Below are 288,358 nucleotides of genomic sequence, written 5' to 3'. Positions count from 1 at the left end.
TGTTTGTATCTCTGCGAGATTGTGTGTAGACAGAGATGAATGACTGATGATGTTACAGATGATGTCACGCTTGACCTCTTTTCTTTCTCTCAAAAGTTAAAAGGATTGCATGAGCAACAAATTAGAGGGGAGAGAGTGAGAGATTAGGTGAGTCTGGAAAGTTTGTGTGTGTGTGTGTGTGTGTGTGTGTGGGCAGAAGGTTACCAAACACAGATTTTGATAGCATTGTCCCAAATGTATCATGTAGTGTGATAAAGATTCATATCAGGTCCCTTTCTTATTACCTTTGGGAAAAAGGTCAAATTGCTGTAAAAGTATTTGTTGTTTAGTCCCCCTCCTCTCCTAATCCAGTGTGTTACTGTTTGACCTTTGCTGCATGTGTTTAAATGTCTTCTGCTTAAAGATCAATAAACAGTTATTTTCTGTTCATAGAAAATTATTAGGTCTTTACTGACCTTTTATATTTTAAACATAAACATTAAGTATTTGATGTTAAGTTTATTTTTTAAAGGTTGTTCACAGCTGATTATATAAGTTTAATGGTAACGCTGTGGGCTATTTTCTCAGATTTTTGATGAGCACCAAACAAGCATTTTTACACTAATTTGATCCTTGATTTTTGTTTCTAAATTTAGCTCGTTCTTTGAGGAGTTTTGTTGTCCATTATGGTCTGGAACAGGTGATCTCCATCACGTTGTTGCGCCTCTTTAGCTGTGTGCATAAAACAGACGTGGTGCTTTTTTGACTCTTACTTCTAACAATCATACCCAAATTCAAACAATCATACTCAATAAACTCAAATTCCAACATAAAGCTATACTTAGAAAAGAATTTTAGGTTGTTTTCACACTTATGATCCACAAGACTCAGCACAATTGGGGTCTTGCTTCAATAGGGGATTGCAACACTCAGTCAGTCCAAGGTTACTTTCACGAGGCACTAAACCAAATAACTCAGACCTTTTAAATAACTTGTTTCCCTCCTCATCTGCGGTGGTGCTGCACTTACTGAAGGAGAAGAGTAGACAAACACTGAACAAGGACATTTTTTCACCTATTAGTCAATACAGAGCAACTCTGCTACATAAGTTATAGCCCACTTCCTGCTTTTGACTCACATGAAGTCACAAAACGTAGCAGTGCAATTAGAAACAGCAGGGACAGTGTTGCAGAGTATAACTGACATGTGAGCAGCGAAAGGGGCAAAGGCCACAAAGACCTTCCCCATCTACTGCGCTGCTTCTTTTTATCCCTCTTTCTTAGAATGAACATAATAATCTCCTCCACCATCGCCGTGTTTGCTGTTGTCTAAAACTAACGTTGGAACTCAGAGGTGAACTCTGAATTTTGCACTGCCCTCTGGCAGATGTACTGCCTTACAACTTTGCCAATGTTAAGGTTGCATGGTGAGTATGTGGGCAATGACATTTAACAACAATGTACCTATAACATACAAGATTTTTTTCCTACAGGCCATTTCTTTGCTCTTGCGTGACTCTTCCCCATCAGATTATTGTGCCAGTGATAGTTCTGAAAACAATTTCCTGGTAATCAGACACTAAGATAAATATTTTTATTTGTCATCCAAATGCAAGAAGTTCTGACTCCAAAAGAACTTGTGACAGCAATGACCAAAGAAAAACAACAACAACAACAACAACAAAAACCCCCTTACAGCTTCAAAAAAGCAGTCCATGAAACCAGTGGGTGAAGCAATGGTGGCTACTTTCATTCACTGTTTTCTGTTGTTACAGCTGGTCCTGTCAGGTAGAATGCTCAAGCTTTCTGTCCTGAAAAATCACATTATCTAAAGCAACATTAAATTATTAATATGTACAGAAATTCATGGTAAATATCAGCTCTGCTCCAAACATGTTGCATACTGCCACGTAGCATCACAGATCAATTTAGCATAATTTTTCAAAGGCCAAGTTAATAATAAAATTGTGTGTTTTCATAACATTATTTAATGGATTACCATTTTAAAATAGTTTTACAGCTCAGTGATCTTGAACTCGTTTAATGTTTGTGTGTTTTGTGACTTCCCTTTATGTCCTCTGCAGCAGCCTCACAGGGATTTTGTTACTTGTTCTAAAGTAAACACTGCTGAATGATGTTTACTGCATTTGCTGTTGGCATTGAATGCTGCCATGACTGGTGCATGAGGCACTTGTGCACATTTAAGAGACTGGAGTGACTTTGACAAAACTGTAGTATTTGATGCCCCTGGGAATAACAGCGGGTTGGTTGACACCATAAAGATAGATACTAAATCCAGTGGCAGGAAAGTTATACTGTACAAATGTTGGTATTTGAGGTGCACGGTTAAACTTTGATCGAGACATAAACACTTCCCTTAATAGCGCAGCAGAGAAAGGAGCTTCTCAGTAGCTGTAGGGTAATTTAAACCCTCTGCAAGATCAACCGACCATTTCATTTGCCCTGGCAGTTGGCAAGGCTACAGAGGTGTGTGTTGGCGGTTGACAAGTCAGGGCAGAGCCGTAGTTTGACAGAGCACACTTCTAGTCCAGTGGCGAACAACGTGAGTGGAGGCAAGGGAAGCTGTCACAAATTTGTGCATCTATGGTTGTATTCTTCAGTCTGCAGGGCTACAGCTTAATTTGGGCTTCTATCTTTTGTTTTCTTTTTGAGTCCATTTTAATTTTACACTTTGTCTTCTGATTTGTATTCTTTGTCTTGCTCCGTCTCTCTTTTTTTTTCTTTCTGCCTTGTTTTTTCATTTTCTCACCTGCTTCTTATCCTGCTGTGATGTGACACAGTTAGGAGACCGTGGTTAATCAGAGCTCATCCTTGGGGCTAAAAGATGTTGCTACTGTGTTTATGTAGCTGCTGCTTTTCACACTATTTTGATTTCTGCAGTGTTAGCATTATTATAAAATAGCTAGCCAGCAAAATCTGAGGAGTCAAAATATTTTCACTGTGTTGATGGAAAGAAATAAGGTTTGACATGTGTCTTTGGGGTTGGATCACAGGTTTTCATTTATAATGTCATTTTTAATGACGTGACATTTTACACCGGGGATTTATGATGTTATAAAATGCTGTTGATAGGGAGATTTTATATGTAAGTCCCAAATCACCACAATTTACAGATAACAGTGAGTTTCGAGGTAAGTGTATTTACACATGCATGCACCTTAAGTTCCAATTGTTGTGGCTCTAGGACATTTGCAACTATTTGAATCCAGTGAATATGCCATTCAGTTTCCAAGGCTTCACCCCCTGCTCCTGTTCCTCCTGATGCACAGAAGCCACAGACATTTGACAGGGAACAGTGAACTAAGAAGCTATGCCCAGTGACAGCTGAAATCCCAATGTGCCCTTCCATAACATTCCTGCGAACAGACCCATAGGCCAGACATTTTTGGTTCAGAAGGTGTGAGCTGCTGTGCAGCAGAGGTCATCTTGGAGTGCCTGCAGAAATTATTTGGTATTCTTTTAATTTACATATGGCATGGCTAGGCAGGAACAGATCCTCTGAGTAATATATTATTTGCACTCACCCAATAGGTTTAATACAATTCCTTCCACATCTGCAAAGCTACTATTTAAATTTTCTGAGTCTCACATTGTTTATATTCATGCATGCTTTCAAGCAGTCTTCTTCCTCTCTTGCTTCTGTTGCTTCATTTCTTGGCACATTAGAGCCACCAACTGCTTATCAGTGAAATTGCAGGAAACAAGTGGGAGATTTCTCTTGAACTCTAAACAATGAAATTGAACCTTAATGAAAAAAAAAAAAAAAAAGAAAAAAAGTACAGCATTTCTGGGTATACTTTGAGAAAAATCTAATTGATTGCAACCTGGGAGAAGATTTTATAATTCAAAACTTAAATATGCTTTAGTTTTCACATATGGGAAGTTTATTGAGATTTTTCATTTTGGGGAGAAAGAAAGGAACTGCAGGAATCTAACACACTATAAAATATGGATCTTTTTTTTTTTTTATTAATGGGGGTTGCAAGTCACTATAGAATAAATACTTCATAGCCATACCATTCTAACTTGCATGTTGTAATACACAATGTGATGTTTTATGCATGACTACATTTTTTATTTTTTGTAGCCCTGAAATTGCACATTGCATGTAGTATTCATAGAATGGATGTTGATCCACTTTGGGACAAAAAGGGAATTTGATGTGATCAGAATATTGACATTGACATAGACATTGGCTGTGTCTGAACGTGCACCCTACTCCCTACATAGTGCCCTATATAGGGTTTACGCCATTTTGTCGGAGTGTCCGAATGTCCAGAGAGAAAAAAGTAGGGCACTCAAAATTACCCACAATGCATCTTGAAAAGTAGTAAGCATCGATGGTCACTAGACGGGTCAATGTAGACCACAATGCATTGTGGGCAGAAGCTCAACATGGCGCAAGGAGGCGAAAAAATTGAGCTGCGTGAAATTACCTATAAGCAAACAAGCAAAGAATAAAATACAACATAAGGAATAAAAATAAAATATTTACACACAGCTTTGGATTGGATTTGGAATGACATCTTGACACGGGTTGTGGTTGCCGTGGTGACGGCGGTAGTCACGTGGTTTGCGGCAATGAAAAAATAGGCAGCTTAGTGTCCGAATCACCAAGAGAATGAGTGCACTATGTAGTGTGCTATATAGTGCAGCCCTATGTAGTTAACGAAGGGTTAGGGAGTAGGGTGGACATTTGGACACAGCCATTGTGTAAGAATTACTTCCATTTAGTGTTGGAATCGTGTATTGCATTCTAACGTATAGTATATTCTAGCGCTTCACTTTTTCAAATGCGTAGTACAACAAGCCGTGATGTGTCAAAAAACCCCACCAACACAAATGAAACCATGTCATCCGATACTTAATGGAGTGTTACCTCAGGTGAACGGATCTCAACAGGGAAACTGGCCTCACCCTAGCACCGGCTTTTTGTCACAGTCAAAGCCACCTTTACCCCTTTGGGTAAAAAGTGCTATATAAGTACAGACCATTTATAAAAGCCACCCCTGGCTTTTAGGCTTTACTGAGACTGATAGTTGGTGTTTAATATGACCATGAAACATATATTTGTATATGTGTATTTTAGTAGAAACTATTGTTATGCTACCCATGGTAACGAGCAACACTAACAAAATCAAATGAAAAAAGTTAGCTTTAGGCTCATTTAGGGAGTACAGTTGACTTACTTGTCAAGGAGAAAGCTGGCAACTCCAGCATCCATTTTGCCTCTAGTCCTGACCTGGGACCCCTCCTGGAGACAGGAACCTCTGGAGGTGGCGTGGACCAGGGCTGGGACACAGGCAGCTTGGAATGCTGAAGTGCTGGACAGGACTTCAAAATACACAAAGGAAAGAACTACAAACTTAGTAAGGGAAAACACAACATGACAAGAATACCAAACAAAAACCCACAGATCATGACACCTTGCCAACAGCTGTAGTTTCAAGATGGCAAACCGTCATGGAGGTTCCCTACTGGCTTACCCTTCACGTGTATAAACAAATCTAAAATTCTTCACTTACGAGCAGCTTAGCACAGTGATCTGCATTAGCAGAGGTCATAATACACCAATGAAAACACATATAGACATCGATGTTGGCCAGTAAACAACAGAAAATGTTACACAATGTCCAATTACCTGTGACCTTGTACTATTCTTTTAAGTAAGGAGTCACTGAACCTTTTTAAGAGCAATTTTTTTTTTTGTTCTTTTTTTGTGAAAACACATCTACTCCAGTTTGGATGCTATACAACTAGGATAATTTTCATTGTGCTTTTGCAACTATTTAACATCTGTTTAATATGCCAAGTAACCGTGGCAACAGGAAAATGGTTTAAATTGAAGAGCACCTGATGGGGCTTCCCTAAGCTATAAAAAATATGGACAAGCTTGACGTGATAATAAAGGCAAAGCAGACATATTGTGAATACTGTTCACAGTAACCAGGCAAGAGCTGGTTCATGGCATAAGAAAACTAAAACGCTTGGGACCCCCCACACCACTTTTACTATGGTATCTCTGACTGGACATACAGCTGTTTTAACAGGATAAGTAATGACGGAAAATTACCATAGAAGAAGACAGTACAGACACACACACACACACACACACACACACACACACACACACACACATTCAGAGATTTCTTCTCTCTTCTATCCTGTTAATTCTACCCTAATTCAGTTTTCTTCTTACTCTTGCCATTTTTATATTCATTAGTTTTACATTCTTGCTTTTTAGAGGATCTGTGTTTTTACTGGGTTTTGTATGTATATATGGTCATATGTGTCTGTTCTTCTATTTTCTTTCTGCTGGGGCCCCTTGGCCAGGTTATGTCTGTAAATGATATTTGGTTCTCAAACATTTTACCTGGAAAGTGTATATGCAAAAAAGATGGACTGTAGTGCAGTCATTGCTGCACCTGAGGCCAATGGAATTATTCACAGATGAAAACATGTTTATGTCTGAAAGAATTTTAGCCATTAATGCCCACCTTCTATTCACAACTGTGCTTGATATTTGAAGTAATGTTTATGCCTATCTTTACCACTAGATAGGCATAAACATTACCAGCATCAACAATTCTTACACACATCAGTTTGATAGTATAATTAACTTATACTAACTCTTTCATATGGTACATGCACAGTTTTTTCTTCAGCATTTTTGAGGTTCACATTAATATAAGAAATCATAGACAAGTTGGCTACGTTTATTAAGTTATTTTGTAGTGGAAGCTTGCACCGTACAAATTCAGTAGTATGTCACAGTCATACGTCACACTAAATATTTGAAAGTGCAAATGAATACTAGACCATTTTTCAGAATATGCCCACATTAAGTTTAAAAACCACAGCCAAAGTGACATCAGTATAATGCAAGTTCAATACAAATAATGCAAATAAATGGGTGTGTTGTATTTACAGTGCTCAGGTGCTTGCTTGGGGCCCCCAAAATGCTTGGGCCGGCCCTGCACATGGTTATTAAAATATATTCTGGACTTCATTACCTTTCACCCAGCTTTAAGGCTACTCAGGCAGATGGAGAGTGAAGACTAGGTGCTAAGAGTTAAGAAGAAAGAACTGTACCAATTGTTCACACCATATGGTCTCATGCTGGACATGTTACTGAGAAGCAACAACTCCTTTCCCATGACAATGAGCTGCTGGTTCTGAGTTTCATTTCATATTCTATCAAGAGAGTTCAGCCGATGGTGCATAACACATATTTAGTTAAACTGTTGCCAAACTACCACATCTTTTCTCTGCTTTCTTTCCAGCTTTCCAACTGATTTTTTGTTTTATGTATTTATCCTGTTAGCCGACAGAGGCCAAGCTTGCATCTTTTTTTTAAACACCGTTTTCTTGTGATAACGGGATAATTTGAGAAAACAAACTTTGTTTTCTCAAGATATCAAGATAAATTATATCTTTATCATGAAAAAACAGTCCTCCTTATCTCGAGAATATGATTAAAAAAAAAAAAATAGCTTGTAACAGACCCTCTCGGCTTTGGTACAGTTAGTTATTTTTCTCCAATAATTTATACAGTATAATTTATCTTTGCTTATTAGAAAAGTATCATTCAGTTCAGTTTTGTTCAATTAAAAAATGAATGGGAAATAAGAAACTTAGATACAGAAAAGCAGAAAATGTGATCAGCAGTGTTTTACAGTGACTGTGAGCTCTAAGTGGACAATATTTTTATAACTGGATTGAGCAGCAAAAATCTCAACCCAGTGAGTGTCAACCACTGAGCACTTTTACTACGTGCTGAGCGGTACTGAAACAATAATAAGTCTGAGTCATCTCTCCCACCTCTAGTGATAAAATTGGCAAAAGAAGGAGCCCTTCTCACAGCCATGAGAAGGCCAGTTTGAGTTATGTGCAATCTCAGGTTTATACTTTGGGCACAGTTGTAGACACAGTTGTGCCGGTGACCTCTGGACTTGTGTCACTGAGGACATGAAATACGAGGTATCATTGTGCTAAGCTGCTCTTTCCTGCAACTGTTTAAAGAACAGGATGGTGTATTAAGTTGCACCATATTAGATTACAGTAATACACTCTGGTGGGATGACCACTGATTTTCCTGAGCCATCTTTTCCATTGAGCTGTCGGACGAAAACACTGCTGTCCCCATCCTACTTCCTATGATGGCAGTAGGTAAGCTGCCAAGAATCCCAAATGTCACTGGATGGCTTAAGAAATGACAGCTGCTACTCCTGCTTGAATGTCCACTGCCACATTCAGAGAAGTGTTGAAAGGGACAAAGTGACATTTGCAGCTTGGTCTTCTTAGCATCCTCTCATCTCGTACCTCTGTTTCCACTGCTTGTTTCCTGTCCTGCTGTGACTATAAATCTACATTTTGTAGAATACTAGTCTTCTTACCAGGCCAAACATCATGCTGTGTTTGACATTCATCATTTATTGATGGACTGTTCTTTAATTGCAGCAGGATAGAGCTTATCTTTTCTGCTCTCACACTGGCTAATCCACAGGGAAGGCCCTCCTACTGATGGCACACACACTGCGAGCACTACTGTTGACTTATAATGGTTGTGACACCCAACCATAAAAATAACCTACAGTATTATTTTTCTTTCCATTTCCTTCAAATTTTCTAGCATTTCACTTTGTTTACAGTTCTTCCATTCTTGCTCAGAGCTGGAAACATTTGAGGTTATGGGGGCAGAAATGACACAATTAACCATGGTAGAAGAGTCAAAGGAAGCTTTGGCTACCATGTGAAAAATTAAAGGCCCTGACCTGGTTATACAGATGTGTAAAGCCTACTACTGAGATTCATGTTTAGGAAAGTCCCAGATACTGTATATTGGGTGCTGATAGCATTGCTAAATTCATAAGGGTAACCATGGTTTCTCTATCTCTGCAGGTTATGCAACTGCAATGAACTTTTCACAAGGTCTTGAACAGATTAGTTTTCTGAACCCTGCCTTGGAAACCTAAACTAATCCTTGAGGTGGTTTATCCTTCCACCACAGTGCTTTTTCTTTCATTTGCAACCAATCACACAGGACAACTTAATCTGTATCTGACATGGGATTAATTTGACTTTATATGCAGCTGCAGTTGTCAGTTGGTTAATTTTAGTAGCAAGCAACAACTACTGCAGGCTAACTGCTCACTATAGTTGTAGAAGGCAGGTGTGAATACTGGATGTGTTACTGTGAGTGGGCTCAGCATGTTCCTGCAAATGAGAGCTAAACTCTGTGAAATTTGACCTAGATACACAAAGCTAAAAGGAAGAACTGCAGGCTTTGTGCAGCCAACTGCATGTTGAGTCTGGTGATGAAAACCATATTTTTCATTTGTTTGGATGTGTCATCAGTTTGAGGGTATTTCTGTCTTTATTGGATGAATTCCCAGTTCAAATTGAATTAAGAAGTGTAAGTTGTATATTACAATTTTTCAGTAATGACAAAAGGTTTTTGGGCACTTTAAAGTTTTCCACTTTTTCTTGTGTTCCAGACTCCTCTTAAAACACATTCAGTTCATGTTTTTTTTATTTATTATTATTATTTAGAATGTGCTAAAATAAATGCACAAAACTTTCTGCTATGACTAAGCAAAAACATTTTTGAAGTGTGTTAATGATTTGTTAAAAATAAAAGAAATTCATTTGCATAAGAAACCTGGTCTCCTAAAGGAGTATATTAGTTAGAAAAACAAAAGACACAGATACAGGGAGCAAATCTTTGCTGCTGAATCTAATTTTTGCACAGTCACTGACTATTTCTCATGAAAGGACACAGCCTGCTGGGAATCTCAACAATACACAGGCAACAGGAAGCCAACTCCTCTGATATGATAAAAAAAATATAATAATTTAGCCATAATTCCCTCGACAGCATGTATCGAAAAACACCGGGTACACAGTAACACCTACAGTATATACAGTCAAAGATGGAGACGGAAGCATCATTCTGGAGGATGTTTTCCTGCAATGAGGGTGAGACAGTAGAATTGAGGATAAACTTAGATGAAAAAACAAATCTTCCAATTATATCCTTTTTGCTATCCTCTTTGTATAACCAATCTCTTATTGATTAGCTGCTAATTAACCTAATTAGTGCTAAGGGTTTTTTTTTTTATTCTAAATGAGAAAACTTTTCCAGTGTTTTTCTGTTGCTGGCCCAGATTATTTTGTAAACATATAGCTGCAATCATCAAACTAAAAACTTTTTTCCACAGCTTTCAATATTAAAAAAATTATTGTAGATCCCACACCCCGATGCCACAATGACAGCCTGAGGACATGTGAGGAAGATAACCCTGAACTTGATGGTGCACCAGTGATAGGGTCATTTAAACTCTGAGCACTGGCTTATTCCTTCCTCACGTTACATGTACATACTTTTAACACCTTCCTTATGAGTCACTGCTGTAAAGACTGGAAAATCAATTTGTGCAAGCAGCTGTAGAAAAAGCAGCACACTGTACATTCCTCAAGCAGACACTTGGTTTCAAATTGTTCCCCTCAGGCTTTAAAGGTAAAATGAGAGCAAAGTGAAAGAATGTGAGGAGTTTGCATCAATTCTGGAGACTTAAGAGTTATACATTACTTGTGAAACATGGATTGATACACATCAATAAAGTAAGCAGTGTTGTGCAAGTCCGTGCTTCTTATTAAAACTAGTTCGAAGTTCAGTTCATTCAGTTGAAAATGAATACTTCATAGTTCACCATTTAAATTTTGTACTACATCATAGTTGAGTTCATTTAATTTGTTTTAAGTTAGAACTGAAGATAATTGGCTAAACTTGAGAAACCTGTATCTAATCAAATAGTCTGTTGCTGGGAAGTCGTACCCCTGAAGGCTGTGTGATCTGGGTCATTTGCCAAGATTTTTTGGTTTTGGTGGTTTTTATTTATTTTTTTTTCCACTTGCAGAAATCCTCTGAAACTGGATGGATGCTGCATCTCCACATGTCTCTTGAAATTAAAAGATGATGAGGCCTATGCTCTAATTTGCTTTTTAAGTACAGGCAGACATAACTTGCATAGAAATGTTAGATTTTTACTTTGGAATCTTCTGCAGACAGTAGGCAATATTCCTGAACACACCATGAACACATGAAGCATGTAATGCACATGCTGCATCTGCAGCTCCTCTTCTTTCACCTCCACTTGCCGGTTTGTTACGCTAGAGTGCGCAATGCATGGTGGGCAACATACTGTAAAGTCAGTGTAGCACAGGTGAAAATATAGGCACTTTCTGTCACAGGGCCTCACATAATCTAAACAAGTTCACATTCAAATGTGAAAATGAACCATTCATTGAACGCGTTCATGCACAACACTGAAAATAAGTGATATTGGGGGACTTGTTGACAGAGTAGTTCATCTTTGTCCTGAAATAATGTAGCAGCCTGGTTCAAGTCTGGATTAAAGGGGCAATAAGTGGTAATTCATCATTTCTAGATTATAGAAATGAAAAAATCTCTGTATTAGGAACTGGAGGTGTAATTTCATCTGGAGTATAGTATGATGTCACACACCGTCCCTCTGTGTTGATCACCAGCCCCTTATTTACAAGCCAGTCCTCACCCAGGTCGCCCCAATTCATATACTGCACACATTTGCTCACATGCAAGGGCAGTGTGTGCATGCACACACACACAAACACACACACACACACACAGGCTAAGTAATCACCAAAGCTCAATATTCCATATAAACCGACATTCACACACAACCCTAAGCCACCAGTTCAGAGCTTTTCTCTCTCCTACTCTCGTCAAACACTCAATACAACACACACTATAGGAATCCATTATTCATATCATGACATTATGTTAATCTGAAACAACATGATTGTGTCATTTTGTCAGCAAATAATGAGATGCCAGTTTACCATAAATATAATATGTTAACATCAATATTTGCAACAGTTAAAAACAATGACAAATTGAGGGCTGGGCGACATATCGTATGCTAGATGTATCTCGAGAAGTTTCACATGTGATATATAAAATGTCTATATCGCAAACATCTAGTATATATGTATAACCCCTTAGGGGTGTTAACATCTGGTTTTACGGGTATAAAGTCAGGTCTGTAATGTAACTATAGACATGTATGGTATCCACAGAAGTCCTGAATTTCAGCTAACAGCTTAGTAAAACCATTTCTATGACCAACAAACAAAGTTAAGACATTAAGCAATTAAAAGATCAGGTACATAAAGTCAGAAAAAAATATCTAAACACAAGTTATGGCTCACTGTGTCCACCCAATGCCATGTCCACAGACAAATGATAACTCTACGAAAGCACACATCAAATAGCTTAAGTCATTAGCTACAGTCATTACTTCCTCCCAATCAATCACAATAGCAGACCCAAGCATGCTCCTTCACCAAAACCCCTGCCCCTCTCAAACCACAACAGAGAGCACGTTGAGCACAAAGATGTAGCAGCAAGGTGGAGGAAATTGTTACGAATGTTCATAACATGTTCTGAATGTGCTGGAGGTCGGAACGAAACCATCGCACAGCCAGAATGAGGCGTAAATGCACCCAGTGGAAATTGTCTGTAAAACTGGTAGTTTGCTATTCCCACCAAAAAAAGCTATTCTGTTTATTTATTTGTTTTATTTATTTTCATCAAAAGTTTATTTAAATATTTATTTATTAAATTTTCTGGCCTAAGTATTAAAGTTTTTGGTTTATTCTTTATGTATGTCAGTATACAGATGTCACTCAGTTCTCTTATGTTGATTTCTTTTCTTTTATTTAAAAAAAAAAAAAACAACATTCAGTTATGGTTAAAAAGGTGGTTGAATGAAGGGTTGAATATGACTTCAGTGTTTCTTTTAGTAGTTCATTAATAACATAAAATGGCCAGGGCTGCACTTAAATATATATATATATATATATATTAAAGTTTATAATTATAGATAATTATCAATATTTGTCAATATGATTTTTTTTCATCAATATGCTTTTTTTTCTATATTAGATAGATAGATAGATAGATAGAATAAGAATATTAGCATAATCAATATCTTTAGGAAATTAGATTTCTCAAAAGAATGAATGATCAGTTATGTTAATGTTTAATCTGTGACGTTTCAATCCTACTAAATCAGGGCTAATTAACACAATAAATTATGCATCCAACAACAGGTTTTGCAAAATGTCCCATTTATTTGATTTAGGTGTGTGAAACAGGTGAGTGGTCCATGAGGACTGGAGTTGCCCTGGTCTAAATATGACAGCGCAATGTGACATCAGATATGTTGCCATGTTTTCAGTCACTTAAACATCACATCACATTTGAGGTGATGTTTTTTTTTTTTGTTTGTTTTTTTTTAGTTTGGAAACACACATTATTTTAATATTTATCCATATAATTGAAGCAAAACTTCCCAAAGCAAATATGAGCACACAAAACTTTCTTTAAAAATTAGGCTATAATGCATTTAACTTACCAAAGCATGACAGGAATGCAGGATTTATTAAAATATAAGAAGTGCATGGCAAACATATGTGCTGACAGAGGAGACATATTTTTTTGTAAAATTATTTGATTTAAAATGTAAATAAATCACTTGACCTTATATGTATCATTATGCAAGGTGAACATACATAACCCATTGTATATATTTCTCAATGTTCTCTATCTATCTAGCAGAACAACCACTATTGTAGTCCACAGAAAAGTTAGTTCAGAATATAAAGAAGCTGCATAACAACAGTTTGTAACAGCTAAACTGAAGATGTTCTAATTCTAAATCCAGCACTAATGTGACAGGATGACAGCAAGGAGACCATAAGCTCTACTTCACTCAGCAAACATTTCCTGTCCTGGAAAATTGTTCAAGAGACTCTGGGGATCACTTATGCAGATTTGGCATCTGTATGACTACTCTTCAACAGAACAGGCATTATATCAATCAATGACAGTGCTTTTATCACATTCAATATGAGCCACCACCATTTTAAATTAGTAAAATATCACTTTATCTGTGCAGCTAAGCAAATATTACTTGACATCAAACAGCATTGTCAACTCATTGTAATGAAATACATTCACAAGTGTACAATAGGCAACAGAAACTGATCAGCTGACAGAAATAGGTTAGTGTATATATATTGTTTTAAAATGTACCATTTTGCAAGAAAATATTTTCTTTGTGTTTGTATTCTTGTTGCTATGATGTAATGTTACAACAGTAAAGGAAAAAAAAGCCCCACTACAAGTGAATGACTAACACAGGCACAAGCATTAGTCACCTTACAGAAAAAACAATGGCAAATGGACATAAATGAATCTGAAAGTATCATGGACTAGATGGCAGCAGTTGTATATATGATGTCATGTCAGGAGTGTATTCATGTAAAAACAAAAAAACAAAAAAATGTGTTCCACACTGTTATATAATGGTATAATAACAGTTTTGTGTTTACTGTAGCAACTTGTAGTTAAAGACACCGGATTAGAATTAGTGTTGAAACATGCACGACTTTATTAACCAGAAGTAGAAAAACAGAACAAATGTCAACAGATCAACAAGGTAGCAGTGTGCAAAAAAAAAAAAAAAACCCAAAAAAACCATTTTAACAACAAACTAAAGTCAGTCACTGACTCAGCCGCTTCACTTCAAACAAAAACATGAGGAACTAAATCCAGAACACTGTGGAGAAGCCAGGAAATTAAAGAGTTAAAAAGAAGCTGCAGGAGAGCAGAGAGGAAATGGAGAATAACAAAATTAACAGTCCATCATGGAATTTTAAGGGAACAACTCAAAATCTACAATAATTCAGTAAAACAGGCAAGAAAACTCTGCTACTCAAATCTATTAGCAGATAACAAAGATCCCAAACCCAAAATTCCCTTTAAAACCATTGATCTTTTAATGAACACATATTTTAACAAGTCCTCAATGATTGCATCAGACAGTGCATGTGAGGACTTTGCAGACCACTTTAGAAATAAGATAGATGTTATTAGATCCAGTCTTTTATCTAAACGAAATGTTAATTTTAACAGATCTAAGGCATTGTCTTCACCCGAGGAAACACTGGAGAGTTTTGTCCTAGTTAATGGAAAGATGCTTGTTCGAATTTTCTCCTAACTAAACCAAACAACCTGCCTTTTAGACCCAATTCCTACATCCCTTTTAAAAACGTCTTATTGTTTCTTTGAGCCTGAGCTTTTAAACATAGTAAATTACTTTCTTCAGACTAGTGTCTTCCCTGCCGCCTTTAAAATGGTGGTGGTGAGGCCCCTTCTGAAGAAGAATGATTTAGATCCATCTGTCCTGGTTCTACTGAATCTTAGTGCTGCCTTTGATACAGTAGATCACCAGAGTTTACTAGACAGACTCTGAAGTCTGATGGGCTTCTCAGGTACTGTTCTTACATGGTTTTATTCCTGTCACACAGAATTTTTGTAAGTATGGATACGTGCTCCTCAGGAATCCATGAAATCAAATGTGAGGTTCCCCAAGGATCAATTTTCGGCCCATTTCTTATTAATATATATGTTGTCTCTTGCGGATGTCATCAGGAGACATGGCATTGATTTTTTTACAGCGATGCTGATAATACGCAGCTTCACATCACCGTGTCTCCTGATGGACCAGAGCCAGTTAATGTCCTTTTAAACTGTATTTTAGATATAAAGTCATGGATGGCAGAGAACTTCTTACAGCTTAATCAGGACAAAACTGAAGTTTTAATTATCGGTCCTGAGGACAAGAGAGAGAAAATTACAGCATTTTAATTCTTCTCAGTGTGTAATAAATCTGGGTGTTCTCTGAGCTGGATTTTACTTCACACATCAGAAATATAACAAAAACTGGATTTTATAATCTTGAAAACATTGCCAGAGTCTGCCCATTTCTCTCTTGCCAGCACGGGGTTGCTGATACATGCTTTTATTTCTAGATGAATAGGTTATTGTAATGCCATACTCTCTGGTTTTCCCAAAAAGTCCATTTCAAACCTACAGCTACTTCAGAACTCAGCAGCATGCGTTCTGACAAGGACCAGAGGGCTGGAACACATTACACCAGTTTTAAAATTGCTGTATTGGCTCTCTGTATGCTATAGGATTGATTTTAAGGATTCTTTTAAGCCTGGTAAACACATAACGATTTTTTTAATCTTATGAGATTTTTTATCGGTTCGAGACCTCACACGTGAACATAAAAAATCAGGCATTAAACAGTTTTGATCATAATGCGTGTAGTCTAATCACAGAACAACACACACATAACGATGTTGTCCCACAACTAATCTACAATTTAGTCCTCCAAGCCGGACAAACATTAAAATGTAGAAGAAGAACCATAGCAACAACTGGCAAAAAACGAAGAAGAAGAAACATAGTAACAATCCTAAAACACAATACACAGCAGGAAGGGGATATATAGGATGAGGGAATGATGGTGGTCTTGGGACTTTTGTTAACATAAAAAGCCACAACTGAAAAAATAACAGATTAAAAACAGTGTGATTATTTTGATTCTTTATCTTTTTCTGCATGTTTTATTTGTTTGTTTGTTTGTTTTTCTTTGCTTATTTTGTTCCTATATGTGTAGCACTGTGGCCGTTGTGTTTTAAACCATGTTCCCCATTTTGTTGTCAGGTGTTGTGAGCCCAGGGTGGCCGTCCAGTCCCTGGTGGTGTTCCACTATCCCCCTTGGTTGCTGTGTATGTGTGAGTGTGAGTGATAACACTGGTGTTAAGTGTGCAGACCCCTTTTTTTCCCCCTGTTCGTGATTGGAGCTGCTGCATGCTGATCCTGCCCCTGAAAGTGATTTCCCTCTCCTGCCACAGTGCTAACATTGGTTTGGCTTGTTTAAATGAAGTTATACTTTTTATATGATGACATGTCTCTGGCCTGTGGTATCCTTAAAAACTTAATTGTTGTAATTGTGTAGCTGGTCACCCTTGTCGTTGTGTACCGCTACGCTGTCATATTACACATAGCAGGTGTTGTGTCTGTCAAGAGATTATGATCACTTAGTGAAGCAGCTGGCTTCTTCAATACTATACTGGCCTCAGCAAATACTATTATAAGTGTTAGGTCTAACGTGACAGCAACCGGATAACTGAATAAGGACACACTAAGTAGCCAACTAGCATAACTGAGCCATTAAGATATGCAGTGCTGGACAGCACCGGACAACATACTCTTCACCTGCATTTGGAGTGTTCTCAAGAATTTGACACACAGTGCTGTCCAGGTCTTCGTTTTACAGCACTGTAAAATCCTAATGGCCGAGTTATGCTAGGTGGCTAGTTAGCATGTCCTCATTCAGACTTACTACTATCGGTTGTTCGGCTGATGTCGCATTAACCCTTAATAGTCTCTGCTGAGGCCAAAATAGTATGGACGATGTCAGCTATTTTACTGAGATTACTTCCAGGCGACTGAATAGAAATTAATACAGCATAGGTCTTCGCAAAACATCTGTCACTGTGTTCTCCAACTTCTTCTTTGGTTTGTTTAAAAAATGTGCTCCTGTTTTTTTCTACTGTGTGACTTCGTTTAAACTAAAACGACTTCCTTTTCAAGTGAAATTCGCTCTCACACACACTAGTAGAATTCCTTTCAGACATACTAGTGAAATGTGATTTCAGAAATTTCACTATAGTGTGTGAATGATTTCACTATAGTGTATAAGAGCATTTCAGTATAGTATATAAGAGGAGATTTTAGTATAGTGTGTAAGAGCATTTGAGTATAATGTATTAGAGGACATTTCAGTATTGTATATAATATGCAGTTTCAGTATAGTGTATGAGAGGTTTTACTACAATAAGTGAATGATTTCAGTATGATATACGAGAGGTTTCACCATAGTGTATGAATGATTTCAGCATGATATATGAGAGGTTTGAGAAATATGTGTGAACGACTTAAATTTCACATGTGTCTGTGAGAGGGTAATTCTGAATAACGTCTCAAATGGCCCCTCATATAGTTCTGAGCTCTCTTATTAGCACAGGTGAAATTTTGGAAAAAAATTGCCAAAAGATGCAACAGACATTTAGAATTTATAGCTTTAAAGGATCTATAGCTGTCCTCCTGGATTGATGTACTAACTGTTATCAAAATGAAATTTCCTGATAAAAGAACAGTGTTGACATTGTTATACTAACAATATTTTCTGACTTCAGGTAATGCCTCAAGCATTGACTTGTATAATTGGATAAGCTGTGATGAAGGGAGCCGGCTGCTGTTGCCAGCTGCCTGATTGCTTTGAGGTACAAATTCAGTTTTGTCCATGAGTTTGTCAGAAAGATTGGAATATGAATATGCTACCTGTTTTTAAACAGACAATTACCATGCATGACAACAATACTTTCATGGAAATGTCACGGTACCACACTATCCATATGTCTAATTCTTTGCCCTGCTACATAAAACAATGTTTTGTTTTGTTTTTGTTTTTTTTATTTATTTATTTATTTTTTGTGCTTGCTTGCTCAAGATTACCCTACTTTGGTTAGTAATTACACATTATAAATAAATTATATTTAGAATAAACTTTGTTTCCATGTGTACACACGGTACTCACGTTTTACCCTCCAGCAATACAGATGTTTTATGTTGGGGTACACTGATTATACAGATCATTTTTCATTTAAAGCTGGGACACATATAAAGATTATTGGGCTGTTGTTGTCCCGATTTTTCCCCTTCCCGGCCAAGGACAGCAAATGGCCGATTATCTTAAGCCTTATAAGATTTTCCTATAAGATTATCATTTAGTCTGAGGAGTGTTAAGAGTGAATTTTTCCTGACAATCGGCTCCGAAACGGGTCGTTGCTGACAATCGCAAGTATTAAAGATGGTCAGTATTTACGACCAAATCACCAGGTGTGTGGGGAAAGCTGACGACTCCTGACTTGTGGATTGTGACGTGGAACGGAATTTAGCCTATCCAGAGAGCGAGCTGACTGGGGAGCAAGGAAGAGTATAAAGTCCATGTTCAAGCTGTCTCCAGTCTGTTATTTTTTTCAGTTCTGGAATATTCTGTTAATAATAGTCACCAGACCACCACCATTACCTTATTACGTATGTCCTCTGCCATGCTGGGTGTTGTGTTTTCCGGTGGTTGCCATGGTTCTTCTTCATTTTTCTGGCTGTTGCTATGTTTCTTCTTCCTATTTTTTGTTAGATCACGTTTGATCAGAGTTCTGGCTCAGAGGACTAGATTCTAGATCGGCTGCGGGATAGCATCGCTATGTGTGTGTTGTTCTGTGCTGAGATTTATCATGCTAACTGATAAGCATGGTGGTGGAGAGCTGATAATATTGTTTTGCAGCCACCGGACATCTTGCAGTCATTGAGTTGACTATGAACTCCTGCCCAGTGAGCACCAAACATGAATTTAATGTTATGTTTTGTTGTAGTCCTACATTCATCCATCCATCCATTTTCTGCCGCTTATTCGGAGTCGGGTCGCGGGGGTAGCTGCCTAAGCAGGGAAACCCAGACTTCCCTCTCCCCGGCCACATTCACCAGCTCATCCGAAGGGATCCCGAGGAGTTCCCAGGCCAGCTGAGAGATGTAGTCCGTCCAGTGTGTCCTGGGTCTGCCCCGGGGCCTCTTTCCGGTGGGACGTGCCCGGAGCACTTCACCAGGGTGGCTTCCAGGAGGCATCCTAACCAGATGCCCGAGCCACCTCATCTGGCTTCTCTCTGAGCCTCTCCTGGATCATCGAGCTCCTCACCCTATCTCTAAGGGAGAGCTCGGCCACCCTGCGGAGAAAACTCATTTCAGCTGCTCGTATTCGTGATCTTGTTCTTTCGGCCACTACCCACAGCTCGTGACCATAGGTGAGAGTAGGAACGTAGATCGATGCTGCAGAGGCGTGTCAGCCAAGACAGCCCTACAGCATCTAGAGCCCTAAGGAACTCTGGGCGGACCTCATCCACCCCCGGGGCCTTGCCACCGAGGAGCTTTTTAACCACCTCAGCAACCTCAGCCCCAGAGATGGGAGAGCCAATACCACCTACCCCAGACTCTTGCAGTCATTGAATTGACTAGTTGTAGTTCTTCCAGCTAAATTCAAACCAATTTCAGTCTACGAAGATTTGGCATGCTATTTTTTTATTATATATATATAAATATATATATATATATATCTATATATATATATATATATATATATATATATATATATATATATATATATATATATATATCAACTGCCACTCCGTCCAGGATACATCCTGCCTCTCATAACTCCCTGTATAGGCTCCCCTCTCGATGAATGGATGGATGGTCCTCATGATAAACACACACAACTACTTTCTCTAGATGTGATGTGTAAAAGTTCATATACTAGTTAATATGAAGATATATTTCCAATTGCATATGGCACATACAGTTAGGTAAACATAATTCAGTACAGGCTAAATCAGTTTTTCCCAATCCTGAATACAATGTAAAGCACTTTGGGTGCCTTGAAAAGCACTATAGAAATCCAATCTGTTATTATAATTATTTTTCAAGGGGTGACTTAGACTTTAAGCTGCCCATTGGTGCTTGCACATAAGTTGTGGGCTTTTTGTGGTTATGTTATGTTGTGAGTTAGCTCCCTTCACTTTACCCAGCAGTGGTGAAGCAGACATGGGACTCTGCTGTAACTAGAAGAGCTGTGTGGTGTTTATTGCCAAAGCTTGTGGCAAAAGCATTCACCGCTAACAGGCAGTTTTGTCACAGCTAACTTTCACTGCTCCGATGTCCCCCCTACCGCTTTGACAAAGAGGCAACCTCCGCTGGTAAAATGCAAGCCTATACAGAAGTGCAAAAATTGCAGTTCACCCCTCATCCACTAGGGGCTGGCTCCAAAACAGAGTCAATCCCCATAGACTCCCACGTTAAAATGACCAACTTCACAGGAGAAATAAACATGTTTAAAGCCTGGTACAAAAAACATTCTAGGATTAATAGGCAGGGCCGGTTCTAGGAATGCATACATGAGGGGGCAGGCATAAATTTGAAGGGGGCATTATGAGTACATACTTCAGCATTTTCTTGTTGTTGTTTTTTAAGTGTTTCTTTAACGGAACTGTGCTGTTAGTGGAGTCCAACTTCAAAGAAATGGATTGCACTTTGTCAGGCCTCTACTCTAAGACCTGTCCAGCTTGGGTGTCCCACCTGAAACCAAAGCTCCTGCTGGTATAGCTCTTAGAGTCACTGAGGCACGCAAACCCCCTGACCACAATAAGGTGGCAATCCCTCAGGGGGGGGAACAGAAAATATCAATAACAAAATGAAGTAAGAAAAAAGAAAAGAATGATCCATTATCAAAGCTTTAACAACCAACAAAATAACAATTGCCCTATTGGACAGCCATTAGATGTCTAAGCATTTTGAATAAATTTGAAACTAATAACAATAAACTCAACTATCTGTGTGTTTGTTTCTGTCTGTATATAGACCATAATGATTAAAGAATCATAACTATCAAGCACAACAATAACAGAGCAAAAAATTAAACCCCCTACCAAAATAAGGCAGTGAATCTTCAGGGGGAAATAATGATAATAATAAATGAAAATGACTAAAAACTAAATGATCCTTCATCAAAATTTTAAGAACCAACAAGGCATACATGAAGCTCTGAGCTGAACTGCTGAAAGCAGCGGGAATGTAGAGTGAAACTTTCTGTTATTTTTTTCTTCAAACTAGCATGCTGAACTAAAGGCTGGGCGGAGCTTGAGGGGTCTCATATGCGCAGCTCGTTTTCCCTCAGTCTAGTACCGAGGAGGCAGTCACATCTATGGCCCGTGCGTGATTGATCACTGCTCCTACTAACAGGCGTAGACACGTTTAAATAGAACAGAAACAAACCCCAGTTGACAGAATAGATGCAATAAATACGTCTGTTATTATAAGTATTTATTCAGTATCGCTACAACACATTTAACAGAGCTTTACTCTATAAGTTTTACCGCTGGAGCTCAGCAGCCGCTCTCTCTACGAGGGGGAGAAATATGACACCGCAAGATCAGGCTGTATGTCAACTCATTTGCATACTAAACACTGATTGGTTGTTTTCTGTGGTGGTGGGAAGGACTTGTTGAAGACAGTACAATGGATCCTGTGAAGCTCCGACACAGAGTTCAGTACAGAGGGGAGAGAGCGTTTGGAGAGATTTGCCCATTTCGGCGCATTTGATTGAGGGGGCAGAATGTTTGTTTGAGGGGGCACTGCCCCCTCTTGCCCCTGCGTAAAGCCGGCCTTGTTAATAGGTCAATTTTACCTTCATGATAGCTGTGAGGGGGGTAAATTTTTTTCTAACTCATCCATTTGGATGTTATTTAATCTTGAATTTCGGCATGATCAGGGGCGTGTCCTTTTGATTGACAGGCAAGAAGGGAGAATGCAGCACAACAGCGGTTTTTAGCCAGCTAACAGCACGCTTTAGTTTTAGGCAGCCTATCTCCATTAGCTGTTTAGCTACCATTAGTTCTGGGTTAGCTCAGTTAGCTCTTAGCTACAGGCAGCCTGGAGTTTGATGGGTGTCATCTACCCTCACCTCCACAATCCCCCTCTCAGCTCCACCTCTTTGCCCGTTGGATTTTCTGGGAATGACGACACGCGTGATGCTGCGATGGTGGGAACCGCCCAATGAGCTTCAATTCAGCTCTTCAAAAACCTAGGGGTGACGTCACCGAGGCTCCGTCGATCTTTTATATACAGTCAATGGCTCTGACCTGCACTGTGCCTCAAATCAGCTGACAACGGGCTGTGAGTCTCTCTCTTTTCCCTCTCTAGCATGATCTTAAAAGGAGGAATGCTGTTCTTTTAACACAGTGCTGTAAACAGCACCATATCTTTGCAATGACAAATAACTCATCCAAACAATAGTCGCCTTCTAAAAACAGCCGTTGTGTTCGTGAACCGTTTCAACTAAATGATTAGTTGTGCACATCCCTACTTCAAACCCAATGTATTTAATCAATGTAAAAAAATAAAGGGACATAGTTCCTACAAAATGATGTGAGAAACTTATGTCATACAGGAATTTATTGTTTCAAGTTATTGCTACTAAATGTGCCTGTGATATTAAAGCATGGAATGTCCTTAATATTTTCATTCCCTGCGTCTGCTTTTCTTTTAATTGGTTTTTGTTAAATAAATAATGGCAAATTTTGAATAAAATAATAAATAATGGCAAATTTTGAGTTTTGATGAAAATAAATAATTTTCATCAAAACTCAGTTAACTTACTTCAAGACCTTGTTCAGACCAGATGGTTTTTATATATTCTGATATGTAAATCCAAAGAACTGGAAGAGGTTTCACTTTCTTTTTAAAGAATTTAAATCTTAGTTTCCATTATATAGACCCACTGAATTTACATACACAGCATAATTAGATTTTTTTTTTATTATTATTTAAATCAGTTTTTAAGCAAAACCAATAATAATTTCTTCTCATTATAGGAAGTGACATCATATGTTGACAGCGTGGTTCAGGCACGCCCCCCTGAAAATAAGGAGAGGGGAGAGGGCACGAGATAAACCGTGGTAGATTCAGAGGCAGACATTGGATTGGCATGGCTGTGTGCAGCTCAGCACTGCAACCTACATCCACAAGGCTCCTGCCTGGACGTTTGGATTTTCTGTCACGCAGCCTTGAAACAGTGCTAGACAGAGGAACACTGAGCTGTGCTGTGTTTTTACAGCATGTTGCAGGGCATTCGAAGATAGAGAGGGGAGATTAAGGGAGTGTGGGGGCAACACTTGAGTGATGCTGTGTGAGCATCTCGCTCTTTCTTTTCAGACCGCCAGGCTTTTCTGCACAGAGACCTCAGACTAATGGAGGAATGCAACCATGTTACTCCTTGCTTGTCATGCTTGAATCACAGCTTCATATATCCTTTTGTCTCGGAGTCCTCTTTGTCTTTGTCTGTCACTGCCGCCAGACCATCTGTGGGGTAGTGGGGTGGACACAGGTTCTTCCACAATCCCCCTCTCCCTTGTCTGTTTCCCCTAATTCTCTTAACTCCCAGCTCGCTCGTGTCTATTTACCTCTTATAAGCTTCCCTCCCCTCTGTGTTCGACTCAGTGTTTCTCACTGCTTACTATTTCCCTCTTACTGCTCATTCAAAGCAGGCAGGCTGCTATTCTACCTTAGCAGCTTGCTACATGATCTCACGGAACACTGTTTTCGCTGCTGCTCTGTTGAGCCCTTCTAGAAATCCATCTCCATAACGTCAGGATGTTCATTCAGGAGGATTGATCCTCTCAACCCCCATCACTCATTCCTTCCCCTCCCTTGTCCCGATCTCCTGCCCTCTGACCCTCATCCTCTTGTTATCCCCTCCTCACCTTCCCTTTTTTTGTCCTTAACCTAAGCCTCTTCTCCCCTAACTCATTTCACCCTCTTGACCATGTTGCCATGTGTCTGCTGGCTTCAGCCTATCCTCATTTTGCTGTCCTCTGTCTTGTGGACCCGGGGGGAAAACTGCCCAGCAACCTGCCTGTGCCCAGATCCTCACACTGTGGACTGCAGCGGCCGTGGGTTGACCCGTCTACCTGATGAGATTCCCTTGGACGTCCGCAGGCTTTTGCTGGCTGACAACTGGATACCCCGCATCCCCTCCGATTTCTTGGTTCTGTATAGTGACTTGGTCTACTTGGATCTCCGGAACAACTCCCTCTCCCACATAGAACCTGGGACCCTTAGCACTTCCTCCAGGCTGGTCTTCCTGGACCTGGGTAGCAACAATCTAACTGAAATCCCGAAAGGCACTTTCGGGGAGTCCCGGAGCTTGATCAAGTTACGACTGGGAAACAACCCATATCTGAGCATGGTGAGTGAGGATGCTTTCCTGGGCCTCACCTCTCTGCGAGAACTTGAGCTGGAACGTAATGCATTATCTACCTTAAAGGTGGGGGCACTTAGTCAGTTGCCCTCTCTGCGGGTTGTGAGACTAGAGGGCAACCCTTGGGTATGCAATTGCAATTTTGCCAGCCTGTTTGAATGGCTGATGGAAAACAGTCACAAGCTTCCAAACGGTAAGTAATTACATCTCAGCCATTTTTTTTTCTATGTGCTTGTCCCAATTGAATCTGAGTATGACATTCAGCAGTAATATGGCAAATGAATTGCCATAATATATCTCTGGTCTATTTGTGTTTTCCCAGTAGGAGAGGGATCCCCCTCCCTCGTCCTTGTTCTAATTTTGTATTTTTCTTCCTCCACCCCCACAGCCCATAATGTGTGAGACTGAGTGTGTAATCTGAGACAATAGCACTTGTTTGAAAGTGACAGGCATGCTTTATTAATAAATTAAATCAACTTCACAAGATACCAACTCCAAATTTAGTGATATTCTACATGCAAAAAGAAACTAAAAGACATATGTACCTACACGATGAGCTTTAGCAATTTGTGGATTATATTTATCTAAAACTTGGCATTTGGTGGATGCAATGAAGCAGTAATATAACAATGCAATTATCTTTTTTTTCTTTTTACACAATTGAGAATATAACCAGTTTGTCAATTTGTGTGTCTTATTGCTTTATCCATGTAGGTTTTTAGGCTCACACACTCCATCTACCACTGTGATTTTGCCAGGAGGGATGTGTTATATAACAGGATGGATATTTTGGTGGTTTTACAAAGCAATCTGCTTATTTGGGAAACAAAATAAGACAAAAAGGAGTCACTGTGTTCCCTCAGCAGTTTTAATTACACTGTGGTTAAAATCTCTTGGGTTTTAAAAGGGTGTGCAAGAGATTTCTTACAAAACATCTGAACATTCAAATCACTCAGATTAATGCTTATTTCAGTTTCAGTTTAGCATATAGAACATGACAAACAAGTTAGGATTAAAAAATCTTGTTAATTTTTGTCTCTTGTTTAGTAGGATACACAGACATTTAACTCAAGGTGAACTGTATGTAAATGACTATTTATGTCCTTGCAAAGGACATAGACAGCAGTTATCTCATGAGTGCAAGCTAGGACACTGGAGCAAAGAAGCAAAACTAAATAGATCTGACAGTTCAGCCACACATGACTCGTAACATGTACTATTATCATTTTAAGATCAGAGTATAGATTTACAATGTACAATGAATTTTATTCTTGCCAAGGATTTTATTTGAATTTGCCATCCGATTTGTGAATAAAGAATAGCTGGAGATGCCATTCAGATAGGATTTAATGTAAAATGGTAAATTGTGACTTCTGTGAGAATTTAGAAGATAAATATAGTATAAAATGTTGAATTTTACATTTAAAAACAAAGCTTTTGTCTGCAGTCTTAACCTGAATAATCTAACTAAAGATATTTGTATGTATGTTTTATATGTGGGGAAGGATTATTATTAATAATTTTATAAATACAAGGTAAAGCTGGTGATCCATTTAACCCTGTGGAAATTGATATGTCATCCTGTTATGAAAATATTGCATGACAACATTTTTCTCTTTGCAAGTCTTTCATGAATACTAATTCTGGATCTGGCTTACAGAAGCTTTTAATCACCTACTCTCGAAAACTGGCTGGAGACTGCCTTACTGTTGCAAACTGCTGACAACTCATAAAAGCAAACTCTCTATACATTTAGGCCATGGTGTTCTCTGCTATCGATTCTGCCCTCGCTTTCCTCTCACATCTTTTGTCATCCAAACCCAAAAGCAGACAAGTTTGGGTCTGTGCAGCAGGAAAGTTGATAAAGTGGCCGGACTTTTCAGTTCCTCAAGCAAGATGTTGGCAATGCATTAATCACAACTGCTAAGCGTTGTCCATTCTGAATTAGTAGCGCTGGCAAGGCACACATCAACAACAAAAAAGAAAGGCAAAAGCCTGGCCAAGCTGCTAGCATAGCTGCCAAGTGGCCCCAGAGTACATGCACCAACAAATTGCTTTAGTAATGCTCATCTCACCTCATATGTGTCTCTTACTACACCATCAGTGAGTGTTCGCTTTATGGCCCTAGACACGAATCTGCCAGCTTGGACCACACACACTCGCGCCCACTCACATGCATACACAGCCATGCTTAATCAAGAAGGGATAAACAGACTGTCCTGCTATTTTGCATTATTTATTTTTGCTTTATTTATTTATTTGTTTTTATCTGACCAAAAGTTTTCTGGAATCTATTCTCCAATGCAAATTATGCTGAAAAATGAGAACACAGCATAAAGCAAAAAAGAGAGCAGACAATTTGTTCCTCTGCATACGCTATATACTGCAGAATGTGCTTTTTTTGTCACTGCAAATGTACAAAGGGCCAGTGCATCCCTATATTCATAATTCTGACATGACTATTTTTAAGGTGAATCCACATCAGCAGAAGTTCATACCAAGTCTTAAATCTGATTACAAAACAAAAACATAATCAATATGAATGTTACTTAAAAATCTTTCATTGTCTAACAGAATGGGAAATATAGAAGAGCAGAGCAGCTTGCGCTGAGTTGGATTTACAAACATGGCTGGTTCACACATGCAGGCATCTTACTGCCAGACCTAATTAACGTAATGACTGAGCTCTCAATTGTGGAAAAATGCTATGACCTATTCTCTGGCATACTGTATTTGAAGTGGTTACACAATAACAGATGGACACTCATTAGTGAATGAGCTAGACTTTATAAGCTTTCCAATATGTATCAACCCTAATGACCATTATCAACATGGGCGTGTTAACTCAAAATGTCATTGTACGGAAAACTAATTAGAGAAAATTCAGTTTGTGTCAAGGCCGGCTTTACGCAGGGGCAAGAGGGGGCAGTGCCCCCTCAAACAAACATTCTGCCCCCTCAATCAAATGCGCCGAAATGGGCAAATCTCTCCAAACGCTCTCTCCCCTCTGTACTGAACTCTGTGTGTCGGAGCTTCACAGGATCCATTGTACTGTCTTCAACAAGTCCTTCCCACCACCACAGAAAACAACCAATCAGTGTTTAGTATGCAAATGAGTTGACATACAGCCTGATCTTGCGGTGTCATATTTCTCCCCCTCGTAGAGAGAGCGGCTGCTGAGCTCCAGCGGTAAAACTTATAGAGTAAAGCTCTGTTAAATGTGTTGTAGCGATACTGAATAAATACTTATAATAACAGACGTATTTATTGCATCTATTCTGTCAACTGGGGTTTGTTTCTGTTCTATTTAAACGTGTCTACGCCTGTTAGTAGGAGCAGTGATCAATCACGCACGGGCCATAGATGTGACTGCCTCCTCGGTACTAGACTGAGGGAAAACGAGCTGCGCATATGAGACCCCTCAAGCTCCGCCCAGCCTTTAGTTCAGCATGCTAGTTTGAAGAAAAAAATAACAGAAAGTTTCACTCTACATTCCCGCTGCTTTCAGCAGTTCAGCTCAGAGCTTCACGTATGCCTTGTTGGTTCTTAAAATTTTGATGAAGGATCATTTAGCTTTTACTCATTTTCATTTATTATTATCATTATTTCCCCCTGAAGGTTCACTGCCTTATTTTGGTAGGGGGTTTAATTTTTTGCTCTGTTATTGTTGTGCTTGATAGTTATGATTCTTTAATCATTATGGTCTATATACAGACAGAAACAAACACACAGATAGTTGAGTTTATTGTTATTAGTTTCAAATTTATTCAAAATGCTTAGACATCTAATGGCTGTCCAATAGGGCAATTGTTATTTTGTTGGTTGTTAAAGCTTTGATAATGGATCATTCTTTTCTTTTTTCTTACTTCATTTTGTTATTGATATTTTCTGTTCCCCCCCTGAGGGATTGCCACCTTATTGTGGTCAGGGGGTTTGCGTGCCTCAGTGACTCTAAGAGCTATACCAGCAGGAGCTTTGGTTTCAGGTGGGACACCCAAGCTGGACAGGTCTTAGAGTAGAGGCCTGACAAAGTGCAATCCATTTCTTTGAAGTTGGACTCCACTAACAGCACAGTTCCGTTAAAGAAACACTTAAAAAACAACAACAAGAAAATGCTGAAGTATGTACTCATAATGCCCCCTTCAAATTTATGCCTGCCCCCTCATGTATGCATTCCTAGAACCGGCCCTGGTTTGTGTACTCTTTTTATCTATGTGGGTGTTGCATTCTGATTACCCTTGACCAAACAACAAATCCATTAAAATTTTGCTTCAGTTTCATTAAAGTCCATCTCTTAAAGCCAAGAGCACAACTTAGTTTAAATTAAAATATGTTTTCTATTTCACAGTTCCACATTACACACTGTAATAGCCAATATGCTACATTCAGTATCCTTATAACTCAATTGAAAGCAGCTGAAATTGCATTTTGTAGCCAATTTTATTTAACTCATGGCTGCACAGTAAATGGATGTTTAACTCCAACAGCTGATGAGCTGTGAAACGATGTGGAGAAGGATAGTGGAGATATGATTAGTAGTAGGCTTCCCATATCTGAAAGACAATACAAAAAAGTAACATGACACTGTGTAAATCCTGTATGCCATGATGGGTCCTTTGTTGGTAAAACAAATATATACACACTTAAAGTGCAAAACTTGACGAATAATAAAACAAACAAACAAACAAACAAAGAAACACTATGTGACAGATACCATGGTAAATTGCTTGACCTATGTTTAAAATGTTTTCTCTGCCAAAGTTTTTGCTTTTCAAGGAAGACAGATGTAACAATTCTGAGCTGCGTCATTTTCAACACAGCATATCAACTAATAAAAGGGTTTCTTCCTCTTCCTCAAAACTTATATTTTGATTTTATCCAAGTTTAAGTTTCCAGTGTGTTTCTGCCTATGAGCTGAGTATTAGCAACTCCGTGTCGTGAAAAAAACCTGTAATATGTCGAAAATGTTTTACAATCCAAGCTTAAAAACTGAATGGCAATGTAAGTCCAGGCTTTTGTACTGAGTAGTGTTGGTGTTACTTGATGAGATCCACAACCCTTGAATCTGCACTTTTCCAACTCTAACCATGAATTTTGCAATTTCTAATTCTGACTAGGTTCATTCTAACTGTAGTTTTAACACCTTTTTATAACCATTTATGAGCGTGATGTAAAAAATAAGGACCGACATATATTCTTTCCCAACATGTGATTAATTTAGCATTTTGTTCAGTATGTATGTAATTCTGATGCTAAAGGAACATTTCCAAGACAGGTCAAAATTATTCATTTTATCACATTTGATAATAGGGCTACCTTCACATTCACTGAACAAAAGCTTTGATCTGAAGCAGCGTACAAGTGAGGAACACATTGGGATAAATGTGAGGTTCAGTGTCTTACCTAAGGATACTAAAATTGGGGGGTTGAAACAGCAACCTTGTGACTGAAAGACAAAGACTGCCATTTGTAAGACTGGTGGAAAGCTGAGCTACTATGTATTTAACAGATTTAAACCCTCTTCATAAATGTACAAATGTCTAGTATTTTAATTTGAAGAGAAGAGTTGGGAAACAGCATGACAGACACGCTTGTCCTTTCAAAAGTTGGGGATTCACCTTCAAAACTTTCATCAAGACTCAGTAGAATAAATCTGTAAGCATTCTCATAGATCATCATTCAGCTGTCATACCTTAAAAAATCTATAAAATATATGCAAGTTCAAAAATGGAAAATAATCTTAAACTGATCTAAAAAACTGTAATAAAACAAATAAGTCTGGTGTTTTAAGGCTTCCCAAGATATTTATGGCCTCCTCTCTCAATGCCTGCATAATGTAGCAGCTGCAGAGCCCAGGCTGTAAATCCAATTCCCATTTCATTTTTCACGTCTTGATTTCCCCCATGATTTTCAGCTCATGATGGAGCAGACTTTTCTGTTTGCATTACTTTGATTACTGCAGGTCAGAATGGTGAGTGGTAGAAAGATGCTTGATATTCTGCTTTTTTAGGTTAGGGGGAAAATATTCCAGTCACATGTTTTTTTTTTGTTTGTTTTTTTTTGTAGTCACCAATCAGGTTCATAAATGTTTCAATGCAAGAATGATTGTAAACATGATCCACTGCTGTCTCCAGTGCTCTTGGGTTAAGGATGAACAAAGGCCATGTATAATTCAGACTGACACAGTTCTATGGCACATTGGCCAGGGTAATTGGAGCTAGAGCTGCCTACAGGGCAGGGCAGGCCAGTTTCTCATGAGAGATAGGAGGCCCATCGTGGCTTTGCTATCAACACTAGTCATGACCTGAACAGTTTTCCTTCAATGTAGCAGTTCATGTGATAGCTTGGCCAAAGGCTGAATTTTCCTTCACAGCCTATCGAGTTGCTTCCTGGTGACCTGTTATCACTCTGCACAAACAGACCCCAAAATATGATACCATTGACCAGCTCCTTCCTAGCAAGCAGGTTATGCCACACTGCTCTGTACGACATCTCCTGCTATCTTTACCACCCATGAGTATGTGATGAGAAAATATCTGTTCCATTAACACAGGCTGACAGCTTGTTTTATCTTGGCCTAATTTGATGTTTATTTAAAGTTGGGACGTGGAGGAGATAGCGCTGGCGAGGGAGAGCTGAGTGGGAAAAGGTGGACGGAATTACAGAAAGTGATAGCATCAGCTGCTGCACATACAGAAGCAGGGAGGGATAATCTGCCAGTGTCAGAAATAAAAGGCAAAAAGCATTATTTCACTGGTAGTGTGCAGCATAATGCCTGAATGATATGCTGTTTTGTTCATCTGTGTAGATGAAGCATCAGTAGCTAAAACCGGTGTATTAAGTCAGTAGTATAATATATGGTAGAACACAAGCTCAAAACAAATAAACAAATCTCCCAGTTATTGGTTTTTAACCATCATCTCTTTTATCTGAGAATAAGCTTATTGCATAAGTAAGCCTTTGCATCACATAGTGAAATATTTGTGTATGCATACATTTCTATTATTGGATTGCTTCACAGAAGGAACCCCCTTCTAAATGATTCCCCATCATCCCCCTGTCACATCAATGTTTGTAATTTTGTACATTTATTTCACAAATTCTCTTCTCTGTTCCCACCACTGCACTACTGGCCTTATCATGCACAAATCTTACCAGTTTTTTCAGACTTTGGTCAACCTTTCTCACAACCAAAAATTACACTATCACATTATATATCTATTAAGTAAAGGACTATTGTGGCATATTCTTCTGCTTTAATAATGTAGGATCAGGACATGAATGAAAATCATTATTACAGTTAAATTTTAAATGTACCGGAGTGCTGAGACACCAGTGTTTCAAGATCAAATAAATTCTAATTCCTGCATGGGTCTGCAGATGGTGTAGTGATTGGTGCAGAGATCAATCTGGACAGACAGTGTGGAGTTGAGGTAGGAAGGAGAAACAAGCCTCCGATATCAGGCTGCCACAGCAAGGTAGATCAATCACGGCTAAGACAGGAGACAGCCTATCCTGTTGACTGGCTGTAATCCTAAATGTAATCCATCAACCATCTGAGCTGTCTGTGCAGTTACAACTGTCTGTAACTTATCTGTGTGGACAGACATACCTGATAGTGTGAGGGCATGATTTGTGTAGCATTACTGGACAGTAACCTGCACTACAGCAACAGTTTTTGTGATGACACAGGTGTTTGAGACCATTTATCAGTTGCAAAAATTGCAACGAATCAGTGTATCCACAAACAAGGCTTACATTAAGAATGTGCAAAGTGCAAAAAACAACAGTTAAACAATTTAGCCAGCAGCCAATTGGTACCAGCTATTTACAAATAAGATGCATATTATGATTATTCTTATGTTAAAGAACTTGTTAGTTTCTCATCCAATAGAATGTATATGTGGGATACATGCAAGAGTAATTAAACTTAAAAACAACCCCATTATCTGGGTGTGTTTTTTCCTAATTTGGACTGACAGGTTTACATGTATTTAAAAGTCTTTTTTAAAGGAGCACTATGGAACTTCGTCAGATTTTCTCAGCGATGTTCTTCATGTCTCTCAGCCTCAGGATACTGCTGGGCAGCAACGGCCCCAGAAATGTACAAAATATATGTCGCTGTGCTATCAAAATGAGTCAAGAACACAAAGTTTTAAGATCCAAAAGTTACATACTTTGACTTTATAGTGGACTAAAAAATGATTTTTTTCCTTAAGTTTAATATTTATAATATTTTAATATCAGAGATATGAAGGCATAGTTTTATTTGAAGTTATGCAAAGATTAAAATTATTACAACATGAAGGAATGATTTCAATTGGATGTCATAATGACTTGTGAAAAAATAAAATACTGACTTGACATATCATAAGTCAACTTGATGTACAGCATTTTGAATTGGAATATGTTTGGTATTTTATCTGTACACTCTATGGACTTTAACTAGGAGGTAGTGGTGGTTGATCCAAATATTGGTAATATCGATACCAACGTTGGTATTGATTTCAGTTGATACTAGTGTGATGATATTGGTAGAAGTGTGTGTTTTATTCTTTTATTTTTTTGTGGATTTGATTCACTGTTGTGACAAGGCACCTACATTCCCGACATCAGCTTCTCTCTCTACCTGAGATAATGCCAAATTTGGATTTTTAAAATGGAACCAGCAAAACTTTGTTTCTGGACACCTGATTGTAAAAATTTTATATGTACAAATACACTATACAAGTACAAATATATATATATATACTATACAAACTTTAGAAATAAGGAGGATAAAGTGTTTTTTGGTGGGTTTAGTTAACCTAATATCAGCTTCTCACTGTCACCAAAATAATGCCAAATTCAGATCTTTATGGTGTGAGTAATAACTTTGCTGTTTAAGTATTAATGCGTTATAAAATTAAAGCATTCATTCCACAGATTAATCTCCTTTCATTTACACATTCATTTTGACATCTCTATTATAAAGTATTGTGTTGCATCAGTATTGATGCAAAATATCATGAGGAAGATCAATCCTAATTCTAAACAAACACTGAATGTGCTACAGCCAAAAATGGCAAACGGTCATGCAGTGTTTAAATGCTTTAGATAAGGGCTTATCAGGATAGCTGTAAAATCTTTAAGACACAAGTGGGTCTGATAATAATTGCAGTTGTGGATCATATTAGATTAATGTGTTCCTCAGTTATATTCTTATACACGAACAGAAAGATAGTTTGAGTAATTTTTCAGCAGCAATCCCAGTAGTGTTTCCAAAATGAAACATAAAACCAACCAATAAGTAGGCTTACTTATGCGTCTATACTTATACAGTCAACATGAACTAGCTTCATATATACATATATATAATAGGAAAAACTAAGGGTTAAAACTATTACTACGTTGTTAATACTGCTTCATAGTATCTCCTTTTATATGGTGTCAAACCTTTTATATGGTGACACACCATAGAAGTGTTTGTGTCATCAGGTTCCACTAATCGCAACAATCAATACATGCCAAATGGCTTAAGAGTTTCACTGCCCCATCAAAAATGCATAAGTGTGAGAAGCTTGGTGATCCGGAAGGGGCTAAGAGCTGTTTCTCCCCCGCATCGAGTGCCAGATGCTCAAGTCACCTCATCTGGCTCAGGCATCTGGTTAGGATACCTCCTGAATGTCTTCATGGTGAGGTGTACCAGGCAGGTTCCTCTAGGAGGAGACCCCGGCAAAGACCCAGGGCACGCTGGAGGGACTACGTCTCTCGACTGGCCTGGAAACACCTTGGAATCCCCTCCCTCGGTTGAGCTAGAAGAAGTGGCTGGAAAGTCTGGTCTTCCCTGCTTAGGCAGCTGCCCGTGCGACCCGGCCCCGGATAAGCGGAGGAAATTGAATGGATGGATTATCAATTTATTATTAAGCTGTATTGTTGAAGCATGCAACATGATGACAGCTTTGTCTTTTCAACTGAAACTCTGATAATGTTACACAATCTTAGGAGAAAGTAAAGAGCAAACATTAGAACACTAGTCAAACTGCGTGCTTGCAAATCTTATAAGTCAACAAGTAGAAGCTTTACTGCTTTAATCAGTTTATTTTGCATAAGTTTGCTCTGCTGAGATTATACCTCTCTCGTAAAGAAGCATGTCAGGAAAAGCCAAAGGATTTAGACAGTATTTAACTCTTGCCTTACTAAGAGACGCCCCCCCCCAAAAAAAAGCTGATTGGTGTGTGGTTGGTGCTTTTTCTGCTTGTCATTTTATGTAAAAATTTTACATGTTTGAAAGAAACATGCTCGTTGTCTACATACCTTATGTAGCCATTCTCTGTTTAAAGATTTTTTTGTGTTTGTTTGTTTGTTTGTTTTGTAGAACAAATGAACAAAGAAATTTTGGGTCATCACAAAGGTTAACATAATTAATCATATAACAAGATAATGGATACATGCGTTTTTAGCTGGAAGACAAGTGTTGGAATCCGACTGATTTATTTTCTATTTGTTTTAAATATGACATAGTTTCAACCGGTGGTCAGCTCTGTTGCTGTTATCTGTTTTTCCCTTGGCTTGATGTTAAATACAATCCCTATAGCCAGGAAAGAAATCATTTAGACACTGACTGAATGTCTGTAAAATGCATACATGTGTATCATACACATCAAGCACATTTCTGCTTTCTGGAAAAGTAAAATGGCAACTCATTTCCCTGGAAATTGGCCTGGCAAACCTTTGCTCCAGAGAAGGATTTAGTGTGAATCTCAATACCAGTATAGGAAAAAAAAAACAAAAAAACATTCAAGCTAAAAATGCAGATCTGACAGTGGTCATCTGAAAGATGTACACTGTTAATTTAAAGATCAGGATTTTTATACAACTTCCATGATATAAAATATAGTGGACTTTGCGTAAGAAAGAGAATATATTGATGAACAAACTATTAAAAATGTGATGCCCATAAAGAATATATAGCTTATTAAGAACATCATAGTGTTTCTGCTACCAAGCTGTTTATGGGAGAGAAAACAATTAATTTTTACTTAATGAAAAATGTACCCTTTATACTTACAGTAAAAAGTGGATATTAACACAATATTCATGATTTGAGCTCTGCTTGCCACCACATTGGATTTAAAATTAAACCACTAAGATGTAATTGAAGTGCAGACTTTCAATTTTAACTTAAGGGGTTAAAAATACACAAAACATTTAGAAATCGCAAAGTTGCCTCATTTCAGGGATTAAAAAGTAACTGGTTAATCAACATTACTGTAGAAAATATTTATTTTTCATACTTTGTTGAGAATCCTTTGCAGACAATGACTGCCTTAAGTCTGGAACCAATAAACATCACACTGGATTTCCTCCTTTGCTCGACCTTTACTGCACCTGTCTTCAGTTGCTTGTTTGTGGGTTTGTTTCTGCCATTTCTCTGAAATTCATGGTCATGGTCATTCAAGTTGAGATCTGATGACTGAGTCACCCATGGCAGAATATTCCACTTCTTTGTCCATATAACTTCAGTTTCTGCTCCTGTCTGCTGTCACATCATAAATAAACACCAGGGACCCAGAGCCGCATGCCCATGACATCTAACTGATATAAGATATTGTGTCCTTTGGATCATGTTCCAGGCTTCTCCATTCTTTCTTTTCCCCATCATTCTAGTACAGGTTGATCTTAGTTTCATATGACCAAAGAATGATGTTCCAGGATTGAGCTGGATCCTTTAGATGGTTTTAGGTAAAGTCTAATCTGGACTTTGTATTCTTGAGGCCGATTAATGGTTTGCACCTTGGGTGAACATTTGTCCCCATGAAATCTTCTCTTTAAAGTATTGATACACCTACTTCCTCAAGAATGTTCTTCACTTGGGTGGAGTTGTGAAGGGGTTTTCATTACTATGGAAAGGACCTTGCGAACATCCACCTCGCTTCATGGACGTCCAGACCTTTCTAGCTTACCAGTGCACTCTTTCACTCAGAATGCACCAAACTGTTAATTTTGTGACTCCTAACATTTCTGCTATCTCTCTGATGGATTTCTTCTTTTTTCAGCTTACAAATGATCTGTTTCACACTCATTGAGAGCTCCTTTGACAGCATGTTGTTGGTTCAAAGCAAAGCAAAGTAACAGATTACAGATGCAAATGCCAGACCTGGAATCAACTTCATACTTTTTACCTGCTACATGGATGCAGAAGGAAGTAACCCACAAAGCCTGTAAAACAGCTTTAAGGTTAACTGCCCAATTACTTTTGGTCCCTTAAAAAAAGCCAGCTACATATTTAAGAGTTTTAACTCCTAAACATTTCCTCCAATTTGGATGTGAATTCCTTCAAATTAAAGCTAAGAGTCTACACTTTAAGGCCATATTGGAAATGGGAAAACAGCTAAAATAACAAAACTTTTATCAGTGTCTAAGTATATATAGACCTGACTGTGTGGTAATGATTAAGAGCGAGTTTTAAGAGTGATGATTGAGGCCTATTTTATTGATAAAAGAAAACAGAAAAATGATGCCTTGTCTTATATTGGGCTGCATTTAAAAAAAAAAAAAAAGAATGAGTAAACAACAAAAAATGCTAGCCTTGATTTTCCAGTAACATAGAGGAGATGTTAAGATTCTCAAATTCAGGTTTCTTTTTGGTTTTTGCTCTCCTTCTTCTGAATTTCCTAAAATATAGTATGACAACCATTGGCTTTTTAAGATATAATCATCAGATTGTTTCACATAGTGAGCTCTGAGGAAGACACCCAACTGCATGAAAAAGACAAATGAGTTCTACAGAAATGACTCTGTTGACCTTTTGAAGGACTTAGAAAATGTTGATAACCTGCATTAATTTAATATTTAGCAAGAAAAAAAAATTGGTACGTGAGGTTTCACGAACAGATTGTGGTGTTTGGCAGAGCGACAGTATTTTGTTTTTCACCGTGAGGAAACCACACAATTAGGCTGGTTGTTAGTTCAGGATGTGGGACTAGACATACAGACCTTCAAAAATCACTGAAACTTAGTAAAACTATTAGTAGAAAAACTAAGAAAAAAGCATTTATTGTTGTTGAGCTGTTGTTTCTATGGCCACTACCAGAAGCAGTGTTTAGTTAAATCTCAGCTGCTGCTGTAACATGAAGATACAACATGCATGTTATGTTATGTCCCTTGTTTAAGGTGGGACAGCTAGTTGGTATTGGATCAGAAAACCTAAAAAACACGAATTTAAAGTTTTTGGTTGTAGCAAATTTTCAGCATTGCAGTGCTGCGTGTATTAGCAAGATGGGGGGGGAGCAGCATTAGCATTGTGGAGACATGAATAGAAATGAAGGTTTCTTGTTAGAAAAACTAAACAAGCCTGAATCTTATCAGATGAACGAACTGATTGCAGAATATGTTCTACAGTATTTTTGTCAAGTAGGGAACAGAGCATACTCAAAATGTAATGAGGTGAAAAAGTCTGGGAACTATGCTCCTGATGAAGGCATTCACGTATTTAGCAGCATTTGGAACTAAAAACTTTTAATTGGTTGGACAGTGCTCTGATCTGAAGAACATAAATTCTTCCTGTTACAGCTGAGACAAGATAAAAATGAAACACAAACATCATCCACAATTTGCTTAATTTCTAAATGTGAACAGGGGTTTCACCTGTCCAGATGCTGATGTTTCACCCAGTGAGCAGCTCACTGTCATTTTTTGTAGTGGCTAAGGTTTCAAATTCCTGCATTTCTAAGCTGAACTCACATTCACTAAAACACTGGACCTCCTTTTCCATGGACAGCTTGTAACTGTCATTCTAGCATTTGCACCAAAGGAACTTTTTTTTGCCAAATACTGCAGCTGTTCAGTAATTCCCTCATCTTTCAGACAATGCCAATCTCAGTCACATATTGTTCAACAGTTCCAGCACAGTTTCTGGAAAGTTTCTAAATATCCTTGCAAATCCGGCACACTTTGTTTTGTACAGTTACAACAAATGTATATGTTGTGTATCCGAAATTAAGTCGAAATGAAAAATAACTGCATTTAAGCTGATGATTGCAGCGTGTTGTGTGTTTTGCTGGGACAGATCACCTTGTAAAGCAGACAAAGTAAATTTGTGACAGACATTGTGAGGGTTAATCTGGTGCAATCAGGATGTTTTCCTATATGTGATGAGTTTCTAATATTTCGCATTTTGCAAGGTGCTTTGGGTACTCAACAAGATTCAAGTGAAAGCAAACATCACTAAAAACAAAATAATTGGAGAGTCAGGTGTTTTTTTCCATGGTTACACCCTTATACTGACATTCTTAGAGTATGAATCTGTATGATACTCAAGATGTCATGGAGATCACAAAGAAGTATAAAGAATAAAAATGTCTGCATGTTGATTTTATTTTAATAATAATAACTCCTGCTGCTGCCTGTGTCTAACAGGGTTATTTTAGTCTCAAATCTTATGATCTTAACATCTTGAAAAGGCTAGATCAGATTGTGTCTCTGTGGCTATGTAGATGCAGCAAGTTTAAGGTGAATATGACCCATTTAGCTCAGGCACAAACAGCCAGGACAGGCTGTCCAGTATATTGGATTTTCACATTCAACATTTCACATGGTCATTTAAAGCTCTTGTGAAATGTTTGTCAGTGACATGAAAGCTAAATGTTTACACTGTCATTGAGAAATTCAGTTCAGAGGATTTTTTTTTATTTGGCTTTTTCTCAATACTGTACTATTATTTTATTTATATTGGGGCAAAATTTCATTATTTTTTATTTTGAATGATCAAACCCATATCCACATCACTGAAGGCAAACCATTTACATAAACTACCTCTATTTTCATGTCATTTTTTCACATCCAGGACTGAGGATACCCTCTCTGGCTCAGCTCAGTCTTACGACAAAACGTAGAATTGTCACAAAACAGAAAAACTCTCATTTGTGGTGATGAAGATGAATTGAGATTTTTTTAATGCCAGCATGACTTTCAAAGAAACATATTTCAATAAAAAAAATCTTATACTTGTGTTTTGTGTGCTTCTGCAGGATTTAGCAGAAAAAAATCTACAAAAAGGATATTTGTGTCTGTTGTGATTTAACTAGTTAATTTTTAAAACCTAACATTGAACAAGTAGTTTATAATGAGGGAAACCATGACTGAAACACAAATAGTAACAAAATGAATAAACATTTTCAATGCCAGAAGTTCACAGGATTCAGTCTTGCCTCTTCCATCTGACAGTTGCATGATGTTTCTGTCCTCCAGCCTCCCTCAAAATGCTGTTTCTAAAGGTAAATCTGTAGCTTAGGTTGACATGACTACTTCACATTTAGCCTAGAGACTTTGTCGTAGAATATCAACAGGACAACACTGCTGTTTCTGGAGACATGAAAGTTAAAATGTCAGGTTAAAGGAAGAGTTCAGTTACTTGCAGCAGGACTAATTCAGCTGTCTCTCTTTGACCTCTGACCCATTGGCCTTGGAAATGATCAGACTGGGAATCAAAGCACTCCTGTCCCACTCCACCAAGGTCACTGGAGTCAGTTTCTGGCACTAGTCCTTGTTCCCTACGTTGGGCTTGCTTGCTCACATATGCTGCTGTCAAGCGCAAACCTGCTATCTCCAAAACTGTTATTTTTCAAAAAGTGAAAAAAACTATGGTTTTGTAATAACTGGACATGATGTCATCAACCTTGGTATTGTGTTTTAATCATATATCTTTGGTTAAATATTTGTAAAACATCAGACAGACATAAAGGGTGACCAATAGTACAGATTTATGAAGGAAAACAAAAATCACGATTTTTGGACACAGCAACGATATTTAAGGAAACTTTCTGATGAGGATATTTAATATATTCTTCTTCTTGAGTTCTCAGAAGCAAGGCTACGGTCTCTGTATGCTGTGGAAAGAGCAATGCTCAACCATTTAAGTTGCACACTTTTATATGACTATGAATTAAAATGACCTACAGAGAGCTTGTATAATAAATTTTAACAATAAAATACAAAGTTAAAAGCTGCTAATATATTTTAACTTCCATATTGTTCAACATATCCACTAAGAGAAAAACAGTCATTTTTTACTACCAATACAATTAGTTTCATTGGCTCCCATCATCAGAAAAAAAAAAAAAAAAACTTTTAACAAATGTTTTTATTGACCAAATAAACAGACAGTGTGTCCCTTCATTACAATACTTGCAATAAATATTATTATTCATCCATTTTATGAGCATAACTGCAAGGGCAAATCTTCAGTGCCAGATGAGATGAGATGTGAGAAGTGCTAAAGAGTTCAGTTACAAACCCAATTAATACTATAGCAAGTCAATAAGAGGACCACAGAAGCCATTCCCATGTAATGACAAATTTCTAATATTCCTTTTTTATGGTAACTAACACAGAAACCCAAGAAGAAATTCTTAATTAAATGAATCATTCTGGCAGTTTGTTGCTTAAATTTAACTGGAGGTAATCCTTACAGAAGCTGCTGCATTTGTATCAGAACAAACATGCTACAAGTTGTGCTGACTGCTGAGCAAAGACCCATGTACTGCCAAGCATGTGCATTTGCATGTACAGCAACAGTAAAAACTAGCCACCCACGTTGCAAAGCTTCATCTCTACCCACATATGTCTAGTGTTTCAAACAGCATGATACAATGCCAAAATACAACAATTTATATGCTGCATTGTGTTTAGAGTGTTACAGCAAGACAAATATGAGATACAGTATAAGGGCTTGGAGTACTTTTGTTAATGTCTATTTAGCATATCAGCATGTGAAACAAAACGCTTTCTCTCTTTGGTGGCAGTATCAGTGACCACTTGTAAACAAATACATGATAAAAACTGACGTAATGGGCCAGTGATCTCATTTATCATTAGTTGGAAAAGAAAACTCAATGAAGGACTTGTACCCTTGAAATCCAATAACCTCTGATTAAATAATGTCTGAACAATACGTTGTGTGAAAGTGACAGCAATGCAGAGACCAACACTTGCTGAATTTCATGCCTTCATCTTGAGATGAGTTTTGTCAAGGTGCCCCTTGGGATCTAACGGTGGTTATGCCATGTGTAATCACATTTGGATTCTTACTGACTTTATTGTGGTACGAGCAGCGGCGATTAGATTTGAGTGCAGTTTCATTTAATATCCAAACAATTTACAAGCAGTGCATTATCATTGGTATTGATACGAGGTACTTCAAGATAGGCTAAGATCCAAGGCTTACACTGTATTTCAACCACAAGGATAAAGCTTATTAATAGATCTATAACACAGTTTTCCTGCTGTATTCTAAGAGTGTTCCCACAGTCATGCTGTGGGTGGATGTACTGTATACACAGTGTAACTTAAACTCATAAGTGAGGACTTTTGATCGAGCTCAGTTATTAAATCAGCTCCTAGTCTTATGAAGAAACTGCCTTACACTGTAGAGTTGAGATATTTTCTAATACTTAAGTGTTAGAATTAGAGGGCTCTGTACAAACAAGACAGATATATCAGTTGTTTCTTGTGATCTCCAGTCCTGTGTGCATATGTGGGCTGCTTCAGGTATAGTTATCACTGGAAAATAAATACATCAACTTTCATTTAAAGATGATGTCATATCTGAAAGACTGCTTCGTGAATAAACATGTCCAGAAAAGAATGAATGAGGTTGTATTCACCACCACGATAGGCTGAGCATATGTAGTCAACTTATTTTTTATTTATTTGTTTTTTATTAATTTTATTTAAAATATTTATTTAATTCTTAACAAGAACTTAAGGAAACAAAACAATCAATACAACAAAATTTTACAAACACCTGAATGAAATAGAAGATCTTATATAAGAAGAAAATCACATGTAATCTGCCCCTCTCTCACAAAATAATTAAACCAATAATAAGTCACATTTATGTAACAATATAAATTTCCCCAAAACAGCTGCAGGCCAGCATGCCTGTGATTTCTAACACACACTTCACATTTTACACTTTATTTATTATCTACAAAATGCTATAGAACAAAACAGAATACAACAAATTAACCTCATTCATTATATTTCCTTATCATAGTCTTTAACAATTATTTATCACTCATTGTCAAATTGTTTTTGTATATTGTTTGGCAAACATTCACTGTGCACTTTATACATAAGCTTCAAAATGCTGTAGTGAACTATATCTCCTAATTTCAAAAGTTGTAACTTACTAAATGGACTTGATGGATCTCTATATCTACTTAGACTAATTTTTCTTATTGCTTTTTTCTGTAAAAATAAAAACTGGATTAATGTATGTTTTACACGTAGTTCTCCATATTTCAATGCAAGAAGTCAGGTATGGAACAATCAAAGAATTATATAACAGATATAGAGCATTATTGTTCAATGAGTCCTTTACTTTATGTAACATAGCAATTGTTTTTGCTATTTTTGTTTTTATATCAATTATATGCAACTTCCATGAAACATTTTCATCAATAAAAACACCCAAAAACCTAACTTCTCTTACACTGCCAGCACTACTACCTTCTATATCAAAAGGTAATTTCTAAATTTGTATCTCTCTTACTAAATACCACGACATGTGTTTTATCCAGATTTAGGGATAATTTATTCACATGAAACTAGTGTTTCATTTTTTCCAGTTCTTTTCGGGTCACCTCTTTCATCTGCTCTATATTGTTACCTGTGTAGAAAAAACGTTGTTTAGATACATTAACAATGTCACTGATATAAAAGATAAACAGTTTAGGACGAAGGACTGACCCTTGAGGTACCCCACATGTTACATTACATGTATCCGATTTTATATTATTTATTTGAACATACTGTCGTCTGTTCTGTAAATAAGTTGTAATCCAATACAATGCCACTCCTCTGATACAGTATTTAATAAGAATTTTTTAAACGAATGTAATGATTTATGGTGTCAAATGTTTTTGATGTCAATAAAAATGCTAATAAAGTAATTTTTCTTGTCTATTGCAGTGGATACTTCATCTGTTAATTCCATTAGTGCCATTAATGTTGAATGATTAGCACTAAAACCACATTGATTGCTGCTAAAAATGTCTATCAACGAATTTGTCTAACCTGGCAACAAATAATTTTTTTAATCTTTTTGAGAATGGTGATAGCAGAGATATCGGTTTGTATTTTGAGAAGACATGTTTGTTTCCAATTTTATAAAGTGGGATTGCTTTTCCATCTTTTCAGGAAATATTCTTGTTGAAAACGATAAATTACATATAGTAAATGGGTCAATAACAAAGTCTATTATGTTCTTCACTACTATCATGTCCATATCATCACAATCAGCTGATCTTTTATGTTCACAATTTTTTACAGTATGCATTATTTTATATTTTTCTACCCTATCTAAATAAAATTTAAAAAAAAAGATGCTGTTTTAATATTATTCATTATGTTTTCTCCTGCTTTATTAGACATCAACTCTGGGATATTCATTGCCAGATTTGGACCTATATTTACAAAAAAGGATTGAACTCATTACCTTTATTTTATTTTATTTTATTATTTTTGTATCATATATGTCCAAATAGTTTTTGACAAAGTAATTTGGAAGAGTTGATGCTACCTTAACCTTACTGACCATGCTATTTATTCTATTTATTATACCCCATGTAGCCTTTATATTAGTCCTGTTTTTATTTAAAAAATTCTTTTTTATGTCTTCTCATTATAGATACTAGTTTATTTTGATGTGTTTTGTACCTGATTTTAGCTTCTCTTGTTCTTAGTTTTAAAAATCTTCTAAATTAGTTTTTCTTCTTACAGGCATTTTGTACTCCCTTTATCATCCATGATTAGTTAGTAGCATTGTTCTTGGTCTGTCTCATTACCTTACAATCTAATCCTATTTCCTGTTCCTGTCCAGGAGTGGAAGGCATGGAGTGCTCGCTCCCTATGGATGACAGACGCGTCTCCCTGACCCAGCTCTCAAAGGACAGCTTTCGTGAATGCCAGGCCACTCTGACTCTAACAGACCTGCTCATCATCATTTTTTCTGGCATCTCTGTGTCTGTGGTGGCCATCATGACCAGCTTCTTCCTGGCTTCAACTGTTCATTGCTTCCAGCGTTGGAGTAAAGGAACCAAGGGAGATGAGGAAGAGAGTGAAGAATGAAAAGGATTTAGTTTTTAAGGGTCTGATTTGTCCTAGTTCTACATTTGAGGACACTGAAGTTAGTGTGTGCCTCATGTTGATTCCAACTAGACGAACATCCAGGACGGAAGGCTTGGGGCCCTGGAACGGTTGTAGTTTGCACATGGACACATGAAATATGATTATAAAAGACATTTCCAAGCAATGATTACATCCAACATCAGAGACTGTGCTGCTCCACAAGGAAAACTCTATTATAGAGATAATATTTTTGCCAGGTCCTGGCTCAATGTCAAAAAGCATACATACATATTCTGAGGCAAAGACCTTTGTAACAAAAGAGAAGTAGATTAAATTAAAGAGGTGTTGCTGCAGTGCTGTAATGATAGTCTTAGACAAACCAAAAACTCAACATCCACTCATGCTGGACGTTCAGCTCTGCGTTTTCAAACCCTGTAAAGTGACAAAGTTAGTGTGACATTCTTCATGACTCCCTTGGGCCTTGATGTGACTAGGGCAATCTACACAATTGATCCCATGCAAAAAGGATGTCATATTGACCAGTGACCTCAGTATTTAACTGCCTGTAATGTGATATGCTGGCATATCTTACCACTTACTGTGTTCCTTTTGCAAAGCCTAACATTTAAAGTTGTTCACAAGCTCCGTCCAAGATGATTATGGTTCCTCTGTCTGCATGCAGAATGAAACATTGGCAGGAAATTTAGCAATAAGGATTTTACAGGCAGGAACAGACCCAAGTGGATATACTCACACCTTTAGCAGTATTTCCATTATATAATCACAAATTTATGTAAAAAAGAAAACATATAGTCAAGCATAGAAATAAAGAGGATACACTGTATGTTATTTAGACTGATAACTGTTAACTGTGTAGAAAGAAATCCTTGCAATATATACAATATAATCTTAAAAATGATCACAAATATGGTACTAAATTAGACTCTGTGTAGGCTTACTGTGTCAAATAATGCACTTTAAATGGTGAATCTAATTTTGGCAAAGCCCTAATTACATCGTGTAGACATATTGTCTTCATCTGCCAAAGATTAGGTTTAGGTAGATGAGAGACCGCATATGAGGCTGTTTTGTGGATGATGTGCTACTTAGTGATGTATGGGACAGATCTTAAATAGAAACAAAATTGCACTTTGTTTTAACACATTTATCTCAAACAATTATAGTCTCCAAAGATTTGCTTTTTCTTCCCATCTGTCCGTGACAAAACCAGCAGTTTTACATAGCTTCATACATGCCTGCCTCCCCTTAGATTGAACAGTAATTTACCATAAAACAGGACGGAAATAGGTTGTTTTTTTTTAAACAAATGCATCAGTTTCTACTGTTGTCTTTAAGATATCTGTCAGCATTTTTGTCCTTTTACGAAAGATGAAGCTGCTGATGTGGTATCTTGGAGAATTCTCCTTTTAAAACTGTGTCAACAGCTTCTGCAGTCAAGAGAGGCAGTAAAATACACCCGGAATTCTGTAAATCAGAGCCATGAATATTTCGGAATGTCTATTTTTTTTTTTTCTTTTTTTTTTTTTTTTGCATTCTGGTCTTGGAATTTGAAATGCAGCAAAGCTGAGATGTTTTGCTTCTCACATTTTCGTAAGGCATGAATAATTCAACAAAACTGAGATGTAGCAAAAAAAAAAAAAAGTCAAGAATCTAAATGCAAACAAAGCAGTGTATTTAAATTGAGTAATGAGCAGTACCTCTTAAAAAAGGGAAACAACATTTTTTTGTCCCTTTAGAATGAGGGACGATTAAACGTGCAGCATTCTGAAGCACATTTTGCAGAAATAAATGTGGCCTTATTCATTCTTGTTTAGTCCCCCCCCCAAAAAAATTTGTATAGGCATCAATAAAAGCACAAATATTTAATGAAAAATTTACTTAATCTTGGTGCACTCATTAAAAGGATGCATTGCATCACACTGTGTGTTGCTATCAGCTTATATTGTCAGAGGGTGTTTTCATTTATGTTTGATGTCACGTGTTAAAAAATGGCACATCCGCAGAAACAGTGTAACATTTAAAATGTTTGGATGTTGTGTATTTGCCAGGATGTGCTGGAAATTGCATTTAAACTGACCTTTCACTAAACCCCTCTCCTGAACTGTCCAGCGTGGTTGCAGGCTTTGAATTCCTCCATCTGATGAAGTTGTTTGCATGCTCTTAAAGATGAGCATAGGCAAACATTTTTTAAAATTTAGAAGATAGTTTCATCGTGTAAAAACTCAAACCATGAATAAATGTGTACTGAATAGCCAAAATTACAAACATTACCTCATTATTTTCTTGCATTACAGGTTCAAACCTGGTAAGAACCATCACAACCCCTCTTTAGTTGCCAAGCGTCTACTAGGTCAAGGCCATGTCTACACGGAGATGAGTTTGGTGTACCAGCTAAAGCTTTTCATTGTTTGGACATTTCGTCCACTACGAACCGCTTATTAGGGAGCTCAAAAATGCACATTTTTGAGGCACAAATTGAATAAATCTGAAAACACAACTAACTTGTTTGCATATTTACAACCTACACATGGAAGCCATAGTCCCACCTGTCCTTTAACCCACATGCTGAAGTCCCACCAACAGCGAAAACATTGGTGGGTAACAGTCACGTTCTTCCTGCAGAAGCTACTGAGCATAATATAGCTTACACAGCAAAAGCTTCTGCCCCTGCTACTAAAGCTAGCAACATGTAGACATGGATAACAGCATATGCCAGATGAACTCACATTCTATGTTTACATCGCACACGTTTAGACACATGCTGCATGTGTTATTTTCTATTCATGGTCTATTTCTGTGGCAGCATTATGGTGCCACTAACTGGCCTGACATTCAGTATATACAGTACTTCAGCATTTTCAGTGATTTTTTGTGAATGCATAAATTTCTGGAAACCATCTCACCTCTACAGAAAATCTTTTTAAAAACAAAATCAATTCCATCTCCATGTGGGTTTATCTGGAGAGTTTTTGCAGCTCTGCCACTCATCACTGAGGATCGAACCACTGACTCTTGATACTGATTAGCTCCATACACTAGTGTTGCTGCTCTAAACATTTGTTGTGCAACTACCTGCTTTATGATTTTTAGTATTAAATTATCAGACCAGAATGGAAACCACTGCATGGAAACAAACAGGGTGGGGCTTACTGAAACAGTCAAGACTAAGATCAGTCTGTATATGGTCCTAAAAGGAAACCTGAAGTCTGAAGTCTGCCAATTTTACTTCTGATAATCATGTAACAATAAGTAAACAACATATAATGTTGCTACATCTACAGTTTCCTCACTTCTAAGTTCACAGCAAGGGACCGAGTGTGATGAAGGGTCATTTTGTAATTCATTATAAAACTGTAGAAGTTTCTAATTGTTGACCTATGAGTAGCAGATTCTCATATTTAGACAACAAGCATAAACATATCAGTCCTTCATTTCTCTGGAGCAGCTGGGGTCATTTCTTTTTTTCTTTTTTTTTTCTTTCAACAGATGACAAATTGCTTTCTTTACATACAAATACATAAAACCACCATCAAGGAAACATAGGGAAAGTTTTTTATACATATCAATATTATTTGCAACTACTGTGTAGTTACTGTATATTAACAAATTATCATGTTAGCTTAGTTTTTAGCTTGAAGAACATTAGCATGACTATTTCCTTTCTCTTATTAATTTTATTTAGTAAAAATTAGAGCATGCACTGTTAAGTTATCTTCAGGTTTCAGATTCATGTCTATTTTTATATCAACACCTTTCAGAAAGAAGCATTTATTTACACTGTCAGAACACAGTATTATTTTCGGGTTTTGCACAGCCTTGGTTAGCAGAGATGATGGTGGCTGCTTTCGTACAGTTTGTCCTGATATAGCTTAAAATACCAAAATCCATGTTATATTTTGTCAGATAAATGTCAGAATGGTCAGAACCAGAATTAAGTGATGGAAGAGAGTGTGATGATGCTGCTGTTGCTGAATGCATTTCAATTGTCAAACAGACACTGTTAAACACAGACTGTATGTGTAGCTGTATATTGATGTTTGGTTAATAAAAAATCTATGATGATAATAAAATCCTTTTTTTTTTTTGTCCTCTGGTTTGTATTTTCTCATAAAATATACTTGGTTATGCATATGCTTATTACAAAGGCTAGCTTGCACACAGAAAGATTATTATATATTTTCTTTATTATACTTGGCTGTCTCTAATGATGCTCAGGATTCAATACAGATCAGATCAGTAAGCTTCCTTTACTTGAGCATCTTGGACAACAGTAGAAATATGATTCTTATCCAAGCAATCACTGTTAATAATTATTTTGCAATACTAATGAATTTCTAGCTCCCTTTTTCCCTGGCTTGATAGATTTTGTTTTGCCACTACAAAAAAAAGTAAGACTCATCTGCACACAGCACAGGCTGTTATTTCACACAGCACTGTTATCACACCGCAGGTATGCAAATGGCTGAACTATTTTCAGAGAGGGTGTTAGAGAAATTAGAGTCTTAGAAAAATAAATCAAATATCATCCTCTTGCATAACAAGTATCCAGCCTGCTCATGGACAATCCCTTTCATTCAGTACTATGCCCATTTTTTTTTTTCGAAGCAGCAAGTCACTTGCATATTTGTTATATTAAAACGGTTTTATTTTCTTAGATGATACATTTTTCCACATTTTCATGGCACGTTTTTTTATTGATATATATTGTGAGAATATCTAAAGCTGTGTAACGTGATGTTATGGTTTCTTATCTAGGGAAGGCTGAAGTCAAGAAAGCATAAACAACCATCACCCATAGGAGATGTAATGTTGGCTTGACATAAAGCAGAATGATAATATGTTGCTGAGCGCTGTAAGATCATTTATTGCGATTTTAAACAGTAATTACAAGATTGGATGGGGATTAACATGCACGAAAGACATGATCATCCTATGTTAATGCACCACTGAAAAGAGGTCTGTGAGGGTGGTGGTCATGATGAGGATTCTCCTGCAACCATTTACCTCATTTGGTTGTCATGGCTACACAGCCAGAGGCCCAATCTCTTGGACGCCGAGGCGGGAACAGGGAGAGGGAGGGAAGCTTGGAAGCATGGCCCTACAGCGTGTCTGCATCGCCTACCTTTTGGATCAGCTAACAAGACTTGGCAGTTAAAAAAAACAAACAAACAAAAAAAAACATATACATATATATATATATATGTGTGTGTGTGTGTGTGTGTAAAAAGGTAAAACGTAAGGGATTTTGATAAAGTATTTTTAAATGGCTGTCCAAAAAAAAACAGACAACCAATGAATTTACTTTTAGTACAAAATTCATTTGAATACATCAACAGAACTGCAGCACTATTTCCTGTGTTAGACGCTCCCTCAGATCATGAGTTAAAACAGTGAATGACATGGGTGAACTGTGTTGCTGGAAAAGCAGGCTCTATGTGTCTTATTACTGCCTCTTCCTGACCTACACAGACAGGAAGTGAGTAGGACAGAATGGAGCGTAAGCCAACCCTTGGTGAGGAAGTTTTGAATGAATAATGGCCTGTTGACTTACAGTGGGATTAGGGTTTGGGGAGAAAGGGGCAGCAGAAGGGTCAGGTTGCAAAGTTCAAAAAGGGCCACAGCTAATGCCTTTCTGTGTGTGTAACTAACAACAAGGTTAGTGGGTCTAGAGAAATGGAGATGAATAGAGATGGCTGGCACAATTGAGGACTTGGGATGTCTTAATCCTTTTCTGTAAGTCTGTAAGTTAAAACCACCTCCATCTACTGTATATGTAAGCTTCTTTTGAAATAAATAGATGAATTTGTCTTTATTATAAATTAATTAAAAATATATATTTATTTTTACTTGTCATATAAAGTTGAATATATAGCATTCACTTTTCGGTTTGCAATTTATCAGCATCTAATACAAAACAGGGATTTTGAAAGTTTCACTAAATCTTTGACTCAGAAGATGAAGACCCTAAAACATATGAGCAGCAGGTGCAGATATATTGGGATTGTAATCCCTTGTTACATCCTAAGTGTTATTTGTTGTAAACTTTAAATGACACCCTCCTGAATATAAGACATTAATTTAACAGCCTTAATCAACTCGCTGAGATTTACTCGTCTTGATGAGTAAATTATTCAAATTACACTATCCTCCATCCAAATTAACAAAATAAAGAAAGAATATTCCTACTAAATAAGTTTTGCATTGCTGTTTCACATCAGCCTGAAAAGTGGAACAAATAAGTGTAGTATATGACAGCTCGTCATGACTTCACACTTGCTCTTTTGTTTGTTTGTTATTTGTATATTTGGCAGACAGAATGAAATGTCATTCCAAGCAGAGAGGGTGAGAGGTGAACCAGGGACACTGTAGCTGAGGGCAGCCATGGGGATCCGTACATGCTGCTGGCAAAGGGCTCATCCACTGCACCAAAACACAACCTGCCAGTCTGGTGGAGTCCGTTTTGCTTAAATTTGTTTCTTTTTATTGAGGAAAAAAATATTTAGAGAGTAAAGAAATAATTGATGAAATAACAATTAATGATAGTGTAGTTTCTTTCATGCTCAATTTCTAAACAATATAGAAATTAATGTTGTGTCGTGTAAGACTCTCTTTGTCTCTCAGGATAACCACACCAAAAGATGCAGCAACATTTTTGTTCCTTTGATCATTATCATAGGTTTATGTTACTTTTATAAAGTCTAAGATTTGTGTTTTTGTTGTTGTTGTTTTGTTTTGTTTTGCTGTTTTTTGGGGGGGCGGGGGGGCTATTAAAAAGTCATATGTGAACAACTGATATTTGTTAGTCTGAAGCTGCTTATTGTTTAAAGGCAATAATTTAAAACCTCTTCTTTTCAATATACATTAAGTGCATGAGGGAAAGGGTATTTATTGTAATCACCCAGTAGGGAGTGATATCATCCTGACTGATGTGTGTTGAACTGTAGAAATTATCTAGCACAGCAAACACATTAAAGATAAATGAGTGAGGAGCATACTGTTAGCACCATGTAGCAGAAGGAAATAGATCATAATATTTCTCATATACTGACTCCCTCTGGACCTTATGAGGTCAATATGTACCACATTCATCAAGCTCTCAGCTATTAGCAAAATACTATATATATATATATATATATATATATATATACATATAGCACCAGAGCACATATGGAATTATATTATAAGGAAACAGTGCAGGAAGCAATGAATTTCAATTAAAAACAAAACAATCTGAATCCATCTTCAGTGACCCAACTTTCATGTTTTAGATGCAGTGCTTATCTGACATGGGAAATACAAATGCAATGATGATGCTCCATTTAAAACGGGGTTGCAATTAGAGCTACATTATATAATACTTAAGTATAAGGATCATCTTATCATCTTAAATTAAATGCTGATCCTGCAGACTAGTTTTCAATCCATCTTTATACTGCAATTCTGAACTGCTGAAACTGTGCTATAAAACACTGAGTCATCTTTTAGGGAATAAGTACAAAAAAAATTACTGTAAAGAAAGATGGTAACATTTTTATGCATGTTTTTGCAAAATCCTTGTGTAAACGTGATGTAATTATTTTAGCATCTGTGTCAACTGAAATTGAAACAACTCAGGAATCATGAAAATAAATTTGATAAAAGTGTAATTGATGAGGCAAGCTGGAAAAATGAATTTTAATTGTAGTTATGGTTAACATCTGTAAATGTTTGTGGGCTTCCACATGACCTACATAGAATTTAGAACCTAGTTGAATAAGCAAGAGAAAGTTGTTGAATCACGAGGAAAATATATATATATATATATATATATATATATATATATATATATTTATATATATATATATGTATATATATATATATATGTATGTAATCTTCAGTGAATGGAGTATCCCCACTGTTTACAAACCCTCTCACAGCGTGAGACTCCTCAAACATACAGCCAGTTGCATTTTCCATACTTAGTCAATAGGGCTATCCAGCCTTTTAAGTCATCTTCCATTTAATGACTAGTTGCTGATGGATAAAGTAACAAAGCCTGTGCTCATCCTTCCTTTATCTGTCCCCTTTCACATCATTCACGTGCATTACGATTAACAGAAACACGAGGAGGAGACATGCAGGCGGCAGCCACAAAGATGATGAAGTCAATGAGCTCAATCAGGCTGTATAAATGTGTCTTTAGTGTGTGTCTGGAGGGGATGATGCAGATGAATAGCTTAATCAATATATGGCTCAATAGCCTCTCTGCCAGTATATCTTCAACAGTGTCAAAACATTGTCCAATCAATTGGCTCTTTGTACATAAAACAAATAAATCACTCCACTGAAACACCCCTAAATATTTCATTATTGTGTTATTTGGATGTTTATTTATCTGAGAAGGCAAAACAAAGTGAAGGTCCTGAACTGAGACATTTAGATTTTAATGGTTAACAAAATCGAATCATCTGAACATTTCCTACAAGATTATTAAAAGGACAAAAGAGGACCAGTTTGAGCTCTAGTTACTGTTTTGTAGGTTTTCATGAAACTATTTAAATTGGGCTGTCGTCAAATCAAAAATCTTGATTTACTTATATAGATTTACAGCTAGCTAAAAATGTTTTTATTCATGACTCTTAAAAAATTTAAATTAAAAAAGCTCAAGGTCAGAGTCTATACTTACCATCGATTTACTGTTCAAAATGAATCTGCTGTCTCATCTTTTTACCCCCAAAGCAATCTGCAAGAAAAATATTTGTCTCACAACGCTGACATCAAACAATACCGATACTAGCCTTGGTATCAATAATATTGATATTTGTATTAAACTGAACTTAACATGATTTCCGTCACCATCTGAAACATATTTAACTTCACATGGCAACTGATACTTAGTCCATGATTTGCTTGTGAAAATGATATAGTCATTGGAGCAGTGACATGGCATCACTATGAAACATTAAAAGCAAATCATGTTGTTAAACAAAAAAAGTGTTTCATTTTCATGTTCAAAAAACAGCTCGTGTGTATATTTTGCCAAAATGATGTAATATCCCATTTGTTCAATTGAGCCCTGTTGGCTTCAGATGAGAAGCAAGAACACAGACAAAAATGCAAGTAGATAAATGTCTTATATAAAATAACAAAAACTGGAAAAAGGGAAACATTTTTTGCTGACAAAAGCCTTCTTCCATTGGCTGTTAAGATAAATTATGAATTTAATGAATACCGTAAATATAACAGGATCCTGCGTAAAGGCTATTTTATTTTTCCAACTGCTGCTTCCCAAACAAAGAAAACGCAGAAGTGTAAAGGTTGTTAAAAAACAAAACAGCTTTGTGTAGCACCCTAAATAGTCATAAATACTGCAATTTTTATCATGTATAAACAAAATAAAGAAGGACATGCATCATTTAATAACTTAATTATAATTAACCATTACAAGGAGCAACTATAACTATTGTCAGGCTACACAAAAAGAAATGATGCAATCTTTAAAAAAATTACTTTGAATTCTTCAAATTGTATTGAGAAATGAGAAGTCATCCAAATTTATACATTTTCAAAATATATAAAATAAATACTTTGAATTTAAAACATCTAAACACCTGATCTTACATCAACAGCCACCATCCATGATTGTGATAGTGATATATTAAGACTATAAAGCCTGATGAGCTTTTAAATCCTTGTTGCACTCTGTGTGAGTGATTGACATTATACAGAGGGGATAAAAAGGAGGAAAGGGGAGGGGCAGGCAGGGATCCAGATGTGGAAGCCTGTCCATCTCAAAGAGTGCCCAAGCGGAGCAGATGGTACTCTCTGCTTTCAGAGGCACGGCTGAGATTAGTTGATGTGAGAGGGGGCGTTGAGGGAAGTCCACATCTGTTTGGATTATCCAAGCAGGGAGGAGGCTGCAGGACCGCAGGGGGAGACCACACATCTTTCACTGGAGAGGGCTGACAAGAATAGCAAAAACCATAGATCGTTAACACAGTCAAACAAATAAATCCCAGCCGAGATTTAAGGCAAGCTTAAAGAAATTTTAACTTGTGTAAGTATTCTTCTAAATTCCTCAGCTGCAGAAAACAGGAGTCCTAAGAATGAGGCCAAACACAACAAAACTTTTATGATTCATACTGACTCATTTGACCAAAATAAAGAAAGATGCTTTTGCAAGATCCAAGATCATAACCTTTTCTCTTCAACACTTTAATTTTAGGTGATGATTTAAGCTCTGGGCCATTGTTCAGCTAATTGTAACCAGTTGATGTGAAACAATGCTTGTATGCTCGGCAATCACTGCAAGTTATCCTAAAGCAAGGAGGACATGATGCCCTTCAGGAGCCGACAGGTTGTCACCATGTACAAAGGCCTTTGTTTATGATTGGGAATGCAAACAGGATTGATGTTGTTCTTAGTTCCTGCTGTTGTAGTCATAAAATATGTCAAACTCTTCTCTGAGTGTGATGTCTTTTCTTACTTATGATTGCAAATTATCACATTATAAATTTGACTTTTTTTTACGAACTTAGCACTTTAACATTGCTCCCCAGATCTCTTTAACAATCCTTCTGGGTCCTCTGATATTCTATTATCCTCTATTCTGCTGATGATGTTTTACATGCTTATTCCATCATTTATTCATATGTTGTGTGCTACACATGCATAAATAAGCAGCATAGCACCAGCCTTTGGCATTTCTTGCCTTAAATCCTGACCCATTTCTGCTAATTAGAGAATAAATCTAAATGCCATTTCCCATGTAAGCGCATGCACTTCATAAGGATATAATTCTGGCCAAAAACTAATCAAGTTTTAGTCACATACTGAACTTCCTTCTCTGGAGGAAGAATTAAAATGAAGCAACAACTTCATTAAATGGATGTAGTGGGATAACAAGAAACCCTCTAGAGCAGTTTCAGTGTTAATGTTAAAAAAAGTCACATGGGAGGATACTATTTGCAGTGAGGAAAAATCCTGCGAGTGTCATGCTATATAAAAACTGAGTCACACAAATTTACTCATTTGATCAAATGCATATGCTTGAGCTTGACTAACTAAATACATCAAACATTGGGTCTAAGTGAACCAGTGCTACAGTAAATGTTGTGACGGAGTACTTGGTGAGACATTTTTCAGAGCAAGTGCTTGATCCAGGGGGAGGACTCTTTGTCAAAAGTTGTTAAATCTAAAGTTTGTGCTGCACTGTGTGCAAAATGAAGCCAACCACTGACTCGAATAAAGTGGTTGTCAAAACAGATCAAAATTAGGATCTCTTTAAAACTACAGTTACAACTGACAGAGAGATTTGTGCAGGTCTTCTTTAAAACCAGTCTAAGTCATGCATGCCAAATCCTGGAGATCTTACTTTTACATGAAAAACATCAATAAGAAGGACATTCAGAGAGGCGGATGCTCTGGTTCAGTTTTAAAGAAAGTGATCCAAAGCCAAATCCTAATTTAATGGTTCTGATCTTCCATCTCTTCAACAAGTCTCATGAAAGACATCAGAGTATTTTTTTTTATCTCATTTTAGTGACAAACAAGCAGATAAACAGCTGTATACTCCTGCCTCGCTCTCATCTGGAGCAATAATGCAAAGGTGCACACATCTCAAATAATAATGTTTAACATGTGAGTCACCTTTAAGAAACCACAATGTGTTGAAAATGCTGCACTCTCTTCTCTGACAGCCATTGTCACTGCACTAGGCCTCTGACTGGAACATAGATTAGCTGGAAGATTACAGGTTGGGATGTTAAGTTTAGCTTTACAAACAACTAATATGTGCTTACACTTGTTTAACTTAATTTTAAGGTTGAATAAAAAATAGGACTCTTTTCAAGAAAATATGCACAAAAATAATGGATGTCAATAAAATGTGATTTTTAATGATGTGATTTTTTATAGTGCATGTGCAGATACTATAGTGACCATTAGATGTTTCATATTTTTCATATGTAATTATTGGTCATTTTAGCCAGCACATGCAAGTGTGCCATTTTATTAAATAGATAGCACATAGATGCTTTTTTGTTTTCTTTTTTGCCATCCCACATACGATTTCAAACTGGGGCTGTATTATACAGTGAGGAATAGTCAATGCCTTACCTGCAGTAGCCAGCAGTTTTAGTTGGGGTAATCAGAAGCTTTCCTGACTGGTTAGCTAAAGCTTGAAGGTACTCAGAACAGGGCTGCTAGCAAACTTTTCAGTGTATTAAGCAACTCTAAACCTGAAGAAATATAGTTATTAGTGAAATACACAGAATGTATGTGCAACAATACAGCCTGTAGTGCTCTGCAAAACAGTTTATATGTAGGTACACTGATGGATTTTTGGTTATCCTACAATGCTATAAGAGCTGTCAGAAAAGCACTTTGAGTAACTAGCAAAAACCAATGTACACATTAGCATGATAAAAAAGTAGGTACTTATGGGCTAGAATCAACGTAATTTTTTGTATATATACATATATATATATATATATATATATATTAGGGTGGGACTTAACGGGTTAAGTACAATTGAACATATATTTTTTAAAAACGCATTTAATTGCAGTTTGTGCATGGTTTCTGGTACACTGATTTGATGCACACATCAGAGTTCAACATATTCATAGAAACCTACAATAAAGGCTGGATGTCTCAACAGCGCTGTTGGCCAATGGGGTCAAACGTCCACGCTGGCGGCCATCTTGCCACAGTTAATTTGCTCACTCATGACATTGTTTTAATGGTGCATGAACTTTATAAATACCCACAACTTGCTCAATTTCATGGCGATTTTCAAAAGGTTTGGTTCATTATAAATGCCATAGACATTCACATAAAAATGAACAGATAGGTGCAGTGAATATACACATGCACATTGTATGTTAAATCAATATTTAGGCTACTAAAACTCAGCATGCAGAATGACATGATTTTGTATATATATATATATATATATATATATATATATATATATATATATATATATATATATATATATATGTATATATAATTTGAATTAATTGAAATTATTTTATTAAATTAGTAATATTTATATTATCATAACATATTATAATACTTGCATACTTGCATTCTCTTCAATGTCTGAAAAATCTTGGACAAAAATGTGACATTTATTTGGAAAACAAAATGGTACAAGATTTACACATATACATCCAGGAGTGCAGGTTGTTGAAATCCCTACCCTGTACAGAGAACTACACTATTGTGGAAATATTTACATGGAGACACATAAACAACCTAAAGAACATGGCTTGGCTAATACCCTTTGAACAGGACTGTTTTGTTAAGCTAAATGGAGTCATCCTGGCATTGTAGTGCAGCCTTATCCTAAAAAACACACAACTAATGTTAGCAGCATATGGTGGTGACTGTCTATGCCAAACTGTGTGCAGTCAACGTGCTCCTCCGCTGACCCGATCCTCTTCCGTACAATGTACAGGACCACCAGCAGTCTGATGGGCTGTGATTGTCTGGAACTTGCTGCCTGGCGAATGAGCCGCTCTGCTGCTCTGATGAGCCTTACTCTGCCTTCTGATGAAGAACACAACTATGCTGCATGTTTAAGTCATTTTTCAAAGACAAAAGCTGCAATTTCAACATGTTCAAGTATCCAGAATTATAGCCAAGTTAAAAAGTTTTGTAAAAAACTAAACTGTTTGTAAATCCGTCAAGATTTCAACAAAATAAGAGTATTCATGTTTGTGCATATCCCTCACCTTCGCTCAGATACCACAGATCCCTCAAGAGAGCAAACCTGTGGCAAGCTGGCCGCCGGGTGAAGACGTTCGAAGCTCTGCCATAAAGCATCTAGTATTATTGTAGATATCTATGGACATATCAGTGTTGACAATTTAACTATATTGGCGCTATTTTTAGCTAGTTTTCTGACCCAGTGATTCTATTTCAAAGAAACAAGTACAACAAATCTAGTGACTTTTTCTGGTGTTATTGGAGGCTTTTGGAAACTGACGCAAAACCACGTTTAATTCTTCACAATGAGCAACGCTTCCGGAGGCCCCTCCCCCGTCCATTAGCGCTCACAGCTGCAGTCAGAGTAGGAGATGTTCACCTCTGCTCCATGACCAGAATTAAAATTAAATGGGCAAAGCTGACACTGGCTGATCCCACCCTGGCTTACGTCAGATATTAATGCCTATTAAAGAAGAGTATGGACGAAAATTTTTAAAAAGTTAAAAGTAGCTACTGTAAGACTCTTAATTCTTAAAACAGCCAGAGATGTTAAAGTACCTACTTCAAATGCAACTTTAACTTTAGATCTGTTCTGTTTTTACAAGGGATATTTTCTATTTCTTTAAATACTGTTTTGAATTGAAATGCAATTAATTGCAATTTTCCAGACATTACTTGGGCTTGAGATTACAGTATTAATGTCTGTCTATTATTTGATTCTGTCATCCACTAAAATCCATTTAAATTATTAAATGTTGCTTTTTGGGGCAAATATTGTTATGTTTGTTAATTACAAAGCCTTAATTAATTAGATATTTTTTTAATCGCGTCCCACATATACACAGTATGTGTATATATGTATATGAATATGTATGTGTATATGTATATGTAAATGTATATGTATATGTATAATGCAAAAGATATAATGACAACCCTGTACTGTTGCATTCTTGACATTTTTGCAGGATGAAGAACATCTTATGGACAAATAACAGGTGAAATGCTTAACTGACTAAAAATTCTGATACAAGAAAGAATAAAAATATTACAAAATTGTTAAGGGTTTATAGTCTCAACTCCTTTGAAAGGTCTTGCATTATAAAGTCCAAAAGACAAAACATGAATTATTTTGGGTTTAGAAATTTAATAAAAATTACATTAATTATCAGAATTTAAATTTTCTTCACCATGCAAGCATTTTCTTTTTGAAGTTGTATCGCTTCACAGTGATTAATGGAGTCAGTCAAGGATTGCCATCTAGTGACAGCCCACTGTCATTGCAGCTTGCTTCTAAAATACACTTGTCTGCTGCAACATTTCAACAACAAAGTGGGACCAACACAGAATTAGGATTTAAGAGTTTGGAGACCAAGTTAGTCTTTTTTTTTTGTGCAGGAGGATAAATTTTCCTGCTGGATGGAGGCTAAGTTTTATTCATAGCAAGAGCTCTGTTTGATCTTTAAACACTGTTTAAACGTGCACTTGTCAAGACACTTCCACTGAACGCCAAAACCCAAGACTTTCAGAGCTGTAACAAGACTATCTATGTCACTCTTTACTTGACAGGGGACATACAATGTTGTGACCTGTTGGTGTAAGCATCTTATTTTTAGGAAACACTGGATTTATTAGAATAAAAAGCCATTACCAGAAAGTCAACAACACTTGATTGACTAACAGCAAATGTGACGACTTCTATTAAAAGAAAAGTTTTGACAGTTTGTTTTGGAGTATTCAGGCTTTTGTTAATAAATTGTCAAGGAGAAACGATATCTGCAGATATTTCTCTCCAAGTGTTAATGCTTGTCATATAAGTATTATATCTATTAAGTATTACAAGTATTATAAGGCCCTTACTAAACAATTTGGAAACAATTACTCCTTCAGCCGCCGCCCAGCTCACACTGCACCTGACCCCTACAGTCCCTTCTGCAGGGGGTGAGCCCATGGGAGGGGAGCCCGATGCCACCCTTTTGGGCTAAGCCCAACTGGGCCCCATGGGCAAATGTCTGGCCTCCAGGCGCTCGCCTCTGTGCCCCACTTCCAGGCCTGGCTCTAGAGGGGGGCCTCAGCGACCCACGTCCGTTCAAGGGAAACCTGGATCCACTGATTAGGTTCTTCACTGGGGTCTGTTAAGCTGTGCTTTGTCTGGTCCCTCCCCTAGAGACTTGTTGCCCCCATCAACATAGCTCCTAGGATCATCAGGATGCGCAAACTCCTCTACCGCGCTAAGGTGGCAGCTCAGGGAGGAGACAAGTATAGTTTGTAAAGGGAAAAGAATTTTTGTTTTTAAAAGCACACAGCTTCGGTTTGCAACTTTGCATCTGAACAAATCACAAGGCTTTTGAAACAATGTCCTACTGTTTTTTATTTTGTTTAAAATAAAAATGAAAAAAAAGATTGACGGCCCTTAGTGACCTTTATTCAGTAGATTGACAAGTAAGGGGGTCAGAGAGATCGAGCCTTTGTACACAGCGGGTTAAACAGGTACAGGTGTAGCAGTTGGTTGTCTTGTGTTAGGTTGGACTGAAGGGCCATTGCCTCCTATCTATTGTTTGCTTCTCTTCGTTATTTTCCTTTTTTTGGCCCCTTCAGTCACATCCAGCAAGATTCCATAAATTCCATACATACAGGATACATAAATTCCATCATTCTACATAAACAAATAAATCAGATTATCAAGAGAAGCCTTATACCCATAAAGCTCTCCTTGGCAAAGCAAATTTGTTCGTTACAACACAGCAGCCAGACCAGCATTCTGCTGTTACCATGCTGGACAGAACAAGTCAAAAAGAAGACAAAAAAAAAAAATCATATTTGTGTTTGGAGACAGCAGAATTGTTTTTATCTTTTTTCTTATGTTTGTGAATGTCAGTCTCTTGTAAGTAGAAGGGATGGGCTAGCTGGCCCTAGTTTGGATAGGTAAACACCCAAAAAATGCTCAGAAACTTCAAGACTCACGGGCCTTGTGCAAAAAGATACAGACAGCGATCAGGAAAGTAAACAGAATGCCAAAAAAAACAAAAACAAAAACAAACAATGTTTTATGTGTCAAGGGGTAATTATTTTCTCCTGAACTTGGACAGCAGTCAGGACACACATAGTGTTGTGACTAAAGTGTTTGAAGGTTGGTCAGTGGAGTTATTAACTGGGTGACCTGGACATAACCTTGATTTCCTGATAAAAATAATCATTAGGTTGGTTCTCAGCTCAGAACATATCCTAGATACAAAGATTTTTGTGAATGCAACAATCTTCGTCAAAAGTTTGTAAATAGGACCTCAGAAAAAATGTGTTCATAAGAACAGTTGGTGAATGAGGTCCACTGATCCCAAGCACAGCATCACATCTACAGCAGAGTTGCTGAGAACCAATCAAGACGCTTCAAAAGTCCGGGCTTCAGTCTGACTGAAATGCTGTGAAGACTTTAAAAGATATAATAAACTCAAGCAACATAAAGAAGAGTGGGTTCAAATTCCTTCACAACAAAGAAAGAGATTAATAATTACATATAGAAAATGACTTCAGTGTATTACTGCTGAAGTTGGTTCTGCAAGCTGTGAAATCATGGGGTGTGTTTAGTGTTTTTCCCTCACTGCTTTCACATTTTGATGTTGTCAGATAAATAATTACACAGTGCTATATGTCAGCTTTTGTCCTTCATTTGGTGTTGTTTAAGACCTGGCACACACCAACTGATTTGTATTACTACATGAAATTTAAAACCCCAAGAGAGTGTACTTTTTTCACTTACACCCTACTACACTTTTTTCACTTGAGTGTTTTTTTTCCATCAGAACATTTAGAAAATGCTGCACTCAGCTGTCACAGTAGATCTTCATCTTCCTTTCTTCAATGTGCCCTTTAACTCTGCTAAGATCCAACTGAGATTAAAAGTATAATCCCTTTCCATCAACTCACTTTAGATTTGTAATTTACCTGTCCTGATGTTGGACAGCCCTGAGACAGAAAGGTTTGGAAAGATCCAAAAAAACTATTCATGTTAATTAATTATCTTTTATTCATTCATTTATGTATGGAGCAAACCCTTTACCTTTTCTTCAGAGTATTGGCAATTTAAAACATGCTTTCACCATCAAATTACAACTTTAATAGATTCTAGTGTGCACATTTAAATAAAACTGAGAAGTCATTAATCAGTAAATATACTTAAAGTTTTTAATTGTGAAAATAACTTTCTCCTTTAATGTACTCACTGTTTTTACATTATATTTAACACAGACTGCAGTTTCTTTTTGAAGCAAAGGTAAGAACCATTAAAACAAAGGTAACCGTTTCTATAAAACATAAAAAACTATTTTCCACTTATGAGGAGTGGTGTTTATATCCACTGTTATACAAGAAAGAATCTCCTTCAAATGCAGAAACCAAAGAAACAAGTCTGAGCTCTTCACATCACATCTTTCCAATTTGATTCACATCAAATTGGTAAGAAATTGCTAGAACTATAACTGAGAGTACACAAAGATGATAAAAAGTTTTGTTCTTTTTTTTTTACATAGCCTGTATTTTCCTGTTCACTGAAGAGTGATGTTTGTTTTAGTTAAATCTTGAAAATGCAATGACTTGATAAAAAGTGTGCCCCAGCTACTGCGAATGGAGTTGTGCTACATTTAATCATTTGGCAACAGCTCTATCTAAAGCCCCTGTCTTACAGGGACCCTTTTTAAAAACTTTTATTTTTATTGTTTTCACTGTAACCTAAAAGAACACGACAGACCTTTTAATAGTAGTCATCTAACAGAGATGAGAGAAAAATAAAATGAAATTAAAATTGAATAAAGTAAGATAATAGTGAAAGGCAATAATCAGCTAAATTACTCGTATTCTTGTACATACATCAGTTATACTTCCATTTGTATTTGTTTTTTTCACATACAGTTTATTATTCCTGTTAGCTCTTGAGATACTGGTCCTTAGTAAGTTTGCCATTTAAACTTTTTGTTAGTAGGGTTAAAGTATAAAGATACTAGTGTAAGATGTGAACAGTGAGACAGGGCAATCTTACACAGAGATCCAGAAAGATTTACTATTTTGACCAATATTTATCACATTTAGCTGTAAAAGTGTCTTGATGAAAAGGTAAATTTTGTCATATCACTGATTTCATGTACTGTTCCTATCCAGTCTTCAATAGTCGGCTAATTTCACTCAGCCAATTTCTACTTATTGGTTTTTTGCTACTTGCCAAAAGTTTTTGTAACAAATATTGGTCTTTCTTCTTAGTCAAGATGGTAGATTACCAAGATAAATTACGCTGAAGTCAAGTGGCAACGGATGATCCAATACTGAGTTGATTTTAGTTATCACCTTAAACCAGTAGGGGGACAGTTTGGAACAGTCCCAGAATATGTGGAACAGATGGGCAGATTTATTTTTATATTGTCTCCAGCAGCATCTCTGTACAGGGACGCCAGAATGGACTTTTTTGGTTCAGGGGGATATAAAGAATCTTGTTATATTTTCCCAGGTGAGTTTTCTCCATGTTTCTGAACTTGAAGAGTTACAAATAGTCAACCAATCATTTTTTTTATCAGTTTTTTATTTACATCTTTCTCCCATCTGGACTTCTTGTGCTCTGCCTTTAAACAAGAGTCACTCCTTTTACAAATGATTGATGGTTGACACCAAGTATGATGGACATTTTACTATCTAATTATAAACAAGCTTGAGAGAGTGAAATGACAGGAGTAAATATTACCAAGAATCTCCACAACATAAAACCATTGTATCACCAAACAACTTAACAAAAAATGCTAAGTGCAATATAGCCTGTTTGTGTCTATTTGTAACATGTAAACATTTCCTTACACCACATGGGGGTGCAAATGCATAATTTCTTTTTCTTTCCTTTTTTTGTGTGTGGAAAGACTGAGAATATGCATCACTGTGACATCCTCAGTGTACCAGTGAACACTGGCCATGTTTACATATGCCTTTGTTTACTACATTTTACTCCCTTTTCATTGTTAAATCCATATTGGAGTTCAGTACAAGATAGCTTGTTAAATGCACAGACATGCTTTCTGAATTTCACCTATACTTTCTCACTTCTTCAAGTGGAAAACAGAAAAGCCCTTGCCAACAAATTAGCTTTCCTTGTTAAAATTCCTTCCCATAGCATTTAATAGAAATCCAATTTTCTAGGGGACATTTTAATAACCATAAATCCACCAGGCCCTCTCTCAGGTATCATAAATGGTAGACAACTAAGGTGATGATATTGAGTGTTATGGACTTTATTATGCAAAATTCATGGGGGAAGGCTTGCCAGAGCCTCTGGAGCCTTGTCTGTTCTGAAGCTTTTATAGTACCACTGCTGTTGCCTGGTTCCCTGCCAGTAGCTTTGCTCTGAGCTCACAGAGGCTGAAGCTGACCAGAAAAGTTTAATAAAGTTACAACCATAGCAGCACTTAAGAGTTCAGTGTAAGTGGCAAAGCACCTTGATCGTTTGTGACATTGGCCAAGGCTTGATGACTTCTTCACTCGCAGCTTTCTATGAACACCACAACATAGCAGACACGCAACTTCTCACATGTTGCTGGTCTTGACTTTTACCAATTGAAGGTAAGTTTAGACAAACTCTGTTGATAAGGGGTGATTGTTTCATACAAGCATAAATCCAGAAAGGAATGAAGCCCAATTAACTGTAAAAAGTCAAAGCTGTGTTGTATCTAATATGTACTCAGTAGTTAGCAGCGTCAGCACTGATCTACTGATGAGCTAACGTTAGCAGTCTCTCACTGTTCTGTTACATCATTGTGTGTGTTTGAGCACATGTACTGCACACTGCACATGCATAACCTATAGATAGCTGGAGAATTAAATGGCAGCTTTAGCAAAGAAAAAAAATACTTCCCTTCAGCAGTTAGTGGAAATAAAAATTGGACTACAAGATGAATGAATATATGCATCTTGAGCCTAGAAATATAACTCAGTGCTTATGTTGCTTTTTTACATCTTGGTGAATAAAGAGGTTCTTTCAAGGTATTTTCAATAACATAGTTACTATGAATAAAGTCTGTTGTGATTAAAGGACATTTTTTTATTTTGTATGAAACACACGCATCATTGTCACTAATGCAAATACATGACAGTGATTTTAATGTTATAGTTAACTGGTCTCATAATCTGTTGCATAATCCTCAATACTTTAATCAACAATGCTGTCATATTCAGTCATGATTATGCTATGATTTTAATGCAAAGTCTTACATCTTTCTTTTCACAAGGAGTAAAAAGAGTTAACTAGGTGACTGCAGAGGAAAGGGCTGAAGGGATGGTGGTGTTGGGAAGGGAGGAAGGGAGGACGGGAAGCAGGAAGGGGTCGGGGACGTTGGTGAGTGGAGTGGGGTGGGGGGAGTTATCCTTCTCTGGAAAATGTATTGGTCTAGTTGGAAAAACAGGTTCCAAAAAAATAGAAGAGCAGGAAAATTTAGGGGTGAGGGGATCCGGAGCTGTGGCCTGTAGATGAACCCATCGGGGACTTTGCTTGATGGGGTCATTCCAAGTTCAGGTCTTTCCCTTGCTGACTCTGCGAGAGCGGAGGAGCTGTCCATGGCTGAAGGGGCCTGCTCTTGACGGCCTCCAGCCCCTGCTGCGAGCCCCCCAGGGGCCCTGTAACACAAACCCATTTCCAGCAGGAGTTCTGTGGGATGTGTGAGTAACGGGGGCATGCCCTGGGTAAACGGAGGTCATTCTGAGGATGGGAAGGTGAGGAGAGACACCTTCCCCAATAAATATTTTTCTGACAGTCAGATGAAGGTTTGTTTTTAAAGCTTTGAGTGCCTGTAAAGGCTTGTGTTACGATGCTCACTGGACACAGAAACAACCCTGTGATGTGGAAACAAAGTGTGCAGTCACAGAGAAAATAATGGGAAAGTACATTGAAATCAAGTCTGATAAGAAAAAAAACAGACTGGATTCTCACATCAAAAATGCAGCACACAAACAAAAACTGCTTTAGTACTTTTTGACATGAATTGACTGCACATGAGTGAACTTCAAATAACACAAAAACCAGGTGGTTGTGCTGACTGTAGAGGTGGAGTAGACACATACAAAGGTTTTTGAAAAAGACAAATGAGGGACAATCTATCACAGACCAAACAGCAAGTCAGGGGTGGCCAACTAATCAGGCAGTTTGCACAGGCAGCACAGCGTGGGTCCTTTGAGTGGATAAGTGGTCCCTCCCATAATGTCAAGAGTAAAGCTTGTACCAGGGGTTAGGGAGAGGTTGGCAGGGAGTTAATGAGATGACTGGTGGGGTGATCAGCAAAGAGAGGTTTGAAGACCTATGACACGGTACAAGACACAGATTGATAAAGATGGAATGCTTTCCAGATTTATGAAGGGTTTGTTTATTGTCTATCACAAGTGGCCAAAAAGACTAAGTTAAGCTACTGCCTGACAGAGACTATTAACTCATTCACTCATTTTATTTTAGGTCACATCAACAACATATTATCTCAGTTTTCACTTTTCTAACTTCCACCAGAAGCTAGAAACCTAAATTGATCATCATCAATTGTCATCATATGTCAACATGTGCACAAAACTGGAAAACATACTTAATCACCTTATTTCCAGGAGTCCATGACTGAGAATGCAGGTGATTTATTGAGTGAGGATGACTGAAAAAAAACAACAAAAAAACAAAACAAAACAAAACAAAACAAAAAAAGATTTATACACAGCAAATCAACATCACAACTGCTATTATTTTCCTCGGAGACGAATAACAACCACTTTAAGTCACTTCCAGTCAATTCCATTAACTATCTATTTATTTATTTATTATAAATAAGTAATATAATTTTACTCTTCCTTCACACTGTGCATATGTGTGTGTGGGTGTGTTTGTGTGTGTTTGAGTGTTAAAAATTAACAAAAAAGTATGTATAGAGTAATTGAATCTAATGGGAAAATAGTACTGTAGCAATATGTGCATAAAAGTGTGATCTGTGATAATTAACAAGATTTTCAGTAACAATCTTTTGCAATTTGAACTTGCATCACTTGGCATTTTATCAGTTTACTAGGTAGGGATTATAAGAAAACATTCTTCTTCTGATGCTTCTGATGTTTTTATTTTTTTAAATACAGTACTTCATATTTTATATAAAAATGAATACAGTTTTTCTTATATGGAGGCTCATCAAAAGCATAAATAAAATGTAATAATTTCATTTTTTAAAAAATGAAAACTCCATATTCAAGAAGTATTAGCAAATCATTGTGGAGTGACCATTAAATGTTGCAATAGTAATTGATGCAACTGATGTTGGCACATCAGCATACCAACAGGTGTCCTGCAGTTTATTGAGAATGAGAAAACACATTTATTAAATAACCAAAATGGTAAAAGATAATGTCTAGTCAGCAACACAAACAAAAGCTGTTGCAATGCTGTAATGCAGTGTGAAAGATAGTTAAATAAAGTCAGTGTGGTTTAAAAATAACCCCAAAGGCATTTCAAGCCTGAAACATATTAAAACAATCGAAGCAGGAATAATTTAGGGCTGGGAATGAAATAAAAAAAAAAAAGATAAATGAACAAAAGAAACAATTATGCTGTTATAAAACAGGTGACAGTAACAGGTAATTGCAATCATGATTTGATATAAAAACACAGTCAGCAAGAGTTTGAATCAGTAAGTGACTAAGACAGGCAGAGGTACTCCCTCTGTGCAAAATATCAATAAGAGAATATTAAAATATCTGGATAAAATTTGGTGTGTATAGACCAAGGGTGCTGGCCTTCAATTGGACATCCATGTTGTCCAATCCCAAAGGATCAAATACCATCATTTATCAATAGCTGATATAATCACATAGGCAAGGGGTTACTTTGGTAAACTTTCTAGTCTGGTACAGACTAAAATAAATTTACTTGAAACTTTTTAGTTAAAAAAAAAAGATCTCTTTCTATTTTTAAAAGCCCATACTGGATATTAAAACAGACATTTTATTATTTCATGAAAAATGTTGATTGTGCCTCCACAGATGTGTAAGCTGCACATGCCATTAGCATTAATTTAAACGAGCTATAGTGCAGAAAATATTGCTGTGTTTCCGGATCATGTTGACATATGGCTTCTTCTTTGCATGATAGAGCTTTAAGCCGCATCTGTAGCATACATAGTGAACTGTGTTTACAAATAGTAATTTATGGAAGTTTTCCATGCAGGGATTTCCAGTGCAGAATCATGCCTGTTTTTAATGCAGTGCTGCATCCAGATTTTAATGTACTGCAGTCTTGCCCTGTATGCAGAGATTCCCTCTGATTCTCACAATCTTTGATGATCTTCTACATTCAAGATGATGTCTTCAAAGTCTTTACAATTTTGCATAAAAAAAAAAAAATCACTGGTTTCTGGTTGTTCTTGATTAGTACCTTCTCTATGATGTGTCACTGCCATCAACTTTAAATGACAATTTATATGATGAGCAACCATTTTCCATAAAATGGTAAAATTTCTGTTTCAGCATCTGACATGCTGTTTATCTTGTATTGGGTTTATAGTATGGGTTTATGAAATTTTCAAATAATCAATTTCTGTTTTCATCTACATTTTACACAATGTCCCAGCTTTCTTGGAATTGCAGCTGTAAATGTGTACACAAAAAGTAACTTCCAGACTGGCATCAGCAATGAGTCCGAAAGCCAGACTCTGTGATGATGACATGTTGTATCAGTGTCCTTATAAATACTTACTTGAACTTCTTTGATGGCAGCATAGATGCAGAGAAGAACACAGATATTTTAAAGTAGCATACGTTGCATTCAAGGCCACATATTTTCCAGGAACATCTATTTTTCAACAAGACAAAACAAAACTGCAAAACTACTACAAAGGCATGGCTGAGGAAGGCATGTACAGCACCGGACTGCTCCTGGACTCTGGCCAATAGATAGGGAAAATGTAATGTTGACCTCTTACTGTTGCACACCTTAGGCTATTTACAACACCAGTGAGCAGCTTTTTATTTCCCATAAACCTGTGGTTCTTTGCTCAAGATCATGTTAGAAAAAGTCGTGTTGTCCTGGAAACTAAAAGCTATTTGTGTGCCAAAGAGTTTATTATCTACAAAAGAACTTGTTGCCCAAGGCCGATAAGGATGTTAAAGAGTTAAAAGTATTTAAAGAGATTTTGTCTCTAATGGCAGGTCTGCAGAACGTGTCTCTCCTAGATGCCAACAGACAGTTTCTGTCTTGTTGACAACAGTGTGATAGAAAGAGAGAGAAGGGAAAGCTGGAGAGGTTGTGAAAAAACACAGAAGAAGAAGAAGAAAAGATTGAGAGAAGTTGAGAGAAGAAGGAGGGTAGAGGGGAGAGGTGAAGGAGGGTGCATGGGGGAGCAGATAGGGGATAAGGGGAAAACGGGAGGGAGAGAGGTGGTAGTGGGAGGAGGGGGTTGCTGTTCGTGAGTAGAGGACCTCCCTGTGAACTGTGCAGTCGCGAGCCGGGTCATTGGGGCGAGGTTGTCAGAGCGTGCCTGAAACAGTACACCCAGGGGTTCAGCCAGAGTTCACACACTCAGTGTGCAAGATCCATGTCCTTCAGTCAGCGCCCGCCTGCCATACAGCAGCATATACACAGAAACTCAGAAAAATGGATGTGTATCATTATGCTGCACAAAGATGAGATAAAGAAAAAAAAGCAAAAGACAAACAGATGCACTTGCATACCACCAGTTTTCATACTTGGGAAGTAATCAGCCTTTTAAGCCAGGAACAAATCTCATGCACAGATAGAAAACATCAACTGTCACTTTGTCCATGTATGCACAAGGGCCATGCAAGGGCCAAGTGAGTAGGCTTGTCTTTCTGAGTGAACAATTTCAGTGAGTAACTCAGATGGTAACTGATATTGTACAACACCAATAGCACCAGTAAGGTTGTAGCACACTGAGAAAGATTTTCTTTACTTCCAGTTAGTGTGGTTTAAATAGGAGAGGCCACGAAGCCAGAATCCCCTCTGTGTGACTGAGTTCTTTGTGAGAAAGCTGTCTGCTTTACTCCTATTGAGGATTGGTTGGCCCATTGTCAAACCCAGAGCTTGACCTGGTGTTGAACCCAATTGTCAAACTTGCAGTGTAGTGTGGGACCTTGGTGGGGGAGGAGAGGCACCAGAGTGTGCTTTAGCTGACTGAGGCAAGTGTTTGTCATCTTTTAGTCCCTCAAAGAGTTCTGTGTAATAATTTCCTTTGCCTCAACTAATGTAGTTAAAAGCTGTGAAAAGTGGATTTTTTTTTGTCAAAGCCTGTTTCTCATATCCTTAATGTGATGATTTAAACCAAAAATGCAAGCTTTCACATTTCATCAAAGCCTCCAGCAATGTGGTGACCACCCCAATCCCTCTTCCAATTCTCACACTGGGGATAACTCAGCCTTGTGTCGCATGAAGATTTGACAGACAGGCCCAGCTGTGGCAGTCAGGCGCCAGAGCACCACGCCCTCTGAGTGCAAGGCAGACAAGGCCCAAACCCAGAACAATTCAGTCTTTGTGGATCTACTGGAAACTATCAACTGCATCCAAATGACCGTAAGCTGTAGATACAAGCCAGATGTTGAGAATTCCTCGGTTCAGTTCAATCTCAGTCCAGTCTGGCTCATCCAAGCTCAGCAGCAGAGCAGTGGCAGGAAAGGGGGTGTGTAGTTCTGATCATTCTGTTATATGAAACCTGCTCTCATCGAACAGGAGATGCACATGTCTGTACTTTCACCATATATGGTGTAACTGTCTGAGTAAAGAACTGGAGCATTGTTGAATTGAATTGAAAACTATGCAGTTATTTTGATGCAGTTGTTTTGACTTTACAATGTAAAATTATGTCTTAGGAGAGAAGCTGTGTTGCACATTATTCTTTGTATAAATCCTCATTTTAAGCAAATTACCCCCACATGCACCTAGCTATATTATTTATACTTAATGGAATGAGTTGAGAGTATTTAGAGTATTCACCTTATTACAACTACTGTGCCATCCAATGCTGCCTGCCTGTTTCTCATGCAAAACAAGCAGGCAATACAAACATACTTTACCTAAAGTATTTTACCATTATTTCAAGATCAGGCTGTTGTGTATGCAGGTTCTCCTAAACGATATCACAATGGCCTTTAAAGTGATCTGCTGGGAGACTTATTTGTCCAATTCCTAGCTAATTACAGCAGGCTGTGCAACTACCCCCCGGATTTCCAGCTAACCTTTCACCTCAGAGGTGTTGAGCAGGCAATTACTCTTCTTGGCTTCTGTGTGACAGGAACAAACACAAACTGAATGTTCCCCTACCTCTCCATTGTTCATTTCTCCTTCTTTCTCTGACTCTCTGGAGTATTCATAGTACTTGGATGACATACAAGTGCAACATAAACACATGCACCCATTTTTAGGTTCAGTGACTTGCCATGTGGAGGAGGATGGCTGCTGTGGCTTTGCCTCCCACATCTCCAATGTTCTTTTTATTATGAATTTTGCAAGGAGGTTGCTACAGTTTTGTTTTTTTTTCACACACTTTATTTTAATCCTCTGACCCTTGTTTGAAGTCAGCTTGAGAAGGACTTATGAAAAATGTGCACATGAAAAAACCTTCTATAAATCTGCATAATGAGGGAGAAAGAGTAGAAGTGCAGGTTCCAGTTGAATATAACTTAGACAGAGGTGAAGATTGTCCCTCAATGTGAGTTTTTTTTTTTAAGTTTTATTTTGGCTCAGGCGCATAACTAAACTTATTTCTGACTCAGTTATTTACAAAAATGTTTTCCAGCTCTCCTGTCCTGCTTGATACCCACATCCTCTACTCAAAACCCACAGTTACAGCCCTCCAGAGGGATGCTTTCATCCTGACGCACACTATGTGTTTGGTCTGTTTTCATTTAGCTAAGTTCAGGTGTAGTTCACAGAGGCCGCCAGCCCTGATCACATGACTTGCTTGCATGGCTGTGGGCTTGGGAGGCCTTTGTTTGTGTAATATAGCTCTGTGATGAATTGAGAGCTTCTGTGCCAACAGAATGCTAAAAGAGCAACTTAGCCATTAGTTCTGTTTACATATAAATTGAGAAATGACTCTTGTTATTTTATTCCTGTCAGTTATGTCGGTGTATTTTGGTTAGTCTGTGTCCCTTATGCCACCTTTTATCTTGAAAAAACAAAAGTCATGTCAAAAAAAAAAAAAAAAAAAAAAAAAAGATTACACAAGTGTTTGAAATCTGCTCTCATGTTCAGATGAGAGTGCTGAGAGACTGGTGCCCTCTATCTGACCCGCATCTGATTCACCTTGAGCAAGGCAGGCTGCTGGCAACAGACACCAAGCCACAGAGTTCACGCATACTGTGGCAATGTTGCGTAATCTGTGAGGAAGCTGCTCCATAATAAATAAATCTGGCTGAAGCAGTCCATCTGGGAACAGCATTTTTTAGAAGAGCCCTCCTAACGTGATGCCTGGTGGGCTTTATAAATATCCTGAGGCCATCCGTGCAATGTGAACTGTGTTTCACCCTCCCACACCCTTTCCAAGTGAGTGTTTGCCTTCTGCTCGCAATGAAAAGGAGACTTTGCTTTGTTTGTCCCTCAGTTCTTACCTCCCACTTTCTCCCTGTTAACTGTTGGTGTTCAAAAGCAGAACAGTGGAAACCACATGTGAAACAGAGGGCTCCTGGTTTCACAGTGAAGGTGAATGTCCCAGAGGGATTTTTTAAAGTTCTGTGGGCACCCAGGAAGACATGTAGTTAAATTCCCATTATTGTATTTTTCTTTTAATCTGCAGTAGGCAAAGTACTAGTTACTGTAAACGTACATAATTATTTTATTTTAAAACCTCAAATGGCTAAATAAAAACCGATCAACTACTTTAACACTGTGATATGTTCCTCAGCTACCATTAACTGTGCTGCTCTCATCTAGTACTTCACCAAATAAATGGTCTTCTGGTTTGTGCACCCCTTAGAATTTTTTTTTATTTTGCTCACAAATGAAATCTTATATGATCTAATTTATCACATTGTTTCTGCTAGTTAAAAGCAGCCCAATCCCTGTCTGTCCACATGTGTCCAGGTTTCAAAATCATGAGATTGCATTCTTTTAGGCAATTTGTGCATTTTTATATATATAGTGTATGTGTATACATATTTTTTAACCTTGGGCATATATTTTTTTAACATCTAAATATAACCATGAAAACCATAAAACTTAATTTATCGGTAGTTGGGTGTAACATGGAAAAATAAGTAATAGAGAAAGAAAAAAAGCCAGCTTAATGCCATTCACCATCCCCTCCTGCCTCATATTAAGACTTTTTTTTTTTTACTAGTAACACGTTAGTAGTCGTTACTGGTGGTTGCTAGTATTGACTGTAAAGTGGTTACTTTTGTCAACAACTAATACTCTTTACTCTTTAAATAAAGTGACTCAGTTACTGTTACTATACAGTGCATTACTCCATTACTAGCTGAATGAATACATTTAGGCCAGCAGCTCTAAGCATCTCCCTGTTTACAGTGGTGATGCAGCACGATATGACATGTCGACATGACACGACATGTCACTCGCTGTGGCCGGGGAGTGCAAAACAATATTACATCGAGTGAAACACTTTTACATTTTAACAATAAACATTTACATCATAGAAAACATGTTTACATTTACAAAACAAAAGTATAATGCCGAAACACTAACATTTCCTAAGGGCTGAACAACTTTACATTTTAGAAACACAACTGTGCAAAATGTGAAACACTTTTACAATATTTGATCCAAACTTACATGTGAAGCTGCAATAAGCTTTCACAAAGTTCCGAATACATTACTGAAACACTTACTGACGAGAAAGCCACTTTTCACTAATGTGAAAAATTTTTACAATCTTCGGGAGGGTTTTCCATTTCACAAAACACTTATCGAAGTTACCGAAACACTTTACAAGTTCAGGAAACACAATTACAAAGATATGACCCGGCCAGTGTTACACCAAAATCTGTGACCCATCAGAATTCGTTACTGCGATAGTGAACATGCATGTCTTAGAAGGAAAGCAAAGTCCTGTTTTTTTAAAGCCGATGTTCATTATAATGCAGGTTCAGTAAATTCGAACAAAAATTACCTCTGTGATCTTGGCTATGTGAGGGTCACATCATGTCAGAAGAGTCCAGACTAAATGGATCACAGAGGCCACCATTTATGATAGACATCAGAATGTGTGACCTTACTGTTCCTTTCATTATGGTTAGTGGTAGTTTGAAAGAATATTTTGCCCTAGCAGACAGTCGTAACTGTGTTACGTTGCCCGAGGTTTTGGTTTCACTTGAGTAAAGTGGAGGGGGCGGTTCTGAGTGTGTATGTGCAATGAACAATTGACCCGGTATACTTATTGAGAAACCTGCAGGGTGGGGTTATTGTGGCAGGGCGGGGTTGAGCACACAGCATGTGTCTGTGTTGTTATGTGTTGTATCCATTTTCCTGCTTTCTCACCACCCTGATCAGCTGTCTATCCTTTCAGCCTCGCATCAGCAGAAATGCGAAAGTGACAACTTTTCGCTTCACACTTTTGCAACATTAACTTTGGACAACTTAAATGTTTGACCAATCACACAATTTTTCTTTGAGCCCCACAAAAATAAAGTTCAACTGATGCATCGAGGCGCAAGATGTACCCATCCATGTCTACAAGAACAAAATGATGTCATTTTGTCAATTTTGTCATAAGTCATGTGACAATGTGCCCCGAAGGGTGTTCAGTAACTGCCAAAAGCAAGTCAAAGCTGTAGTGGAGACATCGGGTGGAGTTTTATGTTCCAATTAATAATTCTGGATGTGTCAGTAAGAAGCGTGGACTCTTTGTGACCAGGGTTGTTATAACAGGTATCCCTCTGCTACCCTTAAAAAAGAGAACCACACTTTGATTTGAACCACAGTCAATTTGAGCTACAAGAACAGCTGCAATTGTGCTTATTGGTTCATCATTTCTTTTTCTGTGTTTACTTTAGAATAAAATGTTTAATCCTGCTGGACATTATAGTTAGTAACAACTATTGAATGGCCACCCCACACAAAATTGTCTCATATCTTGGTCACCTCTTAAAATGTTCTGGATACACTACTGTGGATATCCAACTTTTGAGCATTTGTGAATATGTTACGTGGTTTTCCATAGAACAACTGAGATGTTTTACACTTTGCTGTTAGATTGGGTTGACTAAGATACTCTACAAGAATGAAATATATGGTTGTCTATTCACTGGGGCCAAATATCACTACATTACGCTATTACGTAATACAAGTTATTAAAGTATGTGAGCAGCAGTGGTTAGTCGTTCATTAGGAGGTAAAATTAGTGTGTTTATATTTAAAGGGAATACAGACCTCTGTGTGCTGTGTTTAATTTAAAGAAGAGGTATCTGTTGTAGCATGGATTTCAAACCATACACCTGCGCCAGTGTGTCCGTACATTTGTGGAGACAGTTGAAGCTCAGGTCATCTTTAAGATCACTGTTATAATTTCCTTGGGCTAGACACTGAGCTCCACATTGCCTGCTAATGTGTTCCTTACTTGTAAGTCACTGAAAACATAGCATGATGAAAAAGGATATTTACCACATTTGGCTGGAAAAGGTTGAAATAAATAAGAATCTCTTGAAAATCTAGATTGCATTTGTTGAATCTGATTCTGTACAAATGATCTCAGCAGTGAATAGTCAAAGTCAGTTTGTTAGTGAGTTGAGTGACAACAGAATCCACAAGATTTTCTGGGCAGTTAAAGACCTCTCCTACATTTTTTACATTATTGTTCAGGAGTCCAGCATCAGGATAACACTGAATAATAATGGTTTACATGGCAGGACTGCATACTAAAAAAAACAGCTGTTTGCTTAGATTCAAATGGACAAGCCAAAGACACAGTGGAATAATATTTTGATGATCAAAATAGAATTTTTAATTTGACATGAAAAGCCTCCATCCATCCATCCATCCATCCATCCATCCATCCATCCATCCATCCATCCATCCATCCATCCATTCAAATTCTAAAAGGATCTGCACTTACAAGCAACACTTTTTGAAATCTGTTGGCATTCTATAAAACACGCCTGCAATCTTTAATGAACAACAGGAGCTTGCAGAGGCATAGCTATCTGCAAAGCTTCAAACCTTTTGTCAACAAAGATCTCAGCACAGATATTCTGTGCTCCTCTACTTAGAGAAATTATTGTGTTGCTATAGCTGCCAGCCAGTGATAGATCTAACATAATCAACACATGAAGAGTCACCTGATGCAACAACTTCCTGAGAAGGTGTATTGTTTGAAAGTGGGTTGAGTTAATTGGGCTAATATTAAACAAGTTGAAAATATTTCTAACCAGTTAACTGTATGTTAGAAACATGTTTATATCAGCTGTGCTTGATCTTTTCCCTCCCAGTAGCTACCTTTAGAAATACCCAATGACAAACAGCCAGTGCAGACATAAACAGTCAAGCAATGCATAGTTTAAATCTATCTGTGTGTAATATCTGGCCATTATCTTTCATTTATTCATTTAATCATTGACTGCAGCTGATTTTGCACATGAAATGAAATGAAATGAAATGAAATGAAATGAATGAAATGAAAAATACTTTATTAATCCCTTTGCAGGGAAATTCATGTATGTACATGTATTCATGTACATATCAACAGAATCTGTTTGTCTGTGTGTTTCTGAGGACTAACACCCACCAAGCTTGCTTCTCCCTTTAACCTTTAACACCACTGTGTATAATAACTCTTACAGTTTGACAGGTCAACTGAGGCGTCACGCCTGGCCCCTTGCTGTGGGTTAGGGCTGAGCCTTTTTATCATACTACCTACCCTGTGATGGATGAACCCAGCAGTAAACTAGAAAGAGGGGTAACAGGACCGCTCAGAGAAAGCGGATAAGGTCTTGTAACAAATAACACCTCACTGAACTCTGCTGCCTTCGTGTTGCCCATTGCTTCATTCTCATTTAGCTATTCACTCTGGACTGTGTCCACAAAGCACACAGACTTCTGTGGTTTATTGCAGGTAATAGTCCTCTGTCTAACAGCATTTGTCTTGAGTATTTTAGTGCAAAAACAAGATGACTTTTCTCAACAGTTACAATGTGACATTCTGCATTTTGACTGGGTCAACAGAACTGGCAGCATGTGTAGTATTTTTTAAAGGACAGTGGCACACAAACATTTTATCTTGAGGTTAAAACAAAAAAAAAAAAAAAAAGAAAAAACAGAATATAAAATTTGATATAAAGTGGTTTGGAAAGACATTTATCATATGCAGCAGAGCCACACTAAGCTTCAAAGTCACAGTGAACCATCTGCCAGGAAAACCAGCGTCACTGAATCCGTATGTGAGTGTGATGTGAATACTGACAGAATCTGACACTGGCTGTGGTTTTACATGCGTTCAGCATCACTAAACAACAAGCCAAATGGACTCCAGATCTGGGTGCCTATAATGTATTTAATGGATCATTGAAGGCTGACCCTCCAAACCCCTGTGTTGGGATTACACATGCTTGGACTGCATAAAGGAAAATACTTCTTGCTTTCTTTTTAACTAGAGAAAAGGAAAATTCTAGGGTTTTCAGTAACAAAAGTGTGGTGGCAGATAGTTATGAATAATAAACATGTCAAATAAACTTAGATAAACATGCCTGTGGTCAGGTATGTTTTTTTTTTAACTAACCATACAGGGAGACCAAAAAAGAAAAAAAGAGAATGCAGTGAGCTTTAATCACATCTTTTAGGCCTACAGTGCAATCCTAAATAAATATCAACTGTCCAGAGACACCTGGGAATGTGGCTACGGCTGATACACATTCACTTTTAGATTTCTTCCCATGTGATCAAACCTTAACTCTTTTGCTTCCACCTGCGCTTGGTCAGTCACCCTAGAGCTGAGTACCTTCTGCAGGGAAAAGACTTCCCAAGCCCCACTTTGATTTATTCTGTATTTGGCTAACCTTGCACTGAACCTGCCCCAAGAGATTTCCATCCATTTTAGCCCTCCTTTTCCAGCATACGTGCACAACATGCCTCCTCGACCTAGTTCTATCCCAACATGCTGCTTCTCCCTCTGTTTCGCAACAGCCCACTAAGACAATGAGAAACAGGCCCTTGAAGGAGGCTCAGGTTCACTCTTCACAGTGTCTGCCCTCCCTACTCCACTTCCAACCCAGTGCGGGTCACCTACTGATCACAATGTGCGGCCCTATCGTGAGTGCACAGGAGGGCATTTATGGTTCACTGGGATTCAAATTAATGTTTATGAGCCTTGTCTGTCAGCCAAAGACCAGGCACTATCCCTGCTTTTACAGCAATTCTCTGACTCAGGCTCAGATAAGAGGTGTCTTTCTGTAAGTCTGAATCTCTGATCGCCACATCCCTTCATGTGTTTATCACTAAGGTCTTCAAAACAAGTATTGTTCTGAAAAGGTACAAATTTTCTGTATTTGTTAGTTTTGAGGAGCCAAAATAACAAACTGTATTAAAACTCTTTGTCAGATGACAATATAATCTCAAAATCAGAGAACCTGCATTTGCAAGGCTTCATGTGCATAATTAAATTAATGTTAAGAAGATTGTGACAAACCTCACAGCAAGTAAAAAGCAGATTAATGAGGACAAACATGTGCTCTGTTTTGCCCTTTATTCTGATCTAAATATATTATTCACAGTCTCAGGAGAAGCAAAACTGAGAAAATAGTTAAGCACAGAAAAAGAATGATGGAGATCCTAGATGATTTTATGCAGAAAATACTGAATGACTATGATTTCTATTTCATATGCTATGAGAGAGTGTACTGGGAGTGTTTGGTGAGGTCATCTTAAACGGTGCAAGATACACAGAGGCAATGCACATAAACTGTAGTAAATCTCCTAAATCTAAAAAGGAAGCCCAAAAATAGCCGGCATGAGAAAAGTACAACTTAGTGTGCCATTTTCATTCTCAACACCTATAGAGATAAAGCTCAGAGAAGTTAGACCTTAGTCTCATTAAACAAGTTCATATTTATGGTTTATCAGCTGTGATGCAAACAAAACCTTTGAGTCTTATTATTGCTCAGAATACTTGTTTTGTGCTATGAAGCATTATAACTTCAATTCGGTTTTTCTTTTTGTTCCCTGTCTATTTACACTCATGTGATGATGCATCATACTTACGCAGTTGTGCAGCCTTTTAAAGTTTGTGTCCTTCCCACATTTTTGTGCAACATGTTTGACATTTCATATGTTGAAAGCGTGGACAGCAAAACAAGTGAGTCGTTGGAACTCTTGGGCTTTTCCAAATATCTCTGCCAGGACACAGTGATGTGTGCTGTAGTCAATGTCACCTCAGTTCAATAAGAAAAGAATACAATAGCCTTTTTTGCTAAGAGTTGGGTGAAATCATCAATATCACTTTCAGTATTTCTAAAAGAAGGCAGGTTTTTCTTCAGATTTCTTTTACCATTGAAAAAGAAAGCCAGGTCAGCACCTTTCCCAACCACCAAAGCCTCAGTGAGCTGAATGGCTGTAGCTTAATATTTATAGTACACATATGAGGTGGTGTTGATATTCAGCCTTGAGCTTGAAAGTTAATCAGCACATTTCCCAAAATGTCATCATGTATTCATCAAAAATGCAAAAGTTAAGTTGTAATTCATTAGCAGACGTTTGATTCACCTCATGGAAGATATGATCATAACCTTTTGTCTTCATTTTGGTTGAACGTGTATATCAGCCAGTGAAATGCTTCATTCAGAGGTCTTTGTGTACACAGTGAATACAGGCCTTTGATTAACTTCAGTTCTGAAATTACTCAAGACAAAGTATGGTTATTGTAGAGCTTAAAAAAAGAAAGAAAAAAAGAAAGAAAAAAGACTTGAGTTAAGATAACTGTAACTCTGTGGCATGTACAAATCTTCTCCATTGTAACGGTCCACCACTCTTCCAGTGTGCATAGTAAAGCATTAAAACATGTTTAGATTCATAAGCAATAAAGCACAAAAGGCCTCACATTGTTTTATTTTGTCTTTTTATGTCAGCTATATATGCCTCTGGGGTTCTTTTTGATCTTCTAACACAAATATGATGCATTTGCAGACATCTTAAGATTGTCTGAGCATGAGCCAAAGCTGGCAAAATCAAATTTGATATATTATCTTGCTAACAGACAATAAAAAATGGGGAAAAAACTGTTTACTCAAAAAATGAAAGCAGTGTGATGATGGCTGGAGGCAAAAAAAAACAGCGGTCTCTTTGCAAGTCGATATTAATTAAATCGAAAAAAAAAAAAAAAAAAAACACATTCTGCTCACATACAGGGGGAAATGGGCTGATCTGAGTTCAACTTCATTCTGAATAACATTACCTACTAAACCTGCACCATTTTCTGAAAACAAACAAGAGTATGCCCCACATGCCTCCCAAGAGTGTGTTTTATGTTTTGGCATATCTGACAGTCTCATGCATTGAATAAATCAAAAGATCTCTTTACCATACACAAAGAGAGACAAAGCAATTCTAAAACTCCATTTTATTACCCTTTTTTATTAAGAGACATTAAAGGGAGAATTAAAGAAAATGTAAAAACAGTAAACAAGTGTCACAAAAAACCTCCCAGAATAACTACTGGTACAGATCTATGCATGGCTTCAGTTCAAAGTCAAAATTGCATTCAGTTAGCTATACTATACACATACTTGCACTTGTACCTGTACAGAGGGTCAAGGTGCATCGTGCAGCATATTCTGGCTGCAGAAGCGAGACCCCTGCATGTCCCCTAGGTATTTGTCTTCACAATATCATGGGGACTCCTCCACATTCAAATGTGTAAAAGACCATATTCCCTTCATTACAACCCAGAGCTGTTGAGGTCTCTCACATATTGTGTGGATTCTGGGCTCATGTCCTGCCTTTAAATGTGTTCATGCAGGTGTAGCTCCCAGAAAATTTGTGGATCTCTTGAAGTGCAACTTGTGGCATGAAGCTAGAGAAAACAGAAAGACCAGAGATGGGATGAGCAGCACATTAAAGCTTTGGTGATTACAAAAAACAATAAAAAAATGACCCCCCCGCCCTCTCTTTTTTTTTTTTTTTCTTTTCACCTTTTAAGAATGACAAGAGCATGCATCGTCCAGGGCAAGTAGAGGAAGGCTTTGTCAGTTCTGACTGCATCAACAGTCTTCTGGGCTACTACTTCAGGTTTTAATGGAGGAAAGAGTTGAGGAAACCTACAGAGGAAAAGACAGTGATTATGAGATACAGGGAGCATTCTCGTGAGCTGAGGAACAACATTTCTTATTGCTTTAAAAGGGCATGGTCATGCCTAATAGTCTATTAGACTCAGTATGATTGGGGACTCAGCCGGATTGGGGATTGCAACAGTCTCCCAGTCTGAGCTTGCTTTCACACTACAGTTTTATTTGTTTTATTCAAAGTGTTATTTGTTTAGTCAAACAAATAAAACCTTTGAATAGCATGGTGCTGCATCAAGAATTACTAAAAGAGAAATTAAGACAAACACCAAACAAGAAAACCTCCATCTTCGTCACATAAGCCGCAGTCCACTTCCTACATGTGGTTAACTTGAAGCACACCGTAACAAGACAGCTACTAAAGGAGGAACATGAGGAATGACTGAGTGTTGTTTCCATCAGCATTTTAATGTGCATTTTGAAGATGTGTTAGCTTGCATGCTAGAATGAGGTGATTTTAGCCTTTTCTGAATAGAGTTCATAAGCAGGGATGAAGCCATCAGAGTTTTATTGCAGGGATTAAGTTCTGGTACAGAGAACAGAGGTGATCAATTATCCAACTTCAATTCCTGGAGGTGTCTCCTTTTTTATCCCTACACTCTCTGCAAAGCTTGTATGTATAGATTTGTGTGTCTTATTTTCAGCAGTTGTGTTTTCTTTACCAAGAAGCTCTCTTAATTACAGCCATGTGTACCATAGCTAACAATTGATGACACCACACAACCAAATTTATTTGCTCCAAACGAGGTAATGGAAATGTGCCTCATGGTATTTTTTTATTCTGTGATGAAGATTGCTTACAGTTTGCTTGACAGCTGGATGAAAGCACAGCTGATGATTGGTTGAAGAATGGGTCAGCTGGCCATGAACATTGTCAGTCACAACAAACATTCATCTTGGCTAGTATTTACTAAGCACAAGAGAACTCAAACTCTGGCTCACTAAGAGTATTTTATTATGATCTGCTTCAGAGTAGTCAGGGGACGTCAACAGAAAGGACATTTTTCTGGCACCCATGTGAAAGACATGAGCCAATCCATCAAGTACGTATTACACTATTGGACTGTTTCAGTAAAAAACTTCAACCTGTTGGCAGCACATAATGAAACATCAGGATCACCAAAGTTATTTGCTGTTCCTTCTCTTTAGACCTTTTTAAAGTTTGTATCAGATGTCTCAGTATTTCATTTTATGGTTGTCAAGACATTTTATGTCTGTGCCACAAATATCAGCCTCCCAACACTGCCAAGGAGAAAGTCTGGAAATCACCATGGCAAAATCTGGCGTTTCATTCGATGGTTGTTGAGATATTTCAGTCTGGACACATCTTGAACAACCAAAACATTAATATTTCCTGAAGAAGGCTGCTTGCACGGCAAAATAAAATACTTCAAAATTACATCCACATCCAAGTGTGAAGTAAATTTGGAGGGAAACAAAGGTTGGCAAATCACAGCAGTTTAGTCTACATAATACATGCTGCTCATTCCCACCTCTAGGTGACTTCTCACCTGACTCTCATGCCCTGGAACATCTCTGTGTTGGTGTGAAAAGGAAGCACAGTGGTGCAGCTGACGCCGGGACAGTCCAGCAAGCCTAGTGTCAGGCTTTCCATGAAGGCCAGTGATGAAGCCTTGGAGGTGCAGTAGTCTATAGCCCCAGGAATTGGAGACTGGGACAGGATGGAGTTAATGCATACTACATGGCCATGCTGCAGCTCCAACATTCGCGGCAGGAAGGCTTTTGTTGTCTAAGACAAAGACATAAAAAAGGAAGAAATGCAATAATAAGCAGAGTAAAGCAGTGTACAAGGAATAAAAGACAAGAGAAACAAGAACATGGTGTCACCACAGATTATATTTCCATTTCCATTTTGCTGATAATTGCTTTTCTGTCTGCACATGACAAAGTCTTTTGATCTCCATTAAAAAAAAACAACAACAAAAAAACCAAAAAAAAAAAAAAAACAAGAGTTTCTAAACCCCTCTGATGTTTCAGGAGCTGAAAGGCAATTTGGAAATACCCCACTTAACCTGCCACAAAGCAGTCATGACTGACATGTCAGAAGGTGCCTGGTGCATATACTGCCATGTTAAAATCAAAATATGAAACTGATAAGGATAATCTGTTCTGAGGAATGTTCGTGTTTCTGCAGGTTCTGGCTGTTCTGCTTTAATTTATGTGAGCCATACCCAGAACTGTCCCAAGGTGTTGATATGTTGGGATTTCAGAAGGGCGTCGTCATCGCTGTCTATCAGACTTTTTCCATGAACTACAGCAGCGTTGTTCACTAGTATCGTAACATCTCCCACCTGAGATTAAAGAGTGCAAAAAAGGGGGGAAAAAGGACCCAGACAAAGAAAGAATTGTCAGTTATTTTCCCAGCTCATGACTTTATATTTTAGATAAAGTGCCAAAAAAAGAGAGAATAAATCATAGCAAATACATACAGATGAGGCAAAGAGGCAATCCAGGAAAATATTCTGTTTTACTGTGGACATATTGCATTTTTTCTTCCTAGTGGAGGTAGAACAACCTTTATGAATGTCTAGAGGGTGTACCTTTTCTCTCACCACCTTGGCTTGCTTGTAAACTTCCTCCCGATTGGCCACATCGCACACAAAGTAATGGCACTCTGTTCCAGAGAGGGAGATTTCCTCAGATGTCTCTTTGAGACACTTTTCTGTTCTGCCCCACAAGATCACCTAGTAATAAAAAAAAAGGATATTTAAAGGTTAGAAACAAATAAAGAAATGTTTTGCAAAGGAACAGAATAAATCAGAAAGAATTTGAATGAAATGCTGGTTATTAGTGAAACAATAACAATGTGTTGCTTTTATAATGGTCAGTCATGAAAAAAATCAAGTAAGCAAACAAAAGAAAGCATCCTGTATCTGGAAATAAGACATGCTGGAAGATCTTTTAGCAGGTTTAGTCTTTACAGAGGACAGAGAGGCCATTTTCACTCTAACAAATAGTTTGAGTGAGATTAAAGGCTTGGGGGGGGTACTGTGTGAATGAATTGTCTCTTCATCCACCCGGAGACTAAATGAAGGCTGGTCATTTGAGCAGGGAACATGGGGTTGGATGGAGGTGGGTGGTGGTGGTGGGGGGACTAGTGATTGGGCAATTAGATCTGTCAGTCTTTGGGGTCAGGGAAAGGTAATGAAATCAGGGGGTGAGCACTCCTCATCTCTCAAACACAAATTCTCAAACAGATTACACGGCCTGTTGGGCAGATGAGCCCTGTCATTTCTGGTCAGGGAGTCTGAAAACAGTGCATGTGTGAAGTGCTGAGGACGCTAGTGTGGGATCTGGCTGGTCGCCCGTCACCAAGGTTAATATTTGAGCAAAAAGTCCTCTGGAAAGTGATCTTGTGTATCTGAGAGTCACAGACTGAATGTGTGTGTGTATACATGTGTGTGTGTGTGTGTGTGTGTGCATGTAGGAATGGAAAAACAAAAGACAGCATGTCTGTCTGTTAGCATGTTATTCATCCTGCCATTCCCATTGTTTCACCCAATGTTTATGTGTAAACATCCATGTAGTCAGGCAGCAGGATGGATGTGCATTGACTTATTAGTCATACAGATCAAATATAGCATGAACGATTAGGCAAAAATAGGAAACATGAAGTTTTCTGTTTCTTATGCACATATTAAACCTCTTTTCTTGCAGTAACACGACACTTTTGGACAGTGCCAATTTTTTGCAACGCGCTCAGCATATTTCTAGAAATACTGAAACTGTAACACCCTGGGGACATCAAAGATGATGTGCTCTTCACTTCTTCACCAGACCCAGAGCAATCAATGTTTGCCTCCTTCTGTGAGCACCCCTACTTTGAGTTGCTTTTGATTGGGTTTTTTGTTTGCTTCATTTGCAAGCCCATTTGAGTAATCAGTGAAGGAAGACAAGTCTTGATAAATAACTGAAAGCTTTTAATGGGATTTGAGCCAGACAAATAAAGCTGACAGTTCTCATTAAAACTCAGCACTTAAACTGTGCTCTCCTGTTAAAACCTTATTTAATTCATTAGGTTTATCACCCGTCACAACACAGGACCCTCAGAGCAAACAAGCATTAGCCAAATTGCTATCCAGATAGAAAACAATTTCTAATTGACCTCACACATGCTGTGTGTTCTGCTGATAAACCTGTGATTGTTCTAATAAGGCATGGCTAGCAAGAGTTAATGTCCACACATGCTCCAAGTAAAAGCTCTCTAATATAATGAATTAAAGCTGTACAGCTTGAAAGAAAACCTTGACAGAGACAGTACAGATGCCAGTCACTGCAGGCTAAGGTACACGCCTCCGTGTCCCAGCAGCTCCAGCTGAATTACAGTGATACTCTATCTCCCAGACCTGAATGTATGGGTGGGTATGAACCCTGCTTTTCACACCCATTGTATGGGCCAGCAGAGAGGCGGCACACAGAGGGGGCAGCAGGAGTTCAGGAGGCAGTCGCCTGCCGCTGTCTAATTACTGCGGAGACAGCAAGGTCAGTTGCAGGGCAATACCCAGCTGGGAGTGGTGTGCTTCCCGCCTCAAGCACAACACAAGCACACCCACACAAACCTGTTGTCACTGACATGGGTAGGTTCATCTTTCTCGTAGAGATTTATGTCTGTAAAGCTGACAACCACATAAAAAACAATAATAGTAACTAAACAAAAAAACATGTTTTTTTTCCTCAGAATTAAAAGGAGCTTTAGAGAAAGGAATTATTTAAAGATGTAAATTATTTACTTGGTCTGTTCCAAAACCTCTCATATTGTTTTTTTTTATTATTTTTTTATTCGTTTTGGTCTGCCTGCAAAATACCACATACAAAGATCTGGCTTCCCTTCTCAGCCTATCACTCTTCATTTTTAGTAAATTATTTCATCAGCACTCAAATAAGTCTTCCTCACACCAAAGCCTAAACTGAGGGAAAAGGTAATTCTGACAGTCACAAAAGGGCTCAACTGGGGTGAGTGCAAGTTCACAGAGGTGAGTCCTATTCATAATTACCGCCCTATTTTCTTTTAGCATCTCTTTAGGCAGGGAGCAATTGTCATACACATTTACCCCAGGTGTTGTTTTCAAAGCCTTCACACCTTGACAATACTCAACAATGGGGTGCTGAAAAGCACGCTGACATCCTTTGTTGTGCAGCTGTAGAGCAATGCTTTAAAATCTCCTGGTTTCTCCCTGCTCATTCCCCAAGGATATGGCATCGAAAGACAGAGGGAGGCAGTTAGTGTTTCATTGAACTTCTAGCAATGTTTTCAAGCTGCTAAAATTGCGCCTTGTGAGAGCATCTGAGAAGCGTTGTCTGTGTCACACATGCACAGATAATTACAACCCTCAGTGTTCAACCCGTCTGCTCAGTGTGGGTTGAAATTACCACCATTTTATTCCATGTGTAATAAAGGCTCCCATCTGAAGTGATCAGAAATAGAGCTAGTCTGTGTAAACACACTAGTGTTAAAGTGACACCAGTGACTCAAAAATGGTTCAACCACTGGATTATAGAGAAACCAGTATTCAAATATTATGAGCAGAGCTTTGCCCAATCCATCATATTACTGTAAACCATGTTAGACATGAAAAGATCTAGATAATCTTACTTTAAAAATTTATACATAAGGACTTCTAATGAGAATCAATGTCAACTAACAATCAAAATATGGATTACATAATTCAAAACTTACTTTCATGTCCAGCTATATGACACAGTGATAAATAATATATTTCTTTCTTAAATAAAATGCCTAACCATGACAATTTAATTAGTAGGTCCTACTTTGAAGGAATCCCATTTGAATCTGATTACACTGCATTACTTTAATGGACAAGAATTGCCATGCTAATACATTTGGTTCCTCTTAATCTGTTTTATTGGGCTAATTTTGTTTAGCCCAGTCTGGAATGTATTAAAATTGTCCCTATGTTTTTGATATGTTGGCCTACTTTGAATCAGTTAAAAAAAAAAAAAAAAAATATATATATATATATATATATATATATATATATATATATGTGTGTGTGTGTGTGTGTGTGTGTGTGTGTGTGTGTGTGTGTGTATATATAATAGGATATAAACCATGTTTCCTTGCGTTATGCTCTCTGCGACTTTCTACACAAACCCCAATGCTCAAAAGTACACACACCCACACAGGCACAAAATCTGCCTTCACCGCAGCCTAGATATTTGAACATGTCCATCATATTAAAATCAACCTAGATCGTGCCAGGATGACGTCAATTAGTGTGTTCACCATAATCATATCAATCATCCATAAATGCTGCCCAGACCTGCCCTCTGGGTGACCCATGCTGTTGTACAATACTTGAATCAAAATTGAGGGCACTGTCTCCGGTCTAACTGGACCAGCTAAGCAACACAGGGGTCATGATCCCTGCTTTCATTGAATGGTGCTACCACAATACACTTGGAGCATGGTAGACCAGAGTGACAAGGCTACCTTGAATGTGGCTGGCTTTAATCTGCTCCTTTACTACTGCTAGTTTTGCTCCTGTAGACCTATGCAGAAATAATAATAATAATAATAATAATAATAATAATAATAATAAACCCATACATTTTCCTGAAGGAAAGAAAGGGACAATGCGAGTGCAACACGTTGTATAATAAGCCTACCTTTCTGGCCCCTTGCTTTGCAAACTCCTTGGCCAGGTGTCGACCGATACCTCGACCTCCGCCAGTAATCAATACCACCTCCTTGGTCAAGTCCTTCTTTCTACTGGGCAAAAGCGAAAACAAACTTGCCCTGAAAATATGATAGAGCATTTGAATCGGGAACAGAAACATGCGACACGCGCTCTTCAGCTCCATCACGGGAAGTGCTCACGGTCTGCGGACAAGTATGTTTACGCTGCAAGTATGAGTGCTCTACTAAAGTCCTCCAACAGTGAGCTGAGTGCGGACACCGATACTTCTAAATTTGTCATGCACACATTGTCCTTTTTAGCATGTGAAAGTTTTTCAGGAGTAATCCACCGGGTCAAAAATATTTACAAAGCAGAACTGTTCAACTTTTGAGAGCTCTGACATCTTAGTCGATACGCATCAGTCATTACGCCTGTCAACCAGCGCTGGAAACGCAGAGACGTTTAAGTCCAGGCGACGCTGTGCGCTACTGAGACTGCTGGCTGGGCTTTGGAGTTGTGTTCCTGTCCAGTCCTGCCTTATATATTACCGCCTCTTCCCTGGCTTCCGTACTTCCACTGGTGAAAGGACCTGGATGAACCAAGAGGGGAGGTTTGTAAGGGCATTAATCCTGATTGACATGTTAAGTGGGGATGAATATTTTGCTCCAGTGCCCGTCTGCCCTGACTGGTTGCGTATTTGCCTCTTCCCCACCCCCTCCATGTGCCTGCAGCAACAGCAGCGGTTCTCAATCTGCGGTCCCGCTCCCCCCTCCAGCGGTCGCCCCACTGCGTCCCAGGTGGGTGCCCAATCTCGTTTGGCAAAGTTTAACTTCATAAGCCTGTTGACCTGAACTTAACCTCATTACATAAAGCACAGGACAACAATGGTGTTGCAGCCACAAGTTTTACAGACAGCTGTAAATGAATGAAAGTGCCAGATGAGGGTAAATGAGGCCTTCAAACATGTAAGTCGTCATGTCTTAACTCACTCCAACAAATTATTTAAACAAATAAACAACAACAACAACTATTGATCAGCAAAGCAATAAACAAAGACATAACTAAACCTGTCAGATGCAAACATACATCACATTCAAACCTTTGACTTACATTTGTGCCCATTAGCCACTCTCTGATCTCTATAACTCTAGAAAAAACAAGTGTATTCTCAGAACATTAGTAAAAATACAAAATCTAGGTGCTTCACTAGGTCAAAGCTAATATTGGATGAAAAACAAGGGTTATAAGATTGAAATAAAACCACTGTGAATATGTTTTTATGTCAATTTCCAGAAATATTGTTGTAGATATATTCCAGTTGTCTCCAGTTATATGTGTTAATGTCCATTATTCTAGTTGTTGGAACCCAATTTGTTGCAGTAACAGTATTTATGAGACAAGCTCTATCTTTCAGTGTGTGACTGTGCAATTTGGTAAATAGGTCAGCTCACTCTCAGAAGCTTGGCAGGGTGACAAACAGAAAAACCGCACGCATACCTCCTAAACAAATCCTATATGAATTAATGGGCTTCAGACAAGGTCCCGGTCTGTGATGTTTGGCCCTGGAACTGATTTTTACTGGGAGTTGCTGAATGCTGGGCTTTTTCAGCAACTGGGAAGGTTTACAGAGCAGTCTCACAATGGTTGCTTTGTCCTGGGCTTAGCTACTTAGGGAAGGCAGAGGGGCTCCCAGGGGCTGCTAAAAACTCCAGGATAACACAAGTCCAGATGCTGTCTTCAGTTAGGAAATTCTGAGATTTTTGCAAAGGTGGAGCTAAAGTAAAAAAAAAAAAAAAAATATATATATATATATATATATATATATATATATATACACACACACACACACACATATATATATATATTATTCACAGTTAAAGTTAACATTAACAAAAGTTAATTGATTTGCAAACTCATCAGAATACTTAATTTATTACAGTGATCATGGATAATACTAAAATGGAAACAGAATATAACTCAGGAGCTGCTGTTTATTTATACTCATGCTATCACTGCCATCTACAGATCAGCAGTGAAAGTTCAAATAAAGTTTTTTTCATTCAGTCTTCTTTGGCTGCAGCTGGAGGCAGTAGAACAAAATACAGTGGGAAAATTAGAACACTGCACATCTTTACATAGATAAGATTCCTTTCTCTGAAAGGTAACTTCATAGGTACTACTAATGAATGGATGATTTGAAATCTATATGACCATGAAAGCATTTTGTACAGTTTTTAATTTTGGAACGGCAGTTTCTTTAAGAAACATGTAATTAGTTTGACTACAGAGCCATATTATAAAATGGAGAATATAATTATTTTTCCTGGGCAACAAGCAGCTAAAGATGTTTTTATGTGAAACCGAGGTGAGAATGTATTGTATGTGGATGTGAGAGGGTGAAGAGAGGCTGAAAGCAGACAGATAAAACATTTTCCTCTAATGACTTACCTTCAGCAGAGCAGACCAACATGGGCTCGGCAGTTTTAATAACTGGCTTTGCTACTCTTGTTACAGCCTTCTTCCTTCTGGTAATTGGGCTTGTGTACTCTGAGCTGATGAATTCAGGCATTTCTCAGGGGATTGGAAATAGTGGGAAACTGCATGTGGGTCATGTCGCTTCTTAGCATGGCGACTGTGGCAAGTATCAGTATGAGTGGAAGTGTTGATTAAATTGTGTTTCTAGCAAAGGATTTTATCTGTCATGATGTACTTTTTATTATTAAACACATTTCTTAGAACAGACTAAATGTTCCTTATAGAAGATAAAAAAATGAACTAAACTTTTTTTCTGGCTGTGTTACTGTCCTTTCTTTGCCCTCCAGCACCTGATAAAGCTCCTGATGAAAGAGATATTGGATAAGAAATCATGTTTAGCAAAAGGTTCTCAAAAATACAAAGTCATGTGTTGCCCTTCTTTGATGTTGTAGTAAATATGGTCTCTCAGAGAGAATGACCTTTACTCTGACTTTACCTCTCAAGACTGTTATTTTTCTTGTTTGTTCATAATGTGTCTCCTCTTTGTTGCAAGTCTGTGGTTTCTCTCCCATCAGGGTCAAATCCTACATCGTGTGGGCATATGTCATCAGGTCAACTTTATCTGATATTTTGTGGCTTTTTTTCTGACTTGCTTGAAATAAGTTTTTGCAGGTTTGTGAGTAAAGGAGATGAAGTCTTAGCTGTAAAATTTTCCATGCATTCTCGTGTAGTTTGACCTTTAGCTACTGTGTAAATGAATTGGAGTAAAAGTAAATATTAATTAGAAGTTGCATGGTATTAGACATACAGTAATTTCTTTCTGAAGACACTTACAAATTATGGGCTACAAATTTGAAAACCAAAGTGATAAAACGAGAATAGCATGAAAAAGGCAGTACACCCTACTATAAAAAAAGCTAAGATAAAACAGTTCTTTATCACTGAACAACATGAGCTAGAAACTTTATAATAATATCTCAATACACACTACCAGTCAAAAGTCTGGACACACTGTCACATTAAATCTAATCGGCAAATGTGTCCAAACTATTGACTGGTAGTGTAAGTTAAAAACAGACTATGTCTCATGGCGATATCTGCCTCCCCTCCCTATACATATACATATACATATATATATATATATATATATATATATATATATATATATATATATGTATATACAAATTGTCCCCTCACCCTCCGTGGGCGGTCTCATCCATCCAAGATCGGGTCCTCTACCAGAGGCCTGGGAGCTTGAGGGTTCTGCGCAGTATCTTTGCTGTTCCTAGGACTGCACTCTTCTGGACCGAGATGTCTGAGGTTAGTCCTGGGATCTGCTGTAGCCACTCTTCCAGTTTGGGGGTTACTGCCCCGAATGCTCCGATGACCACGGGCATCACTGTTGCCTTCACTTTCCAGGCCTTCTAAAGTTCTTCTTTCAGGCCTTGGTGTTTTTCCAGTTTCTTATGTTCCTTTTTCCTGATGTTGCAAACGCTTGGTATTGCGATGTCAACCGCAACGGCTTTCCTCTGCTGTTTGTCCATCACCACAATGTCCGGCTGGTTTGCTATTACCATTTTGTCGGTTTGGATCTGGAAGTCCCACAGGATCTTAGCTCGGTTATTCTCTACCACCTTCGGAGGTGTTTCCCACCTTGACCTCGGGGTTTCCAGTCTGTACTCCTGTACACTTTTCCAGCCACTTGGTTATGACGCTCCTTGTAAGCTTTCCCTGCCAGCATCTTACACCCTGCAGTTATGTGCTGGATTGTCTCAGGGGCCTCTTTGCATAGTCTGCACCTGGGGTCTTGTCTTGTGTGGTAGATCTGGGCCTCTATTGCTCTGGTGCTCAAGGCCTGCTCCTGTGCAGCTATGATCAGTGCCTCTTATCTATCTATCTATCTATCTATCTATCTATCTATCTATCTATCTATCTATCTATCTATCTATCTATCTATCTATCTATCTATCTATCTATATATCTATCTATCTATCTATCTATCTATCTATCTATCTATCTATCTATCTATCTATCTATCTATATATATATATATATGTGTGTGTGTGTGTGTGTGTGTGTGTGTGTGTGTTCTCAAAATATGTTGTTTTTTCATGGCAAAAAAAGAAACCAAAAAACTCAATTAACATTTGTACAATGTTTAAAAAATTTCTTTAAAAAACAAACAAAAAAAACAAAACAAACAAACAAAAAAACAACAACATTGTCTATTGTAGTATGTTCTCAAAATAGCAGGAGTTTAATATTTTGTCCATCTGTCCTACATTTCACACTTCATAGGCCCCAATTTGCCCCTGAGCACAGTTACCCTGCCCATCTGGATGCCACCGTGTCACTTCCTGTCTGTGACTGAGACCAGGTTTAGTATGGACTCTCACCGAGTGGCAGTCGTTGGAGACAGCACAGGAGCTAACCTGGCAGCAGCTCTGTGCCAAAGGCTGGTGAGGAGAGGGGGCAGACATCTGCCATTCCCCTGCGCTCAGGTCCTCGTCCACCCAACCATGCAGATGGCAGATTTCAACCTGCCCTCATACCAGCAAAATCATGCTGAGCACATATTGTTTTGTGGCCGGATGGCATTCTATTTCCTACAATACCTCAATGGAGGCTTGTTTGTGTGCCAGGGTGTGCCCCAAAGGAACCATATCCCACTAATCTCAGGTCATGCTATGAAAAGTAGCTCTTCAACCTGCCACCTGTTTGCCTCTCATGAGGCTTCAGTTAGCACCCAGCCACAAAATATCACCTTTAATGATGATGTTGTGAGGGATGATGGGATTTCTTAAATGGAATGACTGTCTCACTTGAAATATTATCACCTGGCAACAAGTAAAATATTATGTTCATGCCATTTTAAACCAGAATTGTCTCACTTTTCCTTCTGCAGCACTGCAGATCATAAATTGAATCATATGATTAGTTTGCATCTACTTTGCATCTTGTTTTACTTTTTCTATAAATAAGCTTGTGTTCACTGTTCAATCTTCTTCCCACTCACACATGCATACAAGCACCTAAATCAATAAAAACAAAAGCTGTTTAATTCCAAAAATGAAAAGTGGCTAAAAAATTTACTAGTAAAAGCAAAGTAGTACTGCTAATAGGTAAATGTCATGCCCTAGCCTAAAGGTATGCCTTTCTTTTTAACAGAGATGTAAGACATCTACCGTTTGCTTCAAGGATACTTGGCTTGCCTTCCCTTTAGTGTTTGGTGTATCCATAGCAACAGAGCTTTAGTTTCCCTATGGGTTCAGGTGAATACATCTACATCTTATCTGTTAGACTAGCTAACATAGCTCAGAAAAGGCATCAGATACCCCTGGCTGAGTGTGTTTGACACCAGATAGAATATTAACCAGAAAGTCATGGAACAGGATAAATGGGCTCAAGCTGGATGGAGAATAGAACAGAAATATGGAAGCAAAGTGCTGATAGGAAACTGGGCAGAGGAAAGACTTCAGGTCTGTGTCTGTTTATTGCCATTTTATGCAATACAGTAATGTATTTCTGACTTTAAAGTAAACTTCATTTAGAGCTGTAAATAGAGATTATTTGTGTTTATTCATGTTGAATTTAAAACAGAGTGCCATGTAGTGGGAGCCTGCCAAGTATTTTTCTGTACCTCAGTCAGTGTTCAGATCTATATCAAAATGATTATACAGGCTTGGTTTAGCTAAATTCGACTCACCCTCCTGGTGGGACAGGCCTGAGCTGAAGACTAATTGCATTGACTTGAGGTTTGTCCATGAGCTGCTGGTTCAGGATTTGAGAGAAGAAATTACTTAGGAAATACTATCCAACAGTGCAGATCAATAATGAAGTGTGAGCTTTGCTGATCCTTGTGCTGAGCTCATTGCTCAGGCCTTTGTATATCCCCCTCTCTTCATTTCTCTTCTCAATGTCTGTTTATTCCATCCGACACAGTTCACTCGAGAGCCAAAGATAGCCAACAGCACCAGTCGAGCAGCCTACCGGTCCCACTGGGACTTTAAGCCAGACGTCTCTGAGAGAAGATCTGCCCTGCTGAGAGCTGAGGTCAGCTTTTAACTGCTTATTCAGGGCATTAACACCAATTGAATGTCTGTCACAACCCTGCAAGTCAGGGCTTTCTTTTTTAGATTGTGGACACTTCTGCATAATATTGATAGCCGAGATAAAGGCCTGTGATAAAACTCCTTATGAAAGCAAGTTTCTGGTCAGACTCAGCAGTCATGAAAAATGTGTAAAATCATCAGTCTTAAAAGGCACTTAAAGGCTAGTTAGAGCAATTTGCCTGCGTCACAGGGTGAGCCTCTTCAAGATTATTGAAAAAGAATAGGTCCTGCTCTGTATATCTTAATCAGTGATGCAGTGAAGCCTACTGTACTCACTTTTATGTACTGTTATCCAGGGGATTCCATATAAGATGCTCTTCACCCACCAGAGCCCACCATCCTCAGATTATTTGGTCACACAATATCAAGAAAGCTATGTGCATAAGCAAAATAATGCTTTGCCAATTCTGCAACCACAGCATCCAGACAACTCTACACAGAAACCTGAAAGATCTGACCAGCCAGTTTCTCGTAAGTCTGCAGTTTTTATAGCATTTCCAGTGCAGTATGAAGGTAAATGTTATAAATGGTAAATTATATCATCAAGCATCCAGTTAAAGGGGGTATGGCTGAAGTGCAAGCTTGCTTGAGCACATTAAACATTACATGGACAAAACATATCAACAATTGTGCTCATGAACAATTAAAACAAGTCTGCTTTTTATTGTTGCAATTCAGTCAGGAGTGTAATTAATGACAGCAGTTAACTTTTTGTTTCTTCACAGCACTTTCAACTAAGTCTGGTTTGCTGCATTCCACAAATCGCTGTTTTGAAAAGCAGCAGTCACATCTTCCATCACTGACTGTGAATGGGTCAGCATACCAAAGACACCCACTTAGTGCCTTCTGCCAGAACCGCTTTGCCAGGGCATCACGTATGCTTTCCAGCCATTTCTATGCAGCCAATCACAACAACAAAGATCTGCATCTGAGAGATCGTTTCCTCCTACAAGTCCCTGATTGTTGTATCAGTCAGAATTAAAGAAAGAAATGTTGCTGCTGAATTGTCTCACATACATAATTTAGAACATTAATTCAAAGTGGCGTTTTTATGGTTATTTTGAATGTTTAATGTTAATTGAAATCATAAAAATCACACAGTGGATAACATGGTTCTCATAAGATCTTTGTGAGGATTTCAGTATTTTCTTTTCTTTTTGTGAAGAATGGAGACAGTGTTGAAATATGAATTGGTGTGTGTCTGCAAGATGGAGAATGATGTGGGGTATAAATTATGTCACAGTAAACAAGAAACTCAGAAAAGGCTTAAAGAATTACCCTAGATGTGTGTGTGTGTGTGTGTGTGTGTGGGGGGGGGGGGGGGGGGGGGGGGGTGATAAGATAAAATAATACCAAATTTTAACCAGAAGCCACGAGTCATCCAAGGCAATGTCAGAGAGTTTCATTCCATTAGGTGTTTAATTACAGGGAATCAAAGTGTTTAATTAGGAGGAATCAAATATGCTTATGTTTGATGGTCAACCATCTGTGGCTGCCTCCCTTTGTCCCACTTGCCTGCTGCCTTACAGTGCAGCTCTGTTTCACCCACTGTTAGCTTGTTAGTCACTCTACTGACACTTTTAGTGTTGTTAAGCCTTCACTGCATCTCACCCAAAGTATTGTTGTGCTCGCCTTCTGAACCACATGATGGTGCTATGGCAGCATGTCATGCTGTCTCTGTTGAGGTCCTTAGCTTAAAATGTGTACAGTGAGAGAACAATTGTAAATAAATAAACAATGAGAAATTTAATGATCTTTTTTCACAATTTTTATGCATATTGAATTGTTAATTCAAACAAATGTTTAAAATAAAGTGTTTAGATCACATATATTTTTCTGTTAGTGCTTATAAGTCAAACAAAAAGATAATTTCTTTATCACCAATTGTGGGTTGATATGCAATTAATAATGTCTTTTAATTTTTTCTATTAAAAAAAAAATAAAGATAGATAATCTGCTCAGTGAAAGTAAATACAAATGCATTGTTTTCAAGATGGGAGGATGAGTACAACAACAGAAATAACAAGTAAAAAGTTTTGAGTGTAAACTTACTGAGAAATTATTTAGTAGTTCACCTATTCATATTCTGTGGCACACCCATTTACATCCTGTCAAATTTAAAGAGCAACTTTTGATAATGGCATTGTCTCTGGACTGCTGTGTAAGTTATATTTGTGCCCTACACAGTGATAGATGATCACTATATTGCCCAGTTGCTGTGTGTTAGAGTGGAATGAACTCATTTACTCTGAGAATTTTTTATGAATTATCTTATACAATGAAGTATTAAGCATCTGAGATGATATAAAATGAGCAACATGGCAAGAAGAAGTTGCAAATCAAAGAAGCAAACAATTAACATGGCAGCACATGCTGCGTAAATCTAAGCAAACAGAAGCTTGATGACTATAAACACTCTAATGCATTTTAGTTACTGATAGAGATGAGACATAAGAAACAGACAAGTCTTTCTGCAATGCCTAACCCAAGAAAAATAAAGTTATTTATGAAACCAATTTGCTGTGGTGTTGTGGTTACCACCTCAGATAAATGATATGTGCAACAGTTACAGTTTTGCAATAACATTTAAGGCAAGGGCTGGATGTGCAAAGCAGAATTCACACAGTCAACAATAAACTTGATGTAAAATATGCTCTTGTAGGGATACTCAGTCACTACCTAATCTTATCATCAATGGAAAACTGAATCGTTTTTACACACTTGTCTGCCGAGGCTTCTTATCAGGTAGCGAAAGGACAAAGGGGAAAAGTATGCCCTTGGCGCCAGAGAGGACACTCAAATCTTCATCTGAGAAAGCTGGAGAGATGTCATCAGCCTCAAACCTTATTGTGAACTGCCGGCTGATACAGTAGATTGAGCCATCCATTGCAACACATTGGAAGGCAGGGCAGTGTAGAAGTCGTTTGGAGCTGCACTCATACCATAGTCGCGCCACTGTATGGTAGCGGTACACACTAACACCCAGGAGTGGGTTAACATCAAACCGATAGATAAATCTCCCCACAGCCACCATATCTGCAGTTCTGTCATTGCTGCCTACCATGAGACTTGGCCTCCAGGTGTTGTTTTTGGGGTTGTAGCGCAGTAGCATATATCTAAGAGTACCCCCAGCAACAAAAAGCTCTCCACTGCACACAGTGACATGATGTGCCACAGCAAATGTATCATTAGGTAATGGAGCCACGAATGTCCATCTATCGAGTCGTGGGTCATAGCGCTCGACTGAGGAGAGGCACTCCCCTCCGATGGCATAGATGTAGCCCTCCAGAGCAGCCAGTTTGCAGCGAGGCCTGGCTTCATTCATAGGACAGATCTCTTTCCAAATAGATGTCAAAGGATTGTAGCAAAACACTTGCTTTGAGGGTGTCATTTTTCTGTCTGTGCCCTGGCAGCCCACTGCCACAAATAAGTAGTTATCCATTGTGCACATGGCACAGGCTTTAGAGATGACCTCCTGTGGGATCAGGCAGAGAGTATGCCAGTCATCTTTGTACTCATCATAATAGTACATTGCACTGGAGATCCTCTGTTCTGCCATTGCTCTCTGCTCCTCTTTGTTTCTCAGCCAGTCTTGCGGGTCCATGTCTGCAACCATGACAAACCTTCTTCCCCTCATTCTCTGCTTCCGGATTTGTTCCCTTTCACCTGCCATTAACCGCCCATAAAGGTTAGGATCCCTGAGCACCTGCAGGTAGTTGTCTGACATGACCCCGAGGGCCATTTGTTGCACAGACATCTGGCCATTTTTCTTGGCAAGATAAAGTGTCTCTAAGCAGTTACCTAGATCAAGTTTACTCTTTACATTTTCCAGATCTGCGCCATGAAAAACTTCTTTTGGAAGGTGCATAATTGGAGCCCCCGCTCTAGCTTCTAGATCAACCTCCTTCACTTTATGACTTGTGCTATCTTTAGAGGTTTGCAGAGAGATAGTCTCTGACATCAACAGGTGATGAGGCTGATCCATTTGGGTTTGGACTCTTGAAGTTTGAAAGGCAATGGAAAGCTCAGACTCTTCTGCTGCAGACCTGTAGCTCTCATTACGTAGGAGTGCAGGCTTTGCGGGGTGTCTTAACTTTGGAGTTTCTTGTAATGAGACATCCTCAACAGTTCTTTGTTGAAGAACCACATCACGTATGATGATAGGGCTCACAGAGGAAGGAGACTCTGGGAGGCTACTTCCACGTTTTCCAAACTCCGCCTTCTTTGACTTGATCCCCTCATACTGACCCAACACTGTGTTAGAATCTGTAACTGAGTGAGAGGAGGACTCAACGTAGTAGTCGTATATTTTTCCATGCACAATCTGGTCTTCTGATCCTTCCAGCACTACGTTGGCATCGTCTACTTTGATCTCTGCCTTGGAAAGGAAGCTGGAGTAGACCCCCTGGTGTTCCAAGTCCTGCCTTAACTCCCTGCCCACACCCACACTTCTCTCCAGCTTCTTCAAAAAGCAAGGGGAGCGGCGCCCTGTCGTACTAGCCATCCCATACTCTGTTGGATCTTGAAGGCTCAAAGCAGATCCAAGGGAAATATTACTCGTGGCAACCAGTGGCTGTTTCTCATGAGTGAGTATATCCGCTTTCATGCATTTATCCTGGTCACTACTTGGATTACTAAATTCCTCCTCACTGTTTTCAGCTGGTAATGGAGGAAGTTCTGCTGGTACATCCTTGGTGCTGCTGGATAACAGGTCATCAGTGGTTGAATCTGCAAACAAGCACTTGGATTGTTTGCCCCCATCATCCTCGCAATGTTCCGGTGAGCTTTGATGCCGTAGGGATTTCCTGCAATTTTGACAGGTACCATTTTGTGGCTCTTTGTTGCCTATGCCACAAGGCTGAATTTTCCTTACACTCCTGGAGCTGTAGAACTTGTAAGCCCAAGAAACCAGAAGCACTGCAGCCACAGAGACACTAAGTTTCAACAGCAGCTGCATGTCGAACTGAACTCCCAACAGGTCTGCGATGGGCATTGCTAGAAAAAAATAATAAAATGGCTGCAGTGGCTAGTTGACTGATCCTTTTGAAAGTTATTGTCAATGTGCTCCAGCTGACTGGAGCTGTTTGGTTTTCATTGTAAAAGAGCTGCTATGATCTGATGACTACGCCTCTTTACCCAAAGGATCAAGTGTAAAATGATAGCCCTTGAGTTTCTATTTGCATCTCTTGCTCTACAGAGGCGGAGCACTTTTTCATGCAGCACCTGTGTCGAGTCAGATGAAGTTTTAGTATCCATACACAGAATATGTAAATACCCCTGGATCAATTTTTGGTTATGCAGTTTCCTGATTCACACAGGTTTTCTCATATCTATCAAATATCATAAGACAATAAAACTGTGGTCGATATCCTCCTGAGAAAATTATAATTACCTTTGTTTGAGCTATGTTGCTGTTGTGGAACCTCTTGCTGCATTTTTATATAAAAAGGAGTGGTTTATGTTGTGCTATATTATGTGAATGTTGACAAATACTTCCAAAATAACAATCGACAACACTCGATAGATAACATGCTCTCATGTGGCAGGAGGGAAGCGTGGTTTGCATAAGGGGTGGGAAGTAATGATAGGTGACATTTATCAAATACTTAATAACCAGGATGCATCTGTTTGCACAGTCATGCCACAGATCAAAGGTCCCCTCCTGTGCCAGCAGAGTTGCTTAAATTACTGTCTCTAAAAAAATGCTTAAGGTTGCTGTCAGAAGCATAAATAGCAGTTGCATGATCAAATAAACACAGAAATGTTCAAATGGCCATTAGAATAGAAACACAATGGAAACTATGTCTATATAGATATTTCTTTCCAAATGAAGCCATGTCATTTAACCATTGCTGTCAGGCTGTCATTTGTATTGGGGGTAACACAGTATAGCAAGGCCCTGATAAACAGAAAGCAGTATTTTAATGGCACTCTGAGAGGCACTGAATAGATGCATCACATGTACATAAGGTGTATCAGGTGTCCTGTTTCACGTGGGTGCCGTTCAGTCATCTGATAGCCAAGCCTGCTGACAACAAAAAGGAAACCAGATTCTACAAGTATGGCTAACTCCTGAATAATTCACTATGAAGGGAGGTTGTGCCTTTTTTTTTTTTATAACTCTCCTTGATTGTGCCTTCAATGATGAGTTTGCAAATTATGGAGTTATACATAAACAAAAAAATCAAGTAAAAAAAAAGACATAATAAACAAGCAAACAGAAGAATGACATAAAATAGTTTATCAGCTTTCAGACAAGATTCATTCATCCCTCTCACAAATAAGAATATCTGATGAGACAGGGATAGGGTTTTAAGTAAGAACTCATTTCTGGGTGACGGGGAAAAAAAAGCCTCATATTTAAAGGGGGTTACATTTATTGTTGTCTGTTGGATCTAACTTGAAAATGAAAATGAGGTACATGAACTGTCAATACATACGATCAATTTGTAGACAACAGCAATTCAACAGACACACACACGCACACACACACACACACACGGACTTCAAAAGCACTTGATCAGATTGTGAAAAGATGATGTGCACATTCTAATCCTTTCAGAAATTGAAAAAGCAAAAAGCATAGAAATATATGTGCTATTTCATTAAAAGAAAAAAAAAAGGAAAAAAAGAGACAATACTTGACTTATAATGGAAAACGGTGGGTGGACAAGGATTTGTGTCTCTCTTTACTTTTCTTAAAAGTATATATATATAAAAATCAATAACTTATAACTCCCTGGTATTAATGTGTGTGCTATGCAGCTCTCATCTCCAGAATGCAGGAATATGGATTCTACTTTAGCAAGGTGAGATAATATCCTGAACGGGTAGGTTTATCCTTTTTATTCAACTAAGCTTTAAAAAAATCTCTCCTCTAGCCTCCCACCTGGTTTAAACCCTAATCCCTTAATACATGTTGTGTCCTTAGAAGTGCTTGAATTGCAATTCTTGTGAACTTCCAAATGTAGGATTACGCAGCTTTAAAATAAATTTCACTGATAGGGTATAAATGCAAAGGGTTAATGATAATGTGAGAATCTTTATTAAAAGGGATCATTTGGGATTAACATCAGAAATATGTAAAATAAAGTAATTTTCATTTGACTTATCACTGAATGAAGCATAAAAAAGAAAAACTGATTTAAAAATTTCCTAAAAAGCAAACAAACAAAAAACATATCTTTCAAGTGTATGTGATATATTATATATTACTTGTAACCGGCATTACAGGAGGCAAGTCTGATGAGGGTGTCAAATACCGCTCAACATTATAAGTAAAGTCAAGGCTTGTGAGTTTTATCATCTCTTAATTTTAATACAGGTGAAATGAAACAAATGCAACAACCCTGTTTACACAAGCTGCCTCAGGTGAGCTCCTCCCTGGAATGGCGGCTAAAATGATCCTACTAGTACCGTAAATGTCTGGGAAAGAGTTACGCATTGTACACAATGTAGGTCACAAGTAAATAGCTGGATTACAGGCCAGTGACAAAGAGTTGCTGTGCTGTCAGTTGCAACACATGAAAAGGAGAAAGAATCTTTAAACGTCACATGCACCACAACCCCAAAACAGCAGACATATGTTAAATTTTTTTTCTCTGTCCTTGGAGACCTGCCATATAAAAAGCCTAAGTGAGAAACAGAAAGGCTGTTAAATGTTTCCGTCCTCTCAGCCAAGAATTATTTTCGAAAACATTTGAATGACGTACAAACAAAAGTGAAGAACTCCAACGATTTCAGCATCCATCCCTCACCATGACCCATATAATCTTTTAATTATTTTTCAGTATTTACACTGATGTACACAAAATACACTCAAAAATGAGATTTCTCCTGATTTCCCAATGCATTTAAATCTTCTTGTACATTCCAAGCCATCAGAAAACAAACAAAAGTATATATATATATATATATATATATATATATATATATATATATATATATATATATATATATATATTATAATATAAGGTCCCCGTGGAGTGTCTGTAGACTTGCTCTTCCATGGTTTATCAGCTTGTTGTTAATCTGGTGCATCCCAGGGTATGTAACAGATGGGAGAGGTTGATAGGGCGGGGCAGTCAAAGCCAGTTCCATTTTTCTCATTTCACTCAACACCAATAACATTGTCACTCAAAAATAAAATCCAAAGCTTTTCTCTCTTCTGTTTGAAATCGACAGATTTTATTTGTCAACAGGCAGACGTGGGACAAGAAACAAAAAGGGCAATAATGTGGTGCTATATACGAAGCGGTTACCGTCTTGTTCTTTTGATATTATCTTGATTATTTTGTAAAAAAAAAAAAAAAAAAAAAAAACACACAAAAAAAAAAACAAAGCAAAAAAACTGAAGCACCATGTGGTGGCACTGCTTCCTGATCGATGTATGAAGGGTCTGTTGATGACTGGAAAAGGCTTGCAGGATTGTATGTGCATTTGTTGCTATGCATATGCAGATGTTGTGTATTGTACGGGCAGGGAAGTATATAAACGTGTGTGTGAGTGTCTTGGATGAGATTTTTCACGTCAGTTCCACCGTCACTGTGAGGACGAGTGCAATCCATGTCAGTCCGAGCACGTCCGTGCGGGATGCTGCATCTGCAAAAAGATCAAAAATCAAAAACAATGAAAAACAGCTCTCTATTGATCATCTTCAACCTTATTCAAATGCAATAAATGCAAGTCACTGGGAAATAATCTATATTTTAGATGGTTATTTTAAGTGTACAATTGTGTATTGTTTAGCTTTGAATGAAACCAACATGCAGCTGCATTTATGCCTCCATTAGTAGAAGCCTGCAGGACTGATGGTGACAGAACAGTTAGAGATGCAGCCCAGCAGAGATGGGAATTGTGTAGTGTAAGTTTCTTTTGTTTTTCTTATATTGACAAATATCAGTTTGTTTTTAATTTCTCTTTTGATTTAGCCTCTCACTTTTCCGGTAACATAAAAATAGTTAGTTGGTGTGCGATACAAACAACAGCTTACCAGCTGATCATTGGGAATAAAGTCGTGTTTTGTACCCTGTAACAACAAGCTTTCTAACACAAGAATATCAATCATTGGCTAACATTAATAACTCACCTAAACACTGGTTTCAGAAATGCAACAAATTCGAATTACCTAAAAATTTGAATATTAATATGGGCAAAGAAATAATTATTTAAACTTTAGTGCAGATTGTTCAGCTGTTTTTGTAAAAAGTTACTTACATTGGTGGACCTGTTGCTTATTTTGTTAACTACAGAAACTCTTAACCTGCAAATTTCTCAAATGTTAAATGTAATTTGTGGTATAATTACCTTCAGAATGGTCCAATCCTGCTGTGTTTGAAGGGTTTTTACACAGTGTTTTGATGTTTCACAATCTTTATCAAGTAGACTTAAATTATTATACCTATATATGAAATTGAGTTGCAGTATACTTTTGAAAAAGACTAATGCATATAATAATTATGAAATGCTTGTAACACTTTTTTTAAAATACTCACTAGTATGTAAGGCTGCCAAACTGCTTAGTGCAATTAAGCTTTTGGAAACTCAATAACACATCATTTTGCTTAAGATATACCCCCCTGTGACACCAAAGCAGCTTTAACTTGTCAGAGCCAGTGGGTTGTGGTGTACAGCCTCTGTGGATAAAGCCTGTTCTGGAACATGCCACACATACTCTGTCAGACAGCAATCAGAGTTTGGAAGTTGTGCCAAGGCCTTGGGCTCCTGATTGTATTCCTTGCGCTGCTCCTGACTAAATTTTGTGGTGTGCCAGGGTAAATTATCCTGCCTGGAGAGGCTACTGCCTTCAGAACTCCAAAGTTTATATTAGAAAATTGTGCTGTGGAGCCAAGCTACAGTCAAAGTTGGGCCTGGCTGTTTAATTGGACTGATGTCCTTGTCCCAGACTGGATACATGGGAGGGGAACTGAGTTATTGACCAAAGTATGTCTGATACTGAAACGCTGGACTATCCAAGTAATTATTCAAAAAATTCGGCTGCTACTAACTTTGTCTGTCGGAGATAATTGTACATGTAAGTGTAGTTGAATTCATTGCACAGACATCTTGAAATTGCTTAAATGATGAATTCGGTCAGATAATGATGCAAGTATTAGGATTTTATTGGAGCAGAGCAAAGGCCTGGAAAAACTAAGCAACTAAGTTGACATGGAGTCTTATTGTCCATTTATGCTCTATGCTCAATACACATATACCTGCAACAGTCTATTTGTCTTCTGCACCCTTTCTGTGTGTAATTTGGTCCATTTTCAGAGAGTTTGCAGGTTCATAGCCCAACGTAGCAAATGGAGCCAGTGTGTTTACATCTGCTTGCTAGCATGTGACGTGGAGCATAAAGCGAAACTCAGCTGCAACGTCATGCATCATCCTGGAGGAAAATGTTGTATAGTGCAATTTCTCAGCCCCAGGATACCGCTGGGCAGGAACACACATAATAGATGTCTCTGTGCCATCAAATGAGTCCAAAATGCGGCGTTTTAAGGTTGGAAAAGTTACGTGATGCTTCTTTAATGGCTGCACAGACCACACCTATCCTGAGAATGTGCATTATCAAGATCTCCTTCACGTCACCAGGTTTGATAATGTCTGAAACGGATGTCGGACCTCAGATGTGACCTGTAAACTCTGCACTGCCTTCTAGTGGATGTAAAATGTAACAACCATGTCAAAAGAAAGAACGGATTGGAGTATGTGGGCAATGACGTTTACCAATGTTTGAAACAGACAGACCAATTTGCATATGTAAGAGGAGCATAAATAAGTCTTTAATATTACTTGATAGTCAATTTTTTATGCTTGTGGCCATTTGAAAATGGAAACAAAAATTTGTGTATGAGAGCAGCTTTATTGGATATTCATCTGGTATTGATTGAATGTAGTTCAATGTATAAATTAATTATTCACTTTCCAGTTGCATAATCTGGATGGGCTTGTCTGGTGTTGCAGCTTCAGTTTCATTTGAATTTTGTCAAACTGACATGCATTTTAAAAATTCAGTTTGGTCTGACTAACACATTTGGTTTTTGTTTTTCAAGCATAAATTGGTAAAATTGTTGGTTACTGTCACTGAAAAATTGTACCCCTTATTCAGGAGGCACCAAATTGTAAAAATCTGCCAAAATTCATTGCTGCTTTATTCCAACATTATCCATTACCAAACTTTCTTACTGAGGCTTTAGCAGATGCATTTATTCACTTTTATGCATGCTGTTGTAACCATATAGTGACTTTCTAAGTTAGTCTCTGTAAATCAGAATAACTGTTATATCTTTTATGAATATTACCTTCATATATAGGATTTTTTACGCATGGGGTGTAAAGTTTGTACCACTATTCCAACATCTGACTAAAAATTCTCATGCTAATCTTTGCATAAAATGGCGCCATGTAGAGTGAACGCTACTATAATTTTTTATAAGTTTGTACTTGTCATTTTAACATCGATAGCAGCATAAAAAAACAAAAAAGAAAAAAGAAAAAACGGCTTCAACAGACACCGTTTTATTTAGTCATTTTTAGTTTTTTTTTTTTTTTAATCTTAAGAGTAAAATTTGAGCAGTCATGGGAAGAAAGTTGCTACTGGCAAAACATGCATGTTTGCTTGCATAATGGTTTATCCAGATTACCAGTTTTTGTAATTCCAGAGTATCCAATCTGCCATCATGCTGAATTATTTTTATTCAAGTTTTAATGCATTAGGCAAAAACAACTGGATCTTCTCAATAAGTTCTTCATTACATTTGGTAATGGGCTCATTCAAGCATAGGATTATCAGCTGAGGTCCCCTTCCAGTCTACAGTCATAGATGCAAGTCACCCAGCCATCTGTTTGCCTCCAGTTTCTGGCTCAGACCTCAATGCATTCCTGGCAAACTGATATTTCTTAGACAACTGGGACTCTTTTTTCCATAATAAGATAAAGAATGACTATGTGCTGGATTTAACATGTTTGCAGAAAACAGTACTTTGTTTTTATGGACATAAACTACTTCGGCTCCAGACAGAGTTTAGCTATTTTATTACTGGTTCTGTTTAGTTATAGCCTGATCAGTCTGCCTCCTGGAGGATCTGCATTGAAATTTTACACAACACAGTTAAAATAACTCGAATAAAGCCCATGGGTCTAATGATGTTGCTATTTTTTTACTTAAAGCAAAGTTTATCAGCTGAGGCTTTGTTAGTAGTGACTTTATGTTTGCACATCTGTTGCAGCCCTGCCAATGACTAGACAGCTGGAGAGTCAAACTTTTGATAATACCACTGGCCTAGATTAATAGGTACAGTGTTATCTAGCAGAAAACATTTTTGTCCTCAATTTGACTCATCTAATATATTCAGTTCATTGCAACTCAGTGCAGCTTGACAAGCTGTGTCAAGGAAATACTGACAAAGAAGAATGAATGCAACTCCTAGTAAGAAGCACAGGTTTTTCTCTGCTACCGGAGTGACTGATGCCTGCGGTTCTTCCCACTCACCAGACAATGAGTTAAAATTTAAGCCATTAAGCTCAGGCACATGTATGGTGACCTCTTGGGGCTATGTTGTATACTAATTTAACTTCCATACAAGGCATGCTTGTACGTCCATTCTGACCCTAATCCATCCTTGTTGTGACACATTTGCTCATGTGTTTACATGAAATTTGCATTCTCAGATTTGCATGCCTAAGATATAACTTGGAAAGAAGGAAAAGGGGTGAAACTAATGCAAATATAAAGAGGAAGTGAAAAAGAGAGGACAGCATGAGAAATGTATCAGATGATGCTTACAAGAAAAAAAAAGGAGAGTGCAAAACAATGTTTAAATGGGGGAAACTCAGCTTAAACAAAAGTCCATCTGCTTCAGAAACAGTTTTCACTATATGCAGGGAAAGGCATGGGAATCGCACACATGCACTACAGATTATTAGAGGGGAAATCCTATCATTAAAATGCATTTTCTAGACCATCGACTCATCAATGTAAAAATAATTGCAATGAAGATGCTTTGATTCTTCACTGGTTCTAAAGTACAATAGAAGCTAGTGTGCACATTGAGGTTTAAGTGGATATTACCAGCGTCTTTCAAAAGACGACAAAGAATCTATTGACCAAAAGCTAATAAGTTCATTCAGGCATGTGTATGAACCGGAATGAAAACAGGTCTGTCTAAAACTGGTGCTTTGTCAGAGACCTATGGTGTCGTGATGGACTTGTTGTGGTAACACATGGGACAAAGTCATTATAAGTATTTACTTATGAACAGGCAGCAAGGTCCTCATAAAGGAGGTGGGCAGTGATCAGCTGAAAGACTTAATCATGAGGTCATGTTGAAGAAGTGGATTGCCTTGTATTTACTCAAGGTTTTTTTTTTTTTTTTGCATGACATTTGGTTAGATTCAGGTTACAATTTCCTGATGAGGTTAAAGCATGAAAAATATATGGTTATGTTTAGGAAAGAAGTTGGTTTAAAATCCAAAACATGATTTATTTACAACTGAGTTAATTGACAACGGACACTTAAGTGTTGCCCTTTAGTTTATTTGTGAAGCCAGTCAGACTAAGATGGGCTTAATTCACTGCTTTATAGCACTTGGAGCTTGAAGCAAATAAAGCTAGAAATCTGATCTACTAAACTTAGCACAGCAGGACTGAAAGTGAGTTGCTAGCCACTGTGGAGACTTGTATAGTGTATCTGTCGCTCTATTCATACATGGGCTGGTGCTCCTGCAAGTTCAATACCCTTCTTTTGACACTTCAGTTAGAAAAAAATTTAAACTTATTTGGGACTCTGGTCACTTTTGCAGCCTTTGGTGCAGAAAATTTGCATTTTCATCCGGGTGTCCCGTTTCCATCCAGCCATCACAGCTGATTGGAGCCTGAGTCCCTAAGTACAGAGCCTGTGACTAATGCAGAGTCTTTGAACCAGCAAACGCATGCTGATTACAGTCTTTATGACTGAAGACAAAAGCTAAATGTGAGTGGGTGTTTTTTTTTTTTTTTTTTTTTTTTGGAGGGGGATATCAAGAGAGAAAGGGGCTTACTAAATCAAGATGAGCCATTAAAGGGTTTAATCTTAAAATTCAGTCAGTTTTTCTTGCCACTGTATCCAAGCTCTGATTGCTATCTCTGTAGGGTCACACTCTCATTTCAGTCTTGATAAGTCGTGAACCACTTCATGCTTCAGAGGCCCATCTGTCAGGGCTCAAAATTCTAGTTATTTTGCTAGAGCTGAATGTTTTTCACACTACAGCATAATCTACACTCTTCATAAGGTCTGAGTGACTGAAAATCTGCATCAAATCAGAGATTTTGAGCTAAGCCGGAGGGTAAAGTAAAAAGAAAAAAAATATATATATGATGAAAGGGGAAAAAATAAGACAGAAAGACAGCAGTGATAAAAGGGAAACTGGAGCCAGAAAAGTAGAAAATAATAAAGGTCTGGGACTGGAAGACAAAAAGGTAGCATAAAAGTCAGAGGAGGAAAGATACACAAAGATTGCAGCAGAAAGCAGGAGGGAGAGACAGGAAAAAGTGGAGAGATGGAAAGGTTGCTGCCACATCACTGCGGCTTCTCCTGACAATCCCTCATCTTTACATATGATAATCTCAGAAGCCGCAAATGAGCCACCACAGCACATATGAAACACCAATAATCTCACACTCAACCAAAAGTGACAGGCACGGTTAGTCACTGGGAGAGGCTTGAAGCTTTCTGCTGCTGAACATCGTCAAACATTAATCCTGACTGAATCAGTCTCACGCACTTTATCTGGGGCAAAACATTCAGGACAGAAACGAAAAATTTCCAGCTGTCAATACTATGTATGTATGAAACCCCAGTGTCCCAAGGGATTTGTGTGTGGTAAAGCAACTAAATCAAGACATGTATACAAGTACACATGCATGCATATTCTTCTAAGGTTATGCACAAATAAAAAAGTAGCAAATTACTGAATGGATAAAATCACATAAAAGCTTAGTGTGTATTTTATCGATGAGAATAAAAAAGTTACAAATATTAAAAATGACAATTAAGTACAATTTTTTTTTTCATTGTACTAATTGTACTTAATTGTACTTTTTTTCAGGTGCAACTTTTCAAATCATATTCCTGTAGGCAAAATGCAAATTAAAGATTTTAAGTGATTTATGAGAATTTACTTTTTATATTATCTATGCACAGATTTAGGTGAACATTCACAGATGTGTACTTTTACACCAAATGACAATTATCCCATACATTTGCATCTTTGATAAGATTCAGGTTTCTGCACACTGTAAGCAGGACCTCAATCTGGCCTTGTAGTGTTGGATCGTACATACAAATCACTGTACTCACTGTTCTGATTCTGTGTGTTCTTCATCATGCTTGGATTTTCTGTTGGGAAGAAAAAAAAAAGAATTATTAAAAATAATCAAGTATTACTGTTTTTATTGAAATGTTGATTGACTCAGTGGATGAACAATGGGATTAGTTAGAATAAAGAGCATGGTTGAGAAATAGACAAAAAAAACAGAACAAAAAAAACATAATAATTCTCTGACAGAGGTTGTGGCTGTTTAATGAAGCTGAATTCCATGGTTCCTAAAGAACATGGTAACTGGCACATCATCAGTGAGAAATACCAGAGGTTGTTAATGGACCTGGGAACACAGAGCACTACATTGGAGCAACCAGGACACATTTTAGCAGCAGTGAGAGCTGGGAGCTACAGCTGAGGCCAGACAGTCAAGGAAGACCTCTGAACACTCTGCATTTAATAAGCTACATAATGTCTCTTCTGCACAAAATGCTCTGACAATATATATTCAATGTTCTCAAAGGGATAAAGTTAATTGCTAAAGAGAGAGCAAGACTGTTTTGCAGAGTATTACCAACACTCTTAAATTCCACTTTGTGAGCTAAATTTAGATGTTAAACTTTGTATAAGCAGGTGGAGGCTTCATATACAGCACAGTGTGGAACTTCTTTGCTCTCATTGCAAGCACATTAACACAGCAGCTCCTCAGAGAGACTCAGAAATTAATGTGTGCACTCTCCATATGGGTCCTTGTGTTTGCCTGCCCCTGCAAATTTGCTTAAGTACACATATCTGTGGGTCTCTGTATGCAAGTGCGGTTTGGCCTCGATGTTTGTCACTGCCCGATTCTCAATTTGTGCTGACTCACCTGCCTCACAGTTCCCTCACAAGATATTATCACTGAGAATGGCTAAAGATAGCATTGACATCATCAATATGTAAGTGCTGCTTGTTGCTGAAGAGTCTTTACACCAAGTCCTTATTATAATCCATTATTCCTGATGGTGTATGTCGAACACTTGCTGAAGTTAACAGAGCCCCCAAATATCTCTTCATCCTCGGGAGAGAGAAGAGGTGTCACATCTCAGCGCCATGGGGGATGGTGCCAAGGTCACTTAATCACCATTTACTTCCCCTAAGCACGAGTGGAAGCAATCTACAAGGAGCAGACAGACAGATGGGCCATACTAGGCACATAGCCGATGACACCTGAGGATGCATCAGGATGTTAAATAGACATTAGTGCTCTTCCTAGCAAAACGCCTCTCAAGGTAACACCTTCCTAAAGTGGCTCTATCCCCTTAAAGTAGGTTCTTATTAGACCCACCCAGTAATTTATGCATCTGTGACAAACTTTATACTCTGTTCACACGAATGTTTCTGGCAGGAGGATATAAAAAAAGATGGATACACATTCTTTTCTTCAGAGTCACTCAAGTATAGAACAGTGTCAACCTGATTGATGTTAAAAGGCCACTTCTGGACTCAAACATGTCTGTGCATACCACACAATTAAATTAATTATGTTTCTTTTTGTTTGTTTATGTCAAATGCATCTTAATATCTCAAATGTGAAAATAATAAAACAATCATTTCAAATATTAAGAATGTGTAATATTGCTGTTTTTGCCTTTCTATACTCATCTGAACTTTGAGACAGTTCAGTCACGTGAGTGTTTTGAAATGGCTTCTTTAATAAGGATTACTGTTCGCGCTGCTTGCATGGTATTTTCTGCATATGATAAGCAAGAAGGAAGGTGGAGATCTGCTGAGGGACGCTGACTAAAACTATAATACAAAGGAAATGATAGAAAGTTCTCTCACAGATGTTAATGATGAGAGATTTTAAAACAGTATTTTGTAGGTGAAGCCTCAAGCAAAGACCTGAGCCTCCTTCACATTCACAATGGATTTAATGGAATAAAGAAATGTGTGGCCTAATACAAAAAAGTCCACATTCTCAACACTGAGCTTTGGCTTTTCTATTACTGTGAAGCCACTGAAGTCAAACTGAATTGAAAGTGGATGTGATTGCCATTGTAAGTGACTGAGTAAAGGGAATATTCTAGCAGGTAACCGATGGGCCAGAGTCATGTCCCATTATGTAAAGTGAAAGTTGCTGTGAAAAGTCCTAACAGAACCTATTTGATTGAAACTCTTCTCACAAAAAGCTCTTGATGGTACATCTCAGTTGTTCCAATAGTCACTCCAGAGTAAACAGAACCAGAGGAGCAGGATACACAGATCTAAAAGAGCCCATAAAGTTCTCCAGGTCATATAACAGCACTGGTACATCAAACACATCCAAATTACAATTAACATCTTACCTTAGTGTAGTAATCTAGCATTAGCTTGGTCATTGAGCAAAGTGCTTTTCTAACACTGTTGAAAACAAAGGTCCTTTGATTTAATGACAGGCCTTCGATGGCATAGTTGGTTTTTGGCACAGCGGACAGAACAGTACTAGACATGCTATTAACGACATACACACTAAATCCCTTAGAGAACAGTTACTTTCAGTTTGTGCCACCTTAAAAAATGTGAATTGTTGAGCCAATTAGGGATAAAATCTGTATTAATCACACACAAATACATCAATGATTCATAGTTAAAAGTGGCCACATAAATCTCAAGTAATTTTCAAAGATACTATAAGTTCATTAATCAATGATTAGTTTTGTGAAGTTATGCCATTTTCAGTCAGTTACATTTAACTAAATAATTGTAAAAGTCTTTATCATTTGAAGCAAGTTGCAAAATTAGGAGAAAAAGTTGAATAATTTAAAAGAAAATGAAAATCAATGAAAATTAAATATAATTGTACTTTAAGTGCTAGTGCAGTAAAGTCGCAGAGGTAAGCGTACATACCAAAGACTATGAGGCGAGTGTGCGTATCTGTGGAACCCAAAGGATTCTGGGCCGTGCAGCGATACATGGAGCCGTTAAGTTCTGCTGGCACTCTCTCAAGAATCAACACCTTCCCCTCTCGCTCAGTGCTGCCATCCAGCAGGCGGCCCCCCACCCGCGTCCAGGTGAAGAGTGGCTCTGGGAAAACCTCATTCTATCAACACCAGGATAGGATGGAGACAGACAAAAAGGATTGGAAACAAAATAACAAGAGAGGAGGTTAGGGGTGTAAAGGCAGCTCAAAGAGAGTCTGAGTCTCAGCCATGACTTTGAAAGCAAAGCATGTGTGAATAATACAAGCTCTAATTTTCCCCTAACAACATACATTAATAATCAACACTTCACTTTAGAACACATTTGCCTGATCCTCTTCCTGCTATGGTTAACTATTAAAAAAAGTTAAAATAAATTGAATTCTGCTTTAAAGCAGAAATGCATGAACTCAGATAATATTTTCTTCTTTGGTAAATTCAAAGGTTTTTCACTTGTAAAAGATTGCTTACAATCATATGTCCTTGTACACTGAAATCCTTAAAGCAAGCAGCACTGGCAGCTGTTGTGCACCAAAGTTAAAATTTGCACATGTCAAATAATATTTAAATTCAAATAAACTGCAAAACACTGGGGGTGTGCTGATATTGCAATTTCTCTCTGGGATTAATAAAGTATTTTTCATCTCATTCATATACCTGTACTGATGACAACCATAATGCAAAAATGGATTATAGTGCTGATGATATACTTAGAATATTATGATTTGATCTTATGTAAGGGAAAAAATGAAGAGGAAGAAAAAAAACAATTTCTGCTCCATATCTCCAATAACTTGATTGCATTTCCCCCATTCTAATAGTTACTGTCATCAATGCTTAGAATGTTGCGAAATTTTATATAATAACAGTCCGACTACACGTGTTTTGTGCTCAAATGTAAGAGTTGGGAATAGCCTGATGTAAATACTTGCATTAAAAACCAATCAGAGATTCATAAAAGACATAAGAAAAAGAAACTGTGCTTTATAAAGAAATTAGCTGTAAGATAAATGTGCTAAAGTTCTAGTCCAGAAAGAAGCATTTTGTCTTATCAGACATGGGGAAGGCAGCATTTTCAGACTTGGCACACAATCTTATCAACTCGTGAAACCCTAAAGCCTTGGTCCAGTGAAGGATAAGGAAAATTTGCTTTTTGATCAGTCTGCACGCACTGATGCCTACGCTGCTGAAAGGCCCAACTGGCTGTATGCCACAGTCAAGCTTGTCTGTAATAACCAATCGTAACCCTGCTCACAGAGAAGAGTAAAAGAATCCCAAGGTCACTGGGCAAACATAAACACATGTATAAATCTGTGCAGTTAACAGATCAGTGCCCTTAACCACCAACAATACAGAATGTTAATTTGGTCTCCTGAAAGTGAAATAAAATCAAATCTTGCTGATGATTCCTGAACAGTGCCTGGGAAGTCACAAAGGAGGTTTTTGCTGTGGGCCATTAGTGTGCTCTATGTCAGGATTAGTCCTATTCTCCTCACCTGACTGGATCAAGCTGCCTGCCTTCAATGTATCATTCCAGTCAAACAGACCATCGCCAGGCCATTCACACCAGGGACATAGGTCTTTTCAGCAGGATATGATAGTGACATTAAAACAATCCCTCTCTTTATTGGACTACTTAGCCAAAAAGCAGTAAAAATCTTAGCAGCTTGTACATCTCCATTTTCATTGGTTAGGGCTCCACTGGACTCCAATTATACATAAACATATCCATATCTTTTACTTCAGAGTTTTAATATCCAAATGTTTACTGAAGTAAAAACAAAATTGACAGCAAATGCAAAATGAATCAGTGTTACACCAAAGAATGACTAACTCTTTTTAAGCATTTTTTTTGGTAATTTGGACATCACAATAAAGTTTTTTATTTAATTTATTTAGCAACTATTTAGTTACAAACTCTGCATTAACAGACACAATCATATCCTTCATTTCACACCAAATGGGGAAAAACATTGTTACCTTGCTATACTGAAGATTTTAAAGTAGCGACCATAAACATTAGTGAACTTGGTTTCAAGGATAATAACTGAAGTACCAAGCAGGTTTTTTTTTCTCATAAAACTCTAAGGCTTTTTTTTATAACAGGAGAGTCGCCCCCTCCTGGTAGTTAAAAACAATGCAGGTTCCAGTCACTGTTATGCCTTTAGAGAAGCTAAGGTGCATAACATTCTGCTAAAATCTGCAACATTTCCCCTTTTTTTTTCTTGAAACAAAATTACCAAAACAATAATGTAAAAATAAATAAAAAAAATTGTATTCCACAATTATAAATGAAGGGGTAAAGCAAAATAGGTCTACTTAACATGATCTATATGGATTTTGCACTCTACAGTGAACTTTACCCTTCATTTTTGTAAAACCCCATGCACTTACCCCAGGCGATCCTACCTGGAATCCTTGCACGGTGATGTGCACTGTGTCCCCTACCTTTGCCCTAGTGGGGGTCATCAAGAGTTTAGGACCCTTAGGAGCAGCTAAAAAGAAAAAAAAAAGACAAAGAGACAAAGGTCATTGTACTGAGCATGGAGAGCAAATCCTGCCAGACACCTGTTTGGTCACAGAGGGAGAGAGACAAATACAATTTCCTGTCAATTAAGGTCACAGAGCGAGAGGCGAGGGACCTGCAGTTTCTTTCATCCAAAGGCCTGCGCTGGATTTATTCCCCTTTGGAGAAAAAGGAACTAAATTGGGTAGATACTCATTACTGGAGGAGAATGGGAGTGCGACGGGTGGTGTGTGGAGGCAGCGAGATAAGGGACACTCAGAGAGCTAATTCCCTTGTCTTGGTGTGGACAACAGCCCCCAGATGGCTTTAATTTCTACCACATAAAACAATAGGGCCGATTTTTATTATTATGAAATTGTGAGGGGCCAGTGATCGTCTTGTGTCTGAGGTGTCGAGATAAAATGAGTGATTTGCATTGTGTTATAAAAAGATAAGCAATTTCATTACTAATAAATTACGAAGAACACAACATTAGGCCATTATAAGCAAGTTCTACATGATTTGTGATGATTAACAGTTCCCTGAAAAAAATAACTGCTCCACATGCAGTATTAGTTCCATATGTTAAACCAATGGACTGAGCAACACATGCAATGAGAATCAAGCAAAGGGCATCCAATCAGTAATGCCTTCAAGTCCATGGAGTTCTGCTGTTAATTTAGTCTGAACTCTTAATATAAATCACACTGGGTACTTGTTTTCATTGATAAGTTCAACTAAAGGATAAATATAAGACAGACAAATGACCAGAGGGTTTTAGCCATTAATCTGGCAACAAACTACTTTGGCTTTACTGTGGCTAATGGATCGTCATCTTTTTGGGGGCAGTAATTGACTGCAAGACCATATAAGAGTAATGTTTAAAGACTTACTCTATCAAATCTGAGTAGGATGAAGCATACAGAAATGCCCTTGTCTTCTACTTTTTCTCAAGCAAAACCAGAAACAAAAGCATTTGAATTGCACAAAACAGAGAATTAAAGTAAAACATAGAAAGGGAAATAGGAAATATTCACATTTCATAAAAAAAAGTATTTATTCACTTGTATAAATGTTTTCATTTGTCCAGAATAATTAAGGCAAAATGGAGCAAATTCCCCAAGGACTCAAAATGTTCATATGGCAACAAAGACCTCATGAACACACGCAGAGCCAAGTATTCCATCTCATGTCCATGAAGGATGGCATTTCACAGGCTAGGTCTGGCATGGCAGTGTGAAGCTCTCTTTCCACTTAGACACTAATGGAAAAGTATTTTTAAATGCTCGTGTCATGGAGTCACATAGAGCTTGCAAGGCATATGGCCGGGAGATGATGGCCGATTTCTGGGACTTGCTCCAGCAGTGACAGTTGGCATCCTACGTCACCACCTTTGATAACGGCAGCATGCACTGTGATGGACATGACAGAGCGTCTCTTGGGAGAGGGCATCTCAGGGGAAATAGGCTGCAGTCCAAAGAGACCACCTCCTAAACTCCTTCACCTTGCAGAAAAAAGGACTGTTTTTATTCCAAGAGAGATCTGAGAAAAAAAATAAAAAAAACATACTTCCCAGATAAACAACTCTGCACCCTATATCAGGTGTGCTTCAAAATCAAAGCAAGACATCAGCAGGTCTGCACAGCCGCATGACAGACTGAAAGGAACCTGTCGCATTAGCTGGTGAATGATTCTGTTAAAAAAAGGAAAATCTAGAGGGGAAAGCAAACAAATTTATTAAGACCCGACTTACTGCTGGATGATTCAACTGAGGTGAATTATGCTCAGTGTAATATCTGTCACGGACTAAACAAACATGCATCGTCCTGGTGACCCAAAGCAGAGTGTAGAGCAAGTTGACATATAACATATCTCATATAGCTATATGCACACTGCTGAACAAATATATAGATTTAAAGAATTAAAGATATATCTTTAAATGTACAGATTTACTAAAAGAGAACTTCTGCTCTGACTTTCTGGCAAAGTACAAACCGAAGCACTGGACCTCTTGCTGCAGTGTATGTGATGAGAATTCATTCACTCTGCCTAAATTTGCTGAATAATAAAGACCTTAGCTCACCTAAATTCAAAACAAATAACTTTTTGTTTCAATAATTTAGATGCACCATTCATGAATGAACAAATTTTCATGAATACAGCTTTCCGATTCCTGACACCCACCAGCAGCTTCAGTAACATTTGCATGGTGAGCACAGAGCCAATCATGAATATGCATGAAGTCTGATACAACATTGGTCAATTGTCAGACTGTCGCTTGCTCTCCTGTGGCGATATTAAATCTCTGAAAGATTTATTACTTATGAGCACAAAAAAGATCTTCCATTCATTTCCTGACCACACACACAAATGCACACACACATGCACCTGAAAGAACTGAGAGGGTGTGTGTCTGAGTGCAATAATCCAGTTACAGCTGCATGATTTAAATGAATAGGATATGGAAGTCATATAAATTCTTAGGTGAGCCCTTTTTATACACCAATCACATACATAATGCTGAAATACTCTGAAAATTAAAAGCCATTTTATCTGTAAGGCAAAACATTATGTCAAATCTGAACTGAAGCCATGGTAGTTTGAAAGTAAATATTTAAAATAAAATAATAATACTTCTTTCTAAGAGCCCAAAATAGGTAGATAAATCCTTTGAATTGAAACTGTGCACTAACTAAAATCAGCACAAGCACATTTTCTGTTCTCCTTTCACTGGATGGTGGGATAATTTAAGACGTTTGGTGGTTTACTTTACATGTCTTTAAAGAACATTGCAGTGATAAATTAATGACTTCAGTAAAAAGAAAGGCTTATCAAAATATTAGCACTTTTGACATTTAGCAAGCGTTTGACTCATTCCTATGTCATTTGTTATAAAACTTCACATGAAAATGGTAAAAAAAAAAGTAGTTCCTGCAACATTTTTTCATGGAATGACATTTTAAACCAATTATATTTTTCAAGTGATGCTGGCGTCTCCCTCCTGTATGGATGTAAAATATTTCTATTCATTTTGCTCATGAAGGTGATAGTTATTACATTTAAAGACAATTTTCTAGTATGACGCATTCTAGCCTGATAAAGCAACAACAGCTAACAAGAGCAACAAAAGCAAAACACTTATATCAAATGATGCAAACCAAGAAACCAACAAATAATGTGTTAAAGCCTGGTTAAACATATTGTTTATTTATTTATTTTATCAGACTTTCATTTCCAAAAACTATTACATAACACATCACATAATTTTCTGTCAGTTATCTATTATCCTACATACACAGTTCCACTCCTTCAAGCACAAGTCTACGAAATTACAAGAACACACTTGAAAATAGTCCTTGAAAAGTGTTACTTCAACCAAGTGCAACATGGTAAGTCTGACATATCTTGTTGTCTTCTAGCTCTGGTATTTATTTATCTACCTTTGAAAATACAAGAACTCTATGCTAACCCATCCATCATCATCATCAGTCAGCAAACATGAAGCAACCAGTCTCATCTACTTTTGCCACCTTCATCTAATGCTAGCATGTTCTGACATTGTCTCTGTTTATCATTTCAGGAGTGCATGGCTGTCTTCCTGGAGGACTAATGCCAACATATCCTCTTCTGAGTGGTAATTTGATGTGCTGGATGCTAGCCATAGATTTTATATCAAACCATTACTAAACACAAATGTCTCTCGCAAAGTAGGACCTCTGTTCTCTGAAATCACAAAACTGCATTATAATTTCTTCAGCTGGCAGTATATAGGTGAACAAACCAAATCGGGACCAGATTTTTCTCCCTTAAAAATAAAACAGATTAAGAGGCATGGTTGACAGACTAAGGAGCTTAAGGGTCGTATTCAATAAAGTTCGATCAAGGGCAGCATTTCTGAGATAGTCCTTTTAATTATATAATATTGGTCAGTGGTGTCTAAATTCTCTTTTGACTTCTCTAATTCAGGCTGACTTTTTCAATAATGGACCAGGGTTAACTCAATCTAGTAAAAGACAGCTCGATGAATTGCCCTGTCAGTCACTTGGAGTTGTGCGTTTGCTGCTAAACTCGCAATCTGCTCAGCTGTAACAGAATTAAGCAGCATCAAATGTGTTGTTCTGAGTGCATTTGCAAGGGAGACATTGGGAGGTCCGATTGGTTTCCGAGTGCAACACAGAGACAGCAGGAGATTAAAAAGAAGAACAAATGAGAAAAAAAATGTGTGTGTGTGTTCAGGTGGAGTGTTTTAGGTGTGATAGGAAAGGGAGTAGAAAGCAGATGAGCTTAATGTCGTAGGAAAAATGAGAACATCATGCAAACAGGCTGTATTGTACTCACCTAAAGTGACCTCAGTCTGCATGGGCATTGACAGTGCTGGATGCTTGACTTCACAGCTGAACAGGGCGTCATTATCAAGCTGAGGGTTGAGGGTCCAGGTGAGTCTGGCCTGAACCACAACAGAGCCGTCACTCTGGGGGATGTGCGTGTGGCTGAAGTAGTACAGAGGGTCTGTGCTGTGTACCCAGCGGGGGAATTCCCGGCTCACTACTGTCTCGGGGATGGCCTCTGTTGCAGGGCTTGGCTCGTAGGCCTGCTGGCCTTGAGTGTGGACACGCTGAGGGCTCTCCGTGTACAGGCGAGCTGATCGCCTTTCGGGATCAAGAAGGGAGAGGGACCTTTGCAGTTTAGTTTCGTCAAGGTCCCTGCTGATGAGAGGCCTGGCTCCTCTCACCCCTGCTGCACTTCCTCCTTGTTCGTTAGTGGAGGGCTGAGTGTAGGAAATTACCTCTATGAGCTCGCCATCACGCTTAAAGTACACCTTAAGAGTATGGAAATGGAGAAAATTGAGAGGACAAGAAAAAAAGAAGGAAATAGACAATTTAACAAACTGAGATTGTTCATGTAAAAAAATGTTTTGATACATACAACTGAGGTCTGGTGAATTTTATTAAAGGTGCCTTGTGAGGTTTCTACATCTTGGGTGGTACCTCTTTTCTTTATCCAATGCAAATAACAGAGTAAAAGCACATCTTAAAAAAATTCATCATGGTGTATGGCCATTGAAAACCAGCCTGAGGAGGTCCGGATAGTTTTCCATAAAGTCTACAAAAAAGTATTGTGTAAAGGTGCAAAACTTAAAAAAAGGTGACAAGAATATTTTTCTGGATAGAACAAAAAATATTGTTTTTAAAAGATCATTATGACTATGCAATAGAAATAAAGGGATTTTAAAGGCGAGTGCCTTGGAGCCTTTGTTCTATCTAGCCTACTTTATTCTACCTCAAGACCACCTCGCACAAGAATCCAAGCGTTACTACACAAAAACTTTGCAATGAAAATGAAATGCAATTCATTTTAATGTTTCCACATCAGTGCAAAAGTCATTGTCAAGTCTGTTAATAAGCTGCAAAATCCACATTTGACTTTTAAAATATATTTTAAACAAAAATAACACTGACAGTACAAAATATTTGCTCAAAATTCAGATATGGAGGAAGAGGGGCTGGTTGGATGGGTTGATCCCCCTTTTAACCATTCACCTTTGAGAGAGAAGAGATTAAAGGCCAATATATACACTTAAACAATAACTTTACAGCACTTTTCTCCTATTAAAATTGGGTTTACAGTAGACTAAATCATTACTAGAATTAGAAAATTATTTGTGAATCTATTTTTTAACAATATCAACATCACCGTGCTATTCTTACAGATACGTGTAAACACATGTTACAGTGAAACTATTATTTCCTGTTTGACATTAGGTGTCACATCACTTGCTAAGAGTTAGACATCAGAAACTATAAGGGTTATGGCAAAAGTATATTCCATTTTACAATGAAACCATCATCTTGGACACCATTTTAGCCTTCACATGAAGCTATTCTTATAACTATTAGAGGATGCATAATCTTGGAACATTATTATGGTTTAGCTGCATGTACATATGCCACATGAGCCCATTTTGGAGAGAACGACAATCTTATTTTGCCACAATTCCCAAATAGGTTTGGAGTGAAAACCAGTCATAACATTCCTATATCAATAAATGTGGAGATTGAAGAGTCATTCTCCTGTTAAGTTTTTCTGTGACATGGAAGCTAATCAATACGGAAGCAAAGTCATCCAAATAAAAAAAAAGGGACCTTATCACGTTATAACATGATAGTTCATTGTAAAAACTTTAAACATATTATATTATATCACGATACGTTTTGTGGTGAAAATGTGTAATATAGACCATATTTGTCCTTTGTATAATGCAGTGGTTCCCAAACTTTTAATGCAGGCCCCTTTTCATTAACAACAGTAATGTAACGTATGAAGGAATGTGCCACGAAATAGTTTTTAGTTTACTGGCTGCTACTTCGTTAACTACAGTTAAAATCATGTCAGTGTCAGAAGGAATTATCAACTCTGCTAAACTGTGACGCATTTCAAACCAGGAAACTTCACAATCTACTTCAGGTGAATTGTGCTTTTGATGAGATGGATGCAGCTTTAGTACAGCAACTTTACTGTATGTGACAGTTGTGTCATATATATTGGTTTTGTAACTTGTTTGGCTTCATACTGTCAGATGCTAATATTTTGAAACATACAAGACCCTGTGGTCTCTCTTCATTACCCACCATTGACCATTACAATTACTTGACCATTACCTTGCAGGCTAGGGCAAGATATGCCAGATCTTATTTTGTTTTTGTTTTTCATTAGTATTTGAAATCTCTGTTGTCTATTCATCATTGTTTACCCATTGGTACTTTTATAAATTTGTCCATGTTTTGTTAGCAGTGCAAAATGCTAACATTTAGCATTTTTTCTCCCCATATAGCCTATTTCATTTCAGTATTAGTTTTTAGAAGACAGCTTACAATAAAATGTATCACATTATAACGTGATATGCTTCACGTTTTTAGAAACAGATTATCATATTATAATGTGATAAAGTTCCATCTTGATGAATGTAAAATAAACTACATTAAGTAATCCTAAAATAAAATCTGTTAAAATTGCACAGCCTGTATGACTTGAACTGAAAATGTATATTTTCACAGCTACTGGCTGAAACCTATCACCATGAAAACACCTATGTGTCTGGACTTGAACCTGGAAGGGCATCTCTGGAGAGATTTGTGAACAACTTACAGTCCCCAGCTTGCATTTGAAGGTTTCTGCTAAGACGAATGAATAAGAGAAACTTACAAATGAAAAGTGTGCCAAGCTTGTAGGATCACTGATAACTGCCATGATCAAGATGACGTGGTAGCTGAAAGGCGCTTTAACCAAGTCATAAGTGAAAGTTATGAATAGAATATTCCAATCATAATGTTGACACGAATTGCATGTAGGATATTCTATTCATATTGATGGTTACACAATAAAGAGCACGGTCTTATTGACTGGTGCTTACATCACATCCCCTTACACCAATGCCTTGTTTGTGCTTTTCCATTCCTTTAAATTGTATCTAATCTATATCTCTTAAGACATGGACCAATATTCAGGCTTCTCCTTCTTTCCCAAAGTACAATCTCTTTCCCTGCAGCCAGTTTTGAAATGACACTTTGCTGCTTTAGTCAGTGCAGGATAGAAAAGCAGTGCTGAGGTGTATGACTGTCAATAATATAATTAAGATCAGCAGTCTTGATAGCTCAACTTAATTACTGCTTACTCCAAAAATAGACATACTTGGGTTAAAGTAATCAGGAAATGTGGCTTATGTTTACATATTCTACAACCACTTGTGTCATGTGTGGTTAGGGATGGTCGGCTTTGTGTTTGATGTCAGAATGTACCTAAAATGCCTGATAACCTTTACAGATGAACTTAACTTGACTCTTAAGCTTTTGAATGCTCATATACAACCTTCAGTGTTAAAGTACTAATTACACAGCATGCTGTTCTCCAACAATACAATTAACATGAAAAATAAACAAAAAAACAGAAGAAGTATTTGAACTGTGAATCAACCACTAAATGTTCTGGTTCAATGACAACTTCTATTTAAACAGTCATCTTCATTATGCTATTTGAAATGCTCTACTATGTGTACAGCAATTATTTGTCTGTTTTGTGGAGTTCAGGTACAGCAGCATGTCTTATTCACCAACAGAGAATTTCTTGCTTTCTGAAACAGGGCAGTATTATCTCATTAATTGTTAAACATATTAAATTGGTGAAGTTATGTTCCCATTAGATCTATGGGTTGCCCTGACAAGGAATTCATGCTCCCATTTCAGCACACAGCCTGTAGATATATTTGCAATGAAACAAGGTTTCATAGCCATTGCCTGCAGCAATGTTATTTTGAAAACAATATGCACTTTTGTGTTGTTAAAGATAGCAGGTCTTTTGGGATCATTTGGTCATCTAAATTCAGTTTTCCAGAGGATCAAAGAATTATTATTATTATGATGAGCTCTGCATTTTACCATAAAGTGTATGTTTGTTTTTTGGTGTGGCAAAAATAGAAAAGAAAAAACAGCAAAGTTCTTCAGTCATCTCAAGGTCTTATTTGTTCAGCCTACATGTGCAACAGAGATTCTGATGCACAGTAGGGCTTTAAAATGCATCGCCCCTGCAATGAAAAGCCGTTCACCTTTGAATTCCCTCTGCAACTTCCACAACACTTACAGGCAGTCTTCCTTCAAATAAACAGTGTACCCACTCATTGTAAAACATCATTTTTTTGCATTAAAGGACAGTGACAAACTCAGACATGTAACAAATGGAAAGGTTTACTTTTAAAAGACATAGCCTGTGGAGTCTCATTCACTTTAACCTTTATTTCAGCAATTTCAAATTAATGATGGTTGGGGGCTTTCTGTGTCAGCCCCCATGCTGCTGAGGTTATGTTTGCCAGGACTGACAATATCAGAGGCCATGTTGTGCTGGTGGGTTAGACCTCTGTATTTATAGCCAACTCTAAAAACTGTACCAGTCTGTCATCAGATTATGTAGAAACACATACACGAGGGGGTAAGTACCCTTGCTTAAAGCCATTTTGCAAGAATTGTTGTTCTTACCACAGATAAAAAAAAAAAACAGTCAAGGTACATTTTCTCCCAACCAACCATTGCTCTAAGCTATTGCCTTTAAATTGTTCTGCAGCCCCATCTACCTGCTTAACACTATTAGTACAGAGACAGGGTTAAAGTATCATATAATATTTTTTAATGCACACTGGTGAAATTATTAAAAGAGGACAATACAACTTGAACTGTTTTTGTACACATATACATTACACATACAATATCATTCCAAGTAGGTATTCTACTACACCCATTCTAAGTGCAACGCTAATTGTATGACTCCGTATGTGCAGGTTTCCATATGGTGACAATTAGTGTTAGCAATTTTTGTCATATGCTTTGAGTCATCTGGAAATGGGCCCAAAAGTAAAATGATACTTTTGAGCTAAATGAATCTAAAAAATTACAGCTTTCATAAGAGTTTTGTCCTTTTAACAAATGCATTCATGGGCGGAGTATGAGGCTGATTTTCAGCTTAAGCCTTATTATCACCTATTTGTTTGCCATTGGCTTCCAATTATCCATTGCCTAGTATCTGCATTTACCTTATGTGCTGAACCACAGCTTAGAAGTCCAATTGCACAATGGGAAGAATAAACATCAGGCTCATCCGAAATGACCTGCTACCCACTCTGAGTCTTCACTGCATATTGAACCACCTCATTAATTATCACAGCAGGAGGAGGGAGAGCGGTGTGGATTAGATGAAACCAAGCACCTGTTCTGTAGCTTTTGTTGGACAAAATGATGTGGGTACACATTAACACCTGTGTTTGGATGTGTATTGTCATCATATTTAAATACTTAGGTAAGCCTTGCTGCCTGTTTTGTCTCCATGGACAATGAAAAGTTATTTTTGGGGTAAAAGAAATATTACGCATTTACACAACTTGACACAGTGCTCATGCCCTGCTCTGCATCAGCTCTCAAGAAATCCAATATAATACAACAGTGCATGTGTTACCTGCAGCAAAATGTCAAGCATTGGTTTACCAATAATGATCGTCCTGCGACTTCCTGCATCTTTGCTGCATGTGAATTTGAGGTACAAGGAAGAGGATTAAACGAATGTTTCAAATACATGAATTAAATAAATGCTGCAGGGAGAGTGAAGTGTTTCTGTGCCATTTCTGCTCTTTTCATTCTTAATTCCATTGCCAGCAGATCACATTATGAATATGAACGTGCTGTATTGAAGATATAAAGTCACGACATGCAACATTTATAATGTTTGAAGTTGAGTAACCTCTAATCACATTTGTAAAGACCCAATATGTAAGGCAATAATTTCCTTTCCTGTGCGAGAATTAAGTGCACCAAACAAAGTTACACATGATTGGATGAAGTTACATGATCTATAGAACTGCAGGTAATAGAATACATCTTTGATAGAAAAGAATTACCACTGTGTATGGTAAAAACAGCTGACATGACCTTCATGCATGAAACTGGAGTACAGTGTTGAAAAAAAAAACAAAAAAAAAAAAAAAAACAATGACTACACAAGATGAAGCAGTCCAAATGGCACTGTGCATGAATATTTACACACAGACTTGCACTTTGAACATGCTTCTGCAACCTCTCCTTGGCATACAAGTGTGTTTTGCAAGTCCTGTTTTGTGGATGGAGATGTGTACTTATTAATGGAATCAAGAGCTTTGGTTCTGCATTTTAAGCCTTGATGTAGAATTATTTAGCTGCAATAATTGGCTCACTCACCTTCAAGCTTATTCAGGAGTCAAAAGGAATATATCCAGGAGCACTAATACAAAAAGTCATGCTGTTGCAACCACACATGTCAAAACACATAGTGTGAGGTTCCTTTCCCATTTAAAACTACATAGGCTAAGCTTTCTGGAAAGAAGACTGGAAACCACCAGTGAAATTCATATTGGAATCTAAATATTTTTAAAAGCCAACTTTATTCATATGACACCTTTTGCACAACAGCAGTTCAGTGTGGTTTGCATAACAGAAAGAACATAGTAAGCAGAAAACTATTAAAATCAGATTAAGACTTAAATGGGTGTGGTTAAAAACAAAACAACAAAAACAGTAAAGTTTAAAACCATATAAAATAACTAAATTAAAATGATTAAAAGTACAGAAGTTCTCTCCGTGTTCTCCAGCTTCCTCCTACCATCCAAAGACATGCATGTTAGGTTAATTGGTCACTCTAAATTCTCCCTAGGAGTGAGTGCGTGTGTGAGTGGTTGTTTGTCCATATCTGTGTTGGCCCTGTGATGGACTGGTGACCTGTCCAGGTTGTACCCTGCCTCTCACCTGTTAAAATGCTGGGATAGGCTCCAGCTTACCTGCGACCTGTAATGGGCTAAGCGGTCAAGATAATGAAAAAGTACAGAAGAGTCAATTAGTTCAAATAGATGTGGTGCAGAATTCATCTTTTAGCGCATGAAGAAAAAAAGTTTTCAACATGGATTTTAAAATGTCTACATTTTGTTAAAATTTAATTTCCACTGGCTGTTTGTTCTACACCAAAGTTACAAAATTTGTTGGTAATTTTAAGAGTCTGAGCCTCCAGTGTTTATTAATGTTGACCCTCTTCTTTGTCATGTAACAGAATAATCTGTTTTGTTCTCATTTAATTGGACGAAATTATCTCATTCCATTGTTTTTTTTGCTTCAAACACTTCCTACAGTAAGTCTATCTGATGACATAGATGACTTAAGTTGTTTATCGTCTTTATAACTGTGATAATTGATGTTAAAGTTCTGTAATATTTCCACCAAAGGTAGCATATATAAGTTAAATATATAAGGACCAAGAACCAACCCCTGGGGGATTCCACATGTCATGGCCACTTGCTCAGATTCATTGCTGCCAATCATTACAAAATGCCTTAGGCCTTGTAAATAAGATCTGAACCAATTAAGAACCCCTCAAAAAGGTTTTCTAAGAAATGAACTTATTTAACGAGCTGCTGACTCTAAGTCTGTCTTTTAAGATGACTTAAAGTTTAACTATACACCCTACTTTTTGCGTAACACCACCCACTGCTAAATTTTGAAAAATGCCAGAAACTCCAAGGATGGGGTGTACGGTGTGAGCGGGATCATGGGACAGAGAGTATGCGGGTCAAAAATACACAGAAATGATTAAATAACAGACAGCAGCTCAGAGACCACTAGCAAGATGGAAAGCAATACAAATTCACAAAGCACCTACGCCATCACACAGTCTTTAAGGAAGAAGACACTTTTCCTCTCCTGAATCCTCTCAGCTACACAGTGCAGTGGTGGGGGAACAAGGTGTTCCTAAACCGTATCAGTCTGAGCCATTTTCGCTGTTGCGCTGGCCTGTGGCAAAGGCTCTGGCAGACTCTGGCAAGCTGTGGCGACTCGTGGCAGGTGCCGGAAGTGCCGCTGGAAGTTGCTACTGCTACGATTTGAGCTTGCTGTCTGTTGCCAGATGAGGATCAGCAGTAGGGCTGCTCGATTATGGGAAAAATGATAATCACAATTATTCTGATTGAAATTGAGATCTCGATTATTTAATACGATTAGAGAAAGAGAGTGGGGGGGTTGTCAGTGTCACATTTTAAGTGTTGTCTGTGGTAATACAGACTAGTTTCTTTCCACCAGGTCCCAGTAGCTATTGTTCGTCTCAGAGCAGCAGCTATGTTCTGCCCGCTGTGATGTGGAAAAAATGAGTCTGGCGACATTTCGTTTTTGAAATCCACGTCAATAAAATGTAGCACGACATTTATATCCGGCTCTATGGTGCGGCTTGACCACAGGTCTGTAGCGGTGGCGAAACACTGGACTGTAGCCACGTCCTTCACAACACCCTCACAACACTCATCATACAGGGCATGAGAGACACTCCACTAACATGAAGACCAGATGGCAGTGATGCCGTTTGTCCAAAGTGGTGATGAGGTTCTTAAATCCCAGGTTGTTCACTGTAGTAATTGAGAAAAAAGTTCTGTTTGTTTATAACGTTTGTCTCTTTGTGTCCCTGGAAGCTGGTGGATTATTTAGTCCTGACTCACAAAACATTTTTCTATTTTCTTGTGTTGCGTTGCAAGCCCCGGGTGCACGTGTGTGTGAATGAGCGCCACATTTCACATGCACGAATGTCGCCTACCGCTTGGCTGGAGGAGGGCAGCAATTTTCGCCTCATTGCATAAGTTCCATAGAAAATAATTGAGAAGGAGCGATGTCCCCTCCCATGTGTCCAGCCCTTAACTGGCGAGGTGTTTGCAACTTGTGCTAAATAAAAGTTAAGCAGTCGGGGCTGTGGTAGGAGTCTGCAGCAGAGCGATGCAAGTGGTGCTCGATTTGCAACTGAAAACAGCACAAGAGGAAACTGCAAAGGACAAAAATAATCAGATAATTTAATTTTTAGGATCGTTGAAAACCCAGATCAATTAATTGCCCAGCCCTAATCAGCAGAATAAAGTCCAGTGTTACTTTTACACTATAGCTGCAACTAATGACTATTCTGATAGTCAATCAGTCATCGACTATTAAAACAACTAGTCAACTAATCAGATTATGTATCTCATAATTATTAAATGGCCCTTATTTCATTTTCAGCTTTTAAACCTTTCATAAGGTTATGTAAGTCCAACGTTCCTCCTTTTTAAATGTTCAAGCATTGCAGACGAATTTTCGTGGTATGCAAGGTCCGCTTTAGAAATCTCACATGTATTTAATTTATTTTGTAAGTGTAATGTGAAGTAGTCCCAGACTTTTGGCGTCCTTTGCCACCGTTTTGTTCCCTGGTCCTCTGCAATTTTTTCCCCTGGCAGACTTTATTGCACATGTGCAACTCCTAGCAGAGATAGGGAAAAAGATGATGTCTCACTCTATAGTTTTTTTTTTTTTGCAGACAATTGTCGATGGTTAAATTCGTTGTCGACTATTTTAATTGTTGATTATTGTCGACAACGTCTACTAATCATTGTAGCCTTATTTTACATCCCTCAAAAGCACAAATCCATCCCATTGCAGCACTATTGTCCTAAAAGCTCTGTAAAAGTGCAAAAAGTCTAAACTAGTGAATCTACATCAGATAACAAGTTCACATCCGTACATATGCCTCAGTGGGCATGCCTGTAGGGCAAAGACCTGCCTTTTTTGCATCTAGAGGGTGTAGGCTGTGAGGTTTCTAAAATTTTCTTATGATGCAGAGGAGCACCAAGCTTACCTCTATGTCACAAAAAAACAAAACCTGGATTTACCCTGTAGGGGGTGTTTTAAGTAATTTTGGCCCACAAAATCCCATTTTTAAAGAAATTTAAAAATGACAAATTTTAACAACCGTATAGAAGGTTTTTATCACAATTAATTAATACTTTTTTTGTTTTTAGGGTGCACTACTCCTTTAAAACAGAAATGACTAAAATGTTAAACATTTCCTTGTAAGAAAATTGTATAAGTATCACTTCTGTTGATTAGAAGTTATGTAAAGACAAGCAAACAAAAAAATCTCCCTACCCAATACACTGGCTTGTTAGGAGGTACATTTGGTTGTCTAGGGACTTGGAAAATAGTGTTCATTCTCATGTAACAAACAATTTTGGAATGTTTTTGGCATTGCAGTTGCATTGTTTTCTTACAATGTTACTGCACGGAATAAAGCGATTATCAATCACCACTCTGTTATAAATCCCCAAATACTTCATAGTCCAATATGAGCAAACAATGAAAGCAGACACAAACCACTTCATTCTGAAATGAATTATTACAGAAAAAAAGAAAGAGATAGAGCGAGAGAGGGGGAAAAAGATGTAATTCTAGGCAGGCGCTCATACACAATGCCAACACAGCAGTGAGCTGGGATGGTATGAAAAAGGGTTTTGCATTTCTCTGTGAATAGACGGTGATGAAACCACCTGCACTCCACGCATTGCCAAGCTGCTCCCACCTCAAAAACATTTAAAAATTGAAAAGCTTTTAAAATGTAACTATAATACATTGGTCCATATACACCTTTATGTTGATGCAATTAATCATGGTGATGTCAAAAGGACAGAGGGGTAATTTCCATAGTGACAGGATGATTCAATGAGAAGCAGAGGCAAAAGAAAAGGGAGAGAAAGAAGAGTGAGGTAGTGAGAGAGATCATGGCCATGAGTTAATCAGTTTCCCTGCTTATTATTAACTGTCATTATCTTTCCTCTTTTCAATCAGTGCTTGCTTGTGCTCTGAGGATGTTCTAATAGTGGCACTGGGAAGCTATAATTGATATGTCACCAGCTTGCTCAGTGACATCAGATGCTGACAGATCTTGAAACATAATGACAGATACTTTTCACAAATGCAGTCCCTCATTTTCAGCTCTTTCAAGGCTGCACTACAGGAACTTAGCATTGTGGGTGTTCCCAAAGAGTAGAGAGAAATAACAGCTTTAGAGGGGATAAAAATGTGATATTCAAGATACTAGATTTATATAAAGAAAATCAGCAATGATCATGTCTATTTCAAAGTGCGGTTCATAAAAGGACCCACATACAAATGCATTAAGTGAAATATGCGGTGGTAGGAGAAGAAAAATAAATATATCCAATGGTTCTAAATGACTGCAACACTGAACCAGCTGGCATGTCCACAGGAGTGAAAGATGAAAGGAGGATTAAACAAAAAGCAGAGGCAATACTGGTGGCTTAAGCAGTGCTGATCAGGTGGTTGGAAACAAATTAGCTAATTGTGAATGAGCGGTAGTGAGCGGCAGGACAAGAAAGTCACTGGAGGTCTGTGGTAGTTAAATTTATTAAACAAAAGAACATCATAAAGATGGTCTCTGTCTTTGTAATCTTTACAATAATGATTCAAAATACACTGCCACGTTTGTCTGATAAACATTTCATGAACAATTAAGGTAGTAATGCTTTCCACAAATCATCAATGCAAGGTTAAAACATGAGACATTTCATCATTTCAGTAAAATCAAGGGCGCATGAGGCATTCATAAAGATAGGCAGACCTTACAGCACATTTTTCAAGGTCTATTCAAAAACATATACAGCAGCACCTCGGATCAGCAACAGCAGCCTTGACTACTTTTATTTTGCACTGAAAACTCTTTCAGTCTGGCTGACAAAAACTACCAAGAAAAACACTAGGAGTCCTCGAAACAAGCTTTTGTAGCACTAGTATAACATGCAACAGATATAGACAAAGTTCAACACTTTGAAATATCAACACTAAGTCACTTTCAAGCATCAGAAATTTCATGTGTTGCACCTCCAGCCTTTGCTATCAAAACGACACTTCATCAAAACGAGGTTTTATGGTCAGAAACTTATGCAGTGTTGCTTTAAGAAATACCACAGAAGAGCCATATCATGCATCTGCTGCTAAATGCTGGCTTGGTTCATTTTCTTTGTAAGTTGTGACTGAGACATGCTTGCCGTGATATAGCATTGAAAATAGAGCTGACAACAGCTCATTTTGCAACCCGCCCCTGGGCAGCAGCTCCAACAGAGACTAAATGAGTTTCATCAAAAAGCAAAAGGAGCTGTTTGAAGTTGCAGCCACATAACTGGGCCAAAGCAGCAACACTCAAGCAAATACTTACAAACCTAATAACGAGCTTTTATATCCAGCATGACTGAAGACAATAGCATAAATGGAACAAAATGACTCAGTATGAATATAACATTTATGCTCATATGTCTGTATGCAAGCATTGTAGAAATTATGCCAAAGTTATTTCTGTTTATATTGTAATTGTTCTTGTCCCAGTCTGGTATTAGGTAGCAGCTTCTGTATTTACCTATAACTGTTTCAACATAACTTCTTGGCATGTGAATCAAGTGGCCTTTCAACTTGACATAAATGAAATAAGTTTCCTTTTTCTATTTGAGTCCAGACACTTATACAACATGTAGATCTAAATTTCCTCCAATGGTTTGTGGGTACACACAATGACACACAAATCTAAATTTAACATAATTAATGAGAGCTCTATGAACATTTAAGAGCCTTCACTCTCATGGTACTTGCACACAGGTGTTTTCACTCATACTGGCTAATTAACCCACTTCTCAAGAGTAAGTGGGTATCCTGAAACTAACATCTGACACTTCTGTTAGTTTTGTTCCATGCATTTGTCTCTTGGTTCAACTTTTACATTTGTTATTTAAAACAATACATGGAATGTAGATATTGTTGTAAGCCTTCAATAAACCATAAACCTTCCAAACATTAAACAGAATAACTCAGAATACTAATGTGGGTGTGAAGGATTTTAATCCTTTTCAATGTTATTTTTCTGAGCTAGTATGGGTAAAGGTTACAAGTGGTAAAGCAGCATTAGTGCAAAGACCCTTCTGAGCATGTTGGAGATATTTGTTAAAAAAAAAATTATTCGGAAGTGGTTTCTCTATGATTACTGCTTACTGCTGCAGTCTTTTCTTTATATTTCTAAATAATAATAATAATAATAATAATAATATTTTTGACTAAACTTGGAAAAAGCTTGCAATGTTTCTCCAGAAAACAGTATTGTACTGTAGAAAAAAATGCATTTTGGGAAATTTCCACAGTTTTTCATAAAATACTGCACTTCACTGTAAGTACCATTGCATTCTGGGAATGATGTTAGATTCAACTACAAAGAGGCTCTCTGTAAACAGAACACTACTGTTTTTCCCAGGAGAAACAATAACATGTGAAAGCAAACATTCCTTAACCAGGAATATCCATCTGAATTCTGCATTTTATGACCACATCTTATTGTAGATTAGAATATTATTAATTTGTTAGATGATAGTCTCTTACTGTAATTTGTAGATCTTTTGGCTGGTTTATGTATGGAAATATTAATAGATTTGGAAGTTTGTTTTCTCTCTGCTAATATGATGAGCTGCTAATGTTAAATGGTAAATTTGGTACTTTGGTAGTGTGAGTGGGAACAAATCTTTGAAATGTTGATTGCATTCAAAAGACACCAGCATTACATTTAAGTTACAAGCCAGAATGATAAAACTCTGTTACTATAGTTGGATATTTGGTACAGATACATCAACCACTGACAGAAATGTTTGTGGGTTACAGCCCTTCATGAAATGGGTTACAGTTAATGTCTGTTGTACCTTTTTCTTGTGTTATGCAGTCATTAGTTGCAGCAAATGCAGCCAGTCATGATTTATCCTAAAAAAACTAATGTTCTCATTGAAATTCACTGTGCTTTACAGCCATCTGCCACAGTGACTGGTGTTGAAAAGACCTTCAATCTGCCTGTGACACCATGTCAAAAACTACTCTGTACGCATACAGTTAAATGACATAAACTACTGTTCCACCATCAAATGTGCTGTTTTAGCAAAGTTTCTGTGACCATGTTTATTAATTTTTCAATCATTTTATTATAATAAAGCCTGAAAATACAGGAAATAGGTGACCAAAACCCAGGATTTTCAGGAAAAAAAATTACTTGTACAGTTTTTCATGACATGATACAAGTTTCTAATGGATTGTTTTGTTGTTTTTTATGTTAAGCATTTGCACAACTTTTCAAGTTTTTAAAAGAAAATTAGAAAACAAACTAAAAACTGAATCCAAGAGTTAAAGATGAGCTGAATGGAGATCAGTAAATATTGACTTTGCCTCTAGAAACTCTTTGAGGTTTGAGGTCATATTTCCTGAAATTCTTTGTAGAATTCTTATTAGAGATGACAAAACTGGGAATAAATGGTCATAACTTGGAAAAAAGAAAAAAGCCTACAATATATTGATACCTTTAATATCAAGAAAAGCCTGCCTGTATACTTGTACAGAGGTACAGCTTTGTTTCTCCCTTTCCTACCTCTTTTTCCACCAAATGCACCTTAAACCCTGACTACCTGACCTTCATATGATATCCAAATTTTAATCTTAAACTACTCCACTTTTAGGCACTTTATTAGAAAGAAAGACCAGAAAAGGACCAAAGCCAGCTGTGACAAGGCTGTCTTCAAGAGAACAGGAAAACTGTTCAAAAGACGCTGATTGCTGTCCCCCTTCATGTCTGAAGAACTAGGTTATTTAGAGACATGTTCTATTGTTACAATAAATACATCCTCACATTCCACATCTTTTGTGCTTCAAGCTAATGTTTATTTACTATTTGCATTTTATACCTTCTTTCAAACAGGTAGATGTCTTGACTTTCCTTTAATTGATCTGTTAATCTCTTCTATAATTTTACCCCTGATATTGAAACACATATTTTTTAAAGTTGTTCTGACAAGCAACATTTTAAAATTCAGTTGCCCCCTTTAATCACACCCCTTCTCTTGCTGAAAACAAATCCTTGATTGTATTTAGAAGTAAATTATTTATGACTCTGAATATTATTTGTTCTGTTTTAAACTGAATCAAATCTGGTAATTTTAGAGCTTGTATTTTTAAGATGAGCTCATTTGTGTGATTGCTATATTCTGCATCATTTATCAGTCTAATGGTCCTTTTCTGCATTGAACTGGGAAAGTACAGACATGGGCCTGTAATTAGAGAAATGGTGTTTATCTCCTGATTTGTGAATAGGAACAACTTAAGTTACTTTCATGTTAAAGAGAAAAACACATTTTGAAAAGACAAATTGAAGACATGCAGTAGTGGTTTTACAATACCATCAATCACACTCTTCACTGTTACCATGTCAACACCATCCCAGTCTGTACTGGTTTTATTCTTAAGGCCTTTGACAGTGTCATAAATTTCATTTTCTTCCACTGCTTTTAGAAACATTGAACTATCATTTTTCTCAACATAATCTGCAGCATCTCTGCCCCATCAATCTTTATGGCCTTTTCCAGGTTTGGTCCAGCATTTACGAATAATTCATTGAATCCATACTGCATTCATATATTTGTTATTATTACTGATTTCATTATCTATAAAATATTTTGGATAAGTGTTCCTTGTTTAATTTCTAATGACCCTATTTAATATAATACATATACCTTTCCTCTTGTTTTTATTGTACTCTAATTTATTGATAGAAAATATTTTTTTATATTGGCTAGCTTGTTTTTTTTTTTTTATATTTACTTTCTGTTTCAATGGTTCTGATTTTAATGAATTCTCTCAACAATTTGCAGGCATTTTGTAATTCTTTAGTCATCCACGGTCTTCCTGTATAGTTTTGATTTCTGTAAAATTTTATTACTGGACAGTTTTTAGCATATAAAGTTTTAAATATCTTTAACAATGTGTCATGTAGTTTGTTTAATTTTCTTCACAGATTGCATCCGAGTTTTGTTTTTAATAATTCATTTTTTAATTAATTCAGTGTCTTCTTATTTCCAACTCTTTTATACATAATATCATTCTCACTTCTGTTGTCTTTATAGTTACAGTTGTAAGCTGCAAAAAACAGCCTGCTTGCTATTTACATTATCCTCAGTTAAATAAAAAAAAAAAAAAAAAATCTAACTTTACTTATAAAGCGCTTTATGCCCTACATGACAAAAAAAAAAAAAAATCTTCGCACAGCAAAATAGATAACATAGCAATTATAGAAAACAACAACAAAAAATACTTAATATAGTCTCTTTTACACAGATTTGGTTGTGCACACATGCATTTACACGCAAACAAAGCATTCAACCCTTCCTCCCCCATTCTGCAGAAACATGACTCCATGACTCCCTAATTTCTGTCTCTAAACTGAATGTAGGTATAAAATACTAAAAGTGATAAACATCTGGCTTAATGCTGCCAGGAGGAAACAATATCATGGGGATCTGTCCACCCATGACCTTAGAGTCTGCCGCCACCGCAGCCACCCAGATCAGGACAGGCTGGGGTCTGCAACGCAGCTGTAAGGCTGCAGTGCAGGACCCCAGCAACCAAGAGAAGGGCGATCACCACAGCTGCAACTCCCAGACCGAGAAGGCAAAACCCCCAGTGTGGAGGATCCCCATGAGGAAAACACTGGAGTTAGAACAAAGATTAAATAACCTTAAGAAACAACAAGAACAACTAACCGCATGAATAATAAAAATACACATATGGGACTTAATATAAATAAAACTGAATAAAAAAAAAATAAAAAAAAAGAAAACAAAATAAAATTATATAAAATAAATTAAGATCAAACAAAATTCTGTGAAAAGTTGAGCTAAAAAGGTGGGTCTTGAGCATCTCTTTAAAAACATCAACAGTCTCTGCAGCCCTGAGGTTCTCTAGGAAACTGTTCCACAGACAATGGCTGTAATAATGGAGAGGTCTTGCAGTATGTTTGCTCCTTACTCTTGGAATAACTAAGAGGCCGGTACCAGAGGACCTCATGGTCCGTGAGGGCTCATTGTTTAAAAACAAGTCAGATAAATACGAAGGTTCAAGACCATTAAGACATTTATAAACCACTAAGGGAACCCTAAAATCAATCCTGAATTGCACGGGGAGCCAATGCAACGATTTTAAAACTGGTATTATGTGTTCCCGCCCTCTGGTCCTTGTCAGAACTCATACCGCCAAGTTCTGAAGTAATTTTAAGTTTGAAATAAATTTTTCGGGAAGACCGGAGAGCATGGCATTACAGTAATCTATTCTACTAGAAATAAAGGCATGCATCAGCATCTTCGTGCTGGCAAGAGAGAGAAATGGGCAGACTCTGGCAATGTTTTTAAGATAATAAAATCCTGTCTTTGGGACATTTCTGATGTGTGGAGTAAAATCCAACTGACAATTTTATTTTTCTTTCCTTCCAAAAAGATTTTAACTGTTATGCATTTCATGACTTCATCAATAACTTCATCAATAATACTTCCATATGCTCAGCATCCATCATCTCTCTCCTCCGTATGTGTGTGCTCTGGTCCACACTGCCATCCTTTCCCATTCCCTCAGATCCTCTTCCTCTCTTCATCTCATTCTCCCATCACATTGCCTCATTACCATAGGGAGAAGGGCTTGTAGCTGCTCTGCTCCCAAACTCTGGAACTCCCTTCCTCCTGACCTCCGTAATGTTGACTCCCTCCCTGTTCAAACTCACCGACAACCTTTAACCTGTCTTCAATTTATCTGTGGAAATACAGCAGTCAATGCTGTATTTGCACTGGTCCTTAACAGTTTTATTCCACTCCGTTTTATTGCACTTAGACTGCTTTGTATCACTCTGATTTGTTGATTTTGTAAAGTTACCTTGGGTTTCCTGAAAGGCTCTTTAAATAAAATGTTTATTATTATTATTATTATTATTATTAATAATAATAATAATAATAATATAAAATCCCTTTTTATTTATAAAGCACTTTTCATACATAAGTAGTACAAAGTGCTTTACCTAATAAAATGCACACAAAAACAATGTTTGCAAATAGAAAGAATATAACAGCAATTAAAAATCCACACCTACTCTTTCTCACACACACACACACACACATACACACACATACACACACACACACACACACACACACACACACACACACACACACACACACACACACACACACACACATTACCAAAGCAACCCTATCCACAACAGGAGCCAACATGACCACAGAGGCTGCCATTATGGGGACAGCCTAGGTCCGGGGCCCACACCACAGCAATTTGGGCTGCGGTGCAGGGCCCCTTGCCACCCAGACCACAGCCATTCCCATGGCAACAATACTGCAGACCAAGCAGGCAATGGTCACAGGGTGGAGGGTCTCCATGAGGAATACACTGGAGTTAAAAATGTTAAAAGCAGAACATTAAATAAACCTATAATCAATAACATCAAATAAGAATGACAAGCATGAAAGTTTAACTAAAGGAACTTACTGAAAATGCTAATTATTAACGTTTTGATCTATCTACTGACACAGTGTTGACCAGCCAAAATTTGTCAGATCTCAACTTCTTTTCTTTTTTTTTTTTCTGTATAAAAAAGAACTGAGCTTCAATGGCTCTGTTTGATATCACAACAGGGAAGAACCTCACTAATCACACCATCAACCAGGAACTACCGGAAATCATATTCACCTTGTTTTCACCTCTCACTGGGATCATAATTGGAACGGATAGGTGTGCTCAGGGTCTGGAGTCCATTATCATACACCCATGGATGATGATTAATGGCCCATTGGGAACTAACAGCAAGTGGATGCTCTCAAGCAGCGTATATAAGCTCATATGTGGCACCAAACATCTGAGCAAGACCTTGTCTCGTTCTTCAAAAGGTTGAAAACAAAAGTGTGTGCATGTGAGACTGTTTGTATACATGCATATGCTTGATGTGTATGTGCATATCTGTGTGTATCATAATGTGTGTGGTAGTGTGTGTTCTGGGATAGGTTATCAGTATCATGTCACTATAATTAGATTAATTGCCCTGAATGTAACCATTAATAACACTAATGTGTCTGTTTCCTGAATCTTATCTGCCTTTTTTGTTTTTTTATATGTACACGAGACTTATTCACTAATCAGTTACAGGCCAGTTTGTAATGACATTGAATATTATTCAGCTCCAAGATAAAAATGACATTGTTGTCTTGCAACATGTCAAATGCAGTTTAAAGAATGTTTTTTTTTTTTATTTATTTATTTTTTTTTGTTGGAAGATTAAAGAAAATAACCTTAACCTTAACCATACCCCCTACTGGTCTATATATTAAAAATCAAAACACATAAATTAATTAAAAACCATGGAAAATTAATTAAAAAACATGGAACATTATCTTTTCTTCTCTATAAACAACAGCAACCTGTGTGCTCTAAAGACAGATCCCAGTGAACAAGCAGCATGTTTGCTTTTAACTCACCGATGGGGCTGGTTTCCCTCCCCTTGCAGTGCAGACAAGAGTGAAATTCTGGGCTTGGTATCGACTGAAGGGGGCTGGAGTGTTTTCTGCCACCACTGATATGTTGTTTGGAGGTGCTGTGAAGGACAGGAGGGAATCTTTTAAAAAAAAAACAACAACGTCTTAATACATTTTATAGACACAAAATACAACCCCAGACATCCCTTGACTGTTAGAAAACATCACTTTTCACTCTCGTTAACCATCTATAGCGGAATGTCATTTTAGGGTTTTGCATGTAGGTGGAAACTGTACTTACAATACTGACACCAGAGTAAGGAAGAGCAGACAAAGACTAAAACAAATCAAGTAACTTGCTTTATCTTTCATCTGCATCTGCTTTTAAAAGAACGTAAGGACTGCTAAGAAATTTTCCACTTTAAAATAGTAAGTGAATCGATGGGACAGTATGTTAAAAACTCCCCAGGGCTCAAGTGAGTTGGATGGGGCTGATAAGGTATAAGACTGCATACATATCATATCATAAACCCGCTATCTGAATCTCTACAGGGATCCCAGCAAGAGTGTCATGGTAGTGAAATGGGAAACATGTGAGCAAGACTTTAGAGCATTACAGAGGCACCATGGGAGGAGAGGGGTGTAATGAATGGAAATCTCCCACATCCTCCAGAAAATCAGCTGTTCAACGTGCTGTGCTCTGGCCCTTGTACGATAGCTTCACAGTGAATGTAACTAGTTCATATTCTGGCAGTTGAAAGAAATATCACTAAGCAAATTTTAATTGATGGCACTGCAGCAGGTGATGGCCAGCTGTATGAGGACTTTTTGAATTGATATGCAGTAGCCCTTACACAAGGACGGCTGAGTATCAAAGGCACTTTTCAAAAACACTTCTAACAGTTGCATGGCATATTATTTCCCTCCAGATTTGACAGTAGGAGTTTTTATGAATACTTCAATAGTGTAAAGCTTGAATCAAAATGAGAATTTGAACAATCTGTTAAAGACGTCATGAGGTGAGACAAGAATCTCTTCAGAAGTTGCAATTTTTGAATCCAAAAAAGGGAGATAGCAAGTAAAAAGGGCCGTGCTGGGATTAGTGCCTTTTTATGAGCCAATTTTATGTGTAAATCTATCAAATGCTTTTAAAACAGACATGCCACAGCAATTAATTGATTAAAAGTAGGTGGGGGTTTGTGTGGGGATTTAGCTACTGGGCTGTGTTTCCACACCTCTTAATTGCTTATTGATGGAAATCATATGGTTGTAAATTAACCTTTGAACACTCCATTAGCTTGCTGACAAGCTTGTCTCAACCTGGCATATGATTAGCTGTCAGACATGTCTGCTTCTGACCTATCAGGTAGTAGAAGTATTCTCACTGAGGTGAAAACACACAGCATGGTGAAGCTGCATCAATATACTAAACTTCAAATATGACAATACAAAAAGCACATTTTAACTTTATAGATTTATTGTATTGATCATCCTATTCCATAAAAGAGAGCCGAACTCTATTTTATAGAGTGCAGCAAATATAGACACAATAGTTTTTGCTTTTTCCTTAATAATCTTTGTTTTCTTTTGCACTGTTCAAGTAAAAACACTAACTTTCAGTAATGCCAAACTCTGAGGTATGAAATTATGATTGTTTTGTCAACCGTTTTGAACATAAAGGAACAAAACTGTTTTAGTTTCTAGTCTTAACACTTAAAATACACTAATAATTCAGACAAAGCTGACTTGCTGAAAAGCAACCCGATTAGAATATTGTTAAATTGTTTCCACATGACTGGTAAGTACGGATAATCTTTCTTGACGAGAGAATTTTCACACAGTAGCAGTGGATGCTTTGATGAGCTAGAATAAAACCACTAACAACTTCATAAATGCTAATTAGGGCCTCTAGTTAAGCTAGTTAAAGAGACCTGCACATTGATCATGATGCTAAGTTGTTTTCTACTATGTGGGTGGTGGGCCACCTAATGTGAATCTAAGCCTGAGACAGCAATGAACCTCGGTGAAATATTTGACATGATTAATACCAAGACCGACTGTGCACAGCACACTATTTGCAAACACAACTACCCAGTACAGGATTAAGATTGTTGTCTGTGATGAAAAATTTTGAGCCTTTCATACATCATTAAATACAGATATCATTTCCCCGCTTGGTAAATGTTCAGCAATTCTTTTCTTTTTTATATATTTTTGTATTACACCTAGAGTTTTACTGAGATGTGGATACTGTAACACAAATTTTTGCCTTGGCTAGGGTAGTATCTAACATAAAATCTGATGTCAGTAAAGTAGTATAGTAGCCTCAGCCCCTAAGGGAGATGAGTGTTACACATAAAATGTGAAATGTAGAGAAAAAGTGTAGAAAAAGGAAGGATCACTTCACAAGAAATATTTTAAGCACCACTGTCACTGAATAAAGACATCGGTACCTCTGGTTTGTATACCTCAATTTAAACAATTTTATTTTCTATTTGGTTCTCAGAAGTGACCTGATATCTTTTTGGCAACATGTCTTTTTGGTTAGAAACTCGAATGGCAAAAAAACCAAAAGAAATCATATGTCACAGTAAGCACAAAATAATAATAAACGTGTTTGATCACCACTTCTTTGTTTCTCTTCTTTATATTGGCAATAAAAAAATAAAATTTAACATGTTTTTGTTTTTATGGACATAAATTTGATCAAATGTGGGACTGTTTAGCTCCAAGACACAAGAAAATGGCCACAAGTAGAAGAAAATGGAAGAAGTGTGCCTGCACAGAGATGCAGGTTCTTGTGAGATTCACAATGTCACAATCATGAAAAAAATCCACCTTCATGTGTCTCTGAAACACTGAAGTTTGGACCAACCACGGACATGGGTTTGAAACCAAGGACTGGTGTACACCACAAATATCTGCCATAAAGCTTCATAGTTTTTAGCCTCTCCTTCCTTCTTAACTATAATTACTTTCTCATGCATTAGCTTCACTTTTGCTTTTACTGAATTCCATTTCTGGCAATACTTTAATATGAAGATCGATGCAGAAACTATGAAATCTACGGTTTGGTATCCTACAGCATATATCTATTTTTCCATAAGAATAAGAATTAAGAATTAAAAACTGTATTTAATTATTCTTGTGGTCCTTAGTAGTATCACAATGGTACTCGTATCAACCTTCTATCTTTAATTTAACACCTTCTCTTTTTCTATTTCCTTAAGTACCATTGAACTGCTATCCTTTTATAAAAAAAAAAGAAAAAAAACACCCACAAATGGATCAGTGAATGAGTGAAATGTTTGGCACTCCACAGAGACTGCTTCCTCTGGCCTCATAATTAAGGGATTTAGAGTTCTGGGGACAACTGAAATCATAAGAATCACTCCCAACGTCCCTTTGTACTAAGCACTCTGGCCTCAAGTCAACATCTCTGGAGGTTTGTTTATAGTGGATAGTGTGTGTGTGTGTGCATGTGTGTTTTAAGGGCTGATTACAAAAAGCTTCCAAGGTCAGGCATGAATTTGATTTTTACACTGATAATAATTAAGTGATAAGTGAGCACAAATGTTCCAAAGTAATAAATATGGATTCTGAATAATTTCATCAAGCACAAGAGTGAAAAACATTATTTTTTCTTCTCGGTGTAACCATGTCATGATCACTTGGAGATCGATCTCTTGACAAATACGTGCTACAACATGCACATTCGGTAAATTAAAGCAAATTGCTTAAGTTTTGGCCATTTTGCCATGGTCGCTGCAGGTGAAATATGGCTTAAACAGCTACAGATCTTTCACACAAATTCCACTTGAAGTCAATTTAAATACCAATCTAATGGCAAAACATTAGTTCCATCTAAGAGCTATTTCTTTGAACTCCAGATGGCCCATAATAGCAGAGTAGCTGTTTAACATGTTTAGCATGTTCCTTGCATATGAGCTTTTATGTATGAACTGTGTGAATGCATGCATAGATAATTGTCCCAGAATGCACCACTGCACAAAACTGCTTTCAATAAAGCTTTTGAACACAGATTTCCTTTAGCATTTATAAGGATGGTGATCCACTCAATTTATTCCCAAAATTAAACACAAACACAGATTTGACTTTTATGACACAGGTGCAGTGAATGGAGCGTGGGCATGTACTCTATATTTCAAATCACACTGAAATAAGGCCTTGAGTTCAAACATTGTCATCAACATGCAAAACAGGTTCATGTGTGAATTTGGAGAGTTTATTGAAAGTTGAGATGAGGGGCAGCACCACAAGCTGAGACATAAGTGAGCCCCAAAGAACATCTGAGGCATACTTGTGCCCTCTTAAAACCAAAGTGGCAAAATCACAGCTGGTGGCACATATCCTCAATGAAATCCACAGACAACATCCTCCTTTTCAGAGGGAAAGAGAGACTGGCAAACGCCATGTGTTAGTTTGGCACATTTTCTACAAGATTTTCCTCTTCCTCCACAAACAGCTAAGTAGGCAGACAGAGCCCACCTTTAGGTTTAGAATATAATATTACTTCCTCTGCTATAAATAACTTACAGACTTTTTTTCCACAATTGTCATCTGTTTTCTAACATTAGCTTGCTTAAATTTATACCTCTCTTTTATGTTTAACCTTTCTGTTCTGCCCATCCATTCATTTTCTATACATGCTTATTTCAATACAGGGTTGTGGGTGGGCTGGAGTCTATTTCAGTGACTGTTAGGTGAGAGGCAGGGTCCTCTAGACAGGTCATGTCTTTTCAGCTTTATTCACTTTATATTATTAAAAGAAAATTGATGTACAAAAAAACATGCACAAGCACACAAAGTCTCATTTTTAAAAAGCTGAATTTACTGTCCAAATACATGACTGTACTGCATACTTCCACTCAAGTAAATTAAATAAAGCCAGATATTGTGAAGTGCAACTGGGAATTAAGGCAAGACAGAATTTGACCTAAAACATCAGGCTTCAGTCTGTATTTCTTACAATCTCTTTTATTTCCTCTATCAGTCTGCACTATTCCTTATTCATGCAGGCAAAGTTTAAGTAACTGAATGACTGCATTTTAATTTTATTGATCCTTTCTTTTTTGCATTTATTTAATTAATTCTGCATTCTTTAAATTGCCACAGCCATGCAGATGTGCCTTTGCATGCCACAACTGGCAGTGTTGGAAGACCTTGTAGTTGTGGATTTAATGCATCCATTTCTTATTTACCACTTCCTAGGTTTATTTCACTGAGACTATAATGTCTTTAAGCTCAGTCAGTTTTTCAGTATCTTAAGCTTTGTGTGTGACTCCATGTCTGTGTTGGTATTATTACACTAAACTACTTAACTTTTGGTGCTAACTGCATTTTTATGTGCAAAAAATTAATTTATCTACATCCATTTGTGGCTAAAGATGAGAATTCAGGATCAGGCTTTTATGCAATTCATAATTGAAATTCTTAAAAGAGGACCATACTTAAAAGCTTGAAGACATGTTTTTGGAATATATGAAAATCAAAACAAGTTTTACACTGCTAGCTCCTGGCAGTGCACAAGCACACAGTACAGTATGGCACCCTGCTGCTTCATTCCTGCTTGATTGCTCCTTGCAAAGACACATATGTAAATGTATTCATGTGTAAAAAAAATGCCCATGCATGGGAAAATCAAACATTAAAATGCATATGTATGTAGTTGTGAGGGGAAGAAGTACATGTAATCCAGACTCAGTAAAACTGAGTGAAACATAAAACATTGCTGAAAACATACTGAACTGTTTGGAATGACTCCCCTACACCTGGGTTTGCCTTTTTTAAAAACCTCTACTTCCCAACACAACGTGAGGAGATAAGAGAGACACAGACATGCTTTATAATCACATTCCCTTTTGTGCTTTTAGCCATTTGCATTTACACCCCACCCTGTTCATTTGCATGGTTTATTACAAAGCTGTCAGTTCATATCGGATCCTCTCACCCAGCCAGCCAGCTATAGAGGTGTAGCTGGCTGCAAAGAGAGGGAGACTCCGGTGCCTGTCAGGAAGAGGAAAGGGATGACACACAGAGACAAAAGCTTGTGTCACACGAACAAGTTCCAGAGTTCCGAAGCCCATTAATCATACCAATGTTGTTTAAAATGCAGCAATGTGTTTGTGTGCTTGGACTGGTCAATGTGTTTGGGAGAAGGTGGGGTATTATTCTGGGCTCTTGTCTGCAAAAGTATGGTGTAATTGATTCATTACTAAGCAAAAGCAGCTGTCCTTTAAGTGGCTTCTTCTCAACTGGATATGCGGTTTTGCAGCTTGTATGCAGTTCTTTCCACCTATGTGGAAAAAAAAACATCCCTAAGGTTCACAAAGTTGCCATTGAAAAATGTAAGAAAAATTACTTACAAAACATACCACCACCACAAAGAGAATGTCTTGGGAGCATGGGAACAGTGGTGCTTTTTGCTTTTGCTCTGCTCCCATATGATGGGGAATATGATATGTCATGGCTGTATATATAATTCCTCAACTTTTCCCAAGTTGATGCTTTCGGACGGATATCCAGGCTTGGACTTACAGCTTTCTGTGTATAATGAGGACAAGGGGGACATGAGAGGGGTCTGTGCCAGCACAGTTTGAAGGTTTACTTGAGACTGGACAAAAGGGAAAGTGATTTTTTTTTTTTTCCAATCTCCCAAGTGACAGTGGCAGATGGGACTTACCCTGTACCCACACCAGCATCAATTATCCTCTGACTGACACCCTCATCCCTAAAGACTATCTCTTTAAAAAAACAAAAAAAAGTGTTTATTTATTTATTTTTTAAGGGCAGAGGTTTAGGTTGGCAATCTGTTACAATTTGGCCTCTTTAACACTAACCCTCTCCAACCTCACCCATTCCCAGTTTAGCAGCCTGGTTATGACACAGATTCACCTTTAAGAGCCCCAGTGCCAGACAGACTTCTTGATCAGTGTGTCTGCAAGGCTTAGCTTTGATATAGATATTTTTATGTTATCTAATTTAAAGACCAAGGGGGCTAAAATGAGACTGTAAAATTATACGAGGCCAAAGAGAGGACTTGAGGTAGAGAAACATCCATCATTCAGTTCTTATCCCGAGACTACATGAACAATCCCCAAAGAACTCTTTGAGAAAATCTACATCAAACGTCTGCAGTCAGATGGCCACAAGTGCTGCAAATGTCGATACGCTATACACAACATTCAGGGACAGGGAGGAGAATTCATATTTCAGTCTGACATGTAAGGGTTGTTGATGGGGCATTTATGACCGAGATAAATTGGGTAGCTGTGGATAACAGTTTATCTTTGTAAAATGGGCAAGAAATACAACAGAATGACTTTCATTACCTTGACACGATGAAAACTGGATCTGAAACTCTCTATACAGGACCCTTATTTATTCTCATGTATTTAACAATAGAATGAATTTGTTAATATTATATATATTCTCCTCCACCCAAAAAAAAGTATGATGAATATTTTAGGTTAACCTTGCTATATAGACAGTTAGTGACAAATAATGAAATAACTTATGACCTGATGATCAATAATGTTTGCTGTGCAAAGCCATAGTTGTTTCCTTTTTATTACATATGAAACCCTGGCTGACTGTTGCAGCCAACACATTTCAGTCTGTACATGCCTACTACATCTGACATGTAAAAAAAGTTGAAAAAATATTTTCATTGAAAGGGGTCTTGAAATGAAAGTACAGTCCTGATGTATAGCCCTGCAAATGACGATCCGCTATACAATAAGTGTCAAATTTTAAATGTTAGTTGGCAGCTTTGAGATGTGTTATCATTCATATGTGTCAGTTTAAATAGTGCATGCCTCTCTTACATTATGTGTTACAGCCATCATATTTTTCTGTGCTGACAGCAAGAAAAGATGGCTCAATTTATATGTAAATGATTGTAAACATATGTCAGTAATTAGTCCACTGTGTGTCATTTGGAAGAAATTTAATAAAGAAAGGAAAAGAAAAAATCAATAAATATATCTGGAAAACTGCAGCGACTCAGGCAGAGAAAAATGTATAAAAATGTTCAGCTTCACACATTACAGGGAAGAAGAGGTTTATCAAATGTGAACAATGTCCCTTGTGTTGATTGGTGGTGAACTCTGAGGAGAAAAGGAACAGACAGCATGGCTTTTGGCATGCTAGATGTTAAGTGTGAAGAATAATAAAGCTCTTGAAGGGACATTGTGTAACATTTTCTGTTGTTTACTGGCCAAAATCGATGTCTCCATGTATGTGTTATCATTGTTGTATTATGAACTCTGCTAATGATCTGACACATTCTTGTGGGTGAAGAATTTTAGATTCATTCATACATATGACGGGTAGGACAGTAGGGAAGCACCATGACTGTCTGCCATCTTGAAACTACAACCGCCAGCAAGGGACAAATAGCACCAGCTACGCATTTTCCCTGTGAGCCAGCACACAGTGATTAAGATGTGGAGAAGATAAACGAGATAGGCTTATCCAGCAAGTTGGAAATTCTGTTAAATTGTTATTCACAAAAATGCAGGCCCATGCATATGCAGCAGGAGCAAAGGAACCATTTTCACAATCGCCAAGAAAGCGATAAAGGGGACTTAAAAGGGAGCATGACCAGAAAAACATTGCACTAGCTTTCCTCAGGTAGAAGGAGCTCAAGAAGGAGAAAGATTTTAAAAGGGATGCTGAAGTTGCCAATTTTATCCTCAACAAGTAAGTCAATGGTACTGCTTAAATTAGCTAAGTTTTCATTCAGTTTTTTTTAGACAATATTGCTCGTTACCATGGGCAACATAAGTAGTTTCTGCTATAATACACCAGGCTTGTTGGTACAGAAGTGTATGTTTATGTGGTTTCAGTCGCTTTCATAGTCATGGTAAATGCTGGCATTTTACAGTTGTGGTAAAGCCAGACTAAAAGCTGGTGTGAAGGCTTTATAAGCTGGCTTTTACTGTGACAAAAGGCCGATGCTGTGTCAAGGCCAATTTCCCAGTTGAGATCCGTTCACCCTGTGGGAACCATTCTTCTTTCTAAACACAGAGGAATGCAATCTGACAGTGAATTTACGTCCACAAGATGTTTTCCCCCTGACCAATTATAATCCTGAGGGAACTTCTTCACCTGACTGTGTTAAGTCTAAAATACAGTAACTGTGTTACTGGTTAACACTTACTTCTGTATTTGTTTCATGGTGGTCACATGTGTATACTTATTATGAAAGGGCAGATGTCTGGTTGCTGGTATTGTGAAGTAAACGTCAGTAGGCAAACTGCGTTGCTGTGAATGGCAGCGGTGAATAAAGTTAACGTTCAACTTCAGAAGTGAGTTCCTGTGTGTAACAGCGTGAAAACTCTATTAACTATTGGATGGCATGCTTTCATCAGTGTTGTCGAGGCTTTTTGAGATATGGCGGCTACCATTGTTGCAATACGTACTTGAGAAATGCTTGAACGCACTATATCTTAGAATGTAATGCACTATTCCAGTGGTAGATGGCAGTAATTCTTACACATTGTCTCTTTAATGAATCTGGGCCCCCTTTTGCACACTGGTAACAAATGCTGAATTTAACTTCTTGATGATTCAAATTGCAGAATAATTACAGCTAGAAAGTTTTGTGTGTCTGGAATTCCCACACTGCATGATAATTAACTATCAATAACTGGATGTATAGTTGACTTAATGGATGGCTGCAATTGGGCTGATTATGAGTCTCATGCAAGTTTTCTACTTTGTGACATGATTCAGTTTATTATTTAGAAATAACTTGATGACTATTTACACAAAATTCTACATTCTCTGTCTCTTTTATATGCATACACACACAATACAAATAATACAGGTAAAATATACTGAATGTATTGTACATATTGAGCTTTTGCAGCTGGCTAATCAAACTACCCAAACATAAAGAGTACTGGCACTAAATACATGTGTAACATACGTTTTAAAATTAATTTGAGTTTGTTATCATAAAAAAGTAATCTGACAATCCAATTCCTTTTTATGTGCATTCCACAACTATTTGCCAATGATTTTTTTTTTCCTTGAAGGAAATTGTTATTTTTTTTAAGTAAAAAAAATATTTAAGAGTTTTTATGATGTTTTTATTTTTTTTTCTAGTTCTTCTACTTGTTTAACAATCAGTATTGCTGTTAATAAGATGAAATTATTCCAGTTTATTTTGAAAAATCAATATGACTTGTCTTAAAAAGGATTGAAATTGGAGATGGTTCCATGGCCACTGAAAGAGGTGTGTTGATGCACCTGCTCTTTCTCAGCATCACCGTCTGTGGTGCATCTATCAATATTTACTGGTTGAAACAAATATCAGGTGTGACATTCACTTTTCCTCACAAAATTCTGAAATCCAAAGACCAAACTTGATTTAATTTCTCAAAGGAATGAGTCATGATTATTGATCTAAGCTCTTTCCTCTGCTTTGTCTTGTCTTACAACTGTTTTGTTTATCTTATCTCTTGTTTACCTGCGTCAGAGGCAATTATATGGTGTGCTATGATGATTCAAATCAGACACCCAAGATAAATATACAGCATTTGTAATGTATTATACATTTTGCATCTCTTTCACACTTTATGACTACCACAAAGATAATCGAACATTTATATATATATATATATATGTGTGTGTGTGTGTGTGTGTGTGCGTGTGTGTGTAATAAAAAAGTAAAATAATAATAATAATAATAGTAAAAATAATAAAAATAAATTATTTCATTAGTATGATTTAAATGAATGAATTTCAGACCTAATAATAAACCTAAAGAGATCTGGGTATTTTTTTATTAGGATTTTTTATTTACATGTGATACAAGTGTAAATTTGTCATTAGCATTGAAATGACATGCAGTTGCTTCATGGTGACATTTCATATCCAGTTCCAAAATATTCATGAATTCATTGGTTCGGATTTTAGCCATAAAAAATGTTAAATTTATGTGAGGGCTGAAAACAGCTTTCATTTTCCAAATAAATTGAATCCTGGTGGTGAAGCAACCCTTTTCCAACTAGATGTGATTACTAACATCCCTGTGATTCTGACCTCCCTCTGAGCCTTAAAGATACTCTGTTTTAAAAACTTGCAACTTCCAATTTTTTAATCATTAAATCAGTGCACCGTATCACTTCTAAAACCTTAATTAACACTTACATACTGTTCATATTTTGTGCCTTCAAAGTAGGGTCAATTGTGACCCAGACCAAGAATTCCCTTATAGTAGTTCAAACTTTAAACTGCAGATCTATTCAGAATGTCTAAATAGCTTTATACATTAATAAATGCATGATTTATCCTTAATAAATAAAGAGCAGTCAGAATTTACATTTATTTTTTTAACACATTTTTGAAAAGAAGCATCCTTTACAACACAGTATTATGTCCTGTTTTACATTAAACATAAAAGCTATAATAACTCGGATATAGTTTACTTAGTTTAGAAATGGTATGAACTTTCTGGATCTGTTAGAATTTACAAACCATTATTTTCTATGATGTGACCCACACTGGCACATCTAAAATCCACCTAAACAGTTACGGGTCAAAAATGACCCGAAACAGCCTCAATGTTCAAAAATTTGTAGCACCAATACAAAAATAAACAATTAAGACAGTTTTTCATTTCTATGAGTTTTAGGTCACTTTAGTTAAAGTTATCAAATGTCAGGCCATGTGAATTGTATTTAAAGTAATTTTATTGCTGTTAAATGTCGAAACAGGTCACGTTTAACAGCAATAACTTTTTGGTTATTGGAAAGTTGTAAGTTAATTGATAGTACTGCTTATTCACACCATATCTTTTAGCTTTTTACATGACACTACTGATGAATTTTATAGTTGTATTTCATATTTTTGTATTTTGGCAATTGAATCTTTGAACATGACAGCTCAGTGAATCTGTCATAACATCCCATGACAGCTAATACTGTCAAATAACTGTAGCCAAAAATCCTATTTTCTACTTGAGTTATTTCAAACTCAGCAGAATGGCAAACATTCTCAATTAAATCTGTAGAGTTTACTCATGAAAAAGAGTGTTCAATTTCAAGGACATTTTTTATTGCTAGAAAAAAGTTAGAAAAAGTGATGACAGCTAATAAAGTGACCCACACCAAGACATTAAACGATGAGACTGATATGCAGTTGGAATAATTCTACATAACACTAATTCTACAAAGCTATAATCTGTTATTTTATTTATGTGTTGTGGCCTTTGTTAAAGGCAGGTTAAGCAATTGTGCCATGCTATACTACACCTGCCCCTTCACATCTTTTGAATGATGATCTAGTTCCAGTTCCCACGAGCAAGACTTGTGCATCATCCCTCTCAGTATGAGAAGGCACGAAGATAGAAAAAGACTCAGGCTGACCTCATGACTGTGAATGCTGCATTCAAGGGTCATGAATTTACAATTTCATTCCTTCCTATTAACTGCAGATGTAGAGAGCCACTTCTTCACTGCACTCTGCTGCCCAAGGTCTTGATTACAGTTTTCCTCAAGAGCCTCACCAGTTTCTCATTGCATGCCATAATTAGTATGACCAGATTGCTCTGATTCACCCTTGAAATTGCTCTGATTCAGCTTGGAGTTTGGCCTACAAGTGTTTGTATTTGTGCATGTAAGTGTATTTTCTGTGAATCTGTGCCTTCTAGTATGTTGGTGTGTGTAAACGTGTATGCAAAACTGTCAGTTCTTGTCTTTATTCTGTCTAACCTCTGGGTTAACAATATGAAAAAAGTTGAGTCTGTTTGGACAGTTCAAGGTACTATAGCTGTCCCATTTCAGAGTCTGCTCACTTTGAAGTGCAGATTTGTTGGCTACATAGTGGTGCACCAAGCACTGTCCCATTTGAAAGGAACCTTGGAATCCACCCTACAAACCTGCACTCCGCTTGGCCTGTAATGAAAGCTGCTGGTGATGGATCCTTTGCTGCCTCTTTTCTCCCAGAATTCATTGCACACAAGAAGATGCTGTCAGGGAGCTCAGCCTCCTGCAGTTCCCTGATCTGCCACAGCTGGTCCTGATCAGCTCATCTTCATCAGGACCTATTGGATTCACCTGTCCCACAATAGATATAAGGAGTCTTCCTGCTCTTAGTGATTGTGGGATCTTAACCAACTCACTTCACGGACTCACCCCTTTTCTGCTCCACGCGCCTCATCTCCCAACCGACTCTTCGAGGTCTGTTTACACCCTGATCTTTCCTGGTATTGTGCTTCTCAATAAAAAGGGGTAAACTGCCTATGTCTCAGCTGAGTCTGCGTTACAGAAGATCCCACCAAACAATATGAGTCGTACCAGGAGAAAGGAGATCCTCCCGGTGGAGCCACCTTTTTCTGATGATGAACTGACTGCTTGGCTGAGCCATCTGGTAGACATCGGGAAGCTGACTGTTCGGAGGACTCCGGTTTCCAGGTTCACCTCCCCAGAGCCACCTCCAGTGCCTCGGTCAGCCCCGGTCCTGCAGCATCCGACGCCTCAGCAACGGTCCATTCCAGCTCTACAGCGTCCGAAGTCACAGCCACAGGCAGCTCTGGTTCTGCATCCGCTCACGCCTGCTTCCCAGTCCGGTCCGGCTCGACAGTGTCAGACGCCACAGCAATGGTTAGTCCCGGCTCTTAAGCGTCCGACACCACAGCCCCGGTCTGTTCCTGTACTGCAGCCTCCCGTGCCTGCTCCCCGGTCTTCACCGGCTCTCCCACGGACTGTTCCTGCTCGGTCTCTGACGTCTGCTCCACGGGCTGCTCCAGTTCTACCTCCGACGCCAGCGCAACGGTCCTGCCCGGCGCTTACAAGTCCGAGGTCAGCTCCAGGGTCCACACAACCTATGGAGGTTCCTGTCTCCGAGGGGGTCGACGGTCGCGACGCTCATCTCCAACCAGTGGTTCCTGTCTCCGAGGGGGTCGACGGTCGCGACGCTCATCTCCAACCAGTGGTTCCTGTCTCCGAGGGGGTCGACGGTCTCGACGCTCATCTCCAACCAGTGGTTCCTGTCTCCGAGGGGGTCAACGGACGCGACGCTCCTCTCCAACCAGTGGTTCCTGTCTCTGAGGGGGTCGACGGACGCGATGCTCCTCTCCAGCCTGGGACGCCAGTCTCCGAAGGTGTCTCCAAGCGAGACGCTCCTCTCCAGGCCCTGGCTCTTTCCCTGTCTGAGCGACCTCCTGGTCGTCCGTTGGAACTAATCCCTTGTGCCTATCTTCTAGAGCTCCAGTCAGGCCGTCCGCCTGAGCTCCAGCTCCAGTCAGGCCGTCCACCTGAGCTCCAGCCTGGACAGCCTGCACAGTCCTCTTGGCGTCCGCCTGAGCTCCAGCTCCAGCCCGAGCAGCCCTCTGGCAGTCTGCCGGAGGTCCAGCCTGCCCGACCGCTGCCAGAGATCCAGCCAGCCTGTTCTCCAGAGCTCCGGTCCGAGTATGCCCATCCGCCAAGGGTCAGCTCCAGGCCTACATGTCCTCCAGGTCCTCCTCCAGAGATCCGGCCCTGGTCTGCTCGTCCTCCAGGTTGTCCTCCCATGACCCGGCCCTGGTCTGGTCATCCTCCTTCCATGACCCGGCCCTGGTCTGTTTGTCCTCCTTCCATGACCCGGCCCTGGTCTGCTCGTCCTCCTTCCATGACCCGGCCCCGGTCTGCTCGTCCTCCTTCCATGACCCGGCCCCGGTCTGCTCGTCCTCCCAAGATCCGGTCCCGGCCGTGGTCAGCTCGCCCTCTGGCCCGTCCTCCACAGGTCCGGTGCCAGTCAGTCCGGCCTCCCAAGTCCTGTCCCTGGTCTGCTCATCCTCCTTGGGTCCGGCCCCGGCCTGCTCGTCCTCCGGGTCGTCCTCCAGATGTCCAGCCCCGGTCTGCTCATCCTCCTTGGGTCCGGCCCCGGCCTACTCGTCCGCCAGGTTGTCCTCCGGAGATCCGGCTCCTGTCGCCGCGGCTCTCTGCCGTCTCTCTGGGCCGTCTTGAATCCGGCCCTTAGAGGGGGGGCTCTGTCACGGAGCTCAGTCTCCTGCAGTTCCCTGATTTGCCACAGCTGGTCCTGATCAGCTCATCTTCATCAGGACCTATTGGATTCACCTGTCCCACAATAGATATAAGGAGCCTTCCTGCTCTTAGTGATTGTGGGATCTTAACCAACGCACTTCACGGACTCACCCCTTTTCTGCTCCACGTGCCTCATCTCCCAACCGACTCTTCCAGGTCTGTTTACACCCTGATCTTTCCTGGTATTGTGCTTCTCAATAAAAAGGGGTAAACTGCCCATGTCTCAGCTGAGTCTGCGTTACAGATGCACAACAAAGAAAACAAAGAGTACTGTAGCAGAAACGTCACAAAACCAAGGAAATTAAAAACATGCTTGTTAAACGGTGTTAGCAAATTAATTAAATAAACACCCTCTTCATTTCTATAACTCGTAGAAATTATTTATATATATATATATATATATATATATATATATATATATATATATATATATATATATATATATATATATATTTCTTTAACCAGTTTTAATTTGGACATTCCCTGAGCGTCCCTTCCAAAGTATTCCACAAAAAAAGTGTAATAAAAATTTTTAATAAAATGTAAAAGGAGAAAAAGATAAGCTTTGCGAAAACTTGTCTCAAAAAAAACTCAGACGTTTTGTGAAGGTCAATGTCACATATCAGAGGCTCCAACCAACAACAGGCCAATAACATTGTACTCCATGAGAGAGGAAATCTTTTAAAATATTTCATTTCAAGCAGAATTGGTCTTTTTCTTTTCCTACTTGATAGTAACATATCTCTTACCTCTTTAAAATAAATAATATATATATATATATATATATATATATATATTGTTGTAGTCTGTTGTGTAATTGTACTGACAAATAGAAAGTCATACAAACAAGCAAACCAACAAACAGCAGTCATCACACACCTCTGCCTCAGTTCCTACTTTTGCAGAGAGGAATTGCAAGTTGCAGCATTTGCCTTGTTTAGCAGAATATTGAATGTTCTTTGATTTGTGGCCTAGGATCATTAAATCAGATGAGGAGGCATGGTTGCTACTGACAAAAGAATCCACATATTTTACTTTTAAATTAGTTGCTTTACATGTAAAAAGAAAATGTTGGATTTGGAAAATCCTAGTGCTGGTCACCTACAGGGAACTGTGGGGATTTTTGTTCACACCAGTCTGAATTTTAATGGTAGAGACGTGTGCTAATCAGAGAACAAAAGCACCATAATATCTCATAGAACGAAGTCAAGCTTCATCACTTTTGTATATGTAAAGCTCTCACCTTTCTATAATATCTATCTTCAGGAAGAATTAAATGTGTTTTTAATATTAAGATGATTTATTTGCAATTCAAGACAGTTCAGGGAAGACACAACAAATCCCACAGTCAGCGAACCACAAAACTGAAGCCCAAGCATCAATGTCTCTTTTTAAGAGAATAATTTAAGAGAATAATACATGCCTACAATTTCTGAGGCAAATAAGTTGTTTGCATACAGAGTACATTTATAATGGTAAGAGACTGAAACATGACAGACTTACTCTCTTCAAACCATCACTAGGGGCATTTTTTCAGAATTATATGCATGACCAACTGCTGTGTAATTAGGCTTTTCACATTTTCACTTTAATACTGCATTGACAGAAACTCCCTCATCACACAGTTAAAACAGTGATGAAATAATGGACCATTTGTTCAGAGAACAAATCTCAACCAAAGTGCTGCTAAAGTAAAGTAAAGTAAAGTAAAAATGACTTTTACTTCCGGCTCTCAACCGAGGCAGACGCTTTTTCTTCTCCCTCCCTCTCACTCTGCCCTGCTGCTACTGTCCTGTCATCTCTGAGCCTCTCTCTGCATTTCCTTCCAAAACTAAATCTTGGATATGGATTTGATCAGCTGGTCCCTAAATGCAATCGACCAAATTTATTCGAACCGGAAAACAGGCGTGGGGGAGCCTGCTTGCCCTGGCGGAACGTTTTCGGCTGGATATGTGATGGATTCCTGGGGAGCGTGGAAAGTCATGTGTCTGTCGATTCTTTCTGTCGAGGACGTGGAGGACATCTATACATTCGGTTTCATGATAACTGGGTTTCTGCTGTTTGGAGCGGGCGGTTTCCTGGCATATCGCAAAATTCGGACACTGTCGGCAGTCACTGGCAAGCTGCCGGATTTCTGTGCGGGTGTGTGCCGAGCTACGAACAATCAGGCTGTGGCGGTACAGGAGCTGAATCGTAAACTGGAGGCTATTCCAGTTCTGGATGGCAAACTGGTTGCGCTTTCTGGGCTTGTACGTGAGGTGGTCACCAACTTGGAGAAGTTGTCAGCTCGGCTGGATGGAAATTGACCCAAAATTCGGATCATTGGGAGTCGCCAGTGGGACCACTGAGAGACTTAAGGCAGACGAAACAGCTCTGGCCTGAACCAAAACAAATGCTGTTATCAAATTTGGCTCCCTGTGCTGGCCTTGAATGGCTGGCTGAAAGCTCCCTGGAATGTTTTGTTGATGGACGCTCAGTCCCCCACCCTCCCCTCACCCTCTTCACGGGCGATGGACTTCAACCTGGATCAGCCCTCAAGGAAGCCCCACTATCATCAGGTGGCAGAGACTGTGAGGGAGAACTGGGGCAAAGTTCATATGCTCACTTCTACGCACACACACGCACCACACTCAAGTACACGACTACAGATACACCTCCCCGTTATTCACTGCCTTGCTGTCCTTCCACCTCCTTCCACTCCCGGGCAGTGGGTTCATTGGACGCGCTCTGAGAATGCAGCTGCGTCTGCACTTGCTGCGATGGGAGTCCCCCCCCTCCCCCCCCCGCCACGTGTTTCTCATGTTGTGATTGTCTGAGTTATGTTTTTGTATGTACTGAGGAGTGTTTTTTTGTATCTCAATAATGGGCCCTTAGGCCCAGTGTGGAGATGCCTATTTTTTATCCTCTCAGCTACATCTTACTCCCTAATGTTCCTTTCACCTATATCTAAGACAAGGAGCGCTGTAGAAATGGCTGCTCCGTCAGTGTATGCCTGTTCTGTTTGTGTCATCATATGTTGTTTTGTCTAGTCTTGGATGGGTTGTACTGAAAACATGAATTTCCCTGCAAAGGGATTAATAAAGTATTTTTCATTCATTTCATTTCATTCATTCATGATTTTCTTTACTGCTACTATTATCATGCTGAGGTAGTTTAAAGTCATACCATGCCATTGTTTATAATGGGTAAAGCTTTAGCTTCAGAGGTGCAAAGATGCAAATCTTAAAGTTTAGGAAGCCTTAGTTTACTTCACTTGCTGGAGCAGAACAGTGGGACATCCATGCCAAAGCTTTTGTAATCACTACAGAAACTAATATAGACTGAACTAAAAAAAATTAAAAAGAAAAAAGACAATTTTCAGTCTAGTAAGTGAAGTTTTTGTTTAAAACTGAGTAGGAGTAAACATCTCTTTAGTCACTCCAACACAATAATTTGCAAGGAAAAACAACATGCTAACAAAATTAACAAATCTGCCCGTATTTGTCTTCATATCAACAGAGCAGAAACATGGGGGCGGAGACAACCTCTTGAGGCTTGACAGAAATAGCCAAACTATAATTGTAAGTCAGGTCGAGAGCCTGTTTCCATTCTGCAGCCATTCAGTCACAATCAGAAAGAACAAGCATACGGGCAAAGTCAAAGCCAGCTGCAAGAGGAGGCTAAAAGATTCTCCATTATATTCAACAAGGAACCATTTATGGAGCTCTGTTTCTTTGTTCAGAGGCAATCTGACAAACACACTGACTTTGGCACACTTAAGGTGGAAGATAGCTAAACCTCCTTTCCATCATGGCATAATTTCATTTCAGGTGGAGTCTCAGTTTTTCCAGCAAGGTTTCCTGGTGGCAGCTCATGAAACATTATGTTTCATATGTCCAGGACAAAATGATTATCAGTTAAAATGCCATGTCTTCATATTGTGACACGCACTATTTTTTTCTGTCAGCATCATCACTGCTCACACAATGAAACCATGGTACAATGCATTACTCTGAGGGAAGTGTTAATCAAGAACTTCTCTGCAATGAATTTGGGCCAGTTGAGAAAAAAAAAAGGAAAATAATCAACAACTCTTGTCATAAATCTGCTCTCTAGTTTCTCTGCTGGATTTTAACAGGCTCCTATTCCGCCAATCACAAGACCACACAAAGATGTTTTTAACTTAAATCTGCTTTTGGCTGATTGCCGCCTCAAAAATGTGCTTTGTGCAAGACTGAATTATTCAAGATCAGAACATAGATGAGGCTACCTCAACCTAAAACCAGACATAATTCTACAGACATAAAGGGCATACACACATTGTTCCAAGTATGGCAGCTCAATGCATGCCTGCAAATCTACAGATAACATCATTAACCCTTTATTGGGCGAATAATCATATTTGTATCCTTACATTTGTACACATACAAAAATGCTTTTACATGCTAGTCCATGAAATTGAAGAACCATGAGTTCTACATCCTAGCTACTTTATTGAGATCTGTCTTCAACATAAAAATTTGAAAAACCAGTTAGTACTGACCACCTATCTAGTGTATAACTTTTGTTATTTTAGAAAAAAAAGTATCCAAGTTTTAAAGTCTTGTAATATTTCTATGGTTGAAAATCAAAATTTCCAAGTATTTCAGTGAGTGCCTGATAAAGGGTTAAGGTTAAAAAAAGGGTGTGAAAACATTAGCATGCAGACTAGATACATACTATAATGCTCCTGTCAATTCATACCAGTATGCTAAGCTTACTGAGTACTTTTTTAAAAAGTAAGTGCTGCTCTGGAGGACTTCCCAGACGGTTCTAAGCAAGGAGATGCAGTGCTTACTGGTATGGCGCATGGTAAACACACGTCACTGATGCTTGATTTGGCTTCGTGGCAAGTGGGCCTATGGAAAAAGCCCAATGGCTCGTTACATCTATGTGACTATTGTACTGCCAAAGGAAGATAATATTACTACCTCCTAGACTTGAAAATATGCAATTCCACACCAATAGATGATCACATTTTGAAGAAATTAAATATGTGGCTTCAGCATTTTCTGAATACTGCTTTTAATCTACCCACTACAGTCTTTCATTTTACCTTATTCCTCAAACATATAATGGAAATGGCAACTAATCCATGAAGCAGCTATTAGGCATGTTGAATTTAAAGTATTAAATTGACACAATCCATGGTAAAGAAGAAGTTCCAAATGTAGGACCAACAAGCAGGAAGCAGACTGATGTCAAAACAAGAACTTCACTGAACCAAAACCAAAGATGCTGCTTTAATCCAAAAAGTAAACCAGATGCTAATTACAAATTAAACAAATGGACAAAATACTGATGATCTGACTGAAATCAAAACAAACGCATGAGTATATATACACTCGGATACAAAATAAGGTGTGTGGGTGTAGGTGAGAAATGAGTACAGGTGCAACATTGTGACTTAGTAAAGAGGATAAATACAACTGAGAAATAATGGCTAGAAACTAAAAAAAAAACTAAACAGGAAAAGAAAATAGAGACAAGAAGCTGAACAACATTCACAAGAAATAAGACTCCCTAAAATAAAAAATTAGACAGAAAAAAAGGACTGAACGAGAGCAAAGGATGCCTAAAACCAAATGACAAAGCAAAACCTGAAGATCTCATCAAAACAAATACCCAAGAAACCAAAAGACAACTAAACAAAATCAGGAAAAATGACATTAAAATGATAGTGGAAATAAAATAGATCTCTAGACAAAAGGATGCAGTGAACTCAACATTTAGTTATATCAAGTCACAACAAGGGAATGTGTGCCAACTGGAGTTGTGTGCTTCACGAAACAGTGTAAAAAATCTCAAGAGGAGTCATACTGGCTGCTTAATAAGTGCTTTAAGGCTGGCTGTGAGCATGTGTTGTGAATGAGTTTCTCCAAAGTGTCAAACATGATTAATTAGAATTCATGTTTTACTTAAGGGTAAACATTTCCAAAAACTCAAGTCAAGATTTGAACTGGAACAGAAGCACTCACATCCTTCCTGTTCTCAAGGCTTATTTTCTTAGTCTTAGCATGGATTTTCAATATCCTTGTATCTTGTCCTTTAAGCGTTGCAGGGCTTGCCTTGACTGTATCACCGACATGACAGAACAGAGTGACAGAGTCCTCAGATCTCCTGTCAGTGGAGATCAGTAAAAGCTTAACCTTTGTGCACTCCATCAATAATTGCTTTAAAGTGTACACCATATAACTTTTTTTGTTGTAATAGTGCAGAATTCTGTTATCTAAAATCATCTACATATCTAATAAATATTTCAATGCGAGTGTCCCCACATTCTATTTCAGTCTGGAAAGCAGTCATTCCTTTCTTATGTCGTAGTCTTGAATTATTTCAGTTCTTACTCTTGGTCAGTGACCAGATTCCTAATTTTAGAACAACAGTCGAGATCTTTATGTCCCCACACAGGCAACACCTGCCCATTACCACTGATGCCAGTGCAAATGTTGTGCCAACAGGGCTTGAAATGAACATTGACCAAGCTGCCAAATATGGGATAAAAACTGGCAGGTGTTGTGTCAGCTCCATCGGCCACTTTGGCACCTGAGCTTTTGTGATCTTGGTTTTCTCTGAACACAAAGCTTCTCCATGGTGATGACTCTTTTGTGTTCTCTGACTGTATGTTTATGTATGCACACAAACTAAACTATTCACCATTTTTTAAAATTTATACCCCCCCATCCATTTAACTTCTCCTGCCATTTAAAGTTGAGTTATGTTCATCCTTCACATAGTATGTTTTTCTTCTGGCCATACAAACTATAAGCATAATGAATATAGGAGGAAATTATGATGCATTGTGTGCTGTGTGACTGTCATGAATAGTGCACATTTGAGCAAAGCTGCTATGAGTATATCAGCCACAGGAAAATGCCTTGCATTTTCAAGCAAGTGTACTGAGCACACATTGTTATCCCTGTAAGGTTCTAGACATGCAAGATCCTTATGCATCATGCACATCCATCAAGAAGGAGTTAGATCAGTCCCAGATTCACTGTGCATCACACTAACTCTCCAACAAACTTCCATAGTCACAAGGAATTATATTTAGTGACAAAAATGGAAGAACAGGAGTCCTACAGCATTTGGTATGTCCTCTGAAGAGCTCTGAACATCAAGTCATTCTGAGATCATATAAAGAGACAAGCCACTAAATTCGTAGTACCCCAAGAAACAGTGCTGTCGTAGCTACTAAAAGAATTGCTACTGTTTTGAAGGCAGAGCGTCGTCATACCAAAAGCTGGTTTGATTTGGGTTCTTTACATTTGTATAAGGTAGAAAAGCTGACTTTTTACTGCAATACAATATAACTAATAACAGTTTACCTTTTATCACCTTTTTCCTGTTGCAGTTTTCTTCTGGAAAACATTGACACTAAACATTCATGTTGGTGATACTTGACATGCAGCGTTCTTTAAAACACTGCACTATCGGTATGCTTTACAGACCAAGCATACACATCCACAGTAATAGCACTTCCATTTTGTTGCTGTTCGGTTGACAGGGTCAAAGTAATGTAATACAACAACATATTAACATTTTTCCTACACTGTAGCTTGGGATTTGGTAATGCAACTCTAATCAATAAACCTACAAACACGTAGCCCATCCCCATGTGAAATATTCTGGTGAATAGTTTTTACCTGATCTGACCTACTGTTTGTGAAATAACTCCCAAAGGTGCAATTATTCCTACTGAAATAATAAAACAAGAATGTTAGGCTGAATGTGCCAATTAGTGGTTAATTCCTAAAATAAAACTCATTCATCAAACAGGTATTTGATGCTTAGAAAACTGCCACAATTCACAAGCATTGGCTTTCATTTCTATATTTACAAGGGAGATAAAATACCTGAATATGTAAATCAATTCATTAGAAATATTTTCTGATTCTGATATTTTTAGAATGCTGTTGCAAATTAACAATTAAGCCAATAATACCTCAAGAATAAAACGAGGTCTGTTTGGAACAAAACTGCCCTCACATGAAGGTTTTATTTGCAGGAACTCGTATCACTTCTAATGAGAAACTGCAGCTGTCTCACTGGAGGAGCCCGGCAATCTATAACTGATTCACACTGAACTAAAAGGATAACAGTTGTTTTTTTTTTGTTTTTTTTTTTATTATTATTATTTTCATGAAGTGGACTGAAAACACATTTCACTTTTCTCCATATATCTCTATGCTCTGTGTTACTTTCTGTTTCTCTGTATCTATGTTAAGAACTATAACTCAGGAGGAGATTCATTTTGACATCATATTCAGAGGTACTCCCTGTTTCATGCTCCTCTGTATTTCAGTGTATTCAGAATGCCAGTGTTTGATATTTCATTCAGAATTGTTTTGCTGTCGGATGTTTTTGCAGAGAGGGCTAGGGGTTGTATGTGTGCCCTATCAGGGTTCGAGTGTGATAATGTGTGTGAAAGAGAGAGTATACAGGTGTGTGTTCTTGAACTTAGATGTTTTATACTTAAGTGTGAATAATGGACTTCCTATACAATTTCAGAGAGCAGTGGTGTACTGTTAAAGGTAAATTTATTTGTTTTCTGCAGCTTTGGCCTCTGGTAAATATCTAAAAACGTGTGCTTCTCCAGCGATGTTATAACTAACTTATTAATCTGACCAAGACAATTTTAGATAAAAAAAAAAAGTTATTTTCACAATTAATCTTGGCTACTTTACCCTTGATATTATCTATTTCTATGGGACATTATAGTAGTCCCAATATAATTTGAGTTTCCACTTTCAATTTTCCCCGTAGCTCCCCCTGGTTTGATTCCTATTCAAGTTTAAAAAAATGGGTACACTGAGAAAAAAATCAATTTGATCCATACCCAGAGGCTGCTTTCAGGGGCTCCTAAACCGGCATTTCTTCTGTCCTCATAAATTTATTGCCTGTCTCAAAGTCCTTTGTGCAGCAGCACAGATGAATGTCAATCTCAAATAGCTAAGACCACAGCGAAGGTATCAGCACCACAGACAGATCCACTGAAGGAAATGAGATTGACAGACTTCATCCATGAGAAATAGGATTTTACTTAAAAGAAAAGAAAAGGAAAAAAAAAACTAATCATTAATACCAATAGTATGTGTGTTCACAAGTACAAAAATAAATGCCTATTAATAGTTAAGGCATATAACATCAAATGTATGACATTTAAATCAAAGGTATGTTTGGTTTGAAAGAGAAATGGGGATATTAAAAGTTTCTACTTTTTCAAAGGCAAATGACACAAAATGATGAGTTCAAACAGTTTCAGTCTCATTACTCAGACATAAATAGTCTTTTAGGGATTTTCAATCACATTGTACCTAAAATTCAACTTCAGTACAACATAAATTCAATAATGCAAGTTCCAACATGGTCTACATAAATATGTGGTGTCTATAGGAAATAAGTGTGAGAGACGCCTTCTGTTGCTTTCAGCATCAATACAGATTTATGTGAGAACTGAATATGGAAAAAGTGAGTAGAAAAGCATTATTTAGGTACAATCCATTTACTATCAATAATTATATACCATGAGAAGGAAGCAAATAACTAAACATCTTGTTATCACATTGGGAAAAGCTAACGATAGATTAAATAATATATCATATGTACACTGCACATGTTTGGAATAATTTAATAGCCTAGGGAGTTTGGGCTTCCTAGTCATCGTTTCACAGTAGTTGACCTTTTTCAACTAACTACTGTGGGTTAGCTTCCTGAAAGAAATGACTTTACTTTGCATAACCTCCCTTTTTACGTTTAATCTGTTTTATACAGAAACAGATATCACTGATAACTTTTGCCAAACTTGTTATGAAAATCTTGTGAAACCACAAACTATTTTACAAGGTAAGGAGAGGAGAATTATCAAGTGAGGTGATATTGAGGTAAAAGGTAGAGAAACAAAGAGGTTTTCTCATCCTTTAGTACAATCAGTGGCTCGTCTCCAGGGAAGCAAAGCTGTTTCTCCTCTGTCGTCTCCTCTGTCATCCACGCTCAAAAGGAGGGACCTTGGTGGGGAGCAGAGCACAGCAAGTGATGAAGACATCCTTAGTGAGGAGGAGTGAAGGGAATGAAGCTTACACTTCACAGCATTCAAACAACCACAAGGAGACAACGGGGAGGCACTGTGCTCAGTATCAGACAAACACATCGATGAAGGAACGCCACACATGAAAACAAGAAAGGGCCGCATCATGAAAGACATCACAGGGTTATTCTAAAGCAATGGTTTAAAGACTCTTGGATGCATTTGAAGATGTATTCTTCTATGTTTTAGTTTGTGCTTTGAAAAAAATGCTGATATGCTGAAAGTTTATTCTTCTTAAAACACCGTCTCCATTTAATTGACAACTCCACAACTTTGAGGTTCTGCAACCTTGACCTTGCCCTACCCATTATTTGATGCAACTCACTGGCTTAAGGAGGTAGCAGTCTGGGCAGTATTTTACACTATATAATGGTGGCATGCTGTCCTCCACCACTTCTCTGTCTTGACGGGGATTATGCATCAGGGGAAGGACATTCAGAGATGATATATGCATGACAAGCAGGCAAAGTTCTGATTTATGGGATTTAATCAACATCATTTGATGCTACATAGAACAAAATTAAATTTTTTTCATTATAACAACTCAATATACGCAACACATCTAAAACGTGTGTTCTGCATGCAGTTTTATTGCTAACATCTAAAATAAGTTCATCTTTTAATGTGCTCATTGAATATAATGCCATTACTAATGCAGATACAATGATCAGTTATCAAAATCACATGAAATTTCCTCTTTAATTCATTCACTGAACAGAATATAAACTGATGATATGCGATCACCAGATGGGTTTTTTTTTTTTTTTTTTTTTGCTTTGTAAAATCCCTGGATATGAAAACAAGCTTATTCATGGAGCTACAGGATTGGCATGCGTCAGCCACCCTGCTGATGAGCGCCTGGTGAATGTCAAATGAGGAGGAGCTCGGGGGTAAAAATGACTGTAGAAAAATGACTTGTTGTTAAAGTGACCTTAAATTAGATACAGTATGACTCCAAATATGATTTTAGGTTTATGCCACAGCCCGGTGGAGTCTAATTAGAAGTAAAATGGTGGCAGCAGAGTTCACCATTTGACCGATGATCTTAAATTTTTATGAATCACATGTTTCAGTGGGTATCAAGAAAAAGTAACAAAACAGGAACTGAAAACATTTTTTTTGACAAAACACTACCAGAATGAAAGGTTGCCAAGGAAAATAAAAATCAGAAATATTGTTATGCATACAGTAAATGATGGACTTTGTATCAGGTCAGTGTTGGGTATCCTTGACGAAGCCCATGGGTTCTTTATTTTTGCCTCAGTTATCAGCTCAGGGTATTGCTCAAAGACAGACATTTAATAATTCATCTGTTTTTGTGAATTACTATTTGTTTTTTATTTATTTTTTCCACTCAAAGTGCCAAAGAAAAATAATTTATTGCTGTTTTGAGCTACTCTGAGACAGTGAAGAGGGGGGGTCAGAAGGATTTCTCAGAGGAGACTCTTTGATCGATTATTAAAAAGACACAGAAAGTGATTAAGCCTAATTGGACATGGATAGACAGTTGATGTATTATCCTGTCAAAAAGCAAAAAGAACATATCCTTCCATTTGTGTCCATGTGACATTTTTTTGTATCATGTCTGTTGAGGGTTGTGTGTTGCTGATAGACGACATCAAATGAAATAAGCAGGGAGGTGAAACATAGGGCAAATTACAGAGTAACAAAGGGCTGGACAATCCCCCATGGAAACCACAAGCTCGCCACAAGAAGACAGAAATAAAGCACGTCTGAATACAGCAAACTGGCATCCTCTCTGGGAGCTTGAGTCCCTCTATGAGACAGTTTTGACCAACATCTTTTGCTGTTTTTTTTTTTTTTTAATTTCTCTAAAAAGTCCAGAGGAAACATTAACACTCACAATCCATCAAACACACAAACATCCATAAACACACAACCTGATATACCTTGGTACACAGCCTCTAAAATCTTAATCTTACACACAAAGTTGCTGTTTTCATGATCTGGTGTCTCAGGATTTTGCTTGTACACCATTAATCCCACCTTTTTCTAAACAGGCACCTAAATGTACATAGATAGTGCTTAATTTAGGCTGCAAGTCCATTATTGAAGCAAATCCCAGTTATATGGCATGAGACAGTAATTAAGTCGCTCTACACCTTAGGTCCCATCTCTGTTTCTTAAGGTTATAAATAACAACTCTGCACCCTCATGAAGGATATCCTTTAAATTACATCCTCGAGCTTTACAAAAGGTTAGACGAAAGGATTTCTGAAATTACGTGACAAGATGTTTAAACACAAGGCTATTAAGGTGCTCTTCTGTAAGCAGAGAAGTCACAACGAGTCATCTAAGACACAAACACAGCAGACGTACACAGTGAGCACATAAAGCAGGTACTGGCTTCCCAAGGTCAGGCTCTGTTCTGAAGGGGCAAATAACCTTTCTCCTAATCTTTGAAATGTCGTATAGGAATCACTTTGGGTAATAACAAATAATGACCACATCTTGACCATTGGGAAAGAGGTATCGATTTATTTTCACCCACCGAGTGAAATGATGACCTCTGGTTTATGGGGACAGATATGTCTTTGTTTACAGCATGAAATATCTGTTTTAGTGACTGTTTAAACAATTTCATGAATACATTTTAACTTTTAAAGCACAAAATACTGAATTTACTATATTAAAGTAATATGTCAACCTAACTACTCCAAATGCTGCCTCTTCCCACCGATCACATACATGTGAATAAATCTGTGAATTTATCTAATAAAAATCAGTTTGACTGCAATTATAATTTAAAATCTTTTAATAATTAATTTATTTATTTTGTATATTTAGATTTTTACTAGAAACTCTGTAAAAGACGTACAACAAAAGAAGAAATTCCGCTGCTCTCTATGATGTTAGCATGATTTAAAGAGTGTGGCTGTGCATCTTACAAATTTACAGTTGTTTAAGTGATGAAGAAATAAGTTCTTAAAAGAGCTGAACTTGGGCTAAAAGTGGGCTGAATTTAGCCAGCGATTCTCAGGACTAAATGAGAGATATGACTAGACTTCAAGGTTAAAATGTCATCTAGTGCTTACTGTGAATCTCATTAAAATTTCTGGTGTAGCTTGAATGTTTTGTCTTAGGATGTAACTCGGCTGACCCCTCAAAGCAACAGATGCCAACATGAAGGAGGTCAAATGAATAAACAACATTATAGTACAACCTCTCCACACTGATGTTTACATCTTGTTGAATATATCCTTTGCAGGCTGAAAGAAGAAAGGTTTGACAGTAAATTCAATAATCTCACAAGGATTCTATCCATCAGCCTATTTTAGCATTTTCCTTCAATGAACTTCTCATCCCTGACCTTTAGTTCAAATCTTGACTTTGAACTCTGGAGACAACAGCCTGCCTCAACCATAAATTATCATACAGTAATATCAGTGATCGCATTGACAGGCAGAGAGCTGCATAATAACGCGTTCAAGTTAAGGAGTAAATGTGAGTAAGACATCATATAATTACAGGCTCATTTATGGGTTTGGTACTGCATCATAATTTACCAGGATTTTTTTTTTTTTTTTTTTTTTTCTGCAGCTATGCAGAGGATATAATGTACACAATAAACTACACAAATAATAGATGTATCATAACTGTTTTCAAATTGTAAAATGATCACACTTTTACACAATCTCCAGAAATGACGTATTTTATAATAACAGTAATTAATTTAAATAATCACTTGGTGCAGCTTGAACTAAATAACAGTATGACTAAAAAGTCCCTTTGGTGACTGATCCTTCAAATCATCAGGCTTAATAAAGCCAACATATGCTGATGTTGCACAATAAAAAAAAGGACTTTTAAAACTTTGAACTCCACAGAGTGAAGAACAGTAACTGAGGTGCTGAGAGTTCAGGGTTTAGTACAACTTGATGATTGAATTTCTTGGCAGGGGATTCATTAAAATGATAATTCTAATTTATGAAGCCCTTTAAACAATTAAACTATTCACCATGTATGGCTTCCTGTTAATTAAGTTTTTTCCTCTTATTTTCTTTTTCGCTCCTCTACTTTTTTCTTTACTTCCCACTGAACTTGACATACTAATAGGTTATGAATAATTCTGTTTCAGTTTAGATGGCAATTAGCCCACCATGCCAGAGGCCATTCTTCTTTCTTTTTAGTGAAGTGGGGATTTAAGACCCAGCTGAATTACGGTGCTCCAACAGTCCCAAGACCACGTCATTCCCTTGTTCCCACCCAGCACTGAAACAAGAAACAGTTAACTGAGTAAATTTCCTGTCACTGATACCAGGGGAGTGCTAAAACAAAGGCATGGAATTGGTGATAAAAAAAAAAAGTACAGAATACAGGGTCAAGATCTTATTGAAAACAAAAGAAAAAAATCAATGAATAAGATACAGAAAAAAAACCTCTATTCTCAGGGTCATAAAAAGTGATAATGAGGTGGTATTGTGACATGCTGTTTCCCTGCAGTGTTCCAGTAAATTTAACTTTTGCTAATTAGCCACCAGACCACATGGAGAGCAGCCTTTCTCTCTCTCTCTCTCCTTCTCTCTCTCTTTCTCTCTTTTTTGTTCCGAGGCCGGGATTGATACATCATGCAAGAGAAGCAGCTGTCATTAGGGAGACTTCATTTCATTAATTACAGCAAGGACTGAGGTTTAGACAAGAAGCACAAAACTTGCTGTATTGATTAAATGAAATAAGAAACCAGCTAATGTCAACTGTAATTACAAGATAGAAGAGATGTCTTAAGTATGTGATATAAAGCAAAGGGTAATCAACATCAAAGCAACATGATTGCTTAACAGATACACAGAAAGTCAATTTATCTAAAAATGTGGATCATAGAAATGCAGAGTGCACCGAAACAGGTTGTACTTCAGTCAACAGTAAAGTAGAAAGACATCAACTTGTATATTCAGCTACATCAGTTTCTACTGTCAAATAAACCCATCCTAAGATATCACGTCTGTTCCTAGTAAAAAGAAACAACAACCTTCTAACAGGTAATTATTTTAGATCACAATCACCACTAAAATTAGATCAGCTTTTTTGTGTAACCCCAAGGAGCTGTATAGAAAAATTTATAAGAAATGTTTTGATTAATTATTGATGTCATACAGATTCTCTCAACAGCAAAAGAAAGCTGCAGTAGTACTTATTAACCTACACTGATTGATATCTTTTTATCTTCATTGTTTGTATGTTTGGGGAAAAAAGGGGAAAAAACACTTTACACATATCTAAAAATTATTTGCTGTTACCATGAAAAGGAAAGGCTAGTCCTCTAATAATAAATGCATTTGTGCTAATTTTAATACTATCAACCAGACCAGCTTGCTTGGCTCAGAGTGCTGAGTTTCACCACAGGCACTGGTGACGATACTACTGCTTATGTAATACACAGAGATTCCATTCATTCAGAGGGGGGCAGAATTTACATTGGATGACATCAAATGAATAATAATATTAATGAGAATTACTATTATTATTGTAGTAAATTTACTAATAACTAAATTAGCTATAACTATTCTTTGTGAAATACATGTGTATTGATTTAATGCAGCTGAAATAGTGAAGTTCTTTGCTTTATCCACAACATGATCTCGTGACAGACGTGTGCACAATTGCTACACTGGTTCATAGTGGAGAATTCTTCTGTCTGCTGAGTGAGTTTTATTTGAAGTTCAAAGACCCTCCTTTCCAATTTATTCTTCTTGGGGGGGTCGCTCAGCCTTGATAACCTCTCTCCTTTGTATAATTCTCTTTTAGTAGAAGTATGTGCCATCACTGTTTTCATTGCTATACATCCATGTTTTTTCACTTTTTGTATAAATTCCATCATAACATATTACTATGTTTCGACAGATAAAATTAAGATTATGGCATACTGGGGTTTACAAACACCATATGTACAGCTCACAGAGACCTGCTGTTCAAACATGTTCTGCTGCTGGACATGCAGTATACTGTTTTACAGTATTCAGCTATCGTTTGTCTTACATGATGCTCCACATACATTTGAAAAAAAAAAAAAAAGAAAAATAATAAAATATTGCTAGGTTAGTTGCTAAGATACTGCCCAGCCATTCAATCACTCTAAGTTCAGCTTTAGTTCTTTACATAAGTACTGCAGCATATTACATGGTGTTTTTTCTTTGTCAGTATTGCTATATATGTGTATATGTATGAAAGTTTGAATTGTGTGAAAGACATGTAAAGGACTATTGTGCAGCATTGTGTCTCTTGAGCAGGCAGCATATTACATGGTGGTGTTTTTGTCACTGTAATTGCCTGAATAAACCACAATTGCCTATTTTCAAGAGATCACTCTCTGATCATGCTTTTTCTTTTGCAACTTTATGCTCGGGATAGAAATTGCCTGTCTTTAATAGACCACACTGTGTTGCAGTGATTTCACAACCAGCACAATGCAGAAATAAACTGGTAAACTGGTTGTTTTTTCAGGGCATCTCCATAGATGTTCCTATGCTCATGAAAGGACTCGTGTCAGGGAAGGAATGGATCAATCCAACAGCCTTTGTTTTATTCTGAAGATCTTTGCCGAATGCTCATCTTGCTCAATTTTTGTCTGAACTTGTTGGAAGTTGTCTACTTCTCTCTCATTTGGAAATCCTTTTCCACTGTGTACCCACCCATGAATGGTTAGGTTTAGGCTTCAAACATAGGTAAGGATTAATGTACATAGTTAGGCCTAAATGTTACAAACTGTACATCTGTTACAAAAAGCTAAATAGACTTACATTTTTTATATTTAAGCATTTTGATTCTGGCTATGTCACGAGTGCTGCACGACAGAAAACAAGATACACTGTCATTTCACAATTTATAATCATGAACTTTAACATTACTGTGTACAAATTGACAAACACACTTGTGTGTTCTGGTGAAACTGGACTGTTATTTCACACAGTCGTTAATTTTTTCCTAAAGAATTTACTCTTTCTTGCTGGAGAACAGCTTTTGTGTCAGGTTTGTCCCTCCAGCACCTCACATAAAACTTGAAACCTCACATATTTTGAGCGATCAAGAGGTTTTTCTTCTGCCTACAGGCTTTCACTGCAAACGGGTTTTCAATCTTTGTCACACTCTCCAACCTGCTGACTTTGAACAGTAACTCTCCATGCACCCATTGCACCTTTATTTATTTTTTATATATATATATATATATACATATTGTCTGCTCTGAACAATGCCCATTAAAAGATGTTTTCTTGGCTTAACTACAGAGATGGTACTCACACATAACCGTAAGAAAAATATTCCCTGAAGCCAGGACAACCTTCTCTCTCGTTGCACGGTCGTAAATGCCTACGTGGCATTCATATGGGCCGTTGTCTGAGATCCGGACCTCTGGGAGCCTGTAAAATACAAAAGTTACTTTGTGAGATGATCCCAAACATTTATCTATATGTCAATGAAGAAGCAAAACATTTGAGTGTTAGTTTAAACTGATAAAACATACAAATAAGAAATAAAAACTGGGTATTTTATGACAGTAGAATGAAAACAGGCTAAATTTGCATCAATCATTTTAACACTCAGTATACTGGAATATATTGAGTGTCTTCTGATAAAGTGTTTCCTAATATGACATCACACATGGGTATCTTGTTCTGCAGCAAATGATAACATTGAGGACTGCAACAAGATGAATACCCCCCTCTACACCCTCCCTTTCCAAGGTATAAAAAAAACTGCTGTACACAGAAACAGCAAAAACACATGACGTATTGTATAAAATTTCTATCAAGTGCTTACCTTAAATGTTACACAATGCAATTTTTTAACTTTCTATACAGAATCAGCATATAGGCAAGGCAAGTTTATTTGTATAGCACAATGCAACGACAGGGTGATTCAAGGTGCTTTACAGAAACATTGGCAATTCAGAAAATTGGAAGCTTAATTTAAATTAAAAACATGAGAGAAAGGATAAAAAAACATGATCAAAAAGATGCAGATTTGGACTTTAAATAAAAACCATTGAAATGCAGCAGAGAACAGGTGGGTCTTTAACCTGGATTTAAAAAAATGAGTGTTTCAGCTGATCTGAGGCTTTCTGGGAGTTTGTTCCAGACATGTGGAGCATAGAAGCTGAATGCAGCTTCTCCATGTCTGGTTCTGACTTTGGAAATGGATAAGAAACTGGATCAAGATGACCTCAAGATTCTGGTAGGTTCTGAGTACTGAGTCAAGAGGTCACTAATGTATTTTGGTCCCTAAACCATTCATAGCTTTATAGACCAGCAGCAGAAGTTTAAAGTCTATTCTCTGAAAAAAAGAAAGCCAGTGTAAAAACCGCAGAGCTGGAGTGGTATGGTCCACTTTCTTGGTCTTAATGAGGACCCGAGCAGCAGAGTTCTGAATAAGCTGCAGGTGTCTAATTGATTTTTTGGTAGACCTGTAAAAACACTGTTACAATAATCAAGCTGACTTAAGATGAAAACATGGACTAGGTTTTCCAGGTCCAGCTAAGACAACAGATCTTTTACCCTTGATATATTCTGAAGGTAATAGTAAGGTGACTTTGTGATTCCCTTATTGTGTTTTTCAAAGTTTAGGTCTGAATCCATTAATACAACAAGATTTCTGGCCTGGTTGGTGTTTTTAGGTAGACTGAAGCTCTGTGGTGACCTTTAATCGTTTCTCTTTGGCTCGAAAGACAGTCACCTCAGTTTTGTTTTTGCTTAACTGAAGAAAGTTCAGACACATCCAGTCATTAATCTCCTTAATGTATTTACCAAGAGCCTGTACAGGCCTTGGTCTCCTTGTGGCATTTTAATATATATCTGTGTGTCATCTGCATAACTATGATAACTTATTTAGTTTTTTAATGACCTTTTAATCAGTGTAGTGCAGTGCCAGAGAGGCCCACCCAGTTCTCCAGTCTGAGTAATATATTGTGATCAACTGTATGAAATGCAGCACTGAGATTCAGTGAAACTAACACTGAAATTTTTCCATCGTCTGTATTAATGTCATTAATGACTTTGGTCAGAGCAGTGTCAGCGCTGTAGTGCTGTCTATAACCTGACTGGAAGACATCATAGCAGTTGTTTTTTGTCAAAAATTCATTTAACTGATGATTTTTCTTTTCTGGAAGATTTGAGATAGGTCTGCAGTTGTTTATTTTTGTCTTGTCTAGATTGTCCTCTTTTAACAGAGACTTGATTACAACTATTTTCAGAGTCTCTGGGAAGATGACCAAAATTAAAGTCAAGTTCACAATCTGATCTGGCTCCAGAGTCCTTGAGACCTTTTTGAAAAAAGCTGTCCAAACAGCAAGAAGATGAGTTCAGCTGTTGTAAGATGTCCTGTGTCAAGGTGTTTGAATCGTTTTTTAATGAACACAGTATATTTCTGAACGTGCTATTGATGAAACAACTGCTTGTCTAATTTTCAGAATTTTGTACGCGAAGAATTTGGCTAACTCATTGGAGGCCTGAATAAAGTTCAGGTGCTATTGACACAGGAGGGTTTATCAACCTGTCAACAGTAGCAAATAAGGCCTGAGAATTATGGCAGTTTTTACTAACAATAAGACTTCCTTGTATTCACCAGTTGTAAATAATAGGAGTAAAGTTTCTCTTTATACATGCCTAAATGAACCTGATTTATTTTCTTTATTTCTGGCTTTCTGGCACTCTCTTTTTAATTTTTCACCAGCTTGAAATGACTCAATGCAGACTCCATATAGACAACAGCAAGATTTTTAAATAAACTAACAGCTTTAATGTGATTTAAGCTAAATACACTTGTGAAAGATTTAATCTTTGTGTAATAATGCATTTATGGCCATGACTAATTCAGAGAAACACAAAATGCAAAAGCAAATAATTATCTATTCTCTAAATTAATGTAGAGTTCAAATAAACTGAATCATACAGACATTAAATTTATCATTATGCACACAAAATCATATAACATACAGCATAATGATGTTGTGTATTAACATTACATTAAATATTTTCTATTTGATAATGTTTAATATTTAATATTTATATAATTAACTCTCTTTTTTTTAAAAAAAAGAATTACAAAACCTTAACTTATTCTTCTTTCTTTTGTTTTTAACACATGTTGTTAATCAACAAAAAATCTAACTAATTATAATTCTGAAAAAAAAGAAAAAGAAGTGATTTTGGGAAATGGTTTTAACGTCTTTTTCTGTATATTTACAATATTATTTCCACAAAATTTTCCATAGAGACAACAGCCAACAATTATTCAGTCTGTGACATGGATGACCATTTTTAAGAGCAGTAGGGGGCACACTCTGATTATCACTTGTGACAGAGAAGTCAGACATGGAATACAAAGTGAGACACCACCAGTCACTTTTAGCTCATGTGATTTATCCCACAAAAAAGGAACAACTGTCCTTGCCACCTAGGTGTTTCAGAAGGGGACCTCTGCTGGAACAGTTCGGGTGCTCACAGTAGTAATGTTTTAATGGGTTCAGCTCAGTGTTTGTGTGTGATTGTGTGTGTCAATGTATTTGTTTGAGGCAATGTAGTTCACTCTTTTAGACAGCAGACAAATCTGTGCAGCAACCAAAAATATGTCAACAGTCTCAATCCAGTCATGCATGATGTATGTTTTCAGACTAACTCCTATTGTGTTTTAAATCTACAGCACATTGTAAATATTCAAAGACTTTAAACACATAAATTTAATCTTATGCATCCGTCTATTTTTTTGTATATGTGTATTTTGCTTAAGTGTAATAATATATTTGCATGTCTTGTTTGTGCTGGTAGCCTATCCGCTGCAAAATCCTTATGACTAATTTCGGGTTCATCATCAGTCTCAGCAGGGTTATCAGCTGCTTGAAGGCTTCAAAAGCATTTAATGGAGACATATGAAATTTAAATAAAATTCTGTGACTAGTGATTTCATAATTTGTTTGGCAACACACTGACAGCATGATATTCCAAAGTAATTAGCTAGCAGACTCATGTCATTCTTTATGTTGAGCTGGCAGTTCGTTGCACTGTTGTCTTTCACACGTTCGTCTGCATCAGTTTTGCTGGATCACCTCGTTACACCTTTGACTGTGTATCTTCTCTTTTTGTAAATGATTTTTATTGCTATATCAAGGGAAGTAATGGAAAGCTGAAGCCATGAGTGCGCGGTTACATCCACCTTTGACAACTTGGGTAGGGAGGGGTTGCTTCCAGAGGCATCCATCAGCTTTAAAACAATCCTGATTCTGTACTTACTGTAAAAACATCTGCAAGTTGAGCAGTTTAATTCAAACATTGCTTGTTTAAATAGCTCATTTTCATTTTTATTATTTATTTAACCAGAAAACCGGTCTAACCGTTAATCAGCCGACTAGAAGATCCCGATGGGCAGCTCCATTAGAGTCTTACATTTAGACTTTGCAGGTAAACTGTAGAAAGGCATGGAAAAGATCAGACTTCAGATTCCACCCTGCTGAGCTTTTTCTTTAAATCCATATATGTTATTTTCTTTGTTTTTAGCTGTTTTTTTACATTTTAAATTAATTTGTAAAACCTCTAAAAATCCTCATATGAAAAAGCGAGAAATTGTTGAATGTTTCAGTCCCAAGCAAATGTTTGGAAAAAGCTAAGTAAATTCAACAAAGGGTGTGTACCTCCAAGATATAAAGAGGGGTTTTCTCCTCCAGCACTTCCTTCAGGGATAAGCATAAAACAAGCAAAGTCTTTCTTCTTTTTCTTTTTTCTCCCACCACAACAGAGCAAAAATGATGAGAATAGCACAGTAAATCTGACTCTGTGCTGGTGGATGGGGGTGGGGTAATTGGCTTTGTCCTGGGAAATGCTGATGTAGCCCATTGCTTTGTTTTAACAAACAAAACTGTGGTTCAGTTATCCACAATCCAGAGTGCAGCATTCATGGATCCAAATCAAGACAGAAAAGAAGGATCCGAGAATAAGAAAAGAATACAGAAATGAGATGATTTGAGGAGCAAAAGTACAGCCAGAAGATTGGTGAAGTGTCCACAAAGAACTCCAAATTCACAACATTTTCATTATGCTGCCTCTTTCTGAGGTTCTCTCCAGTTTGACAGTAAGACAAGTCCATCAGAATTCAGAATGTGAAAAGAGGAAAGGTTATACTCCTAACATTGAAACTTCTGTTAAATATTAAGAGTGAAGGAATTAATTTTTCAGCACCCACCCTAATCTTTGATGCCAAGCATTTTCAGAGGTGCCAGTCCACTGGGAATTTGTTCAGAGAAATGGAACATGTGACTCTGACAGTATTACAGATCATTGGATCATTTTATGCTTTTTCAATTTTAATCTGCTAATCTTTGAAATCTTCATTAGAATAGATTCAGCCTTCAATTTCAAATTATGTGTAAAGTGATTTTCCTCAGTTTAATAACTGCAATTTCCCAAGTAAATCAGCAGTAGCATCAACTGTGCCACACAATTAAATGCATGGCTCACTTCTAAAGAGCATTTACACATTTAATACATTTCCTGTTCATAATGTAACAGAAAATTGTCTATTCCATATTTTATTCTTCATTAATAACTTAATTTCACCTTTTTGTTGTGCTTTCCTTTAATATCTAAACATTTTTATATGCTTGATTGTTTTAAGACAGCTTCTAATTCACTGTCCTTCAATGTATGGAGAAATTATGGATCATATCAATCACATGCAAACATGCACATTAGCAAAGTCACAAGGTAGATACTTGAAGGAGAAAAACAACCCTAAAAATTAAAGATGTCTTTTCCCCCAAGGCAAGAAAATAGCATAAATGAACAATTCCAAGCACACAAGATTAAACACACTGCAAAACCCTCATATGTACACCAAAACACAGCCATACAGAGTAAGGATCAATAGTAATGGGCCCCCATGGAGGTGCAGCAAAAACAGCACACCGCAAAAAGAGATCGATCCTCCCCTAAGAGATGGAGCTGAGAGCTCTTTCCTGTTTTGTAGGCCTTCCTCCAGAACTCATCCTGCCTGCAAATGCAAACAAATGCCACTGCCTAGATGAAGAGTGAAAAAGAGCAGTCTTGACAGAGAGGCTTCTGATAGCTCTTCCAGTCAAATTCTGCATCAAATTAACTAGCACATTGTCAGATACTCTTTCTGGCCTGAATCATTTTGGGTGAATGGGTAAGGACTGGCAATTGCAAGTCACTCTGCCCTCGATGAAAAGCAGAGACAAACAGCCTTTTGGAGAAGATTCCAAGTGAGGTGTGTAATCACCCATGTTTCCTTAAAGAATAAGCATGAAACAGAATGACGAGGATAAAGCTGGGAATATGTGAGTAGCAAAGGAAGTGTGATTGGGTTTATGCTCCCTGCTTCTATTAGAGTATGTGCTGATGTAGCTCATCTTTTTGTTCTTATCAACAAAGCCATAATTCTGTTGTTTGCTATCACTGCATTCATGGATTCCAAAAGCACACATATACACAGCATGTAGCGATAAAAACGTAGGATACAGGGATTACTGAAGGAAGTAAGGTTCTACAAAGAAACCACACAAAGACGACTTTCTGCTGATTACAGTAGCTCTACATCCCCAATCACTGTGCATTAAATAGGTTATGCATTACTAATTATTCATTGCCAAGTTTAAACCTAAAGACTTATTACAGCCATGAATATTTCTTACTGTACCTGCTCAAATACTTCTCTTTTATACCTGAAAATAATACTGGTAAAATGATCCTTGATTTCCCCATCGTATTTAATTTTTCCCCCTTATTTTTTTAACAAGAATGTCTGTGTGTCTCTCACTCTCCATAGTTACCAGATGATGGATATATTTAATACTTTTGGACTACATGCCTGATTTTGCATGGCTCTGAATTTGCTGTGTGGCAATAAACGTGCAATTCTATCCATTTATCCATCTATTAATTTTCAGTGTGATACAAAGGAATTAATGTGACTGCGGGGAACTTTGTTCAACTCTAGCAACACTTACTCACTCCTGCTCTGTTCTGCAGTCTCATAGGTAAGTCTGGACTATGTCTGGCCTCCCAGCCTGCCCTTCACCATATTCTGGACCATTCCTGTGGCCTTGTTTTTAAAGTTCTTCTACCTCTTTCTTCAGTTTTCATCTTCTGACTTCCATTTAAAGTTCAGAATTGTCATGTCATGTTTAACCTGCCTCTGTTCCAACAATGAATTGTGTGAAGAAACACTGATGCTTTTCAGTTCTCCACGGAAACAAAAAATGTAATTTTTCATTGGCAAAATAAACATACTGATTGTTTCTTCTATCCCACAGAGACAAGACAATACTTGACCAAAACACAATATCTTCTGCTGAAAGATAAGCTCTAAATGATATCTTTAGCCCTTGCTTACGTCTTTGTTCTGTGTAATCACAATCAGGGCCACTGCTAAACAATTTGGTGCCCTAAGCACAACGGCTTTGTGGTTTTGAATTCTAAAATGTATAAAGAGAGAGACTTTCTCACAAAAAAAATCGTGCCATGTGCACTAACACAGCCAAAATAACATCCAGACTTTTTTGCCAAAATGGACAGAAATGTCCACAGTGATGCATAGTTTGATGTTCTCTCAATGCTCTCAAAGTAAACTTTCAGATGCAGCCCAAGACCAGTAGCACCAGTATCACAAAATCACACCATTAAACTGTTAGAGACAAGAAAAATTCTCAAAAACTGAACAAAGCTCATTTTGCATTAACAATGCCACCAGACATGAAATAGAAATATAGAATCAACGTAAATTTACCACAACCAAAATAATAAAAAAAATATTTTTACAGGTTTCTAATATATATATATATATATATATATATATATATATATATATATATATATATATATATATGTATATATATATATATATATATATATATATATATATATATATATATATATATATGTATATATATATATATATATATATATATATATATATATATATATATATATATATATATATATCAGGGCAAAGTCAGAGCACCTTTGTCTGTCAAACTCTAGTTTGAGGCAAAATCTAACAGAACAGACCACCAGAAGATTGGTGGGTGGGACAGACTCTAACTGTCTAGGTTAATCATTATCAATAATAAACAATCAATATATTTGCATTATTCATATAGGTCAACATAGTTTATATGGTAACAGTCTGGGCAGTATTACAGGTAACTGTCATGTTAAAGATTGTTACTGAGCTCACAAAATCAGTTAATCTGAGATAAAAATATTCAGTTACTGTTGTAATGACATTTACAGAGTGTCATTGAACATTCCAGATGCTCAATCAATACAGTGAATGATGACACATCTCATTTAAAACCTGTAATTGGCTGGAAGTTAAAGGAGGCGGTTCACTCGTATTTTCCATTTGTGTTTGTGTGTGAAGTGGATGGTGTAAGTCAATACGGCTCATGTTACAGCTGTTAGCGGCTAATAATCAATGCTTTTTGTTTGTTTGTTTTGGGTTAAGGTTGCTGCGCCCCACAATAGTCTGTCTTCCTGTTAATAAATCGACAGCAATACTGGATCACACTTGACCATTCAGAAGGCTTTAAATTATGTAACTTTACATATGCAGTGATTAAGATTATGATAAATTGTGAGCCTGATTTTATTCATGATGCACGTGGGAGCAGAATCTCTGATTACAGTATTTTATTTTATTTAACTACAAATTTCAGAAAAACACCAAGCTCAGTGTTCGTTTAAGACTGAGGAAAATAATATAATTTGCAAGTTTAATTAAAACATAGTTAATATGTTTTAATTCAATTATATTTCCCCCAAACAAATTTTAGAAAGCTATTTGATTGTTGGATTTATTATGTTCTTCAATTTAATTCAAATAATTATTTGTGTATGAGTGCTTCCTGGATTCAACATAATACTTAGCTGAGGTGCTTTTCAGATAAAACTTTGAATGTCAAAAAGACTCCATAGAACTCGCCTTTAAATATGATATATTTTATCTTTATGGCATAGCCACAGTAACTGAAATATGATTAAGTCATTATGTGTTATCTTTAAAGACAACTGCCTTGGAGTCCTTTTGACATTATACAATTTAAATTATTGAAAGACTAAATAAATTGGCTTTTTAAACTCCATGAGATTCTTCAGGTTTGACATCATTAATAAGTGTTTTGGTTTCAGCAAATGTTTATTTAGTTAAAAAATGTTTTGGGCTGGTAGGTATACAAGCATCTCAAGCATCAGCTAAATCCAGTTGGAGAAAAATAAATCTTGAACATGTTTTATTGCCATTGAGAGGCACAATGAAAAAGACAGTTTTACATCAGAAGGACTGCATGCCTCTTTGTACCAACCCACCCACACTGTAACACTTAAACATACATTTTTCAAAATGTCTCTGTGACAGGGTAAACTAAACCCACAGATGGCCTTGCTACATTCATCTTTTGTGACAAATTTAACCAATAATAATACAAAACAATGTCAACAATTTGAGCTTGAATTCTGCAGGTCCTTCTGAGTTCCAGCTACAATTCATCTGTTTTTTATATATTTATTTATTTAAATCTTACAAGGACTAATCTATGTGTTGGCACTCGAAGTTAAAAAAAAAACTTTATGGAAGATATAGTGTATTTCAGCATTAACTGTTATATAGTAGGATTTATGACAAGGCTTTGTATTTACAATACGATCGTGATGGTGGTGACGAGATCACTTTTCTAGGTATTTTAATACAGTTGCAGGTGCAGGCAGCATCCAGCTAATCTCTTTGTGTGTGTTTCTTTCTTCTCACCTTACTGTATGTGTGTGTCAATGTGTGGGGGGTCATGTAAGCTGTTTGTATGTGCATTCAAGTTTTCATGTTGGTGTATATCTGAGTGTGTACAGCTTTCTGTAGCGATGATGCCTTGTCTCCCAAAGGGATAGTAGGATTGTCCAGATAAATCATCTTCAGCTGGGCAACCTCACTACATGAAAATAGGGAAAAAGAAAGGAAAAAAAGGAAGGTATTCAAGAAGCTATGCACATAAGCTGAATTTATAAAACGAGGAAACAAAAGAATTTGGATGGAGATGCGATGAGATGAGATGAGATGAAAAGAAATGATGAAAGTGGGTTCATTACAGAAGAATGCAAAGTGTGAAGAATTCTAGTTTTGAATGAAGAGTTACTGTAGGTGCAGTGCATAGCCAGCACTTCCTTTGTAATGCTGAGCATTCAGATCACGGCATCTGCAGCAGGAGTAAAGCCAAAACAGAGCGCAGGGAAAATGAGGAGATGGGTTGCCAACCATATTGTTGAGCCCTGGGGTTAAAGAAAGCCGTCCCCTGGATGGATGGATGGATGGATGGATGGATGGATGGATGCATGGATGGATGGATGGATGGATGGATGGATGGATGGATGGATGGATGGATGGATGGATAGATAGATAGATAGATAGATAGATAGATAGACAGATAGACAGATAGACAGACAGACTGGCACATGTTTATCACCATGATGATGAAGGGATGGGCAGCGCTACCATCCTGGTTTAAAAAAAGCAACAGTCTGGCCAGATGTTAACTAAATCTGTAACGCTGCATCCTCTTTTCTGAGATGAAATACTGATTAGAATTTTCCACTGTTTCCTGGCTGGATGCTTTAATACACTGACCCCATCACCCTGTCACTTCGGTATGGCGTTATTGAACCATCAGCAGATGGCTGTGAATGAAGTTTTGTAGCATTGAACTGGAGTTCCATCCTGGTGTATTAATCTACCATCAGCTGTATGTTTGAATAAACAGTGAGTTTAATGTTTGACAATTAACCAGGGCTGCTAAACAAATCAAGCATAGGAAGAATTAATTGAGAAGTAATCTTGCCGTTTAATTAAATTTAGATTTGAGGCTTACCGAACAGTTGATTGGTACACAAGGTCTTCACGTCTGCGGTAGTCCTCCATATGAGAATAATTAGTATTAAACATTGCATCATAGGTGAAGATTTTCTGCTTGATGGTGCCACCATCTGTGACCTGTGAAGAAAAAAAGATAGCATTATTAAGGCAATTCATCTGCTAACGAATGGGACAGGTGCTCTCTTTCTATCCTAAGAGCTTCACCTTCTATATACTGTTATCCCATGGCCTGGAGTGTAGATTGCCCTCCTGCCTGCAATTACCTTATTGATTCATGATAAACTCAGTACTAATAATGACTAAAGCGAGGGATTTAAAACCTGCTGACATGATAACATCACAGAGCCAATCTTTCAGGTGCCTGCAGGTTTGTGTTCATTCACATGGTTAAATCTTAATGAGGACTGACACACTGCAGCGTTCCTTGTGTGTCAAGGAGTCTGCTTTTTGTAATGGCATGTGACGAGATACTACAGAGATAATGGGATAGAATATTCAAACACTGGTCTCATCTCTATGTTTTTTTTTCCTTCTTCTCGGCATGGTATATGATTGAGTAGTTCTTTCCTCTCTAATATTCACAGCGGTGTTAAAGTCACTTAGCATTTGAATGACTGTGATTCCTCCTCTCTTCAGAAGCTAGCGACAGCCATAAAGGAAAACGGGTGACAGGATTTTAATGGAGCCACTAATACTGCTTTGAGGAAGAAAATTGTTGATGGGCCCCTCTTCCATTTGCCAGGGAAGATGCTATCATTTTGACTCAGCCCTTCAGCAGGTAAACAATGTCAAAGCACATCAGGATTATTCCGTATAATGTATAATGTACACATGCCTCACAAAGACACAAAGCCAAATTGCATTTATATGTGCAAGCGATTGTTTCTCTTGAATGTGACAACTCACAACTTCTTGCCTCAGGAGAAGGCATGCTGCCTTAGGCTTAGCTTGTTAAATAGAACTGCACAGGGAGTTGACAATAAAAAAACAAAAAAACAAAAGCAGGTGTACGGGAATTAATTACATTTGCCACTTTTTACAAATAAGCTCCTACTGGGTATATTGTATTTCAGCTTTCTCTTTTTAATCTGAATAATGTTAAATCTGTTTAAAATATTCAAATTGATTAATTTTACATTTAACACATTTGGATAACAAATTATTTGACACCATTTTCAATGAGCCCATGCACACAGATGCCATTGATAACCTTAAGCAACAAAGTAATTTGTAAACATTTACATTTGCACTGAAATGCACTTTTGGGCTTGTTTTGTGAGCATTAGGATCTAAACTTGGAGGAACACTTGAAAATAAACATCACTGTCCTGAGTTATTATTTCTTTCATAGTAGGTAATCATGTCTGCAATTTTTCCACTGGTTAGGTTAGTGTAAATGAACACAAATGTGTGTAGACCTATGCACAATCACTGAAGCAACCAGTCCTCATGCAGACGTCTGGGTTTCACATTTGAAGTTAATGGTAGAAACAAGTGTGTTTATTTTGTTGTATATAATCCCCGTGATTGGTGTGCTACAGCCACTTTATGTGAGTCAACAAAAAATGGCAAAACCATAGATCTTTTTATAGCCAGGAGCCAGCAGTTACATGTTTAGACATTAAAGCTCATGGGCAATTATCCAATGAACCTTTAAAAAAGCTATTTCCTCTGAGAGCTGCACATCAATGGCATGGATTTAGTTAAAACCATATTTCTAAGTTCTTACTATCATGATGGCATGAATGTAGTTGGAGGTATAATAGTGAGCTTTATTAATGCAGTCATTCATAGGACCACCTTGAATGTATTTGTGAGGTAGGCTTAATTTAATAAATCTTAGATGAAGATGACATATTATTAAGTGTAATTGGTTAATGAAGGGGGAAAAAAGAGAACAGTTTGATCACAAAAATAAAAAGAGAACTTCTATTACTCTTAATTAAAATAGAACTGAGCAGCAAAAACTTTGGTGAGCCATATTGGAAAAAGCAATGCACTCTTAGAAACTCAATATCCTTCCCATCCTCCAGGAGAAAACACAGCCAGTTGGAAATACACCTCATGAAAGTTTCTTAGCCTTGTGAATTACTTTTATATCTTTCTTGCTTTTTTTTATTTTAAGATTTTATAAAATTGTTACCCCAGAATGTGTGTAGCATGCTCATAATCCAGAAACAGATGGAACTACTTGGATACTAATACTGTGGCGGCTATAGCTCAGGAAGAAGAGCAGTCGTCTTTTGACCGGAAGATAGGTGGATCAATTCCGGGCTTCCATTGACTACATGCCGAAGCGTCCTTGGGCAAGACACTTAACCCCACGTTGCCTCCTGATGTGCCTATCGGGGTGTGAATGGGTCAATGTGATAAGTAGTGTAAAGCGCTTTGAGTGGTCAAACTGCCTGGAAAAGCGTTGTATAAGTACAAGTCCATTTACCAAGTCCATTTTACTTCAAAAATATTTTATAAACACTTTCCCAAAAAGCTCACTTTTACTTCACTCCTAAATTCCAACAGTCACAATATTAACAAATATGATCTGATTATATTCCCTAAAGCATTGAGCAGCCTTGGACATATCTCTTGTTTTCTCCATTTTCACCGTTAGTCCAATCCAACAAGCATTACAGTTGCATCTTTCATCCCTTTGACAAACCTGTAGGATGAGCTTTGGGTCAGAAATTCTGTATTTTCCAAGGACTGGAGAGAACATTTTGGCCATAGCCATGTCTTCTTCATAGTCCCCTGACTTCATTGAGCCCTTTTTAATGTGTCCACCTCTTAATGAAGGCTGACCTGTAAACCCCTGTGTAATAAATCTGAAAGAATCTGCACATCAGTGGATGTCCCCACACGGGGACCTGGTTGCAGTATAAAGAACTGACTATAAAGGAATAGAACAGTGAAAAGGGAGAATGAGTGGGTGGGGAAAAAGAGACCCAAACTGTGCCAAAATGGCTTTACAAGAGGGAGCACAAGAGGGAGATGAATATTCTTTGATTGCAGAAAAGCACCATTGGGGAAGCAAAGCTTTGCTACAATCGCTTTGTTGAATCCAGGCCATGCAATGCATATGAGGCACAGAGGCATCAAACCCCCACAACACTCAGCCATCAGGAGATATGAAAAGGCAAGTATGGGTGGTAAAGTAAGCTACTCTCCTCTTGTCTGCATTGTGGTATATAATGAATATTGGCTGAGGGAATACCCAGCAGGGGAAAGAAGAGACCACTACAGGAAGCTGACAATTGGGTGAGTATAAAGTACTCAAAACACGGTCCCAAGCCTCTCTTGAGATGTGATAATGTCAGGATCTTTTAGAGGGTGCCTTGCATTTTTCCTGGCCATCCAGCTGAACTGCCCTTCTAATGAAACCCCCTATCATTGGGGTCAGATTAGGACTGGGTCTCAGGGGTTAACCAGAGCACTCCTCTTTCTGCCTGTCTGGGGTGGACCTATTTATAGGCTGCAGCTGCATCAGCAGCCGATGGAGGAAATTCTGCTCACACACTGCAGGCCAACTATGAGAGATTCAACCTGAATCTTGCTCCATGATTTCAGGCAAAAGCAGGAGCATTATCTAACTTGTTAAGAAAAACAGACTAAATAAATTAAACTAAATAAATTCTGAAGATATCGTGGTCTCTTTCTTTAAAAATATTGAAATCCATTTTGTTTTGGTATCATAAAAATACAGAGATTATTAAGACTAATAACATTTTATCATAAAAGTAGATTATAATGATTTTTATGTGACTTTATCAAGTATTTCTTTGTGGTCAGACTCTACAAGTCTTACACTTCCACAGGACAGTAGCATGACTTCCAAAATAATGACTTAAGATTTCTTCCCATTGAGTCCTTCATTTAAAAGACTCAGCCAACCAGCAACAAAAGAAATGATCAGAGCATTTTCAAGAACCATGTTCATTCATACCCATGCTAATTTGCCTAATATTATTATCTCACAAAGTATCTTTTTGAAACATAGACTTAAGCTTTGGTGGACATTTTCTCATATATAAAGTTTGTAAAATTGCTGTATGCATAAGCAAAATGAATTCAAATTAAGACCTTCTGTCCCAGAGCAAGCCCTAGCTTCTTATCATTCCAGAAATCTAATTACTTATGGTTTGAATATGTATTCTGTAGTTGAAAATAATTTTTTTTCCCAACATAACTGATTGGCTTTCATCTATGGCACACTTTTGTTAGTGAATTGTCCAAATCTGGATGCATCTCAGTGAAGCAAACATGTATAAATAAATTAAATAAAGAGGTTCGGGTCTACAAAGATGGGAAGAAAACATAGGCAGCCATAAAAAATGTAATCTTGAAGAAACAAACAAAAAGCTTTGATAGACATTAAGTGGCAAGCACGGGGCATCACTGTACCTTTAAAATACTGCAACAGTCAGGCAAGGAACAGCACTGCACACTAGCAAGCATGGCATGTGTGAGGTATAGGAGCATTAAGGTACAACAATAATGCACCATGCCCCTGTGAGGTAACAGATGAAATTTGGTGTTATTGCTTTTATGGCTTACAAAGTATTATATACTGGGGGCAGTATGGAAGAAAGTGGTGAACCTAGAGTGTAATAAACCAACCAATATACTATGCAATAGGATAAAAGTGCAGCAAGTATTAATTTTATTAGTCTGCGGCACTTAAAGCTGCCAAATGTCAGCAAGGGGAATGCTGAGGTGCTGATATGGAATGCTGCTGACTGAAAAAGTCCAGAGGTGAAAACTACATTTTTGGAACTAATATATACTGTTGATCTTCATCCTGTAAGCAGATTCAACATGCAGCAATGGTGGTCCAGGCTCTTAACCTGTGAGTTTACGGATCTGCATGCTGTGCTTCCCTACTGGCTGCTGAGTGACAGAGGATGTGGTTAAAGGGATTTCATGCTTCAAATGACAGGCTCCCCTCCTCCCTCTGTCTGTCACTACTCTCAGTGGGGGAGCACAGCTAATTCAGGCTGGGCGATAACTGATGATACAAACATATACAGTACCTTTGATGCACAGACAGGCTCATCTTGCAGTGCTATGTGAATTTAAACAGATGCTGATTTTGCAGTAAACGTGTTTAGCCATCCCTGCATAGAAACAGGGGTTCAAAAGTCATGACAGGCTTTAACATAAATACAATGTGATTTTTTTTAAGACTAACATACTTTTTAGCATAACTTATTTTGTTTCATCATTTCCTCTTAAAATATGAGACACTTTGGCTAAGGCTAAGGCAAAATGGTTTCTCATAAGAATCCTTCATTGTTAGTGATACATCATATACCTGGTATTTGGCAGAGTGAGGTTAGCCATACCTAATAAAATGAGAATTTAAGTTTAACTGTGTTTGTGAAACTTATGTTTTCAATGAATATGACTGCCTATATCCATACACGGAGAACAAAAAAATGCAGCACCATCATAGTTGTTATTTTACCTTGCATGTCAGCATCACTCTGCTGTCTGGCATTTTGATACATTGCAGAGTGCAAGCAGGTTGTGATTGGCAGCTGTGGGTTGCCAGATTACATACACAGATTAGGTCCGGGCTTCATGAAAACTGTGGTACCAAACAGGAAGACATCAGCTGCACTCATGCAGCCTGGAGGCAGGTTGACAGTTAGCCACAGGCAGGGTAGAAATTCAGACATCTAAAAGTTAAGCAAGCATGTTACCTAAAATCATTTAAGACTATGCTGAGCAGTGATCCCTATTACGGCTGACAGAAAAGGTGATGGAATCAAACCAGGTCACACTCTGCAGACCGCTTGTCAATAGTTTATTGTTATTGTAAAGCTACAGTACTGCAACATTGCTTGATGTATTTCAGTGCACTTCATTGTTCAGAAAAAGTGTGTGAAAAGGTAAACTGATTTTTAAGTGGAAGTGAAGTGATTGTTGAGTCTAAAAAACAACATCTCATCCACCTCAGCAATTACCACCGAGGTGTCATTAAGCAAAAGACTTCTAACCAAATTGCTTAGAGCAGCTGATGGGCAAACGGCAGAAAACTGCGACTGAGACTGCTGTAGGCAGCCTTAAAATGTTAAGCCCCATGAGTACAACTCACACAGTTGCTTAAAAATGACATTTGTCAAGAAATAAATAAGTTTTTTTTTTTTTTTTTTTTTTTTTTTTTGCAATCAACCCTGTAATCATAACTATGGTTACGAGTTAAAGAAAGACTTTTTTTTCTCTTCTTCCTTCCACATATGAGAAAAAAATAATAACCAAGCACCCACTATCACTAAAGAAAAGTCTTTTATCTAACTTGTTACTGAATAAAGCTTCTAATGACTGCAAGCTTTACAGGCAGACACACAAACAGAGATTGCATAACTTCAGCAATTAGTGACATATTATGCAAAATGGTGACTTCAATCACATATCAAAGAGTTTCATCAAGGACAGACAGGTAATGAGATATAGCACTGAGGGAAGAACACCATTGTGGACACTTGTCCTTAATCTGTTTGATCAATGTTCATTAAAAGACTCAATGTTCGATTATACTGACAATGTCTTTATCAGACACTTGGCATGCTTTTTGAGAACTGGCACAAAAGGAGATGTCAAGGGAAACTTGCAGCTGTGAAGAATACAGAACACAAAAAATTGTGTAAGTCACCATAATTTAGGATTTATATAGAAAAATATATGAATCCGGAGACATTATTTAATTATATTTATTTTCTCAATACATAAATAAATATATATATATAAAATATCACTTTATGCTGCTGTGAAAACCTGATCTGATATAACAAAACCTTAGACAGCCTGGTCATGAAACATGAAATAAGTACAACTATCAGGTACCAAGTTCAGTGGTGGAGGAATAATGTTCATTTCATGTCTTTCTGTCAGATCAGCCTTCTCTTTGACTTTTGGTTGAACCTCTTTTTTGGTTCTTCAGGAGGTTTTACCTCCCATCTCACATAGTGTATTGTTTGGTTTATTACACTTTAGAGCTTCCATTATATCTCCAATTCCTCAGTTCTACCTGGATAGTGTGGAGCTTCATGCTCATAAACTCTTGTTAGGAACGAAAATGTTGTTACATCCACACTTAGAGCTGTTGAGGTAACGTGTGTCATTGTTCTGTCCCACTAATCTGCAGTCATTAAGGTTATGGTCACCTTTAAATTGTTTACATGCCTGACCAGGATGTGAGCTGTTTTAGCCATAAGACTTAAGGTGAAAATTGGTCTGATCCTGATTGGGGGTAGAGTGAGAGTTCTGGAGTCTTGCTTTTCCACCATCCTCCATGCCATCCTTCCTCCACAAATGGATTGTCTAATTCTACATACTTCCTTAATTGGGTGAGAGAATTTGTGTGCAGCACGACAAGTTGTGTGCCCACCAGGACCTGAGCGAATTTGTGTCCACTATGACAAATCTGCTAATTAACTTTCTATTGGTAAGACTTCTGTGGTGCCAGCATGTAATTTCAGCACATTATGTGTACCCACGTTATATAAAGTTAAAGAGGTGATGTATTTCTGTGAGGCCAAGTTGCAGGGAAAGGACTGACAGATTGCAGGGGGTTAAAATGACCAACGTTTGCCAAGGCAGCAAGTTGCACTTGAATGACAAAGTGCATGTAAGAGTTCTAAAAGCAATTTTGTTTTCACTGTTGGTGGAAATAGTGGCTCTAGTTACCAAGAAAATGAAAGAAAAGCTGGGAGATGAACTTTTTTTTTTATAAAGCATGAATTCAGACATGTTCCTGTATCCAACTGGACAATTACAATGAATGGTAAATGTGTTTTTCTAGCCATTTGCTGACCACTCAAAGCAAAGGGCTTCAGTATCCTGTTCAAGGTCACTTTGGCATATAGTCTGGGGAAGCCAGGAATTGATCCCATGACCTGACAGTTGGTAAACAGCAGCTCCTCCACCTGCGCTACAGCCACCCTTTACTTTATGAGATGTAAAGTGATGCAAAGTAAACCGTTTTTACTCAGAGCATTTTTGTGATGTGCAATCACACTGGTCCACCCTCAGAAAAAGATGATTTGGTCTTTCATGCCAAAGTGACCTAATACTTTTTTAAAACTCTAGTTAAGTGATATTATTGACTAAACCCAACCAGAAAATGAAGTTTCCTTATATTGCTGTCAGACATGAATCTCAAAGCAAAAGTGAATGAATGGCTGAAATCTCTGTATACAACTGTGCCATCCACATTCAGACAGATGTCTTACTGCTTTTATGAGTATTTAGTCACACAATAATATTGTTGGTCTTATTCAAGAATGTGAACAAACAATACATTTAGATTTGTTGGAATTTATTCTGTCCCTGATCAGCTGAGTCCTTCGGTTGTGTCAGACTTGTTGGATAGTTTGCTGTTGTGCGTTTAGATCTAAAAGATGGTAAGCATTTGTGCTTTTCCAGGCTTTTCATTCATTTTTACTGTCTCAGTTAGTGTTACTGGGTTAGACCAGGGGAATTGTAAGTCCCAGTGGATCAGCAGCAGGATACATTGGGCAGTGAATGTGCATGCAATGATGTATAGCCACACAAATGTTCCCCAACTGAGAAAATAGGGATAAAGTAAAACAACCCTAAGATGCTAAAGTGATGTGAAGTATATAGCTTTTACTCAAACTGCTATGTAATTTATTATGTTTAAGTAGTTTCAGATGGCAAAAATGTAGCCCTTTGTGGCTCCCTTTCTGAGTAGCTTATAACTTGGCTCCCCTTACCTCCCTGAAGAGTCAGTGAGTTCTAAGTGGAGACTGACTTCTGTCTACCACTCATAAATCCCACTTAATGGGAAAAAAACAAACAAAAACAAAAACAAAAACAAAAAAACATACATTTTCGTAGAGCTCTTTAGACTGCAGGGGAAGAATATAGCAGACAAGTTCAATGCATGTTCCTATATCTGTACAAAAAAATCAAATAAATAAATAAATAAATCTCTTTCATGTTTACCTGACAGTGTTCATTTCTTTACATTTCCCCTCACTTTACCCCACACTTATAACTATTGTTTCCAGTGTCTAAAAATAACAGCTTTATTATCTCCAGGCCCCATCTGATCTGCAGACTGCTGAAGCTTGCATCACCCTGAGCCACTTTGTCCCTGTTACTGCATGAGCATGTTGCTTGATATGTAAATTACATAATACCAACAAATGAGGATGACTGCACTTAACGCTGATAATGTATTGTGTCAAAGTGTATCTTTTAAGCTTGAAATGTCGAATGCATGGAAGCATGTAATCCAGTTGCTGCATATGTGAGTTACTAATGTATGTATGTGTAAGACTGGGGGAGAGGAAGCAAAAAAAAAAAAAAAAAAACATAAAAAAACAAACACCCCATCTTATTCACTCGCAGCTGTGCATCACATAATAATTGCTGAGTGGAATTTTTGTTGCTCATCCGTAACTCCAACATGAATGTGCAGCTGACTGTATGTGTACAACTCTTAAACGCACTCCTCCAGTATTTTTCTAGGGTCAGTTATCGGCCAACAAACTGATAAAAAAGAAGACTGCCATGCTTTTCAAGGTGATGTGCTAAAATTATAAAACTGCACACTGTAACTGTGACTGGTCATTGGTTAATTTAAAGAAATATCTCTCTTTTATTTTTAATTTAAACCTACTTTATGTCCAAAAATAATTAAATTCAGCTATTTTCTGCTTTAGATTACTGATAGATTTGAACTCTCAAGGGCACACAATTTGGAAAACAGATGGTCACATAAGACATTAAGCACCACTTTGGGCATATCAAGCCCTCATATATTTGCAGCTTCACAGTTCTCTTCCTCCCTTTTTTATCTATTTATTTATTTGTTCCTTATCCTTCAGATTACTGGAGTCACCATCTGCATCTGCTAGTTGATGGATATATGGGGAGTGTTATTCACCACATAAATCATAAACCAAGTCATGAGCACACAACCGAATGCTGAATTTGGCAGAATGCTAAAATAGACAAAAGGCTTTTGATTTTTCATGAATTTTATGAGTGAGTTTATTATGATAAAGCCTTTTCTGCCTTCATGCTTTTAGAAAATTTATCACCACAATAGTACTCTGACAGAAATTGGTTGAAAGCAGAAATTCACACAGGGATTACTGTGCAGGGTAATTTTTAAAAAAAGTAAAAAAAAATATATATAAAAAAAAACACACACACACAAAAACGTGCAATTTCATTAGGAAAAAAAGTGGATTTCACACAGTTAATATCAGTACTGCTCTCATTAAGGATAAGGCTTGTAGGATTTACTTTTCATTAATTATAAATTATTTTCTTTATATTCATCTAAAAGATGAAGTGTAAGACATGGGGGGGGGGGGGTAAATGTATATAACTGAAACAAATAGTCCAACAGTATGCATAATGCAAAGTCATTAATTTGCTGACGCAATGTACAGAATAGAGCTCATTTCATGCTTAAATAAAAAATAAAATGTAATCCTTAATGCAGCATGGGCCCTATTTCCATTTTTAATAGGACATGCTTGAGTTGAATTCATGAAGCAGACTCATATTATTTACTCCTAATGCTTGTTTCCAGGGTGACTTTGTCTTTTCTTTTAACTGAGGTAAGTACCGAGAACAAAAATTTTAATTTCCAATAAATGCCTCTGCTTTCTCCTTTTTTTTCATAACTGCTAATCTCATGTTCCACTGCTTTATCTTTTTGTGTTGATGCGTCTATTACATAGGCAGGATTTGACTGTATTGAGATTCCTGAAATGTAGAGTCCATAGTCTATCCTTACTTCACTATCATGCGTAACGACCATGATTAGTCCAGAACTAAAACACTGTTGATATTGGTTCATAACACTGGAAGTGTTTTTTATGTGCAACATTTAATCTATATGTATTAAATGTTTAACTTTTATTGCAATTATTATTATTTATTTTAATTTCTTGTCATTGTATGCTTTGTTTTTATGTTTTAATGGATTTCTATTATAAAGCAGTTTGTGATTTTATCTGTGAAAAGAGCCAGCAAAAAGACTGACTGGGAAATTGGGTAAGAATCTCCAGTCCAGTTCAGAACTGGTTTGTGTCCTACTTGAAAGACTAGGACTACTTGTGTCAATTGATAACTATAGACTTACTCAAACAAAGATGACCTGCAGAGTTCCCTAAAGCTCTATTTTGGGCCCCCTGGTGTTCAGCATCTACATGCTTCCACTAGCTCGGATCATAGAAACAAACTAAATGTTACACCATAATTATGCTGATGGCACTCAGCTTTACTACCGCCTCACCAGGGGACTCTGGTTCCAGAAACGGCTTAAGTACATGCCCTGGCCAAATCAATAGATGGATGTGTCTGTTTCTGCAGCTAAATAAAGATAAGGCTGAAATAATTGTGTTTGGAAACGAGCCAGAAATCTAGCTGTCATTTTGGACTTTAAACTAAATTTTAACAACCATATTAAAGCAGTAACCAAATCTGCCTTTTACCGCCTGAAGAATATATCTAAGTAAGGGACTCAACATGATTTGGAGACACTTCTCATAATGTAATGATGTTTTTGATAGAGGTTTATCTACAATAAATCACTAAGACAACTGCAGCCTATCCAGAAAGCTTCTGCTCATGTCCCCTCAGAGATTTACCTTTGCATACAAGCTCTTTTGGTATGCTGAAAAGCTTAAGCAACAGAAAGAAAAACCTACCCTACTGCAAATGAGTGTCCCCAAATCTTGAGAGTTTCTGTTATCTGTACCTTTTCAATTATTTATATAAAACATGTCTTCAAGACCAACATATGATGACTGTTTTTCCACTTCTGGCAAAGTTAATACAATTTAATTTTGTAGCTCCCTGGATGGACTTGAGTGATGGGCAACATCAGATGGTCAGAGTTACAAATCAAATCTACTTGGTTAGGATTCAACACAGTCAAAGAAGTTAAACACATTCTTTTCAAAATACAAATGTTATTCTCATGGAATGCATTTTTGCTGTTCCCTAACAATCACTAGAACTTGTATTTTTTTCTTATATAATCCCAGGTCATTTTGGGCTGCATGAACTACACCCTATGGGGGATCTGGGAGGAGAACAGTCTTTTAAAAGAGAAAACCAGACTTGTGCACTGAGGTTTGTTAAAGTGAACCATATGTCAGAAGTGCTTTAAAATCTACTTGACATTATGCATGTGCACATTCCTGCCTTTGTGTGGACACAGTTTTAGTTAAAACTGGGGAGTTTTATCCCTCTGACCCCAGTCGCCGAACAGAAGAAGAAGAAGAAGAAGAAGAAAGAACACTCATACTACCTCACGACTGTTGACAGAATGAGTCTCAAACCAAGCGATAATTGGCAATTCTGTCAGCAACTTTAAATTACGTTAAGCACACAAAGTAACTGAATATTTTACAGTAACAAAGTGTATACTGTAAACCTTTTAGTAGTGTTATCAAAATTGCCGTTCTCCACATTGAGAGGGTTTATTTCTAAAGGTCTGATATGTTACAGTCTTGTAGAGGACGATTTGAATGGTAAAAATGTCCTATGCAAAATATCACATACAGTGGAGGAGAGGGGATCCAGGCCCAACATCACCTCAGTGTAAACAGAAGGTCAAATGGGAGAGTAATTCAGGAAATTATACATAATGTGTCTATTAGCAGGGCCATCATGCACCCACAGCAGAAGCCAATTATTTGGTTAAGTGCTATAAATGAATCTGTGCCACATCAATATGTAACCCCCCCCACACACACACACACACCCCACACACACACACACAGACACACACCTCTACACACAAGCCAGAGATGAATCTCCCTAAAGCCATTTAAATTATTGCTCATAAAAAAATAATATTAACTGTAATAATTATAATATAAAGTTATTGTCCCGTGGGAAAATTGACACTGGCACTGTTGACATGAAAGGGTCTCCAAAGGGATAATAGTTCATTTTCCGGTGCAGTACATCAGCTCTGCTCTTCCCTGGAGAGATGTCAAACAACAAAAATGCTTCAAGGGTGAGATATCCGACCTTCTAAGAAAAGCATAAAACAGAAACAACAAGCCTCTTGTCTGACTCGCTGCTTTATAGTTGGGGTTCAGTCTCACCAAGGCAGATTTTTGTGATGTGATGAAATAAAGCAATGTTTCCTGTGTTCCATCCTTACAAGTTTTATCAGGTCTCTAGGCTATGATCACATGAACAAGAAATGGTCTAATTTCCCTTTTTATTTCAACATGTTGCACTTACTGTTAGGATGAGAAAAACCAAACAAAGTTTTAGACTTTGGTGTGCAATTTATTACCGTTACCACTTCCTTTAACCACTAAGACAAGGATCTCAATCTCTGTTCCGTGAAAGTCACTGTCCTCCAGGTTTTAGACGTTTCGCTGCTTCAACAACTGCCTCAAATTAATGGGTTATTGGGCAGAACTTGACATTAAGTAGTTTGATTCATTCAACTTGAATCAGGCGAGTTAGAACAGGGAGACCCTTAAAGCCTGCAGGAAAGTCGCCCTTGAGGACTAAAGTTGGAGATCATTGCATTAGCTCTCAAAACAATAATTATAATAATATAATAATGATGAATAATAACTAAAGAAAAAGTCCATCCAATTGCAGACATGGAGACAGGCAAGTGTAAAGTATCTGGCAAAGAATTAAAGAAACTTGGGCCTGTAATGTGGAGGGGGATAATGACAGACAACATAATGCAGATGTGGTAATCAGTGAACTGGAAACAGGTGTGTGACAGGGGCAGAAGGCCAAATTAACTGGGACAGACAAGGGAATGGACCGGATTAGTTTTTTCAGGGGGTACCCTGCCTCTTGTCTGATGGCTGCTGGAACAGGCTCATGCCTACCCTGCACCCATCAGTATGGTATAGAAAAAGGTTGATTGAATAAGCATTTGGAATGAGAATAAAAGCCAGCATGTTAAAAAAAAACAGAGGATGATCTTTGTGTTTCATCAGGAAGGAAGTGCCTTAAATTTAGCTTTCTTGAACATTCTATTTTATTCTGTAATCTTTCTGATGTAGTATACCATAGTGAGTTATCTCATCTTAAGCTTGTATTTAACATCAACATCTGTGACACACTCACTGGCATCCCATTGGATCAGATCTGTAAATGCACCTCTTGTTGTGATAAGCTACAGAGATGAGCTGGCTCATGATGTGAGGCATAAAGATGACAGAAAACATTTCCCTCCAGGGCCAGAATAGTGCATGTCTTTGCCTTGCATCATTGTTGTTGGTACTGAAATGGACACGAATGCCAGAGTGCCCCACAGTGAGAGGCGTCTGGACAGAGCAACTAATCAGACATGACTTGAGAGACTAGCCGTTCATTTGATCTCTGTCCTTTTTCTCCTGGGTAAATTCTTCTTGCAAAGAGCCATCAGCCACTCTAAAGACAAGGACAAGATACATCTCAGCCCAGCAGTCCTGTACGAAGCACTTTGTTATTCCCATCAAGCTCCTGTACTTGTTGCTCTACTGACATATGTGGTCAGGGGAAGCACATTTATAAGGACAGTTCGTTGGAAAGACACCGGTCTTTACAGTCACCAAGCACAATAGTTTTAAATTTGAGCAAAAACACTTAAGAAAAAAAAATGTTCAGGCATGTCAAGGCATACTTGCTTTTAGCAATGAAACAAGAAACCACAGTAATACCAGACAAAAGGGGGAAAAAAGAACCAGTGAGACTTTGTTATCATCTGGGGAGTGAAGCAGCATAAAACACGTTTTTTTTTTTTAAGGAGGTTTTGGTCATCCGGTGAGGGCTTAGGGATTTCACAGCAGTTTGATGAAGCAACACTGGCTAATGAAGCAGTAGACAACAACAAGACAAAAAAGAAGCCAAGTTCAGCAGAGAAGAATCTGTCTCTTCTTTTTTTCCCTCTCTCTCCTTCCACAAATCTCCTCTCATTAGTTTGTTTCCTTGTGTTCCACACATTGCTTCAAGTCTGCTCCAAGCAAGGGTTGTCAAATGCATGTATAAAAACAAAACAAAACAAACAAAACAAACAAAAAAAAAGACTATTGTTTCCTTACTGAGAAGCCTTGGGAAAATAATTTAGCAGTTACAATGGGACAAAAACCTATACATGGCAAAAGAGAAAGGCAAATCTAAATAATATTCATGTGTTATCTCTGCAGGGGTTAGGAGCTCAGGTCCTTAAAGTCCAAATAATGTATATTTATTTTGTGGAGACACATATTACTTGTGTGATGGAGGTACTAGGAGCCTTTTATGTAGGAACATTTTTCAGGAATGTTTCACAGTTTCTTGATAATAATGAAACAGAAGTCATTTGAAATGTGGCATAAAGCATTTTTTTTGTTTATGCCATAGTTAAGTCATGGCAAAGAAATGTCATGACAAGCTTTCAAAGCTCTTCTACTGTTTGTGCAGTCATTGTGTACCTGCTAAGATATCCGTAAGGAGAAGACTTGCACTTGTGAATTAAGCATAAGAATTAAAAAAAAAAGGACACATCAGGCTCCTCCATCAGGTGTCAAAACAAGAAGCAGAAAATGAGGGAAAGAATTTTTCTATTGATCTTTGGTAACTTAATGAAAAATGTCTGGTATATTGCACTGCTATTTACACAAAGAAAATCATTTTTCTCAAATACTGTGGGTCTACATAGTGAATAACCTATTGTACCAGATGGTTTGTTCATTTCAGAGACATTTAGAAAGTCACTTGCGAAAGTTTTTAGAAAAGGCCAGGCACTTTTGAAACTATGCATGGCAAACGATTGGATGAACCATCTGTTTACTACTGTCCAAACATTAGTGGCTGTGTCAAACTCTAATAGAGACCAGTCCAAAGAAGAACAAACACATCTGTTCAGCTGAAAAAGACTCACTTTTTGTCACTTTTAACCCAATGACCAGAGAGAAACATTGTCTTTTCATGCTTCAAAATTTCAAGGTTTCTTAGGAAATATGCACAAATACCAACCTTATAAAGAAGCAAACAAGCCAGCATTTGGAGGATGAAGTCACAGCGGCTTTGTTTGGAAGATCTTAGTTTGACTCCTGTGTGAAACCTTTACTGTTTCACTTTGCTTTCTTTGAAAATTGTACTTGCAGCCTCATGTGAGTCCACTGAGTTTATATTCTTTTTCTTTTTTGCTTTAGGCAAAACATCCAGGGTTAAAAAAAAAAGAAAATATGGCCCTTACAAGTTCTTAACAATTTTGATGGTCTGCATTTATGTTAAATCCCATTTTGATTTTTCTTTTTTCTTTTTTTTTTTGACCCCTGAAGGCCACTTTCACATACACAGAAAGATTGAGCTTCTTGAACATATATAGAGGGCATATTCCTTATAATTGCATTAATGAGTGCATCAGAGGTAATATAGGCCATAGTTCAAATCACGGGGCAGCTAAGAGGAGCTGAACTCTAAAAAAAAACATGAGAGCACTAAAAAAAACTCCACTTTCAGGTTAAATTTTATCTTATTTTCCACAAGGTTAATTTCTCTCTCCTGAAAATCCCTGTGTAATTCAAACCCTGATATAAGGGTATTTGTTTGTTGATAAATGATACTTTAACATGTGGATGTAGGAAGCAGGGATCCCTCATCAACCCTGTGGCTGGTAGTTGACGTTTCTAATTTGTTTCCTGCCATGCCAAAGTGCATTAAAATGAGATGGAAAAGATGCCATGAGCTTGTACGAATCCTAGTTTCTCAAAACATAAAATGACAACATCTATCAGTGACAGTTGGGTTTCATTCTTTACTCTATTTTCAATGTAGAAATACGTCTCATTAGAGATAAAACTGATGTTTTCATTATTGTTATTAGTATTACTGGGCCACAAATGCATTGCTTAGAGCCTGACAAAATAAATTTTTTATGATTATATTCTCATGGATCTGTTTAAAACCCAGCTGCATCATGAGATAATGGAGGCAACATGTTTCTCTCTCTCTCTCTTTCTTCTTCTTTATTTTTATGTTTTTTTTTTTTTGTTTTGTTTTTTTTTTTCATTTGCCAACACAGGTGTTAGGAGTTGATGAGTAAATCTGAAACAAATATAGAGTTGGAGGATCTCTGCATGTGAAAGTGCCTCCACAGTCAGTTAATTTCACTGAGCTGGGGAGGTTGGTTCACTTGGCCAAGTTTTCTACATATGCATATAATGAACTACAGGAATGAAACTTACATGCTGACACATTTTTAAAGATACAAATATTTGTTGCAGAAGGGAGGAGAAAGGGATTGAATACGCAGTAAAGCCCAATTGATGGACCAATGAGATGTGTTTTTTTTTTTCTGCTATTAAAAACTGTCCCAGTGGAGATGTTTGCAAAAGGCTGCTGGTGTCAAAGCTTTCTATCAATGCATCACAGCTGCTTTACAATCCAGTTTATCTCTGCATCGCCGTTCTCAACTCAGTTTATCAGCGAGTTTGTTTGAGCTGTACATTCAGTGGCTGTCTGTGATAGTGGGAGGAAAATGGCTTGCCTCAGTGATAGCTTAACTGCTTTCAAAAGATGCATAAAGAAACCCTGGGACAGATTTATCTAATACTGTAAATTCAAACTGGTTTTTATGTATCCCCGCCTTTTATGTGCTCATTTGAACGGTGTAATTGAACCAGTAAACAACAGGACATTTTAAATACTCGATCTGCACTGGCAAGCCACTCTACTGAACGTGAATCAAATTGTCACTGGGTACTTTTAAATCAGAATCACTGTATATGGTCATTTATTTGAAGTGAGGCAAGGAATATTTCACACTTCATAGATTCAAAAAGGTTGGTGCACATATTTTCACTCACTAACTGTACCGTGCGATGATTTGACTGCCCCAACCGACCAAAGACATGCATGTTAGGTTAATTGGTCTCTCTAAATTCTCCCTAGGAGTGAACGTGAACATCTTTTGTTGCTTGTTTTTTTCTCCCTGTTTTAGCTGTGTGATGGACTGGTGACCTGTTCAGGGTGTGCCCTGCCTCTCCCCTAGTAGCTGCTGCTGGGATAAGTGGGATAAACATTGGAATAAGTGGGTAAAGAAAATGGACAGATGGACACAAAATTACACCACAGTATCTGCTGTTTATCATAACTCAAGTAAACTTATTCAGTGGCCCTCATTTATATATTAACTTATTTGTTTTGTGTTTGCATATACTGTTGTGCAGCTTTGAATGTAATCTGGAGCCTGCCTCAGAGAGCCAACTGTCTGCAGAATATTATCAGTTCATCATTTACAACTCAAGTATAAATGTCAGAACAGGTGTTTCAGGACAGCATCAAACATGCAGCTTTAAAAGTACTTCTGTGATGTTATTCTCACACACTCCTGAACTCCTGGCAATTTTTCACAAATCAAACATTAACTTTAATGTGACTCCAGTAATTATTTCAGTCCGATAAGGAAATATCTCTTGTATTGAAACTGGCAGCTGATGGTGATGTGCCAAGCATATCCGCGTATCAAAATGCTTAGAAGTTGGATATATATATATATATATATATATATATATATATATATATATATATATATATATATATATATATATATACATATATATATATATATATATATGTATATATATATATTGGCCGCAGCGAAAATCATTATTGTTAAAAATATATATTTTTAAAACACAACCAAAACCTTCATGGATGGCATTTTACATGTTGCCATGGTCTTATGTAAGCACAGCACATAATACAACTTTGCCATTTCCTGGTTTGCTTTAATTCATTCATTCACAATTAGAAAAAGATCAAGGCTAAAATACAGTATTTTCAAGCATGACCATTACCATCACAGATGGCATTTTTACCCTTTACATGCTGTCAATTTGCAGCCAGTAGAGGCTGAATATTCTTGCAAATACAATTCTTAAAATTATGGTCTGTGTCTACTTGCATGCACATACACCAAATGGACATGGTTTGAGGAGGAGGACAGCCTTGCCGTACTCTGCATTTCTGGCAGTGCTCAGTCTACTGTGAGTTGGTCAACACTGATGAGCCCCAATAATCTTTTTTGATAACAAATTAGGACTAAGCTAAAACAAAATCCAAATAATATGTAAACATGTTTGACACACAATGTCCTTTTAGGAAAATACCTACATAAATTGAAAAAAAGAGGTAAATAAAGGGTTTAATTATACAGAATGCCACCTGACTCAGAATGCCTTAGTCATTAGCTCAGTGAAGAAAAGGGTTTACCCTGACCGTATTAAATCCCAGCTGAGATGAAGACCTCCAAATGCAGCACATTATCACAGCTCTCTCAACAATTACATGGAGGACTGTAGATGAAAGGGAGTTCTTGGACTTTTCACATTTTTCAAAGGGATACCTCAGAAATTTAAATGGAAATAATATGAAAGCCTTTGGCTGGCTGCTATTAAGGATAAACTGCGGAAGTGGCACGATGCCCAAAAGACAGATCATCACAAAGAAAGCAGAAGCGTTTAATTCTTTCACGGAAAGCTCATCTCATTTACAACAAATTAAATAATAGCTTATGTATTTAATATGTATGTATGTAGGTTACTTTATGAAATTGGTCGTGTAAATAATCTTAATATTCAAGCATTACAGAAAACCTGTTTCGAATATGACTGGCTGTCACGTGAGACCTTTTATTGGGTGTCCATCACCCAGATGAGTGCATTAAAAAGACAAATAGCATCAGTTGGCAAAATTCTAAAATATACAGTATGTATGTGTCTGTGTGTGCATGTATAAGCATGCCTAGAACAGTGTCTCTCAATCCTGGTCCTTAGGAGCTACTGTCCTGCATGTTTTAGAGGTAACCCTACTTTAACACACCTGTTAATGTTTTAAATTTGAACAGCTTAAACAAAGCATGAACAGAAAATGTGTCAATATGTTTTTCAACCAAAGTTTGTTTTGTGAAGAAGTGAAAAATAATAAAAAAATAACAAAATAAAACAGATGAATAAATGGATAAACTAATAAACACATATAAAAATTACACATTTAATTATTTATTTCCATATTTATTCATTTCTTTATTTATTTTTGATTATGATGGTTTTGGCCTTCTATAAATCTGCTGGTCATCTGTTAGAAATCCAACATTGACATTTGCTGATGAATAAAATTCCAAACCATGGCCATTTAGGTGTGTCTCATTTTCCTGGGCCCGTTATCCCACCAGAATCCACAACACTGTTGATGTTTGTTATGCACATGACTCATATGTGGCATCTCCACTTGGATATTAGGGCCGATAGTCACACAAATTAACATATAAGGCGATTCTTGATCTAAACTATTTCAGCTGATTGTGGTAAGCACAAGTCAGGAAAAATAAACCAATTTTCTTTAAATTTGATTTAAATTATCACTCAGCAAGCCAAGCGTAAAACTAAAATCAAAAGTGTTACTCTGAAGAGCACACAACTCTGTTAACCTGCAGACTCCAAGTGGCTGGTAACTAAATAATATATTTTAAATAAGAAATTAAATAATAAGCATTTTTTTGAGGAGAAGTGGGTTTGAGTAAAATGTGCTGCATTTAAACACTGAAATAAATCCAAATGTGCTTGTGGGCGGTTTCCTGTAAATGAGCTGCACTTGATTAATGTCAGTGGGAATGTGTAAAGGTGTAAGATGGAAATGAGAAAATTATTTGTTCTCCAAACACTCTGTAAACAGTGCAGCGTATTTACATACGGTCTTGTTGACTACGCTGGTAATCAAATTGCTGAAGACAACCCAACAAAGCTGAGCAAAACTTTTAATGTGTTAAGGCTTATCTTAATTTAATGTTTATCAGCAATATTTCACAAACTGTGGCCTGACTAAATCGCTTATCAAAGATCATTAACAATCACATGATGCAGTTGTAGAAAATCTCCAAAATAATTCTGCGGCTTCAAAGCAAAATCTCACAAAAGACAAAAGGCTGCCCTTAAATAACATGAGTGAAAAATCAGAGTCGCTTTGGATGTTAGGTATCACATAATGGAATTACAATTCATTACAATATGTCAATAACTGCCTAAGGGCTACAAGGAGATCAGAGTCAACATGAGCAGATGGAATTTAACTGTATCATAAAGAGGCATACAGCTGAAGATGAAATAGAGGTGTGATATTTGAGTCATCTGAGTTATTTCAAAACAGTTTTGATCATGCTAGATTCATAAATATAATACATTCTTGACACGTGGATGGAGAAATGGTTGGAAGACACAAAATTCAATATGTAATCACAGGCAAAAAAAAGTTTGCTATTTAAAACAAAAACTACAATCTTAGGGAGCTGCCTTTTCATTCATCCATGAAGATAACATGATTAACAGCTCCAACCAGACTCCTAAGAGAGACTGATAAAAGAAACAGTGTCAATTGCTGGGGTGTTATGGCATTTTAAAAAGAACTTGATTGCATAGATGCAATCTCCTTTTTTCCAAACTCTCTGAGACTCTCCACCGATAACTATCATGAGGAGCAGCTGTCGTGGCTGGTGGTGTGACTCACACAAAGCACAAGAATGATGTCCTGGATGAATACCCTTAAACCCAGAGGGAGTGTGCTGTAACACTACTCTGAAGTGTTTGAGAGTCTTGAACCTAGAGGTCAGCATCTCATTTTACACGGACAAAAATCTATTACAAAACCTATCTCTCTCCACTTGCATTTGACCCATCAGGGCAAAGAAGATTCTCTCTAATTGTTTTTTTCTTGGCTGTTGAATTGGCCTGGTTAAGACTGGACCCAGTTTATATTATTTCTCTGATTGGTGACTAGGTCATTCCGTTCCATCATTTATACATTTGTTGTGTTTTTTCCTTTCAGAGAACAGACTGTCTATGATTCTCATAATGAACTGTGCATTAATGAAACAATTCCAGTTTAACAAAAAAGAGTACCTTACGCCATCACTTATTACTGCATGTCATTTATAACTAACTATAACTAACTTATTATAACTAAAATAATTGTTACCTAGCTTATAAATCACAAATCTGACAGACAGTGAAAGTTTGGACACACTTTCCCCGTTACATTTGTGTGTCCAAACTTCTGACTTATACTGTACATTCTTGCAGAATCGGATGTTTTGGTTCTAAGTAAATGCACACCATTTAAATTTTACATCCTGTCCAATCTGTAAAACTGAACATTTTGTATCTTCATCATGTCCCTAATTGTTTGAAATCACGGCTTAATTATGTTTAATATTCAAGATAAAGAATCTGCATGGAGCTCAGCAGGAGGATAAAAAGCTTTATTCAGTTATATATTTTTTCTCCCTCAGTGATTACCAGTTTTCTGGAAATTAAATAGTATTTCGAAAACAACCTTTGAACTTCTCTGAACAAAGAACGACTTCTTTAGTCCACTAAGGAAAATTTCATAGGAGAAAAGCGTACAATTAAATGACCTCCACAGCCTCAAAGTACATTTTGTACTTTCCATTATCACTGAACTTAAATGGAAGGTCACTAAAATGAATAAAAAATTAAATAACTAAAACACCACAACATTTCAGAAGTGAGTAAAGGTGAATTGCTTTGAGTCTCTGAAGGTGCAATGGAACCAACCAAAAAAAAAAAAAAAAAAAAAAAAAAAAAAACACAGACATTTAAAATGCAGATTCTCTGAGAGAAGAGAGAAAGACTGCAGAAAACTCCTCAGAGAAAAATCTATGCATGACATCCTAAACAACTCTAAAAATGGAGATGGTGATAAATTCACGGTTATAGTGTATCTACTACCTATATTCAAATACTTAATCTAATCTACATTACAGTCATAAACATGTGAGTCTCAAGCAATCATTACTGTCTTTATTGAAGTTAAAACAATACGCTACCTCTTGTGACTGTATACACTAATAAAGTTATAACTTATTTGAAAATATTGAAAATTTGTGAGAACAATCAGCAAGTCAACATTAGTGTTGCTTTTTATGTAACAGGTGCAAATAGTCAGCCTGTGATTCACTCACGTTACACAGTGATCAGCTTCAGGAGGATCCACTCCTGCAGCTTTCCCTCTCATGCATTTCTAAGTATAAAAGATTGAGATGTTTTTATTTATTGAATGTGCAAAATATCCTCAGTGGTGAATCTCAGCAACTCAGTATGATTTATATAATCTTAAGGTTGATAGATTCTGACTGAATATTTTCATGGAGATTCTGTTTTTTTTTTTCTCTCTCTCTCTCTTTTACAAGCCATGCCGTGGGCTAATCAGAGTTTAATGCATTTAACAAAAAAAAAAAAAAAACATGTAGTTTGCGGCAATTTTGTTAACCAATAAATGGACAAAAACGTACAAGTTTCTACTGATTTTTAATCCAAATTTCAGAATCATTTCCTTTTGAAGTAAAATGATTATTAATAAGTGGCACTGTGCTCGATTTTGCTGAACTATTGTATCCCACAAATTTGAATAAACTTGCAGCACATACTATAGAACATAGATGGTGACTTTTTTTAAGAGATGCAGTCAGGCTTCTCACTGGCTCAGCCTCTTGTTGGAAGGGATCAACAAAGAACAGTGGTCTAGAAAATAATCAGATAAGGGAACCGTGCAGGAAACTAATGCAGGAAATGAGTCTTCTGCAGTCTACATCGCAATAGTGATGCTGTGTTGTAATAAAACAGGAAAAAGAAGTGCTTTTTCTTTTGATTCATTGTAGCAAAACATACCTTATTGACAGTAGGCTGTAACTTTGATTGAAGATAATATTTTAGAACAAATCACACACGTTTAGGAGCAATTTACGCTGGCAAAATGTTTGCTTACATGCAGACTTTGGTTCAGTTCCAGAGAATTTTCTCCACTATATGTGGAGTTATATACAGTGACATATTAACGTTATAGTAACATATTTTTCACATAAATCCTTCCTTATTTTAGCAAAACAAGATTAAACTAGATTTTACACATTACAGTACAGAAACATGGCACAACAGTAAAAAAAAAAGAAAAAAAAAAAAACATGTGCAACTAAAAATATGCAAGTTGCATTCCTCCAGTTTAGACTTGCAATTAATTGAAATATTGATGCGTTATTAAACTAAATATTTGTCTCAGACTGTTAAATATTTTAGATCCTATATCAAACATGAATGTGCAAACCATAGGAAATAATCTCCTCAGAGATATATATTTTTGTGTGGGTGTTTTGTCCCATTTAAAAGTTTATCTAATAACCGTTTATCCAAATAAACATGCAAGGAAATAACCAAGTAAATAAACTAAATAAGTAATTGCTTCACTTCATTCATGCCCCCACAGGACCTCACAACCTCACAGTGTGTTGTTGAGGCAACGTAGAGGCCACAGCTAAGACTCCTCTGGCATAAAAATGACTTCCTGCTCCAATGCAAATGTCACAAAGAGGCTTTGATCCACTCCTAATCGCTAAGTAATCACTTTCTTGTTTAATCATTCTGTGACGGTGAGAATGGATTTCTAAAATCTGGTACAACTCTGGGTGGAGGATTATGAATTTTCAAGTCATGTTGGAAATTTAAGCACTACAGAATGCCTTAGAAATTACAGAAGCAGGAGATAGATTTTAACAGTGTGAATTTAAATCTTACCCATGAATGCACTTTAATTTAATATTTACTGAAAAGTTCTTCTATGGTGCTTCTTCGCTTAAAACCATTCCTATCACAGTGTTTGGTTAAAGCAATTAACAAACACCTTTTTATGTATTTGTATTATTTTATTTTATTTGTTTTACCATTGGTATATGATGTGCATTACTCTGATCCATGTCTTTACAATGTACTATAGACGGTAATGTGTTACAACTACTGAACTATAGAATGTATTTAATTATGTTGTCTTGGGTTAAAAATGAATCAGCAGGGAAAATGAAATAACCTCATAGTGAGTTTTTCCATACAATCATTTGCAGAATTACCTAATTAATTTGATACAGACAATGCTTTTGATAGATTCCTAAGGAGCTCTGGGAGATGCTAACAATAAGGAGATATTATTCAACCTTAGCAGCATTGAAACTAAATATCCCACTGTCATCACAGTTGCTAGATAGGCATAGCAATGATCAGTCCCTACGTTGCTATTAGCATTTGTGGATAACAAAAGGGTCTCATCCTGTAGTTTGCTGACATGAAGTGTGTAATTATCATTCCATGTACAACAGGCTGCTTATTTGCCTCAGTGACTTCCTCAAAGGGGAAGGTTTCAGTGCAGTGATCCATATCACCTTATCTCCTCTTCCCCTGGGGGCATGGCATTCGGCATGGAGCAGCAGGCTAATGAAGATGGCAAGGGTTTGCGCCACAGTTTAAACGGCCAAATCTCTTCATTTATCTTATCTGACAAAGTAGTTTGTGCAAACATCTTAGATGCAAATGCAACAATGAAATTCTTTTGTTTTTATGCTATTTCGGGTAGTTCAGTTATTTTTCTGTGGAAATGGGCATGTCCCTTGTAGTATTAATGTGTTTCTCACAAAAAAAAAACAAAAAAAACAGTAACCCTTAAAACCTAATATGAATGTAACCCTTGAAATGTTATTACTTGGCAACTGGAATAACAAGAAAAATGTGAGATCTGCTATCACATTTTTGGTGAAAGAGAAGACTATGAATACATTAGGAACTTTACAGCCCCAAAAAGCATTGTGAAAAATAGAAGAAGCTTTTCAAATTAGCTGAATAATAATTACTTGGACTGCTGATTGGAAATCCTTTGATCATTATATTGCATCCGGCTTTGGTGGATCTCCTCAAAACATGATTTCTTCCTCAACTAATATAAAAAAAATAAATATCACATCTGTGAGACTAAACACGAATGTAAAGCTGCTCCTTCTCAATTACTTTGAATCACAGCTTGAGCCCAAGCTTGGAGGCAAGATGAAGGCAAAGTAAAGATCACGCTCTCATTTTAATATTATACAGTCAAACAAGCAGTTAAAAGAGGGGAGCAACAAACTCCACTGCCAAGAAGGGCACACTCATTAAATAACTCATTCATCCCTCCTTACAGGAAAAAGAAAAACTAATTTGTTATGTTAACTGTTCTCTGTAAAACAAATGTGCACAAAAACGGATCAGGCAGAGGAAGATTTCTTTGTTGCCTTTCATCATGATAAGATACACCGATCTGACTAAGAGGCATATCAGACAAATAGGTAATAAATCAGAGAATGGCATTGTTTAACAAGCAAGTTAATTCTGTTGATGCTAAATTATCTAGTACAGAAATTCAGTGGATGATAGGAGCAACGCTAGGAGTTCTGGGAATCAGAGTCATTTCAGCACCATGGACAGTGGCCAGGAGAGCCTTTTTGGCACAGAGAGCAACACCACAGCCAGCTATGCTGAATGCGAACAGTGTACCAGTCTTCATGGTCATAAATAGCACTTTTAACCAGACAAACATATAGTAAGTGAGACAGAGAGATAGGTGGATTGTTCATGGGAGACTATGACTATGACTATGAAGTATAAGACAGGCAGGGGATTATTTAACTGACTATTACACCTGGGGATTAAACAGCAAGAACTTAGACACCTGAAAACCCCAAAGGAGTATGCTGTGCATATTCACTCAGAGAGCGCTCCTCTGAACTCACAAATTTCTGTTGCCCAGGCAACCCTGTCTTGAAGATTTTGAACTCGGATTTAACGTATGACGCCTCCTGTGTCTCTGTACTCAAGCAACAGGATTACTGGCTAGAAAAACATTCCACTTTTCAGCCGAGTATCCAGTAACATATCTTTTTTCATTGAATTTGGAGGGAGCATGTGACAGGAAAAGCCAGCATTAAATCCAGTGACACATTGCCCTCAGGTAATACTCTTAATTTTTTTCTTGTTTTTCCTTTTCTTGGCAGACTGTGACAAGAGATGAGTCATTTGCATAGCTGTTATATAGTGCTTTGACACTGTCAGCAGCTTCAGTTGGATTTGTCGAATGTGGGCCATGAGTAAATCTGGAAACACAGCAGCTTCATTAAAAAATTAATGGTATGAGAAAAAAAAAAAAACAGGTTGCAGGAAGTGTATCACCACACTTTGTAAAGTCATTTCTAGCTGTAAGTTGGGCCATACTGTTGAATTCAGTTTAGTATTTTGTGTCCAAACTATTTTTCTTTCCATATAAGTGCATCATCTCCTACTCAAAGCTGCTAAGCTGAGACTAATGGCCTGTATCCAAACACAGTTGGCTTGTGTATAAGTGTAGAGCCCTTACTGTGCTGTCAAGATTTATCATGATATGCCAACAAGGAAGAAATGGGTTTGGACATTTGAACATAACACTCTCCAGCTAGCTGCAAGTCAAAGTTTTAAATGTGCATATATTTCTATTTTTAAATTAAATTAAGTTAAATTAAATTGAATTCAATTAAAGTAAATTTAAAAAAAATGTCTCATGTACTGCAAATAGAAGACCATACTCTGGTCACATTGTGTTAACCTGTTCCACAAAAACAAAACAAAGCAAAAAGCATCATAAAAAAATAATATCTCAATGTTTCTGGAAAACAGGGGTTAGTTTTCACCATAGCTTAGAGCCAGAATGATAGATTAAGTCAAAAAGGTTGTACTTGTGTTCTTGTAGCACTGTATGTCTTATGCAATTTATGCCACTACAGCATCAACACAAAATTGTCCCTGAGGTCTCTGTAGTACTTTGGGAAGTCTGACAGCTGGTTGGATCAGAGTGTGTAGTACTATGGAAACTGTTTTGAGGTATTTGTACTGTGGTACTGTGTTTTTGCAAATCATTTTTGAGGGAAATCATAAGTGTCTGCCTTTTAGTGTTTGTAAGGAAATTAACTCCAACCTCATCTAACACATAAAACAAGCAGCAAATGATACATTGACAGCAAAACTGACAACTTTATTAAGTATTGTGTTTCAGTGTATCTACATTTTATGTATCTGCATGCCATGTCCCAGAGCTACAGGACATTGTAGCACAGGCAGTTAATGTAACTGACTTTTAATGCTCTGAATCAAATCTGTGGAGGCAGATGGCTTCATTAAAAGTTGACAAGCATTCAGTCGTTGTAGGTTGATTACTGAAAGTATCTTTGAGTGTCTTTGGTTATCATCCTTTCTACACATTAAATACTTCTGATTTGTTACAGACATAACATAACACAAAACTTTACACATGGCAAGATTTTAAATCCCTATATTCTTCCACTTTCAAAGAAATTATATAAAAAGACAAAAACAAAACACAGAGGTATTGTTTGTGATGTCTTATATGCAATTTGAAACAACTCTGTACTATTTATATAGCAACTTCAAACATTTATGGCCAATCAGGTGACTGCCAGCACATAGTAGAAAAACATGTTTAACATCCACCCAGATGCTTTAGTGCATTGATGCTGCACAAGCACTTGTCCTATAAAACAAATAAGAGGAAGTGCTTCTGTACAGTTAAACAGTGCAAGACAAAAGTGTACAAGTACACAGTTTGACATTGATAAGTAGAGAATGTATAAATATATAATTTAGAGAGGCACTGACAAGACTGACATAACTAGAATATTTTTATGGCATCCACCAGTTCCATAAAAGCTTTGGTTTCTCATGGGACATGAAAAGGAAAATTTCACAATAAAATACACTTTTTTTTAACATTAAGTCTTAACTAAACTCATCGCACAAGGGAAAATCTTTTTACCTTTCTTTCCCTTTGTGAGATAAATTGTTCACACTCACACATACATACAATATATGTAGTCTAATTAATTACACATCACATTATAATCGCGTAACAATATTTGCTCCAAAAAGCAAAATTTTTTTAATTTGAATTGATTTTAGTAGATGGATGACTTAAATAATAGGCATAGGCATTAATATTTCATAAAATCCAAACTAAAGCTCTAGTAATGTCTGGAAAAGCGCATTTAATTACATTTCATTTCCAAGTAGTAGAAAAAGAAATAATATCCCTGGCCCAAAATGAACAGACCTCAAGTTAAAGTCTAATTTTAAGTACTTTAAGTAACAGCTTTGGCTGTTCTATAATCAGGAGTCTGCAACATTTTACAGTACTTTTAACTTTTTAAATGTTTTCCTCAACACTCTTTATAAATAGATAAACATTGCTTGATTTGCTGCTAGTTGCTTATTTGAAACAGGGTCACTGGATGGATCTGAAATCTCACTACATATAGTACCGAATTTGCAACATATATATATATATATATGTGTGTGTGTGTGTGTGTGTGTGTGTGTTTGTGTGTGTGTGTGTGTATTTCTTAAAAACAAATCCATTTGGTGAAAGTTAATACAAAGTTCCAGTACTTTATAGCTAGCTTTGATCTCATTTAACTGATGCAGATTAGTGAGCAATTTGTTAACATGGATAATACTAAATGGAAAAAGAACATAATTCATATTTTGCCTTTTTAGTTGTTGGTAATAAATATTACCCTGCAATGGTCATATATTGACTGCAGGACATGAGACACTGAAAGCGGTGTCCAATTCAGCAGAAAGCAGGATTATAAATGCAGGTGTGTCTGAATCACGGTAATGAAATGGTACAGAGACGGACATGGCTAAATAATGAAAAATGAAGCAGCTCAGCTAGCAGACAGACCAGAGGACAGACTAGTGGTAAATTAGAGAAGCATCTCAGGGTAGATACTCCTGCTGGTGAGAGAGAAGATCCCAGAGGAGTTATGCGGAGAACAGAGGAATTCTGTAACGGGCAGAAGAGGGGGTAGGGTGGGAGGACAGGAGAAAAAAGATGGTTGTGTCTGTGATTAAAATTAAACATTGTGCAGAGAGGCACTCGACAGGCCTGTAAACGGACATCACTTGCTTCACCGCCGTCAGCATGCCACCCTTGGGTGCCCACTGGGAGAAGTCTTCTAAATATTCATTAATTAAAATGACACAAATTAAAACAAGCATGAGATGAGTGTACATGTCTTTGAAGAGCTGTATCTGCGTGCCACATTACATAAACTGAAAAAAACTGTCTATCTAACCAAGTCTTTAAATCCTATATTCAGTCAAAAAGTCTTTATGATCTTGTTTTGAGTGTAATATACTTGGCAAAAGCAGAATCTTGTTTTGAGAGTATATATATATTAATTTTTTTAATTTACATAACTGAATCTTCAAATTGGCTATTTTACATACATATTAAGTTAAATTACCTGACTAGGACACTGTTTGAAATCACACTGTGTCTTTTACACCCAATTTTACCTGTAAAAGCTTATTTCAAGACCTTCCAGCACCAACTTAGACACACAGATTTCCCGAAACAAGAAAAAATATTTTCACCTTAGACAAGTGAAAAATATCTTAAAACAAGTTGTGTAACACTCATTTCAAATTCCTTATACAAAAAATGTCCAAAATGTGTCAATGCTTCTTTTCTATGTTCCCCTTCCTCACTTTGAAAAAAAAAAAAAAAAAAACATCTTAAAACAGAAGCAACAAAACATTAATTAATCTGGAAAAGCTGTTTTTTTTTTTCCTTTTTAACCAGTAATGGCAATTTTCAAATTAAGAAGAATTGTCTTGTTTATTTTGTCTTGTTTTGGGATATTTTTTTTCTCTCAATGTGAGCAAAACAACACTGAAAAGAAGCACTGACAGGCTAGTTTTGAGGATTTTTACTTAATAAGGGAATTGAAATGAAGGTTTCACAACTTGTTTTAAGATGTTTCTGACTTGTTTAAAGTCTAGATATTTTTTTTTTTCAGGAAATCTTACCAAGTGTAATTATCTTCCTGCATGGACAGATAATGTCACTTGATTATAGTCTGAATCTTCTCAATTTAAGTGGTTTTCTTCTTGACGATATTACATATCTGCAGTGCATAATCCGTCGCCTGCCAGTGTTCACCACTCACTAACAACAGTCATGTGGCCCGAAGTGCAATATCGTATGCACTTGAGAGGCCCTCATTTATTTGCTCTTGAAGCATTAGCTGCAGGCATATACAACATCCATTACTGTGGACTGCTCTCTTTCTCTCCCTTTCACTCTATGTCTCCTTCTGTCATCTTGAATAAAACGAAATGAGAGTATTATAAGAGCTTCTATCCATATACGATCATTATCAGAAAAGTGATAGGAGTCACAGCAAGATAAGGGTTTGCAAATGTTTTATTTTGTCTTTTTGTTAGTTGAGGGTGCATTCGCATCTATATTCATTTCCGGTTTTTTTTTGTTTTGTTTGTTTGTTTGTTTTGTACTACAGACCAACTTAAATGGGATGCTTTTAAATGCAGAAGAAAATCACAAGGCTTTGCATTAAAGGCCTAAACTGTAAAATTATTGATCACACAGTCAAGTGTTTGTTTCCAGTTTCAAAATAAGTTTCCAATGTGTAATCAACTGTATAGTATAAACTAATTTACACTAGTCAGTGTTGATTCCTTTGGCTTTGAATAAGTATGTTTTAGCTTAAAAATTGATATTATTTTGCTCCCCCCCAACCAAATGGCCCAGAAGTGATCAAATGCTGACTCTTGAAAAGGACGTATGCATTTCTCACATCATTGAGTTGGTTACAATTTACAAGTTGGCCACTAGCTGTCACTTGATCACATACTCCAGACATGACAATAATGTTCTTAAGGGAGTCTGAAAATATGTGTGTATATATATATATATATATATATATATATACACTGTTGAAAACTCATATAAAATCCATTATTTTTATCTATAATTTTCTAGATACTCAGTAGAATGAAATGAAATGTCTGAATCAGAGTTAATGTGGTTTTCAAGGCTCTCTCAGGTTTATCTTAAGAACATCCAAAGACATGTTATTTCTGAGAGTGTTTTAAAAGAAACGAGAGAGAAAAAAAATGAAAATACGATCCTCAAACAGAATACATCAGGGTCTTGCACCGCAGATGAACACTTGTTGAAATATTCAGTTAATTCAGCCCTTCATGTGATTGGCTGAGCCTTGGTAAGATATCAAGATTCCCCAGGTGAGTATCAACCCAGCTCCCATAAGAACAGGATTTAAAATGAAGAGTCAACAGTATTTAGTCAAATAAAAAGCAGAGATTAAAGAAACTTTGGCAGCCGAGTCAAGCCAATTGATTTATAATTCATCAGCAATTGTGCTGAGCAGTGGCCACCTGAGAAATGGGGCAGATTTCCGTTACAACCTTTTTACTATGCCCATGAGAATGTTTAATATGGGAAGCTTTGCTTTTGATTTTTTTATTTATTTTTTTTTTTTTTCTTCCAAGTACAAATTTCATTGTACGTTGCCAAAATCTGACAGAATATAAGCAAAACAATGCCCTACAATACAAACCCAGCTTGATTAAATGAAATTGTCACAGCAAAGAAAGTGATCTATGATTCCAGGGCTAATGTGCAAAGTGCCATAAATCTCTTTATGTCCTACCTTGAAAGGTCAGCATTTGCAAAGATGAGTCCACAGTCACTGTTTTAGTTCACAACAATAAAAGTGAGAAAGCAGAGGGAAGTGTAAAGACAGAGTTCCTGCCTAAGCAATAAAATGCTGCTCATTAATCAATAGTGTTCAGTTAAGGTTGGAGGGTGAAACTAGTGCAATGGCTACCAGTGTCATAATGTTCATCAGTTTTCAGTGTCAAGATAATTAACCAGTAAAATGTTGAGTTAATCAGTAAAGATTCCAGAAAAGTTGTCATGTCCACAAAACATGACAACAATATGGCAGAGGTAAAATCTTCATCAGTAAAGTCACATTTGCATAGCATTAAAAAAGAAAGCCTGTTAGTCGTTAGCGCTTTTAGCAGTATAAATGATCAGCCACACAACAAGGGAGCATTTTATTGAGACTTGCTTGGTGACTTCTCAAGCTCTATAATTTGTCTGTAGCCCCTACAATCAGCTGGTCACATTTCAACCAACTTCACAAACACAAAAAGGCACACACTCTCTATTTCTCTCAAGAATGATTGGAGAGTTTTTGGCAAAAACAAATAATTGGGCAAGGATGTGGCGGCATCATCTGACACTGTTTCCTAATTTGAGTGCTTATAATCTCCTAAAGTGAAACTAATTTCTATTCTCTGAGCTGTAATATTTTGAAGATGCTTTACCAATCTTTACACCAACACACAGCTTTAAAATATGCTTATTCTATAAAACAAACTCCATCTTAGACACAGAAACTTTTCTCCTTCAACAGCAATTTAATCATTAGCAGCACTTAGCAATTGGGATTTTAATGACTCTTGAGTCACCAGCTGTAAACTATTAAGGAATGATGGTGATGACCAGCAGATTGAGAAATCAAATTCCCAATCAACAGCCCATGATGCCTCCCACTGCTGGCATGAATGCCGGCATGCTTGTTTTCCAACAACTGCAAGTGTGTAGCTGTTCTCCTGACACAGTCATAAACACATCATATGGCTACTGACTGAATGGCCGGAAATAACACATATAAATGCTCTTGAAAGAATGTCATGCTTAATGGCCTTAAAAAAGGTTCACTTACCCTGTACCAAACAATCTCACGCAGTCTTCCATCCGTTTTGAAGTTACACTTGAGAGTAACAGTCTCACCAATGACAACAGGAGGCAGGGGCTCTATCGTAACTGTTAAATATCCTGGAAAACAAACAAACAATACAAAAAGAAAAAAGTAAAATGTTATCAGTGAAAAGGGATATAAAGAGATAATGTTTCAATTTTTCTATAAATACCTTTAAATGTTAGTCTAAGGATGTAGTGACCTTAAAACCTTAAAATTGACTCAGACTCAGTTTCCTTTGAGAAAATGCCATCATTTATCCTTGTACAATTACATGACAAGCACTCAACAAGCACTCTCCCACATGGGTTTCCAATGGCTCAGTAAACAGCACTTAAGTGATTCTTACACAGGAAGCAAAAATACTCATACATTATCAGGTCTGAAAATAGAAATAAACAAAATATTTACAGTACAGCTTCTTAAATCTGCGTCTTGGACTATTGTGAATCAAAGATTGCAGCAATCATTTCTAAGCAGTGTGCACTGATCTTTTCTTTTATGTTAGATTTAAAGATCATATTAATTTTAATAGAAAAGTTTTGCAAAGTAAAAATGAAAACTTTTTTTTTTTTACAGGAAACAGCCATTTAATGTAAAACAAAGTGCAACTGCTGTCAATTCTAAGCACATTTCAAACTGAGAAAAATGCAATTAGATGAATAAAAATTCAGATACATACATACAAGCTCTTATAAGGTCTCCTGATAATATTTAAAACACATTAAGGTTCGAAATTTCCTTTTTTTATTTATTTATTTTATTTTTTTTTAGATTTGCTGGTGCATTCAGGTTCCATGACACAATTTTGGAAAGCACAAGCTCAGACATATGTAACGATAGAGTACTTTGGTATGTAGAGGATTTTGTTGTTGAACGAATGTATGCAAGTTGCCTGTATTTGCAAAATAAGCTCAATGAACTTTGGCTTTATTCATGATGCTGGGTGTTGGAAATTGTGCTGTTAAATTGCAGTAATGTGGCTTCAGTTCCCATCAATCACAAATATACACGTGTTACTTAAGTATATTAACAAACCAGCAGCCTGCTGCGATGTAAGTTAATAACATTTGAGAAAACTGGCATAAATGCAAGTCACATCAGGTACTGGCATAATCTACAAACCAATTGGTAACATCACGGTTTGCACTTAGAATGTTTAATCTGCACTTTATGGTGCCAGTTCAGTCAGAATTTGTACACAGTAACAAGCATATTATACTGAAATCATGCCATGTAACATACTGTAATTATATAAAAAAGAGTAGATTATAGTCCTAAACTTCTAAGTGCAGCAGACATTAACAAAGTGTATGCGTACTAATTTCCAAAAACCTGACATACAAATTTAAGACAACACAAAGGCAAACTACTCTATCAACGGCTGGGCTTTACTGATCACTACCCGTTTGCAAAACCATTTACACACTGCTTCACACAGACCAGCACATATAGTTTTCCTATGCCACACAAAGACATGCACAACACATCAGGACAAGCATAAGATCGTATCTCCCAAATTAAAGCAGGGGGATACAAAGGCAATTAGTTTCTGATAACAGGGAGACCTGAAAGAAAATGAATATACCTCAAATCTTGAGAGGGTCATTTGAATGAAGACCCAAGAAAGGATATGTTCATGCAATGATGATTCATAACCCATCTATTTGGGAATCTAGTTTACATATTGTGAAAATAATTTTATTTATATCAGTTTATATCAAAATAAGCCAGTGTGTGTGGGCTGATCTCCACTGACAGAAAAGAAGCAACCCCTGCCAAACATAACAGCAGTTTCAACCATATGCAGTATTTAATGACAGCATTATATCTTGCAAAGCAGATGGATAGTAAAAATACATAACAGGATAAAATGGAGACTGGTGGCTGGTCCCTATACTGCATTCAGGCAGATGACTAAATAAAATAAGGAAAATAATAATAATTAATAAGGTATTTATCCATCATATGTCACCAGAATGACTATATGCCTTATTGATACAAGTCGATTCCATATTACAAGTCAATATGAAATATTGGTCCTACAATATGGAATTCATCTGGAAGAAATGTGTGCATTCACTTAGTTATTTTGAAGTCATGCTGATTGGATGCTTTCTAAAATATCAAAAGTCTTCAAGATCAAGTGGCTGTGAAAGCTGTTATTTTATTTATTTATTTTTGAAAGCATTAATAATTAGGTATAATTTATTTATTTATTTATTTAACCTTTATTTAACCAGGTAAAAAAAAAATGTTTGAGAACCAGTTCTCATTTGCAAACATGACCTGGATGGTAAAGGTATAAGATGGTAAAGAGAGTGCTTTGTTCCAGAGGGTAGTGACTGCTGAAAGGAAAGATCTCCAGTACCTTTCCGTCCTGCACCAGAGTTAAAAGAAGTCTCTCACTGAAAATGCTTTGTTGTTTCTTCTCTGTGTTGTGTAGAGGATGTGAAGAATCTTCCATTATTTTCAGCAGCTTGTGCAGCTTCTTTTCTGGACAATCAGCTCCAGCAGCTCCAGAGTTATTCCCCAGCACAGAACCAGCCTTCTTGACCAGTTTGTTCAGTCTCTTTAAGTCTGGTTGTGATGCTGCTGGCCCAGCAGATGGCTGCAAAGCTGATTGCAATTTCCACAACTGACTTATAGAAGATATGCAACATCTTGGACCAGACATCAATCTTAGCCTATTTAAGAAGTAGATTATACTTTTTCCTTCTTGTAGATGCTTTTGTGTTGCATTTTTAGTTTAGTCTGTTGTCCAGCTAAACTCCAAGGTACTTGTGTTCCTCCACGACCTCCACCTATTCTCCCAGGATGTAAGCTGTGTTTTGCTTGATCCTGTTCCTCCTGAAGTCACCAATCATCTCTTTTGTTTTGTTTGTGTTCAAGATGAGGTAACTGCTACTGCACTATCTCACAAAGTGACTGACCAGTTCTCTGTACTCAGCTTCTTGTCCATTACTGATACGCCCCACAGCTGCAGAGTAATCAGTGTTTCTGCAGAGTTGTATTGAAAGTCTGAGGTGTACGGTGTAAAGAGAAATGGTGACAGTACAGTCCCTTGTGGTGTTCCTGTGCTGCTGACCACCATCTCAGACACACAACCTTTCAGTCTCTCAAACTGTGGTCTGTATTTTAGGTAGTTATAAATCCAGGTGGTTGTGGGGGTATCCACCTGGAGTTTAACAAACTTCTCACATAACAAAGCAGCTGAATTGTATTAAAATCAAAGAACATAATCCTCAGTGGTTGGGATTTTTTAGCTACTGGAACAAGGCAGGATGTTTCCCACAACACAGGAACTCTTTTCTGACTCAAGCTGGTGTTGAAAAGGTGATGAAGAAGCCAACATAGTTGTTCTGAGCAAGTTTTCAGAACCCTGGGATTGACACCAACTGGACCTGCAGCCTTGTTCCAGTTCAGTCTCTCCAGTTGCTTCTCCACCTGACTGCAGGAGACAGACAGGCTAGAGGTGGAGGTAGAGGAGGTCTCAGTATGTTCTGATGTGGAGGGAGATGAGGCTGTGTTAAGGTCTGTGACTGAGCTGCATGGTGACACAGTGGAGGTGTGACAGGAAAGCTGTGGGCTCGTGGAGGGCATGTTGAACTGGAGGCAGGGGGTGAACTGAACCTACTGAAGAACATGTTCAGCTCATTAGCTCTGTCCAGACTTCTATCAGTCTGACCCCTCTTTAACTTGAAACCAGAGATCTTTTCATTCATGACCTCACATCCCTCGCATTGTTCTGCAGGAGCTGACTTTCTAACGTTTTCCTGTAGTTTTCCTTGCACTTCTTAATCTTTGTTTTAAATTGTTTTTGTGTTGTATTCAACAACTCCCTGTTGCCTTTCATGAATGCTTTCTTTTTGATGTTTAGCAGCTTTTTCAGGTCACTGGTGATACAGGGCTTATTATTGAGGAAGCATTTCACTGTTCTTGTTGGGGACAATGCAGGCCACACACAAGTTGATATAATCTGTCATGGCAAGTCATGGCATTGATGTCATCTCCATATTATTCACAAATACATAATATTTGCATCCAGATAGTGTTACCTCATGAACTATGGATGGAGCCAATGTCATACTGGGACACAGCAGTCATTTGGTTTGCATGTACAAAAACAAGTGAACCCAAACTAGAAAATCCACTAAGCATGAAGGCAGAAGAATGAGGCAGGTCTACATTAACTCTATAGAAATCCCTGATACAACTTTCACTGGTCCACAGATGCCAATGCTGGCATTACACTGCTGCAACTTGTCTTATTCTAGCTGCTTATGAGATGAGTTGGGAGGGCTGGTTTCTTTGGTTAGCCTTGGACTTTAGGTCTGGGGGGCAGCCCAGATCCAATGGCCCATTGCATGGCTGGTTTTCTGTCTGCTCCCATCTTTTGTTTCTCTTGGCCAAGGCTCAATTCTCCCTTGTCATTTTTGGTTATATTAAATTTCTATTAAAATATTGCTGTTTGGTGGTGGTCTCATATGTTATGGTTCCTTTCTTGTAACAGTGTCAAATATAACAGGTTCGTGCTATAGCATTCATCCCGACAGCAGCCACACAGATTTAATATGTATTTCAATAAAAAAGTGAATAATGTTTTAGTTTTTACTCTTTGGTAAGATGTTTTGATCTAAAAGAGTTATTGTAAATCTCATTAGAAAGCCTCAAAATGGACCAACAGAGAACAATGATTCAAAATTATCAACTGAGCATACGTGTATATCTTTACACAAAAGTGTTCTGATACAATTCAACTGTTTGGATACCTCTTATAAGAGTGGTAACAGTAAAAGTAATGTTCACTGTGAGTTTTTCAAAAACCTAACTGGTACAGGAAGATGTGCATGTCCTGTTAAGCAAGTGCCATAGTTCATGTGGTATGCTCTAGTAAAAACCAAATACTCCACTTTCCTTCTTTACCACAGAAAGATAGTGCAAGATAATTATAACTTTCTCAAAGACATTAGCACTTTTGGTTTTGAATATTTTGGAAGTATTCAAAGCTGAGACAAGAAATTACTAGCCTTTAAAGCAGGTCTTTGGTATCTGTGCTGTTGGACTAACACAGATCAGTTGCTCTCTCATGTCAGTGCACCTAGATATGCTTATTAGAAAATCTTAATTTAATCAGCAGGCTCTCAAGAGTCAAATTGAATGGATAAACCTTTCTGGAGACCGCATGTCATTAACACAGAGCTGATGCTCTTAAAGAAAATCCTCAGTACTTACTATGAAACCACAAGAGAAGCAGTCCTTGGTTAACTCACAGAGCAATAGTCAGTGGGGCAGACTGATGCTCTGTTAACCAAAGAGCTGATGGGAATTTATTTCATTCTACCAAAAAAAAAAAAAAAAAAACCCAATGTCAACTGCCTCTTGTAATACAGTTTCTCATTCAACAGACAATAACTGTGTCTTGCGCTTAGTAATAGACAAAAAAAATTAGATAAATGTGACAAAACTTTCCTTACACAATCTAGATGATGGTCTTTTCTGTGGTTGCACAGGCTGCTTTCACAAATGCTTTGTATAATTTGTTACAAAAACTAATGCATTGATATTCACACATATCAAACAAAATCCTGGGCCCTCAGAGGCAAAGATAAATCAATAGAGGTCCTCTGTTGTGTTGTCTGCAGGACTTTACTGGTTCACATACAATATACCATATATCTGAATATACTGGATAATTTGTGATAATACATTGGGTTGCAGTGACTGATTGTGAACAATTCATTGGCTATGTGGCACAGTAGAATATGTAGTGTAGACAATGACAGAAAAAATGCTCCAGAGCTTGTGGGGAGGGACGATGAATTAAAAAAAAACTTTTTACATGGGTTAGGCACTCATGCCATGGAACTTCACATTTTAAGGGATCCTTGTGATCAACTGGAGCAGTTGCAGTCTGCTTGTGCCAAAACATGAGGGCATAATTCCCACGCAATCCGATATCAATCGAATGAAATCCAAATGCCTTCATAAATTAGACACATTTCATTTGCCAATTCTCTGCTGAATATGCTCCCACAGAGCAATATGTCTTGTTGTGCTTGACGCCCTTGTTAAAACATGGGTTGATGTGAGCAATATTCACACTGCAAAGCAATCAGTGTTAATTCGCTTAGAGGGTCAAAAAATTAACACAATGCAACTGTTTATGTAAGAAGTCACCCATTAGATATAGTTCAACACTTAGCATTGAAATGAAAATATAAGACTTTCTTCCAGGGAATTCAGATCAAGATGGCATAAAAAAATTACAAAGGAACTTTCTTAGATAAGAGTCAAATAAAATAAAAATGAAAGATAGTTCAAATAACTGTTATTTCCACTCAACCAATGTCAAATCACATGAAAAAATTAACAAGGGTGGCCACTCACAAGAAATATGGTAGATTATCATGAACATATCCAACTGAGATAATTATTTGTTCATGCTCATTAATACAACTCATAATTTTGTTCTATCGCGTATTTCCCCTGCAAACTACATGATGGAAATATGCCTAAATAAAGCCTTTCCATATCTGAGTCGACACAATTTTCAGTTCTGTCATTTAGGAGGAAGAGTGGTTGGATGAAGCATTTGAATGCTACTAAAAAGTGCTTTTAACCTTTAGCTTGCGCTTTCATTCATGGAAAGCTGATAGAAATGCAATTAGGACCAATAAATGTTTTATTAGTAGGACAATATTGCTTTGTTTACACGTTTTACTTCCTTTTTGGTTGGGTTTAAGCCAAAACTTTACTTTGGTAGCATTTGAAAACGATCATGAATTAAGGTAATGTACGTTTTTACATTAATAACTGTTACCTTCATGGACGTCATGTCACAGGCTGCCATGGCTACATTTAAATGCTTCAAGCACTTAGACCACTAGAAGACCTCCAGTAAGCCATTGTTTGTATTTATTTATTTATTTGCCAATGATTGTGGGCATTATTTTTTAGTTAAGAGATGCAATAGCAAAATTATCCCTATCACTCTATGTTATACAATCCTTTCAAAAAAATTCCAGGATCCAGGTGGTGATCCAGATCACCCTCAAAATCTAATCACTTGTTCCATTTCTGAGATTTCCTGAAAATGTAATCAAAATCTGTCCATTATTGAGTTATGTTGCTAAGAGAAAGACAGACAAATTTACAAGGGAGGTGATTACAAAATATTCTTTGGATGACAAAATAGTCAAGATTATACACAAAATAGTGTCTATATTGTTCAAAAATAAAAATCCAGTTTCTTAAAAAAACAAAAAAAAAATTGTTGATTGGTTAAATACAGGCGAAGGAAAATATGTATGAGCGTCCAAAGGAAAAACTGAGATATAGAAATAGATTTAATAGTCTCCTCTTCATAAACTTCACCTGAATAAAACTTTTTACTTGGCTGGGATAACAACTTACAAATGAAGACTCTCTAATTGTAGCATGACTCATATAAAGTCAGATGAACCAACAGATAACGTGTTGCAAAAACTTTTTGTTACTGGAGCGAAAGATAAAAAAAAATATTAAGCTGATCAACATTTTGATCCCCATCCAGAAATTAATAAATTTGGTAAAGATTTCATTTTTTGTTTTGGACTGTGAGGGAACTGTTCCACTGAAAATACTCAGCATGAAAATACTTGTGAAATCCTTTTGGCAATGAAGCAGAATTCTAGGAAAAAGCATCTAAGCAAGTGTGGAGCGGCCAGAGAGTGCAGGGCATTTAATTGGCTCATATTAGCTGGTTGTGGAGGCAGACAAGGCCTCTGACTTGTCTTAATCCATCAGTAGCGCTGTAGGAACAGCATCTAATGAGGGCTGCAAACTATGCTTTCTCCCATTAATAACAGCAATTTGCCAAGATGCAATGAGAAAACAAAACACAACCAATGATGGACCGGCTCAAAATGTGCCTGTTATTGTACTTAGTGATTTATGACTATGGCCTACCTTTGCTTAGATGTCAGTGCAACTAAATGCATGAGAAAAATGGAAGAAGAATTTCCTAGCTCTCTCCCTCATCACTGCCTTTAAGCAGTACACACAGAGAGCTGACTTTTGGAGTATAAAACACAGAATTCTCACTTCAGGTTTGTTAAATGCTTTATTTCAAAAGCTAAATGTAGGGCTTCATTATGATATTATTTTAATAGGGTTAGGGCTTTCTGAACTCAAAACTACAAGATAGCAATGCAAGTATTTATTACAGTGAGCTAGTCTGATGATATGTTGGTACTGGTGCCGGTGAGTGATTATTGTCCAATTATCTATTGTGCTTAAAACAAATGCAATATTAAGGAGGAACTCCTTTTAGGTCAGTAAATGCAAATAGTTAGTATGACAAAGCTTCTGCTTTAAATGAATGATTACAGGTTGTGAAGAGAATGCGGTGTTGTGTGGACATTTAGTTTGGCTGTAGCTGTAACAACTTGTTGAAGCAATCGCATTGGTGAAGCTATGGTCCCCAAATTATACTCTGTAGTTTCAGTGCAAGTCTCACTAGAAAGTGACTCCCATCTGCACTTACAGACCTTCCCAGATGAGGGAGAGTTTTGGAAAACAGGCTTCATAATTGCACAAGCTGCAGTCAAAGTACCACATGTATGCAAAATTTCTCAAAACTCAAACCTTTCCTTGTTTTTTTTTTGTTTTTTTTTGGTATATGTATATGCTTAATAACCACATACATGACTTTCAAATCCCATGTTTTTGACACTGGCTACTGGTTATCAACAAAACCTGTTCTCACAGCTAGACAGAGGCTGTACAGAGCACAGATACATTTATGTACGTAGCTTGTGCTGTATACTATACTATACTATACTATACTATACTATATTATGCTATGCTATACTATACTATACTATACTATACTATACTATACTTTACTATACTATACTATACTATACTATACTATACTATACTTTACTATACTTTACTATACTATACTATACTATACTTTACTATACTATACTATACTATACTATACTATACTATACTATACTATACTTTACTATACTATACTATACTTTACTATACTATACTATACTTTACTATACTATACTATACTATACTATGCTATACTATACTATATTATACTATACTATACTATACTATACTATACTTTACTATACTTTACTATACTATACTATACTTTACTATACTATACTATACTATACTATACTATACTATACTATACTATACTATACTATACTTTACTATACTATACTATACTATACTATACTATACTATACTATGCTATACTGCCATGCTGTATAGCTGTTGAGTGTTTTATTTTTGTTATACATCTTGTCATGTGCAGGACATGTTTACATATACGTATATGTGCATGTGCTGCACTCTTTGTTTGTTTGCTTTATTACTGTGTGAGTGAATGGTAAGTCATTTAAGTGTTTTTGTTTTCTTTTCTTTTCTTTTCAAATTTTACACTCCCTCATGCTTTTACAACCTCATGCACTTGACATGCTCTTTTAACTCTTGCACTTTTTTACTGTGATTGGTTTGCACCTTTTGTTTGTTTGTTGTTTTTGTTGTTTTATTGTTGTATTGTTTTATTGTTTACCTTTATTGTTTAATTAAACCAAGTAGTTGGACAAATAATCAAGAGATTAAAAAACAGCAAAATCATAAGTTGCAGCCCAAGTCATTTTTTTTGGTTACCACCAACTACTATCTGACAGGTCCATACATCCTGCAAGAGAATAAACTATGATGAATTAAGTGCTTTTCTAACATCATGTGGCTCATTTGGAGTCAGTTTCTTCAGGCATGTGTGTAGCAACATTCTGTAATGACATGGCTGACTTGTTACTGCTTTCTACTGTCTCGGTAGCGATAACCCTCCATTTATAATACTGTATGTACAATTAGCCAGCGCTCTGTAGGTCCCTTGTCAAGCCCAATTCCTAAGGCAATGGGTATAAAGATCATGGAAATATTATTATTAATATATTTAATTAATATATTATTAATATATTATTCACAATTTGTTGATCTCTTAATTATTTATTATTTAATATTGATTTTTATTTATTCATTTTAATATGTATTTAATATTTAATTATAGTTTATTTTATTTGAGTTTTTATTTCTTTTTGTTGTTCTTTTACATTTGTTTTCCTGTATTAATTTTGTATTTCTAAAAAAAAAAATCTAAATAAATTAAAGCATTAAATGTTAAATGTGAAGAAAAAAATGTATTTTATGGCCATGCCACACCTCAGGTCAGTAACATGAAATGAAATGAAGTGAAGATTTCACTTTATTCTTATATTTATGAATGGCCTATTTGGGTAATCTGCTGGTTCTCTTATGCTAAAGAGGTCATTTTCTTTGTATTGATTAGATCCTTTTGTCTCCTGCTGTCACTGCAAATCAGTAAACTTTTTTTTTCTTTTTTCCCTTTGGTGGATCAGCTTCACCACATGCATTTCTGCTCAGATGTTAGTTGTTCCTTTTCTTCTAGTGCCTATAGGGCATGATGTATTTTCAAATGGTTTAATGAATATGAAAGCAGATGTAAGTGAATTATTTGCTTTGCCCTAATCCCTAACAAGATCATAATACAGTTGAACACCTGTGGAACATTTTGCATCAATGTATGGAAAACATCCTATGACAGAATAACTTGTAGAACAATGTTTTTCCATACCTTCATTATAGTTTACAAGATTTGCACAGAAAATACCAAGATGCCTTAAGCTGCTCTGATGGCACATGATGGCCCTACAACCTTCAAATTAATCTATTAGTTTTTCCTTTATTTTTCATCTGCTTCTATTTCAAGTGCTTCATTAAATAAGCTGGTAATTACATCAAAAGTGCTAAACAAAACACGTATTATTCAAGACCTTTTCATAGTACCTTGAACAGACAAACACTGTTGACAGCCCCTGTTGATGAATAATACTGCAGTGAAGTGAAGACTGTACACTACAGTCAACACATTTCAGGTAGTGATTTGTAACTGTAAGCTCAGCTCAGGAAGCGTTACGTGGTGGGAGAATGTGGATGACTGGATGTTGATTTATTCTGGCCAAGAGCACAGTCTATGCCTGTGGAGAAGGTCCTTCTTTGTAAACAGAAAGCTGGAAGTTAATGTGTTTTTCAATCAGCATGATTTACTGTTTAATGACATGCTTCAGCTTCAAGAGTGTCAGCAGCCGTCCTTTGTAATCCACCACCCTCCCACAAGTCCATACTGCTATAGAGGACAACAGTCACATGAAACCCAACCAATGGGTCCTCATTCTGAAGAGCCTTAGGCATTTGGAATTATCATGTCATTGGTGAGACAAGTCGGAGAGACAAAGGAAATGCAACCAATCCTCCTGTATGGCAGATGCACTAGCAGAGTAATTTTAGCTGGCCAAGTTGGAAGTTACCACATCATATTTTCTCTTTTCTTATCTAGATCTTTGTTAGTATAACAAGTAATGTACAACTGCAAAACAAACCATAGGTTTCACCTGATTATTGGCTGTACCTTATTTTGGCCTATATGTGATGGTTTTCTTGCAATGTAATGTTAATGAGGTTTAGTACCACTTTTGTATTCAACAAAATAAACACCTACATGGAAGCAGGTTTTCCCCCTTTAGAAAAATAAAACACTAAGGTTGTACCAGTTTTTTACTGAATACCAATCATGTTTGACTTGCATAATAAAGACAAAGGATGATTGCTGTTGAAACATGCAAGTGGGCCCTGGTGAGCTCCTAGAGCACCAGATTCCCAATGGCACATACAGCCAAGCCTGGTGCTTATTATCCATATGGGGACATGTATGTGCAGGAACAAATGTTCCATTAGTTTGTATGTTTTCACTGGAGATTTTAAAAGTCTGAGGTGTTTGCATGCATTGGTGTATTTGAGCGTCAAAAGAGGAATGCATAAAAAAATGGATAATAAAATAAGTAATTAAAATAAAATGGCATTCACATAAACAGAAAAGAGACTCTGAAGTATATTTTGTTAAAAAATAATATATACATATATATATATATATATATATATATATATATATATATATATATATATATATTCAATATAATATACACTATAATGACAATAATGGTATATAAAATGGTGAATTTTATAGAGATTAAGTTAGCCTCCTGAAACTTAAGTAGAGTAAAATGATGTTTAATCTCTAAGAGGATATTATAAACCTGCATCATCCCAGATAGCTAAATATAGATTCATCTGCCTTCTAGCATCATTACTGCAGCTGTGAAGACTATTTGTAATCATTATTGCGTGGCTGCCAATCCCAATAATTTATGAACCAAACAAACCAAGCCATTTCTACTCAGAGAGGTTGTAATATTTTTTTCTTTTCTTTTCTTTTTTTTGAAATGCTTTAAAATACTAATGCATCTACATGCATGTGAAAGATGTTATTCAGTGAGGTGGTGGAAATGTGTAAGGACATGATAAGAAGCTTTCAGAAGTTTTCCCACTCAATTTCTTAGCCACTCTACAGCCCTAGGGGATTTTTTGTGTGTGAAAGCAAATAACACACTCATGAGCAAGATTATATTGTCAACCACATGCCTTGCATATCCCAAAACATTGCACCACAGCTGCATCTTAATCCTTTACTAAACTGTCATGGTGAACATGTGAAATTCACTGGAAGAACAGTTGCATTTCCTGGAACCTCAATGGATGAGTCTCTTGATAGTGTGCACAACAGTGTAAGCAAATAGGGACTTCTAACTAAGGGCTATAAATCCCCAACTCATCAATGTAAATGCTGGTTTCAAGTTGATGAAGCAGCTATGTGACCAAAATATTTGGATTTTGGATTATTACTCAAATCGTAATACTCTCTCTTGCCACGTTGTGGTTATATAGATACAAATACGCTTGGAACAAATTCTTTACATCAGGATAATCACAGTGCGAGAAAATCTCATAGAATGCTCTACATGCTGTATCTGTAATAGTAATTCAGGTACAGAGGTTTTTTTTTTTTTAGCTTTACAGTGTTTACTGTAAATTTAGGTGGATTTCTGCAAAAAGAAAAAAAGTGTACATAGAAAACTGTTGTTTTTTTTTTTGTTTGTTGTTTTTTATTACTAATACTATGTAATTTTGTTGTACAGTGTGCAATGACAATTAAAGGGATTGAATTGGAAAAAGGCATTGAATGTACCAATACTACCCTTCCTTACACATTTCAAAAAAGTAACTATTTTTTTATAAAAATAAACACGTCAGCTAATTATCTATTACTTTGTAATAAATGTAATAAACAAATCCAGAGATAAGAAAAACAAAATGTCACAGGACCTTGAAAACAGGCATTCCAATCTGTTTTTAATATGATGAACAGGACCTGGGTGCCATATTAATAAAGGCCTCAAAGAAGTCTTGATGTTGTTACCAAGGAAGCAAGTTGTCCTGGTAACTCAGAGACAGGCTTGCCACAGTATCAATCACTGTTTGTGCATTCAAACAGTAGACCCCTGCATCACCACAGGTCATGAGCAAAGGCAGGAAATGAGCGTCGGGATGGGGGCAATGTGTAGAAATGGACCTTCTGAATGTGAAGTGAGATCTGAGGCACGCATCCAGCATACAGGGAACATAAACATCAGACTCAATTTATCATAGCAGAATTGCTGCTGTTACAAGACACCCATTTCATGTATTTTTAGTGGCCATTCCCAACATCTGTCATGTGTTTGCTCTTGTTTCCTTTTCACTGAAGCTTCACTCATTTTTTTTTTAATAAGGCCAAAAAGAGGAGATACTGTTACACTTGGTGTCCTACAGGAGAAAAACTCCAAAGTGACCTCAGGTAAGATATTTATAACTGAGTGTTTTAAATTTCTCTGACAAAGACTACATGCAGGGGTGTACTTGTGCCTCAGTTGATGTCCGGTAATGCATTATACATTTAACTCTAGTGCCACTTCAAATGAGTCACACAGTTATTGTATTCTCTTGTAGTCTGGTTATTGTTAAATACATTTTTCTCTTGAAATAAGGTAATGGTGCACAAGGAAAAAAGAATGAAAAATAATTTATCTAGCTTTATTGGAGGTCACAGGAATTATGCTGATAATCAGAAAGCAATTAGAAAACTGGAGTGCATTATCTTAAGTCAATCCTAATATATCACTGTTGTAGCATAGAGCTTAATGAAAATAGGAATGAGCTGTAGCTATTGTTAGACTAGGCAAAATTACAGCAAGGCATTGTCTACAAACAGATCATTAGCTTGTCTAACTTCTGTCTGATATAGCAGGTTTAAATTTAAGTCACAGTAGGCTATACTACAGCGTTTCATGTAGTCCATTTAGAAGTAAAGAATTACCTAAATATGTAGCACCAGTAGGCTTTCTTACTAGACTCTGGCCTTTCACCAATTATCTGATTACTATGTCTGTCTGCCTAAAAGCTTGCAAGGCTCTGAGACCATCCACCTGTTAGACCACTGACTCAGCCCCCAATCTGGCCGATGCAGAGGGCATAATCCATGGTTGGATATTACATCAAAAGGCCTCAAAGGCGAGCCGAGGTTTGTTCATCATTCAAGAGCCAAGCAAACTGGTAAGGAGGATAAAAATGAAACTCACATGCCGATTTATCAGAACTGTGGTGAGGATTAAAGGACTGCCAGTCCCGGCCTGCACAACCAGCCTGCTGCTGACATGCTTTGTTTTAGTAGCTTTTAACCCCCCCCCCCCCCCCCCCCCCCCTGGTCTTTCAAGATGTACTTCATCACTTCAATAGAATCTGACCACCATTTTCAAAAATACAAATTTCAAAAAATAATTACAATTTGAGGTATACAATTATTGAAGTTATACATGAGGTGACTAAATATTTTTTTTTCTTTCCTTTGTGATGCACCCTTTACTGTCAAACAGGAGAAATGGAACACACCCAAACCCATCTTCAGTTCAAGCTTTGTTTTGTGTGGTGGGCTAAGGAGGAGGAGCTCATGTGACTACTGATAAAGAAAAATGCAAAACAAACTCCATCTCAACCCTAACAATTGTTTTTTTCTTATATAGCCTAAACTGGCACAACAGCACTTCCATACCATGAAACATCTATTTTCTTTTTTTTTTTTATACAAAAATCCTTGTAAAGTAACCACTCAGCTCAACATCAGAATTTATTCATTGCAGGGTGGGGCAGAGTGGTGACCAGACCTGTATTAAAAACTGCCAGAAAAGGAGACAGATGTCCCAGCCCACGTTCTTATATGATCCCTGCTTAGGGAGCAGGCTGGTATTCCAAAGCCTCATCTGAAAACAAATTAAAGAGGATTAAAGGCTGCCACTGCAGCTCTTCTCTTCTCTGTTCAGGGGAATGTAGTGTCCTGCTGGCCAAAATGGTAACCTTTACAATGAGTTCCTGTTCTGTACGGATGCATCCATTTTAGGGTTAAAAACCAGGTGAATACATATCTCAGCTGTTTTAGTTTCATGTCCAACACACCAGAAATTAAAGCAAATAATGACTCTTATATTTACGTGTTGTGTTTTCCACTATCTGTGGCTGGTAAAACCTTGTTCAGGTTAATGATGCACTTTTAAAACACACAGTTGTACATTCTTTGATGATCTGCCATCTGCATAATTTGCTGTTTTCAAATTTCACTACTTTCAGTTTGATCTGCAACCTAAAAAAAGTGACTCTGCAGAAGATGTCATGTTGCAGGATGAGCCAGTAGCAAGTAGCTAGTGCCATAAAAGATAACACATATTCATCTCCTAATGTCAGATAAGGATCACAGTGTGCCAAATGCTTTGGCTTATAACTAAATATATGTTGTAGTTAGTGTATTAAGTGCTGGTTAGATATTCATAGCATGCCAAAAACTGCAAAACCACATGTTGAAATGATGCATCTGCTAAAGAGCAGCATGTTGCCCTTCTTATGTCAGCACTCCCTGCGTAGTGCAGCAGAGCTTCTGTACTAACATGGTTGTTAGTCTTGTTGCTACATCAGCTCTCAAAATATTATATCATGCAAGCATAGTCTGCAAAAGCATTGCACAAAATAAAGACAGAGCTTTGCAAAGCTCATGAAATGATTTTTGAACTGCTTTGCAGTACTAATCCTGTACTTTACCTTTGCAAGCAGTGCTTTGTGTGTGCATGTGTGTGTCAATCTGTAAACCAAGGACATTTTAACTGATTAGACTGACACTGGTTTGATCATCTTTCAGCACCATTCCCCTGTGGCTACAGTTACACTAAGCATTAATAACTCTTCATTAACTCTAATATCACACATATAATTCTTCTTGTGTCATTGTACCCACCCATATGTTCTCTCCCACAACTGGGTAGTGGCAGGTTTAGGGCAGTCAATGAACCCCCTGGTTTAACCTGCAGCTATTACCCTTTTATATTTTGCAGAGAAAATTGAGTCATGAAGTCAGCTACGGGGGCACCGACTGTGAGATGAATTTTAGTATTGATCATAGACACATTGCACATTTTTATGAAACTGGATGAAATGATAAAAGTAACAAAGATCAGTGTAAATTCATCTATTCATAACGATAACAAGCAAGGTTGTATTTTTTTTTTTTAATGATTATTAATATAACCTTATGCTGTTACCCTCATTTAAGGCATTTTGAGGTACTTGTGCTTAGAGGAGGGGCTTCTGTAGTGAAAACACAGACATAAACTGGAATTACTAAACTAACCCTTAAGATTACTCCTGTTTTAATGACACAGGAGGAAAGTTGATACAGACAGAAAATGGTACAGTTTCTCTGACAGAGTATAAGCAGGATGGGAGTATTTATTTTCTAGAATTACACCACTTCATCTACAGTCCCTGACAAAAGTCTTGTCGCTTATCCATTTTGTAGAAACAAAAGCTTATAACCTGACTTTAAATTCATCGATTGGTTTTAGAAATGTCTCATATGAAAGCTAAAACCCTCCCAAATTATGCTCAATATACTAAAATAAATTTGCTTCACTGAAGAAAGATTGATCATTTAATGAACACAGAAAGGTCAGATTTTGGCAAGACAAAAGTCTTGTCGCCTTGTCATATGATGCACCCAATCCTAGATTACAGCCTCACCTGTGATCAGTTACTGATCAATCACTTAGTGGGTGTGTATAAAAAGAACCCCAGCACACCAGACCTTCACATCAACTGCAACTTGACCTCTGACAACATGCCTAAGATCCACCCTGAGACCAAAGCGTTAATTATCAAGAGGCTGAAGACCAGATCCACTGCTGAGGTGGCTGACACCTTCAATGTGTCTCAGCGTCAAGTACAAAGAATAAGAAAAAGATATGAAAAGACTGGAGATGTTTTTGACAAGCCCAGGTCCGGCAGACCCCGCAAGACAACTGCTCGGGAGGACCGTTTGTTGCTTCGAAAATCCAAGGCCAGCCCCTTTTCCACTGCAGCAGAGCTCCACCAGGCCTGGTCACCTCAAGTTCCTGTGTCAACCAGAACAGTTTGTAGAATCCTGTCTCGAAATGGCCTCCATGGTCGAATCAGTGCACAGAAACCAGCTCTAAACAAAAGGCAATTAAAAAACCGTGTGGCATTTGCCAAGGCCCACAGCCTGCTAAAAGGATGGACACTGGAAAAGTGGCAGAAGGTGGATTTCTCAGATGAATCCTCGGTTGAATTACATCACAGCCGCCGCAAATATTGCAGGAGACCTACTGGAGCCCGCATGGATCCAAGATTCACCCAGAAAACAGTTAAGTTTGGTGGCGGAAAAATCATGGTCTGGGGTTACATTATGGGGGTGTGCGAGACATTTGCAGGGTGGAAGGCAATATCAATAGCCTAAAATATCAAGAAGTATTAGCTACCTCTTACATTCCCAACCATAAACGGGGTCAAATTTTGCAGCAGGATGGTGCTCCATCACATACTTCTATCTCTACATCAAAGTTCCTCAAGGCGAAGAAGATCAAGGTGCTCCAGGACTGGCCAGCCCAGTCACCAGACATGAACATCATTGAGCATGTCTGGGGTAGAATGAAAGAGGAAGCATGGAAGGCAAAACCAAAGAATCTTGATGAACTCTGGGAGGCATGTAAGACTGCTTTTTTTGCTATTCCTGATGACTTCATCAACAAATTGTATGAATCATTGTCGAACCGCATGGATGCAGTCCTTCAAGCTCATGGAAGTCATACAAGATACTGAATATGGATCTCACAGCACTACTACTTAATTCACTGATGTTATGCAACATATTTTTGTATTTGAAGTAAATTATTTGTTCAATTTTCTGTAGGCGACAAGACTTTTGTCTTGCCAAAATCTGACCTTTCTGTGTTCATTAAATGATCAATCTTTCTTCAGTGAAGCAAATTTATTTTAGTATATTGAGCATAATTTGGGAGGGTTTTAGCTTTCATATGAGACATTTCTAAAACCAATCGATGAATTTAAAGTCAGGTTATAAGCTTTTGTTTCTACAAAATGGATAAGCGACAAGACTTTTGTCAGGGACTGTAATCTGACTTCCTCCATTACACATCTCAATTATTTAACTAATTGTGCTTTCCCGCATACTATAATAGGTTGTCTTTTGTCTCATCTTCTTTGAGCTGATGTGTTTAAGTAATGAAGTGAAAAAAAATAAGGCAGAATGTGGAAAGGAAACGAAGAGGAACACAGAGAAAAAAATCACTTTCACTTGTCTTGCATGAGGGGAAGTTGGAAGCATTGATATTCACAGCTGTCTCTCCGTTTTGGGTTGTGTTTGTTACTTGACTCCAACCAACTGCAGCTCAAATAAATGCATGTCTCCCTCTCATAGTGTTGGAAAAAGAGCCACCACATTAATTGAGCTTAACTAAACCACATCTGTTTGGTTTATGAAAGAAGATGTAGAGTGCATCTACCATTTTATTATGTGTACATGAGCTCAACAGGGTAACATGCTCACCTCAGAGAAAGCAAGGGATCTGGGTGACCCTAACCAAACAACAAGAGTAGATTGTAAAAGTCATTGTCAATATCAGCCATGGTTAAAATACTTTTTTAATCATGTATCTTATAAAAGTTTGTGATGGTTTGACTTGGTAGTTTTTTCAACCTCCAGTCAGCTCCATCTCCTGTCATGCAAGATGCTTGACTACTTTTGTCTCTCTCTCTCTCTCTCTTTCTTTTTTTTTTTAAACACTAAACAAGTTGACAGCAAAGGATATAACTCAAGAAGCCAAAGTTGTCATCCCACACATTGGACACAAGATTAAACCCAAACAAAGGCAGCAAACAAAATTCTGTGTGATAGTGTTTTCTATTTTAACAAAAGCCACAGAACAAAAGGTGTCAAAACCCACAGTCTGCAATAATCAAAACTACTTCAGTTTCTTTTTTTTCCTCCTTTCCAAAATGAAAAATAGCCTTGTCAAATTCAGTTCTGATGAGCAAAGTCAAGAAATAAACAGAAGGATTCACATCTGCCAGATGTGTGATCCAAACCAGGATTTGTACTTTTTCCTTTTCTTAGGGAAGAGCTGCTGCTTTCCTCAACAGGTGAGAAGTGGGTTTAGGAGTGAACAATATGTGGAGATAAATATATATACCAAAGGATGAATGTTCTCAATATCTTGGTAGTGTATGACAGTCTGCTCTCATAAATGATTTGTATGATTTCTGGTGAAAAATAATGCACGGATATTCCCACACATCCTATAAAATCCTGAGCCAATCAGGGCAATGATTGGGAAGTGAATTCTTTTATAGTTTTTTTGCTCATAGTCACAATTTAAATGCCTTAATCTAATGCTATTTTACCTAAAAATAAGCCATAATGCTAACTTGCTGATTTGAGGTCTGCTGGCAGACTGGATTCCTATCAAAGTGGATGGGGAGTCATCTTGTATCAGTGCTGCTAACCACTAATACGATAAATAATCGTGGTAATGAAACAATCCAAGAGTCAGGTTTCATTAAAAATTATCTAAAAAAAAGTATAGGAAAGTCAGATACAGCAAAAAAAAAAAAAAAAAAAAAGTGTTTGCAGACTGTGCTGTATAACCTGCTCTCAGCTCATTGGTCAGTCAGTGAAGCCCATCGCTAGTTGGCTGTAGTGCCATGCAACAGCAACAAAAACTGAACATTTTTCTATTTTCTTGTGTCGCGTCACAAGCCCCCGTGTGCACATCTAAGTGAACTAGCGCAACATTTTACATGCACAAATGTTGCCTGTCGCTTTGCTGGAGGACGGCAGCGATTTTCGTTTCATTGCACAAGTTCCACAGAAAATGATGGAGAAGGAGCGACGTCGCCTCCTGTGTGTTGTGCCCATAAAGCTGCTGAAAAGAGTAATAATATCAGCAGAAGTTTTTTTTTTTTTTTTTTTTTAAGCCCACACATCAACATCATTTATCAGGTTGGAACATTTTCTAAGTTTATCAGCAAACTAACTCTCATATGCAGGGCTGGGCAGATAGGTCCAAATATTAATATTATGGATACCAAGACTATTATTGGTATTGATTCATACCATCATGATGAGAACAATAGTTTTCTTGCAGAGAGTTTTGGGGTCAAAAAGCCAAAGAATGTAAATGAGAGCCAACCAATAATAGATTTTGCTTTTGTTTAACTAATTTACACTTTTGACTTTATTTTTCTCAAACAGTTGTTTGTGATTAAAAGGATTGATACCAACATTTGAAATATTGCCCACCCATACTAACTTGTTTGTTCCACCCATGTGGTTAAAAGGGGCATTTTTGCTAAACTAGCCATCAGATCTGAGCAGGTCATCCGGCTGATGATCTGGCTGATCGCCCGGTTTAAAAGGAACAAAAACTCCGGGTGCGGAGTTTTCTGTAAATGTTGTGCACCCACTACCTCTAACAGGCAATAACTCTTTATTTACACATTGCAGTTAACAACATTTATAATAGTGCATATAAAAATTAATAAATGTGATTTACAATTAGTGTTTAAGTCGCTTCTCGAGCGTATTTCAAAAGTTTTGCTTTTCATCCATTACATGTGGTATAAATTCAGAAAAAGAGTTGCAGCTTTTGTGTTAATGCTAATTATGAAGTTTTGTGGTTTTTGTATTCGTATTATGATATTGTAGTTGGTGTGTACCTAACTGAAGAGTGTTGAATGTTATAGATTTTTCCATCTACTGCAGAAAAGACATGGAGTGATCCTCAGAAATGTCATGTAGAGTCCTCTATTAACCCCTAAAGAAGGCAATAAGTCATATAAAAGCCAAACTCTCTCTTCTTAAACCACAGACACAGCTATAATATTTTCATGCTATTATTTGATTTTGCTGTATCTCACAAATTCCTGTTTTCTGAATTCTTTTTTCTTATTTCTGTTTTCTTTTTTACTCTCACAACACAGGTGGCATCATGAAACCACTCTTTCTAACTAATCACTAGCTTATACAGCAGCATTTGCCAATTAACTTTTGTCCAATACAGTCATTTTTAAATTGTATATTGTATTTTAAAAATAGGACTCATCCGTTTACAAGTTCCCTTTCCATCTCTAAGGACGCTCACTTCAAAATGAAGAAAAAAAAAATGGCTATGTAAAGGTTTAAACTTATTTATACCATGTTTTTCCTGCAAGAAACAAAGGAATATTTACATGCCAAAATAAAAATAGACATTGATTTTCCTTTCAGTAGCAAATGGTATCAATGCATACCATTTATTAATTTATGTAAAACCAAAACATATACATAAGGAAAATAGCCAATGTTGATTGATCTACCAATAATTTCAAAGCACTAAATACAGAAAAAAGGTGTCTTGTGGCTTCAGAACTCAGAGCAATTTGGATTCAATAATTGTGTGATCACGCAGTAAAAATGAAAATTGTTACAATCTGAGCAGCCCAGACACAACTGTCCTATCCTTGGACGAGTATAGCTGTAAATTGGTCAGTAAAAAAATGGCTTAAAAGTTTTCTTAGCAACGACTTCAAAAGACAGTATTATATCTGACAGCTCCTTTCACGCCTCTGAGAAGGTAATAATTGTGTGCAGCGAGTGCAATGAGAGAATTTCAGCCACAGAAGACGGGTACATGTGTCACATAGATAGAAGCTGCTAAACGCTTGGATACTTCTTTTGTTTACTCTCTCTCTCGCTATTTTATTTGCCTTCTGTTTGTGCATGCAATTATGTTATCTTTTTTTTCTTCTATGTAAAAAATAATTGAATTTCTTTCAAACAGTTTATACACTACCAGTTAAAAGTTTGGACACACTGTTCCATTAAAACCAATAGGTAATTGTGATTCATTTGACTGGTTATAAATAAACACACACACACACACACACACACACACAAACATATATATATATATATATATATATATCAGCTTGAGAACAAGATAAAAAAAAAAACAGCAATAAACCCCCGTAAATAACATCTGACAAGCCCGCGAGCAGCAATGCTAATTGCTAGGAAGGTCAGGATGGCAGCTTTCAGCTCAGCATTGCTGTGCTCCAGAGCCATGTGTGCCCGTCACTCACCGCTGTTACAGACAGACACTATCCTTGTGAGCACCAGAGGGTACAATGACAATCACAATGTCTTCAACTTATTATTTATATAACTTCACTTTCATCTTGCTACTAGAAATGATTATAAAAAAGGTGATATATAAAGACCAGTTTTTTAAAAAGACTCCCTTGCAACATGATTGCATGCCTATACAGTTGTTTTATGGCCTGTGTCTTATTTTGTACTGTCATGTTGTGGTACATAAGACTGAAGGATCAGCTGCTGTCTTTATCATACTGTGTCTCTATGCTGTATGTGTTTATTTACTATAAGCTTTCTCACTCTAAATCTTAAACTCACAGTTAGTCTGACTGTTTAATCACAAGCCAGTAGGGGTGGGAAGGATGGGTGTTGGAGAAGCAGAGTAGTGAAGGCATAAAGCTAAATGATGAAAATCCCTGCTGTCACAGTGTCCCTGTAACATGTTCACTTGGGGTGCTCATCTGTCTCCGCTTCCCACTTTAGCAAGGCAGTCTAAATAAGGAACATCAGGGGCATCCTTGACAAAACCCTGAACCTGCTCACAAGGTCAGCTATTTCACCTAGGCCTAAGGTTACCATCATGGGCGTCTGGTGCAATCAGGTGTGACCATCTCTACTCTAGAGGCACTGAGGATTAGGATTTAAAAGACTGCAAGGGCAATGCTTGACTACAATGAGGCAACATATGAATTACAAAAGCTTTCAAACACAATTTTATAACCCCTAATCTATAAATAACCATGTAATTATAATCCTAATTTAATATTTCTGTCATCCCAGAGGTGATCCTATTGTTTATTGGAAGATGATTGCACATGTTTAGGTTTATGACTCTATAAAACTATTAAGATTTTTAAAGACAAAGAAATCCATACAAAGCCAAATATCACATCAAACAATGTTATCGCTTGAATTTTAAATTGAAACTTAAAGAGCTACCAGAGTCACATTTTGCCATTCTTGCTGGTATTTTTGTGTTATGGAACATAAAAAACAAGTTTCATGATGGTGCAGCAGTAGAAATGTTCCTTTTAGTCTCAGCTGGCTTGATGGACATGTCAGAGTTTGTGTTTGATTGGCTGCAAATTGCAGGCTGCCAGAATGCTGGTGTTACACAATAGAAAATGAAAGACAAAGTATACAACCTGTGTTCTGGCAACAAGGCATCAATGCTGACGTGGTGTAAGAGAGACTGAAGAATAAGGAGGAACTTCTACATACACAAAGTGTACTTTTGTATTTATGCACACATGCTGTTTAATGTGCCATTGAGTACCTACCTGGCTATTATCTCTAAAATATGTAGAAAAACTTGTTCTTTCCCCTTGTAAATTGTTGTTTGGTTTAATGTCCAGTAAGTTAAAGTGCAGGACAATGCTATTCATGTTTGATAGTTTGGCATTTAAGCCAAAAAAAAAAAAAAAAAAAAACAACTTGAAAGCTAGTTTTCTCTCTTAGCCATATTTTGAAAAAACACTTAGATCCATCTACACAGTCGGTTACCAGTATAGTATTTGAAAGAATGAAGCACCATTTTAACACCAAAATCTGACAGGCCTTTTTTTCCCTGAAAGAAACACAAGATTAAGTATGTGCAACAGCCAATTTCAGATGCATTTTGCAGCTTTAATACATCCCCATGATTAAATAGCAATGCCTTGATCACTGTAGAGAGAAAATTACGCAACTGTATAGAGGTGCTGACGGCATAGCTGTGATACAAGTACACATCATGTTACTCGCCACTGTTTTTCTGAACATGTTTCTTTATCTCACGCCATTATCTGCTATGTCACTGTTTACACAGAGATGTTGTAATGAGCATTGATTTGACATATTAAAGTATTCCTATGTCACATACAGTATTAAGTAGATTTTTTTCTCAATTATAATTGAATGATGGTTTACTCTCCCAGTGACAGGTCACATCCTGTGTTCCAAATATCATTTTTAATGTTCCTCACTAGTTAGAAACACGTTACAGTGAGTCGTACGATTTAATAGATTATTTTGTGAGTTGTCACGTCTGGGGCCTGTTATAATGTGACAATGGCTCATTGACTTTTAATGGGATGCAATTTGAGCTGAATTTCAGTGTTTAGAGCAACAAAGTAGAGGACTACAGCCGAGTGATGGCCCCGATAATGTGTGATGTTTCCTTGGGTTTTAAACATGGCGGTCAGAAGAGAAAAAGAAAAGATGCATATAGAGCTGTAAATCTCAAGAAGACCAGCAACAGAGAGGAAGCAAACTTGACTTTGTAAGGCGTGAAAGAAGCATCAAAGTCATGCAATGATACTGAAACATTTGCAATAAATATTGGCTTCTTGCAGATGATAACAGAGCGGCATGGTATAGCCATCACTCAGTCACAGGTTTGGTTTAGAAACGCTCATGAATGTGTGATCCTTGCATGAACTGATGGCGTTTTCTGCTCGAGTAAAGAAGAAAATAATATAGGGATTGTTGGAGTAGTTCTCTAAAAACAGGACCGTTTTGACATTGCTTTTACTGACATTCATAATGCTTAAAGGACACAGTGAGCATCCAGCAGCCTCCTCCCCTGTCGTTTTATGACAAGCTCTAACATGCCACAATCTGGTGGCACCCAGGTACCATCACTCCAGTCATTATCTCACAAAACCAATTCCATTTGACCTCTGCAGCTGATGCGCATTATTCATGACAGGAAGAGCTCCAACATGTGATTTCATTCCCAGTGAAGGAGACACAGGAACTAAAAAGCGCTGGAGCAAGTGAATGACAAACAGAGTGGGAAACAAAAAGAAAACGAGACCCAGACAGAGTCAAAGACCAGAGACATAAAAACAATTAATTTATAGAGACAAAGTGATAAAGAGTTTAACATCTAAAAGGAGAAAGGTCACATGTAGTAAGTGGTACACCTCCATTAAATTCCATGGTCACCTTCAAACAAAAATAAAATGACCGCTCTATGTTTCCACCCCATGGCTAACACCCCCCTGCTTCCTCATTAGACCATAAGTGAAACTCTAATGAGCAGGAAAAAGCCTTTGAGTAGTAGGTAAGATGAATGGATGCAAGTGGCTACTTCACATCCCATACTTAATGCAGAGGTAGTGTCTCTCTTGGTGCTCCACAACAGAGATCATTCTAGTGAGTCCTTCAGGACCAAAGGGGCCTAAGAGACTCTAATTACATCACTCAGGTAATTATCCACAAAGCTGTTGTCATGGATAGATATTTTTGTTTGGCTGAAAGTCTCAGTAGACAGAAAACAAAGGTAAGGAAAGGTGAATGAACTTGAATAAAAGCCACTGAATAGGTTCTTTTTTACTCTTCTTGAACAACTGAATCACTGTGCTACATACACTTGCTTTTTGGATATTTCACTGGGCAAAGAAAAATCCAATGAATGAAATATATGAATATCATCTTCAATGTAGAGGTCTAAATTCCCTTCTATTATTTAAATCAGCCATTCTGCAATATCATGAGATCTGGATTAATTTTTTTTTATCCTGGGATTATAATAAAAGGGTGCATGGTTGTACCTGTGGTCATTACTAAAGTTACACATTTTTTCTTAGCGTGAAACTTTGGGTAGGGAAAATTTTAGTTGAGCCTGGTTTATACTTTTGAATAACAGAACTTTTTCATTTCATGTTGTCTTGTGTTAATTTCTCCTCTTGCTTTCCATAGCTCCCTTTACTCTCTAAAACATCTTACTAACTTTAGAAATAGGACATTGATAAGTCCCATCTTATCATCCTGAGCTATTCAGAGTGGACGAATGACCATTTTTCATGTTGAAGCTACATACTCAACCTATTTGTTAACCAGAGTTTGGCCACACTTAAAGAAGTTTAAACTCTTATCTTGAAGGCTGAAAGATGGCTTTCCTCTAGGTCTGATGATCCAGATATTTCAGTGGGGAAATCCACAGAAGGTCCTGAGCCAATGCTGCAGATATCTGGGTTCTTGAGTGCCATCATTCCTAAATAGCTCTAGAATATTTCAGGACTTGTATGTGTGAAAGCAACTCTAGAGACTTCAGGTGTTTTATCTTAGCATATGTGTGTTGCTGGAATTAATGCATGTGGATTAAAAATTTGAATGTTATTTTTAATCTGTGTGGTTTTAGGTTCAGCTGAACCAGAAAATGAAAACAACGGAAAAGCTGGCAGAGGTTATGTCTTTGCTGAACGCAGCTAATGATCTGGCCAGTGATGGGCTGGCAATGGTAACTGAAAAGCCAGTAGTTTCAAATGAGAAGGGCACTACTCATGTGTCTAACCCAGCAACCCTTCGCATCAGCTATGCCTGGGCATTTGTGTGCCAAGATTGGCAATGAGCACGCAGAGGATAGAAACCCACCAGATGGGACTGAAAAGACAGCAGAGAGCTGAAGTCAATGAAAATAGCTAAAGTTGACACAATTATATACATGACTATGTTCAGCATAGTCATATATATATATATATATAGACATGGATGGATGGATGGATGGATGGATGGATGGATGGATGGATGGATGGATGGATGGATGGATGGATAGATGGATAGATGGATAGATGCCAAGTGTTCTCCAGGCACCATAATCCACTGCTCCTAGTTAGACAGAATTTCCCAAATGGGATCTATAAAGTACACATTATTACACGTAGTAGCTGTATTATCACCAAGTAAATGAGCCTATCTGAAAGAAGACAACTGCACCGTTAGGGTCTAGATCCAAATTGGTCATAAAAATAAATAAATAAATAAAAACAAAATATATATATGGCCTGCCATTTTGTAGACACATTCCTTTCTAAGGGGTGGATTGCTGTTGTGGGACACAGATTAATAACTTATCTGACTGTTAAAAGAATTAAGAAAGGAAAGCTGTATGACAAGCATTCACAAGTAACAGTACCAATCAAATGTATGGACACACTTACCCATCAGGTTTAATGGGTAAGTGTACTTAACAATTACACTGGATTGTGGAACAAAAACTGATAAAGTGGTAACAGAAATAATTTTGCAGACATCTATGTTGTAATGAATCAGTTTGCTTTGGCATAGCTCAAGCATCAAACAGTGCTTTATAGTATGCTGGTATAATAAGTGAATACTTCAAACCAAAGGCTGTGAAAAGAAAAAAGGTCTTTAAATGAGAGGTAACCACTAAAGGCAATAAGTTATAAGGCACAGGAAGTGGAGGCATAGATTCATCAAGGCCAGCAGAAACTAGAAGAAGAGAGTGGTTGCTTGAACTCAGTGATGGATTAAGCTGTCTGATGCTGCTCATGATTCATATAGAGTAATCATCATTCAGACCAAGAGTCCATAGTGTATTACAATTGCATGCTGAAAAATTACTAATACAGTAAGTCACTTTGGCAAATTAAGATTTTTTTTCTAACATCTTGGGTTGTGGTTATATAGTGCACTTTACCTGCCCCAAAAGTAAATGCTGAATTAAGTATTTGATATTCCCAACTACAGTATATTTCAGACATGCTGAAAATGAGTAGTCAGAACTCACAGCCTTAAAATATCAAAGCTGAACAAATGTCCTGCTTATCAGGTCAAGGAGGTTCATATAGGGACCATTTGGAACAGTTTAAACTGCTACAATTTCTTTTTTGCTACATTTAAAATACTATTATGCCTGCCCTGGTGCGCACAAGGTTTACATTAAATGGACAGATGAATGTAATGAATGGATAACAGATCATTGGAGCTCAGCTCACTAACAGTCACTATCCAAAATAAGCATATGCAGATGCCCTGTTTGCTGATCGGTCGGTTGGAAACAATTATACAGCCAGCCAGTATTCACTGAAAAACCAATGGCTTTCTCAACACGTACTCAGAGGTCTATTACAATAACCTATATTAGATGGCATAGACAGTACAGCAAGCATTCTGCACTACTACTACAGCAGCATGGGTCCTTAGTGGATGCAAACTTCACCGTATAATTGGGATTCAACTTGCATGTCAAGGTGTGAAAGTACATGTAATGAGAAACAGCAGGAAAGCTATGATAAAACAACAAGCTTTAAATGCTGTCAATTTAGCACTGAAATTGATTAAGTGAGTCATTTGACATGCTTGCTAACTTGCCAAAAAACTGCTTTTTCGGCATGTCTCTAAGGAAATCACTCTTAACTAAAGTTAATAGGCTGGAACACTTTGGGAGTTAGTGATGTGGGACCACACGTAAGTATTAGCCAATCAATCAGACTGCATCCTCTTGCAAGCTCTGTATCCTACATGGATATATTTGAAACTGTACACAGACTGATGTCTCTCAATATGGCAGACAGGCTTCACTGAAGATGTGATAATTCCTAAGGGTCAGCACCATACTCATATGCTTTACAACCCCAAGCAACGACAGTCCAGACTGGGTGGCACAGTCAAGACAAGGTGCCAACACAAGCACAAATTCTGTCCTTGTGTGCACTTCCTACCTCTGTCAGCCATGACAGCCACTCCACTTATTTGCTGTAATGAGGAGCCTCAACACCGGCATGTGACACAAGAAGGAAAAAATAGAATGGATGTTTTTTTTTTTTTTTTTGGCGTTTCATGTGTTGACTTTTTTTTCCCCTGCTGAAACTGACATTTGGAATTATGTGGTAATCTCTGTGGTAAGTCTCAATGTGTTTTCACTGAGTGGTGTTAACTGTCAATGAAAACTACAACATGAAAAAGAATTATAATACTTGAAGTCTGGTTTTCCATCAAGACTGTTAGTACTATATAAATGAGCAACTAATACTGCATATATAAGCAAAGAAATATCCTTGACTAAGATACTTAATCAGTACCTGCTTCTAACACTAAAGCCCTGCAGTTATGTAAAATGTAATAGCTGTTGTTCTTAAGAAAGAAAGGTTCTATCACAAACCCAATAAAACTGTAAACTGTCCCCAAATGGACCAAGTCTAACGGACTATCCTTGTGTGAATGCACCCTAAAATGGCCTGTGTGTTGATATCTTGTGTCTGGAGTGTAATATGGTGTCGTAAAAGAAAAATAAGGCAATCATAGTTACAATTAATTTCTGTTTGCTTAAGAACAGTCGCTTTTAAGTGCGCTCATACAGTCCTTCTGTATGAGATGGTCTTGTGACTTGTTATTTCCTGTTATGCATGCACCATGTGTGTATGTTAGCACATGGTTTCCATTAAATTGCAAATGGGGACACATGGCCGCACCCAGAAGAAGGAACAACCATAACATGTCAAAGCCAACCCAACTGTAACTACTTCTGCAAACTGTGGGGAGTTCAGTTCTTCACAGTTCTTGTACATGTGATGAGGACATCTTATTAATGTCAGCTTACCATCAAAATAAGTCAGTTTTAAGGTTGGAAAGTTAGGTAATGTTATATTAAACCAAGGAAATACGTATTCACAAACCTAAAGTTTTTGATTCCACACATTAATATCATAGTCAGAGGCTAGAAATTTGCCATGGATACTAATGCAGAAAACAATATTTGGTTTGACTTATTATTTTTCTCAATGAAATATTAAACATCAGACTTAAGCAAATAACCAAAAAAACATAAAGCATCTGTTCCAGAAATTTTAAAAGACATCTATGAAAACTACATGAAAAATAGCTGGTTTTTAAAATGATGATTTCCGTCTGTTACCTTTTCAGAAGTTTCTTGAGAGCTGCGTTGCCATCATACAGTGGTTTCATTATTGTGCTGCAATTCCCATTTTTTTCTAAACCTTTTTCTAAATTAGAATATGCTTCTTTAATTTCCAATAAAGGTGTCATGCTTGGCAAAGTGGCAATCCCTTGATTGAGAAAGACAATACGACAAAAACAACCCTTTAAAAATGCTTTTTGAAATCAGAATGTCTACAACTACTTTAATTATAGATGAGCTACCATGCAAAACTTGGCATTAGATAAACAATTTGTCTACAAACTGTATACTAAAGGGTTTACTACATACAGATCCATTTTGCAGTAATGTTATGTGCTGCAGCTATACACCATGTTTACTGATTTATTCATTAAAAGGTGTTGTGTCTTATTTGAATTTTTTGAGTAAATATTTTTTGTTTTTTCTCAATTTAAATATATTTATTCTCTTTATCAACTTGAAAGTATTTGCAGGAATGCTGCAAACACACATTAAAATTCATTCAAGTAGCACAAAGTAACCATTGCAATATTAGTATTTTAACAGTTAAGAAATAATTTGCTACATAATTCATTCAAGCTCAATTATATAAATAAATTAAAACGTGTACTACAAACTTGTGTAGAAAATGTTCATAAATGTCTTATTTATTTAGAGAAAGAAGTATGTCCAGCAGTGATGGCAGATGCACAATGTAAATGTAGTCCATTCTGTAGTACATATAAAAAGCTACACAAAATTAAACTATTCTCTAAACATTAGCTATCTACAGTTGTAAAGTGCTTGTGATATTATGAGTTTCTTGATGAAAGAAAAAGTTTAAGTTTTGAAACCTGTCAAAGTGTAACTGAACCTGGGCAATAAACCACGGAAGTACATCGTTGAACTTCAAGCCCGAGACTGATGAATGTTAAAGTACAATTTCAGAAGTGACTGATCTATTATGAAATAAATTATATACACTGAGTGATTGCAGTTAAAATATAGTAATGGTTGTTAAATGGTGAGTAAAGGCAGTCCCAGCAGTGCAGGTATGGCCTCTGTGTAGTGCAGTGTAACTGATGTATTACAGTGGTCAGAGTGCAGATTTTGACATGGTCATTAGATGTAGCTGTGAGCATTTGTTGGAAATGCTCATAATATATATATTATTCAGTTTCCAACTTGAGTCCGTACCTCTTCATTCTTAACACCCCATTTGAACAGTATTTTACTGAGCTCAAGCAGCTCATTAATGTATGTGTATCAAGATAAGCTTCATTTGCTGATGTACCATGTACATGTACCAGAGAGACAGATAACTTCTGGTTCCATTAGTTCCATTACACTACCAGTACAGCCCTGAACTTCCTTGTGACGATGACTGGTGTTCTTTTTCAGTATGGGTATACTTAATGATTTGAAATTATACTGTGTACAAAATTAAGTACAGTGCAGTCTCTCCACTAATGTGTGTGTTCAATTTCTTTATAACACATACTCCATTACACATTTGCCTGGGGTATTTTGAATATTTTTGAGGTTAACAGTTCTAGGAGTTGCAGGATAGTTGCAAATGCACAGCCAGCTAATACTTAATAAGGTGAAAAATTAAATCTTGCTCTGAGATAAATATTTGTTAGCTTTCCTTGGCACATAATTCTGAGCCACATGCATGTTTGTTTACAAATCCTCTCACCTGAAAATTTTAATTCCCACAAATGTGCAGCACATACACAAATGCAAGCACACACCTCTTCCTTGCAGCCTGCATATCAAATTATGTTTATGCCTTCAGCACTGGGTTGATAACACTTCAGTAAATATGGATTGTTCATGGGTAGTACATTCTAGAGTTAGCTGTGTCTTTTCGTCTGAGGACAAGGGCTGAGACAAGTTAAGAGAGAAAAAAATGAATAAAATTAATAATAATAAAAAAAAAAAAATATTTGGAGAAGTTGATCTTTAAGGTGAACTTTTAGAGTGATTCATTTCACATAGTTATTGATTTTTGCTGTCAAGGTTGCCAGTTTGTCTCCAACTGTTTTATTTTACTGGCAATAGTCAGCAAGACAGTTCATGTCAAATATGTGCTCTCCTTATTATTCTAATGATCACTGTCAATCTTGATGGATTAGTGTATGCATTATCGACCTGAAAATATGAGTGAGAGAGACAGCCCCAGCATGCATCACTGAAGGAACAGTTTGGTTTTATGGGCAAACCCATTAGCCGCGTTAATCAGGATAAAATGTCTATCTCATCTATTTTCAGTGGCTGACCGGAATAATGAGTTATTAAACATTGTGTTTCAGAGAAATCCATCTCAATCTTGGCCCAAAGATATTCTGAGATTGTGCTTATTATCTCTTATTCTCCACCAAAGTGTAGGATCATATCAAATTTCAAACACATCCTCCAAGGAAAATGGACAAGGATTAAACAAATGGAAAACATGTTTTAAACAGTTTATCAGGAGGTAAAGATTCATACTCTGCTTCTACGCTAATTGAATCATCTTCTGCAGAGGACTTTTTTTTTTTTTTACTGTGCAAAGTCATCATGCCTGATGAAAGAACTGTCTCTGCTTCGTGTTTACTTGGGGACATATTTACTATAGCTGTGCACCTGGCACAAACCTTGTTTGAACATAAAAAGTTACTGTCCGTGTTTATTAATGATGCACAGTGGTATTTTAGCTCTTGAAAGATGTGCATACAATGATTGTTGTGTCTGGCCCTGTTGTAGACTTATTTATGGCAGCTTTTCTTTCACAGTGCAAAATTTAGGGAGAGAATGGTTTATATATAGGTTTAAGATCAGCATGAAGGAATTAATTGTTAACTGTGTCATAAGTCAAAGCCAAACCAAAATTTTTGTTAACAAGATGTCATTGTAACATAGCCATTAATATTCCAGGGATGTGCTGAAAGCTAAGCAGGCTGGTAGATAAGTTCCAATGTTTTTCCTTATTATTCTTGTTCGGCTACATATTGGGATTTAATGAACCTATACATCCACATGTGCAATCTGATTATGACTCATAAAAAAATAAAAAAAATACTAAAAAAAAAAAGATCTGGTCTTTTCTGATCCGTGCACAAATTACAAAGATGTGGTTGAAGAAGAGGAAGAGGGTATGTAAACTGGACTGGCCTGCCTTGGAGTACTGACCTGTCCTGAAAAGAAGTAGGAAAAAAAGGAACAACAATGACCCTGTTGCACATCTTAAGATGTGTTATCAGCCATAACACTCGTTGCTCCTCAATGCCAATACATCTTTTAAGTGTTGTAAAAAAGAATGGTAAAAGTACTCATTTTTAAGCCATGCTAAGTTTTACAAATTTGATCCATTATTTGTGTGTTTTTTGTTTGTTTGTATTGTTTTTTTTATTTATTTATTTATTTTTGCTGTTCCATCTCTATGTTTCTAGGTTGATTTGGAGGTAAAGAAGGGGTTACCATGATCAAAAATAAACAAGAAATAGAATAAAAAGGAATAAAAACTGCAATCATCTGCAAAGTATAGCCACAACAGCAGAATATGTATGTACTCAAAGCTTGGATAGCAATTCAATTTAATAGCCATTGGTTTAGCTGCCTAACAAAAGAGGAAGCCAAGCTCATCAGATTTCCTGTACTTGTATACATTTGCTCAAGATAACACAATAAGGACTAATGATTGTGCAGAATCTCCGCAAGGGTGATGCCGGATGGCTTAACAGACTTTGTTACAGCAGGTTGCTTCAAGTGAAAGTTAAAAAGGACCAGAACTTACAAGAAAATCTGCTGAGAACACTGTGAAAATGGGAAGATTATAAATCAGACACAGATGCTTAAATCCATTGCCATTCAGTTTATATCAATGTTTTGTTGTTTTTTTCTTTTTTCAAAATAGATTCAGGCTTGAACAGTGACACAGGCTTTGTCAATACACAACATGAGAAATGATAAATTATAAATCTTCAAAGTATGTAAAATGGATCTTGAACATGCAAATTAAACATCTGGCTTGCTTGTAAGAAAAAAAAAGAAAAGAAAGATAAAAAGAATTTCTTGAACGCTTCAGCACTGCAACACATCTGAAGTGATCTATGCTCCTCAAATTGTGGACCTGTGGGGACAGAAGGAATCATTGCAAATTTAGTTTCACTTCAAGTAGTAAAATATCAGCCTCTTCCTTTGTTTTACCTTCTGTACCTGAATGAATCCCTCGCATCTACATTATTTGCTGTGTGGGTATTCATCACAACACGGCTCAGTCAAAGCAGTCAATGTACCTCACGCATTGTGAGATCATCAAGCTACACACTGAGCTTCATGGCACAGAGACAAACCATCACCGAGCTGCATAAGCTATTAAAAGTAATGGATTTCAGAGTGCAGTGGTTCTATCATACATCCTGTCTGAAAGAGCCATTAATGTTTCAAGTAAAAAAAAAAAAAAAAAAAAAAAACTGTCTTGTGTATCTGCAGGTTGTGAGCATGTGTGTGGCATTATGTTTGTGGTTAATGGGATTTTTTTTTTTTTTTAACAGACATATAGCATAGCTAAATATAGCTGATAAACATCCTAATGGATTGAATATGTAATCCTCAAAAATAAAAGCTGCAACATGCTGAAAAGCCACTTCTGTGTTTGACTGTGAATATATACTCATAAATATATACACAAAACATGTATAACATCTATGCATAATACCTAAACATATCTAAAAACATCACTTTGAACTTAAACTTGCTATTTGTGTGCATGGAAGTCCACCCTCAATAGGCCCATCTTGGTGATGTAGCAGGAGGGGAGGAACCACCAGCTGATTTTTAACCTGCATAATAACTATACATCAGACCTGATGGTGATAACAAGGCTAAGATGCTAGCTACTAGCAGCTAATTTCCTCAAGCATTGATGGTACATGTGCTGTAGTTGTACTTTCTGCATGTCTTTGTCATTTTCATGTGCAGTCAGAAGCCTGACAGGACATACAGTAAATATTTGTAAAATTTACCAGGTAGCAGTACATTTACAAATGCTGCTACCATCACTTGAGTGCACAAGTTGCCATGTTCAATTGAAACAACACAAGGGCTGCACTACTACTAACAGAGTAGTTTACTTAATGCGGTATATCATGTTCATGTTTATCAGTGTAGTGTACTCAGAAAGAAGTACCTCAAGTGAAGGTTTCAGATAGTTACCTCCGCCTAGGCGGAGGTCATCTGTTTAGTAATGTTGCTTTGTCTGTCTGTCTGTCTGTTAGCAACATAACTCAAAAAGCTATTAATGGATTTTGATGTAAGTTTCAGGAAATCTCAGAAATGGAATAAGGAACAAATTATAAGATTTGGGGGGTGACCACCAGCTGGATCCAGGAATTTTTAAAGTATTTTTAATTATGGGGAGATGGATCATTTTACCATTAGCGCATCTAACTAACTAAAAAAAATGTGCACGATGACTGGAAAAAAAAAAAAAAAAAAAAAATTACAATGGCTTGACGGAGGTCTGGGTTCTCTGAGTACTTCTAGTTTTCTTTCGTTCAGCTTAGGTACATGTCTTTTTCTGTGAAACTGTTTCATTTCATGTCTATCATGTGTGTTAGCCTGATGATGAACCATATCTTTAGTGTATGGTTAAATATGTCAAATATTTGTGTGTATAAATGTGTTTTTTCATGTTTGTGTGTTTGTCTGTCTGCAGGGAAAGGGTAATGAAAGGCAATAACATGAAATAAGATTAATCCTATTCTGCACAACATGCTACTCTAAACATGAAATAAACAAACAAAATAAAAACATTTCAACATCTATTGACATATGAGGTGCTTAAAATAGTAAAATAATCTTGCATTTTATTTAAACCTCCTAATAATGACTAAAAATTAAACCATTCCAACTTCATAATATCAAGGATGACATGATAAAGAAATATTAATTATTTCCACTGGCCCTTAAATGATGTGCATAAAGTACTCCCCCAACTTTACTTAAAGCAGCAATTTTCTGTATGTTCCTTTGCAGTACATCCCTTACTATCGCTAACCCCATATGGATAGAGGTAGAGTGTTGTCAGCCTGTGTGGCTCAGTTAAGATGTCTGAACTCAAGAGAAAGAGATAATAGTAATCCTATAGCTGAACTTTGATATTTGTACAGTCAATTGACAGTAAAGATGTCATGCACCGATGGCTGGCAAAAGTTCTCCTGTAAATCTCTATTGATTACCCATTGCTGAGTCTTGACTACAGAGCACTTGGCAAGAGGCTGATTTTGTCTGGGTGCCGTTCAAAGTAGAAAATACATCTTGTGATGGAGGAGAGTTTAGTCGGGAGCAATCCCAAGATGGCATTTTGCAGTAAGGACAATCTACAAAGCCAAACAGGAGTGTTTTTGACAAGAGTTTGTAGAGTCTCGTGTGCTCAGTTACAACATTCAAAGTAATACTTTCTTCTGCTCCCTTTGAATTTCTTCTCTATGCTAATTGCAAGGGAGCAAATCTGCTTTCAGATGACAAAACTGAAATCTCTATCTCTTTTTTGTGGGTAAAGCAACAAGTTTGGTTGTTATTAAATTACACAACAGTGTCTGTTCTAAGGCAAAACTCCTGCCCTGGCTGGTTGCTACTCAGTTAACATAGGCCAATGGAAGACTGCATTTTAAAGCATCAGCATCTCTTGCAGGTATTTGATCATGCTATAAACATTCTAATTTCATAGAATCTTATACTTCAAGGGGGAGAAGTAACTCTTAGTTATTACGTCATGAGTTAATTCAGACATCCATTTAAGTAGTGTTTTCTTCTTATATTGGCCCCTAAGTAACTGAACCCCAAGGGCGTCTCCTACTCACTTAGGTCAGTCTGAAGAACACTACCCTTCTGAATATCAAATAGTCTGCAGCTTCATCACATGCCCTTTTCTCTGCCAGTGACTTCATACATCACAGTGTCGTCTGGGCAAAGCCCTTGGAACATGGAATTTATATGAGATTACAGTTTTACAGTCTCTGACAGTATTGTCAGTACACTGCACTAGTGGAAAGACTATTTTCCTTTGTTCAGATGGAGCTGAAAGCAAAAATCAATTTTCTTTTTACATTAAATGAGATGTAACATAAAATCCCATTAATAAGAAAAAAAAATAAAGATATTGGAATGATTTATAAAATGCAAATAAACACAGAATTCCTTGACCAAATATTCAACTGAAAATAGTACAAAAGACAAATCATCAAATATGTAAATATGTTCAAATGTTTAAATAAAAAAAAAAAAAAATAGAGAGTACAGTATTTTATAAGTAAAAATAAGAAAGTGTTCATTATTCTGCCAATTAAACATGAGCATGATGTTCAGTGACTTATGACTAACATAGCCTAATGTAAAATTAGTATTAAATTAGTAAAGTAGTATTAAATGATTCATATCTTTGGGTTCTAAGGTTGCGCTGTATTAAATCACTCTGTAGTGGAAATCACTGCACTATCGCAGCACATTTCTAAAAGCTCCTGTTAGTAGACACCTACCAATACTGCATCCACAAATACAAGTTAAACCTTTACCATGCAATAAGAAAAATAGAAACTTTCTCATTGCCAAAGCTTATTTCAGATAGACCGCTTTTACGATTCAAAATGTTGAACTATTTTTTTGGGAAATAATGGCACAAATAAATGGAAATAATGTCCTCTGGGCTACAAAAGAGAGTGCTCGTCATACTTATCAGATCAAAGCTTAGACCCTGCATCTAAGATGGTATGTAAATGCATTAGTTCACATGACATGCTTAACTTAAACATATGCAAAAGGACCTATTAATGCTGGACAGTATATCAAGCGATATCAAGGTTTTGGATCAACATATGCTGCCATCCAGATAACTTCTATTTCAGAAAAGTCCTCTTTTTATTTCAACAAGATCATTTCTAACCACATCCTCCATGTATCTCAACAGCATGGCTCCATAAGACTGTTGTTGCTAAACCAGCCTGTTTGCAGTCTAAACACACTGAAAACATTATGAATGAAAAAATAATGCAGCAGTAGAGGCACCGAAGTTTTATACCAAGAACTGGCAGAAATTCCATTTGAAAATTGTCCTGAGATTTGCAACACCTCCAGAAAGTTTCTAAACATAGTGATGCAACACAATGGTGGCCACTTCACTGTTTTGAATAAATAAAAATAAAAAGTAAAAACAAAGAACAGTTCTATCATTTATTACTGTATTTTGTCTTTGAGTTCAAGTGAGGGGCTCCAATAGGCTTAAATACTTTGTTAATCATTTCATTCTCTTTATTTTTTTGTCAATTTTCGTTGTCAATAATTTTATTTTGTATAAACTTACAGAAACACAAAACCAGACTAACAATAATGAAGACAATCAAAGCATATTCTACTCTCTTGACAGAGCTATTTGTCAGGATACCTCTAGGCAGAAGGATAAGTATACAGTAAATTAACAAGTATATTGCTTGCGTCATGTTGAGTGAACTGTGTGAGGGTTTTTAGAAGAGACCAACATGAAAGAGGAGTGGGTTTTGACTAATTATGTATGCTTTCTAGAAAGGAATAATTTGCCATTAGCACAAGGCTAGCCCAAAGTCCGGCAGTGAATCAACAGTAGTATGGCGGCTGTAGCTCAGGAGGAAGCGAAGTCGTCTTTCAACCGGAAGGTAGGCGGATCGATTCCAGGCTTCCACTGACTACATGTTGTTGGGCAAGACACTTAACCCCACGTTGACTCTTGATGTGCCTATCGGGGTGTGAATGGGTGAATGTGATAAGTAGTGTAAAGCGCTGTGAGTGGTCAAAACTGACTGGAAAAGTGCTGTATAAGTCCAATTACCATTTAAGAAAAAAAAAGATAATAAAATATGTACATCAAAAAGATTTAAAGCAGGTAATAGGTTCGGAGATACTGTAAGTTAACCTTTTTTTCTATTAATACAGAACAGAGTAAATGATCTCATGTATTCCTTCAACAGACTATGTTCTTTCAGAAATGCTACTTTTCTTTGGTTTAAAGGTGTTTTTTCCTTTAATTAATTAATTATTTTTTTGCAACCTATTTTTTTTATTCTGTTTGTTTTTCTTTTGGCAAATCTATGTAATGTGCTCCCTACAATGGACTGGTGACCTTTTGGTTTATGGGCATATACACTGGTTTGTTCTTTGGTGTTTTCCAGCTCCTTCAGGGTTACCTTAGGTTTCTTTGCTGCCTGTCTGATCGATGCCCTCTTTTACCAGTCTGTAAGTTTTGGTGGATATCCAACTACCAGATTCTTGTAGTTTTATTATGATGGATTTAATGGTGCTCTGTAGGACTTTCAAACTTGTGAATAAAAATTAGAATCCAGCCCTAATTTGATTACTCAACATTTCCACAAAACAAATGATTAACAAGATTAACAAGGCATGATTATCACACATTTTAATTTGTGATCACACATATTGTAAAATTACTCTAGTTTACAAAAGAATTCAGATGAATACATAATAATTCTCTACTGAGGCCAAGGTAAGTGCTTCAGTTTTGCACAAAACAAAAAATCTTTCATCAAATCTATAATGGTATATTTTGCATATTATTTTTCTAAATTCAATTTTTTTTCTGAATTCAATTGCATGCTGAGATTGAAGTCCTATCTGAGCATCTATTGAACATAAAATCAATACAATGGAAATTGCTACATCCTCATGGAAAGACTCAGGAAATCCTCAAAAGAGAAAGCTTTCGTAAGGGGATAACAGTGAAATAGCTGCTTCGGGAGAAGTCAGTCCACCCACTACAAAGATTGTGAAGGAGGAAGCTACTGCTGAATTTATACAGATAATGTCAATCACAAAACAAGGATTTAATACAAGGATTTAATACACAGTAACACAAAAGAGAAATAACCATAAAAGTCAGTAACCATTTTCTCCTGGGTGAACAGGAAATGGGGAAATATTGAATTCAATTGTTACGTTTTATTAGAAAGAACTGCATTTCTTTTTATCTAATTTATGGTACTTTCATCTGCCATTATTGAGATTATATGAAAGAAAAATACAATAAAGTTCATTTTGAAAATGAAACAATGTTCAGTAAAGCTTTAATATGATACACCTTCTTATGAAAGCCGAATGATTCAATATGTAAAACTGACCAATAAAAACTGTGTGCATAATCAGACATTTATCAAACCTCAGTCCCCTTTTATGAAAAGAAGAAAATACATATCACTAATTACATGCCAAGCTGTACCTCTGATGATAGGCACACAGTTTGCTAAACAAAGCTGTTAAATTACTTCTTTGAATTTTGTGCACTTGTCAGAAATGCCATAACAAATCCAACCTTTAGTCATATAGTCTCTATGTACTGTGCTGAATATAACAATGTAATGATGCTATTGATGTTGTGCCTTATACATCTAAAATACTTCTCCACTACATGTGTTTTTTCTCTTTTCGTAATTATGAGCTATTGAAACTTAAAATGTCTTCTTTGTTATAATAAGTGGAGAGCAATGGACAGATCTGTGAAATTGCATTGAAGAGTTTACAGTGATTTCTGATCAATAATAGTGTGTACACATTAGACAACTCCTGAAAACCCACATCAGCGTAACCGTAACATTTCACAAATGTCATGTTATTAGTAGAAAATTCTGCAACACTCTACATTCCCAATATCTGTTTCCCAAGTGGAATATAAATGTTATCTGCTAAATGAAAATTATTTTATCTTGCAACTGAATAAACTGAGAATTTCAATTTTGTAAAAGCATGTATTGTGCATAAAACTGCAAAAACATAATCATCACTGTTATTTCTGTTTCATTACTGTTATAACCACTGTTATTTCATTAACTGATTTTCTGGTTATTGATGTTGTAATTATTGTATTTGATTAAAAACAATAACTGGCAAATATTTTGTTATTTACTTGATTAGGATTTTCTTATAAAGGTATTTGCCTTCACTTTGATTTAGCTTTGTTTGTTTGCTTGTTTTCATCACTTATGCCATTGAGAGCATTTCAGTTTTTAAGTTATTGCATAATTTATCCATCTTGCCTGGTCTGTATATGTGGTTTGGTCACATGTAGTAATCCTGTTCCTGTCCACCTCCTATCAGTCATTTTGTCTGGTTTACTTAAACATAATACATTCTGCTGTAATATCAAATTTTGCTGATCTTAATTGGAATGTTTCCTTTGACACAGTACTCAATATTCACTTGCTGACGACAGCCACTTTGACAGCTAGCAGAATATATAAGAATATATATCATTTTAGTCTGGGTGTGAAACAAAATTCAATTTGTACTTTCATTACGAACAGTGATCAGCTTCAGGGAGAAGTGATGTGCAAAAGTTTTGTTGTGCCATGTTGTCTCAACATGTAACCAAGACAACCAGCAAATAATGTCCATGAAGGTGCCAGTCGTGGTTTAAAAAGCATGCACTTCAGCCCTTATGATTTCAAAGCCTAACTGAATATTTTTGATTTCTAACTTCAACTAAGTGTTATTACCTAAACCAAAGTAGGATGTAGTAAGTCTTGTCTCCTTATTAAATGACTATCTGAGAAGTGGAAAATAAACAAACTGCTATATGCTGGGTTTGAACATACATCCAATGACTGAACATTAATGAATGATGGAAATCACTGTTCATAACTGCACAATCCAACCATCCTTTTTGCCTCATTGTTGTGGCTTGTTTGAATACAACCTCAAGTATGAAGTCTGCTCTAATGTGGGAAAATGCTCATTTAGTCGTATTTGCCTCCTGCAGCTTGTAAGGGCCATGCTCTACAGGCAGCTGCAGCTCAGGAGGAAGACCAGTCACCCATTTGGAAGGCTGGTGGATTGCCTCCTGGTTTCCCCAGATTATATGCTGGAGTGTCCCTGGGCAAGACAATGACCCCACACTGGCCTCTGATGAGTCCATCTGGGTATGAATGTGTGTGCATGATAGATGAAGCACTTGGAATTAACCAAGTGCTGCATGAATGTAAGTGTGAATTAATGAATCTGGCATGAGCAGAAGCACTTTGACTGGTCAAATGAGGCTAGAAAAGCCTTGCACAAATAGTCCCTCTACAATTTGCTCTTATGGATGCCATTATGGGTCATATTTATGTTTAACTAAAAATATGACCCATAAGAACATCCATATATTATATATATATATATATATATATATATATATATATATATATATATATATATATACATATAATGTGTATATATATTGGTTGTGTAGTAACAGTCATTGAACAATTACAATTTTGGATCTTTGATTTATTAGACAATAAAGAAAACTTGAAACATGAAAAGTTAAAAAAGAATCAGTGATTTTTCAAATTATATTTTAGCATCCGTGTTTCAACTTTTTTATTTACTTCCACAGGCTACAGCTGCATCGTGTCCTTTACCAGCACCATCATAAATTAGTGTTATTTAAACTTCATATCCCATTAGCACTTGCTCATAAAGAAACTATATATTTATGTAGTTTTTATAGAAAAATCTTTTCTGGTTCTGGATATTTAATCTTTTCGTCAGCTGGTGCTTTCTCTCATGAGTAGAGCGTAAACAATGGGATTAACATTAACCCCTTTTTAGCCTCAGATGGCACGATTAAGGGACATGAGTTATGAATAGCTTAAACCTAAGACTAATAAAATTTATCTTGGCCTTTATTCTGTGATTATTATTCTGCATGCTGATAGGTACTAGTGTGGTCCCATCCGGTAGGGATAGGCAGAATTCGAGGGAAGGGTAGAAAGGGATAAAATATACATTGCTGGAAGTCTGTGGTGACAGATGTTAACATAATAATATCCTTTAATTCCAGAAAGAAGACTAAGTCGCCCGGTTTCACAAAATCTATAATGCCAGATGGAGATGCATATTTTGCCTTTTCTTAAAATGCTATTGGTATTTATATTTATGTATATTTACATTAATTTTATTCAAGGAAATATGTTCATTTAAAGTGACAGAAAGGGGGCGTGTTAATCTAATATATAGATCTGGAATACTTCTGCTATACACTGTCCATAATATACAACCTCTGTCTATGTTTTTAAATCATTGAAAACAAATCCAACATAGGGTTACTTCTGACTAAATAACATCTGTTTTTCTGTGTGGCATCAGGTGTCCAACATCTGCTCACAAAGACATTTCACTGAATTTCAATATGGACTGAATTTTTCACACTTCTAGTGCTGCTACTGTGGAAAATTGAAGGTATTCATACATATTTATTGGGTTTGAGATTGGCTAAAATGGCAAACAAAACTCATGATGTACTCTATTGAATCTACAATCTTCCAGCATCCTGACAGGGGCATTTTCTATCTGTGAGTGTTACTATGACATGATGGAGGTCTCACTATCCTGCAGAATGTAGCCCTAATGCTCAGTCTGCTGTGACGAGGACTAATGTGAGCTTTCTCTTACATTCAGCTCCCCTTGGAGGAGGCTGCCACATGAGGAAACCAAGCAGCTGAGTGGGTGTGTAAATCAAGCTGCTGAAATGACAGGAAAGCAATTCAATTCAACTTTGCTGCTGCTTTTGACAAACAGGTGTCCAACTAACATTCAAGACACAATGCAAAACTATTATGCAAGCTTGACAGGTTAACTGCATAAGCGTTTAGGAAAGCAAAGTAATTCAACTCTCCAAGTCTGATGACACACAGTCCACTGAGGGTTTTTTCAGTATAAACTTGATCAATGGCCGAGGGCTGATATAACTGACAAATCAGACCCAGAGCCAAGATTTTACCGGTGTTTTCCTTCTCCTTATTCCCACATGATATTCATTACTCATGACAGTCTCAATGTACAACATTTCAATATAATGACAATCCTAATTATATGTAAGATAAATTAGTTTTTTAGCCAGTTGAGGATTTTTTTCCATAGCTCCCAGACAGTCAGCACAAGGGAAACAAAGTTATTTCATCACAACTTTTATCCTTTTAGGACAAAATTAACTGGTCTTTGACAATTTTTATGAAGATGAGTTTAGAACAGTTTTATTTTCTATGTCCTATTTGTGAGGTAAATGACTACCAGTGAATGAAACAATATGATTGATAAACAGGAGGGAATGTTAAGACTAAAAAGCATGCAAAAGTCTTAACTTTACACACATGAAATGTGTGCTATGAATCAGTGTGCTGTTTATAATATTACAGTACGTCAACCAGCTGGTTTTTATAACTTACTCAAAATTTAAAAGTATTATAACTAGAGTATGTCTGCATTAACTAAAACACAGCATATGCTATGCAGAATGACTGTAAATATACTGCCATCAAAATCTATCAGTTGAACTAACAGCATGTCTTTGTAGCGGTTTAACTTGGCAGCTTTTTGAAAGACATCAATATGCAAAGTAACAATATTTCCTTCAAATAATGCAACTTCATCCAGGGAGACACTTCACATTAAAAAATGCATCCTTTTTTCTGTGCTAAATAAAGGTGACATTGAATGTGCAAAAAGCTGCCAAATAATGCAATGACATTCAGTTCCATAAACTGGAATATGTGTTTTCTAATGTCAGACTTGATAAACAGTGGTAAAGGTCAACAGATGAAACATAAAATCAGAACACTCATTTCAACAATTTCCGCTATTTAATTATTTTTTCTTTCAAGTAATAAGTGGGTTTTATTGAAAATCAAAATTCAAAAACAACCTCTGAAGAAAAAAATATTTCCCATCATTCAATAGCTTTAAGAATTGTTGGAAGCAATATTTTATTTTTATCTATTTATCCATTTATTCTTTTCATGACATTTTCAGTCTACCAAACCATCATGTAGGAATGCTGGCTCTTCTTTACAATTTTGCATTAGTTAATTGAGGTTTGTTGACCTTACCAGCTCTGGTAAGGTCCTGCCACAGCATTTCACTCAGGTTATGGTTTGGCATTTACTGGGCCATTACAACACTTGATTCTATTCTTTTTCAGCTATTCTGCTGTTGATTTGTTGTAATAGAGACGAGTTCATAGTCGACTCAGTGACTGCAAGATGACCATGTCCCGTGGCAATAAAACAAGTCCAAATCTTCACTCCCCACACCATTGGTGCTTGTTGCTGATATGATGCGTATGGTTTGGATCAAACATGGCACTGTGCATTATGACCACACATCTTTACTTTGGCCTTGTCAGACATTGTTCCAGAACACTTGTGGTTTGTTTAGGCACTGCTTTTTTAATCCTAAGGCTAGGTACACACATAAAGATTATCAGGCTGTTTTTGTCCCAATTTTGCCCCTTCCCAACCAAGTATGGCAAACGCCCAATGATCTTAAGTCTTATAAGAGTTTCCTATAAAATTAATTTGGTCTGAGGTGTGTTGAGAATGAATTTGTCCTGACAATCTGCTCGGAAACGGGTTGTGGCCGACAATCGGAAGTACCAAATATCTTCATGTGTGTGAGGAAAGCAGACGCCTCCTGAGTTGTGACTGAGTGGATTGTGACCTGGAACGGACTGTAGCCAATCAGAGAGCGAGCTGAATCCAGTCTTTTGTTTTTTTCAGTTTTGGATTTTTCTGTTAATAATAGTTGCATAGTTGCTCTTCCATACTGGGTGTTGGTTCTTCTTTGTTTTTACGGTGGTTGCTATGTTTCTTCTTCTTCGTTTTTGTTAGATCAAGTTTGATTACACAAGATTTCTGGCTCAGAGGACTAGATTGTAGATTGGTTGTGGGACAGCATCGTTATGTGCTGAGATTATCAGACCACACCACACACAGTACGATAAGCACGGTTAAATGCCTGATTTTTTTTATCTTCACGTATGAGGTCTCGAACAAATAAAAAATATTAACAGATTAAAAAAATCTTTATGTGTGTACCTAGCCTAATATGTGCTCAATGTCCATTTTAGAGAGAAGAGGCTTTCTCCTGCAACCCTTCCAAACAAACCATACTTCAGTCCTTTTCTAACTGTACGGCCATGAGCTTACTTACTGGAAAGTCCACTCCTTCACAGGAAGAGAGAACACTGTTTTGAATTATCTTTCTATTTGTATAATGATGAATTCCAAATAGTCTGAAAATGGCCTTATTATTCTTCACAGTTTGATGGGCAGGAAGAGTTGCTTTTTTAAGAGCGTTGTTGATGTCTTTTCTCACTTATAATGTCTGAGCATACACCTGGATGCTTTTGCAATTTGACCTAATTCTTTGTTCAATAATGATACGCCATAATATACATTTTGTTTTTGTTCACTTGAGGATGTATTTACCACATTTTGAGACTTGGTAAGGATGAGAGGAATTGTTTTTAAGACCTTATAACTGAAAAAGAGTAAACATTCTTTCTAACACAACTGTAGACACTCACCTCCACACATAATTTCTTACTGTTACTGTATAACAATATGATGTGCTACAGTATAATGCATTTGGGGTTAAAATTTGTTGGCTATGATACAACTTTCAAATCCCTGTTCAAGGTAAAAGTTGCACAGTTAGACATTTTCTTTATCTAGGCCCTATAACTCTGCATGCAAAGCAAAATTTAATGGGTGTTTTGTTGCTGTTTTTTATGTTTACAAAGCAATGCAAAAGAACAAAAAAAAACTTTAAAACATGCACTTCATGGTGATTATAGTTACACATAAATGGGCTTCCTCACTTATAAGCATGCAAACTTAAGTAAAATACATAGCCGGAAGGTTTTCCAAACAGTTCCCCCACATTTCAATGAAAGATTGTAGTCTTTTGTGTTAGGGGAGCTGTGAAAGGATATCTATGGTGGAGAGTTGGGTCTTATTGGGTAATGACCATAAGAAAGGTAAAAGAAACTTTAAGCATTAAATCTTTTGCTCTGCAAAAGAAAACTGGGTAAAGGTGAACAGCTTGGAATCTCATGCTTACATGCCTCAAGAGATCGCAATCAGAAAGGGACAGACTCACACTATGACCTCACATTATGCAATTTCATACATGTTAATTATTCCTTTTATAACAGCACTACAAGAAACCAAAAAAAGGCAAGCCATTACAGCTGCTCCCCGGCAATATTTTATTCCACCTTCCAGAGAGAAACGCAGTTACCCAGTAGCCGGCATGAGCCACATTTCCAACAAGACCCACATTAAAGCTGACAGTTTTATAAAGGAAGAACAAATTAGATAGTCACAATCTTTCCCTTTTACAAAAATTCAGAATGAAGGACCAATAAGCCAAAACATGAGTGTAACCACCCTTAAAGATGAAGTCACGTCATGATATTAAGCATCATTTTGGAAAAAGTATAATAATCATGTCTACAGCAGGATAGGATGCATAAGCAACCACGGTTGCTATTCTTGTCTATTTCTAGTCATGTTCAGAAGATTAATTCTCTGAACTTGCATGATAAGTTTTGCGGTCGAATCAAAGGTTTGCTGATAAATGTTATCATAAACGACAGATGTAGCAGGATGAACACAGAGACTTTTCCTATCGCAGACTGACTCTGTTTGTGAAAGTTCACAAATACCTGCTCCTGTGACTGCAGAGTGATGTCTTCATGATTTTTTTGATAGAAAATCTAGGCATGCTGTCCCTCCAGGGGGGAAAAAAAATCTTTCGGAGGCTCATATACAGGAAGTCAGCATGCATGAAAGAAAATAATCTGTTGTTGTAAGATACATAGCCCACACAATCCATCCCCACTCCCATCTGCACAACATCAACCCACCCAAAGTGACGTCAATGTGCAGATTAAAGCATCGCCCCCCTCATTTTCCCATCTCTTCATTTCTACACATCTGATTGGGACTTTTTATGAAACCTCTCTGATGCTGTAAAACTCTAAAAGCAGTGATTTGGGGAAACTCCCAGCTTATTCATAATGTCAGCGTACTGATGCCCAAAATTAGACTTAACACTATCTTCTAGTAATAATCTTTTTCCTGTTAGGTTAGCACACCTCCTTGTTTTATCTTTATTTTTTCCTACTACAACCTTGCCATACTACTGTGACACAAACACACAAGCACAGTTTCTTTTCAAGCTGAGGTCACATTAACTTTGAGTAATTTCAATTGTGTCAAGTTCTTCAAAAAAAATCCTCATTACTACAACAAAAAGGAAAACTTGAAAAAAAAAGAAAATTTTAGAAATTGAAAAATCATCCATGCATAACAGTTTTCCTTCTGAGGCTCCCTTGTAATGAACAATAGATGCAATTATAAGTGTTACGTATTATATATAAGACAGCTACAACTGTTTTTAGCAAGTAGATTACTGTTGGGACATGGTAGCAGTTTATTAGCATGTTTAAACACAATAAGTGAAATCACATTATCCACATTAGATTGTAGAAAGCAGTGAGGATAAAATTTAACAAAACTGCTGACAAATATGATCAGGAAATTAGGCTATTACACTATGCTCTTAAACTTTAAATTTCTTTTTAAAATGTTCACATACAACATTTGGCAATGCTTCATATCTCACTCTAGATTACAGGAATTAATGTTATACTTTACATGTAGATGTCACAAGAGCTGAATAAAGCTACTTTACTCCTTTCTCTTTCTCTGAAAACCACCAGCTGCTGAGGAATCAGAGTTAGTTGCTTCAAACTCCCACACAAGCCCCTGACATCAACAAGCCAGCCTACATCCAAGTATGAAGGCCCACAAGGGTGGCTGGAAATCTTACTGTGATGTGTGAACTGATTGCCCCAAGCATCTAGTTGCCTCTTTTATCACAAGCATTATCATTTGATCACTGGAAACATCGCCGCTTGAGAACATGAATGTATTTTATCCAAATGGGTAAGGAAGGTACGTTTTTCCAGTACATTTTCCTTGTATCCCTAGCCATTTTCCATGCCAGAGGGTTCTGAAGCAGCACTGAAGAAGGACAGATTTGTCATGATGGTTACCAGTTCAGCTGCATTACTTGTATTGTGGTCGACGTCCACCCTGTGGTTAACCCTTAGGGCCTGATGCTACAAGACAACAAGTCATCCTGAATGCACAACTCCATAGCTAAGGATACAAACTGTAAATAAAATATGGTAATGGTTTTTCAGTGAATGGTTCACTGCAGAAATCACATTTCAGTTCATCTGAAATGTCAAGGAGATGATTTGTTTTCACAGAAAAAGCAGATACCTGGCATGGATGCTAACTGTCAGAATATGTTATTCTCCCATGTGTGGCTTATCGCTCCATAAGATATTCTCAGTGCTGTGCGTTTGAGCCAGATGCTGTATACCTAGGCCAGCATTTCTTACAAGAACAACACCTGAACCTCAGTGATAAAAATAAAATGCACATATAGTCAGGCAGTTGAAAACTTGTAGCATAAAGACTTTTCATAGATAAGAGCATTAAAATTTTACACAAAAGTAAAGAGCACAACATGACATTCCACAAAAAAAAAACTCAAAACCAAAGTTCAACCAAAGTTTTATTGTGTAAACAGTATTTTGTTCTGCATGGTTCTCCATTATGATAATGTTACTGTATATTGCTGTTTTTTACAGTTATTAAATAATTTTATATTTAATGTATTAATAAACTGTAAAATTGTATGCTGATTTGGGACCCCAGGAAGATTAGCAACCACAGTTGTGGAAGCTAATGGGGATCCAAACAAAATAAACAAAATAAACAAAAAAAATAAACTTGTGATGATCTCTGATATTAACCAATTTTGGAGTTTTCTATTCATACTGTATTGATATTTAGGCAAAAACCTTGAAGATGCCAACACAAAGTCATGACAGATAATAAAGTAACTAAAGTTTCACAATAAAATTATTTTACTTTCCATGTGATTTTTCTCCCATGGTGCACCACATCTATTAATATCCTATTATATATTTCTCTCTTTTTGCTGAACTTATACAAATACAATCATCAAGTAGGGCTGGACGATATGGCCAAAACTTTTCTTAATTTCGGTCAATACGATATAATTCCAATATCGATATAAACAATATAAAAGCCTCAGAAAAACTGCCAAAAATGCCCACAAAAGATGCCTGTAAAACTAAAAATTATTTTGCCAAGTCTACGAAACTCCTCCAGTATAACATTTTAGAAATAAAAACTACAATAAATTAATGTTCACTTTATTTGTATTTAGCAAGGCTAAATTAGCCTTCAAACAAAGAAATTTGAGATCACCATCAAAGGTCAAATAAAGCTTTGACCTTTCTCAATATTAATATTTTTAACTTTAAACTACAACATAGGCTTATTATGTTATTCTTAAAGATTTTAACAATGGTGCTTCAACTAGGCTTAAAAATAAAAGTACTCAGAACTGCTACAATAAACAGAATAAAGGAGTGAGCAACAATTGGTGTTTCATCTTCTGACTCAGCATTCTATGAGTGGAAATGCTTCAGATGTACTGTTGCCTGATCAGCAAAACATAATAAAATAAAACTAAATTCTTCAGTCAAAATTTTCTTTGTTTTTTTTTTGTTTATGTGTGCTGTGAAGTTGATCTTTTTAACATGGGAGTCTATGGGGATTTGCTCTGTTACTATTCCGTAGTTATTCTTTGCTCTCTTATCCACTATTTCGTCTGCATTCTCTTCGCTTGTAGAAGCTTGTTGAGTCATGTTTACATTACAGACATGAGCACTCGTTTTGTAGCTTAAACTAGCAGCGTTGGAGCTTAAGCTACTAACTGCTGCTGGGCTTGGTCGGGCTCCGTGTCTGTGGTGTACGTCATCACTTACGTAGCCAATGCGTTGCGGCTCTTTCTGTTTGGCTTGAATCACTGACTGGCTCGAACGCCAATCAGTGAAACACTGTAATCATATACTGTATGTATATCGAAATATCGTAAATGTGTTCAAAACTCATATCACCGTTATGGAATACAAGTATATTGCGATATATATTGATTTTGAATTATTGTTCAGCCCTAGCATCAAGAATCAAATAATCCAGTACAACCAGCTAACACCTTTTGTAAACAGTCTTGATCTAAATAAAATATTGGTTCCATTCATTAAGAGTGCTTTCCAACTTATCCATTATTCAGTTAGTTGGCTGCTTTCCTTACTGATCTAACATAGGGCAGGTAAGGCCAGGTCAAGATATTTTGTCATATGTGGCAACAGTCATTTAAATTTTTTATTTATTTTTTTTTATTTTGAGTCATAATAATCAAAATATAAACTTCAAATATGAAGGCTTGCAGGGACTGCGTAGAGCCATGCAGACAATCTCACATCATTTAGATTTTTCAGTGAAAGCTATTTCATTTCCAACACAAGTCTTCATGCTCAAATCTGGCTGAAGCACTTCAACAAAAGCTGTCATTTCTAGGTCACCAACTTGTTTCAAGTTTTAATATGGTTCTTTTATCACAGTAAATGGGTTTTCAAGGTAAAAAACAAAACAAACAAAAAAAAATTTAAATCCAAGCCTTAAGGTGAATTTAACGAACATTAATTAAAGGTGATCATGGCGTGTACAATGAATATGGTTTGAGCAGGGTTTGCTTTCAGGAGTTTTCTTTTTTTCAGTTAGGCTTTTAGATGCAATCCTTTTAACAGTACGAGTCCCCTGAATCTGACTTCAGTCAGACTCACCATGTTTAAAAGGTTAAAGCTGTGTACTTTATTTTAAATTAATTTTTAAACTTAAATTTATGTTTTGGTTTTTTGTTTTTTTTTTAATTATCAATCAAAATCAAAAGGATTTGTTTATGACCTTGCTCTGAAGTGTGATGACAGTCCTGAAGAAGCTTCTCATTTACCACACTTTTATCTGACAGTGTTGTGTAGAGGGTGTGAAGAATTGTTCATTATTTGTGTTGTTTGTAAAGCATAATCATTTCCAAAATAATCCACATGGAAAAATCCACATTCATCTTTCTGTTATGCTCATCTTTAAGATGATTTCCACACCATGATACCAATTAATTGATCAGTTCCCTGTATTCAACTTCTTGTCCATGTATACAAAAAAGTTGTATTGGACATCTGAAGTGTACAGCATAAACAGAAATGGTAAAAGTACAGCTCCTTGATGGTGCTCCTGTGCTGATGACCACCTTCTCTGACACAACCCTTCAGTCTAACAAAATGCAGTCTCTTCATTCTATAGTCATAAATCCAGTTGGTTGTGGAGTCACCCACTTGTATTTTCTGAAGCTTCTGACATAACACTGTAGGCTGAATTCTATTGAAAACACTTGAGAACTCAAAGAACATGATCCTCATGAAGCTTCCTGATTTATCCAGAGGAGAGCGGGCTGTAAGGAAGGTATATGATGGCATCTTCAACCCCAAGCCCATTACAGTAAACAAATTCTAAAAGTCTTGAAAGGTGCTCACTTGTTTATTGAGGTGAGCCATTAGCGTAACTGCTAGCTTGGTGGGGTTTAGATCAAGTAATTCCTCCCCAAACAGGAATTACTTGATCTAAACAATAAATATGACGTCTAAATCTGTGGATAATCACTTTATGTAACTGCTGAGAGCTGCAGTATAAGGGGAAGGATGATTGTTGTTAGATTATGGCATAACCACAACCCATATTTCAGCATTTCTCTTGTCACATCTGGTGAGTGAAGACCAGCCTTCAATAGTAGTCAGTAGCACTGCACCGGAAATGTAACCTAGATTCAGTGCCTGTTTAATCTGTCAACACTGCCATGATACACCATCTGCAAGCCAACCTCCAGTGCTGCAGTAAGAGGCAAAACACTTTTCTTTTTTTACAGATGGATTTAAAATTAACTTGCATTGAAACTTGTACAGATAAACTTGTGTCAGATAGAAATGTCTATATTGTGTCACATCTTGTTAAGATGCCACACAATAATTTGAAGGAGAGCCACTAGTAGTAGTGATAACATTTCTTGTGTTTTAGACAATGCTGTTTCATTTAGTTTTTCATTATGCCAAGCATGTCATTGACCTTTGACATAGGTTACATAGTTTGTCTGTCCCATTTCTGGATGTTCACAAAATCATAAAGCCTTACATGCACCACTCTTAGAACCAACTTGCAGCTGTTTAACCTTTTAACCCAAAGCAGTTTACATCACATGTCCATTTATCCATGGTTATGCAAGAACTCCCGTTTGAAACTTTTTTCTCTTTTTTTTCCTCTCTTTTTTATTACCACACTGTTTGTAAAACATTAAAACAATATGGATTTGCATCTGAGGAAAGAAACAATTGATTGAACAAGAAATTGCCACAAAATGTGAGAAGAATGCATATTTGTAATGGAACTTTGAAACAAAGCATTGTTCTCGGTTTGAATGAATCCTGCATTTATAATATTCAATAAAGACACTTTTTAGGCTGGACTGAAAGTTAAAAAGACAAAAATAACAGAGGTCGGGTTTCTGCATTACAGATGTATTATTTTCTACTAGGAAATTATCTACAATATTAGCTGAAATACTAAGCCAACTCTTCTTTCCTTAGAAAAAATTTCCAAAAACCATCAGTTTGGTATATTTTCATTTCATTTTCTGAACAGTGTAATGTGTAGTTTTTATCTCTTAAATAAATTTCTAAGGCTCTGTGACTCAAGTGCCCTAAAAGGCACTTCAAACCAGACACTAATACTACTATGTGTCAGCCTATAAGAACCCATTTTATTCGATTATTATATTTTTCCCCATTTACAGACTGCATAATCCCAAATAGCAGTATTGAGAGGAACAACCCATCTATGTGAGCTGATACCCAGATGAATTACGCTGCTTGTCCAATTAAATTCTGTTGAGTAATAATTCCTATCTAACAATAAATTGTAAGAACAAAAAAAAGTGACTTACAAATCACTTACAAAATTACAAGTAAACAGCTCTCCAATGAGAAGCAGCCAAAGTCTTTCCTCTGCTCCAGTGTTACAGGGAGAACATCATGCATATTGCAGGAACGTGCACAGTTAAACAAGTTGAATCTACCGTCATTGTAGTCATTTCTGAGCTGCATTACAGCTTAAAATAGATCCAATATTTTTGTAGGTTTTATTAACATCGACATGTTAAGTGAGACCTGGGGCCTCGTGTAAATGCTTTGTACACATCACAATGTTTCATACACCATGATTCACACAAAAGTTAGGAAGTAAAAAGAAAACAAAAAAACATGCAAAGCAGGTTGAGAAGCTCCGCCCACCTGTCTTCAAAATGCTTCATGTTTGTGCAGGCTATTTTATCTTTCCTCCACCTCTGATTCAACCACATTAGTTTCATATTCTGTTAAACTATTCTTATTTTTTTAAGTTTCTGGTGTGTTTCTCTTTTATTTGGGCTAAAGGCCATGCCATTTATTTATTGTTGTTTGCATATTTATTAATGGGAGGAGAAAAGGCAGTCCAAGTGGCACCTGGAGCTGTGCTCAATTCCAAGTCGGTTGGGAAGTATCACAGAAAGATGTGCAGGAACAAGAGTACACACAGATTCTGAATCTGGATAATTTGGAGCATACATATTTTCCTGCTTTAGGTCGTATGCCATCTTTCATTATGAAAGCTACACAACCCTTGCCCCTGAACTTCAAGAATATTTATTGGGACTCCACTAAATGAAACAGTCTTCATCAGGACATTTAAAAAGTCTAAGTTTTTTCTATCATGAGCGTTTTCATTACATTTAAGTCATTTATGGAAAATTTGTCCATGATGAGGTTTGAAAATGCGACAGGAGTTCACTGTTGCATGTAGCTGTCGGATAATGTTTAAATAATTTTGGCATCTTGTGTCATATTCCCACAGTAATACTCTAATGGTTAGGTTCATCAAGTCATGATTTAGCAGAGCTGATTTTAAGGTTGACAAGATTTACATCCAGATTAATAAGCCTGTATGTAAGTTACGTGTACAGAACTAACGCTGAGGACTCAAAACAGGACTAACTATTATATAGGCTAGGATATCGTGTCAACCCTCCCTGGAAATGAATTTGACTTCCTGCCAGCAATGCAGATTAAGCACTGACACTGATCGTACAGTGACCGAACTGCCCTTATCAGAAGGTCTGGCACCCCATACTTCCAAAGCACTTCCCACAGAACTCCCCAAGAGACATGATCAAACGCCTTCTTCAAGTACACGAAGGACAAGTAGACTGGTTGGGTAAACGTATCCTCCAGGACTCTGCTGAGTGCAGAAATCTTTTGATATATATAGAAATTAAAACTAAAAATGTGTATGAAGAAAAAAGAAGAGGAATTAATTAAGTCTTTCTTTAATTAAAAGTTTGTAAATGAAGAGCATTTCCATTAATACATTTTTTTTTTGTCTGAATGTGCCAACTTGTTAACACAAGGGGAACTCCAACTCATATCTAGGGATGTGAATCCCCACCACTGAGGCCGATTTGATACACATCGCATTACACTGCCAGCGATACGATAGATTAACGATACAGTGAAGCCCCTTGCCGATAAGATGAGATACTGTTGTTCAAAATGCTGTTCTAAATCATGCCTACTATGTTTTGGATCATAATGCAGAATTCATATATCATCATCTCACCAATTGTCTGCATGGTAAAGATTTCTGTCATAAAACCACCAGATGACTGAAGTTAAACAGCCAACACTGATGAAGAAACTCTGATAAAACTGATCATTTCATATCACTTCATATCACTAAAGTGTTTGTGCACCAGTGATAAAAGTCCTACCGCAGCATCACTCAAAGTAAACACCTGTTGATAAAATATGTCATTGGCTGTTTGTTTTACAAGTTTTTCTTCTTTTTTTTTTCTTTTTTTTACAATAGATGATCACTTTAGTTGTAATAGTCAGTTCAATTTTTCATAAAATGTGTGCCCCCATTTTCCTGGTCAGTGCTCCTGCATGGCCCCTCATAATAACTTTTCTAGACCCACTCATTTTTTCCATCTTGCTTCTTCACGTCCCGCTGTATAATGATGGGGGGGGTCACTACTCCGGCTTCCTCCCACCATCCAAAGACATGCATGCCAGGTTTATTGGTCACTCTAGATTCTCCCTAGGAGTGAGTGAGTGTGAGTGGTTCTTTGTCTCTCTGTGTTGATGGACTGACGACCTGACCAGGGTGTACCCTGGCTCTCGCCTGTTAATTGCTGGGATAGACTCCAGCTTCCCCACGACCCCTAATTGGATAAAGCGGTAGAGAAAATGGATGAATGAATGAAAATAACTGTTACGGCCGCCTGCCTGCCAGCCTACAGAAAGGACGTGACTGCAGCATGCCCTGATGATTGACAGCAAGTGCCTCCCCGGGGGCCGCCCTCCTTCCATCGGGATGGACTATCTACTTCCTGGATTCCAATTGGTCGACCAATGACGATGCCCGTGCGCCTATTAAACCTCATCACCCACTTCATTCGGGGCAGCTTTGGACAGCGGGACACAGCTTGCCAGACTGGAAGTGTTACTGAGCCTGTTGTCTGTGGAAGTTACCCTGTCTGGGTTTGTCATGCTAAAACTTTGGTTAATTGGTAAAGTGTTTGTGTTTGGGTTTGACGTCTCTCTTTTCCCTGCTTGAGGTGAAGTCTCTTTTGTTTGTTTTAGAGCTTTGATATCGCCTTAGAGTGTGTTACCCGTTTTTGGGACATTTTCTGTTTATTTGTTTGAGTAGTTGTTAACCCTTTCATTGGGACACTTTCTGTTAATTTGGTTAGAGTATTTACTACCCGTTTATGGGACACTTTTTTTTGTTCATTAATTTGAGTTATCTGTTATTATTGTTTTGTGGTTTCAGTCAACACCGGATTGGTCGTGTTTGTACTCCAACCCATTTGTGTGTTTTAAATAAATTGTATCTTTTATTTGAGATCCAGTCTTCGACTCACTTACTACCCCTAGTACAATGAGGACGTAACAATAACACATGGCCCATCCACAAGCAGTCCTTAGTGTTTTCTGTCAGTAATTATTACCTCCGCAAATGCTGAGGTCATGTATATGGCCGCGTTGGTTTGTCTGTCTGTTAGCAACATTACTCAAAATGTTATGGACATATTTTGACATTTTTAAGGAAATCTGACTAATGGAATAAGGAACAAGCGATTAGATTTTAGGGGTGATCCGGACCACTGCCTGGATCCAGGAAATGTTTTAAAGTATTCTTGACTTTAGGAAGATATGGATAATTTGCCGTTACAGCTTCTAACTAAAGAAAATGTCCACAATCATTGGTTAAAATAAATAAATAATTACAATAGTTTGGTGGACATCTGTGCTCTGTGAGTGCTTCTAGTTATACAATGTTTTACAAAACACTGCAAAACCTACGTGCACACAATGTCTCCTCTTCACCTGTTGTCTAACTTCTGTCCATGTTTGCTGTTTACTAACTGTAGTTGTGTCACCTGGCTAGCGTATGTTTTAATAACAAAACGGCAAGATGGTAATGCATTCAAAACACCTCAAAAACATGGCTGCAGAGGAGATAAACAATGTAAAAATTGATGTACCTGAGTTTTACCCATGCAGACACGCTAAGAAAGATGCACTGTGCTCTGTGATTGCACTCTTAAAACCAATTTTATTTAATTTATTTAGTTAGTTAGTTTTTTTTAGCTCCTTAAAGAGACTGACTAAATGTAATGGTTACAACATTTTATGAATCAAAGCTTCCTTCTTTGAAAGGCAGATGTAAAAACCAACCATTTTTGGAATCAGAAAGTCAGACAGGAATTAAATGTCCTCTTAATTACCTTATATTTCTATTCTTTGTTTTGAAATTACTTAGAAATCTATCCTCATGGAGAAACACACAGTAGCTAAATATTTGCCTTCTCTTGTAACAGTATAACTGCAACATGACCAACAGTTAAATAAACAGCCTGAGCTAGCTGTGCTACTGGCTAAGTAGCACAGCTAGCTCATAGTCAGGCCATTAAACAGTGACCTGAGCCAAATATCTAAAATGAAGAATACATATGACAAGATGAAACTAAATTAATTCTAAAACAAAATACTGCAAGAGAAAGCTTTTTTTTTTTTCTTATGTGCACATCTTATACACAAGGCAACCCAAACCGCTGCACGTAAGCTGTACTAATTCCCAAAATTTTCCAAACATGACTTGATGGGAAAATTAAAAATGCATAACATTTTCATACATCTAAGAGCAGAGTCATTGCCAGCACCCCATCTGAAACTCACCCTAGACAGGTCTTTAATTTTTTTAAAACACAAGCTAATAAAAAAGTAATGTTCTGACATCAATCAAATATGCTAACAATTCTGACATCTCATGTTTAAGACTGTAGACAAAGAATTTAAAAGTGAAATCTTGAGTCCATCCACTATAATAATAATCTAGTCAATTGAAACAGACATTACAAATCAACTTTCCATTGTTTTTTTGCATATTATCTATGTCATCAACACTTGTATTACAGGGTAGCGTCAATCATCTGACATGACATAATGATTTCCTATGGGTCAGCAAAGGTCACTTGAAAACAGCACAATCCTCGCCTACAGCATAGGTTAACAGGTTAGTTTGTATGTAAGAGACTTTTGTGATGTTGTAGAAAGGAATGAACTCTCCTCTTAAGTCCTCCAAACATCACAGCTCACAGTAAACTGTGTGTGAGCTCTAGCAGAATGAGCAGCACTTGTTTTCTCGAAAGGGAACCTTGTTAATGCCGTCTTTTAATGAAAGCTCTTAATGACCACCATGGAGGAAGAAAAGTGTTCCTGCCAAACGCCTTAAAAAATCTAGTGTGAACAAGCAATACCATAAGTGTAGTGGAATAAATCCGTGCCATAATTTGAAGAGGCTTAACGTGCCTTACTCTAAACTGCAGTTCATCCTCCATCCCATCACAATGAACCCCAAAATAAGAAATGACAGCACTTGAGAACACGGCTTTTCTTATTCTTTACAGTATAACTTGTGTGCATTGGTTAAAAAACAAGTGTGTGGTTTTCTGAAAAAAATGGAAAATGTTGCGTTTTCATCTTCTATCCAACTACCCCAAGGGAAGATAAAAACACGCCAGACTGATGCCACCGCTCAGACCGCGCTGAGAGCAGAAATCCGCCCAAAAAAAAGCAGCGCTTTAATGTTTTTCCAGGCAATAACTTTAATATCTGTTGAGCACAGTCGCTGTCTGAGGTGGAAAAAAAGACCCGATCTCTGAGTGCGCGTGAGCATTTGTAGCCACAGTTGTGCGGTGCTCAGAAGTAGGTGCTGTCACGCGTGCTGATCATGATAGTCAGTGCAGATGTATTAAGACTTAATACACAACTAGGCCTACTGCTACCGCTTTTCATGCATTTTCTTGGGCACGTCGGCATCACGCGTGCTGCAGTCTGAACTGATTTTGAACATTATTCATTTATTTCGCCCTTCCACGACTTGTTTGTCGCGATGAGGGGAAAGTTGGCATGAGGCATGCGTGGCACCGATCGCCTTCACCCGACTGTCCTGTTCATGGCCAGTTAGTAGACCTGTTTTACTGTCACACATGAATCCAGCTACTCGTTGGTAGTTTAGCGTTTGTTGGACCCCACGCAAAGATGGGAGGACTGTGAGAGGTTCACATACCGTGAAAAATGACATGACAGGGTCAGACTTACCGACGGCTAAATCCAGTAGATCTGCGCACAGGAGCAAGCACAATGAGAAGACGGTCATCTTTCCCTTTTTTCGAAATAAATCCCAAACTCCATCTGCGTTTACATGCTCCCCGGGTTTCGGCTGCGTAATCCCCACCATTCCAGAGGTATGCGATTGAAAGCTGTCCCCAAACTATTCATGATGCAGCTCAAGTCTTAAGTGAAGAAATCGGAGAAGTTGACAATGAATGCGGCATTCAGAGCGGCGAAAATCGAGCATTAGATCAAAATTATTCACTGGAAGCGTTTACAGAACAAGCTGAGTGATTTTCTTTCCTTCTCTCCTCACAGTTTAAACAATAGGGAGCTGCACTGAGCCGCGAAGCGATAGGCTCTGGAAAAAACAGAGGTTTGGATGAAAATGTGTTTCTCTCTCTCTCTCTCTCTCTCTCTCTCTGCCTCTCTCCTCCCGCCCTCCAGACAGACGCACAGTCTTTCCTGATCACTCGCTCTTTTATTTCACAGTTTCCCTCAATCCTACCCTGGATTCAGACCCCTCTAATTCTGCCCATTAAGTCGATTTATTTCATTGGATTTCTTTTTTCTTGATAAAAAAAAAGGCCAAACTATCTATATCCTTATATGTCCATTTTCTACAGTCAATCTATAAAATCATTTAGATAAGATCAGTTATCATAAAAATGATTGCTTTGTTACCTGAATTTGGAGACCCGCGTTTTTTTTTTTTTTTGTTTTTTTTAAGGTACTCTTTTATGCAAATATGGCGATTTAACTGCTTGGATTTGTATGTTTGTCCATGTCCTAAAAATCAAAGCAATCAATAACATTAAATATATCTTACTGACATAATGTTGAAGCCAGTAAAACTTTATTGGACTAGTCGTATTTAGGGGTATTTGTTTAATGGACCAGATGAGGTTGCTTAGGGTTAATTCTCCACTTTAAATTGGCTGCAATTATTTCTCATTAAAGAGCATCTATTATGCAAACAGCAAGAGTAGGCTAAGATTTCACTTGAATTTACCATTCCTGTTTAGTAAAATGATAGAGTTCTCAATTGGAGTTGCAGCAACCAAACTGTGCCTTTGTATCCTGTGATGTGAAGATCATATTATATACTTATCTTTCAACATTGAAAAAAGGAAACAGATGGAGAATCTCACATGCATGAAGGGAATTTCCTCTTTAACTGCCTGTCACACTCGTCAAATTACATTGCACGCACTTGCATTTTAGAAGCAGTCATCTATAATAAAGCATTTGTACCATCAAAGAAAAAAACTTCTAATTTAATTTCTTTAAGTCAGGTTAAGGGTAAAGTTCTGGCTAACTGACTGTATAAAAATGATGGTAGTTGTGTGATAGGGTGAAAAGGGATAGTTTTAGTGATGGTTATCTGGAAACATCTCATAATGTTTCAATTGTACTTGAAGTAGAATCCCACAAAAACATCCACATTTTTGCCATGACAAAGATTTGCTTAGTTTTTGTTGTTTTCTTCCTTTTTTATATACTATATTTTCTTGTTCCTTGTATTTTTTTGAGAAGCACTTTCTGATTTTTATCTTTATAAGTGCTATATAAATAAAGAAAGGCCAGCTTGCTGCTCTATTGTACACTGAAACAATGTTAGTACCATCATAAGCCTTTTGTCAAATGGTCCAAATGGTTGAAATGGTTTGTGTCAACATCCACCCAACCAGTTAATTCAGGACAACAGCCAACTGCATGCAAGATTCATTCTCCAAAAATATTAATTCTGTTAAATAAAGCCACCAGTTTCCCATTTTCTGCTAAGCTAACTCAATATATCAACACCATATACTTTTATTGATTTGTGCAGCACTGAACCAGGAAGACCTTTATTAATACACAAAGTCCCTGAAAGCTGTTTCCAGAGAGTTGGTTGGACATCCACTCCTTTTTAAACCCTTGCCATGGAGTGTAACAGCATAAAACTAAATAATGATTTAAGCCAGTAATTCTGCATAGGGTAGTAACTTAAATAGAAAAAGGTGCTTTCAGCATATGAACACAAACGTCTAACTATGTAAAATGCAGTGCCAGTGGTTCTCCCAGAATGTTGCAACTCACTTGACAGAGTAGAGGATCCTTCCTTGGTTAAGCTCTGCACTACTAATGCACTATCACAGATCTCTAGAGGGCTGTGTCAACAACAATTTATTAGGGTAACAGAGCTGAACATGTAGTTGTCCAAATAGCATCTAACCCACTAAGAAGACTGTGTCTTGTGAAAGTCCACATCCAGTCCTCATGAGCTTACTTTCCCTCTAGTGCCAGAGGCACAAATAACTAAGTCTTTAACTGTTCTTCAGATTTTTATTTAAAATCTAAGGAACCGAGAAGAAGAATCCTGGAGAGACCCAATTCTATCTTCTCCTATTCTTCTTCTCTTTGCAGGTACTATTAAGAACTTTTTTACTTTCAATGCCTTTGCTGTGATGCCTGAATCATCCACAACTTGTGAACACATACAGTGTTGGTGACTGCCACTAGACTTCAGAGAAGGCATACACTACATGGTCACTTTATTTAGTTTATTTATTGCATGTAACACATTGTAAATGGTAACTAAAGCCATTATTCCCACCTGGATTAAGATTCCAATGTTCAGTTTTCATTGTCAGTTACTGTCAGGTACCCAAATAAAGTAAGAGATCTCATTACTGTTTTGCAAACCCCATTTACAAAAATGAGGAGGAATTATACTGGAAACCGACTTCAATATATATAAAATAGATGTGAAATTATTACAGATTTCTTGTACATTTTTGTTAAAGTGTAATAGTGTGGCCCCGGGAAAGTGAGTTATTTTATAAACAGAATGTCGGCCCTTTACTCATGCAGACTGTGTGGACATTAGTTTTCTTAGCAGCACCTTGTCTAATTTCATTCTTTTATGTAGATAAAGTTCAATCTAAGTTCAGCCAACCTAAAGTGGGGAACCTTTAAACTCAATGGCCTAGTGGCTGTCCCCATTATGAGCTAAATAAGAATATTCAGGGGATTCTTGAAAACATATTTAAAAGTTAAATGAATGGAGTGTGATTGCAGAGCCAAAGTATTTGTTTATTATAGATTTTAAGTGCATCCATGGGTTATTGATTTTAGATTGTATTTGAAGATCACATGGATGATTAAAAAACAACATTTTTCCAGGAGAAACTTAAATAAGCAAGCTCCCTCACCTCTTGAGAGACCCCTGTATAGGGGGCAGCATGAGAATGAGTACAGAAGATCTTTGCACATGCTAGCCAGCACCTATCCTACCATGTTGCATGCCAAAATCACAGGGAGAAACTCAGCTGAATAACACTACCAAGCATTGCCATCCAAACAAAACACAATTCAAACCCAAAGAAATTATATGAGCATGTAACAAAAACATGAGAACAGCATTGTCCACTTTCTTGCTTTGCTACTTAAAGCCATCCACACAGACAATTTGAAAACAGAGACTCTGTTGATTAAAAAGATGTTCGTCTCATCTCTGTGAGACAAATGTTCTGAGAGCTGGCACCCAAAGAGTAGCAAAAAATATGAAATAATATTCTAAAGCATGTGTTGTTTTGTAGTAAAAAGTTTCCCTCCACCTTGAAAACACACTGCCAAAGTATTCTCCTGTGACTGTGCCTCTGTTTGAAATGAATCATGAAGGTCCTGGTAGTTTACACAAAGATAAAGGGCAGGTATTCACTATTCATCTAATATACTATCTTGATATCATGCATTGCTGGATCCTTTCTGGATGTGCAAAACTACTCATTTTTCATTTCCAGGGTGCTTCTTGATTCTTAACTTCTTGTTCTTATTTAAATGTCTCTGTGTGAGCAATTAAGCCTATTTGCTAAAAAGAAAACAAAAGAAAAAGTATCGAACACATGAGTTAGGCTTTTACTCTGCCTTGTCCTGTTTTGCAGAAACAAAGATATAAACAGACAATAAGGATTATGAGAATTTTGATGTCTTGGTATTCAAGTAGTTTGGAGTACTACGTGTGAAAATTATCATCTGTCTACCAGCTTTGACTGTTATTGATCTGTCAGTAATAGTGGAAACCTCTGACATCATTGTGGCATGCAGATTTGACCCAGTTGAGGTTGCTGATCGCATGGAAGGCCAGATGTAGTGTCTGGGAAATCTACTCTTGGGGTGAGCCAACACTGGTGAACTTGGGTTTGCCCCCATCAGAACTGCCAACTATCCAAGTGAGTGTTAGACCTCAAACCAGTCCAGCCTTTCTGTGCCAGATGCCCATTATGAGCCAGAATGGTACCTCCATAAATAATGTGATGCTTTCTGGAGCCCAAATCTGTTGTCAGTTAACCAGTGCTAATGTAGGAGAACACGTTTTCGGGTTTGGCTTCCGTTTTTTTGAAAATACATTTCTTTCGACCTCACATAACAAAAACTATTATTTGTGGCTTTATTTGTAGGCTAAAACAACACAGTCTATTTCTATGTAGTAACAGTCAAAATGAGATTTCATGCTTAGCAGGGATTTAAAGTTTAGGGCAAATTTTTAGACGTATTTACACATATAATATTTTACTAATTCATAACGTTTTTTTAATATATTGTATTTTTACCACGTATACCAGCACCTCTATGATATCAGTCTGCAAAAAAGGCAGAAATCAGCAAAACCAGTGATAAAAAATTATATTGACATTTTCAGACAAATACTTGTTTTACAGTAACCAACCCAATTTTATTTTTTGTTCCTGTTTTTGACACATTATTAAGAATATTATGAGTTAAAAGGAAGCAAATCAGCAAATGACTAAAATATTTTTAAAGATCAAATTCAAGATCACATGTTCTTCTATCATTTTTATTTCCTAATAGTCATTTAAAAACAAAGTTTGAAGATCTTTTTTCACTCAATGTAAATTAATTATTTATTAGATCTTTGTGAAAGATAATAATTCACAAATATCACATTTCCTTGCATAAACGTGCAAATCAGTAAAAGCACATTCAGATAATAATGATAACAAAAGCTGCATAATGTTATGTCCATCAGTAAGCATATTTCTGATGCACCTTCATGGCAGAGAAACAAGAGGTCATTTTATAGTTATTTAAGTTAGTTGTTTGTATGAAAACTAACTCAATGCAAGCTCAAGCTCACCACACAAATTTGGGATACCCAGTGTGGTAAATTCCATCACACATCTAACAAGTGAAAGAGAAAACAACTAAAGTCTAGTGATGGATGGATTGATACTTAAATATTGATACTTCCGATACCAGTTTTTTATGTTGTATTATTGATTTTCATGTTAGGATATCAATATTTTAGTCATTATGGGTAAATATGTAGTTAAAATACAGTGGAAAGTAACCACAATGTCAGGATCTTGTCTAAATTATACCTGGTAACTACTTTTTCTTCTGCCAGCCACAGTCATATGTGAAATGAGGAACAGCACCTGGCTCTCACTCAGTCTGTAGCATCAGTGTGGCGCTAAATAGCAACAACACAATGTATGATGTGTGTGTGGAAAGACACAAATGTATTACAGCAACACCACAAACCTCTTTAACTATCTGAGTGTCAATCATAACATCGGCTATAATTAAATTAAACACGGACTACTCTATCATTGCTTCTATTACATCTGCATGGTTTATGCTGTACTTTATTATTTAATAATTTTATACTCCACATTATTATTGTACACCTCATATTATTAGTGTAAAACAACCAGTGGGGTTTTAAAACATAGAAATACGACTGAAAAAATATTTCATAGCATAGACTGATAATATCAATTCTCATTTGTTTAGACTGATGGTTAATTTAATATTTTAATATGTAAGTGTTGACATACATATTTATTGTGGTATTTCTATAATTTTTTATGCATTTTACTAGTCTTTTCAGTTTGAATCACAGAGTATTCTGTAAAAATGTAACTATCAGTTCCTTTCCTCTTAGAGTAGCTTGCTTTGAAAGTGATTTTTCAAATACAGTATTTTTATTATTTATTTATTTATTTTTTACAAAGTATTGGTATTTGATATGTCTTACTGATACTGGCTTGAATTTTACTCGGTTTTGAATCTGATAGAAAATCTGTGGTGTTGCATATCACTGCTGAAGTCCTGCAGAGACCTTTGCCCCACATGCCTGGTAGACAAGTTTAGTTTAAAGATAAATATATCTTGTTAACCCCTTGAGCCCATTCAACCTGCATACAGACCAAAAATATATGAGTAGTTTTTGGTGAAAAAATGTTCAACATGTTTAGTGAAGCAGAGTAAGCATGAGTAAGTCTGTATTTAACCATAATGACCATGCCATTAACATTAAAACATCTATACTCTAACTATGGTTGTTTTTCTAAAGCTAATCATTAAGTTATTAACATCCAATTTCCAATATCCAACGATTAATTAATTTTAAACCTAACTATCTGTAAATACAAGTGAATTAGAAAATCAAGGAATTCCAGGTCCAGCAACTGCCTGAACATAACAGTGTAGCCAAACATTGCAGGTCAACAACTTTGCTATGCGAGTGAAAATGATCATATAGCTAGAATGAGGGTGGATGTTTTAAAACTAAGCTGCATCTCAATACAATCAATGGGAAATAAAATGGAAAGTATGGTACCATTTTTAAGCCCTCAACTTTGAAACTGCAACATCTGCTGATGTTGAAAGCAGTGATGATATATTCTGCCCTAAGATCATGTTGTAACATGACTTTCTGAAGAAAGGCAAAAGGATGCTGGACTACTTTGATAGCTGTAATTTAATTTTTTTTTTTTTTTTTCCTCCAAGCACAAACTCTATGCATGAACAACCAATGATGTTGTGTATGTGTTTATTTAATTAAGTGAAGAATACTTTTAAAAAAATAATCTAATCAATACTTTTTTTCTTTAATAAAATAATAAAAAGCCCACTTGAACTAAACATAAAAATCAAACATTGGGGTCACTCCACTGTGCTTTCTCTAGAAGGTTTTTTTTTTTTTTATTATTCAAAGATCGGATTGCTGTTCTAAACATCTGGGGAACGGTGCACTCTTGTGTGGATTCAGTGTCTCGTGCACTTCTGTTTCTTCACGTGGCAGTAATGTTTGCTGTGTGGAACTGCATCCAAGGCTTAAATTGCTCTGTCAGTGGGACCATCTAACAAGATGACATGAATCAATTGTGCATGTTGTGCACACAAACCACTGATGCGACCTCAGTGTTTGTTTCTCTGTCAGACACCTGCAAACAGCAGTAGTGCAATCATGTGGGAATTCATGAGGAAACTGATGCTAGACAAGACTACCTTACTTATAAGCATTAAGCTGCCAAGAGGATGTGTGTGAAATCACACAAGGAAACAAAAACACCAAGAGAAAATACACCAAGGAATTGGGTGAAGATGTAAACTCATTACTACACAAATGAACACCTTTTTTATGCCTTACAGTGATTTGATAAAAATCATGCAACAAAGTTTGAATGAAATATGCTCAGAGCAGTTTAATTTGTTTTGTTCTGTTCTTGCCAATGCAAAACTATTGTGAGACTTTAACAAAGTCTCCACACTGTCTGACATTCCAGTACTTATTCCACATTTAATGTCCACTGAATTGCGTGTTTAAAATGTTTTAGTTTTCAGTAAAACAGTGCTTGGTATCCATTTAAATGTTTCTCAGTGAATTTCCTGGGCAATCAGAGATATGGACAAATAAGAGGCAAAAAGCCTTTACGCAGGGACTGATTTTGAACTTTGTGTATAAGGGTCTTGACAGTTTAATTTTCTATTATATATTTATATGTTTCCTCAGAGAGCATCTAAGTGATTCATCTTAAGAGAGATCTGTATTAGTCAGATTAATAATTAAGGTAAATTGCTATCCCCATATGTGTTTATGGAATTCCCTCATGTATTCTCATACCATGACCCTAATATAAACTTACAATTAATGTAATTGACCAGTACATTTTAAGCATTCAGTTTGAAATCAGTTAGTTCACATGTAAAATAGACTGTATTATATTATGAGATCTATAAAAGATATTATTATCACATCTGTTATTCAATTCAATACAAAGAGTCTCAAGTGCAGAATTTGGAATATAATCATGTTTCAATATTGTTTTCTATTTCTATTGCTAAAAATTAATGCATTAAAGAAGTACATTCAATATTTTTGCTTTCCTGTCATTCAAAAAAAAAAAAAAAAAAAAAAAAAAAAAGAAAAGAAATCAAATTATTATTTTATTATTATTATTTTGGCTGACAGAATCCAAATGCATGCTTATAGATCACTTAGAGGATGTTTAAATTGCCTATTTTACATGGCATTTATTTATTTAATAATTTGTTCATTTATGTATTTAATGATTAAATGGAAAATGGACTTGAACTTAGGTACTGCTTTCCAGTCAGCTTGACCACTCAAAGCACTTTACACTGCATGCCACACACACACACACACACACACACACGCACACGCACACACCTCAATAAACACATCAGGAGGCAACGCAGGCTCAGTGTCTTCCCCAGGACACTTGGGAATGTAGCCAGGGAAGCCTGGAACCAATCCCCCAACCTTCTGGTTGGAAGACAAATGCTCTTCCTACTGAGCTACGGCCACCCTTGTCCCTTTTGCCATATTGACCAATCAGTGATCATTTTGAAAAACTGTATACCATGTGATATAGCAACTGTTTTCCAAGAAATAAATAACAAACTCTATATGCAGACATGGATAAAGGCCACACTTAAGAAGAAGATTTATTATTATTTTTTTAATACTGCAGTTTTTCTGTGTAATTTTTTCCCTGAGACTTTTCAGACCCACAGCTTTGAGGCTCTTACATGTTGCAAATGCTCATTTTCAAAGAGATTACAACACATATCTGTCAGAAGCAGAATTGCATGGATATTATACATGGGGGACGACTCAGAAGTCTGCCGGTGGGGAACACATTGCAGTGTGCCTGAACCATCACCAGAGATTAGGGGTGACTTCTTAAAATGGGACAAGTCCAGGCTTGCGGGGTTGACCAGGTTGGAACCAGCTGTAGACATGCTTTAGCTGCACAATTTCACTTTATTTGCAGCACACGTAGAGAGGGAGAAATAAAACATCTATGTCAGTTACCAGTGTTTCCTGGGGCGTCTGGCCTCACATGACTCACTGAAAAGAGTGAGAGCCTGTAGTGGCTTTGCAGAATACTTCTGGCTATTAACACAGAAACGCCACGCACTACACACAAAGCAGAGAATGCACTCAAGAGAAAAGGGGGGAAGGGTAATTTTAAAGGGGTAGTCCTCCCAAAAATGTGTTTTTTGAGCTTTAAACAACACAGTATTACTTAAAGGTCCCATATTATACACTTTATTCCCAATCTGAGACCATTCATTAATATCTAAATGAAATATTTCCGCCATGGTATGGACAAATCGACCCTCAGTTTGAGTGCAGCGGCTTCTCTTCACCTCCCTCTTTTTAGCAGCTTCAGAAATGTGCCGTTTATGGTGGGCGGAACCCTGGTGGAGCAGCTCAGCTGTTGGCTCCGCCCATCGCATCGCCCGTCATGAGGTGATTGACAGGTTAATATATTTTCAAGCTATCAGACTAATAAGGCCGAAACGATAAAATAACTGCCAGCTCTTACCTCTCCAGCTGTGTCACGGACAGTTGGTATTGAACCTGGCTTCAGCTTCAAACGGTTGGCGAAGCCTGCTTTCCATGCCCCCATGTTGTGGAAACAGTCCTCTTTGAAATGCTGGCCACAGACATGCAAAACCTTTGGAAGTTTTCCGGGTACATTTCCTCCAAAAATAAAATTAATCCACTCAGTCCTCGTGGGTTCAGTGGATGGAAGTAAAAAAACGTTTTCGTGTTCATTTATGCAGCCACAAACAGAACAGTGCTTCTGTCGCTTAGCCATGTCCGCTAACGAGGGTTGCCGAAGAGGGAAAAACACTGGGCGCTAGGTGATTTTTAGAGGGCGGGCTTTGAGAGCCGGTAGGCGGGTCCATCGCTCTGTGGGGAGTGGTTATTGTCCCTTATGACGTCATAACGTACACGCTTTCAAACAAGCTCATTTCAGCGCTTACTTCCCTAGAGGTGGAGCAGGGGGGAGAGAGAGCGCCTGAAAGAGTTTCACACTTACGGGTCTCCTACACATGCGGGGGGACCAGTATGACTGTTCCAAAACCATTAAAAAGTGAATTTTGCATAATATGGGACCTTTAATTGTGATGGAGAACACATATACTGTTGATAAAATTAGTATTTTTTTTTATTTGTTTTAAAAATGGTATTTTGTGGGTAAAAAATGGCTCATAATGCCCTTTACAGACAAGAAGGTGAAAAAATTTAGCTGCACGAAATTACCTATAAGTAAACAAACAAAGAATAAAAAAACATAAGGAATAAAAATAAAAATATTTACACACAACTTTGGATTGGATTTGGAATGACATCTTGACGCGGGCTGTGGTTGCCGTGGGGACAGCGGTAGTCAAGTGGTTTGCAGCAAGGAAAAAATAGGCAGCTTCATGTCTGAATCGCCAAGAGAATGAGTGCACTATGTAGTGTGCTATGTAGTGCAGCCCTATGTAGTGAACGAGGGGTTAGGGAGTAGGGTGGACATTCGGACACAGCCTATGTCACGAGAAAATAAAAAAAAAAAAAACATAAAAAAAACCCACAGGCCCCCCCTTCAGATACAAACAGGTGGGTCCTCGCCTAGCAGGTATAGAAAACCATGCCCAGCAACGCATATGAAGAGATGTGAACTTATATGGTGAAGATTTGCTAGTTTCAGACTTCTATTCTTTCACAGAGTTTCTGTTTAAATATTCCTGCAATATTTGTGCTTTTGAGGGGTGTAAAAGTAACACCAGACTTTATTCTTTATCTGCTGATCCTCAGGTATCGTAGCAGCGGCAACTTCCTGCAGCTGCCACAACCTGCCGCGAGTCTCCACAGCTTTCCAGAGCTGCTGGAGCTGCTAACAGGCCAGCGCAACAACACTAACGACTCAGACTGATATAGTTTGGGACTACCTTGCTCATGTGTAGCTGAGTAGATTCAGGAGGGAAAAAAGTCTTCCACCTCAAAGACAGCTCTGTAGCGTAGGTGCTTTGCGAATCTCTATTTGCATCTTGCCAGTGAGCTGAGCCACTGTCTGTCAGTCATTTCTGCCTGTGTATCCTAACCCGGCCACTCTCCGCTCCCTGATCACCCCATACCTCCCACCCCAACCATTGCAGTTTTAGGCATTTTTCAAATTCGGCAGTGGGTGGAGTTACGCAAAAAGTAGGTGGTGAAGTTACACTTTAAAGGTTCTTGCTTACATTGTAATAGAAATGAAATAAAAAGCTTGCAGTAAATTTTTCTCATTCTAAATCTAAATTCAAAATGTAAACAAAATATAACTTCTAACAGAGAAATGCTACTTGTCATATGTAAAGGATAATGCCCGACGAGGTGTCCATTATCATAAATTATTAGACAACGCAGAGGCTTGAACTGTCGGACGGTTGCCTCTACGAAGTCCATCAATTTATGATAATGGACACCTCGAAGGGCATTATACCACTTATACCAAGGTCTCTTACGAAAGAAAAAAATATTAAATAAATTAATGTGTTAATGTTGCTTTTTACCATTAAAATCGTGAGTTTTTCACAAAAGGCGGCTGTGTGGACTATTTTGTTGTGACGCATTGTCAAGGTAACCAGCTCTGACACTGAACCTGCAGCTCAGTCGAACGCAGTTATGTTGCGTGACATACACATTTCAGAGGGTGGGTGCAGCTCTTATAGGCTCAACACACGGGAGGCGACCAACAACAGCGACAGGCGAAACTCATCGCAACCTTCGTGAAACCAAACACACGGGACGCGACAAACGGCAGCAGTGTTGTGCATCACGCTCTAAGATTGCTTTTCTCCAAGAAATTTGATTGGTTATGATATTGGTGGGGATTTTGACATTTTCAAACCAGTCCGTGATGTAACAAAGTATGACAGATGGAGAGTCAGAAGATTTTGCACGAAATCTTGCTGTTTACTATATAAATGAGAGACAACTCTGGGTTCATCCAAGTTTACAAAATAGGAAACAGCATTGTGAATATCATCATTTGATGGACCTCAAAGCTGATCCAGAAAAATCCAGAACCTATGTTCAGACTAATTCACTCTGGTGCCACGCGGCTGCTTTTTATTTAGCTAAAATGATCAATTCTTCCATGTTCAAAGTGCTTGCAGACTGCGCGGTCTAGCCTGCTCTCATTGGTCAGTCCACGAAGCCCCTTACTGACTGGTTGTAGTGCCATGCGACAGCGACAAAAATTTAACATTTTTCTATTTTCTTATGTCGCGTCGCAAGCCCCGTGTGCACGTTTACATGCACGAGCACAACATTTCACATGAACGAATGTCGCCTGTCGCTTGGCT

General features: G+C 37.2%; 6 protein-coding genes across 7 annotated transcripts; 3 read left to right on the top strand and 3 right to left on the bottom strand.

Moving 5' to 3' along the window:
* The first annotated feature begins 23,550 nt into the window (after nucleotides 1-23,550).
* Nucleotides 23,551-47,095, top strand: lrrc38b (leucine rich repeat containing 38b). Its single transcript, XM_041981716.1, has 2 exons — nucleotides 23,551-25,025; nucleotides 44,697-47,095. Exons 1-2 carry the CDS (start codon nucleotides 24,398-24,400, stop codon nucleotides 44,942-44,944), a joined length of 876 nt encoding a protein of 291 aa, XP_041837650.1. The 5' UTR covers nucleotides 23,551-24,397; the 3' UTR covers nucleotides 44,945-47,095.
* A 34,100-nt stretch (nucleotides 47,096-81,195) lies between these two features.
* dhrs3b (dehydrogenase/reductase (SDR family) member 3b) lies at nucleotides 81,196-89,264 on the bottom strand. Its single transcript, XM_041981627.1, has 6 exons — nucleotides 88,580-89,264; nucleotides 84,493-84,636; nucleotides 84,124-84,243; nucleotides 83,443-83,681; nucleotides 81,782-81,907; nucleotides 81,196-81,663 (listed from the first exon to the last, which is right to left on the bottom strand). The coding sequence occupies exons 1-6, from the start codon at nucleotides 88,772-88,774 to the stop codon at nucleotides 81,579-81,581; spliced, it is 909 nt and encodes a 302-aa protein (XP_041837561.1). The 5' UTR covers nucleotides 88,775-89,264; the 3' UTR covers nucleotides 81,196-81,578.
* A 1,794-nt stretch (nucleotides 89,265-91,058) lies between these two features.
* On the top strand, nucleotides 91,059-93,835 carry aadacl4 (arylacetamide deacetylase-like 4). The gene is given in 5 exon segments (XM_041980821.1): nucleotides 91,059-91,202; nucleotides 91,641-91,759; nucleotides 93,364-93,412; nucleotides 93,414-93,726; nucleotides 93,729-93,835. Coding segments are annotated over 5 exon segments (732 nt in total).
* A 523-nt stretch (nucleotides 93,836-94,358) lies between these two features.
* Nucleotides 94,359-96,319, top strand: c3h1orf158 (chromosome 3 C1orf158 homolog). The gene is made up of 4 exons (XM_041980949.1): nucleotides 94,359-94,544; nucleotides 95,008-95,118; nucleotides 95,474-95,648; nucleotides 95,903-96,319. The coding sequence occupies exons 1-4, from the start codon at nucleotides 94,449-94,451 to the stop codon at nucleotides 96,157-96,159; spliced, it is 639 nt and encodes a 212-aa protein (XP_041836883.1). The 5' UTR covers nucleotides 94,359-94,448; the 3' UTR covers nucleotides 96,160-96,319.
* A 692-nt stretch (nucleotides 96,320-97,011) lies between these two features.
* klhdc7a (kelch domain containing 7A) lies at nucleotides 97,012-100,298 on the bottom strand. The gene has a single exon (XM_041979224.1). The coding sequence runs from the start codon at nucleotides 100,168-100,170 to the stop codon at nucleotides 97,891-97,893; it is 2,280 nt and encodes a 759-aa protein (XP_041835158.1). The 5' UTR covers nucleotides 100,171-100,298; the 3' UTR covers nucleotides 97,012-97,890.
* A 3,185-nt stretch (nucleotides 100,299-103,483) lies between these two features.
* Nucleotides 103,484-276,296, bottom strand: igsf21a (immunoglobin superfamily, member 21a). Of its 2 annotated transcripts, none has more exons than XM_041980672.1 (10): nucleotides 275,900-276,296; nucleotides 216,176-216,288; nucleotides 182,699-182,820; nucleotides 172,081-172,199; nucleotides 139,666-139,781; nucleotides 120,261-120,741; nucleotides 115,811-115,911; nucleotides 113,346-113,538; nucleotides 110,516-110,554; nucleotides 103,484-103,778 (listed from the first exon to the last, which is right to left on the bottom strand). In XM_041980672.1, the coding sequence occupies exons 1-10, from the start codon at nucleotides 276,036-276,038 to the stop codon at nucleotides 103,702-103,704; spliced, it is 1,500 nt and encodes a 499-aa protein (XP_041836606.1). In that variant the 5' UTR covers nucleotides 276,039-276,296; the 3' UTR covers nucleotides 103,484-103,701. The 2 variants fall into 2 exon arrangements, with proteins under 2 accessions (XP_041836606.1, XP_041836607.1); XM_041980673.1 differs by having other exon boundaries at nucleotides 115,826-115,911.
* Nucleotides 276,297-288,358: the final 12,062 nt, after the last annotated feature.

Source organism: Melanotaenia boesemani, chromosome 3 (assembly GCF_017639745.1).
Source record: "Melanotaenia boesemani isolate fMelBoe1 chromosome 3, fMelBoe1.pri, whole genome shotgun sequence".
Taxonomy (NCBI): Eukaryota; Metazoa; Chordata; class Actinopteri; order Atheriniformes; family Melanotaeniidae; genus Melanotaenia; species Melanotaenia boesemani.
The sequence above is the reverse complement of the archived record's forward strand: the minus strand, read 5'-3'. Positions and strand labels throughout refer to the sequence as shown.

Excerpts from the sequence above, each read along its gene's own strand:
- dhrs3b (XM_041981627.1), bottom strand. The coding sequence starts at position 88,774 with ATGGAGCTGAAGAGCGCGTGTCGCATGTTTCTGTTCCCGATTCAAATG. Across the intron at positions 84,244-84,492 it reads CCAAGGTGGTGAGAGAAAAG|GTGGGAGATGTTACGATACT; the intron begins GTACACCCTCTA and ends CTTTAATCTCAG. Across the intron at positions 83,682-84,123 it reads ACACCTTGGGACAGTTCTGG|ACAACAAAAGCCTTCCTGCC; the intron begins GTATGGCTCACA and ends TCTTTGTCTTAG.
- klhdc7a (XM_041979224.1), bottom strand. The coding sequence starts at position 100,170 with ATGCCCATCGCAGACCTGTTGGGAGTTCAGTTCGACATGCAGCTGCTG.
- igsf21a (XM_041980672.1), bottom strand. The coding sequence starts at position 276,038 with ATGGTGGGGATTACGCAGCCGAAACCCGGGGAGCATGTAAACGCAGAT. Across the intron at positions 182,821-216,175 it reads GTGAGATTGTTTGGTACAGG|GTCACAGATGGTGGCACCAT; the intron begins GTAAGTGAACCT and ends TTTTCTTCACAG. Across the intron at positions 120,742-139,665 it reads GAGGGAAACCAGCCCCATCG|GTGTACTTTAAGCGTGATGG; the intron begins GTGAGTTAAAAG and ends CATACTCTTAAG.
- c3h1orf158 (XM_041980949.1), top strand. The coding sequence starts at position 94,449 with ATGGAACAGGATAAATGGGCTCAAGCTGGATGGAGAATAGAACAGAAA. Across the intron at positions 95,119-95,473 it reads CTGCCCTGCTGAGAGCTGAG|GGGATTCCATATAAGATGCT; the intron begins GTCAGCTTTTAA and ends ACTGTTATCCAG. Across the intron at positions 95,649-95,902 it reads ATCTGACCAGCCAGTTTCTC|CACTTTCAACTAAGTCTGGT; the intron begins GTAAGTCTGCAG and ends GTTTCTTCACAG.
- lrrc38b (XM_041981716.1), top strand. The coding sequence starts at position 24,398 with ATGTTGCCATGTGTCTGCTGGCTTCAGCCTATCCTCATTTTGCTGTCC. Across the intron at positions 25,026-44,696 it reads CAGTCACAAGCTTCCAAACG|GAGTGGAAGGCATGGAGTGC; the intron begins GTAAGTAATTAC and ends GTTCCTGTCCAG.